Raw genomic sequence first — 288,358 nt, forward strand, 5'->3', positions numbered from 1 at the left:
AACTTTTGAAACACAAACTGATTTTATATTGGACATCATCTGTAACATTGATATTATATCATATTACCATCTGTGGTCTTCTCAAGAGATACATTTTGGACAATAAAATTAATCTTTCTCAAGCTCTTCCTTAGCCAAATGATAACTGAGTGCCCTCATTGCCTTATTTTATTTTATTTTTCTTGGTCGCGCCAGGTCTTAGTTGCAGCAAGCAGACTACTTAGTTGTGGCTTGCGGGCTCCTTAGTTGCCTTTTCAATATAACTTCTACTTCTTAAGCTTTAAAAATGAGGCCTCTATTCAGCTATTTCAGATTTTCAAATTCCAGAAATCACTCTAACTTATGGAATCCTAGTTAGATAAATGAGACAAAGTTGTGACTATGGTAGAAGAGGCCCAACGTGATGTAAAAGGAGATCAGCAAAGGGCCTTGTGAGACTGGCGACATCTTCTACTGCACTGAGGATCGTATGTCTGATGTTTAACAACTCACACTGTCTGGACCTGCACTATCCAACCTAGGAGCCACATGTGAGTATTTAAATTCAGATTTATATTAGGTAAAATTAAATAAACTTAAAAATTTAAGTTTAGTCACATTAGCCCCATTTCAAGTATTCATTAGCAACATATGGCTAGTGGCTAACATACTGGATGACACAGATACAGTTCTATTGCATTGCAGAAAGTTCTGTTCAGAAGTTGATTACATCTTACTTTAATTTCTCTCACTTAAAGTAAAAACACTGCATCTTTTTCTGTCTCCAGGGGAGAGAGAAACAGTTTAGCTCATCAGTCAGAATTTATTTTCAGGTTTCGAAAAATGATCATTGTCATGTTTTTCACTTGTGTGCTTTTAACCAAACAATTCTACAAAAGGACCACTATGGGTCCTTTTATTCCAACACATGGTGAGAGTCTCAAAATTCAAAGTTTCCTATGCTTTTTTTTTTTTTTTTACATTATAAGTTTGAGAACTGCATATAATTCTCTAATACAAATCTAATATTAAATGTCGTAACGTGGCTCTAGGAATTTCCCTTAGATAATTTTCTGTTAAAAATAATGACACTGGCTTTCTAACTACCCCTCCCACCACAAAAAAAAAGTTTTACTTCTTGTTAGCAGTATATAAGTGTAATTCTGAATCAGAAAGAATATTCATGTAATTTTCTTATGTTGTCCACATGCAGACTCACCGAGAACAAGGAAAAGGTTTTTGGATGAAGTTCAAGTTTTCCTCTGCTGTACTCATGGGTAGACACCTCCAACATTCTCAGCCTGACTGCTGAATATAATTTGTTCATGCTTCAGTGATGTTTTGACTAGACTATAGTACACTATACCAACCAGATAAAAAGTAGGGAGAAAATTCCATCCACTGTTTAATCTACATGATGCCAAGCTCGGGTAAGATCAATCATTTCATTGGGTTGACCGATTCTTTTGGCAGCATCTATCTATCTGTGAAGAGACGTAATTTGGAAACTAGCAGTATCTTAGTTTTCCCATTTGTATCACCAGACAACACAAGTGACAACAGATTTCTCCTTTGCAGAGATTTTATACGTGCCCTTTGGTTCTATCACCTGCAATAGAAGGAGCTACCCCTCAAGAAAAGTTTCCAGAACGTTAATTCAATCCTCGTGCCCTTCAACGCTGGCACACAGGATTGCAGATTAGCATGTGTTTTTATACTTTCGACCTTGGCTCTGATAAGGGTTGTGCTGGCACTGGGCTTGAGAACATTATTGAAAGGATGTTTTTGCCAAGCTGGCTGGCATTTGGTATCTTGTATGGTATTGATACAGTATTTGCATTGGCATCATGAATGCTATCCTTCTCATTTTTTAAATGTAGCTATTAAGAATGCAATATTTTGTTTATTTTTATACTGTTAGAAGAAAAAAATTAAAATGTCTTGATACTTACAATCAACGGATGTGATATGCCGGGGTAAATTCCTTAAGTTAATTTTCCCTTTAAAATATTTGACTTTTAGTTTTAAAAAAAGTTATGGCTCTTTATTGTTTGTATTAAGTTCTGTTTAAAATAAAGATAGGAACATAGAAGAAGAATTACATCAATTCTACCAACTCAATTTCTGGAATGTACCTAGTGTAGATAAACCAGGCTTTTCAATTTTCTTTTGTTTTGCTTAATTTTTGTTTCTGACTTAAAAAAAAACTATCTATCATCTCCAAAGCTTTTTTCTGAATTGACAGAAAGTTTTTATTTTAATTCTTCAGGTTTCTTCTCAAGCCAAAGATCAAACTACGTCATACCGCTCTTGAAATACATCCATTGAAGGTCTCATCAAGTCTTTTTGGTATAATTGTGTTTATAAACAGTGGTGAAAACTAATCAGATTTTCCTATGTTTTGAAAAGCAAAGAAATTTAGTTTGTGAGATGTCAAGGGATAAATCATTGCTAACACATGTATGTCAACAAATCAATTGCTAAATTTTGATCACCTCTCTTGCTGTAATTCTCATTTATAAGTCTGTTTCCATGCTTGCATTATCTTATTCCTGGACCATTATAATAACCTCCTAAAGATTCTCCCTGACTAGGTTCCTGTATTCATCTACCTATGAGATTCATCTGTGTAAACAGTATTTCTAGTCATATTGTAAATAGGCACCTATCTAAAATGTTAAAAAGTTATGTATTGTGTCAATCTCTCAGTCTCTATGTCAGATTAGAAGCTCCCCAAGGTATGGCCTCAATGGCTTCTTCCAGGTCTCGGGGGCAGGTCCGGGTTTTAATCAGCGTGCCTGGCACACAGGTAGTGCTCAGGAAAATTTGTTGAAATTTCCCACACTACCTATGGCTGTTGATGGAACAAGACCCCAGCAATTTCCCCATTCCCACTCTCATATCTTTATACAATACGATATCTTTATATGATACGATGTCTTTATATGATATGAGAGTATTATAGTGTTTCCCCTATCTGAGATCCCTTCTTTTCCTTCATCTCCTTTTTACATCTTCCAAACCATTCTTTTAAGAACTACATCAAATGTTTCTTTTTCCAGAAATCTTATCTGAAGTCCCTTTTAGAACATTTACAGCATATGTTAACATTCTGCATTGTGTTATACCTATTTGTAAGTTTGTCTTATTTACCCTGCTAGATTGTAAGCTCCTTTGGGACTGTAAATTGTATTACAATCATTTTTGTTTTACCCACGGTGCGTAATATAATATTATTAATCAGGCAATAAGCAAATTCTGTCTTATTTTGAGACTAATTGTGGAAGAGGCTCATTATTTAACAGATAACCTAGAAAAATCCAGCAAAAGGAATCCTATCTTGTACACTTAGTACCTTTCAAATGTTTACATTCTCTTACATTACAATTGTACAATACCTTAAATGAAACTCTTTATAAAGACATTAAATAGAAATAATTTAACTTACATGAACCAAAATAACAAATAATTTTCCATATAAAAATTTACTAAACTCAACTTAAGAAAATACATATACCCAATTAATTCTTTGTAATATAGGTAGAGCTCTCATTTTATCATTAATTTTTCCTTTCTAGAAAAAGATTTTCCTCTTCTAGTCACTCTTGGACTCTCAGTGTTAGGGTCTAATCCACTTCCTTGTCCTCCTTTTTTTTTTTTTGTCCTCTTCTTGAGTTACATTCTTGACCTCACTGACTAGTGGTGGGTCTCTCAGGCGCCCTCTGGGTGTACTTACCAGCCAACTGCTGTCGTGCTTTATATTCTTAGTTCTGTAGCATACAAATTTTCAGCTTCTCTGTCATCAAAGTTTCTGCTGTTTCTCTTTACAATTGAACAACTCGTGGATTGTCAAACTTATTCTGGAAAAGAGTTAATTTCCAGAGATCCTACTTGCAAGACAAGCCATTTCAGGAAAGGAACTCCCCTTCTTCTATGTTTACCCATCTTCCACTTAACACCAAATACATAAACCCATAAGTGATTGTGTAACACACTGCATTTATGGTTAAGAACTTGGGTGCTACAGCCAGTTGGAATGAGATTCAAATACTGATCCTGCCATATCCCGGCTGTGTGAACTTGGATACATTACTTAACTTCTCAGAGCTTTACAAGTAGGGCTAAGGGGGACTTCCCCAGTGGCTCAGTGGTTAAGAATCTGCCTGCCAGTGCAGAGGACATGGGTTTGATCCCTGATCTGGGAAGATCCCACATGCCGTGGATCAACTAAGCCTGCGAGCCACAACTACTGAGCCCGTGTGCCTAGAGCCCGTGCTCCACAACAAGAGAAGCCACCGCAGTGAGAAGCCTGCGCACTGCAACAAAGAGTAGCCCCCGCTCGCCACAACTAGAGAAAGCCCGTGCGCAGCAGCGAAGACCCAATGCAGCCAAAAATAAAATAAAATTTAAAAGAAAAAGAAAAAAAAAAAAAAGTAGGGCTAAGAGTACCTGACGTAACATATGTAAAACACTTAGCCCTGTACCTGACAGGAGTAGGTTTTCAACAAGTAGTAATTATCGTTATTACAAGTATAAAGTTGGGTTTGCAGCAAGGAGGAAAGAAAATAACAGATTAGGAACCATAAACGACAGAGATTGAGGTGATCAGGATGTGAATAAGGATTAGAGGGATTAGTCTGACCCGAAAACAAAATCAAAAACAAAACAAACAAAATGTTGAGGTGAAAAAATGAAGTAAACAGAGGAACAATCCAGAATATCATGCTAGAAAATGTGTGTTTGTTTCATTAAGTTAGAGTTACATGATACAGGTTCCTGAAGAGGGTGGCAGACAGTATTAAAAGTTTGAGAGCAGCATGCAGGAGAGTCTGAGGTAGGGACAGACTGATGCTGGGAGCCCTGGGAAGTGTGGCAATGATTCAGCCAGGTGACCCCGAGGATGCTGATCCTTGGCAACAGAGAGGTGGAGGGGTAGTGTTTAACTGAAGTGGCACTGACAAGGAAAGACCAGTAGGACTTGGAAACTTCTGGGATATGGAGAAGGATATGGACAGGTCAGATAAGACCTTTAGAGAATGGTGGCTCCGTAAGTAGAAACTGGCCAGTTGGGAAGCAGAATTATTTTTGCAGTGGGATACGTCTTAGTCCATTCAGGATGCTATAACAGAATATCATAGACAAGGTGGCTTATAAATGACAGAAATTTATTTCTCACAGTTTTGGAGGCCGGGAAGTCCAAGATCAAGGTGCCGGCAGATTTGGCGTCTGGTGAGAGGTCACTTCCTGGTTCATAGATGGCCATCTTCTTGCTGTGTCCTACACATACAGAGGGTGGGGAACCAACCTTGAGCATGTACCAGGATACTAAATTCAGTTTTAGACGATATCAGTTTGAGTTACAATAAGATGACGGATAATGAATGTTGCTTAGGTCTGAAACAGAGAAATCCCTAGTCAGAAGTAGGTTTTAGGTCTCTCCAAAGAAGAGTATTGTGGGATGAGTACCAGCAACCAGCTTCACTTACTCCATAATTCTGATTCAGATCTGCTTTAATGTTTGAGCCTTCCTTAAAACACAAGATAGGAAAGAGGTTTGCTAAAACCCCTCTTGAAAGTGCTTATCACCACAATTACTAATTCATTAACATTCACACACCAAGTAGCATAGTAATGGGGAACAAAAGCAACGTTTCCCATATTCCCAGAGTCATAGGATGGCTTTGCTGTAAGAGTAAGTTTCTACCCTTAGATACAAATAGCCTGGAATCTTGCAATACTCATACTCACATGGTAGGTCCGATTAGAGCAGTGGTTCTCAACTGAGGGTGATTTTGCCCCCCAGGAGACTATTGGCAACGTCTGGAGACATTTTTTAGTTGCCACAACTTGGGGAGGGGTGCCACTAGCCTCTAGCTGGTAGAGGCCAGGGATTCTGCTAAACTATGTACAATGTACAGAATGGCCACCCAGAATAAAGTGCCGTCTGACCCAAAATGTCAATAGTGCTGATGCTGAGAAAGCCTGAATTTACAGTGACTTTCAAGGAACTTACTCTACTGGAGAAGTAAATATTTGTTCATTGCTTACTGATGTGTTGATTGATACACCAAAATCCGATCCCATGTAGATGTATTCACCCTCAAGATTTTCCTATGGCGTAGATGCTAAGGCAGCATTTACTCTCTGCTTCTGGTTCTAGAAATTGGCAATGCTGTATAAAAGACCAAGGCAATATTCCTTTTCAGCCCTTAAGTGCAAAACCAGTATTCCTGCTCCTAGTTTCTTTATTCGACAGGTTTACATCGTTTAAAAAAGAAAATAAAAATCTTAATAATGTTAAGGATCTTACAAAGAATGTGGTATCCAGAATTCCACTGAGGAAAAGGAAAAAAAAAAAAAAAAGAAAGAAATAGATTCAGAATGTCAGTTTGCCCTTAAGTGATGTATTAGCTACAAGAAATCTCATTACAATTTGATGCCTGAATCCCTTGAAGGAAAGATCTTATATTGTGAAGGTAGCATATGTGTCATGTGATGTAAGTACTTACTTTTATTGAATAGGTAAGTATATAATAGCTAAAAGCCCCATAAATCAGCTAAATGTCCTCTCAATTTATAGAGGATATTTGATCTGAGAACATTACTATCTGGTGAACGATGGGGAGGAAAAGGAGACACGAAATGCAATAGAGATGGATATGGTGGGTAATTCCTTTCGATTCAGAGTATCAGATTTTAAGTTACAAATGGACGACCTGCACTGTTTCTCTACTGTCCATAGACCGCCAAGGCAATTTTAAAAATTTAAGACTTGCGTATTAGACTTGGTGAATGGGGAGTTCCATGCATATAACCAAGTCACTCCAGAGGGACATCCAAAAATAACGGGAGAGGATGGATGCAGTATAGATATATTCAAGGGAGTCATTTTTCATTGGACTTTTTATTTAAGCAAATTGAATGGTGATGAAAGAAAAAAGCAACTATATTTGGTCAATATCTGTAAGAGAACCTTTTAGGCAGGGAAAGGAACTGCTCTGTCTGGCAGCTAGGAATGAAGGACAGATTTCAATAGCCCAGAGGGTTAGCTGGCATTTGCCTAAGGGGTCAGAGGAATGAACTGGGTTATTTTCTCTTTTCCCATAGAAGGTGGGGGGAGGGATAATTTCTTGCCAATCATGGAAATTCTTCAACCCTTTCTCTGTAACTTTTTACTTTCTAACATGGATAGGTTCTCATATATTAAAAACCTCATTCTTTGTCATTTTATAATTAGCATCTTAGTTCCCTTCTCTTTTCTGTCAAATACTTGAATGAGAGATCTAAAGCTACTTCCTTCATTTCCTCATCAACCTCCTAAACCCTCTGCAATCTGGCTCTCAATTGCAGGACTAATACCACTTTCTAGTCACCAGTGGTCTCTTTTCAGACAGTTGAAGCACTGCATGCCATGAAGAGGAGCCTTGGTCTCCAACTAACTCTATCTAAATACAATCATTTTTTGGTTGTTTGTATGTCAACTTTATATACCACCCTGAAAAACTGAATAGTACTGAAAATTCTCCTGGTTCTCCAAATTCCCTGACCACTCCTTTCTCCTACTCTAGTTTCTTTTGGACTTCCTGGCCCAAAGTATTTTTTAGAGCTTAGTCCTTTGTTATCTGCTAACCCATACAGGTTCTGATTTCATTTACAAAGAAGCTTCAGAACCATGCTTGCCCTCAAGCAGTTTATGATCTCATTAGGGAGACAGGCCTACTCTGTGAAGCAAAAACACAAGTCAGCATATAAACCACCGTAAGGTCTCCAGGGAATTCCCACAGCCTTTCACACAATGATGTCTAATAAAGATGAATGGATAGGTGGATGCATGGATGGATGGATGAAGGAATTAGTGAATAACTGCATAGAAGGAGCCACATTAGTCCAGAAAACTTAGGGAAGATTGCAGGAAAGTACATGAAAGAGATTTTAAAATGGCCTTGAAGAGAGAACAGAATAAGTAGTGAATTGAGAGAGAGGAAACCTTCCAGATAAGGCAACAAAATAAACAAAGCTTTAGAGATAAAAATAAGATAGTTTTTGGTGCTCTCTCAGCTACAGTTTTTTCATCTGTACAATGGGGTTGATAACAGAAATCACTCTATAAGATTGTTAAATTAGTTAATGTTTATAAAATGTTTCTGTAGTGCCAGACATAGAGCAAGCATTCAATGCGTTCTATTATAATTATTACATTTGGAGAAAATGAGATTTAAAATACCTACTTACAATAAAATATACCAAGCAGCTGTCTGCTAATATTAAAGTGTACACAGTTTTATTATTTATTACTCTAAGGAATATTTGAAAAGCACTGAAGCATTTTAGGAAACAAGAGGATACTTAAAAATACCATGTTCTTACCTGTTGCTGCTTACTTTCAATAATTTAAAGTATATATTATTTAAAAATGCTGCTCATGTAGTAACCTTTACTATGATAAATTTGGGTATTAGCTGCTTCTGAACTTTTGAACCTGTTGTGGGATTGAATCCACAACCAATACAGAAATGTTTCTTGTCATTTTATAATTCATGAAGTTAAATACCTCTGCTTGCTATGGTTATTGAGGGAAAAGGTATTGAACTGGTAGGCCTGAACTCCAAATGGATCTTTCATATATCTAGGAAATGTTGATTTGTGAAAGCTTTGTTGTACATCTTCTTGGGTTTATCACCGAGTAAGATTTATATTGTGGCAAAAAGTGCAGTGTAGCCCAGGCCTGCCCTCTGATTCTGAGGCTTCAGCTGTTTGCTGGGCCTGTTTTAATCCTCTTACTTCTATTTTTTTCCAGATTCCTTCTCCCCACAATGAATGTCACACATTCATATCCAAATCTCAAAAAAAATAGATTTCTTCAATTAGATTTTTTTTTTGTTCCAAAAGTTCCTGAAATCTCACTTAGCATTAATTTATTCATCAGATATACACTCTATAACAGGCATGGGGCTAGGTGGTAAAAATATAAATACAAATATAACATGGCCCCAAATTTCCAGGACACACTCTCTTATGTGGCAGAGACAGAGGGGTAAATTAAATGACATAGTTAACTGCTAGAGCACAGACACTGGAATTACACACACTGGGGGAGTCAGGGAAGACTGCAAGAAAGGGCTGGAATTTGAGAAAATGCTGAAGGATGGCGGGTGTAGAAGGACATGTATGTAAAAGACTAGTATTGAATGGTGACACCTTCAGTGAGGTCTGGAAGAAAGCGGAAAGAAATGAGGTTGTAGAGATGGGTAGGGTTGGAGTTGGGATACGCACATTGAAAATGACCTTGTATGCCTAGCCAAGAAATGTGAAATTTTATCAAGAATTTTGTTTTCCAAACTGCTTCTTTCCATACCTGAAACTTTGATAATTCCATCACTATGTTCAACACACTCATTCTTCGGACACTATAAGTACTTTATAAGTTGCATATAATACAAATGTCTACTCTTCAGCCTCAACTCTCTCCTCTGCTTTGTGAGGCTGTGACTGGGACTCTACAAACTATATTTCTAATTTGTTAAGTTTTGTTAATAAGGGGTGCTAGAGAAGGGTGTGAAGACAGGAGGATGAGGGAAGGGACTCCAGTGTTTCTGATCTGCTTGTTATACCTGCCCACGCTGCATGAGCAATGAACCTTCATTGTGGCAACAGGCTACAGAACTAGCTGTGCAGGATCCCCCTGAGAGTTACCAGCCCCACTCAGGTAGTAACCCTTCCCCTGTGCCTGAGCCCCAGCTCTGCAGGCCCCTCCCACAAGCACCTAAGCTGGGCAGCACTTCCTCTTTAGAGCAGAAGCTCCTCAGCATAGGGCCCCTTTCTCCACACTGTCCCTCCTCGAGGTTCTGAAAACCCCATCTTTTCCCCGAGCCCTCCCCAGCTCTAGGGTCAGTAGCTGCTTCCTGCAATCACTATCTCTGAGCTATATCAATGGTCCCTCTTTCCTTTTGCTGCTTTCCAAAATCTGAATAATTGAGTCCCATATTAAATCTCTCTGATGAAATATTTAGTGTGCTTCCTAAGTTTCTGATTAGAAACTGACAGATATGCATCCCTAGTGAGTCTTGCCAAATTTTTTCCTCTATCCAAATGCAATGTATTAAAAAAAACTATTTAGAAATTTCATGTTAGATTTGGTCCATCTCAAAGATAAACGTAGCCTTTGGTTAATTGGTGTTTATATATGTATATACACATATATATATATTTATACGCAGAGAGAGAGAGAGTGAGCGCTCTAATGTACTTAAATTAACCAAGTCATCTTTGCCTAGTTCTTTACATCTGATCGACAATCTCTTTTTAATATTTGTTGTAGCTGAAATATTATAATCAAGCCCTTCCATATTTGTTATAATTATTATTTTATAATTTGGAATAAAAGTTAAACTTCCTAGGGACAAGTTAATTTATTCGTGACAAAGGGGGATTTCTTCTATATTTAGAAATGAAAAATACAACACGTTTCTGGATATTAACTTATGTTTACAAAATACTATATAGATGATTTAAGTGTAAAAAAAGACAAAAATGTATGGACTGTGTTTTCTTTAAATTTCAAATAGGTTGAGAAATAAAAGAAAAAAAGTGCCACTGTCAAATGTGTTTAGGTTTTGCCAAAATCAAAACATTTGGGGGAAGTAGGGGTGATGGGTTAGGTTCACCAAAGTTGTTATGTGAAAAATCGTAAATAAGCCTAAACTTCTCTAATGGCTACTTTAGACCTACTCTTCCTATCATCCTTGAAAAGAATAAACTAAATAATGAGCAATGTAGATCATCTATCAGATATGGTCTACTGGCAACGATTCCATAGCAGAAGTGGGGAACAGATGTTTATCTTTAATCTACCTCACTGGCAGGGCTAGTTTTCTATTGGCAGCATTTACCATTGGCTCTGTCCTTGGTGTGTCTATGTACTGTGATATGAATTAACATGTCCCAATAGTGTTTGGCAAGGTAGCTAAAGAAAAATATATATTGCCTCCTTGTCACTCAATGAAAAGGTATTTTATATTTTAATTTAATTTATTTTTTAATAAGTAAAGTTATTTTTTTAATATAGATAAATGTTTACCAAGTTCCTAAGAACAACAGAAAAGGTTTTTATTCCAGTACTACAATTTTTAGCAGGAAGTTTTATTAGTAAATCCATAGAGAATGATATAAGATTTACATTTTTCAAAATGAACAATGTATTTCTTTAACCTTTTTAAAAATCATTAATCATCTGATTTTTGGCACGTTGCTTTTTCAAATGAAATCATAAAGTATTTCCATTAAGATTTGATAGCAATAATATCAATAAATATTAGATTAATGAATACTGAAAAATTTTACTACGGTGCTGAGCTTGGTAATAATGTCAGAAAAATAAACAATAAAGAAATGGTTATACACCAAAATTAAATTGCAAATATGTTAAAGGAAAATGACCAACAAAAGGGAAAAATGATAAAACAGTTAATATTCCAAATTGACGTCAACTTTATGTGCCATATTGAATTTTTCTAGTGGAGTTTTTTAAAGCAAATTCTGACATTAAACGATCTAAGAGGAATTATTAGATATTAGATTGACAAGGGATTTCTTAGACTTTGATTTTGAGCTTATATCCCCAAATGGTCCTGGCTGCCCTATACCCAGCCCTATTAGAACTTTAGTCCTAATAGCAAATTTGTGATTTGTATGCTTCTGACAGGAGGTAATATGAGAACTGTAAAAAGAAATATTGTCCTAGAAAATATGTTTTTCTAGACAAGTCTATTTTTCTCATAGCCAAATATGGTCAAGAAGAGTGAAAAAGAGGATGATGGGATTTTCCAAGACTGTGGTAATAATTAAATTGTTAATACTCAAATATTATCCTTAGTCACTTCACTCCTCAAAGAAATGTGATAGATTGCTTCATATCCCCACCTGTAAAGGGCTAGTAATAAGAGAAGAATGCTTTGAAATAATTAGTACCAAATTTTCCTCAACTCTTCTCACATTTACCTAATGTAATGAAAAAGACGTCTAGGTTTAAAGAAGGGTAGGAAAATAAAAGTGAAGAAACTGCATTCATTTATTCATTTATTCATCTATTTAGTCTACAAAATGTTAGCAAACATCATCCATGAAGGTGAATGGCTCTCCTTCTGCAAGCATTATTTACTAAGCATCTTGCCTATAAAACAGTACAGGATGAAAAAGCTAATGTGCCCTGCATACAAGTTCACAGTCTGATGAACTTTTCCTTCTAATGGCTCCTTCATTTTTGGCCTTTGTCATCCCTCCTGCCAAGAAGTACCATTATATTAAGGCAAGCCATGCATCCCATGATTTCATAATGTGCAATGCTCTGAAAGGAAGGCAGTTAGACTCAACAACCATGAATAGAACCCCACTACTGCGGAGCACTGAGAGCCTAACAGATACTCAATGAATACTTGTAGGTTGTTTAAGAATAGGGAGAAATATAGCATTTACAGGGAAATACCCCTTGGCCCAATAGGAAGAGACTACAAAAGAAAAAGAAACAAGGAGGCAAAAAAAAAAAAAAAAAGGAAAAAGACTTTTAAAAGACGAGAAGATAAAGAAAAGAAAGAAAGCAAAAAGAAAAAGTGAAAAAGTGTAAGTGGAAGAGTAATGCAGATGAATGTTATATACTCAGACTGGGAATGATATTAAAGTCCCCATGAAAGAACTGGAAGACCATTCTACTTCTCTCCATCATATCTCAAGTTCAGCTTACACACAAGTCTTACTTCATTTCCATTATGAAAAAACCTAGGGTAGCTGCTGCATTATACTATCCTCATCAGTCACTGACATGGCCCTCAAGTAAATAATGATCTCTTGTTCAGTGTGATGCTGCCGCCAGTAATGAGCATATAATAGTGATATATTAGCATGTTAAATAATGACATGCAAAGTTACGGTATATGTGTTGATGTCATGTCACTGCTAACCTGCTACTCGCACCAAATTTGTCATTCTCAACCTAATGTGTTGTTCCAGATGGAGAATTTAATTTTGTCTTGCTTCTCCCATTTACTTCCAGCTCTGGATAATCACAAACCACTTTGGGATCTCTCCTGTCTCCCTACTTTTGCCACCTCCTTTAATCACTCTATTACTAAGAAAACCAGACACATAGCAGGCAATGGGCACACAGATGGACAAAGGAAAAGTCTTCTCCTGGAGACCTCACACTTACTTTGAAGTCTGCTCATCTGGGAGAAATCCAGGTCCAGACCCATATTTATATTTGTTATGCAGGCAAGGCAGCAAAAGAACTTAGAGTGCAGGGATGGAGAAACATATGGGAAGGCTGGCTATTCTGGGTCCCTGGTGGGGTGGTGAGGCATCTCTGATGGAGTGAGCTTTCAAAGTCATCAGGAACTACAACACAAACAGTGTGCCACATGACACCATCTGGAAAAGGGCCTCCAAAGTTCAAAAGAAAGGAAAACAACTTAGCATTCAATCCACAACTAAAGTTTAGATTATCATGAAAAGTTACATGCTTAAGATTAACTCTTATGTGATCAAAACGGCTATGTGGAGTCTTTCATTGAAAGAAAGAGTTATAGGGTACAACACAAGCTGAGTACAACACAAGCTGCCTGTAGTAGAAGACTTCTGATTCTTATTAGTAAATAATATTATTATTCAGCTTATCACTTTATTTCATCCTTACAACAATTCATGAGTTGGGTTGAGACTTTAGTGATGAGAAAAATGAAGGCAAGTGATGTGCCCAATGTCACAGCAGTAGTTACAAAGAAGGAGACCCAAGTGTCTTGTTTCTCGGCTTAGTTTTATTTTTGTGTGTGTATGCTATTTCATCTTGCTGCTTTAGAAATTAAAGGAAGCAGGGACAATTGTAAACAAAGAAAGAGCACTTGCAAGATGGTGTATATTGGAAACTAGGTTTTATGTAAATCCCAGTGCAGTATATAAGGTCCTTCCCTCTATGGGCAAAACAACATGTACTAAACTGTTACTAAGATGAATTAGAGCCACTCTCTTTCTAATGAAAACACCTTGTTTTCAGTAAGGCAGCTGTAATGGATCACCAAACGCAAAAATATTTTCTGGATGTTTTAGACTAAGAAAGCTAGTCATGTGTACAGAATGTACAGGTTAGTGTTTTTCAATATGTGAGAGGTGTACAATCATGGTAAAAGAGATAGCGGGTATGATTGTTTAAGATAGCATGCAGACTTTGTATTAAATAGTGGTGGTAATCATTGCAATAAGTTTAATTTTTGCTTATTTCTCAATCTTTCAATCATATCAAGTGAAAAAGCTGAGTTCGGTTATAATTTTAAATCTCTCTTCAAGTTCAAGACTCCCTTTAAAATGAAGAGAGATCAGGCTTTAGCCTCAGAACCTTTAGCAGGCAAAATCATCCAGCTAGAATTTATTATATTTTATATTATATTATACTATATTATATTACATTATATTTTATTTTATTTTATTTTATTTACCTCTTATTGTGAGTCAGTAATACTAATGTCTGTTTATAGAAATGATATAAAGTTTCTTTATAAAATATATTCATTTAATTTAAAATGGAACTGGTGAAAAATATTAAGTAATAATTATATTAACATAATATGGTACTGAATGAAGTTTGGGAAACCCTGGTGTTGGTCCATTCTTGTCAGGAGTTAAACTCAGAATAAATGGTTAGGGATGCCTCCTTGACCTGTAAGTGTTATCCTTTGAAAATGAGAAACTTAGAGAGGAAAGCAGCCTCTGATAGCTGGGAATTGGCCAGGCACTATCACAGGACCTGTCCTGGCACTCTCAGCCAGTCAGTGGTGTAAACTGAAATTGAACATAAACAATTTCACAGAATACCAGCATGGGAAAAGGCCACTCTGTGACTACAGTGGATCAAGACAAAAAGACTACTAACAAAAGACTAAACCACAAAAATGACCAAGAATATCCCCGTCTTGGCTGATATGAGTGACTGTTCCTTTAGTCTTACTTTATTCCTTCCATGTCTAGCTAAGATTTATTAAAATACTCAAGCATAAAATTACTCCTGCTTCCTGACAGCATCCAATCCAATGCAAATCTCCACTTCCTTGAACCTGCCCCCAAGTCATCTACCACATGCTCAAATCCCAGAAGTTCTTCCTATGGCCATCATTCTTAGAGGTCCATGGTGTGTTCTCCCTCTTTGCAATGAGCCAATAAACCGAGCTTTGTTCAATTAGAGGCGTGCTTCTAGTATCCCTTGGCTCGAGGGCATTACATATTGCAGTAATCGTGTTTAATGGTTCCTCTTAAAAATGAATCAAAACTTGAAATTCTCCCTAACCAGAAAAATAATATTTAAAACATTTGTAATTATTTACAACTGCAATCTCCTTTTAGTCCATCTGGTAAACCAATTACTACTTCAGACCACTACTTCAGAGTGGACCTCACACTCTGACGAACCCGTGTTGGTCCCTTCTCTCTCTCAAAGCATTTTGGTTGAGAATATGAATAATGTGACAGTAGCTAGCAACATAATAAAATAATTATAATGACAATTATAATAACTACCATTTTTGCTTGCCAACACATCAAATTCTGTGATAGACGCATTTTCCCATATCTTATCTCACCAAATCCTAATTACAATCCTCCAAAATAGATATTATTATCCTATTTAACAGACAGGGAAACAGACTGGGAAGATTAGGCGGTTTACCCCAAATTACTCACCTAATATAATGGCAGAGCAAGATTTGATCCAAGAGCTGCATGATCTCAAGGTTTATGCTAGTTCTATTCCTGTTTTCTGTCTCATAACTAGGAAACTCAAGCTCAAACTCAAAAACCGACTAAGAGTAGGAAAAACTATTACACTTTGACCTAAATTTTTAGTATTGTTTATATGGTATTCTTCTTTTGAATTGTTTAATAAAAAAAAGATGAAAAATGTTTAAGAGCCATAAGACTAGATCCCTGTAAACAGAACAGTATATGAACTGGTTTTTCAGAGAAAAATCATTACTTATATATAGTAGAAACATTAGTGGGGAAATTACACAAGCTAAAAGATAATAACTGATGCCAGAGCCTCAGATCCATTGACTAAAGACTTTGCTTCTTTGATCCCCTCATACACTTATTTTGTGATCCTTCCCCAATGGGTCTTATTAGTTTCAAGAAGCTATCAACCTGAATTGTCAACTATTTCCAGCATATAGTATAATACTACTCCTCCCAAAAAGAGTTTTATCTCAACAGAGAAACCATGAACAACAACAACATAATACTCTGTTATGACTCAAAATAATCAGTCATAAAACATAAAATGTTATTTTGTTTCCACAAACATATACAGTAATTTTTATGCTCCAGGTCTACACTGGTTCACTTACATGATTTATTTCATTTTCCCCCAATCCCTGTGATATACATAGTATTATATCCATCACAGAGCTTTGAAAGACTAAGTAATCTACTCAAGCTCACACAGATAGCAGATGGCAAAACCAGGATTTGAAACTGAAATTTCAGATCTCATGAGAGAAGCCAGAGGGTGGAAAAGCAGGGAAGGTCCTCAAAGGCAATCCTCTACTGGTCTATACTGTAGGATGGTCTTGATCAAATGATACACAGAAAACACACGAGAGGCGACCCAAACCCGGCCTTAATCCATCTTTTTTACCGTATGACCCCACTGTACTTTAGGTGGTACAGTTGATGTGTAGCAGAGTAAACCTTCAGGGAGCACGCCATGAAAGTACACAGTGCAAAGCTCAGTGAAAGGCTCAACAACTCCTAGTTCCCTTAACCCTGGCATATGGGAACTATATGTCTTAGTGCTGACTCGCCTGTCTGTCTCAATGCCAGGAAACCTGAATGTGCATTCCAGAATGTATTTGGATACACTGCAAACAAATGTCAGAGCAGGCATTATACCCCCCACTAATGTACATTTGCAGGTCAAGAGGGTGATGCTGGAAAAGATTAATCCCTTGCTGAGTATTATCCATCAGAATGCTTTTAAATGTTGGCATATAGGCAGCTAAAAGATTATATACCATAAACACAGCTGTTGGAAGAAAAACGGCATTTTACAAGTCATACAATTAAAATCTCTAATCTCCAAAAGTACCAGAATAAGAGCAGGAGGAGGGGCAAGGAAGGATGAAAATAGAGCTTTTCTCGGAAAGGGCTATCTGTCTCCTGGATGGTACACTTCTTTGATTCCTGTTGAGTACAGAGCACTCTTACTGAGCTCTGGGTAAAGGAGCACCAGAAAGGACTGCTTCAAGGTGAGCAACATGTGGCAAAAGGAAGATGGATTTGAGAAGAGAAGGAAAAAGAATATTTTATCTCACACTTGTGTTTTTCCACAATATATGTAGATTGTGTGTGTGAGTCTTTGTTTGTTTGAATATATACACATAGCACTGGGAACAACAGCAAGAGTCTGTCCATACTATATATTCTTAATTGTATTATGTAAAAATTATAAAGAATTAACAAAGAAATATCAGTAATGTAACTCTATCCTTCAGAAATAAAAACATAACATTTTGTTGTCTTTCAATTTTTCTAAGTATTTGTACATATATACATGTTTTCCCACAAACTAAAATCATACAGTATGTACTATTTTATACATTATATTTCATGGCTGCATAGTATTTTGCCACTTGGATACAGCATACATTATGTAACAAATGTTGTTACTTATTCTGGTGTTTCCCAGTTTTCAAAATTAGGAACAAACATCCTTATATGTAAACCCATGTGTGCATCTCTGATTATTTAAGATATATTTCTAAATTAAAAATGCTGGGAAAAATGTAACTATTTTAAACATATATTTATTCTTAATTAAATTCATAATAAAAAATCTTTAAATTATTAATGAACACTCATGTTGGAATTTCAAATAATATAGAAAAGTGTGAAAATTAAATTAAATGAAAAGTCACCCTAAATTCCATCACTATTATAACTGTGTTCAATATTTTTCTAGACTTCAGGTGATTAGACTTTTTTTTTTTTTTTTGGCTTAAAACAATAGAAATTTATTGTCTTACAGTTCTGGAGTTCAAAATGAAGGTGTCAGCAGGACTGTGTTCCCTCTGAAGGCAATCATATATGGCCTTTATTATGTTGAGGTAAGTTCCCTCTATGCCTACTTCCTGGAGGGTTTTTATCATAAATGGGTGTTGAATTTTGTTGAAAGCTTTTGCTGCATCTATTGGGATGATCAAATTTCTCCTTCAATTTGTTAATATGGTTTATCACATTGATTCATTTGCATATATTGAAGAATTCTTGCATTCCTGGGATAAACCCCACTTGATCATGGTGTATGATCCTTTTAATGTGCTGTTGGATTCTGTTGGCTAGTATTTTGTTGAGGATTTTTGCATCTATGTTCATCAGTGATATTGGCCTGTAGTTTTCTTTTTTTGTGACGTCTTTGTCTGGTTTTGGTATCAGGGTGATGGTGGCCTCGCAGAATGAGTTTGGGAGTGTTCCTCCCTCTGCTATATTTTGGAAGAGTTTGAGAAGGACAGGTGTTAGCTCTTCTCTAAATGTTTGATAGAATTCACCTGTGAAGCCATCTGGTCCTGGGCTTTTGTTTGTTGGAAGATTTTTTAATCACAGTCTCAATTTCGCTGCTTGTGATTGGTCTGTTTATATTTTCTATTTCTTCCTGGTTCAGTCTCGGAAGGTTGTGCATTTCTAAGAATTTGTGCATTTCTTCCAGGTTGTCCATTTTATTGGCATATAGCTGCTTGTAGTAATCTCTCATGATCCTTTGTATTTCTGCAGTGTCAGTTACTTCTTTTTCATTTCTAATTCTATTGATTTGAGTCTTCTCCCTTTTTTTCTTGATAAGTCTGGCTAATGGCTTATCAATTTTGTTTATCTTCTCAAAGAACCAACTTTTAGTTTTATTGATCTTTGCTATTGTTTCCTTCATTTCTTTTTCATTTATTTCTGATCTGATCTTTATGATTTCTTTCCTTCTGCTAACTTTGGGTTTTTTTGTTTTTCTTTCTCTAATTGCTTTAGGTGTAAGGCTAAGTTGTTTATTTGAGACGTTTCTTGAGGTAGGATTGTATTGCTATAAACTTCCCTCTTAGAACTGCTTTTGCTGCATCCCATAGGTTTTGGGTCATCGTGTTTTCATTGTCATTTGTTTCTAGGTCTTTTTTGATTTCCTCTTTGATTTCTTCAGTGATCTCTTGGTTATTTAGTAGCATATTATTTAGTGTTTGTATTTTTTACAGTTTTTTTCCTGTTATTGATATCTAGTCTCAGAGCGTTGTGGTTGGAAAAGATACTTGAAATGATTTCAATTTTCCTAAATTTACCAAAGCTTGATTTGTGACCCAAGATATGATCTATCCTGGAGAATGTTCCATGAGCACTTGAGAAGAAAGTGTATTCTGTTGTTTTTGGATGGAATGTCCTATAAATATCAATTAAGTCTATCTTGTCTAATGTGTCATTTAAAGCTTGTGTTCCCTTACTTATTTTCATTTTGGATGATCTGTCCATTGGTGAAAGAAGGGTGTTAAAGTCCCCTAATATGATTGTGTTACTGTTGATTTCCCCTTTTATGGCTGTTAGCATTTGCCTCATGTATTGAAGTGCTCCTATGTTGGGTGCATAAATATTTACAATTGTTATATCTTCTTCTTGGATTGATCCCTTCATCATTATGTAGTGTCCTTCTTTGTCTCTTGTAATAGTCTTTATTTTAAAGTCTACTTTGTCTGCTATGAGAATTGTTACTCCAGCTTTCTTTTGATTTCCATTTGCATGGAATATCTTTTTCCATCCCCTCACTTTCAGTCTGTATGTGTCCCTAGGTCTGAAGTGGGTCTCTTATAGACAGCATATATACAGGTCTTGTTTTTGTATCCATTCAGCCAGTCTATGTCTTTTGGTTGGAGCATTTAATCCATTTACATTTCAGGTGATTATCAATGTGCATGTTCCCATTACCATTTTCTTAATTGTTTTGCATTTGTTTTTGGTAAGTTTTTTTCTTCTCTCATGTTTCCTGCCTAGAGAAGTTACTTTAACATTTGTTGTAAAGCTGCTTTGGTGGTGTTGAATTCTCTTAACTTTTGCTTATCTGTAAAGGTTCTAATTTCTCCATCGAATCTGAATGAGATCCTGGCTGGGTACAGTAATCTTGGCTGTAGGTTTTTCCCTTTCATCACTCTGAATATGTCCTGCCACTCCCTTCTGGCTTGCAGAGGTTCCGCTGAAAGATCAGTTGTTAACCTTATGGGGATTCCCTTGTATGTTATTTGTTGCTTTTCCCTTGCTGCTTTTAATATTTTTTCTTTGTATTTAATTTTTGATAGTTTGATTAATATGTGTCTTGGCATGTTTCTCCTTGGATTTATCCTGTATGGGACTCTCTGCACTTCCTGAACTTCATTGACTATTTCCTTACCCATGTTAGGGAGGTTTTCAACTATAATCTCTTCAAATATTTTCTCAGACACTTTCTTTTTCTCTTCCTCTTCTGGGACCCCTATAATTTGAATGTTGGTGCATTTAATGTTATCCCAGAGGTCTCTGAGACTGTTCTCCATTCTTTTCATTCTTTTTTCTCTATTCTGCTGTGTGGTAGTTATTTCCACTATTTTATCTTCCAGGTCACTTTCCGTTCTTCTGCCTCAGTTATTCTGCTATTGATTCCTTCTAGAGAATTTTAAATTTCATTTATTGTGTTTTTCATCATTGTTTGCTTGCTCTTTAGTTTTCTAGGTCCTTGTTAAACGTTCCTTGTATTTTCTCCATTCCATTTCCAAGATTTTGGATCATCTTTACTATCATTTCTCTGAATTCTTTTTCAGGTAGACTGCCTATTTCCTCTTCATTTGTGTGGTCCCTGGGGTTTTTACCTTGCTCCTTCATCTGCTGCATATTTCTCTGTTTTCTCATTTTGTTTAACTTACTGTGTTTGGGGTCTCCATCTTGCAGGCTGCAGGTTCATAGTTCCCGTTGTTTTTGGTGTCTGCCCCCAGTGGGTGAAGTTAGTTCAGTGGCTTGTGTAGGCTTCCTGGTGGAGGGGACTGTTGCCTGGGTTCTGGTGGGTGGGGCTGGATCTTGTCTTTCTGGTGGTGAGGGCTGTGCCTGGTGGTGTGTTTTGGGGTGTCTGTGAACTTAGTATGATTTTAGGCAGCCTCTCTGCTAATGGGTGGGGTTGTGTTCCTGTCTTGCTAGTTGTTTGGCATGGGGCATCCAGCACTGGAGCTTGCTGGCCATTGTGTGGAGCTGGGTCTTAGTGTTGAGACAGAGATGTCTGGGAGAGCTCTCGCTGACTGATATTATGTGGGGCTGGGAGGTCTCTGGTGGTCCAATGTCCTGAACTTGGCTCTCCCACCTTGGAGGCTCAGGCCTAACACCAGGCCAGAGCACCAAGGCCCTGCCACCCACAAGGCTCAGAAGAAAAGGGAGAAAAAAAGAAAGAAAGAAATAATAATAAAAATAATTATTAAAATAAAAAAATAATAATAATAGGAAAAAGAAGAGAGCAACCAAACCAATAAACAAATCCACCAATGATGACAAGTACTAAAAACTATATTAAGATAAACATAAAAATCAGAAACAAATCAGTTGCAGACATCAAACCCCAAGTCTACAGTTGCTCCCAAAGTCCACTGCCTCAATTTTGGGAACACTTATTGTCCATTCAGGTATTCCACATGTGCCGGGTTTACCAAGCTGAATGCGGGGATTTAATCCATTGCTCCTGAGGCTGCACAGAGAAATTTCCCTTTGTCTTCTTTGTTCACACAGCTCCTGGTGTTCAGCTTTGGTTTTGGTCCCACCTCTGTGGGTATGTCACCCTCAGGTGTCTGTTCCCTGCCCAGACAGGAGGGGGTTAAAGCAGCAGCTGATTAGGGGTCTCTTGCTCACTCAGGCTTGGGGGAGGGATATGGTAGTCAATTGGAATGCAGGGTGAGCCTGTGGTGGCAGAGGCCGGCGTGATGTTGCAACAGCCTGAGACGCGCCATGTGTTCTCCTGGGGAACTTGTCCTGGATCACGGGACCCTGGCAGTGGTGGGCTGCACAGGCTCCCGGGGGTGGGGGTGTGGACAGTGACCTGCGCTTGCACACAGGATTCTTGGTGGCTGCAGCAGCAGCGTTAGCATTTCATGCCTGTCTCTGGGGCCTGAGCTGATAGCCATGGCTCACGCCTGTCTCTGGAGGTTGCTCAGGCAGTGCTCTGCCTTCTGTCGGTGCATGCAGCAGGAATCCCCTCTCCTCGCACACCTGGAAACAATGGTCTCTTGCCTCCTAGGCAGTTCTAGACTTTTACCCTGACTCCCTCCCAGCTACCTGTGGCGCACTAGCCCCCTTCAGGCTGTCTTCACACAGCCAACCCCAGTCCTCTCCCTGGGATCTGATCTCTGAAGCCCGAGCCTCAGCTCCCAGCCCCCACCCACCCCAGCGGGTGAGCAGACAAGCGACTCAGGCTGGTGAGTGCTGGCTGGCACTGATCCTCTGTGTGGGAATCTCTCCGCTTTGCCCTCTGCACCCATCTTGCTGTGCTTTTCTCTGTGGCTCCTAAGCTTCCCCCCCATCCATCCCCCTGTCTCGCCAGTGAAGGGGCTTCCTAGTGTGTGGAAACTTTTCCTCCTTCACAGCTCCCTCCCAGAGGTGCAGGTCCCGTCCCTATTTTTTTGTCTCTGTTTTTTCTTTTTTCTTTTGCCCTACCCAGGTATGTGGGGAGTTTCTTGCCTTTTGGGAAGTGTGAGGTCTTCTGCCAGCATTCAGTAGGTGTTTTGTAGGAGTTGTTCCATATGTAGATGTATTTTTGATGTACTTGTGGGGAGGAAGGTGAACTCCACGTCTTTCTCCTCTGCCATCTTGAGGGTTCTGCTAATTAGACTTCTTGATGTGCGTGTGTGTGTAGGGGGGCACACACATAAGATCATACTGCACATGCCCTTTTTAGCCTGCTTTTGTCAGTCCACAATTTGTCATGGAGATCTTCCCAAATTGTTAAATAGAGATGTATTACATGTTTAGTGAATGAAGATAATTCCATTTCACGAATGGAGAATAATTTATTTAACCAATCTCTTAGTTTATTTCTAGTTATCCTTTCTTATAAATAATGCTACATGAACAACTATATATATAACTGTGGATGTTTGACCAATTATGTCTTTGGAATAAATGTTTTATAGTTTTACTGAGCTACAGAATATATATAATTACATAATACATCATATTTATATTTATATTACTTATATATTATATATAGAATTTATATTCTGTCATATAGAAAATATCTCCATTGTATTAAAGTACCATTTTAGGGTAAGTCCTTTTTTTACTCATTCTTCTGGAGAATATTTCTACACAGTCTATATTTGTTTTACCATATGAACATCAGGATGATTTAGTCAAGTTTCTAAAACATTATGCCACTGAGATTTTTATTTTAATATTGTAGAATTTATTGGTTAATTTAGGGTGCAGTTGCATGCTGATAATGTTGATTCTTCTTAAACAAGGAAATGGTATTTCTGTCCATTAATTCAAGTTACTATTCGTATTCCTCAGTTGAGGAATATAAACTCTGTAATGTTTTAATTTTATTTCTATTCATTTGTTGTTATGATTGTGAAAAGGGTATTTCTTCATTTTGTTTTCTAGGTGGTTATTGCTGATATATAAGAAAAGCATTGGGTTTTTTGGATATTGACATTGCTATCAGTCTTACATTGAATGCTCTTATAGACTTTCTTTGATTTTCCAGATATACAACCATATCACCTGCATTAACAAGTATTTCTGGGTTTACTTTTCTCCTTATACTTTCTAGGAAGCCTGTCTATATCTTGGGGTTTTTTGTGCTTTTTTTTTTTTTTTTTGGTTAATGTGCTTACTTTTGTGTAGCAGACCATCCTGAGTAATCCTTTTAGAATTAGTTTGTAGATGGTAAAATTTCTAAGTCCTTGGACATCTAAAAGCATATTTATTCTTCATACACACTTGAATGTTAGTTTGTCTAGGTATAGAATTCTAGGTTTACCACTATCTAGCATTTCCAGTATGATTTCTGATGTCAATCTGATTTTCTTTGGGAACTTTTAGAATTTTCTCCTTCCCCTTAAAATTTTGAACTGTGGCCAAAATATGTGTGTATGTGTAGGGCAATTTAATCCATTCTGTTTTATATTTGGTGGGTTTTTTCAAGATAAAGATATGGGGTTTTTTTCAGCTCTACAATTTTATCCTGTTTATTCACTGACTATATCTTATATGCATGTTGAATATATATATTTTGCATAAATTTGAAGTTGAATATATACATAATTTTGAATGTATATATGTGTATATATATTTATGAATGTATATATATGAGTGTTGAATATATATAATTTTGTTATATTGAAGTTTTTATATGAGTAAATACATAAATATTAAGTGTATGCTTTGATGAGTTTTGAAATATACATGCTAGCAAGATATATAATATTTCTGTTATGCGCTAAATTGTGTCCCCTCAAAATTCATATATCGAAGCTCTAATCCCCAGTGTAATGGTATATGAAGACAGGTTCTTAAGTAGGTAATTAGGTTTAAATATGGCCATGAGGGTGGGGCCCTCATAATGCGATTAGTACTCTTTTAAGAAGAGATATCAGAGAGCTTGGGTCCTCTCTCTCTCCACCCAAACACATCAAGCAAATATCATGTGAGGACACAGTGAAAAGAAGACCATCTGCCCAGGAGTACAGTTACCTTAAAACTGTTCTGTATTATTCCCCTGTACACTACAGCTAGGTTATCCTCTCAGCCCTAATTCAAACTGTATGCTTTTCTCAACAATCTCATTCTTACTGTGTTCTCAAACATTCAACAACCAATGAGAACTTATTTTAGTAAGCATATAATGCACTGAATTAAATGCTAAAGAGACAAGGAAATAAAAACAGATGCTCTTAAGCAACCGATCATCTGATAGAGGAGATAAACACACACAGGGAAATGTTAGCCAGAATTATCTGATCATTAGAATCACCTGGGATGGTCGTTTATAATACAGTTTTCCAGGTTCTATTCCTAGATATTTTAATTCAGAACTTTGAGGCTGCAGGGTGGGAGGGAGGCAGGGGCTAAAAATCTCAGTGGTTCTCAATAACAGCTATATTTGCATAGACTCACCAGGAGAACTTTTTAACTATATCAGTGATTGGGCCCTACCCCAGACCAATAAAATCAGGATGTCAAATGTATGACTTAGGACATTGAAATCATACACATTTGGGCTTGACTCCTGGTTTTACCACTTACAATGGTGTCATTGAACAAGTTACTCAACTTCTGTAAATTACAGTTTTGCTTTGTTTTAATCTTCAAATGGCAATAGCAATGCCTACTTCATTGGGTTGTGAGGTTAAATGAGATAAGGTATGCAATGCCTGATGTATAGTAAATATCTGATAATAGTAACAACATTAATGAAACATTTACTATGTGCTTGACACTGTGCTAAGCACTTTACATGAACTGAAACAGCTGTTATATTTTTATCTTCATTTTGTCAATGAAGGAACCAATGCATGGAAGAGTAAAGATACAGTTATACAATTAGTTAACAGCAGAGGTAGGGTCCAGTACTTGTGACTATCACATCACATACCTCAGTAAATAGTAAATATTTTTATTTACTATTATTATAATGCCAAATGGACAGAGTTGATATCAATTGTGAATATGAATTTTGAGTTTTGTAAGTTGATTTGGGCCCTTTTCTTCCAGGCTTGTCATGTGAAATCTTTCAAAATTAAATCCCTGATAAAGAATGTCTATTTTCCCCCTCATACTTTTCTGACAAAGAAACTAAGGCTTAGCAAGATAAGGAAATTGCCCAGAGTTATGCAGCTAGGAAGGGAAAGAAGGTGGAATTTGAACCCAATTTTGTCTGATTGAACGTTTACCTTCAGAGGAAAAGCAGTTACCCCAGGATGGTGGTGCAAGTCCAGCCCACGTGTTTGTTGTTTTCCAGGAGATGGGGGGGGGGGAGCCACTGAAGCATTCTGAATAGGAAAAGTAGCACAAATGAAAGTCACAGGATCATTTCACCATATATACTCTATTTGTAATGGCAGGCACCTGACAATAATCATCAGGACGTAATAGTGTGGGTGGACTTCTTTTTCACTCACAAGCAAAACCCAGAATTAACATTCAGTTAGGAATTTCTTCTTCTCAAAGTTACATTTCCTTACCTCACAAACAATCTAGACTCCTGCATTTGCATCAACAGAGATAAGACCTTTCGAGGAAGAGCTCCTTGACAAGAGTCACTTCAATCAGGGATTGCATCTGATCATCCATCCATTCATTCCACAAACTTAAATAATGGTGCTATAGCACCTTTCAGGTTCAGTGATTGATGGAAAGATGTGGCTCCTGCCCTCAAAAGCTCGTATTCTACAGTAACTTAAGTATAATTATGCACATCATGATGGACCCTCTCTGATAATCTTAGTGACTCTATGAAGTCCAGTCCATTTCTCTTGTCTCAAAACAGATTGCACAACTCTGTGGAATGCTGGTTTACCCTCAGTTGATGGCAAAATCAAGGCTGAGCTGCCAGATGGAGCTTGGCACCATTTAAAGGTACCAAATAGGCCAAAGTTTCTCTCTGCCACAGAACCTGGTCTTTGCATTTCCTTTCACATTTTTTTCAACATCTATTGTATTCTTAAAAATAGAAACACATGCCTCTGCCAGTCTCTCCATGGGATCCCAGATGAGAAACCTCTCAAGGAGAAAAACAATATGCAATTTGAATCAGTGTGTGTGAAGCTTCCCAGACACACCCAGCCAGAGGCACTAGGAAGCAGCTGGGAAGATGCTGACAGCCCACCATGAAGAGACCGCAGGATCTGTTGCTGGGAGGGCTTCCACTGTCATCCTCCACTTACCAGCCCTCTCCCTCTTTGTTTTTCACGCAGTTTCCCCACACTAGGGTTTGCCCTAAATGAAAAGAGGCTTTGGAGATGGCTTCAATAGAACAGAGCAGCTGTTCCTTACTCAAAACAACCCCATTTGTCCCCATGGCTTTTGCTCTGGATTCTCTTTCTATTCAATACTTTGGGTAGAGCAAGAGTGCGACAAATCCACATGACTGGAAGTAAAGATACAACAAAAAAATTATGAAGCTTTCTCTCTTCTGCAATGTTAGGTTTCCCTCTCCCTGCACCTTTATGCTCCTTGCTTCTTTAAAGCTGCTCCCAGGGGAGAAACTAACAATCTCTATTACATTTATTGTTTGCCTCTTTCAGAGGTAAGAGTTTAACAGCCAGGCAAAGGGTAAAGCTTACATGGTGGTATTTCAAACATCAGTAAAATGGTGAAGGTTATTTTTCAGCACTCTTGATATCATACTATGTGAACAGCCCTGATGGAAGGTCAATGCACACTGTTTTCACGGCAATTTGCCTTGACTATATTCACACTTAGCAAGAGATTCTGTTGATGGAACTTGGTCATTAGTTGTGATATTATTTATTGTTGTGTATTAACATAAACTGAAATACTACTCACTTAATGACATTTAAACTCTCAATAACCTGATCCTGTGTTATTTTTCCAACTTTATTTACCACTACTCCCTGTGATTCAGCCAACCTCTCAATTGTTTATTTTCCATGCTTGTTCCAGGTTTGCAATCTTCATGCCCTTACTCAAAATCAGAGTCAGCCTGGCATAATGGAAAGAGCACTCAACTCAGATGGGGCTGAGTGGGAAACATGGCTTAAACAAATTAAGTGACTTATGCAATATGATAGTTATGTAATTTTGAGCCTTTAGCTTAATCATCTGTAAAATGACACTTCCCACTGTGCAATGTTCTTAAAAGGGTAATGTAGGATGTAGAGGGACTGTACACAGACAAGGCACTCAATAAAGTCATCTTTCCTGGGTATGCAAACCTTATTCATCCTTCAAGATGCAGCTCAGGTAACACCAAAATCGTTCACTGATTGCCTCCACGGGGATGCAATTCTTCCCTCTTCTAAACTCCCATCTCACTTTGCCCTTATCTATCTATCATATGGTGAAAACATCTATTTGTGTAGTATGGGGCCTCGAACTGACATTCATATTGTGGCATGTGTAAAAATACAGGGCAGAGAACTCCCCCGGGGATCTATGTGCTTTGTTGCTCTGCATGGGGGCTCCTCTTTTGGACAGAAAGAAGAGTAACCTCAGGCCCTTGCCAATTCCCTGGACCTAATTTTGTATTCTTGTGGTTTTATTTATTTATTTTCTTGAAGAGGGCCCCAGATTGTATAGGTGTCAATCCCCACAAATCCTGACCAGCACCTGGGGAGAAGGAAGGAGAGGAGCACAGTGGAGGGACCCAGAGCTGAAGGAGTTGTGTTGATGAGAGACATCATGAGACTGGAAGCAAGTGTGTTATTTGGGATCTGGATATAAAGTGTGGCCAAAGTTGAGAGTGTGTCCATAATCCATAACTGTCCTGACAATACGAGGATTAGCAGTGATGAAACCGGTACCCACAGAACCCTTGGCAGGGCGATCTGCATTCTCCTGGTGGACATTGACATCGGTAGTCACGTCTCATCAAGTCAAACACTCCTCTTCAGAGAGGCCTCCTCTGACCATCTTTCCCACCATTTTCAGTCTCATCTACCCTTATCTGAGGCACTTGTCACTATCTGAAATCGTATTTGCCTTTCCTTACCACCCTCCCGCACAACACACACGTCCTAAGAGTCAGGGATTTTACCTGTTGTGTTCATCACTTATTCCTAGAAGAAAGGGAGTGCTTGGTTTATAGGAAACACTCATTAAATATCTAAGGAATGAATGAATGTGATGATTTCTCAAGGAGCTTCATAAAAGGAAGACAATGATAAGGGGAAGCTCCCATGGAAGAGGAAAGGCAGGGTAGATGCCTCATAGTAACTGAAGCTGGCAACTCGGTTTGTGAACACATGGGAAGCACTCCTCCAGCTTTCCTAGAAATGCTGGAGGGGATGCTGTCTGGAGTTCCCATGGGAGCAGGTGGGAGATGGGAGATTTCAGTCCCCATTGGCTAGAGAGGACTAGGAGCAGTTAGGTTTCATGTATTCTTGAGTTGTTTTTATGGACCTTATCTTCCCTCTTAGGCTCTTTGGAGAAGTTGGGACACAGCCTCAAATTCTCCAAAGGACCTAATATAGGGTCTTGCAAAAATTAAAGTATTAAATTTAAATTAAAGAATGAATGAAAGAATAAAAGATTATCTGATCTTGTTCCATCTAAACAGTCTATGTGTTAGAAAAAAACAACATAATAAACGAGAGATAGTCATATGAGTGACATGGTATAAAAGATTTCTATTGGGAACTCCTAAGAAGGCATCCATTAGAAGGTAGGGGTCCCTTGCTTTGAAGCCTAAAACATCTCCTCTTGCCACAGAATGAAATGGTACACAAACTCAAATAAGTATAGCTGGTAACTTAGCAACAGCAAATATTTACACATATGCAAGTCAGGCCCCATCAAAATGTCAGGATAATTATTGGCAAATTGTACATCATGCAAATCATTTGTGTATTAACATAAACTAAAATACTACTCACTTAATGACATTTAAACTCTCAATAACCTGATCCTGTTATTTTTCCAACTCTATTTACCACTATTCCCTGTGATTCAGCCTACCTCTCAATTGTTTATTTTCCATGCTTGTTCCAGGTTTGCAATCTTCATGCCCTTACTCAAAATCAGAGTCATGATTTTGAGCAAAACGAGCCCTGTTGTGGGTGATTGCTACAACCGCTTTTATCTGCTCCTGGAAGTCTCTCTCAGTCTTTTGGGTTTTGTTGGGTTGAACTGATGTGACATAAAGTTACAATGCAGGCCAACGAGTGTGTAGTTTAACCTACCGTGCTCTACCACCAGGGTCTTCCATTTGGGTGTCATGTTGGATTAGCCTAATTAACAAGTTGCAGAAATCAGAATTATTTACTAGATGGTCACCCTCAAAAGGCAGTCAATAACTTTAAAAAAAGGTGGGGAATCTGGAAATTTGTGGTAGTCTAGAAATTTAAAACTTCACTCTTTCATGAACTGTTTGTGAAGTTTTATATTACACACCTTTAACATTTTTCAGTATTAGCTTCAAAGATTCTCCAATAATCTATTCGAAAGTGAATGTGTGTGCTTTTTTTAAATGAAAGAAAGGAGGGAGGGAGAGAAGGAAAAAAAGGGAGAGAACCAGAAGATAGATTGAACATATGTGCACAGTGAATAAGAGTTGGTGGAAGAATTAGTACTAAGTGACTTGTCCTTTATTTTGGGAATCTGAATGATGCCAAAATAGGCAGGCAAAATAACTGCATGATGTGCCAATTAATACTTAAACTAGAGACAAAGGGATCAACCGGGTTTCCTACTGACCTGATTGGGAGAAAAAAAAATCATCAAATTGCCTTACAATTAAATTTGAATACAATTTTATTCTCCCTATCCGTTACAAAAATTTTTAAAATTTAATTTCTAGAAGCTCTCAAAATCAAAACGTATTCTAATTCTCCTTCTGCTATCTTACATCTCCTGTACAATAGAGCAGACAGTTGGAGCCAATTTATTTTGCAGTTCACAGTATTTCAAATTCTTGGAGAGAAGAGGTTTTTTCTGCCAAGATTCACACCAAAGCAACTTGATAGTCTTGCCCAAGAAGGATCAAATGTGAAACTAGATGACAGTGAAAATTGTGCAATGTACCCTTCTCTGTAGCCAGTCAAGTGCAAAGAAATTTGCATTGTTGTACTTGTGAGGCTTTTCAAATGTGCAGAGAAAACAGTAGAGCGCAGGGCTTCTGGCCTGCAGCGTTGCCTCACTAACCATTTGTTTTCTCATCTAAAACTCTAGGGGAAAAAGAAAAGGCAAGCATAGCTATCCCACCTCTCCTTTTTAAACAGGGTGGCCATGCCAGATATTCTGAGTAAATTATTCAGCCCAAGGCTAATAAGCTGAACAACTTGTTTTGGCTAGACATTCCTCATCTCCATATGGAATTGCTTGTGTGAGTTTTTGGACTATTATGTGGTCAAAGGGAGGATGTTAGATGAAAAATATTCTCAGCACTTTCCTTTTTTCTCTCATATAAATCCACTTTCAAGGCTGAAGTAAACTGCATGAATTGTCCAAATCCTTAGGCAGAAGACATCACAGAATATCACATAAGCACCATCTTTAATAGGTTTGAAGTCATGCCTCTTCAATTGGGCTAAATTTGCTGATAAATCCACCATAGCTAACCTTGCCTATTCTGAACCTGGCCTGGGGCTTTCTTTATAAAGAAGGCATATTTTCACTCAACCAAAGTAAATCTTAATTACATATTGGCTTACCATAGAGAGCCACGTAGCTTCTGAATGGGATGTTGTAACTGACAGAAGGTGGAAAGTGGGTTGATGTGGTATAGTTTACAGAAATCTATCAGAAAACATATATAAAGAGGAAAAAAAAAAACACTTCCAAATTCTCAGATAGAGTTAGGTAGTTTTGAATTTAGCAGACTTGACTATTCAATGTTCTTTATGCCTCATATCTTACCAGGGTAATGTATCAAAATATTCTCTGATGCTTCTTTAAATACCAAATAGGATCCCTCCTTAACAGACTGATTCAGGAGTTCTTGTATGGGACTCAGTGTTCTCCTGTTTCTTAAAGGTCAATATGTAATTCTGAAAGTTACTTCAAAGTCCAAAGAATTGAAGATTATTATTCCTTAATACTTATTTATAGTTTTCTAAAAAGGGATTAATCTACAGTGAGGCTCTGCAATGAGTCAACAGGCTTCAGAAAGATGCACTGTTCATTCATTCACTCATTCATTTATTTAGTCATCCATTTGGAAAACATGCATTGAGCAGTTTTAAAAAGCCAATCACTGACGTAGGTGCTGGGGATATAAATATGCATAATTGCTACAGTCATGCTACCAGAAAGTCCATTCCCAGTGTGTGGCTGCTTTGAGAATTCAGGCTGAGTAACTGTCCATGATGGCAACTTCCTAGAGAGATTCCATAGTTAAAGGCCATTGCTATATATTTCATCTTCCAGCTCAAAGCTCAGAAAAAGTACAGTTAAACATGTAGGTCATGAGGGAAGTTCCCAAACATTTCTTTTTTTGTGTTTTGCTTTTCAAATTGTTTGTGTGAAATATAACTCGTACAGAGAAAAAGCGAAAAAAAATTGTACACGTTAAGAAATCATTTTAAAACAAACACCCATAAACTCCTCTAAGGTTGAGATACAAACTCCACAGTGTTCCTTCAGAATCAAAACCCCTTTCTTTCTCCAGAGGAGCCAAAACCCTGATTTTTGAACTTTATGTGAATGGAATCATACTGGGTTTTTTTGTTTGTTTTTGCATTTGCTACTTTTAATATTATTATTGTTTAATTAATCGAGGATGTTGCATGTAGTTCTAGTTTGTTTATTTTCATTGCTGTATAGTATTCCATTGTATGAATTTACCACAATTTATTTAGCTATTCTACTACTGATGGACATTTGGGGTGTTTCCGATTGGCTATTATTAAACAAATGTCACTACTAACACTGGAATTGTTGGGTTATAGGATATGTTTACAGTCAACTTTAATATATATTACCAAACTGAATTCCAACTGAATGAATCAAATTTACACTCTGACAAGCAGCTTGTGAGTTTCTGTTGCTTCATATGTTCACCAACATTGGTATTGTTGGACATTAAAATTTTTAATCAATCTGAAGCGTACAATTCATTCTCTTACATCACCTTTCAAAGGCTGTGTAGTGTTCTCATTCACATTTAACTCTCTGATCCATTGGTAATTTTTGTATATAAGATGAGAAAAGGTCCAATTTTATTTTTATATGAATGCTCAATTCCAAATGTTCCATTTATGGAAAGTCCTTTATTTTTTCACTGCTCTACTATGTCACATCTGTCATATATCAAATGTTCATATATACAAGAATCTCTTTATCTGGTCTCTCTTTTTCTACCTCTAGGCCAATTCACACTGTCTTGGTTAGCAGAGTTTCTTTTGAGTCTTCATATCTGGAGTACCAACTTCCCCTACTTGTTTTCTTTCTTCAACATCTTAACTATTCCTGGCCCTTTATATTCATATATATTTTAGAACCAGCTGTCAAGTACTAAAAAGATCCTCCTGGCATTTAATTGAGATTAATTTGATACGCTTGAGGTGCATTTGATGGGGCTATACAAAAGCCTCAGCCTCTAAGTTCCAGTTCGGGACAAACCTGGAGGCACATTCGAGCCCTGGACGTCCCTGTAGGGACTGGCCGAGGCCTTTGTTGTGGCTGCTTCCCAATTCAGTTCCTCCATTCCAATTCTCATTCCTTCACTCTCCCACACGGAATGACCCCAAGAGCACTCTTCCATAAACATCCTATCTACAAATCTGTCTCAGAACCTGCTTCCTGAAGAATCCAATCTGTGACACAGATTAGATATTTATCATGGATTTGAATTTTTTCCTCTGCCTGCTGTACCATCTCTAACTCTAAAACTTGCGGAGTTTCTGAGCACTTTATACTCCGTCAGGAAATTCTACCCAATATTGCTCCTGAACAAGGTAAAACAAGATGCACAATGGGCTACATTCCATGGCTTCACTAACTTTATCATCCATCTCATTGCACAGAAGCTGCTTACATAGAAGAGAAATGTGTGCTGCAAACCAGAAATAATATATGATGTTGTTTCTTTTATAGCCATATTGCAAGCAATTGGAAACCAAGCAATGGATGTAGAAGTAGTGGCTCCTATTTGTCCTAGTAATGACTCATTAATACTTTTAACCCTATCCTTCTTGGTTCTACTGATTTAGAGGTTTAGTACCTCTGAGATGTATGCTTCCACCATGGAGCACTAACAACTTAAGGATAAGCTGACACTGCAGTCTAACAATTTTGGAGTCTTTGTGCCAAAAGGCAAATGGCAAAAATAAAAGCTTACAATACTGCCTAGGGGGATAATCCTAACTGTCAAGGGAAACATTTTGTAACTGCCATACAATGGGAAGTGTTTACATAGAACCAGCAGACTTCTGAAATGCCTCTTTATATGAGGACATCTAGTGATAAAAAGTTAGTAAAAGTCACTACAACTCTAAACAAGCTGGATTATCATGCTGCGATATCCTTTAAATAAATACTTTTAATGCTCAAATATTCCAGGGTCACTTTTTGTTTCTTAGAACAAGAACCTTGACCAATTCAGAAATGTGTATACCAGCAGGATAACACAATGATTTACTGGGTTCAAAATATGAAAATAAGATAATTTTTTTTTCTACTTAATTCATAGAATAAAAATATTCAGGTTAAATATATTAGATGTGCCAGAAATGCTGAGGTTAAGACCACCATTCTGACCCTGTTTCACATAACTTTCTCACCAGGAAGTTACAGTCCCCAGAGCTTCACAAATCTGTCCAAATTCACTTCTATTCTCACACTGCCTAACACTTCTAAGTGAATTCCAAGACAATATCTTCGCCCTCTCTTTTTAAATTCTTTTATAAATTGACTATCACTTGAACTTTCTAACTTATTCTCATATACTTTTATTTGTTAAGTAGAGTGAACATTGGTACATTAGAGTGTATTTAAATGGAGAAGATGTTAGCAACCAAATGTAAGCAACCCAAATCTTTCTTTTTTTTCTTAGGGGTAAAGATTTGCTCATTCTTTACTAAAACATGTAGCTATCAGATAACTGTCTCATGCCCGATAACCATCAGCAACAGAGCAGATTATCCCTGTGCTAATCATTCTATTTCCAGCCAAATGGTTTGTTAATTTACCTGATGGCCAGCGTTCTGATTATGATCTCTTGACATATGCTTATATTCAATGAAATTCCAGTCACCGTTACACATTAGATAGTTAATTTATAAAGCATGCTGTTATAAAATTTCCTACTCGAAAACTCTATTTTCAGGTCATAGGTTTAAGGTCTGATATTGGTAGTAGATATTCTAAATTTAAACCAAATTGATAAACTAGATGTTGTCCAAATGACCTCCGTTAACAACTTTGGGGAAAAACTCACAGAGAAATTATTGAACTCGTGGCTAAATCTATAACCTGTCATTCTAAAGTCTCTGGGCCAGAGGTCAGTCAGATTGCTAATGTAACTCACACCTTTCAGTGCATTCAGGAACGTTAGAACTAATAAGTGATTTCATTAATAAGACTATAAAATAAATATATAAAAATCAAGCAGTCCCCTATTATATCATCAATAACCAATTACTCTATTTAATAGGGGGAAAATCATCAACACCAGCAACCACCTAAAAATAAAACAAACAAACAATAAACCTAATAGCCTAGGAATTAATAGGAAAACTGTGGATTTGTAAAAATAGTTATAAGTATCCTGGGAAATAAATATCATAGTTTAGGAAAGAAAACTTAATATTATCAGATGTCAATTCTGAAATTAATATGTAAATATCATACAGTTCCAAACAAAACACAGTGATAATTTTTGATTAACTTTCCAGAATAATTCTTTCCTAATAACAACTTTACTGAAGTATATTTCACATATCATAAAGTTCACTCATTTCAAGTGCACAATCTAATGATTTTTAGTAATCTTACTGCATGGTGAAGCCATCAACTTAAATAAATTTTAAAACATTTCCAGGACTTCCCCGGTAGTCCAGTGGTTAAGACTCTGCCCTTCCAATTCAGGGGGCAGGGGTTCTATCCCTGGTCGTGGAACTAAGATCCCACATGCTGCATGGCATGGCCAAAAAGAAAAAAAACAACAACTCAGTATTAAAAAAAAGAGAGAGAGAAATAAAAGGAGGATGTTTAACTAACATAAGAAAACAATCTTTAAAAAAAAAAAAAAATTCCATCACCCTGATAAGATCCCTCATGCCTACTTACAGTTCATTCCCACTCCCACTCTTAGCCCCCATGTAACCACTAATCTACTTTCTGTTTCTATAAATTTGCCTTATAGAGACATTTCATATAAATGGAATCATACATTATGAGATCTCTTGTGCCTAGCTCTTTCACTTAGCATAATGTTTTTGAGGTTCATCCTTGACGTAGCATGTGCCAGTAGTTTGTTCCTTTTTATTGCTGAATAGTATTCCACAGTATGAATATTGCTGCCAAAATAACTGTGAGATTACCAATAAAATAAATATGTTAAAAGAACTAAATCATTTTGAAGTTGCAAAAGATAGGGGGCTCTTATCCATATGACGTTATAAATCTACAATAATATAAACAATGTGATATTAATACAGGAAATGACAGACACTTCGATAGAGAAAATTATATTATTTAGACCTAAAATGCAGTATTTACAAGAACTTAATATATAGTAAGAATACGCCTCAAATCAGTGTGGAAGATAATTGATTATTCAATAAGTGGTGTTTAGACGGCTGGCAAACATAAGAATAATCTTAAATTCTAACTGCACATTGGACACCATAATGAAATTAATCTCAAACAGTTTAAAGACTCAAATGTAGAAAATGAAATTAGAAGCATACTAGGTGAATATTTATATGGTCTTTAGCCTCACAGGAAAAGTAGAAACTATAAAGAAAAAGGCTTACTACATCACATTTTTGAAACTTATTCATGACCTAAATCATAAAAAGTAAATTGCAAATGACAAAAAGGGGAAATATTTACAGAATATAAATGCCTAATAAGTGGTTCATATTTCAATATATAACATTTAAAAAGTACTTACAACCCACTTAGAAAGAAATTCAACCCCAATGTAAAATATATCAAATAACCATATTAATAAATGAGCAAGGAATAACAAAGAGCCAGTAGAAATACGTTCAACCTTATTATAGTAAAAGTGAAAAGGAGAACCATAATGAAATATATGTATCAAATAAAATTTGATGTTGGACAGGATTTTTTAATGCTAATCCCTAGAATTAGCTGGGGTATGGGCAACAGCTGCTCTTATATTCTCTAGGTGAGAGTTAAATTGGTGTAACTTCTATGGAGGACAATCAGGAAAAACTTCACAAAAGCCGTACAATGATGCATACTCTGACTCAGCAAGTCATTGCTAGTATTTTTTTAAAATAATCATAGCTAGTATTTTAAGGATAGTCATGAGTAGTTGTTTATAATATAAAAATCTAAAAGCACTAAAATATCTAACAATAAGGAATTACTTAATAAATTATAATAAATGCATACAATTTAATTTTCTTCAGTCAATAAAATGATGAGAAAGAATTAAGTGGAATGACATGGAGAGTTGCTAAAAAATATTGTTTAACAAAAGCAGATTTTAGAATAGTTTTTGCTATATGATCCATTTTTGTTTTAGAAAAAGGAATAAAACTTTTTAAAACATGGATAAGTGGTAGAGGGAGACATTTAGTAGTGATTATGATCATCACAATTCCTGCTGATGGAAGGATAATGAATATGTCTAAAATGAATTTAAAACATGTTATTTGGCTCATCTGTATTTTCCAAATTTTCTACAAGAAACATGCATTAAGTTTATCACCAGTGATTATTTTTAATAAAATATTATTTAAAAGTATGCTCACTTTCTTGGATAAGTGATTGGACTCATAATAAATGATAAGCTTAATGAGAATTAGATTCAAAATCCAAGCAAAGCCTACCATAGGATATCTCATAGGATGTAAATAGGCATATTTAAAAAGGAGATTAATTTAAATTTTCAAAAAAATTTAGATAGAATTGTATATCAGTGATCTTGTTCTAATCTTTTTTTGCTTCTCCCTGTTACTGGCTTTTACCCTCCTGGTATTACTATATTCCTTTCTGCCATTTCTTTGCCCTTGGTTTACCAATAATGGATTCAATTTCCTCACTGAGAAAAATGGTAAGAAGAAAATGGCCTTTTAAACCTGGCTCCCCCCAGATTTCTCCCCTCTCTCTTGTTCTTTTCATTAAACTTCTTGGAAGAATGTTCCATACATTCCACTGACTTCTACAGCTTGTATTCATTCTCAGCCCGTTGCAATCTGGCTTTAGTCCCAAATATTCTGATGCAACTTTTGACACCAAGTTTACAAATGCTCTTCTAAATGCCAAATATGTTCAAAAAACTCTTTCCAAGCCTCCAGGGTAGAGGACTTCTCTTAAACATTTTGATTCCCCTCAAGCCCCAGGCACAGTCTTTTCGTTCGTGGTAAATCCACCTTTGGCACCAGGCACCATTCTAGTTACCAGATACAAATCAGTAACAGAGTAAGAAACAGAATGCATTCTGACTCCCAAGAAGTTTGTGTTCAGCTATGATGACATCTCTTTTGTTGTACCGGTAACTGTCTTTACCTGTTTCTCCTGTAATTGAAAGGTTAAATGAGATAATGTATATAAAGCACTTGGCACACAGACTGTAATTCAAACTAAGAGCTCGATTAATGGTAGCAAATGTCCAAATTCTGTGTGTTCAGTAGATGCTATGACCCAGAGTAAATTTGCTTCTCAGAAACTAAAAGTGCATTTGCATTTCAAAATTATGTTTTACATTGGGAATCACACTTTGTTGCTACCTTCATGATTGAGCCTTCCATGTTTCAGTTTTAGATCTTACTGATTCAAGGCTTTCCTATGTCTTAGCACAGAATTAGGTACTGGAGCCGTAGAAATGAATAATAGACAACCCTTGTCCTCAATGGGCTCACTGTCATGTTGATGGTAAAAGTAGAGTTATAATGCAACATAAGAAGCATGATTACAAAGTTATTCATCATACAGATATGAGCTGATATTTAAGCTTTTAAAATCGAATGAAGCTCCAAACACAGAAAAGCCACTGTACCTCTGAATAGGCATAGACATAATATGAGCTAAAGACTGTACTTAGCCCAGCATCTTCAAATAATATTTGGAAGAATCCAAGGTGTAAACAAAAAATGCACTACTCAAACATTTCAGCATAAATGAATTTACCTCTCAAAAGAGCAAAAGAAATTGTTATCTAAGATATTGTGTCATCAGTACTGAGAACAGCTAGGCTCTTCATTCAAAATTGGAATTTAGAAGATATAAAGACTATGAAAAATCACAAATACCAATGTGCATATTTGTGGGACTTGAGACATGTAGTTGGTTCCTTTAGCTTTCTAAGGTTTTAGAGAAGCAGAATTGGGAGAGATTCCATCTGCCATGTCTGTATTCAGCGGGAAATATTACAACCTGTTTAACACCTACAGTAAAAGTGTATTTTGAGACCTGAATAGGTCTAAGAAACCTCAGTTTCTTTCCAACTCAACAGGTAAAATACTGTTTGTTCTAAAGGAAAAGGGAATTCTTTCTTGAACCCTCATGACTATTTTGTATCTGGTCAGAGAAATCTCAGTTACCTTCTGGGCCTCAGTTACCTTCTGGGCCTAAAATAAATTTTTCCTCACATTCTGACCACCAGATTACGAATGGACAAGCAAGGCCATCATTTGGCAGATAAAACACTTTGGCAATATCTCTGTGTGTGCAAGTGTGTGTGTGGGCACAGATGTGTGTGAGAACATGCCTGAAATGACAAGGTCCCTGAGAGTAGACGTTGGGTCTTATTTTTCTTTATACCCTCAGTGATTTTCTCAGAGTAGGCACTTACTAAAAGTGAATCAATGGATCAGAAAATGGATAGATGAAAGAAGAATGTACAAGTGGTGTGTATGGTAAGACATAGTGCTTCATCACTTTGTTATTGAAATAAACATGAAGTGATTAAACCACATGTGGGTTTCTTGGTAAAAGCCAGAGGCCAAAGAGAGAGAGAGACAGAAGTTTGAAATATTTGTGTTGCCTCCACAAGTTTCTTTAAATTTGCAACACTGATTAAACCAAGCCCTTGCCTTTCATACAGTCGGTTTAATTCTGGATGACTCCACTCTTAATCTAGTTTAAAAAGGGGTACTATCATTGGTTTCCACAAGTACATTTGAAAAACAAGCATTTTTGTTGAATAGATTTTAACTTTCACCATGGTCTCCCTTTTCCACAGTTTTGAAACTTTCTTTTCCATACTTTTAACCTTGCAGAGATGGGTAGAAAATTTTTAAATATATTTGTAAAAATAAATCAAAAACATTTTTTAATTTCATCTATATAAATCAAAAAAATTTTAAACACTAATTTATTGGCATTAACTTACCAATGTCTACTAAAGTTAGTTTCAACTTGATGGTCATCACTGACTTAGAAGAGAACTTTCCAGAAACACTGGCTAGGAGTGAGGCGGAGGGTGGACAAAAAGATATGAAGGACTGTGCACAAGAAAAAAGTGGAAAATGCTTTGAGCATTACTCATTGCCCATCTGTATAGCATGGCTCAATTTTATGCATGAAAACATGTGTGGCTCATAGGATCATCAAGGAGAAAACAGTGGCTCTTTAGATTCCAGCCGTAAACAGTACAGAAGAGCCTCTCTGATATCTTCCAGTGATCATTATCACAAAAAATGATGCTTTTTCAAAACTCAGGTATCACTGGGGATTTTTAAGATTTACTTGAAAAATATAAGCAGTGGGGTAGTCAGTTTGCAATTACTCCCAAATTCAGTGAATTTAAGTTTACTGAGTTCCATATACTGTATACTGTATCTATGAAGTTTGCTTGCGGCACTGTTTCTGTCCCTGTGAAGGCTACAGCTGTCACAAAGCTCCCGTGACATGTCATTGTCTTCTGTTATCATCCTTGCTCTGCAGCCCGTATCCCTGCATCACAAACCACCTCCTTGGCTTGCCAACATGGCCATCAGAAGAGGCGATGTTGCTTTAGTGTCGCTTTTGAACCAAAGGGAAAGAGCAAAACGAGCCCCTATGCATAGATGTTTTGGCTTGGATACAGGACACTAGCTCAAATAAAATGTCACTGCAAATAGCACAAATCACTGTAAACAAATACTGCCTCCACGCCTGGTGTAAAACATCCACAGATAAGGCTAAGACTATCAAATGCTGCTTTGGGACATGCTTTTGTCTCCTTCATCTTTAAGCTCAGAGCTCAATCCAATTATCCACAAATTTAGGTTCTGTTCCTGATTTATGTATACTAGGGTTGGAGAGTTGTTGTTTTAAAAATATTTTTGGTATGACAAGTTGAAAATTTTAGCTCATAAGCTAAGATTACCTCAAAATAAATATGTTAAGTAAATCCACAAGATATGAATGCAAGGACTCTTGGCATACAAGAAAGTTAAAATATAAATTTTTCACAAGGAATTGACATAATTCATAAGATTCTTTACATTCTCACCATTTATTTTGAGAATGTCCAATTTGTGCATTTTTCATCAACTTATACGGTTAAGCATAAAATGTTTTCCCCAAAAAAGGATTCCTGAAAGATTCTTGAAATTGCCTTCTGCAGTTTCCTTCCTCACTGTAGCTAACTATAAAATCCTTACACTGTGTTACTAAAATGCTAGATTCTTTCCATAATTCATATTGATTTTTGCATAAAACGCCTATTCTGAGCTCAGAACTACATAATCAAACACAACCATCAGTTTCTGATGCTAAACAAAATTATCCCTTTGGGGGGATTTAGTCACACCTTCTCTGGAGATAAAGGGGAAAATAATCATCTCACTTCCTGAAACATTATAGCTTACATTAGATAAAATAGACACCTCTATCTGGAGTCAATTTCCATGTCAGGTAAATCAAATAGTCATAGCTCCACAGTAAAGAACAAAATTTCATCTGTAAGTCAAATTTCTAGACAGTTCCTGAGGCTTTTAAACCTTCAAATACTCAGAGAAGGAGGTGGTCACGAAGGAGTTTATGAAAAGTGATCTTTTTCCCAGGGACTTTTTATCTACTATTAGCCAGATGATGTCTCCTTCATGTTAGTCCCTCCCCAAAACAAATTAAGACTGCCAAATCAATCTTCAGAAGAATTCCTCTTTGTAGAAGGTGTAATCCTAAAACCCTATCACATCCGTTCACATCCAGAGTTGCTTTGGGGAGCAATACACAAGCTCATCTCCTCCCACCACCCTCACTCTGCCCCCTCCTCACTGGGGACACCCACATTGCCTTTCCTCCCCATCTTGGTACAGAGCAAACAGCTTTGATACCTGCTGCTGTCCCCTCTTCCTGAAAGTGTTGTCCTCGTGCATTTGAACTGGGGCTTTGTCACACTGTCCAAGTCTCAGCTCAGATGTCCCTGTCCCAGAGACAACTTCTCTGACCACTCATCCAAAGTGGCTTCACCAGGAATGTCATATCTCATCCCTTTGGTTTCATTGACTTCAGAATAGTCATCTTGATCTGAAACTAACTTGCCTACTTGTTTTCTTGTTTATTATCTGGCCTCCCCATTCCCCACTGGAATATAAGCTCTATGAGAACAGGGCTTTTACCTGTTCTCTGTTGTCTTCTAGGTCACTAGAAGTGTAGTGTGTACTGTGTCAGTACACAGTATGTTTAATAGACCAGAGACAGAAGCAGATTCTGTTGTGTCCGGGAGAAAAATATTACATCCTTAGGCTCCTAAGTCTCCTTCTCCCCAACCTCTTAGCTTTCTCACCCAGATCAGGAATTTCTGTCTTTGAACTGCTCAAACATCCTCAAACCAACTGCCTTTCATTTAGTCACCACAAAATGAATTCTAGGTCCCAAGCATGCATTCTGCCACTTCTCTACCAAACTGATACTCCATGATTCTCTGAGGAACGTTTCTTCCTTCCAGGTAGCACACAGAGCCTGCAGTGCAGGTTACTAAATGTGAATGCAGGCACCATGGCTGACGACTTCCAAATATGGCATCAAAACAGCCACGGCAACTTGTCTAAATGATATCATATCTCCCAGCGGCTGGATTTCGGTTTGTTAATTTTAAAATGAGAGGCCGGTTTAAAGATTAACAATTTGCTTGGATAAAGGAAAAGGGAAAAATATAATTAATCATTTGCCTGTCCCCCAACACTAGTTTACAAAACCATGGTGCAACTTTATTGAGCTCAAAATTGAAGGGTGGCAAGGTTAATATGTAGCTTTAGACCTCACGGTTTCATTAACAAACACATTACAGGCTGTAAAGCTGAACTGACATTAATGCTAGGCCCAAACAAAGTAAATAATTACTGGCTTGGCAAATGAGGAAGTACTTGCAGAGTTTGTTTACATTGGGTTTTTGGAAAATTCATGTTGGCAACAAGTCAAATACAGTTTGACTAGTAATTGTGACAATTGCTCACAGATGCTGCTGGAAGAACAACAAAAGAATGGATTTATGGCTTTTCTTTCCCCCTACATTTTCCCCCTTTGTTGCCTTTTTTTTTTTTTTTTTTTTCTTTACCATTTTGGATCAATAAAGAACTTGCAGCCACAAAGATAAGTGGGTTACATGGCAGATGGGCCTTGGAATGTTTAAAAATCTCATGTTGCATTTTGTCTCTTGGCCCTAGATTGGAAAAGACACAGCTGCATTCAAGCTGCATTCATAAAATCCATGCTCCTTGAAAATGCCTATGAGTCCTCTCAGTAGAACAGAGTTGAGATGAAGCCCGTGTAGAAATTTTCCAATAGAAAGACTGGTTTGTTTTGTGCCGGTGCACTGTTAACAAGCCACTGAGTTCGTAAGACTTAAGGAGAGAATTCTAGCTGAATAGGATCCGTTTCATTTTCCCTAGCTAGACTGGAAAAGTATAAACAGGAATCAAGGAATAAAACAACTCACCAAACTGGAAAATAGTTCTGCAGAGCAATTGAGGTCTGTGACATATAATTTGAAACAATTTTGGTTTCCCTCATCAAAGATCAGTATTTTGCCAACTAAAAGCTAATACTTCACACACACACACATCCTAGTCCTTCCAAACACTTGAATCTAAATCTCTTTATTCTTGAAAGATAGAATTTCAATGATTTTAAGTGTAAATGCAAAGCCTGGATCTTTCTAATTCCATTTCTACTAACTTCAAGTAGTAAGAGCCAGAATATCCTGGGATTTTATAGTGCTTAACTGAATCGTTCAACATGAGAATCTAAAGCCTTCATTATTATTTAAGTGCCTTATCTAGATCCGTAATCTTTGTGATATCAAAGCCATATCCATTGTCTGTTCCAACACATTGTTCTATCATTCTCTAAATCAGGTTTCTCTTACTACTCCTTTGGGTGATCACGGCATAAAACTGAATAAAAGTAGATCATTATCTGCTAAATAACTAAAGTAGAAAGGAATATATACCCCAATAGGCCTTCTTTTAACCATTTAAATACTGTGCTCATCTGTCAATAACATGCTCAATTCACATCATCCAAGTTTTCAGATTTGTATTACCTCTAATCTTGAAACCCTAACTATTCCTTAGAAGGAAAAACTCTTACTGTGATACCAGCTTGTAGTTGAAACACAAATAGCTATAATATTTTAAACTCTAAAATTTCCTGTCTCCCAGCTTACCTATTGCCTGGACTTCTCTGACAGTGGAATTTGAATGTCACAGGCAGGACACAGGGAGAGGTTGGCTGGAAGCAAAATTCTTCAGATTTAGAGGCAGAATCTTTGACTCGTGTTTGGATCATCATTGGCCTTTAGCACAAGGCCAGTGATAAAACTTCTCTGATGCCCCTGAATAAACTCAACCTAAGAATTACCAGTGAAACTTTCTGATACACTTTTTAACTCTAGGCTAATTATCAACGGTAATAATATAGGGTAACATTCTACTAAATAATGTGTCATACATGACTGGGATCATTATAACAGCCTCTTAACTAGCTTGGTTGCCTCTAACTTTTCACTTTTCAAGTCTTTCTCCCACATTACAGTCAGCCCCAGATTTGATCATGCCATACCATTTCTCAGAATTTACTGAGGGAGTCTTACTGCCCACAGGATAACGTCCAAATGCCCACACATTTCTTTGAATGTTGACACCATCTAACCTTGACTTAGCTTTAGCTTATCTCCAACCCGATTCCATTGCCCTCCTGCTGTTGATGGTTCCTCAACCTCCTGATGGTTCCCTTCAGGTCTGCTTGGCATTTTCTCAAGAATCCTTGCACTTTGCCTAACTGAAGACTCAGGCAAGAGATAAATTGCTCTTGTAGGCTTATTTTTGACTTTCTTTTACCACTGACCTTCTTTTGCTACCACAAAAAATTATGTTCTTTTACTCAAGACCTGGTAGGCTACATTAAAGATTTTGAACATTTTTGCAGTAAAATTTCTGGAATTTTAAGTTTGTGCTTATATCACAAAGCCAGATCATAAATTTTTTAAAAAATAGCTGTCTATACAAATTTGGAGAATTCACTGATTCAGTCTTATCTGCTGTCTGATAAATACTTTAAGCAATAATGGCACTATAAAGTAGAACTCAATATATAATAGATATAGATATAAAAATATATAGATATATATTTCAACCATAAAGTCATAGAATGTTACCTGTCTCTCAGAGTAACATTTCTTGAGTTATAAAACTGACTCACTGACTGCTCTAAAGTTATACTGTTGAATAACATACATGGAAAAAAACCAGAATTATAACCCCAGGCAAAAATGAATATATTAGAGGTGAATTTTGGAAGAAGTAAAAAAGAAATAGAAAGCAGTTATAAGGGGAGCACTTAAAATTAGGTATGAATGGTTTGCACTATTGATGAAAGCATTTTAAAAATCAATAAAAGAACGCTTTGCACCAAGTAGCTTTCAGGAACCTTAGGAAAGACCATTTGATTCAGTTCAAAGATTAGAAGCCTTTGATCCAACAGGTGAAGAAGATGGTTCCATCTCCATTTCAAGAGAACCAAATAACTATAAGTTCAGAGTCTAAAATCAAGTGTTAATTGTTCACTCTAAGAAATTTTTTAAAGAAACAAGCTATGTTCAAAAAATGTAATATCTAATATAAAGATTGTATTCTTTCATTATATTATTTTATTACATATCTCATATCTTCTATCATATGATAAGCTCCTTAAGGTACCTCTGTATTACATAAATCCAAAATTTAATACCATATCCCTTATACAAAGTAGGCTAACAGTGTGTATTTTGAGTTGGACTATATTCACATATATTCATATATTCTTATATATTCATATATATTCATATATTCTTCATTCAAGAAGTCTTTTAGATCTTCTCAGACTTTCTGATTCTCTGTTATCCTACATTTTCCCCTTTTAACTAAAGAATATGTTTCAGAGATGAGCTACACTTGGTTGTATGTATGTTTCTCTCAATCATGTTACTGGGCCATATGCCTATCACTAATGCAATCATTAGGAAAAGGAGACTGGAGGTCTCTGACTAGCCACCTGGTCCTGTGCCCACCTCTAGGATAATGGTGGTGCTGGTGGCACCATGACCAGCATACCCACCAAGCCAACATGGGGTTGTAGGAACCCATTTGTGATAACTCTACCACATGTATTTAACAACAAACAAACCAAGGACAAGAACTTTGCTTTCTTTTCAAGTTCCCACAGAGCGTGTTTAAAATACACTCTCCTGATCATAGATTTAGCTTATATAGGCCACTACCAGCACTAGCCTTGAAATAAGCAGATGCTGCTGGGTTAATAAAAAGAAGGATCAGGGGAAAATAGTGGCAGAATCTCACTGCCCAAAATCTATTCTGAAAGCTGTTTACATTGTTGTGAAGACTATTAAAATGGGATCTTGCCTGTTATCTAATTTTAGCTGAAACCCCAGAGTCAAGAAATCTAAGTAGTTCCTTACCTAAAATAACATGCTGGGTCTTTGCAGGCATTCACAGAAGAAGAAAGCTGGTGACCCCTAAGCATCACCCACTCCAGGAAGAGCGTGTACCTCCAGAGTTTGATGAGGCAAGATGATGGTTGATTCCCTTGGTAAGATGTGACCTCAGAGAAGACTTGAGTGGTCCCGGACTCTGGTTGAGAGGAACATCTACAGGGAAAAGTGAACTCAGCAAATAAAATCTGTGGGAGTAGACTTCCAGAAGTGAGGTACGAAGTCATAAGCAGACAGCCAAAGGATGCAGCACATATGCTGGGGAGACCCAGTAAGAAGTCTCAGGAAATGTGTGAAAGTCTGTGCACATATATGCATGTATGCATGTGATCTCCAAAAAGATCCACAAAAGACTCATAAAAGAAGATAAGAATTTGACCATTCAGTGAAACCCAAAGGGCACCAATGCCAGTTGACCAATTATACCAGTCAAGCAAGACACTTTCTGTCTCTGACCTCTCTCTCTGTCCCCGTTCTCAAAACTTGGAGAAGCCAACGGAATCATAGGGTGTTGGGAACAAAGGGTGGAAAGGTGAGTGGGGCATAATTAAAACCTGATCTGTGTCTAGCCGGAACTGAGGAGGCAGGGAGACAAAAAAAATCCAATTTGCATGACATTTGGGCATTTAATACTAGAGTGGACTATACTTTCTATTAGTTTAATAAAGTGATTATTAATATCTGAGAGTGACCAGAAGAGCTAGACAACCTGTAAAAGATAATGCAGAGGTAGGGAAAAATATGAATAAACATAACCCTGAATGTTGTAGAGAAAAAAGCACATTTTTATAATTTCATCTCTAATAGACCAGTTTGTTCCATAAACTTGTTGTAATTTATTTCTTAGCTTTCCCTAATGCTTGAAAGGCACTCTTAAAAAATCATTTGTGTTATCTATGCTGGATCACTGTACCTGAATTGTTAGGACTCCTTCAGTTGTAAAAGAAATCCAATTCAAACTAGATTTTAAAATAAGAGAATGGTCCACATAACTGAAATGGTTTCATACAGAACCAGATCCAGGGGCTTAAGTGAATCATCAGGACTTTCTTGCTCTCTGTTTTTTATCACTGCTTTTTTTTTTCTCTTCTACTTCAGATAGTTTCCACCTTGCAACATTGCATTTGTTATTCTCCTAGCAATAAATATCAAATATTAGAGAATTCTCTTGGGCCATATGTCTATCACTAATGCAATCATTAGGAACAGGGGACTGGAGGTCTCTGATTGGTCACCTGGTCCTATGCCCACCTCTAGGATGATGGTGGTGTTGGTGGCACCATGACCAGCATACCCACCAAGCCAACATGGGGCTGTGGAGAAGTGGTTACCCACAAGAAAAGTGGACTGCTGCAACCAGAGAGGAAGGAGGGCAAAAGCAACAGAGGTCTCTTACAATCACCCAAGCTTATTAGTGTTTATTAGAGTGGATAGCTAGCCAGCTGTGGGTCTAGTTTTAAGCTTGGGTTTCTGCCCTCATTGAGTAGAAATAGCTGGGTAGAAAACAGAAGAAAAGATTGTAATAAAATTTCCCACATTATGTTCTGTAATGATTTTTAAAATAGGTTCACAATTTGCACACTTCCCTTCAAAAGGTGGAACCTAACTCCTTCCTCTTAAGTTTGGGCTGGACTTCATGACTTGCGTTTAATGAATAATGTTGTGAAATCATGAAAGTGATGTTATTTCACTTCTGAGGCCATGTCACAAAAAAGAATAGCTTCTGCATGCCCTCTCTCTTGGATCACTTGCTCTGGGGGAAGTCAGCTACCATGTCATGAGGACTCAGGCATCCTACAGAAAGATCCACGTGTGAACCTTTCTGAATTGAAGTCTCTGCCAGTAGCCAACACCATCTTGCCAACCACCTTGTAAGCCACATTGCAGAAGCTGATCCAGCAGCTCCAATCAAGCTTTCAGATGACTGCAACGTGACGACCTGGGGGACATCGTGATTAAACCTCCCAAGAGACCCAATGTTAGAATCACCCAGCTAAACTGCTCCCAACATCCTGACCCATAGAAACTGTGAGAATAATAAAGGTTTATTGTCATTCTAAACCACTAAGTTTGGGGGTCATTTGTTATGTAGAATAGTTAAATAACACATGTGTCTACTAAGATGATAATGGATGCTCTATGAAACAAAAGGTCAAATACATGTGGTTAAACACATATAACAGTTATCTTTGCTGTAGGACTTCTCAGAACCTTAATATGCTAATATAACTGTGTGTTTCCAGAGAGACAGAGACAGAAGCAGATATAGTATGCAGTTTCCCAAACTTCTTTATAAATGCCTTTCTTTTTGAAACACCTAATAATATCTCGGAAACTCTTAAGCTCCTAGGACATTTGGCTAGGAAGTATATATTAGAGAAGACAACCGAGAAATGTTTTGCTTCTTAAAGAGCAACTTAGCATCTTAGGCAAAATCTGAATAACAGATTAATAGGGCCAGGATTAAGGTGAGGCAAGTGAGGTACTCACCTCAGAGGCAAAATTTCAAGAAAACTCAGTAACCAAAATAAAGAATTTAAAATAATATTTTAAAGATAAAAATGAATGCACGAACACCCATGGTGAACAAAATATCAAAAGTTTAAATAAAGACAGGTGTTTGTTATTTTGTTTGTTTATTTTATGATCCTGCATTACAGTACAAAGAAAACAGTTATTTCCAATTAGTCTGGTTCCTGGCCCACATGGTGATCATGTTTCCCTCCAGGCAGGTTTATAAGGGTTAACAGTGTGCAAAGAGATTAGGCAACACATGTGGTCTTTTTTTAACTGTAGAGATTGTATTAAATTTTCTACTTGGCTGAAAATGTGGACAGATATTTTGATACATACGTATGGGAGCACATATTTTTTTCCACCTCTGGCTCCAATATGGCTGAGCAAGGCACTGCAGATCAGTAACCTCTCCAGTGAGGGGACATCGCATGATGTAGGTATCATGTATTCTGCAGGAACTAGAGTTTCCAATTTTCTCCTAAAGTTGGTGCCACAGATGGGCATTTACTTCTGGGGTCTTTTAGGCAGGATTCATGACATTATCCAGAGGCCCTGAGAAAATGGCATACAGGACAAGTTCTGATGCAAGGGAAATATCCAGGACCGCTAAGGAGATCAAGCCTGATCAGCAGAACTGAAGACACTCTGGACCATCCTGGGCAGCATAAATATATAAAATTCCTAGGACGGGGAAGGAGGGTAACACCAAAAATGGAGGGAGGAAGATGAGGGGAAAACAATTTTGCCCAGGCCATAGTTTTGCTTATGGTCTTCCATGTTAATTCCTTCAACTGCAAAGGTAGATTTTCATTTGTCTATTTGTTAATTCACAAATTGAAAATTTCTACACAGACATTTTAAACATCCTTTCAAATATTTGTCTTTTTCTCTCTTTCCTTTCTTTCTTACATTTCCTTTGTGGAGTCCGGGATGCATTTCACAGAAAGAAATTAAGAGTAAATTGGTTTCTCATTTGTTTTCCAGATTGGAAAAAAAAAAAATTTATAAGACAAGAGGATCTTTTTAAAACCACCTCCCAGATGTATAAATTACATCTGCTGGATCCTGTTGCTGTGTAGTTGATAGAACAGAAACTGATTTCGCTACAAATGGGGGTGTCTCTTCAGATGCTAGTTTTCTACCTCCAAAAGCAGTACAGTATGTCTGAATGTTAATTTGACTTATTTTAGATCTGTTTAGTCAGCTCCTAAAACTCTCCTCTTTGGTGAACACTACATAGTGAAGCATAGGATTTTTTTTTCTTTTTTAATAAATTTATTTATTTTATATTATTTATTTTATTTTTGGCTGTGTTGGGTCTTCGTTGCTGTGTACGGGCTTTTCTCTGGTTGCGGTGAGCGGGGGCTACTCTTCATTGCAGCGTGTGGGCTTCTCACTGCGGGGGCTTCTCTTGTTGAGGATCACGGGCTCTAGGTGCACAGGCTTCAGTAGTTGTGGCGCATGGGCTCAGTAGCTGTGGCTCACGGGCTCTAGAGCGCAGGCTCAGTAGCTGTGGTGCACCGGCTTAGTTGCTCCACGGCATGTGGGATCTTCCCGGACCAGGGCTCAAACCCATGTCCCCTGCATTGGCAGGCGGATTCTTAATCACTGGGCCACCAGGGAAGCCCCAAGCATAGGATTCTTTGGCTCACCTTTTCTGTTTTCAAATTGAAGGGAGCCTGAGCATTGTGACAGAAAGAATTTTAATGCAATTCATGTTGCAAATGACAGTACATGCACTATTCCAACACACTCTGGCCTCCTCTGCAGCCACTCAGCACTGTGGCATCTAATTTTTCAGCTTTACCATATGGAAATAATCTCTTCTCAAGCAAATGTCAAATCTGTAATAATTAGTCAGTGCTGTTCATTTCTCCTTCCAGCCCATACTGACCTCTTGCTGGGTAGATTGAGAACTAGCTCTAATGTCAGGTGTTTGTGAAAGCTTCTCTCAGCTTTTCTTATCCTTCTCTTTGACTTCTCTGACTTGTTTATTATTTATAAAATTCTATAGTAGGAATGCTCCTATAACTCAGGGATTGACAACATTTTTCTCAAAAGGGCCACATAATAAAAATTTAGGGTTTGTGGGTCATATGGCTTCTGCAGTAATACTAAACTCTGCCATTGTAGTGCAAAAGTAGTCATGGATAGTATAAAATGAATGGGTGTGGCTGTGTTCCAGTGAAACTTTATTTGCAAAAACAGGCAGACAAGGTGGATTTGGTCCCTGGGCTGTAGTGTGCTGACCCCTGCTATAGATTATGGCTCTGAACTTGGCTAAACTGAAGAGGCCCATGGAAGAATTCTCCTTATCCATTTTCTTTTCTTTACCAAGAACTGATTTCAACAAGGAGACGGACATCTAGGAGATACTAGACACTAGAAAAGAGTTTGTTTTTATCTTTTCTTTTAAGAAAATATCTATAATTTTCTTGATGTGAATTGCCCACAAGAGAATTTTTAGTTGCCATTTTTTAATGTGATACCTTCTAGTTTTCTGGGTAAGGAGACTAAGCCAGAAGTGGAAAAAATTTGTAAAGACTCATTCAATTGAAAACTTGAGAAGAGTACTAAAACATAGGATCTAGAGACTGTTATAGTCTCTCTTGACTAGGTACTTATATCTGTTTACTTTTTAATTCAGTCCTGGGTGTCAAGAGTTTGCATATCATTGACAAACTAAAACAGGTTTGGAAGAGAGTAAGAGAAGTTGGATGACTTGCAATCATGTTGTATGAGGAACAAAGAAAATGGGGTTGTTCAGTCAAGAGGAGAAGATTCATGGGGAAAACAATACTTTTCTTCATATATTTGAAGAGCTGAATTTAGAATAGGGAGTACATTTTCTTAGCATGATTTTGGAAGATTTAAAAACCAAAAAGGGAAAATTTCAAGAAAAATCTCAGCTAAATTTTTAAAGAGTTTTCTAAGAAAACTGAGGATGGAAATGACTATGTAGAAAGTGGTAGAATTTCTTCTTTTTAACCATAATATGGTAGGTATATTGTGCAGGAAGTTCAATAATCAGATGAGCCATTTGATTAGGTCAATTATTCCCAGTCATAAAGTTTATAGAGCAGGAATATATACACACAAATATACTTTTAAAAATAAGAAACTGAAAAAATGCTTACTAACTTTTTATAATGCCAAGTAAGGACCTTCAAACTGAAACTGATGATCAGTATCATTTCAGAAAATAAACTATATTTTAAATAAAAACATAAGACAAAATATTAAAATTAAAGGCAGTCTGCAAAAATAAACAAAAAAATTTTACAGTATAGTTTCTAATTTCATCAGATAAAAATGTAGCTAGTTAAATGAAGAGATGACATGGGTTTTGATTTTCTCACTTTGGTACAGAATGGCAAAACCTGTGTCATGAAGCATGACTCCCTTGATTATCATTTGGGAATCACTGAACATTTATAGTTCTCTCCAATTCTAAGATTCTGAACTTTTGAGTGAATATGACAATACCAAAGTATGAACTGGGTCCTTCTTCCAAGCACATAGTAGTGATTTAATAAAGGTAAAAGTTACTTTCAAAATGCTCTGCCATGTGAATTTATTATTCTAAATGATTTCATTTACACACAAGTGGCAACATGCTACACCATGGGCAAAGCATAGCTTCTAAGTGTTTTGCTATCCTTGTAACAGAGCTAAAATACAAAACACCACAACTTGATAAATAATAGTTACACAGCAACTAGTTATTATGGGTTAAATTATGCCCCTCCTCTGCAGGAAAAAAACAAACAAACAAAAAGCCTAGCAAACTAGTACACTAATCTTGATCATTTCAGAGGCAAAAAGAAAAATCCACTAGCAATATGAAATGAACAGTTAGGCTTATCCGGGAAATTTTCTAAAAACACTTAGCATTTCAAGATAACTTAACCAAATTATATTTTCAACTAAAATTCTAACTGAAGAGAAGTTAAAAATAACATTCAGAAGATCGGGCCCATTGTAAAAACTCTTTCTTAAGCGATTTTGCCCCTTTCCTCCAGTTTTCCTCAGGACATATATTGTAATGCTCTTTGTACAAATGCTTTTGTGAAAAATTTTTGTGAACTCAATGCATTCCTGGATTTTGTCTCCCTAACACACACACACACACACACACACACTAGCCCTGGCAAGAGTAAGGCATAGTGAATATTGAAGGGGGCAAACACTACACGAGCTTCTACTCACTGCTATGTCAATGCACATAAATTCTAATTTGTAACACCCCTGCAGTTCCATTGTATGGCTCCATTAGTCTATGCATGAATTATTCACACATGATACATCATAATGGCATCAGAACCATTTGTGATATCAATTCACACTATTATAAAACAGGTAATCTTCAACTGTCCAACACAACATGTGTTAATTAGCTCTCCAAGAAACTTTGCTAGTCAATCACCTTCTTAAAGCCCAGCTCTGGCCTCACCTTCTCCAATAAACCTTCCAATCACTCTATCCTACATCCATATCTTTCATTTTCAGACTACCCATGGAATACCTGACAAAATTTAGTAGTTTAAACTACATTTCTTTGCGTTGTTCTTTTTATTGTTTTGCAGATTTAACTCTTCTGTCTCTGAATATATTATTGATTCTTGAGGGATGGAACCACTATATATGGTTCTTTTGTAATTTCCACAGTACTTAGCAATGTTAGACACAAAGTAAGTTTTCAGTAAATACTAGTTGACTTGTTTAACTGCCATGCAAATAGATATAATTCACAAATTTTTAGATGCTGGGCTACTTGGCTTAGCAGATTTCAACTTTTTGAATAATCATGAGTTTTGATGGTATGGTTTATTATTTTGTTATAAAATGTTTATTTTGTCTTTTTATTTCCATTAATTCTCTGAAGAAACAAACTGCTTTTTGTGTAATATTATTAAAAGCATGATTGCTGTGAGGTTAGGAGAAATATATATAAATTTTCAAAGCATAGTAAGAGACACAAAATAAACAATGTATAATTATCATTACTATTTTGCCACTCTACAATTTTTCAGGGCATGTAACAATGGCAAATTACTAGCAGAGTACTTATTATAGCAGAAAAGCAGTTTATAAGGGAGATTCACACAGTTTAGTCCTATGCATTCAGTAGGTACTTAATAAGTTATAAGTAAACTTTCTATTGAAAGAACATACATACCAAAAAACACAAGTTCTCCCAATGCACAGCACAAACGAATGGTCACAAAGTGAACATATCTGTGCAACCAGCAACCAGGTCAGGCAACAGAAGATTATCAGTACCCCAAAAGCTCCTTTAATGCAAAATTCAAGTCTGTACCCATAACCGCTATCAAGTAAAACCATTATCCTGACTTCTTATAGCATTGATTAATTTTACCTGTTTTTGAACTTTACATAAATGGAGTCATATTGTATGCACTCTTTCTTGGCTGGCTTTTTCCACTCAGTTTAGTGAGATCAATGCATACCACTGCATGTAGCTGCTTGGTTTTTTGGCTGTTTTTGTCATTCTGTTTTTTATTTATAGTACTGTATATTATTCTACCCTATGAATATACCAAAATTTATTTATCCATTCCATAATATGTGAGTTTTTATGACTAGTACTATTTTGGATATTATTAAGCAAGTCTTTGGGTGAACTTATGTATACATTTCTATGGAGTATAAACATAAGAGGGGAACTGTTGAATTATTCTATTCATAGTCACCAGATAATATACTTTAGTAGGTTTAGTTTTTACAAACAGGCTTTCAAATTGCTTTTGTCAATTTACACTTTCACCAGCAGTGAATTGTAATTTCTCCACATTATCTCCAATCTTTAATGTTACCTGTCTTTTTAAAATTTTAGCTATTTTGGAGTATGTTTAATAATATCTCAAAATAATTTATATTTCTATGATGAAATTGAGAACTTCTCAGGTCTATTGGTCATTGGGTAATCCTCTTTTGTAACTGCTTAGTCAAATATTTTGCCCATTTTTCTACTGGGTTGTTTTTCCTTTCTTAGAGATTTATAAATATTCTTTGTGTGTAATGTAATCACTGATACATTTAAATTTATATCTACCATCCTGCTTCTATTTTCTATTTGACCTGGCTGATAAAGGTAAGAATTATTACTTTTATCCTTTCCCTAGTAATGCTACAACTTTAGAATACTTTATCTCCCTCTTGCCTTTTGCATTTTTACGTTTACTCCTGGGACATTTTCTCTCTGGTTGAAGAACTTCCTTTAGTATTTGTTTTAGTGAAGGTCTGTTGATGACAACATCTTTCAGCTTTTATTTTCCTGAGAAAAAAATTTCACTAATAATTAGAGGCCTTTTTAAACTTCATTTTTACTGTTTTATTTTCACTGTTGATGGATAGTATAGTCTATTTTATTTTATTAATTTTATTTTGCTACTGATGAATAATTTGACATCTTTTTCTTTCAGCACTTTCCATTCTCTATCAGTTCCATAGTTTGTGTTGAGAAGTCAACTGTAAGCTTATTATTTACATATAATGCCTTTTTTTCTCTGCATACTTTTAAGATTTTTCTCTGTGTTTTCTGGTCTTTAGCAGTCCAACTATAATATGCCTAACTCTTGTTTTCTTTATATTGTTTTGCTTGGAGTTCACTTAGCTTCTTGAATTTATGGGTCTTTACCTTTCATCAGTTTTGGAAAATTCTCTACCGTTAGCTCTTCATATACATGAGAATATATCATTCTCCTCTCCCTTTTTTAAGAGACAACTACATGCATGCTGGAGCTTTGGAAATTGTCCTACATGTCTCTTATGCTCTTTTCTGTATTTTCAATCATTTTTCTCTCCATACTTCAATTTGGATATTTTCTATTAAGCAGTCTTCCAGTTTACAAATTCTGTCTTCTGCTGTGTTGAATAATTGAATAATTGTAGGTATTGATTTAATTTCAGGTATTGTGATTGCATCAGATTTAGAATGTTCTCATTTATTTTATTTTATAGATTCTAATTATCTAGTAAAATTTTCCACCTTTTCATTTGTATGTCCTTATCTTTCATCTAGTCCTTAAAACTATTAATCTTTGATAACTTTAAGTTCATGTCTTCTAATTCCAATATATAGATTACCTTTAAGTCTGTTCCTTATTTTCTTATATTCTGATTATTATCTTGAGTTTTAGTTTCATGCTTCTGTCTTTTGGCAGGCCTAATAATTTTAGATTTAATGCCATAAATTTGCATATAGACATTGTAGAGGCTAAGGATGAGCTTGTCCTCCAGAGTTCCTTAACCCTTTGTTTAGCTGGGCTGTGTAGAAGCTTATCAACTTGATCCAATTAGGGAGTGAGCTGAGTTCAATCTAATTTTGGTTCGTTTCTTCTTTACATGGAATAGCTCACCAGGGCTCTCAATGAAAGCCTGGTATGTTACCAGAGCCTCTTTCTCTGGAAGCACATGAAATCTTTAACTCTTTACCATAATTTTAAAGAAAACTCTGCTCTGCTTTTCTATTTTTTGCTTAGCTGTTTATCTTCCCACACCCTAAACTTCAGAATTCAGCATATGTGTTAAGGGGAAAACTGACCATCAATTTGAGGTTTCATGAGTTTCCAATTTTGTTAATGCAGTCCTGCAAAACTGCCAAATGCTCTGTGGACTTCTCAGTCTGCCAGCAGCTACTCCCTTCCTGGGCAAAGACCAGGAACTCAGCTTCTTGTTTGTATCCAGACCTCAGAAATTCTATGGTTCTCCCCTCCCCATATTATTAGCCCCCTATTCCTCATTGCTTTAACAACTCTTTGATGCTCTTCAACATATCACCTTTTAATTAATCTATCCTTTCTAGTTGTTCTCAGTAGGAGATTTAGTATGGCAACAACTATTCCATCTTACCCTCATTGTTATAGTCCATATAGTAATGTTTTTGATTCAATCAAAAGATCTATTTACAATGGGACAGGATAGAAAGCCCAGAGTTAAACCCACGCACATATGGTCACCTTATCTTTGATAAAGGAGGAAAGAATATACGATGGAGAAAAGACAGCCTCTTCAATAAGTGGTGCTGGGAAAACTGGACAGCTACATGTAAAAGAATGAAATTAGAACACTCCCTAACACCATACACAAAAATAAACTCAAAATGGATTAAAGATCTAAATGTAAGACCAGACACTATAAAACTCTTAGAGGAAAACATAGGCAGAACACTCTATGACATAAACCACAGCAAGATCCTTTTTGACCCACCTCCTAGAGAAATGGAAATAAAAACAAAAATAAACAAATGGGACCTAATGAAACTTAAAAGCTTTCGCACAGCAAAGGAAACCATAAACAAGATGAAAAGACAACCCTTAGAATGGGAGAAAATATTTGCAAATGAAGCAACTGACAAAGGATTAATCTCCAAGATTTACAAGCAGCTCATGCAGCTCGATATCAAGAAAACAAACAACCCAATCCAAAAATGGGCAGAAGACCTAAATAGACATTTCTCCAAAGAAGATATACAGATGGCCAACAAACACATGAAAGGATGCTTAACATCACTAATCATTAGAGAAATGCAAATCAAAGCCACAATGATGTATCACCTCACACTGGTCAGAATGGCCATCATCAAAAAATCTACAAACAATAAATGCTGGAGAGGGTGTGGAGAAAAGGGAACATTCCTGCACTGTTGGTGGGAATGTAAATTGATACAGCCACTATGGAGAACAGTATGGAGGTTCCTTAAAAAACTAAAAATAGACCATATGTCCCAGCAATCCCACTACTGGGCATATACCCTGAGAAAACCATAATTCAAAAAGAGTCATATACCACAATGTTCATTGCAGCTCTATTTACAATAGCCAGGACATGGAAGCAACCTAAGTGTCCATCGACAGATGAATGGATAAAGAAGATGTAGCACATATATACAATGGAATATTACTCAGCCATAAAAAGAAACGAAATTGAGTGATTTGTAGTGAGGTGGATGGACCTAGAGTCTGTCATACAGCGTGAAGTAAGTCAGAAAGAGAAAAACAAATACCATATGCTAACACATGTATATGGAATCTAAAAAAAAAAAAAAAAAGTCATGAAGAACCTAGGGGCAGGATGGGATTAGAGATGCAGACCTACTGGAGAATGGACTTGAGGATATGGGGAGGGGTAAGGGTAAGCTGGGACAAAGTGAGAGAGTGGCATGGACATATATACACTACCAAATGTAAAATAGATAGCTAATGGGAAGCAGCCGCATAGCACAGGGAGATCAGCTTGGTGCTTTGTGACCACCTAGAGGGGTGGGATAGAGAGGATGAGAGGGAGGGAGATGCAAGAGGGAAGAGATATGCAGATATATGTATATGTATAGCTGATTCACTTTGTTATAAAGCAGAAACTAACACACCATTGTAAAGCAATTATACTCCAATAAAGATGTATAAAAAAATAAAAAATAAAAGATCTATTTATTAAAAAATGATTTAATTTGAAAATTTGACAGACAAAACCAGCCGATATGAAAACAAATTGTTGATGAGAAATGTACAGTGATAGCAAAAGTCTTTTTTAATTAAAAAATAATGCTTTAAAATTGAAGGAATTTTACATATAAATTTGATAGACCCAATATCTCAAAAATTTTAATCCTATTTTTATCACTCACTTATACAAAGCAGAAAAGGAATTTGTAAAAGTAAATAATTATTTTGTGGAAAGACAATCTTATATTCCAAATATGTTAGCAATTCGGCTTATTTCTAGGTGTTAACAAAACTGTAGGATCTGGTGGACTTAGCATCTTAAAGTAATAATTGAATGGGTTTACAGGTATTTTTCAGAATAAGATGTAATCAGAAGTCTAGATGTAAGACTAAATGAATTTACTATTATTTTAAAACACATTCCCATGTTTCAACATAATTGAAGTAGATGTTGAGTTTTGGTTCCTAATTTTTTCCAATATTTTTATAAGATCTTGCCTAAATTTAATGTTATGATTTTATTTGAATGGATTACATTCAACCTCAACAGCAAAAACTTTGAGATCCAAATCATGTCGCCGAAAACCTGGTCAATGACATGATAGTGGTATTTGGCCATTGATTACACTTTATTAGAATACCATGTCAGTCTTGGTAAATATAACAAGTAAATGTTATATGTTTATTTTTTTCTAAAAATCTCAGGCAGACTCTGAAGCCTTCAAGTTTGACATTCGAGATTTGGTAAATAATTCAAATATTACTGTTGAAGCCAGTGGATCCTCAAGTAGATCTAAAGTTTGTTGAGCAACTTTTTCTTGGATTCCGTGCTCCAATAAACTCTTCTTTTCACATAACTGAATTTGCTTTGACTTTCTCTCACTTATAAAACAAAAAATTTTAGACGTCACACAGGAAAAATGAAGATCAAATAATCAAGGGGGAAACAAACTGCATTTTAGAGCCTAAGGGCTAATCAACAATAATCAGAAAAAAGCTGCTGATAACTTCCAGAATTAGGAAGGATTTGAACAACAGGTAGATAAATGGTGTTTGTTTGTGACTGAAAGAGGGGGTAGATCCTTTGAGGTATGGATTCAAGGACTGCTGTTGACTCTATCTATCCTTCCTTCAAAGGACATTTCCCCTCCCAGAACTGAGAATCCCTCTGACCTCGACAAAAATTTATTCAGAGGGCATTTTGCCTAGTTATTAATTCACTTTGGCGTAGCAATTGCTGCATCTGGTAATCTTCCTAACCTTAGCCAGCTTGATTGCTAGCAGAGAATTCTAGCAGGGTGGAGGAAAGGAAAGGGGATAAACATGGTGAGAATCAACACTTTGCTGAAAATATTTTGGCACTCTTAAACACTGCCAAATTATTAGCTCTACTGTTTTCATTTTATCTCTCAAAATATTATTTTGTGACTGTTACGTAACTACAAGATGCAAAGCAAGAAACACGAAGATATCAAAGAACACTTTCACTGAGTTACTAAGATTATTTTAACTCAAACTTAAAAAAATAATACAGTAGGAGTTTTTTTTTAAGTTAATTTCATTTTAATGCCCTTTAACTGGGCTTTTTCTGGAATTGGCAGTGAAAATGTAGGCTTGGAAATCTCACTTCAAAGTGGGTCTGTATAAACTATTCTCAAAAAAAAATTGTCACCAAATTCTTAAATTTATTGCATTAAGATATTTATTAACCCATCATTTCTTTTTACTACAGCTTCTCCAAGAACACACAGAATAGTCAGAGGAGGAGATATATTATAGTGTAAAGAGCATTGTGTTCTACTTTTGACCTGTCAGGGATTAGACCTGTGACCTTGGACAAGTTATTTGATCTTTCTGAGTCTTAATATCCTCTTCTAAATATTGCAGAATTTGATACCTGCTCCAAAGGGTTATTTTAAAGATTATTTGAGTTAACAAGTCTAAAGTGTTAGTATAAGACTACACATAATACATGTTAAAAATGGAGGAAACTGGGTAAAGAATTCACAGGGTATCTCTGTACTACTTCTTATAATTGCAAATCAATCTATAATTATTTCCAAATAAAATATAGATTCCTGATTAATACATATTGAATACACTTGTCCCCTTCCTCTTTTCCAAAAACACACACAGATATCTCTGTAGCATGATATAGATATAAGAAAGCCCCCATAAACATGTGTTTTATTACTCTTTAGAAACAAAATTCAAACATTTAAAAAATTTTGCCATATTATCCAGCAATACAACAACTATGAGGGATAGAAGAATAAATTTGGGTAATAAGAAACGGCAGTTTTAAAAATAATCTAGCCATCAGGAGACCTATAGGTGCTGCATGAATGCCACACACCAGTTATGTCTATGCCTTTTTAAATTATAACACTGGGTTGAATGCTTACTGTGTGCCAAGCATGATGCTATGTGCTTAAGTTACACTAGCTCATCTAATACTTAAAGCAATGCTGTGAAGAACTGTTACTTTTTACATATTACAAATGCAGAAATTGAGGCTCAGAGATGGTAAGTAATTTCCCAAGGTCACATAGCCACTAAGTCGCAGAGCCGGGGTTCAAATCCAGGCAGTCTACTTTCAGGGTCTAGTGCTTTTCGTATTATACCACTTCCCCTAGATAGACAATCCTGGATTTCCCTAACCAAATGCCATCCCCAAAGCACTGCTGATGCCCATACATTTGCTCCCCCTTGTTAGCTGCATGGACCATGTACACGGTGTGCAATAAGCTCTCAGATTCCCTCCTGAGAAAAGGTTTTAGGGGATATTGAGCAGGCAAAGTGAGAGCCCAGGTAGTCTGAGAGGATAAAAAGCAGGTACAAAATAAGAATAAAAAGGACAGAAAATGCAGGGTAAGCTTCCCACAGCATCATGAGATTTTGGAGTAGAAAAACAAGAATATTGAGACTCAAAGTCACACTGCTCATGAGTCAGAAGTAACATCTGTGGGTCTTGTACGACCCACTTGGAGGTCTTCAAATAGACAGATCCAGGCAGGTTAGAGAAGAATATGAATCCTGAGAGGAGCAGAATATACAGCTCTCTAAGAGTGAGGGCCATTTCAGTATAGTAATGAACTGTGTTTACTGGAATGATAGAAAACTACATCACAAGTTGCCAAAACTTTCAGGAAAGATGAAAGTCAGTTGAAGGAAAAGATAAGCAGGTTTTAACGACAAGAAGTAAGACTTAAACACAGTTTCAGACCTGTTAGTTTGGGACCTGAGTGATGGGCAGGCTAGTCCATGGTGCATTTAACAAAGATCTTAGACTCTCCTTGCGGTGAGCTGGGGAACTGGTGAGGATTTATGATAGAAACTAGTTAAACGAGCATAGTAAGAATATATTGTACCTATAGAATAAATAATATTTTAAACACATGGAGTATAAGTAAACATAGGGAAATCTGAATAAGATCAGTGGACTATATCAATATCAATATCCTGGTGATGATATAAACTAGAATTTTTACAAATTGTTAAAAATGGGGGAAACTGAATAAAGGGTACACAAGATTATCTCTGCATTATTTCTTAAAATTGCATATGAATCTATAATTATTTCCAAATAAAATGTTCAATTAAAAAATATAGGTTTCCTGGGCATAGAGGGAACCTACCTCAACATAATAAAGGCCATATACAGCAAACCCACAGCAAACATCATTCTCAATGGTGAAATACTGAAAGCATTTCCTCTAAGATCAAGAACAAGACAAGAATGTCCATTCGCACCACTATTATTCAACATAGTTTTGGAAGTCCTAGCCACGGCAATCAGAGAAGAAAAAGAAACAAAAGGAATACAAATTGGAAAAGAAGTAAAACTGTCACTGTTTGCAGATGACATGATACGATACATAGAGAATCCTAAAGATGCCACCAAAAAACTACTAGAGCTAATCAATGAATTTGGTAAAGTTGCCAGATACAAAATTAATGCACAGAAATCTCTTGTATTCCTATACACTAATGATGAAAAATTTGAAAAAGAAATTAAGGAAACACTCCCATTTACCATTGCAACAAAAAGAATAAAATACCTAGGAATAAACCTACCTAGAGGGACAAAAGACCTGTATGCAGAAAACTATTAAGACACTGATGAAAGAAAACAAAGATGACATAAACAGATGGAGAAATATACCACGTTCTTGGGTTAGAAGAATCAATACTGTGAAAATGACTATACTACCCAAAGCAATCTACAGATTCAATGCTATCCCTATCAAATTACCAATGGCATTTTTTACAGAACTAGAACAAAAAATCTTAAAATTTGTATGGAGACACAAAAGACCCTGAATAGCCAAAGCAGTCTTGAGGGAAAAAAACGAAGCTGAAGGAATAAGACTCCCTGACTTGAGACTATACTATAAAACTACAGTAATCAAGACTATATGGTACTGGCACAAAAACAGAAATATAGATCAATGAAACAGGATAGAAAGCCCAGAGGTAAACCCATACACCTATGGTCAACTAATATATGACAAAGGAGGCAAGGATATACAGTGGAGAAAAGACAGTCTCTTCAATAAGTGGTGCTGGGAAAACTGGACAGCTACCTGTAAAAGAATGAAATTAGAACACTCCTTAACACCATACACAAAAATAAACTCAAAATGGATTAGAGACCTAAATGTAAGACCAGACACTATAAAACTCTTAAAGGAAAACATAGGAAGAACACTCTTTGACATAAATCACAGCAAGATCTTTTTTGATCCACCTATTAGAGTAATGGAAATAAAAACACAAATAAACAAATGGGACCTAATGAAACTTAAAAGCTTTTGCAAAGCAAAGGAAACTACAAACAAGATGAAAAGGCAAACCCTCAGAATGGGAGAAAATATTTGCAAACGAATCAACGGACAAAGGATTAATCTCCAAAATATATAAACAGCTCATGCAGCTCAATATTTAAAAAACAACCCGGGGCATCCCTGTTGGTGCAGTGGTTGAGAATCTGCCTGCCAATGCAGGGGACACAGGTTCGAGCCCTGGTCTGGGAAGATCCCACATGCCGCGGAGCAACTAAGCCCGTGAGCCACAACTACTGAGCCTGCATATCTGGAGCCTGTGCTCTGCAACAAGAGAGGCCACGACAGTGAGAGGCCTGCGCACCGTGATGAAGGGTGGCCCCCGCTTGCCGCAACTAGAGAAAGCCCTCGCACAGAAACGAAGACCCAACACAGCCAAAAATAAATAAATAAATAAATAAAACCAAAAACAAATAAACAAACAAAAAAAAACCCAATCCAAAAATGGGCAGAAGACCTAAATAGACATTTCTCCAAAAAAGACATACAGATGGCCAAGAAACACATGAAAAGCTGCTCAACATCACTAATTATTAGAGAAATGCAAATCAAAACTACAATGAGGTATCACCTCACACCAGTTAGAATGGGCATCATCAGAAAATCTACAAACAACAAATGCTGGAGAGAAAGGGAACCCTCTTGCACTGTTGGTGGGAATATAAATTGATACAGCCACTATGGAGAACAGTATGGAGGTTCCTTAAGAAACTAAAAATAGAATTACCATATGATCCAGCAATTCCACTACTGGGCATATACCCAGAGAAAATCATAATTCAAAAAGACACATGCACCCCAATGTTCATTGCAGCACTATTTACAATAGCCAGGTCATGGAAGCAACCTAAATGCCCATCGACAGACGAATGGATAAAGAAGATGTGGTACATATATACAATGGAATATTACTCAGCCATAGAAAGAATGAAATTGGGTCATTTGTATAGACGTGTATGGATCTAGAGACTGTCATACAGAGTGAAATAAGTCAGAAAGAGAAAAACAAATATCGTATATTAACGCATATATGTGGAACCTAGAAAAATGGTACAGATGAACCGGTTTGCAGGGCAGAAATAGAGACACAGATGTAGAGAACAAACGTATGGACACCAAGGGGGGAAAGCGGCATGGGGGTGGGGTGGTGGTGTGATGAACTGGGAGATTGGGATTGACATATATACACTAATATGTATAAAATGGATAACTAATAAGAACCTGCTGTATAAAAAAATAAAATAAAATTCAAAAATTCAAAAAGAAAGTCTTCAATGAGAGCATTCAAAAAAATATATATATATATAGGTTCCTGATTGAAGTATAAGATGCCAATCCTTAGCATAGTGATAAATATTAGTGGAATAAGTGAATGAATAAATTATTTACATCATCAGGTCATTTTGTGCTATGCTGTAAGGTCACCCTATAAAAATTGTTTATTTTCATCTTCCCATTACCATCATTCTTGGGCTATTGGAATAGTTCTCAGATTGGTCTTATTGTTTGCAATGTCCACTTTGCACATGACTACCAGATATTTTTTTTTTCTAAAACACAAGTTTGATGACTCCTCCGTATCACTTAAAAGCACCAATGATTCCTCATTGTCTATAGAATAAAATTAAATAAATTCAACCTAACATTCAGAATTCCTATCTTTCTGGGTTCCTGCCCCAATATTCCTTATGAATTTTTCACTCCAGACAAGTAAATCAACTTCTTATTGCCAGCAGATGCCTTAAGCTCATTTTCTTCTGTAAGCTTTCTATTCAGACACACCTGGACTCATTCCTCATGTTGGTGCTTATTTTCTAAGTGATCTCAGAGAAGTCCCTTGTTCTCCCAGTCTTAGTTTATTCACCTGAAAAGTGGGTATAATTATAATTGCTTCCAGAACTTTATGAGGAATGAGATAATATATTCCAAATTCTGAACATAATACTTATTACATACAATTTTGGTAAAGAGTCATTTTCTTACTACTTTTTATCTTACAATTAAACATATCAGTCCCTTTTCTGCCCACTATGGTCCTTCTCTCAGTGTACTTTTTACCTACCAGCCTCCACTAACTTCTCTAAATCACTTTTATCTTTGATAATCATTTATTTAGAAAAAAATCTGTTATTAGAGAAAGAAATGATTTTCCTTAAAGCATTCCAGCACCGTCTTCTTTTGCAGGAAAACTTTGTACAGCTCAACCTCACACCTACACAATGTCAATTCATAAAATAAAAAGCACCAGCACCCCATTGGGTTGGAATATGATGGGAACAGGAACCACATATTGGTGTGTTTTTTCAAGCAGATTGTGGTTGCTGAATGAATAGCATTAAACAAACATTGAGACAGCCACTCAGCTTTCCAGTATTACCATGTGGCCTGCCTGAGGGCTATTTCAAGGGATACTGAGCAGATACGGCCTGCATAAATCCAAAGAACAGTTCAAACATAAATGGTGTCTGTATGAATGAAGGAATTGAGATCTCCTGATGTAGGAGCTATAAATCTAGACAAGTAAAATAATATTTAATTGTCCTCTTACTAAAACAGGACTAAAAGACAGACAGTCCTCCTCTCTGTTCTTTCCAGGCTATCTTGCTCACATACCTTCTCCTCTCCTGAGTGAAAGGAAAGAAGGATGTCACTGTCGTGAACTCTTTCTCAACCTAGACATCCTGCTACTTTTCCGGGAGTTGGGAGTCAAGAGGAGTATGAGGTGCACAGAGGAACAAAGAAGTCTTCAGAGAGGTTTATGTTATTTTTTTTAAAAAGCCACTTAAGATGTCCTATAACCCAGGGACAAAGAGATGAACTGTGTATCTGGGAGGAGCATTTTGCAGGAAAAAGGCTTTGACCAGGGTGGAGAGACTTGGGTTCTGCCACTGGCTTTGCCATTACTGAGTGCCTGGGTCTCAGTTTCTTCACATGTAGAGTCAGGAATTGGACCAGGTCCCCTCAAGGCCTTTCAATAATGACATTATCAGCCTCACATTTTTGGCCCTTGATTATGCCTACATGTCCCAAAGGGTCAATTCTGTTTCATAAGAAAGAAAAATAAGGAATTCCTCATAATCTTAATTACAAATTTATTAGTCGAAAACTGAACTGAAGAGAGAAAGGGTAAGGCTCAAAAGAGATGCATAATACAGAAGGGATACCTGCAGAGCAGAACAAAAAGGAATCCAATCAGTTAGAAGTGTTAGACATTAGGAACACGGGCTCTGCTCTCAAAGAGCTGGAGGACTTTTCTGAAAGTGTAAGACAAACAGAGAACCCTGTGTGCTGCCTTGGAGGAAAAGACTGGCTTTCTTCCCAAAACATTAGAATATGACTGCGATGAGAAATAACCCTGAGCCTGGGGAGCCACATGAAGCAAAGTTAAGCAGTGATCAAAGAGGCACTAGGTGATTTTTTTTCCCTCCTGTGATGTCCAGGAAGAATTTTACTCTATAGATTGCTCATTTACTTGCTCACATTTTGAGAGTGTGTTTTCTCCATCATTTGGCATTTGGAAAAAGAAGATAAGTCATGATGTTTGATTCCTTTACGATCTCCAGTGCAGTACTTGCCTGAAAGTAACAAACTCCCCATCCTTTCAAAGAACTTAATTTTGTTGTCAGGTTTTCTTCGCAAAACATCTTGGCAAGAACTGTGGGAAAAAGATTATCCAAAGGAACAGTGGATGGCAGTATTGGTTTGCAACTCCAAAGCAGAAAGCAATGAAAACTACTATTTTTTAAAGAAGAAAAGTAGCATATTCTCAATCTTCTGAAACAGCTTCACATGGGCATGGGTCTAAAACCATGAAAAGTTCACATTTGCAGTTTCAAAACTTGTTAAAGCAACTACACCAGATGATTTGAGAATCTTGCGTTACAAAATATGGAGAAGGAAAATGATGACCCAGCAAAAATGATGGCCTCTTTTAATTCAAAGTTTTACATAATCATCTCACAGACTCTAAATAGTAGTTAACATACAGAACTAGCCAGTCAATAGACTATGACCAAAAAACACAAGCGGTATAATATTTAAAGTACAGTAGCAATCCTATGTCTTTTGTGGGAGTGGAAGAATTTAGATTAAAAGAAACAGAGGCTAGGATGGAAAGGGGAGTAGAATGGAGTACAAACAGGCAGCTTGTTATGAACTTTATTTTTAGCGATGAATATACATGTTTCAGTATTTAAATAGCACCTGTCCCTTAGGGATGCAGTTTATTATTTTTGCCTAATTATTCTCCTTTTGAGGATCTCATATCTGCTTTTGTACACTGTTTTGAACACTGATATTGTTCATGCATGTATTCCTTCATTCATTAACAAATACCTTTGAACATGCATGAAATGCGAGGAACTAGGGATATAGGTGCCCTAGGTGGGGAAATAGACATGTAAATAGAAATACCATGCAATATGGTATGTGATAGCTAAGTGGTTTATGGAATTATCACAGATTGGTGGAGTGAAGACATGATATAGCTTTTATTCGCAAACCATTGTCCTTTTCAGTATGTCAAATTGCCCTATCCTGTGGATATGTACTAAATCACATCTTGGGCAGATTTCAAACTCTCTTGAACACTTCCAGTTATTAAAGTTGTAACTTTTCATTTTCAGCTATTATCCTCTTTAAAACTTCTTTTTTTTTTTTTTTTTTTACCACATTTAAATACTCATTTACCTACTGCAGCTAAGGTTTATGGCTGCAGGGATCTGAAGAAGGAAAGGGTAGGCTTCCCTTTCTAATTCCTCTTTCTTCACCTTTACCTTGTTGCAGGGGCTGAAGGTTTTCATGATCTGCTCTGGGACACATGCTCCATCTGAGACATATCTCCTTCCACTTTCCATTTTCCAGGCCTAATTCTATGGGCATCTTTCCAGGCTGCCTATCTCTGTTTTTCTGGCTGCTGTGGACCTCTGTGTGCAGGCATTAAGCAGCTCCAGCTCAATTTCTTCCAAATCTTCCAGCCCCTGCCCCCAGCAAAAAACACACAGCTTCTTTCTGAGTCCTTTGACCCAACCTCTAGGGCTCTGTGATGCCCACTGACCTGTGGAGAACTCACACACCTTTGTGGATGACAGAGGATGCTCTGCCTCTGTTCCTCTGCTGTGTGCTGTCATCTCTTTCTGTCTAATGGCTTTTGTCCTGCCCACGTAGATGCTTGGCAGATGAACAAGTCAGCTGCCCAACCAAATGACCAACTGAGAAAAGAGATGCCAATCTCCATTCTTGCAGGCATCCTCAATCCTCTGGAACTCTCCTCACATAGCTCTACATTATAAAGACTGCATCTCCAGAAGTGATGGTACATGGCATAAGGAAGAATAAGGTGAGGCTGTGGCAATGAGGATGGTGAACTATTGGATGAGGAATAAGAAAAAATGATGCTGAGGATGATGCCAATGTTTCTAGCAGTGGAGACTTTGTGGATAATGACATCATCTTCTAAGAGAGGAAAGAGGGCACAGGAGCATTTTGGGATGGGAAGATAATACATTCAGTTTTGGACATAAGATGATTGCTATCCAGCCAGAAATGGACTCCATGGAATGTTAATTAGAACTAAAAAATAAATAAGATTTACAACATAAGTTGGAAGAGATTCTAAATCCAAAGGCAGAATCTAGGCTTTGATGAATACGCAATAAGAAAACACAAAAAGAACAGGGTGGGCAGAGTACTGAAATTTCTGATTTTTCAGATTTCTGAAAGATCTCAGAATGTCCATGGACTAAATGCAACCTTATGAGAACTGGCAAACAAGATCAAATTCAAAAGTAAATCATTCCGGGCTTCCTTGGTGGCGCAGTGGTTGAGAATCTGCCTGCTAATGCAGGGGACACGGGTTCGAGCCCTGGTCTGGGAAGATCCCACATGCCGCGGAGCAACTAGGCCCGTGAGCCACAACTACTGAGCCTGCGCGTCTGGAGCCTGTGCTCCACAACAAGAGAGGCCGCAACAGGGAGAGGCCCGTGCACCGCGATGAAGAGTGGCCCCTGCTTGCCACAACTAGAGAAAGCCCTCACACAGAAACGAAGACCCAACACAGCCAAAAATAAAAAATATAAAAATAAATAAATAAATAAAAGATTACTATTAAAAAAAAAAAAAAGTAAATCATTCCAAACAAAGAGATTAGGGAACAGGAGAATTAAAAAAAAAAGTATTTTCAATTTAGCAGTCCAAAAATAACAGGAGAAAAAGGTGGGTCAAATAATAAAAGACATGAGAAGAAACTATTCATTCTAAAATAGCTTATATTTAGACTTTTTTCAAAAGTCCATTAAAGAAGGCAACAAACACAAGAACAGGCAATCAAAAAAAAACAGTAAAGATATCACAAAAATAGCTTCAAATAACCATGAGCAAGGAAATGCTTGGGAAAATATACAAATGACAAATCACTGGCTGTTAAAAAAAAAACAAACTTGGGATTTGAAGGTAGTTTACAAATCTCATTCAATGTCCTCATTGGATAGATGAGGAAATCAAACCCCAGGCTGCGTACATGAATTGCATAACTAGTGAGGAAAAGAAGATCAGGAGAATTCAAATCTCTTGAGTCCAGGGCCAGCCAGCTCTTTTCCACTAGCCATCAGCATTACCCTTCACTAACCAATTTAAAGTGTCACTAAAGGCCACCCTCAGAAACCCATGAGGCATCTTTGAGATGAACCAGTGCAATGGCCCCCTTTTTAAAAAGACTTCATTTTTAAGAGTAGTTTAAGTCTACAACAAAACTGAGCAGAAAGTACAGAGATTTCCCATGTACCTACCTCTTGCTCACACACATACATAGTCTCCCCCATAATCAACATTCACTCATCAGAATGGTACATTTTTTTTTTTACCAAGAATGAGACTACATTGGCCCCATAATCATCACCTCAAATCCATAGTTCACCTTAGGGTTCACTCTTGGTGGTGTACATTCTACAGGTTTGGATGAATGTACAAGGACATATATCTATCATTACAATATCATGTATTTTCACTGCCCTAAAAATCCTCTGTGCTCTGCCTATTCATCACACCCTGCACCCCAACTCTGGCAACCACTCATCTTTTTGTTGTCTCCATAGCTTGCCTTTTCCAGAATGTCCTATTTTTGGAATCACACAGTATGTAGCCTTTTCAGATTGGCTTCTTTCACTTAGCAACATGCATTTAAGGTTCCCAATGGCTTCCTTTTTGAAGAAAGAGTAAAGAAATCTAGGGAGTCTTCCCAACCATACCCACCCTGGATTCCCCATGACATTAGGAATTCCTGAACAATGTCACCAACCTTCTGACTTGATTATATAGAAAATATCGTTCAAGTCTGCAGGAAGTACACACAGACATTTTTGAAAGATTGGTTGGTACATTATTATGACTAGTTTCTATTCCTACTGTTTATTAAAAATTATATTTCTGAGCAAAATGGAGGGTTTTAGTAAATCACCAGCAGAAGCGGTCATGATGGTCCTTGTTTATATTTGTATCATTTAATATAGGAAAGAGTTTCTATAATTCTTGATGAGATTGTGACATGGAAAGAAAAATAGTAGCCATGGCCCGGGATTCTTATGATTATCACTGATTCTGCCAATAATTTTCTGTATTTAAATATCAAGTAAAAGAGCAAAATACTTAAGAATGCCACAAGTGGCTGCCTCCCATGATTTTTGTGTGTCTGTTTGGTAATTCAGTTCTACAGTGTAAACAGCTGGCAGCAGCAGTGTTGTGTGCTAAATATCTCTTTACAAAATGCTAGAAAACTAGAGAATTACTAACAATTAAGGGTTGGTACACACAAGTGGCCAAAATTGCAGTTTACAAAAGAATGATAATTGCTCAAGAAGATAGGATTGATGCATATAATTGGATTTGGTCATTTAACTTTTTTCATGTGTTTGCATTACCTCAAATGGATGCACGCAGTTGCTATATGAATTAACAGGCATCATTTTGTATCCCAGCTTTCCTTCCCACACCTTTGCCCCTAACCTTCAGTGGCAACTACACTCAGAGTTTTTACTTTCTATCTGACTTCTTTATCAAAGCTTTCTTTTCCTTTTTGGACTCTGATAACATTGGTGATATAGTTAGACAGAAAATTTCCAAATGCAAGAGAGTTATAAATATTTACATTAATATACATATAATGGGACAATACTTGATTATATTCAATTACTGACCAGTGGCAAAACCAGATTTCAAAGTGTGGTGTGAGGACCGCAGGTTGTATTAATGTTTGTAGTATTGCAATGTTTATTCCTTTATGAGTATCATCAATTAACCATTGCTGCATTTGTTCCCATCAAGACTGTAACTGTTCTTAACATTCTTTCTGGTGAACAGACCCATGGTTTTCAAGAAAAAACATAAATGACTGCCCATATGGCAAATTTAACAGGTGTCATAGACAGCATACTGTGGAGGTGTAACAAAACAAAAATTGTTGGAGAAGGCACAGGTTATCGAGACAAGAAAATGATTGATCTTTTAAAAAAGTTGACCACCATAGATTGTTTCTTGCTATCTTTTTCTTCTAAGATGAATCAGTCTCAATGTTAGCACTGTAGGGGAACCAAAGAATATTTCCTCATACTTGCCGATTTGAATAACAGGTTTCATATACCTGATCAGTTCTATCACATTTCTGGCAAATTACAAAATATTTCTCTATTACATCTACATGATTTTGAACATTTGGAAAACAATTGAAATTTGGATGGATTAGGTGAATTGACTCCATCTCCAAGAACCATGGAATTATCTGTGCAAAGAGCATCTTGTTTAAAAGTGTCACCTGCACACCTGAAATCTTGAAGCCTTTTGTATGCAAAATCTTGTTAAAATCTGAACTTTCCTAGAATGAATAAAATCTTCATCCTTTAAAAGCCAACTCCAAATGGGTGGAAAAGGAGCTGCTGAGAAGGAGGAAAGAATGCTGAAAGATATAGAGAGGGTTGGGGATTATTGATTGGGGTTTAGGATACTGCAAGCGGACCACAGGGACTCTTGTCTTCTGCAAGCACTCATTTCAATGACCTAAGCCCTTGCACCTAAATGAAGCCCTTGCATATCCTCCTCCAAAGTGCTGTTTTAGACACCATCCTCATGGTTTCTCATCACAAAACTTGCCTGTTTCCAATCACTCCACTTACCCCAGCACCACCACCATTCTTCTCACCTAGAAAGGAAAGAAAATCAACTTGTATGTCAAATACGACTTTTGCCATTTCATCCCAAAGTTCTGTTAATACAAAATAATAACCTTTTAAGTCAGTTATTAATTTTACTTTAAGACTATGTACCCAAAGATGGTGTTAATGATTTCTCTATTATATTTTTGTTGTGCTCACTTTTGTGACTCAAATATAGTTGAAATAGTTATCAAGGTTGTGAAAGGTAGCTCAGAGGAGCAAAGATAAACAATAAAGATAAACAATAAATATTTCTCATCCTATTTGGCAAGCCTGGCATAACTGAGACAACTTACACAGGTAGAGGGAATAAAGATCACTTGAGATTCACCCTGAAAAAGTCAAAGTATACGGATATTCAAAAGAAAGAGACGCAACAAGTTAGTACTGAAAAGCTCTCAGTATATGATTTTCTTGAGCATCCTAAGTTGGGCTACATTATTAGAGATTGTGTTTACAAGCTAGAAAAGACTCTTTCTTCTTACAACTTATAAAAGCATAGTTAAAACACTATCTTGCCACAGATTCACCAAAAAAAAAAAAAAAAAACAGTTTAAAATGAGAAAAATAAATACCTTTGATTAGAGGAATTGAACCATAATGAAAACATACAGAACTAAATGTAGCTTGAATAGGTGGAAACTGAGGGAGGGTATGACTAGTCAACCAATTTTTGAAAGGATCACAGAAGAAATGGAGCAATTGAGTCAGGGAATACTCAGACTGTGTATTAAGAGGTATTTTCTAACACTGTTTCTAACACTGATGTTTGTTGGACTCTGGGAAAATTACCCTTTCAAAGGAAATGGTGGAAACCCTTTTTCTTACCTCATTTAAACTGGATTGGATCAAGCTTTCCCTCTGGGGATATACGTCTATTTGGACAGACTGTCCGGAGATGATTCTCATAAATTGTTTTTACTCCTGATTTATTTGAACCAAAAATTCTAGGGCGTCTGGTCATTGATTCTAAAAATAATTTCTCCTTCAATACGTTAACTCTTTTATCTCTTCTCCATCCCCATGATCTACTTTTGAAAGAAATATAAAGGAAATATAGTACTATTTCCTTATTTTCCAAGAGTAAAATGAACCAAATAAATAAAAGTATTTGAAAGTGGTGCATTTTTGCTTTGGAATACTCTTGGAATGAAAATTTACATCTATTAAATAAAAACTAGACATTTGACTATTATTACCATAAATATAATTCTGAAGTGATATAGAATTCAGCTCTAGTTACAAAATCATCTATTAAACTAATCACTCAGAAAGACCTCCATCCAAATGCTGTTATTATTACATAACATTTGTGGTGAAACCTAAAATTTTATTTCACATACTTAATAAAAGTATTTATTATTTATACAATTTTATTTATAGCTAATAGAAGTATAATATATAAAATACACTTATAGTATCTATGTCTTAAATATTATTTTTATAATAGTGATAATAATTTCGACATTTAATGAGCTAAGATGCTATCAATGTATTAGTTACAACAAACTGTGTTATTTCCTTGGGCTTTACATAGCTTTTCTACATAATAGGAAATTTTCAGAGACACAAAAAGGAAATTTTGTTTGTTTTGGAATGGATTACAAATTCTGTGTGTTGAAATAAAAATAGCAAGTAGTATTCCCACATTTGCCCTTCAACCTAAAGTCCAGTGGTATGGTGTGTGAGAAAAGGAGATTTCTCAAATATGAGAAATATGAAAAATTCCCAGGTAAGACGAGTGATTTTGATGGGGACAGCATTACCAAAACAACTTAGGACCCCAAATGAAGGATCATGTCTTATAACCAAACAATAATTGACTGAAGTTTAACATCTATATGTGTTGCTGGTAGAGAAGTTGCTGGGAAGCCACTGTCCGTGTCTTCTTGTTGACCAGCCTGAACCGAGAACATTTGATCATTCCAGGCAAAGAGCAGGCTTGCTGACATAAAACATTTTCAATAGACCTGAGCACAATGATGCTATTTGCCTCCTTTTTAAAATGAAATGCTCAGTAATCTAGGGGGCTTCTAATCTGTTTACCAGCTGTACTGATGAGCTGGATTTATTTAACTGTTATCACCAACCTGACCTATGTTACAATGACAGATAATGTTTTAATGAACAAAAGTATCATCTTTCTCAGGCTTTGCTTTTCTATGAAAAGAGAAATTTATGTTCAAAGATTCCACTTTTCCCTACTCTTTAAATGTAAATATGTCAGAGATATATTAAAATGGCATTCGATATAGACTACTATTTTTAAAACAAAGTTGTCATTTGACTCCTGGTGAATTCCTCGTAAATTCAGGACTGAATAAAGAGATCAGATTACATTAAATGCATTTTGGTATCTATAACTTTCTGCAATGAATTAAAACTGGCTGATCGTGTCTCCGGTGCATTTCATTTTACGTTGATTCATGTACTGTAATATAACCTTCAAAATTCCCTTATGCCAACAAACTCACTCAGATATGCTGAGTGCAAAAGGAGATTAAAGTGGCTATAAGATTGAAAACTGTATGAAGGCATCAGATAATGCAGTAGAGGTATAATGAAAGTGTAAACAAAGCGGGTAAATGTAAAAATCACTGTTCATATAATCCACTGCTGAATTCAATGGAGACTTTAGCTCCCTGCCAAATATATATTAATACCAAACAAATTGGCAAGATCAATACACCAAGCCTGTTTCATTCTTATTAAAGTATTTTTCTCTTTGAGACTAAGCATAAGTAAGGCATGTCATTCTCCTTTGGAAAATGTAATATTTCCCCCAGTAGGAATTAAACATTCAGGTATACTCAGACTCCCAGATCTGAGAAACTCACGTCGGATGATTTTCCTCCAATCTTTAAAATTGAAGTTACTTACAGAAATAACCGTTTATATTTTCCTGAGCAGAAGCTTTTTGTTTCTGCATTGTGAAAGCCAATCCATCCTTTAAAGGCTCTTTAAGCTGGCAAAAAAAAAAGAAAGTATTATTACTGAGCTAGGAGCCTCTATTGTTTCAGTAGTAGCTAGAGTTATGGATGAATGCTTTCAACAGAAGTTAAAAGAGATAATGAGTCTTTAATGATACAAAATCAGAGCCTTGTGTGCCTAGTGAAGCCTGACACAGGCTCCAGCTTGCAGCTAGCAAGGAAAGCTCATCCGCTATCTGTTTTACAGGCCAAAAATACCCACAAAGTTCCTCCGTGGAAAATTGTATATCCTTTAAGATAGGATCAGTGGTGTTTGTCTGTTAGATTAAACTGTTCTGAGATGCAAACCAAAATAGGACAATAAGGCTATATTCTATCCTTTTCCATACATCTCTTTAAAAGTTTAAGGTAAATACTCCACCTTAAAAGAAGCATCTTCTAATTTATTCCAGACTTTTTCAAGAGCAATTTCCTTTATTTTTCTTCCTCTCCACCAAAACTACAAACAAGAAACTCCAGAGTCACCCGCTTGGGTACACCCTCTGCTATGCTGACCAGATGGTAGATTACTTGGCTCAATTGAGAGAGATTTTTGTCCACCAAATATTAGGAAACTGGTTTGGATCTCAGCTGTGTAAATGTGTTAAGTCCCAGCTAGAAACTTCTGGGAAGCAGTGGGGAAAAACCTCCTCCTCCATGAACACAAGCCAGGCTCCTTGATGTTAAATCAGATTTGCTTCTGAAAGGATTGGCATGTCTGATATGATTAGGAAGCTTCAGTTGTGCTGATTATAAATTAAAATTAAGAAAAACAGATTGATCTGGAAAATAAGAAACATAAGAGCACATTGCTGCACTCTACTCTTTGCAGTGATGCTTTAAAAGTGATGGATATGGGAATTATTTATTGTAGGAATCCTAACTAGGTTACTGTATAAAGATTTGCATTCTATCATCATTGTATTAAGGTGCCAAAATCAGTTACAGAAATGAAGAAAGGAAAACATCAACATAAATTGACTTGGTATATATTTAGCATGCATTTTTCTTTCATTTTCAAAAAATGTTCATGGGTGTGAGTGAATCTGGGAGCTGTGGGAAGGTGGGATTAAGAAGGCAAATAGATCATCATTTAGTGAAAGGACGCAAATTATTCCGCTGTTTCCTTTTTTGGAAAGAAATTCATTTTAGTATTTGCTCCTTTCTCATTCGTTTCCCCCTCACCCCATTCCCATTTCTAGCCATTCACCTCCTCTGTTCTAGACACACTGGCGCAGGAGAGAAAAGATCATTAAAGTTAAAATAAAGAAAGGGGATGTGGTGCATATTTAAAAGAGTTAAAATGTATGAAGAGGGTGGGGGGGAAAGACAACTGTGTTTTTTTACTCCAAATTACTATTTCAAGCCATGTTATTATTACGACACAAAGAAGCAATAATTGTTGACAATGTGGGCATATATTTAACTGGTTAATTTTAACTTTACGATGGTGAGGTTTCTAATCTATTACCTGGCATTAATACCAAATAGGACTGTAAAGAGGTGAGTATATTCTTAGAAAATCTATCCTATCATCACCAAATAATTGGAGTTTCTTTCTCACAGAAAAATTAATTGTTAAATAGAAGAATTGTTATAATTATGCCCATCATGACAGCTTATAACTTTTCCATGAATACAGAAAATACCAGGTGACCACATAGAAACTCAATGTCTAGAAAGAGCCATCACTTATTTTTCCCCACCGCCTCCCTCAGATTCTCTCAGGGACATTAGACAATAGATAAGGTCATGTGAACTGTTTCCTTTTTATCAGTAAGCAGGGTATATTGGATGTGGTTGGTTTTCTTAACTTCGAGTTAATGAATCAAGGGCCACTGACAGCCTCCCCGCAAAAATGGGTAACACTGTTTTCTTCTGGAAAAATCTTCTGCCTCTATACAGCATAATTTAAAGTATCTAAAACAAATAGAGAATTTCTGAATTCTGAATGCAATACTTTGCAAAAGCACACAAGCCTAAAGATGGGCAAGACCGCAGCACTGCTTTGCAAAACTAGTATATTGCTATTATCTGAACAACCAAAATCTAGATGCAATCTGTAGCTATATTTTTTAATGTCATTTACTACTCTACATTCTGGGACTGCAGTCACGAGCAAAGCAGACAAAAATCCATGCCTTACACTCTAGTCTCTAGACGAGATGCTGAGAACACAGCAGTGAGTAAAATAAAAGAGATCCATGCCCTGTACCTGGAAAAGATGAAAACTCTAAGTCAAAAAGATACATGCACCCCAATGTTCATAGCAGCATTATTTACAATAGCCAAGACATGGAAGCAACCTAAATGTATCTCCACTGACAGATGAATGGATGAAGAAGATGCGGTATATTTATACAATGGAATATTACTCAGCCATAAAAAAAGAATGAAATAATGCCATTTGCAGCAACACGGATGGACCTAGAGATTATCATACTAAGTGGAGTAAGTCAGACAGAGAAAGACAAATATCATATGATATCTCTTATATGTGGAATCTTTAAAAAAGGATACAAATGAACTTATTTACAAAACACAAACTCACAGACATAGAAAACAAAATTATGCTTACCAAAGAGGAAAGGGGGGAGGATAAATTAGGAATTTGGGATTCACAGATACATACTGCTATATATAAAATAGATAAATAACAAGGACCTAATATATAGCACAGGGAACTATATTCAGTATCTTCTAATAACCTATAATGGAAAAGAATCTAATAAAATATACATCAGTGTGTGCATGTGTGTATAACTGAATCAATTTGCTGTACACCTGAAAACTTGTAAATCAACTGTACTTCTATTAAATAAATAAATGAGATCCATACCCTTATGGCACTTAAAGTCTAATGGAGATGATAGCCAATAAGCAAGTAAATACATACATACACATGTACATACATACATAACATAAAGCAGATAGAGAGTGTGAATGTGTAAAACAAGGGAGGTGTGACAGAAGCATAGAAGAAGCTGATGTGGAAAATCAAGATTAGAAAGGTAAGTCTTTCTGGAGATGGAAAGGTAAGACTTTTGGAATCTTTTTGAGACTCTTCTCTCATACCTCTGACAAACTTTTCAAAAGAAATACCAGTGAAATATAATTCTATCTCATTATTTTTCTAGAGTAAAATGAATCAAATAAGAACATGTGGGGCTTCCCTGGTGGCGCAGTGGTTGAGAATCTGCCTGCCAATGCAGGGGACACGGGTTCGAGCCCTGGTCTGGGAAGATCCCGCATGCCTGCCGCAGAGCAACTAGGCCCGTGAGCCGCAACTACTGAGCCTGCGCGTCTGGAGCCTGTGCTCCGCAACACGAGAGGCCGCGATAGTGAGAGGCCTGCGCACTGCGATGAAGAGTGGCCCCCACTTGCCGCAACTAGAGAAAGCCCTCACACAGAAACGAAGACCCAACACAGCCAAAAATAAATAAATAAATAAAGAATTATTTAAAAAAAAAAAAAGAACAAAAAAAAAAAAGAACAAAAAAAAAAAAGAATGTGAAAGGGATGGATATATCTTCTAAGAATATTTGTAAGGAGCTTTCTTTTTGATAAAACAAACCAAAACAACCACAGTTCAACATAGTAAGATAGTACTTATTCAAACAAAGTGTAGGGTTTAAAATTATTATCTAGATGATTCCAGAAATAAATACTGTTTGAAGGGAAAAATATGATTAAAATTTGGGGATTGAAAGATTCAGATTATTGGCCAATATTAATCACATACTTCAGACAGATTTTCAACTACTTATTTCATATTATTGATACAACATGCATCTTTATATAAAATATCCTTACAAAATTAGGAGCTTTGCCAAAGGTGTTGTTTCCAGTGCTCTGATTATGTTTTAAAATATAATATTAAACATTTAATAGTAGCTTAAATGAAAACAAACTAGTTTAAAAAGATATAGTAATCCATTTTTAAAATCCCATACAATTTAAAGATGGGAAGATAGTTGGGTTGGTCATTTTGTCATTCTATTCAGACACTTTAATTTTATATAACATCTATTCCTTAAAGGTTTTTTCTAATCTAATTTGCATGACCCAAACAGTTGGGTTTCCAACATATCTCTGGAAAAAAATGGCTGTGTTACCAAATATATTTCACTGCTATAATTTTCTCTTATTACAATTTAAATAATGTAAACATGCAAACGATAGAGGTTTTATTGATCCATATCATTTCCTACTATTAATAGCAAATAGAGTTACAAGAAATAGTACAAATAAATGTATATTACCCTTAATAATAGCAATAAAATTACAAAAGCTAATTAACAAAACTGTGAAATACATAATGGGACTTAATGCTCTTTGTTTAGAGTTAGACCATAACCTACAGCCTATATTCAAGAATTCCAAATTTGTTTCAAGACCTGAATGTCTGTGCTACACACAATAAAGAGAAGATAGGTTGGTTTTGTTGGATCAAATAGGTAAAGAAGCTGATGAAGAATAAAGAGAATAGTACCTTTTGTTGAAGCAAATGATTTCAAACTGATTATTTTTGCTTTACTTTCTGATCATTGAATTTGATAATATCCAATCATTTTACTATTTTTGAGCTGAATAGATCCTACAGTACCCCTGTTTTCCTTTCTATTTAAATGACATTTTTAAAAGCTTAAATGTGAACTTTTACTAAGAATCTGATTCTTTCCAGCTCTCAGAATCAACTGCCAAATAAATGAACAAAATTTTTTCCTATCATCCAATGCTTTCATTTAATAGTAATAATAAATTTGCAGGTAGATAAAATGAAAGTAAATGTGTGTGCTTAATCAGAAGTTTAATTATCAATCAATATCAAAAAATTTAATGAAATGTGAATATAAAACAGAACAAAAAATATCATTCTCTTGCACTAATATAAATACATATAGCTTCCTACTATATGTCCAATATCTTGTTCTGCTCTATAAAAAAGATAAAAATGAACATTCAGTTCTTATCTTTGAAGAGCCTAATACATTGTATCATTAAGGAAGGAAATGGCAGTAGTAGCAGCTGTTACAAAGGCCCTGGAAGCAAGGGCACTTGATTTTGAGTTCCCATTCTGACACCTATTATTTATGTGACTTTTCTTTTGCTGCTAGGTGTGTCAATTTTAGAAACTTTGACCTAGGGATTCAGGTTAGGTGGACTAGCAAATGAAGTCAGAAGAATCATCATGGTCAGGAGAACTGGGAAGAGCTATGAGATTGGTAGTCCTCATAACAATAAAGAGCAATTTTAACGAGGAACAGGGATAAACGGAAATCAGCCAAAAAGTAAATACATGATAGCCTTTATTTTTTACTTTGAAGTCTCCACAAATCAATATTTGCATGTGTCTGAATGGATATTTTTAAAAACAAACTAAAAATATGATATGAATTCATTAAAGTTTTCCTTAAATGATTCTCCTCTTAAATCTTAATATCCATGTCCTTCATCTCTAACTACAATTGATTATCAGCCAAAGAGTATGTGCTTCATACTCTACTGGAGAAACAACACAAGACATAGTAATATTTAGCATTCTTAACATTTTGTTGTTTTGAATTGTATTTCTTTAGACATCCTAGCACACATTTTATAGCTGATCTCTATGTAACTAAACATTCTATTATAATGAAAATCTCATGTGCAGACTTCCCAAAGAACATCTATACCAAAGTTGGACCAAAGACAAACTTTTGATAGATACTGGTATCCTGAAAACATCTACTATATTAATAAGATAGCCATTTCCAATGAAAACATTTGCCTTACCAGAGAGCTCTTAATAATACCTAGTAAAGATTATGTAAGGAGAAGTAAGTGCCCTACCTTTCCATTTCAAGAAAGGATTTTACATGGAACAGATATGTTTTAGCTATCCTTGGACACCTTTTCTTCCTTAATATTTAAAATTAGCACACAATCTCTGCACTCAATCTATTTTTATTTTCAAATATACATAAAAAGTTTCAATCTCACCAAGTGTTTTTGGGAATTTATTTTTGTGGTGTAATTCATCATAACCTTAAATAACTTTCTATTTGTTGTTATCCTCATTCTTTTGGCTTTATTGAACATCTTCCTTGTCCAGCTTCTTTCATATTATAATGATTACTGATTACACCTGACATAAAATAATAATGTGCAAATAAGTACTTATATTATTTTAGGACTCTTTTAGTAGCAAGCAACAGAAACCCAACCAAGGCTAGCTACAGGAGGAATGTCACTAACTCAAGGGGAGGACAGGGAAACAGCACTACAGTCTGGCTCCATTTGTTGTCTCTCCTTCCCTCTATGCATCAGTTTTAATCTCTCTTATTGCAGGCCAACTGCTTCCATGTAGCAAGCACATGCCCACTGACAGTTTCCATAGTCATTCTCACAGCTTGGACATTACCAGTTTGAAAATCCCTGGGGAAGGACTCCAATTGACCTAGTTTGAGTTCCTTGCCACCTCTCAAAGCAGCTGTTCTCAACAGGAGTCATGCATTTCCTAAGAGGCATTTTGGAAATTTGTGAGGGTACTTTTGTCTATCTCAATAATTGGGAGATGCTATTGGCATTTAGTAGGCAGAAGCCAGAGATACGGATGCTCCACAATACAAAGAACAATCCTACAACATGAAATGTTCCAGTAATGGTTTGCCCTGAGTCACCTCATTAACACTTGGTTTCTCCTGTAACAACAACAACAAAAACTGTGCATGAGTGGGGGTAGAGGTATGTGTGTATCTGTGTAACAAGTGTGTATAATACACATACACATCATATATATGAATATCAATATATAACACATTTATCAAGACTGTCTACTGTTCTAATTAAACAATATTGCTTTCTTATTCATACTATGCAGGTTGTAAAATTGGCTGGATGCCCTGAAATGCAATTTAAAGTGTCATATAAGTTATTATGCTCTGTTCTGTCCTTATTTACCAAGAAATCCCTCCAAACAAAATTAACAAAATGGGCTTTGTTATTTCTTTGGAAGCTGTCTTCTTGTCAGTAAAGTTTACACATTTAAATGAATACTACTCTGTATAATTTTCAGATTATATTACACATTTGCAGCTGGAACAGACACTAAAAACTGACATAAAGTATGCTCACTTTCTACGCATAACAGTTGCTTTAAGAACCTTGATATTCTACATATTTCCATATTTTTCTTGTTTAAATGCACATTTTTTGAGAATTTTGGTTTTGGGTGTAAGGGATTCTTTCTGTGGATTGAGGCTGGGACAATGATTCTCATAACCTTTGGCACAAAAAAGATAGTCTTAAGCTATTTTTGCTGCTCAGTGAGTGTACAGGTTTAATTTTATCAACGTTTTAAGTGATTAAGTGTGAAAGGCAGTACCAAAAATGAAAACAATTCTAAAAATGCCATAATACTTGATAATGACTATAAAGCTGTTCACAAAATGAGACTTACCACCCGAAGGGTGTTAGAAAACTAATGTTCATATCTTCTCTGTGGCACTAAATTAACTATATGATCACGGCTAAGTTACTCAATCATCCTAAACTTTATTTTGTGATTTGTAAAAAATGGAAATAATGAAGCCTACCCAACGGAGTTCTTTCAAAAATTAATTGTGATGATATATAAGAACAAACCCAGTGCACTATCATTACTTGGCTAGTTTGATGGGTTTAAATCTCTATCTAATAAAACCTTTATGTTATGTGTTGCTAAGAGCACAGTTATGAGCCCACAAGCTCACCCCACAAGTGAGTGAGTTGTGACATTCGTCAGAAGCAGTCATTGAAGGCCATTTTCAAACTTGAAGTCCTAAGATGACTTCAGGAGACTCAAGATCACCACAAAACTCACCCAGGGAATCATTCTATTGTCAGTGGTTTTGAGGCATTTTCTCATGTTTCATTCCAATCATTGAGAAACTCGAAGAGAAAAGATTAGTTAGTTGATAATAAAGATAATCATATTTTTACTGCTGCTGTAATCTGAGCACCCCTGAATTCTCCAGCATTCTGAGTTCATCCTTTTCTTTGGTATCCAGAGAAATTAAGTTACACCCACATCTGTATAACTGCAAGAAATCAAGTCTCCTTAAAAATACTTCTGCCTTTCCCTAGGGGAGAAATGTTATATCATTACTTGAACTAAATTTCTGCTCTTAGTTTTCTCCTTGAGAAACTCTAGTTGTGTCATTACTGCCTCTAGACGCTTCTGTGGTCCCTAACCCCAAATCAAGGATTTGGTTTGCCATACAATAAAAATGAAGGTTGACTTTTCATTCATTCATAACTCATGCATACAAAAAAATGTTTCCCAGGACTCACGCAAAGGATATGACTGTGAATAGGACAGTCAGTCCCTGTCCTCCTAGAGTTTATATTCAAATGGGAAAGACAGATATTAAGCAAAGAATTACATGATAAACTAATTTATTACAGTTGTGATACTTCCAAAAAATATACAAGTTTCTGTGAAAGTATGTATTAGGGAGACTTAATCTAATCTAGGGACTAGAGGAGAGTTCTCTGAAAAACTGGCAAAGTGAAAGTTTAAATATGAGCTGAAATTACCCAGGGAATGGAGGAGCATTATAGTCATAGATAACTGCACATGAACTTGGAAAGAATGTTTCATGAACTTAAGGAGGCCAGTGTGCATGTAGTTATTGAATGAGGGGAACAGTGGCATAAAATGAGGCAATAGCAGGAGGCAGGACCAAACCAGGGAATAACGTTCTGTTCTGTGTCCTAAAAAAATGACAAGCAATTTATAATTGTTTAGGTTGGAGTGTGACAATCTAAAACATTCTAAACAATCAGTATTTATAAGACACCCAGAACTCTAAGTACATAAATTTAATGGTACATACTCATTTGGGAAAAACACCCTTCAAATTTTGCCATCAAACATTTGATAGACAGTCTTCTGTTTGGTTGCACAGAATCAAAGCACTTTTGCTCTTTCAGAGAAATCTCATATATGAGAGGCACAGCTTAGTTTTCTGTTGCTAGAGAAGCCTCCTGAAATGGAGGACTATAAATACTGAGGAAGTGACACAATAGTTTAAGAACTGTTACAAATTATTTCAATGGATCCAAGAGTTCAGTGAGGAACTTGTGATTTCAGTTCTGACATGGGAAAAGCTTGGAAGTCTTCATTCTAGCTTTACAACCAGAAAAAACTAGACAAATGAAAATCAGTGATATTTCTCAGATCCATCAGACAACTGAGGTCTTGGGGCCAACAGCTACACCAAAATCAAACAATCATAGCTGAGATCTGCTTACCTAGAACTGAAGTTGCTGTGCCATAAACTGGTAGGAACATGTAAATAATCATTTTCACCAATGGCTGGAGGCTGAGTTTGATGCTGGTATGACAGTGCGAAACTTTTCAGGGGCCACAGTTTTAGAGAAGCTCCCACACTTTTGTTGACTTTACCTCCAGGAATGCTACTAGGATCTCATGGTAAAGATCTGAGAAAGATTCCCTCCTGGCTCTGGCAGGGAGAGAAGAGTAATCATTGCAGAATATATCCAGGGCCTTCTCTATAAGGCTTCTCCATAACAAAGACCTACTTTCCAGAAGAAAAGACTTTGCTGGAGACTTATTTCCTTCCTTGAGGATGAAAATTCCTCCTACTCCAGGCTTCTCTAGCCTTCCTGTTTCAACTAAGTGGGAGGGGGAAAGTACAGTCAACAGTCAGGTCTTTAGGAAAATAGATTGGGAATACTGCAGTCAGGGAAGAAAGTAGAGGGTAGGGGATAAAACTAAACCACTGGAGGGGGGCAGAGTCAAGATGGCGGACTAGGAGGATGGGGAATTCATGTCTTCGCACAACTAGGGCACTGACCGGGCACCAGTGGGGGACCATGGACACCTAAGGGGATGGGAGGAACCCCCAGTGACCGGGTAGGATGTGGGGCACGGAGGGGAGAGGAGAAGTGGAGGTGGGATGGAACTGGTGCCCCTGAGGGGTGGCTGGGGGAGGGGAAGGGATCCCACGCCTGAAGGGGGAAATTGGGGGACCATGGGAGGGCAGAGGATCAAAAGAGAGCGTGGCCAGGTTTCTCCTGCCCACTTCGATGCCCGGGAGCCTGCTGAGATCCTGGACCAGATCCTCCACCCCCAAAAGACCCTCCAGCCACGCGGGTCCTGAGGGAGTGGGAGTGAGGGAAAGGGGAGCAAAAGTGAAGTCCAGACCTACAGGACTGGCACCCCTGAGGGGTCGCTGGGGGAGGGGAGGAGTTCCTACACCCAGAAGGACCCACCCACGGTTAGGGGCCCAGCAGGGACAGGGGAGACCCTGGGGGAGATAGTGGGGGTAGGGGCGTGACAAAACAGAAGGGAATGCAGCCAGTGCGTTCCCTGTCCACTTAGGCACCTAATCTTCTGCCCTCGGAGCCTCCCTCCTGCTGCTCAGAGCCCAAGCCCCACCCCTACACCCCCACCCAGGGCCCTACCTCTATACTCGGAGACGCCCTCCAACGCTGGGCTTAAACCCCACCTACACACCCTCACTCAGGGCCCTACCTCCAAACTCCAGAACTCTACACTCCGGAGGCCCTCCTTTCCATGTGCTGCCTCTCCCCTTCTGCACAGGTCCTAAGCAGAGGCCCTGCTCCATGCTTCAACATCACCCTGCCTAGGCCTTGCCCCCAGGGCCTTTTCCAGCTGTATGGGTCCTGAGCCTAGGCCCCGCCCCATGCCCAAACGTCACCCCCCACTAGCCTAGGTCCCACCCCATCCTAAACCATGCCCCTGCCTAAGATCCACCTCTGCTTAAACTCCGCCCCCATAGCCAAGGCTTTTTTATTTTCTTTCTTTCTGTTGTGGTTTTATTTTACCTTCTTGCAGTTGTTTCAATTATATTTTTACTTTTCCTAATATATTTTTTATGTTTCTAATTTTATTTTGTTTTTTATTCTTTGTTATTGTATTGCTCTTTTTTTTTTTTTTTTTTGCCATGCCACATGGCTGGAAGGATCTTGGTTCCCAGGGTAGAGATCAGGCCCGAGCTGCTGTGGAGGGAGCTCGGAGTCCAAACGCTGGACTAATAGAGAACCTCAGACCCCACGGAATATTAATCAGAGTGAGGCCTCACAGAGGTCCACATCTCACCACCAAGACCTGGCTGTATCCAACTGCCTGCAAATTCCAGTGCTGGATGTCTCAGGCCAAACAACCAGTAAGACAGGAATACAGCCTCACTCATCAAAAAAAAAATGAAATGACAAAATAATATGTTACAGATGAAGGAGCAAGGTAAAAACCTAGAAGACCGAATAAATGAAGACAAAATAGACAACCTACCTGAAAAAGAATTCAGAGTACTGAAAGTAAAGATGATCCAGAATCTCAGAAACAGAATAGAGAAAATACAAGAAAGATTCAACAAGGATCTAGAAAAACTAAAGAGCAAACAAACAATGATGAACAACATAGTAACTGAAATTAAAAATACTCTAGAAGGAATCAATAGCAGAATAACGGAGGCAGAAGAACGGATAAGTGAGCTGGAAGATGAAATGGTGGAAATAACTGCAAGGGAGCAGAATAAAGAAAAAAGAATGAAAAGAATTGAGGACAGTCTCAGAGACCTCTGGGACATTAAAGGCACTAACATTCGAATTATAGGGATCCCAGAAGAAGAAGAGAAAAAGAAAGGGTCTGAGAAAATATTTGAAGAGATTATAGTTGAAAACTTCCCTAATATGGGAAAGGAAATAGTCAATCAAGTCCAGGAAGCTCAGAGAGTACCATACAGGATAAACCCAAAGAGAAACACACTGAGACACAAATTAACCAAACTATCAAAAATTAAACACAGAGAAAAAATATTAAAAGCAGCAAGGGAAAAGCAACAAATAACATACAAGAGAATCCCCATAAGGTTAAAAGCTGATCTTTCAGCAGAAACTCCGCAAGCCAGAAGGGAGTGGCAGGACATATTTAAAGTGATGAAAGGGAAAAAACTACAACCAAGATTACTCTACTCAGCAAGGATCTCATTTAGATTCGATGGAGAAATCAAAATCTTTACAGATAAGTAAAAGCTAACAGAATTCAGCACCACCAAACCAGCCCTACAACAAATGCTAAAGGAACTTCTCTAAGCAGGAAACACAGAGAAGAAAAAGACCCACAGAAACAAACCCAGATCAATTAAGAAAATGGTAATAGGAACAAACATATCAATAATCACCTTGAATGTAAATGGATTAAATGCCCCAACCAAAAGACACAGACTGGCTGAATGGATACAAAAACAAGACCCTTAAATATGCTGTCTACAAGAGACCCACTTCAGACCTAGGGACACATGCAGACTGAAAGTGCGGGGATGGAAAAAGATATTCCATGCAAATGGAAATCACAAGAAAGCTGGAGTAGCAATACTCATATCAGACAAAATAGATTTTAAAATAAAGACTGCTACAAGAGAAAAGGAAGGACACTACATAAGGATCAAGGGATCAATCCAAGAAGAAAACATAAAAATTATACATAATTATGCACCCAACATAGGAGCACCTCAATACATATGGCAATTGCTAACAGCCATAAAAGTAGAAATTGACAGTAACACAATAATAATGGGGGACTTTAACACCCCACTTACACCAATAGACAGATCATCCAGACAGAAAATTAGTAAAGAAACACAAGCTTCAAATGACACAATAGACCAGATGGACTTAATTGATATTTTTAAGACATTCCACCTGAAAACTGAAGAACACACTTTCTTCTCAAGTGTACATGGAACGTTCTCCAGAATAGATCATATTTTGGGTCACAAATCAAACCTTGAAAAATTTAAGAAAATTGAAATCTTATCAAGCACCTTTTCCAACCACAATGCTATCAGATTAGAAATCAATTACAGGAAAAAAACAGTAAAAAACACAAATACATGGAGGCTAAACAGTGCTCTGCTAAATAACCAAGAGATCACTGAAGAAATCAAAGAGGAAATAAAAAAATACCTAGAAACAAATGACAACGAAAACATGACGATCCAAAACCTATAGGATCCAGCAAAAGCAGTTCTAAGAGGGAAGTTCATAGCAATTCAAGCTCAACTCAAGAAACAAGAAAAATCTCAAATAAAAAATGTAACCTTACACCTAAAGCAACTAAAAAAAGAAGAAGAAAGAAAACCCAAAATAAGAAGGGGGAAAGAAATCATAAGAGCAGAAATAAATGAAACAGAAACAAAGAAAGCAACAGCAAAGATCAATAAAACTAAAAGCTGGTAGTTTGAGAAGATAAACAAAATTGATAAACCTTTAGCCAAACTCATCAAGAAAAAACGGGAGAAGATGCAAATCAATACAATTAGAAATGAAAAAGGAGAGATTACAACTGACACTGCAGAAATACAAAAGATCATAAGAGACTACTACAAGGAACTATATGCCAGAAAATGGACAACCTGAAAGAAATGGACAAATTCTTGGAAAATTACAACCTTCCAAGATTGAACCAGGAAGAATTAGAAAATATACACAGACAAATCATAGGTAATGAAATTGAAACTGTAATTAAAAATCTTACAACAAGAGGGTAGACAGCAGAAGCAAGAACTACAATCCTGCAGCCTGTAGAACAAAAACCACATTCATAGAAAGATAGACAAGATGAAAAAGCAGAGGGCTATGTACCAGATGAAGGAACAGGATAAAACCCCTGAAAAACAACTAAATGAAGTGGAGATAGGCAACCTTCCAGAAAAAGAATTCAGAATTATGATAGTGAAGATGATCCAGGACCTCGGAAACAGAATGGAGGCAAAGATTGAGAAGATGCAAGAAATGTTTAACAAAGACCTAGAAGAATTAAAGAGCAAACAAACAGAGATGAACAATACAATAATTGAAATGAAAAATACACTAGAAGGAATCAATAGCAGAATAATGGAGGCAGAAGAATCGATAAATGACCTAGAAGAGAGAATGGTGGAATTCACTGCTGCGGAACAGACTAAAGAAAAAAGAATGAAAAGAAATGAAGACAGCCTAAGAGACCTCTGGGACAACATTAAATGCAACAACATTCGCATTATAGGGTTCCCAAAGGTGAAGAGAGAGAGAAAGGACCAGAGAAAATATTTGCAGAGATTATAGTCGAAAAATTCTCTAACATGGGAAAGGAAATAGCCACCCAAGTTCAGGAAGCATAGAGAGTCCCATACAGGATAAAGCCAAGGAGAAACACACCGAGACACATAGTAATCAAATTGGCAAAATTAAAGACAAAGAAAAATTATTAAAAGCAGCAAAGGAAAAATGACAAATAATATACAAGGGAACTCCCATAAGGTTAACAGCTGATTTCTCAGCAGAAACTCTACAAGCCAGAAGGGAGTGGCATGATATACTTAAAGTGATGAAAGGGAAAAACCTACAACCAAGATTACTCTACCCAGCAAGGATCTCATTCAGATTCGATGGAGAAATCAAAAGCTTTACAGACAAGCAAAAGCTAAGAGAATTCATCACCACCAAAACAGCTGTACAACAAATGCTAAAGGAACTTCTCTAAGTGGGAAACACAAGAGAAGAAAAGGACCTACAAAAACAAACCCAAAACAATTAAGAAAATGGTCATAGGAACATACATATCGATAATTACCTTAAACATGAATGGATTAAATGCTCCAACCAAAAGACACAGGCTTGCTGAATGGATACAAAAACAAGACCCATATATATGCTGTCTACAAGAGACCCACTTCAGACCTAGGGACACATACAGACTGAAAGTGAGGGGATGGAAAAAGATATTCCATGCAAATGGAAATCACAAGAAAGCTGGAGTAGCAATACTCATATCAGATAAAATAGACTTTACAAGAGACAAGGAAGGACACTACATAATGATCAAGGGATCAATCCAAGAATATGTAACAATTATAAATATATATGCACCCAACATAGGAGCACCTCATTACATAAGGTAACTGCTAACAGCTATAAAAGAGGAAATCAACAGTGACACAATAATAGTGGGGGACTTTAACACCTCACTTACACCAATGGACATATCATCCAAACAGAAAATTAATAAGGAAACACAGCTTTAAATGAAACAATAGACCAGACAGATTTAATTGATATTTATATGACATTCCACCCAAAAACAGCAGATTACACTTCCTTCTCAAGTGCTCACGGAACATTCTCCAGGATAGATCACATCTTGGGTCACAAATCAAGCCTCAGTAAATTTAGTAAAATTGAAATCATATCAAGCATCTTTTCTTACCACAACGCTATGAGATTAGAAATCAATTACAGGGGAAAAAACCGTAAAAAACACAAACACATGGAGGCTACACAATACGTTACTAAATAAACAAGCGATCACTGAAGAAATCAAAGAGGAAATTTAAAAAAACCTAGAGACAAATGACAATGAAAACACGATGACCCAAAACCTATGGGATGCAGCAAAAGCAGTTCTAAGAGGGAAGTTTATAGCTATACAAGCCTCCCTCAAGAAATAAGAAAAATCTCAAATAAATAATCTAACCTTACACCTAAAGGAACTAGAGAAAGAAAAACAAACAAAACCCAAAGTTAGCAGATGGAAAGAAATCATAAAGATTAGAGCAAAAATAAATGAAATAGAAACAAAGAAAACAATAGCAAAGATCAAGAAAACTAAAAGCTCGTTCTTTGAGAAGACAAACAAAATTGATAAACCTTTAGCCAGACTCATCAAGAAAAAGAGGGAGAGGACCCAAATCAATAAAATTAGAAATGAAAAAGGAGAAGTTACAAGAGACACCGCAGAAATACAAAGCATCCTAAGAGACTACTACAAGCAACTCTATGCCCATAAAATGACAACCTGGAAGCATTGGACAAATTCTTAGAAAGGTATAACCTTCCAAGACTGAACCAGGAAGAAATAGAAAATATGAACAGACCAATCACAAGCACTGAAATTGACACTGTGATTCAAAATCTTCCAGCAAACAAAAGCCCAGGACCAGATGGCTTCACAGGTGAATTCCATCAAACATTTAGAGAAGAGCTAACACCCATCCTTCTCAAACTCTTCCAAAAAATTGCAGAGAAAGGAACACTCCAAAACTCATTCTATGAGGCCACCATCACCCTGATACCAAAACCAGACAAAGATACTACAAAAAAAGAAAATTACAGACCAATATCACTAATATCACTAATCAATATAGATGCAAAAATCCTCAATAAAATACTAGCAAACAAAATCCAACAACACATTGAAAGGATCATACACCATGATGAAGTGGGATTTATCCCAGGGATGCAAGGATTCTTCAATATATGCAAATCAATCAATGTGATTCACCATAATAAATTGAAGAATAAAAACCATATGATCATCTCAATAGATGCAGAAAAAGCTTTTGACAAAATTCAACAACGATTTATGATAAAAACGCTCCAGAAAGTGAGCATAGAGGGAACCTACCTCAACATAATAAAGGCCATATACAACAAACCCACAGCAAACATCATTCTCAATGGTGAAAAACTGAAACCATTTCCTCTAAGATCAGGAATGAGACAAGGATGTCCACTCTCACCACTATTGTTCAACATAATTTTGGAAGTCCTAGACACTGGAATCAGAGAAGAAAAAGAAGTAAAAGGAACACAAGTTGTAAAAGAAGAAGTAAAACTGTCTCTGTTTGCAGATGACATGATACTATACATAGACAATCCTAAAAATGCCACCAGAAAACTACTAGAGCTAATCAATGAACCTGGTAAAGTTGCCGGATACAAAATTAATGTACAGAAATCACTTGCATTCCTATGCACTAATGATGAAAAATCTGAAAGAGAAATTATGGAAACACTCCCATTTACCATTGCAACAAAAAGAATAAAATACCTAGGAATAAATCTACCTAGGGAGACAAAAGACCTGTATGCAGAAAACTGTAAGACACTGATGAAAGAAATTAAAGATGATACCAACAGATGGAGAGATATACCATGTTCTTGGATTGGAAGAATCAGTATTGTGAAAATGACTATACTACCCAAAGCAATCTACAGATTCAATGCAATCCTTATCAAATTACCAAGGGCATTTTTTACGGAACTAGAACAAATCATCTTAAAATTTGTATGGAGACACAAAAGACCCTGAATAGCCAAAGCAGTATTGAGGGAAAAAAACGGAGCTGGAGGAATCAGACTCCCTGACTTCAGACTATACTACAAAGCTACAGTAATCCAGACAATATGGTACTGGCACAAAAACGGAAACACAGATCAATGGAACAAGATAGAAAGCCCAGAGGTAAACCCACGCACCTATGGTCAACTAATCTGTGACAAAGGAGGCAAGGATATACAATGGAGAAAAGACAGTCTCTTCAATAAGTGGTGCTGGCAAAACTGGACAGCTACATGTAAAAGAATGAAATTAGAACACTCCCTAACACCATACACAAAAATAAACTCAAAATGGATTCAAGACCTGAATGTAAGACCGGACACTATAAAACTCTTAGAGGAAAACATAAGAAGAACACTCTCTGACATAAATCACAGCAAGATCTTTTTTGATCCACCTCCTAAAGTAATGGAAATAAAAACAAAAATAAACAAGTGGAACCTAATGAAACTCAAAAGCTTTTGCACAGCAAAGGAAACCATAAACAAGACGAAAAGACAACCCTCAGAATGGGAGAAAATATTTGCAAAGGAATCAACGGACAAAGGATTAATCTCCAAAATATATAAACAGCTCATGCAGCTCAATATTAAAGTAACAAACAACCCAATCCAAAAATGGGCAGAAGACCTAAATAGACATTTCTTCAAAGAAGATCTACAGATGGCCAAGAGGCACATGAAAAGGTGCTCAACGTCACAATTATTAGACAGATGCAAATCAAAACTACAATGAGGTATCAACTCACATCAGTTAGAATGGGCATCATCAGAAAATCTACAAACAACAAATGCAGGAGAGGGTGCGGAGAAAGGGGCACCCTTTTGCACTCTTGGTGGGAATGTACATTGATGCAGCCACTATGGAGAACAGTATGGCAGTTCCTTAAAAACTAAAAATAGAATTACCATATGACCCAGCAATCCCACTACTGGGCATATACCCAGAGAAAACCATAATTGAAAAAGACACATGCACCCCAATGTTCATTGCAGCACTATTTACAATAGTCATGTCCTGTAAACAACCTAAATGCCCATCAACAGACGAATGGATAAAGAAGTTGTGGTACATATATACAATGGAATATTACTCAGCCATAAAAAGGAACGAAATTGGGTCATTTGTAGAGACGTGGATGGATCTACAGACTGTCATACAGAGTGAAGTAAGTCAGAAAGAGAAAAACAAATATCGTATATTAACGCATATATGTGCAACCTAGAAAAATGGTACAGATGAACCGGTTTGCAGGACAGAAATTGAGACACAGATGTATAGAACAAACGTATGGACACTAAGGGTGGCAAGCGGCCAGTGGTGGGGGTGGTGTTGTGATGAATTGGGAGATTGGGATTGACATGTATACATTGATGTTTATAAAATGCATGACTAATAAGAACCTGCTTTATAAAAAAATAAATAAAATTATATTTAAAAAAAAAGGTACCTTCAAAAAAAAATGGAAAAGAAAAACAACAAAACATATGTCTACACTCATGGCCAAAGTTAATTTAAGTTTTTGTCCAGTCTCCATAAAAAAAAAAAAAAAAATCTTACAATAAAAGAAAGTCCAGGACCAGATGGCTTCACAGGTGAATTCTATTAAACATTTAGAGAAAAGTTAACACTTATCCTTCTCAAACACTTCCAAAAAATTGCACAGTGAGGAGCACTCCCAAACTTGTTCTACGAGACAACCATCACCCTGATACGAAAACCAGACTAAGTTATCACAAAAAACAAAATTATAGACCAATATCACTGATGAACATAGATGCAAAAATCTTCAACAAAATACTAGCAAAAAAAACCCATCAACAAATTAAAAGGATCATACATCATGATCAAGTGGAATTTATCCCAGATATGCAAGGATTCTTCAATATATGCAAAACAATCAATGTGATATACCATATTAACAAATTAAAGAATAAAAACCCTATGATCATCCCAACAGATGCAGAAAAAGCTTTTGACAAAATTCAACACCGATTTATAATAAAAACTCCCCAGAAAGTGGGCATAGACGGCACCTACCTCAACATAATAAGAACCGTATATGACAAACCCACAGCAAACATCATTCTCAATGATGAAAAACTGAAAGCATTTCCTCTAAGATCAGGAACAAGACAAGGATGTCCACTCTCACCACTATTATTCAATATATCATTGGAAGTCCTAGCTGCAGCAATCAGAGAAGAAAATGAAATAAAAGGAATACAAATTGGCAAAGAAGAAGTAAAACTGTCACTATTTGCCAATGACATGAAACTATACATAGAAAATCCTAAAGATGCCACCAGAAAACTACTAGAACTAATCAATGAACTTGGTAAGGTTGCAGGATACAAAGTTGATGCACAGAAATTTCTTGCATTCCTCTACACTAACAAGGAAAGATCAGAAAGAGAAATTAAGGAAACAATTCATTCACCATTACAACAAAAAGAATAAAATACCTGGAATAAATCTACCAAAGGAGGTAAAAGACCTGTACTCAGAAAATTATGACACTGATGAAAGAAATCAAAGATGACACAAACAGATGGAGAGCTATACCATGCTCCTCATTTGGAAGAATCAGTACTGTGAGAATGACTATACTACCCAAAGCAATCTAGAAATTCAATGCAATCCCTATCAAATTACCAATGGCATTTTCCACAAAACTAGAATGAGAAATTTTACAATTTGTATGGAAACACAAAAGACCCCGAATAGCCAAAGCAAACTTGAGAAAGAAAAACGGAGTTGGAGGAATCAGGCTTCCTGACTTCAGACTATACTACAAAGCTACAGTAATCAAGACAGTATGGTACTGGCACAAAAACAGAAATATAGATCAATGGAACAGGAAAGAAAGTCCAGAGATAAACCCATGCACATATGGTCACCTTATCTTTGATAAAAGAGGCAAGAATATCAATGGAGAAAAGATAGCCTCTTCAATAAGTTGTGCTGGGATAACTGGACAGCTACATGTAAAAGAATGAAATTAGAATACTTCCTAACACCATACACAAAAATGAACTCAAAATGGATTACATGTAAGACCAGACACTATAAAACTCTTAGAGGAAAACATAGGCAGAACACTCCATGACATATATCACAGCAAGATCCTTTTTGACCCACCTCCTAGAGAAATGGAAATAAAAACAAAAGAAACAAATGGGACCTAATGAAACTTAAAAAGCTTTTGCACAGCAAGGGAAACCATAAACAAGAGAAAAAGACAACCCTCAGAATGGGAGAAAATATTTGCAAATGAAGCAACTGACAAAGGATTAATCTCCAAAATATACAAGCAGCTCATGCAGCTCAATATCACAAAAACAAACAACCTAATCCAAAAATGGGCAGAAGAACTAAATAGACATTTCTCCAAAGAAGACATACAGATGGCCAACAAATGCATGAAAAGATGCTCAACATCACCCATCATTAGAGAAATGCAAATCAAAACTACAATGAGGTATCACCTCACAGTGGTCGAATGGCCATCATGAAAAAATCTACAAAACATAAATGCTGGAGAGGGTGTGGAGAAAAGGGAACATTCCTGCACTGCTGGTGGGAATGTAAATTGATTCAACCACTATGGAGAACAGTACGGAGGTTCCTTAAAAAACTAAAAATAGAACTACCATATGACCCAGCAATCTCACTACTGGGCATATACCCTGAGAAAACCATAATTCAAAATGAATCATGTACCACAATGTTCATTGCAGCACTATTTGCAATAGCTAGGACATGGAAGCAACCTAAATGTCCATCAACAGATGACTGAATAAAGAAGATGTGGCACATATATACAATGGAATATTACTCAGCCATAAAAAGGAACGAAACTGAGTTATTTGTAGTGAGGTGGATGGACCTAGAATCTGTCATACAGAGTGAAGTAAGTCAGACAGAGAAAAACAAATACCATGTGCTAACGCATATATATGCAATTTTAAAAAGCAGTACTGATTAACCTAGTGGCAGGGCAGGAATAAATGTGCAGATGTAGAGTACAGCCTTGAGGGCATGGCGGGGAAGGGGAAGCTGGTATGAAGTGAGAGAGTAGCATTGATGTATATACACTACCAAATGTAAAATGGATGGCTAGTGGGAAGCTGTTGCATAGCACAGGGAGATCAGCTTGGTGCTTTGTGATGACCTAGAGAGATGGGATAGGAACTGTGGGAGGGAGGCTTAAGAGGGAGGGGATATGGGGATATATGTATATATATAACTGACTCATTTTGTTGTCCAGCAGAAACTAACACAAGATTGTAAAGCATTTATACTCCAATAAAGATGTGGAAAAAATTAAAAAACAGACAAACAAAAAACTAAACCACTGGAGAAACACTTGTGAAGGTCACAGCCTTGGGGCACAGGTTCACTAAAAGATTAAGAGATAATTAGAGGAATATGGAATGCTCCCTTTTCCCAACAATTCCCAACCGCAGCAAAAAAACAGCATATAACAGCTAAAAAAGCTGCAAGACACATATTCTCTCTCTGAGGAGGAGCAATTAGGGAAGCCCTAAGTCAAAATGGAAAACACAAACAAGGACACAAAAGGAATCTGAAATCTTTGGCATCTACGGCAAATATTAACACAACACAAGTCACAGTCAGAAAACACGAATCCTACACTAAAGGCCTAATTACCTCCTACAAGTTCCTCTTACGTGATTCAACATGTCTGGCTTTGAACAAAAATTTAAAAGGTATATCAAGGGCTTCCCTGGTGGCACAGTGGTTGAGAATCTGCCTGCTAATGCAGGGGACGTGGGTTCGATCCCTGGTCTGGGAAGATCCCACATGCCGCGGAGCAACTAGACCCGTGAGCCACAACTACTGAGCCTGCGCATCTGGAGCCTGTGCTCCCCAACAAGAGAGGCCGCAATAGTGAAGAGGCCCGTGCACCGCAATGAAGAGTGGCCCCCGCTTGCCGCAACTAGAGGAAGCCCTCGCACAGAAACGAAGACCCAACACAGCCAAAAATAAATATAAAAATACATAACTAAATAAAAGAGCCTTCCCTAAATTAAAAAAAAAAAAAAAGGTATATCAAAAGACAAGAGAAGACAGTCTGAAGAGAAAAAGCAAGTATCAGAATCACACTCCGACATGACACTACTGTTGGAGTTATCAGACAGAGACTTTAAAATAACTATAATATGTTTAGGGCTCTAATGGAAAATGTAGAGAACAAGAAAAATTTAAAAAAATCAGGTGTGTAATGTAATCAGAGAGATTGAAACTCTAAGAAACAGTCAAAAGAAATTTTTAGAAATAAAACCACTGTAATAGAAATAAAGAAAGGCTTCAACAGGTTCTTCAGGAGACTTGACACAACTGAGGAAAGACTCAGACAACATGAATATAGATCAGCAGAAATTTCCCATACTAAAATGCAAAGAGAAAAAAAATGAAAAAAAAAAAGAACAGACAGCCAATAATTGTGGGACAACTTCAAAAGATGTAACATTCGCATAATTATAATATGAGATAGAAAAAAAATGGAGCAGAAGAAATATTTTAAGTAATAGTGACTGAGAACTTTCCAAAATTAATGACAGACACAAAACCACAGATCCAACTCAGAGAGCACGAAGCAGGGAATATGCCAAACACACACACACACACACACACACACACCCCTACTCATATAAAATTCTAATTGCCGAAAACCACAGACAAAAGGAAAATCTTGAAAGAAGTTCAGGGCCAGTGAGAAGAAACACCTAACCAATAGGAATAAGCATAACAATTATGTTGGACTTATACAATATGCAAAAGTTAATTACTTTCCTATATACCAACAATAAACAATTATATTTTAATTAAAATATATATAATTTCAATAGCACCAAAAATGTGACGTACTCAGGTATAAATCTAAAATATATATGTATATATAGATCTGCATACAGAATACTATAAAACACTGAAGAAATTAAAAATATCTAAATAAATGAAGAGATATTCCATGTTTACATTGGAAGATTCTAAATTGTTAAGATATCCATCTTCTCAACTTGGTTTATAGAGTTAATGCAATCCTACTCAATATTCCATAAAGCTATTTTGTGGATATCATCAAGCTGATTCTAAAGTTTATATAGAAAGGCAAAAGACCAAGGATGGACAACATAATACCGAAGAAGAAAAACAAAGTTGGAAGACTGACATTGCAGGACTTCAAGATTTACTACGAGCTATGGTAATCAAGAGAGTGTGGTATTGATTGAAAAATAGACACGTAGATAAATTGAACAGAATAGAGAGCCCAGGAATAGGCCCACACAAATATAGTCAACTGATCTTTGATAAAGGAGCAAAGACAGTTCAGTGCAGAACTACCTTACAAGAAATGGTGCTGGAACAATAGGACATCCATATTCAAAACACTAAATTTAGGCTCTGTTATGGACTAAATCTTTGTCCTACCAAAATAAAACCATTCTAAAATAAAATGTTTATCAAAAAAAAAAAAAAAATGAGTTCAGTACCATGGCCATGGGTGCCCAGTGGCTGCAGTAGCAGCAGTGATGACAGCAAATGTCCCATGACATTGGGACTAGCAGCTGGTCATGGCATCTTGGCTGTATCTTTTGTTTGTTTGTTTGTTCATTTGTTTTTGGCTGTATCTTTGCCTTGACTATTTCTCCAGCCATTCTGTTGATTCTGATATTTGTAGATTCTTTTCCTGCCTAAGTTAATCAGGGTCAGCTTTTTTTTTGTTTGAATATAAAAATCTTGACTTCTAATGAAATTGGTAACAGAGAATGGGATGCAGACAAGAGAATCTTGGGTTTGTTATTAGGCCCAGTTGAACTTAAACATATTTAATGAGAATATTCCTTAGAGACTCTATTGTTCCCTTCCAGAGGCAGTGATCTTTTAAGAGAAAATAAATTCTTCTCATGTCCCACTCCCCCATCCTCCACACAATACACTCCTCCTTTACCATCTCCCAAACTATAAGTTAATTCAGAATCCAGCAGTCATCATAGAGAAATTATGAAATCAAACCCAGAAAAAGAAGGCTTATACTCCAAATGAATTTTTGAGCTGTGCTACTTTATTTGGAGATATTTGGTATTTGAGAGTATGCATGGGAATAGATTCAGAGTGTGACAGAAGAAGAGGAACAGATTTTGAACTTATACTATTTTATGGAATAAATGTGCTTCTTTGAGTGACTGGAAATGGTGTTAACTAATTACTTGATAGTGCAGCTAAATTCTAAAACAAAAAAGATCTAAATTAAGACAAAACGCCATAAGTCTCTTGATTTAAAATAGAAGATCAAATCCAAAGAATTAGGAAGATGGAAATACTGGAGTAGATTTATCATGTGTCATGCACCTTCCAATAAGTTAATTATTTCCTCCAAGAGGATCTAGAAGACTCTCAAAGAAACCAACAAGGAATACAGATAGAATCCAGGTGATACCTTGAAGTACCTCCAGGTATTTCTATGTCTGGGGATAAAAGTAAATGAAAGGTACTGTAGCTATATAGCTACATTGTTTAATAAGTGCTTATTTAGCATTTAATTAACAATAAATATAATTAAAAACTCAGTTTCTCTGTCTCATTAGTCTTATTTCAATTGTTCAATAGTCACATGTAGCTAGTAGCTATGGTATTGAAAAGTGCAGATGTGGAACAGTTCCCTCAATGCAGAAAGTTCTACTGACAGTAGTGCCTCCATGCAATGCTGTTTAAGGGCTCTAGATCCTAAGAAAGAAAGACTTGGGACACCTCACTGGATAGGACTATCAATTAGATGAGGTATTGGATGACAGCAAAGAAAGCATGGAAAGTGAAAGTCATAGACTTTGTGTAAGGCCTCATTAACAACTCTAGAAACAAGATCTATAGCATCTACACAAATTTCTTTTCTTGCTTTTCATACATATAGTTATTTAAGCTAAATATTTCCTTTTTCCTTTCTCTTTTCCTTGATCATTGAAGATAAGGTATGTTGGTTGTTAAACATATTTTAGTCCATAAGGTACAAAATATTAAGATCAGATTGTGAAAAATTTCGAAGAGATATGACCAATACTCTTAAGACTTGAAGCTAGATATAGTCAATTATACGATTTTATTAACTATTCTATTCGGGAAAGAGTAAATACATTTTTTAATTGCACAGAAATGATGTCATTGTTACTGAAGATTTTATCTTTAAGGATATTTGGGGGGAAATGGTACATGGGAATGTTTGACAGCAAAAGAGATAGGAAAAGACATTTGTTTCTTGGCTGCTTATAATTTTAAAATCCCTCTTACTTGCAACACATTCCAAAATAGATGCGAGCAAAGGCCCATTACAGAAGTGCAAAGCAATTAGATATTCCTTCTTTCAGCCAATCAGAGGTGTCTTCACTTAGAAATTTGAAATCTTGTGGGGATAAATTAATGACATGAGGATTGTTGTAATTTATTTTGGTTAATTAATTGGGATTTTTTTTCTGTCATTTGCCCCAATAACACTGATTAGTTCAGCCTCCTAAATAGTAGTTCCCTAAAATAAGTTTGTGAAACTCAACAGTATTTTCCTCAATATAAAAAAAAGTCCCAGTGCTTTCAGTTTTTCCAGAAAATAAATTAATTTTAATTCATGTAATTTTATAGAAGAAGGATCTCATATAGCCATTATGGAGAAAATAAATAACACAGCAAAACCAAAAGCAAAAAATATATTTTAATTATAACACATTGGGAATTACTACTCAAACTGAAGCATAAGAACTTGGAAAGAAATCCTTCTTTCCTTACCCTTACCAATCCTGTCTGGACACTAACAGCTGTCTCTGGAGAAAAGAATATGATACACGGTCATTTAAAAGAGAGAATTTGGCAGATAAATTGTAAACCCAAAAAAGAGCACTATAGAGCAAAACCACGGACTCAGGTGGACCCAGAGCTTTACATACTACATAGATAGTTCAATGTTGACTAAAATAATATCCAGTCTTTTCCTTTGAATCTATTTGAATCTAAATCTATTTAAATCTAAACCTATTTGAGTCTAAAGCTATTGCTGTATAGGAAAATGTACCTTAAGTAAGCTTAAAAAATAATCATCTATGTGGGTCATGATATTATGGGTTAGAGAACAGGTTAGACTCAGCTAGATGGTTCTTCTGGTCTAGGTTAAGCTCACTAATATATTTGATGGGACAATGTCGGTGACTGGGCCATGTGTATTTCATCATCTAGAAGGTTAGTCTAGGTATATTCTTCTGGAAAAGGCAGAGGGGTAAGAGAAAGAAAAGATGTGTATATACAAGATCTCAAGAGGCTTAGACTCAGAGCTCATACACTATCAGTTCTATTGTATTCTTTTAATCAATAGAAGTCACAGCTTAACAAGGCCAGTCCAGATTCAAAGGATCCCTACCTCTTGATGAGTGAATCTATAGGGACAGGTGGACATTGGGGTCATAATCCTAATGTACTTAATCTTACACATACTTATAATTAGATCAAGAATTTACAACAAGAGAAGAGATGGAGGGAGGTGTAGGCCCATAAAACAAAATTTTGCAAAACCGTAGCTTGCATTATCACAGCATTGTTAAGGTCAGACACACAAATATATGAAGTCCAAAGATAGGAAAACTAGATTAAGGCCACTAAAGATAATTGCTGGCAAAGCTCACATCCTTTTCATCTGAGTGAAAACATGGAATTGGTGAAATGAGAAGTGTTAACACATACTGAGAGGGGTTTGTACCTAAACAGTGAAATAATATGGTGAGCAAGTGCAAAATATTTCAGTGTGCTTGACTAACTGGCTAACTTACATTGAAAGTAAATATCACATTAAGACTAGAAAGGTAAATCACACTTCTATTATCCCTCAAACAAAAACCTATGACCTATAATACCAGAGAAAGATGAGGGGAGGGCTATCTGCTTCTCTGTGGGGTATTTTTCTTTTTTTTTTCTTCTGTTTTATTTGTTTGCACAAGTAGTATTTTAAAGAAGACAATATAACTTACAAATTGTTATATATTTAAGAAAATATTTAGGCATCACAAAAGAATACATAGATATAAAAAAAATCCCAACATGCAGAAGTCAAATTTGTAACAAGAAAAATGTGGGGATTTATTTTTTGACTATGTGGTTATTACTATGCAACCTTTACAGCAAAATAAAATTCCTCATCTAGAGTTCAGACTGATAGTTAAACCCTAAAAACAAAGAAGAAACAAGAAAGAAGGGATGAATTATCATTTGGTCATGCCTTAGATCCTCTAAAGAATGTGCCTCCATTGTTGGTTGATGGTTCTAAGCCTTTAAGTTTCTGGATTTCATTTTCAAAGAAGTGTAATATCTGATTTTTAAAGGAAATATATAGCAAAAGATGAAGTTTCACTTGCTGCAAAGGTCATGATAACCACCAAATAAGTAAGTTTTTCATTTTTATAAGGAGTTTAAATAAGTGCATAAGAACTTCAGGTAGAATGTCTAATCCAGGTGTTGGGCCTAAACAGGAGGCAAAATATTAACCCTCTGGTCCTCTGTTATTAAACAGAAAATGTTCTGAATTAAGAGTCCTGATAAATGTCAGTCAAGTTTCCATCTTATAAATTCTATGGTGTCTTACAATTTGATAGTTTTTAATAAATGGTGCAGCATCTATCACCAAAATCTAGAAATTAAGGAATAATAATGCTACATAATGCCTGAAGGGTTATGTTTATGAAAAGATTTATGCTTCATTCTCCTATTTGTAATTTTATTTTCATACTCTAAGGGGCAAGAGTATTCTGAGCTGAAATAAACTTTTTTAGAAATGAGGCACATAACACTGACCAACAATCTTCAGAAAATAATACCTTTCATCCTGGAATGATTCAGCACTAGTGGTGTTGGTAATAAAAGCCTGGCTCACGCTCATGAGGGAAGCGTCCACCAGAGTCTATTCTCACTTTCAAAAATCACCCACTAGGGCTTATGGATGACGAAGACATAAATGAGGAACTTGTTCTCAGAGGCCTGGTGGGTTTGTCATGAAGCTTTTCTATATAAATAAAAGAGACACCGAGAATGGAAATTACATTATTTTTAGTGCTGTGTTAAAGGGAAAGGTCAAGTTAACCCCTTAAGAATTCAATGAGCAACATGATGTACTATGTGTCCAGCAAAGCAATCCCCGAATGGCCCTTATGGACATCTGGTGTAAATCATCCATCTTTTTGCCCCATTAAAATCAGTGGCACCTCATCAAAACAGTTCAGCAGCTGGGCGCACACATTATATGGTTTTCAAGGAGTTAACGGAAATAGCTGTAGGGATCAGGAAGGTTTTTGTCTTCAAGTGTTCACAGTCACCCAGACAAAGAAGCTGGTTGAAGCATTTCAAGAAGATCTACTTTCCCTGTCAAGGTGAGAAAGGTATAGCCATTTTTGAAATGGGATTTAAAAAAAAAAAATCATCTCTATTTCCTGCAGCCATTCATATTGCTAGCAATTACATCTTTTGGGGTCTGATAATTCTCTGGTCAGTAACAGCACTGTCATATGTACTTTAACCCTGACCTGAGAGAATCAGTGAGTTGCTAAGAGGATATTTCAAACAAAACAGATGAGTGTTTTGAAGTGTCACATTGTGGTGACCCCAGCCACTCAGCCTTTAAGATAGGGAAGTTTGGTGGCTTGAAAGCAAGGACCTGCACACTTTCTTTGACCAAACAAAGTGACTTAGGGGCACAATTGGGTTATACCATTTAATGCTACTCTGAAACTACCTTTCCTTACGTTCCCTGTCTTCCTCCACAATTCTTTGTGTTCTCTTGCTAAGAATCTTTAAAAGTGTGTCTACTGTGGCCTTGGAAAGTGAAACATTTCAGGCAACTAGATCAGCTTTTTGAAAATCACCTTTAAAAACACTTTTAGTTGAAGAGTAACAACAATAGTGGAAAAGAACCCCAGGTGACATACATTATGTTGCCTATGACACAGCACTGCATACAAGTTTCCACATACCTTATATTTTCACAAGGTAAACCATATGAAATTGTTATAAACAACCAACTGCTACTATATAGAGTAACTTAAATATTTTCTCATCTCTATTACACTTCTTCAATGAGTTTGAAATGTCCTACCTTTAAAAATAGTTAATATAGATAAGCAGTAAATCAGTAAAAATGCATAAAACCATTTGTTAAACTGAAATGCATCACCAATTTAGTTAATTCTGGAGCACCATTTAAACATGTCCATGGTTCAACATTCTTGCAGCTTTAAGAGAAAAAAAGTCCTTTATACACACCAGTATCTGCAAAAGCTCTACTTCATATCTATACATCTATACATGGGATACCTTACAGCTAGCAATTGGTATGTATCATATTGACAATGTTCTAGTAGTAACAGTGATGTTCTTGCCAGTGAAAGAACTTTCAGTCACTAGTAGCAGAAGTATAAATTGGTATATTATGTTCTGAAGGGCACATAAATATTATCAACATCTTAAAAACATGCAAACACATTGATCATCAAATCCACTTTTCAGGATTTTTACTATTGAAACTATTTGAGAATATGCATCAAGCCTTATTACCTACAAGTTTATTCATTACAACATTGCTTAAAATAGGGAAAATATAGTTATAATTTAATTGTCTATTGTAGGAATGGCTAAAATTATGGTATATCCATACAATAGATTACGAAACCATTAAAAATGGGATTGTTGCATACTAATTATATACAAAAAAATTATGCCTATAATTTTAGCAAAGAAGCAGATTATGAGAAATGTATTTCTAAATATTTCAATGTATACTTGTGTATATATACACAGAAAAATTAATGACTGGATGTATATATTCCATAAATATATGATGGTGTATAGGTGTTAGGATTATAAATAGAATGTATTTTCTTTGCTTATTTCTAAATTTTCTACTATTAACAGGTGTGCCATTAGTATCTTCAGAGTTTCAGAAGACCCAACCAAAACTAGTTTATACCAAAAAAAAAAAAAACCAAAACAAACATTCGAGGGCTCAGATACCTGAAGAGCCTGGTAAGGTTCTTTCCAGACAAATTTTCATGTTATTAATGGAGGGGTTTTGTACTTCAACAGTGAAATAATATGCTGAACAAGAGTGAAATTTTTCAGTGTGTTTGATTAACTGGCTAACTCAGAAAGTAATGTTAACTGTTTTACCTTCTCCTTTCTATGCTCTCTGTTTCTGTGTTGTCTATCCTTTTCTCAGGCATTTTCTACCCCGGCGATCCTAAGATGGCTCTGGCAATTCCCAAGACTCTATGCTTCTTTCTTTAAGTCCAGAGGGGAAAAGAGAATTCATGTCCCAACATTTCAACTTGTTGGAGTCTCCAGCAAGACTTACAGGTTTTAAAGTGCTCACTCCAAACCCACTCTCTGTTAAAAGATGTCAGCTAATGTGCTGATGGGATTAAAGCATTCCAGGTCATCTCTAGGAGCTGAGTGTGGCATCAATCTCATGCAAACCACTTAGCTGAGACTAGGAAAGAGGGTAATTTATTTTCTGAAAGATATTAAGGGACTGCTCCCAGAAGAGATGGAAAGGGTCCTGGCAGAAGAAACATAAACATCTACTGTAAACACATAGAATATCGGTAATATTAGAAAAATAAAAGTTACAATGTTAAAATGTATATTTTTGTCTCACAACACCTTCTGGATCTGAAGGACATAAAGCAATTTCCCACTCTCTCAAGGCAGGCAGCATTCTGGAGCCAGCCATTAATAAAAGAGTGGACTCATTACAATTAATCTGTTACTTGCGCTTTCTGTACCTCCCTACCTTTCAAGGTTTAAGCTTTCCCAAAGCTTCCGGCTGGAGTGTGCTCCTTGGCCATGTCCAACACAAATACTGCCTCCTGTTTTCAACCCCCATTTACGCTACTTGATCAACAATCTCCAGAGCTTTCCAATTATCCCTTAACGGACACACATGGTCAGCTACTCTAATAATATCACTAACATCTCTGGTTTATCCAGCACATAATTTCTGTCAGGTGAAGATTATCTCTAATTCTAACAATGACCCTACCAGGTAGGTGTTATTATCCCCATTTATAACTGAATTAGGAAAAAGAGGCTCAGAAAGTTTAAATTTTCCAAGGTTAAATTTTTAGCAAATGGCACAGCCAAGATCAATCCCAGTTCATTTGGAATCAGAGCTTTACCATAACCCCATGATGCGCTGTGTCCCAGGGCACAAAGTGAGCCTTGCATCCTGACCAAAGGATCCAGAAGCAGGACAGAAGTCCTTGATAAGGTAAAGGATTAGGGGAACACAAAGTAAGCCTTGCACCCTGACCAAAGGATCCAGAAGCAGGACAGAAGTCCTTGATAGGGTAAAGGATAAGGGGAGCTCTTCCTAATTTGTATCACCATGCCACCAAGCTGAAATAATTGACATTTAAATATTTCTTAAAAAGTCTTTTTGTTTCAGAACTACTTAAACCTCTGTCCCTAATACTATCTTCCAAAGTGTGCCTTTGGGTTTGGCTGTCTCAATAATTATAATTCGCAGCAAATTCATAATGAATACCTACACAAACCACATCTGGTTTCTGAGCATTTAGTGCTCCTGAAGAGAATTTCTTTCTTTCTTTTTTTTTTTTTGAGAGTGAGAGTAAAATTATTCTTCATGTTAGAATATGTAGTCCAGGCCCAGATTTAAGGGGGGAAAACTAGAATCAGGATTACACTCATAGGATAAGCCAAGTCAATGAGATTTTCAGTGAAAATATAGATTCAGAAAAAATATATATTTATAGAATTATAGAACATTAAAGCCTAAAGTGACATATTACAGATAAGAACATTGGGATTTATGGAGGTTCATTGTCTGATCCATGATCAAAATTTATAGAAATGCCACCACCACAATCCAAGTCTCCCAAAGAGTCAAATGTTTTTTTCTTTTTTTGTTAAATCACAAAGCTTGCTGTTAAGAAAACCTGTTTTCTTAAAATTCAATATTGTTTTAATTGTCCTTTTCAGAAGAAAAATGTATTAAAAATTAAAATGGTGCAAAAGGAATTTTCACTAAAACAATTAATAATATGAATTTTACTTCTCAGTCTTTCTATTACCTGTAAAATCATTAAACACTAATTAAAATCCCATAATATTGTGATATTGCCTCATTTCTTTTAGCCAAAATATTTGGCTTTGTGCAAGCCCAGCATATTTTTGAAAACTCAAGTAGTTTAATAGATTTTTTAAAAACTTACTTCAAGATTTAAAAATCTTCCTTCACTTGTTTATCCATCATTTCATTTAGTTGTTGAGGTCTTAGGGTATTATTTCCCTGATATTTCTTTGAACAAGCAAAAATAGTATTCAGTCTTTCAAATTGCATCTTCTATTTATGGGTACAAAGCTCTGTCTAAAACTGGGCAATTGTGAAATTGCCTAGTCTCCTACTTTTCCAAAAAGAGTAAATTCTTAGGCAGGTGAGAGATATAGTTGACTATTTAGGTGACTTTTCCAGAAAAAAATTTAGAACCACTTTATTTTGCTTATTTATGACCAAAAAAAAAAAAAAATTGAACAAAGATGCATGATCTAAGTATCCGAAAGAGAGAAAACATTCAAAACGGAAGTTTGTAGCTCCCTCTTCCCCAGATCAGAAAACAAGTAAATGTAAATTATGATCTTTGCTGTGCATTTCAGATTAAAGACACATGACACAAGAGTCGGCTTTAAATCCAAAGGGTCAGAATGGAAAGTGTAACTTTTAAGTAATTCATCTTCTAGGATTGGTATCAGACTACTGTTATACTAGAGGAGACACATGCAGAAAACCTGTGTTTCTCCCATCAGGGCTTTGATGTGGATTCTTCTTTTTTCCTTTTCATAAAAATGTAACTTGAAAGAAAAGAATAGCTCTACCTCTGAAAAATGATCCTGCTCTATTAAGAGGCAGACAAGGCAGTAAGTTTAAAACAAAATTTAGGTGGGAGGGAGAGAAACAGCTGTAGGAATTAACCTAAAAGTTCAGTAAACCTTGCCAAGACATGTGACAGTGCTTAACTTGCCCAGGGTAGGGACTCTCCTTGGAGACCTCTCCAAACATTATCAAAAGCATTCCCTTTGAAAGAGGCCAACTCCTGATAATAATACAAGGGAATCAAACTCAGGCATCTCCCCATAATGGGATTCAGATTCCTCACAAACTTGGGAGTGTTGAAGGTTTAATTACCCAGTAAAACAAGAAAAATGCATTATACAGTAGAGATAAATGAATGGGAACACCAGGGAAACATGTTCCTCCATAAGTCATTTGGTCACATGATTTCTTCCCCATTTCCTTTCCCTATTATTATAGCCATTTTATTACACTGCCCCTAAAGACAGAGGGCAAAAAAGCAAAATACTCATAGCTTCCTCAAAGTACCTCCTGGACTGAATGTAATAGGGCACAAGTTTCTGAAATGGCTTAAAGCTTTATAAAGTTTCCTTTTTATTGTTTCACAGATAGGAAAAAGCTGGCCACCATCAAGAACCATAAAACCAAGTAGGCAACAAAAATGGCAAGATAAAGAGAAACTGTGGATTGAACCCACCCCCCTCTCCTCTCTCCTCTCTCTCATCCTTTACAGGAGCATTTTTTCTGTGATTTAATTTTTACTCTTTCAAGGCTATATTAATCTTTGAAAAATATCTAAATTAGTTAAGACTCAGTAACAATGTCCAAGAACTAAACTACTCCTTTTCCACACCTCACCCAGGAGTTGATGGATTTTAAGTGAATACTCCCTCATCATTTTTCACCATGGACCCAATCCTAGCCTCTTCTCCACATCTTCTGATCCCTTAACACTCCACTTTCCTGTAAAACTTTAAGGTTTAATTTCATTTATGTATGTTAAACCAAGCTTTGAAATAAGGATTCAACATTATGTGATACAGATATAATAATAAGGGAGACTGCAAAATTTTCCTTTCAAGCTGTTGCAGAGCATTGGAATGTTACCAAGGAAAAGAATGGTTACACAGATTTCCAAAAGTTACACAATATGAGACTAATAGTAAGCTGTGGACACAAATGAATAAAAGAAAAGTCGGAAAGAAAAACCTGTTATATTGCTGTATTTATAATTCTCCCCCAAAATATGAAAGTATAAAATAAAATACCAACTAATACTAGGAATAAAATGGCTTTAAAACTGCATGCATACGGCTTCCCTGTTGGCGCGGTGGTTGGGAGTCTGCCTGCCAACGCAGGGGACGCGGGTTCGAGCCCTGGTCTGGGAAGATCCCTCATGCCGCGGAGCGACTGGGCCCGTTCATCACAACTACTGAGCCTGCGCGTCTGGAGCCTGTGCTCCGCAACGGGAGAGGCCGCGATAGTGAGAGGCTCGCGCACCGCGATGAAGAGTGGTCCCCGCTTGCCCCAACTAGGGAAAGCCGTCGCGCGTAGGCGAGAACCCAACACACCCCAAAATAAATAAACAAATAAATTATTTTTTTTAAAAAAAGAATGTAACACAATTCTAAAAAAAAAAAAAAACCACTTAATGAATGGATAACCATATAAAAACACACTCCCCCAAAAACCGTTTATGATTTCTTTAGAGAGGCAATATGAGCAATAAAAACTGAGGACCAAAATGTAAGAAAGGAAAAATGCTGGCTGTTTCTGTTACAAAGTAGAAAAAGATTTTTAAAACACCTAAAGCCTGATAAATGCATATAAAACTTTTATTTGAATACTATTTGTAATAGAAATAAAAGCAAAAGAAAACAAAACCTGTGAGCATATTTTAAACAGAGGAGATTATTATTCATTTGTCTAAAGTTACAGTCCTATCTAAAGAACAAAATTCTTACAGAACAACTTAGCATCTTTAGTTCTCCAGGACTATACAGTATTCTTATAAGAATTCTCAAGTTACAATCAAAGAAAAAGTCATCATACAAAGGTGAACCTAAGTTAAGGTATGTCCATAGTTATTCTCACATTGAAAGTCAATAACTGTTCATTGTTCAATAACTAAAACCTCTGAAAACATTTCCAATCAGATTTGTTTTCCCTTATCTGTCTTTCTAAGGTAGTCTTCCTCAACATCCCAACAGCACAGAATGATCTGGCCAAAATACCCCAACAAAAGAGTTTTTATTCTCTGGTAGCTGCCAAATCATAGCCATTTGACTGTAATTTCAGAAGTAATGACAGGCCTTAGGACTATCATTACAGTAGTTCAGGAAAGAAAGTCTAAACTGGGGTTTTTGCTGTGCACGTGTAGGATCAAGCTAATTTACAGTTAGTGCGGTCTGGAACCCTGACCAAGCTGTCTAACGTGCCCTCTCCATTTCTGGTTGACCATGAAGTGCAAAAATCAGGACTCGTGCCAGGTCAGCTAGAGTGACACGAGTCTGACCTTTCTCCATAACAGGAGGGAGGCAGTGCTTCCCCAGCCTCTTCCTATATGAGCTCTTTGCAGGGTGTGTAACATATCATTACCAAAACATCACTGCCAAGGGTTGCCATTTTAGAGAAAACATACAAATGGCCCAATAATGAGTTTCTTCATGCATCAATGAAAGCTGGTAAAAGGAACTTTGTTTGTGTCCTTGTTGTCTAATGTACTGGAAGTAGAGTGCCTTCTTGACCTTTGTAATGTCACTCTTACCTCTCAAACATGATACAGCCAGGCTAAGAATTCAAGAAAAAATTGTGTGTAGAAATCCATGGTAACCGTGCTGTCTCATCTGGCCAGTCTGGGACCAAATGTGTAGTCCACCACCCATTCACATTGATCTAAATGGGAATAAGGATTCAGGACTTACTCATTCCCTTGTGCATGTGGAGCTGGCCCAGCTGGCTGAGTCAGTGGCACTAGTCTCAGGGTAGCCACTGCTTTATCAAGCCCTCCTTTGTGAAAGCTCGGATTTCAGTACAAGTGGGGTTAATCATACCAACTCAGCCTCACGGCTGTTTACAGAACAAGGAGATGATGTTCATAAATATACTTATACATAAATAATTTGAAAGCAGAGTATTCCAACCTAGAGGAGACTGTGGCTTTTGTCATTCTAAAGTATGTATATCAAAGCAAAGGGAAGGCTGATTCCTAAAAATGTAGTGAGCATGTTTCTTTGACTCTCTGGTACCTACTTCCTCTTTTTGGCAACAGCCTGGATTTGGTTCGTCTCCTCCCGCCCTCCACTCAGGCCAAGTGTTGGGATGGGGCTCTACCACTATCTCTGCAATGGAGTTTGTGCTAAAGGCCTGAGCCAATCTGTGGGTGGTACTTCCCTGCAAAAGGACTGGAGGAAGGAAAAAAACTTAAATGTATACATGTTCATACAAGCTTTTACAAATGTAGGGTTTGAACCCAGTTCATTGATTTGGGTAGGCTTTTCATCTGTTATCCTTATCAGAGAGAACAGGATTTATGATTTCAAGGTTATAAGCACATCTGCTAAAATTAGTAGCTTACTGTTAGAAACCATGTAATACATTTTGTTTGACAGAATATAGGCATATATACTGTTAACAATATTAAATAACAATCTAGATTGGGGTGCCTTTATAAAACTCAATTGCTAAATAATAGCTCTGTGCAAGATATTCAGTTTTATTATCCTGGAATAACCCCAAGGAGAAAGAATCCTGAGGAGATGCTTTAAAATCAACTATGAATGTAATTAATAATATTTTTCAGTGATACTGCTATTTCCTTATTTTTATGTAAAAGCTAGTAGATATCCTGCTAAAAATTGTTATTTTTGTGACTGAATATATTATTTCTTTAATTCTAGAAAGCCAACCAAAGCAACGTTTATAGTCGTGAGCAGAATGTGAGACAATGCCATTAATTATGCTCCAAAAATTAAAAGAGCCTATCATTTTATTCACACCAGGCTGAAGTTTGGTTTTGTTCTAATTTTTTTAACCTTTTTGTTGTGAAATATAACATACATACAAAAAGTCCATGCAAAGTTCAATGATTTTTCATAAACCGAACACCTGTGTGCTACATCAAGAATTAGTATGTTGCCTGTGCCCCACACATGCCCCCTCATTTCCCTTCCCAATCACTACTCCTTCCTTTTCATAGCCGTTATGCTGATTTTTATGGTAAGGGGGGGTTTTTGGGTAAATTTATGCCTAAGTATGCATCCCTAAACCCTATAGTTTATTTTTCCCTGTTTTAAAAATTTTATTTAAATGGAATTATACAGTATATCTTCTTTTGTACCTAGATTTTCATTCAATATTGTCTTTGTGAGAGTCATCCATGTTGTTGTGTATAACTCTAGTTTGTTTATTTTTGTTGACATATTTTCAATATTCCTGAATGACATTTTAACAGTTTCTAGCTTTTGTCTACTACTAAAGTATACGGTATTGCAAAGAACATTCCTATAGTTGCTATAAATATTCTTATATATGTTTTTTGAAACACAGACATGCATTTTTCTTGGTTATATGTCTGGGGTGGAATTGTTGGGTTTTTAGTAAGTGAAAAGGCAAACTAGGATCTCAAGCCCATGTCTCTATAACTCCAAAACCAATACAAGGCACTCAGTTTCTAGTACATACCATATTAAAATAACAGAAATAGAGATTAATAGATTATATTTTGATAAAGTTGTGTTTTGCCCTTGGCATATCAAAACAACTCACTTTAAATAATAATGATAAATAATGTCTAATTTTCTTCAATATTAGAGAGGGCAAAAGACTTAAACACTGAGCAAAACCAGGGAGGTGATTTTCTTGGGTACTGATATCAATCATATCAGAGAAATTTCTGAGGTTTTCATCTCTCCTGTTCTTAAGACAGACAAATGCAGTGAGCCAACGTATGTTCAGCGTTTTATATTTTAAGAAATCAGTACAAGCAAAGTCTTGAAGGTTTACATTTTAAGTAGATATGTCCCTTGGTCTCAGGGTCTTGGACATCTGAACTGAACTAGCTACGAGCCAAATGAAGAGAGCTATGATCCCCCTTCAGGAATTACGTCAAGTTTGATTGGCTCATGAAATAACTAGTCAGTAAAGACAACTACTACCTGAGCCCTAATCTCACAGAACTGTCATCTGCAAGTCTTTAGATCCACTATTTTGATATGGGATGCTCTGTAATTTTTTAATGGAATTCAAACTGTTATCATTTCATGCATCTTTTGGAGGGTCACCTTATCCTTGCAAGAAACCCAAACTTAAAGTTGCCAGATAAAATACAGGACACCAGTTAAATTAGAATTTCAGAGAAACAATGAACAATTTTTTGGTATAAATATGCAATATTTTTATTTGCTCAATCTGGCAACCCTACCCCATAAGCTTTTTCATGCTAATCGGTCTCTACTGTCTCTGTATACTTTTAACTGTCTCATCATAAACAGTAGGAAATATGAATTAAAAGGTCATGTTCTCCTCACTGTTCTTGATCTAATGGCAAAACAACAGAGCTGACTTTGAATATTGTCTCCTTTGACAACTTCAACATTCATGTTAAAAGATCTTAAAAAATGATATCTAAAATTTACTAATATATAAGCCAGATGTCAGATGGAAGCCTCCATGCCTCTAGGAAATTAATGAACTTGACTTAATCACTGCTATCTCTCCACTCTCCCAGTGAAATGGAAAATATAAACTCCTTGCCAAGATTTCAGAACATTCCTGAGGACTTGATTTTCATGACGCCTTCTTCCCCGGGCTCCTGTCTCCTTGTTTATTAACTCAAATGCTCCCCCGTAGAGACCCCCAAATAATACTCAACCTCCCTTCAACTTCTACTAAAAATATCCATGAACGCAAATTTTTCACAAGGAGAGTAAAGTCAACTTTACATAAGATGGCTTTCTATAACAACAATGCAAACAACTTAAATAGTAATATTTTTGTTTGTTTTTTAAATAATAATAGTACTCATGTAATATTCCTGTACCATTGAAACTCCCGACTTCCATGGGGTTTTACTACATTCACCTAGTCCAGGACTCTCACCACCTTACACAACTCAGGACGAAATTTTTTTCTCCCCTTGCCTCATTGACTTCTAAGCCCTCAGAAAGCTTATCTTCTACCATGTGTATTTAAAAATATATATAAATATAAAAATAAAACATGTATTAATATATATACAAAAAGAAAGTATGTTAAAGTTGTTTGCAAACAAAAACAGTTTTATTTTAAAATAAACTTTGATATTAGCTGTCAAAATACCAACATTTCACCTTCTTATTTTATAAAATTAATATACTTACACTCTTGTATATGGATGTAGGAAGAATAATTTGCTATAACCTTTCTGGATAATAATTTGGAGATAAGCATAAAATGAGTAAAACTGTATACTTTCTGTGATCTAGAATTTCCACTTACAAAAATTCATCCCAAGAAGATAATTATGGGTAGGTATAAAAAATTCACTATATGGATATAAACTGCATTATTGTTTGTAATAGTAAAAAATCATAAACAATGTAAATATCCAATGATAGGGGATTAACTAAATTAATAATTTTCATTCACAAAGTGAAATACTATTAAGCTATTAAAATGTCAGGTAGAGTAACATTTAATTATAATATGAGAATATATTTTGATACATTATTAAGTGGAAAAAAGAAGTAGGTTTCAAAATACTCATAAAATATAATACCAATTCTTTTTAAATCTCACCCAAAACATACAAGTTATATATCAAATTAACATTAGTCACCTCTGATGATGAAATAAAATTCAATTTACATTTTCTTCTTAGTGTTTTCCAATATTTTCTAAATTTTTTATAATATATATAGGTCTCTTATAAAAATTAATTAATAATAATTACATTCTGATGAAGAGGCATATGACTTTTTAACATTATTCAATTTTCAAAGGTTTCCATTCCCTGTTTATCTTTAAATAATAATATTAATGTTGTGATCCCCTTTTTTTTCAGAAGAAAAATACCTATTTTTACTAATGCAAAAAAACTTCAAGTTATTATTAGCACATACACTTTATTTTACATGACATGAATTATTACTGTTGAAGGTTGCATGTTAAAGCATCAACAAAGCATATGAGTAGACAGGGACTTAGTTTATTGTGAATGAATTATAAAATGTACATTTATTTCCTAAACAAAAAGATGTTATTTAAGAACTCTTCATGGCCAGCTGTCCATAATTTCATTCATTCAACAAAATGTTTTGAGTACCTGCCATGTACCAAGCAAAATTTACACACCAAAAAGATAACAACAGCAAAAATTGAAGTTCTTTTTCTCACAAAACTTATAATAAGAGATGACAAGCACTACAAATATATATATATATATTATTTACAATATAAGTTCTATATATTTACACACATATATACCTATACTCACATATATATGTGTGTGTATACATATATACACATAGATATACATTTGACAGGTAAGTGCTATATGGAGAAGTAAAGCAGGAAGCAGGGTGTAGGCACAGAGTAGGAAGGATTCTTACTACTTCACATTAGGCCATCAGGAAAGGCCCCCTCATAAGGTGACACATGAGCTGAGAACAAAATGCAGATATCAGTGTAGAGAATTTGACAAATGCAAAGGCTCAAAGAAGAGCAAGGAGTCCCGCTGAAGTGGAATTAGAAAGGAGGAGACAACTGTATGCATTTTTACAATAAACTCACTGTTTATAGGCTCTGAGTAATTTAAAAGCTACTTTTATTTTCCTTTCAATACCTCTTGGTAAGCAGTGTCTATTTCCACTACTCTTCATGACTCCTCTCCTAAAAATAGATAATTGTTTTCTCTTTCTACCCCATTCGGCTATCATTTACCATACTCAACAGTGTCTTCTCTTAGTAGCAAAAAACATGCCCTCACAATCATATGATTTACTTTATATATTTGGTTTATATATTTGGCTTTGAACTGCTTCAGAGTGAATTACCAAAATAAAATTCATGGAGTTGAATAGGTTATAATACATAAAACAGGAACAGTCATTAGTAAGCATAATGATTTAAAAATACCAGTGTAAAATCACATAAACTCATTAAAAGAATATAACCACTGAAGATGGCAGTGTGGGAAGATGCGGAGTTAGCGTCTCCCCACAATTAGGGTGCCTGCCAGCTGCTGGTGGGGGACTCTTCCCCCAAGGAGATGGGAAGAACCCCAAAGTGAACCAGTAGGGCACAGGGGGACCAAGGGAGGAGGAGAAGTGCAGGCCAGACACAAACTGAAAGTGAAGGAATGGAAAAAGATATGCCATGCAAATGGAAATCAAAAGAAAGCTTGAGTAGCAATATTCATATCAGACAAAATAGACTTTGAAATAAAGACTGTTACAAGAGATAAGGAGGGACACTACATAATGATCAAAGGATCAATCCAAGAAGAAAATATAACAATTATAAATGTTTATGCACCCAACATAGGAGAACCCCAATACATAAGGCAAATGCTAACAAACCATGAAAGGAGAAATCAACAGTAACACAATAATAGTAGGGGACTTTAACACCCCATTTACACCAATGGACAGATCATCCAAATAGAAAATAAATAAGGAAACACAAGCTTTAAATGACACAATAGACCAGATAGATCTAATTGATATGTACAGAACATTCCACCCAAAAGTGGCAGAATACATTTTCTTCTCAAGTGCACATGGAACATTCTCCAGGATAGATCACATCTTGGGTCACAAATCAAGCCTCAGAAAATTTAAGAAAATTGAAATCATACCAAGCATCTTTTCTGACCATACCGCTATGAGATTGGAAATCAGTTACAGGAAAAAAACTGTAAAAAACACAAATACATGGAGGCTAAACAGTGCACTACTAAATAACCAAGAGACCGCTGAAGAAATCAAAGAAGAAATTAAAAAATACATAGAAACAAATGACAACGAAAACACGACCCAAAACCTACGGCATGCAGCAAAAGCAGTTCTAAGAGGGAAGTTTATAGCAATTCAATCTCACCTCAAGTAATAAGAAAAATCTCAAATAAACAATGTACCCTCACACCTAAAACAACTAGAGAAAGAAGAACAAAGAAAACCCAAAGTCAGTAGAAGGAAAGAAATCATAAAGATCAGAGCAGAAATAAATGAAATAGAAAAGAAGAAAACAATAGCAAAGATCAATAAAACTAAAAGCTGGTTCCTTGAGAAGATGAACAAAACTGATAAACCCTTAGCCAGACTCATCAAGAAAAAAAGGGAGAGGACGCAAATCAATAAAATTAGAAATGAAAAAGGAGAAATCACAACTGACACTGCAGAAACACAAAGGATTATAAGAGACTACTACAAACAACTATATGTCAATAAAATAGACAACCACAAAGAATGGACAAATTCTTGGAAAGGTTCAATTTTCCAAGACTGAACCAGGAAGAATTAGAAAATATAAACAGACCTATCACAAGTAATGAAATTGAAACCATAATTTAAAATCTTCCAACAAACAAAAGTCTGGGACCAGTTGGCTTCACAGGCGAATTCTATCAAACATTTAGAGAAGAGCTAACACCCATCCTTCTCAAACTCTTCCCAAAAATTGAAGAGGGAGAAACACTTCCAAATTCATTCTACGAAGCCACCATCACCCTGATACCAAAACCAGAAAAAGATATCACACAGACAAAAAAATTATAGACCAATATCACTGATGAACACAAATGCAAAAATCCTCAACAAAATATTAGCAAACAGAATCCAACAGCACATTAAAAGGATCATACACCATGATCAAGTGGGATTTATCCCAGGGATGCAAGGATTCTTCAGTATATGCAAATCAATCAATGTGATACATCACATTAGCAAATTAAGGAATAAAAACCATATGATCATCTCAGTAGATGCAGAAAAAGCTTTTGACAAAGTTCAACACCGATTTACGATAAAACCTCTCCAGAAAATGGGCATAGAGGGAACCTACCTTGACATAATAAAGGCCATATATGACAAACCCACAGCAAGCATCATACTCAATGGTGAAAAACTGAAATCATTTCCACTAGGATCAGGAACAAGACAAGGATGTCCACTCTCACCATTATTATTCAACATATCATTGGAAGTCCTAGCCACAGCAATCAGAGAAGAAAAAGAAATAAAAGGAATACAAATTGGAAAAGAAGGAGTAAAACTGTCACTATTTGCCAATGACATGATACTATACATAGAAAATCCTAAAGATGCCACCAGAAAACTACTAGAACTAATCAATGAATTTGGTAAGGTTGCAGAATACAAAATTGATGCACAGAAATCTCTTGCATTCTTATACACTAACAATGAAAAATCAGAAAGAGAAATTAAGGAAACATTGCCATTTACCACTGCAACAAAAAGAATAAAATACCTAGGAATAAACCTGCCTAAGGAGGCAAAAGACTTGTACTCAGAAAACTATAAAACACTGATGAAAGAAATCAAAGATGACATAAACAGATGGAGAAATATACCATGTTCTTCGATTGGAAGAATCAATATTGTGAAAATGACTATACTACCCTAAGAAATCTACAGATAAAATGCAATCCTTATCAAACTACCAATGGCATTCTTCACAGAATTAGAATAAAAAATCTTACAATTCGTATGGAAACACAAAAGACCCCGAACAGCCAAAGCAATCCAGAGAAAGAAAAACGGAATTGGAGGAATCAGGCTCCCCGACTTCAAACTATACCACAAAGCTACAGTAATCAAGACAGTATGGTACTGGCACAAAAACAGAAATATAGACCAATGGTACAGGATAGAATGCCCAGAGATAAACCCACACACATATGGCCACCTAATTTATGACAAAGGAGGCAAGAACATACAGTGGAGAAAAGACAGCCTCTTTAATAAGTGGTGCTGGGAAAACTGGACAGCTACATGTAAAAGAATGAAATTAGAACACTACCTAACACCATACACAAAAATAAACTCCAAGTGGATTAAAGACTTAAATGTAAGACCAGACGGTATAAAACTTTTAGAGGAAAACATAGGAAAAACACTCTTTGACATAAACCATAGCAAGATCTTTTTTGACCCACTGCCTAGAGTAACAGAAATAAAAACAAAACTAAACAAATGGGACTTAATTAAACTTAAAAGTTTTTGCACAGCAAAGGAAACCATAAACAACACAAAAAGACAACCCTCAGAATGGGAGGAAATATTTGCAAATGCAACAACAAACAAAGGATTAATCTCCAAAATATACAAACAGTTCATGGAGCTCAATATCAAAAAAACAAATAATCCAGTTAAAAAATGTGTGGAAGACCTAAATAGACATTTCACCAAGGAAGACATACAGATGGCCAAGAGGCACATGAAAATATATTCAACATCACTAATTATTAGAGGAATGCAAATCAAAACTACAATGAGGTATCACCTCACACTGGTCAGAATGGCAATTATCAAAAAAGCTAGAAACAAGAAATGTTGGAAAGGGTGTGCTGAAAAGGGAACCCTCCTACACTGTTGGTGGGAATGTAAATTGATACAACCACTATGGAAAACAGTATGGAGGCTCCTTAAAAAACTAAAAATAGAACTACCATATGACCCAGCAATTCCACTACTGGGCATATACCCTGAGAAAACCATAATTCAAAAAGAGACATGCACCGTTCATTGCAGCACTATTTACAATAGCCAGGACCTCGAAGCAACCTACGTGTTCATCAACAGATGAATGGATAAAGAAGATGTGGCACATATATACAATGGAATATTAGCCATAGAAAGAAGCGTAACTGAGTTATTTGTAGTGAGGGGCATGGACCTAGAGTCTGTCATACAGAGTGAAGAAAGTCAGAAAGAGAAAAACAAATACCGTATGCTAACACATATATATGGAATTAAAAAAAAATGGCAGTGATGAACCTGGTTGCAGGGCAGGAATAAAGAGGTAGACATAGAGAATGGACTTGATGACATGGGGTGGGAGGGCGAAGCTGGGGTGAAGTGAGAGTAGCATCGACATATATATATTACCGAATGTAAAATAGTTGGCTGGTGGGAAGCAGCAGCATAGCACAGGGAGATCAGCTCAATGCTTTGCGATGACCTAGAGGGGTGGGATAGGGAGGATGGGAGGGAGGCTCAAGAGGGAGGGGATATGGGGACATGTGCATGCATATGGCTGATTCGCTTTGTTGTACAACAGAAACTAACACGGTATTGTGAAGCAATTATACTCCAATAAAGATCTATTAAAAAAGAAAAAAAGAATACAACCACTAATCTGGAAGCCAAAAGCAGATTTCACTCTCTTTGTAAAGGTTATCTTGCAGAGAAAATTCATTAAGATTGGGAGAAGATAGGGTATTCTTCAGTAAGGGTGTCAAGTTCTTGACAAAAAGATTTTGCTTTCTGTTCTCCTGAGACTCCACAACATGAAAGCAATATACAAGGAACTTGGCTTCTTAGTTACAAATGTTTGGTCAATTGCTGTACATCACAAAGTAGAGCTCTTCTCAATTCCTAGAAATTTCTAGTGAGCCAGACCTCACCTGTTTCCTTGCCCCTTATTTTGAGCTACAAAACTCCTCTCAGGCTGAGTCAACATCCAATTATGACTCTTTGTGACTAAGTATAACTTTGCCCACTGAAATTGAAAAATGACCTGATGATCTATTAGCCATTTATGGTCACTCTTTGAAGTCTGGTATCTGTGCCCAAATAGTTGGTTATCCTCAGAACAGCTTTCCTATAATGAATTATTTTGAATGATATTTCACCATTACATGCAGTTTTATGTGCACTCATTATGAGTGGATTGTAAAGGTGTGCTCATCTGTATTTCCCCATCAGGAAAGCAAGAAAATGAAGCTATCATTTGGGTTCACCAGTTCAGTCCTCTTAGCCAAAGGGGTTCTTTAAAGTTTGGATTTTGTAAAAACAACAAAATGATTCATTTAAAAGGACTGAACCTACACTATGGAATCAACCATAGACAATTTATTAACTATTTATCTGAAGGAGAAAAAGCAAGACATGATTCTGGATATAAGTACAGATGGGGAACTTCGGTGGGTAACTGCTGAGTGAACTCTGCTCTAGGTTTTGGTATAAGCCTTCACAGGTGTGGCAGAGGGTCACATGTCTGTCCTGTGATTGTGTGGACTCTCTTCATTTTCCTAATTCTGTGTTATATCCTTTTACATCTTGTGCAGATTAGAACTGTGAAAACTTCAATTCTTTCTTTTGGACTTCTCAAAGATGCCCTCTGAAACGTCTGTTAACACTTTCTACACCTGTAGTTGTAGAAGTTTCCTTAGTGTTCAGAGAAAAGAGACATCTTCTGGACTAAACTGCAGTGTAGAATACTCTTCTCCATTTCCCAAGAGACATTTGTTTTATAATTCTTACTGGCCACCTGGCGGTATGCTTAGAATAAAAAGCAAATCCCTTTGGTCAGATTACAACTTTGGTAGAGTTTTGCATTCAGCTATGTCATTCCTTACTGAGAGCCACAAAAGCATGGCTGAACTGTCTAGAGATGGGTCTACACAAAGATTAATGAAACAAAGACTTGTCAATGATTCAAGTTTGGGACTCTGAGCAAGTATTCCTTGCTGACTCCTCATGACCCAAAGCATACTGCCACATTAATTCACAATCTAGCCAAGCTTCCTATGTTACCTTCATTGTGCTTTATTTATCGAGTTAACTAAAATGTGAGTGCTGACAGTTCAGTGAGCCCCCTATTTAGGTTTTGAAAAAGATGGACATGGGTTCTGGCCTCATAAAGCTTATGATCTATCTTATGTGTTCATGACATTTTCTTGTGTTATTTAGACATGCAGACAAAAACAGAATTTTGAAAGCTACAACAAAATGAGTAGGAAATGAATGCTCTAAGATTTTCTTAGAGATGTTATAGTTTTATTGATAAAACAGTTTATATGAGATTCTTTTCAGGTTCTAGGTATGTGTCCAAATGTCTAGGATATTATTTACTTGAAATATACCAGTATTTTACTTGTATCTGCCTGGTGAAATGAAGTCTGTTTTTTATATCTCCAAATAAGTCTTGCAGAATATTTTTCAGTTTAAATAGTTCATGATGTCAGCATGTCAGAAGTTTAAATTTACACAGCTAGGAGTCTTTCTAATGGGGCTCAATAGGACATGTATTCAGGCAGAATTTTGCCAACTTTAACCCTGAGCTTTATAGTAAAAGTTTACTATATTTATTTAATGCGAGAGAATGTGAATTGGCAATACATTATTCCATACGTTATATATTTATGAGGTCTGCTTATCCAGAGCTCACAGCCCAATTACGACTCTAGCCAGAGACCTTGTTTTTGGATTCATGTTTTCTCCTGGTGTACAGCTGTAAACCACAAATGAAGTTTTTAATGTTAGACAAGGTGTATCCATTAGTTCCGCTAAAAAGCCCTAACCGCCGGAGCTCATTGATTTTTAGTTTCATATATCTTTAATGAGGAGATTAAATACTTGTTTAGGAAGCAGAGCCTAGCTTAAGTGGTGTTTGTTCCTTCAGCATGTACAGTTGAAGACCTCCATAATCTCTCCCATAGGTCATGCCATGACAAGTCTTTTTACCCTAAAACATAAACTTAAAGTACTTCTGTAATTGTGTAAAATGAGCATATCATAATCATTTTAAAAGAATTCAAAATTAATAAACCACAGGAGAGGCAGCAAATATTTCTAAGTGCCTGATATCTGAGCATATCTTCTAGGCTATCTATTATTAATTCTCCATAAATGCCTAGCAAAACACCAAGTCCAGTTCTCAAGTGAGGATAAAATATCTTGGTCACGAATTGGTCAAGACTGATGTTGACTATGGGGTTGGCTGCTGTTGACTTGGGGTAAGAGAAATTCTTAACTCAAGGCCAAAAGTACGCTACCTACTTCTCCTGGGTCAAAAATAATTAAACACTGGTCAGTGCTTAGAATATTCCTTAAGTATATAATAACTATAAAGTAACTGCAGTGAGAGATTATAACAATTCACTACTGGTGAACTAAACAGACGTGTGAACAGAACAAGGAGTATCAAGCCACATTGCCTGGCTGATTATGCATTGTAACACTAAGTATAATATGCTGCAAGTCCTTTAAAATAGGATCAAGCAGAGTGATATTAGCATTTTCCGCATGCAGAGCCTTTTGTGTGTGGTAAGCAAACCATACTCTAAGAGATGTGCTGCAGGTCCCTAGGTAATCTAACCAGACAGTGGGAAGAGAAGATCAATTGATTGCTCACTCTACTTTAAAGGAAGCAAAGTTTTCTCCTTCAGGGAAGAACAGAGAGAAGGTGGTAATGGGGGAGTGAGAGGTGTATGGAGAAAATGGAAGAAGCATGATCATCCAGTGAAGACTAAATTAGTTGAAATGTATCTGGCTCCCTTAGAAAATGTTTTATCACACCTTTAACAATGTTGTGATTGGTTCTCCATAATACTGAAGCAATTACTCATGATTTCTGAGTACAAAATTGTTTTTATTTTAATAATCTATATAGTTCTAAAATGGGTCATTTAAAGAAGTTTATTTAGAGGCTATAGCACCAAGATAAGAATGTGATAGGAGGTGCAAAAAATAATAATGCTCAGTCTAGGAGGGGGGAAAATATTCGTAACAAATACAGAGTAAAAAGGTAATATCCCCAATATGAGGAACTTTTAAAAAATCACTAAGAATAACACAAACATCCTCCAAGAAAAATAGGCAAATGACAGGATTATGAGCAAAGAACATGAAAAGAGTCTAAAGCTAATAAGCATATTTTAAAACATTAAACCTCTCATACTTTTATAGAGCATTTCTAAAAAAACTACTTGACAATATATATCAGAATCCTTAAAATATTCAGAACTTTTGGCCGAATAATTCCAGCTGTAGCAATTCATCCAAATAAAATAATTAGAATTATTTCTACCTATAGAGAAACTATATACCAAGAGGTTGGGGAAATTCTAAATGTCTAACAGAAAAGGAATACTGAAATAAACTATGGTGTATTCATTTAATGAAATATTCTTCAGCCACTAAAATTACATTGAGTAACAATTTTAATGATATGAGAAAATACTCATGATATAACCTATGTGAAGAAAGCACTTATTTATAGAATGATTATAATTATGGAAAAATATACACAGAAAAAGAGAAGGAAATATCTCAATATTTTTTTTAAAGACAGTTTTTTGTTGTTGTTGTTTGTTTGTTTTAAATTAATGATAGATTTTTTTTTTAAATATTTATTTATTTATTTATTTATGGCTGTGTTGGGTCTTCGTTTCTGTGCGAGGGCTTTCTCTAGTTGTGGCAAGCGGGGGCCACTCTTCATCGCGGTGCACGGGCCTCTCACTGTCGTGGCCTCTCTTGTTGAGGAGCACAGGCTCCAGACGCGCAGGCTCAGTAATTGTGGCTCACGGGCCCAGCTGCTCCGCGGCATGTGGGATCTTCCCAGACCAGGGCTTGAACCCGTGTCCCCTGCATTGGCAGGCAGACTCTCAACCACTGCGCCACCAGGGAAGCCCTATCTCAATATTTTAACTAGTAATATCAACAGTGTGGAAATTTATCTGTAATTTTTTTTCTTTATAACTTCCTTTTTTTTTCTAAGTTTTCTAAAATAAGCATGTGCTGCTTCTAATTTGTTTTTAAGAAAAAAATAACAGCAACCAAAATGTCTAAGAAATACATTAATCCTCTAAGGAGAGCAGAAACACAGTTAAATCTGACAAGTGTCTGACAATATCCCAAGAATGTTTGTGAAATCAAAGTATTACTTTAGCTAAAATAAATCATTGAGCTACTAGGAGAGTCTGGATGTACAAAAATAAAATATTCCTACACCATGAAGATTTTGTTTATGTTCATAAAAATTTTCTACATGTAAAATATTAAATACCCTCCACATTAATTCCTGCTCATCCCAGAAATCATTTTCAGTGGACACAATAACTCAAGAGAACTTTTTTCCTTTCATACACATAGATAGGCTAAATCTGTTATCGTGTATAGTGAATCAATGTGCCACAGTTTGGCATAAAAGAACTACTAGGCATCGAGGGCCCATTACAAGTCATCTATTTATTTTCAAATACAATGTTTGGGTTATGTTTGAAGGAGATATATGTTCACCATGTTTCCTAAGGGGAAAGCCTCAAAAGGTGATCTGAAACGAACTGGCTGCATAGCTAGTGCCACAACCCAGGTTCCAAATTCTCCACTTCTAACAGGCGTGATTGATCCAGAGGTAGGGACTGTGCAGTGGTTCAACGTTCATGTTTAATCTTTGCACAGGTTTCAAGTAGCCTTAATTTTGTCCTCATTTTCGTCTGTCTCCTCATTGAGCTAATAACACTTTAGAAGATGACTCAGAAAATTATCTTTTGCATGCCCTACAGGCATAACAAAAATGCCCTTTTCTACTGAGACCTGACCCCTAATATTTTTTTAGGCAAGACCTTGAGAGAGGTAGAAAATTGAGAGGGTGAAGAGGAAAATCTTCAAAAGCAGCATGCCTCTAAATTGATACCATGTAAACCTCTCCTAGCATCAGGAAACCACTGCTGGGGGTAAATGAAATGAATTCACTGGGGCATCTAATCCTATTCCTGGAACATTTAAAGGAGTTAAATGCACTGGCGAGCAAACAAACTTCAAAGCAATCATTACACCCCAGACACTGTTGCTTGTGTGGCTGAAATCTTTATGAGATTAGCCCCCCATAGGGAGAGAAGTTAAACACAGCCAGAACCACTTTGAATCTGTCGGGAGGATACCCATTTACCGGCTGAGAATCAGGGCAAATGCACCTAATTCCCAGTGTAGCTCTGCCCCAGACCCAGACGTCACCCACTGAGCCTAATACTCAACTCCACTCTCTGCAGCCTTGGTTTCTCAGCTTGGAAACCATTTCAGCACTGACAACACTGGACCAGCATAAAAATGCAAAGTTCTTGTCTTCACTGGACAAGAATTAAATGCTGGATGGCATATATTGAACCAATATTATAAAAAAGCCTAAGAGATTGTAGTTGTTTTTTTGTTTTTTTCAAGTATATAAAAAATGATGAGCAAAGATAGAAAATGTGTTGTTAGGGTTTTTTTCTGTCAACTTTTACTCAAGTCAAATATTCCCCCAATTTATCTTCCTTCCTTATCCCAGATCTTAAATTTATAATGCAACTATATCTCATTTGTTAACCAATTTATGACTAAAACATTTGTTATTCTTAAACTAGAAAGGTGATTTTTATTTATGTGAGAAGGGCTTTAAAAACAGCAATATTAATTCATTCAACCAACGTTGACTTGCCTACTATAATACACAAGCAAAACTGATATTAATTGCTGTGAAGACATAAATGGAATGGAATCATTCCATCATGGGACTCCAGTTCCATGGTGGGTATGATAAGGTAGTCAAATCTGAGGATTCCAGGTGTGTGTTCTAGGTACACAAAGGAAGAACTAGTAGATGGTGATGGAAGCTTGACTACATTTTCTTACCCTGATCTTTTCATTCCCCTGGTTCTTAATTTCTGAAATTCCACATCTCCTGGATAGGTTTGTGTATCATTTTTCAGACTCAACTTTCTGAGATTAAAGTTATTTCTATTTGATTTGTCTTTGTCAACTCACACGGAAAAATTTATGAGAACATAAATCAGTTTTTATTTATTCCCTGACCTGATGCTGTCAAATTAATTTGGTTCCCTCTGAACATCATGGCCAAGATGTTTCTCCATATCCTTAAAGAGATTGTTCCTCTTGAGAACAATGCTGGCACATCCTGGGTGAAGCTCTGTGGGGAAGCAGAGTGGCCTATTCAGGTATATGTATTTGTTGCTCCTTAATTTCATGAGAGTATTTAATCCCGGTACCAGCGGCACCACAGTTGAAGCATATGGCTCAGCCAAGCTAACCAGTTACCTGGACCAGGTACTTAAAAATCTCAAGCGGGTCTTCCCTGGTGGTGCAGTGGTTGAGAATCTGCCTGCCAATGTGGGGGACACGGGTCGAGCCCTGGTCTAGGAAGATCCCACATGCCGCGGAGCAACTAGGCCCGTGAGCCACAACTGCTGAGCCTGCGCGTCTGGAGCCTGTGCTCCGCAACAGGAGAGGCCACGACGGGAGAGGCCCGCGCACCGTGATGAAGAGTGGCCCCCACTGGTCGCAACTAGAGAAAGCCCTCGCACAGAAACCCAACTCGCACAGAAGACCCAACACAGCCATAAATAAATAAATAAATAAATATTAAAAAAAAAAGAAAAAAATCTCAAGCTTAATGAAAAAGAAAAAAGAAAAACGAGAGAGAGAGAGAGAGAGAGCAGCAGAGAGAAAGAGAGAAAGAGAAAGAGAGGGAGAGACAGGTTGGAAATAACTTTAAGAGGATGCAGAGCCCATCCAGTCCTTAGTATATTTTAAAATCTATTTTTCATTATGCCATTCCAGCAGGAAGCATCACCCCTCAAGCACATTTTATTAGTTCCCCAAAGATTTATTAGTTTGTTGCTTTGGGGTATAATTCTATCAGGCTATGTAGCAGAAAATTATAAGTAAGCTCACTGTGAAAGTACTGTAGGGATATTGTCTCCCATGTTCCAGGTCTCTCTCTGGGAATCCACAAGACAAATTTATCCCTGGGCCTAGAATGGGAAAAAAAATTAGAATATTCATGAGCAATGACCTGGTTTGTTTTTTATCTCACTAAACACTGTGAATTATAAAGCTGATTGAGTCTCCTTTAAGTTGGCTGCTCAAAACGTCAGAGCCACATGCATGGCCCAATTCACTCAAGAATAAAAAACTCGCAACATTTGATGCATACACTACTCACAATTCCAATTTATTATCTAATATTCTTCTCCTTTACTCTATTCCTTCAACTATTTTAAATGTTGATTCTCTTTTGTTGGATCGGGTGTATCTTGTTAAATAATCTTAAATCTTGTGTTGAGTATAATATTTATACAAAATAAAACCAATAATTAAATATCACCATTCTCAGAGATGGCCCTTTCCCTCTCATCCTTGGAAGACTCCAGCTTTTGTTTCCTATCTGACAATGATACTAGTATTTGCCAATCCAGCAGAAAGTTTTATACAAATGAACTGGTGTAATACGATGTTAACCTATAATAAGAGTTTGTCACATCACAGTCACAGTATAGGAGATCTGCCATTGATTTTTCAGTAAACATGGCAAATAGTGTGTGTTCCTCAGCACTAAATTTTTCAGTGACCGTTTTTCTTTCCTGCTGTTTTCTATTCTGCTGTCTTCAGGTGATACTTAACAAAATGCTTTCATTTCTCAGTATATGAGTTTGTACTGACATGGCTAATAGGGCCCATACTGAAGTTGTCATCTGTTTCGTCATGAATGCATTTGTAAAGCTTGCCTTCATTTTTGAGTAGAGCATGAAAAGTAAATCAAATAGAAAAAAAAAAATACTGTGTCATGGAATTAAAGAGCAAGCAGGGACCAAGCCTCCCCCAGTTCATTTAGGTTATTCACATCATTATAAGCCAAAGGATAGTTTCTTGACATCTCAAAAAGGGAACCTCAGAATATGGTTAAAGTGCATGGCAATTATTGGAAAGTTCTTTCCGTTTAGCCTAAGTTGTCCCTTCTGGAACTCAGGTACCTTTGCTTATTATTCTGTTCTCCTTTAACACACACACACACACAAAAAATCATTATTTCTAATTTGAACCATTTGCAAGGTCAGGTGTGATGAGGTCAGGATGTAATTAGAGAAGGCCTACTCTCTCTCATAGAAGACGGCAATTGCTTCGAAAAATTATTATAATCCACTGGTTCTCTGACGTGTAAAAGCTCAGGAACCTGATTTTGTCAGCAAGGGGAGAATTACTGGTCATGGGAAGATGTAATCAACAAAGTTCCCTGAGATTAACACATAGAACTGACTTCTCAGTGGCATGACTAATTCTCTAACTAACATCATCTCTCTGTTCCTACGTACACAGGGCATCAGAAAATGGGAATACAGGGAATCTATTCTTCATTTAGTTGTTCCACAGATGTTGAACATCAAGGATGTAAAGAAACACAAGATACCAAGACAATAAGATGTATTCCCTGACCTTAAGAAATGTGTAGTCTACTAGGTAGACACAGGCATATAAACACAAATTTAATAATGATAGGGGCTATATTTGAAAGTCTATACTGTGAATGTTTAAAGACATTACATCAAGTCAGGCTCTGTTATAGGAAAATGTGAGCTCGTGGAAGAGGAATATTTAAAATCTGCTGCCCAAAACTCCCTCTTCTATAGAAAGTGATTGATTGGATCTGATCCTCTGTATGATTATTTTATAGTTTACCCATCAGAGAGGAATCTTCTTTCCCTGTCAATTTTTTCACCTTTATCTGCATACATACTCCCACCATGTAAAGCAGACAGTTTTAAAGCCACAGTTGTTCATCTCCTCTTGCTTGATATAATTAAAAAATAAAAATCTTTAATGACTCTCTATTGTCTAGAGAATAAAATTCAAATTATCAATGTTGGGATATCATGGGAGGCCTGTATTTCCCATCTTATGTTCTTTATCTCCTTTCTGCTTACTTTATACTTTTGCTAAGTAAACTGTATACTTTATTCAGTCGATCAGTCTGTAAATATGTATTAAACACCTACTGTGTGGCAAGTACTGTACTTATGATGGTAAACAGGAGAGAAGCCAAGAGACCATGCTTGTTTCCTCCGCCTGGAAGGTAATTCCTGTTCCATTTGATTGTTTAAAAGCTACTTAGTATTCAATGTGTAGCTCAAATTTCACTTCCTTCATTATATTGCCTGGAATCTACCCAGCTGAAAAAAATCATAGCCTGTTACATATTCCAATCCTCAATCCCACTTACTTTCTTGTAACACTTAATTACCTTCTAGTTATTTTTGCCTTCACTTTTCTACTACTATGTAAGTCTCCTGAGAGCAGGATTTGTGTAAGATTCATCTTGATTTCCTCCCAGCATTTTAAACATAGTTGTTGCACATAGCAGAAACGAATAGAACCAATTTCCTTCAGCATTTCTGGAGTTGCAAACCTAAAAATACAATGATTCAAAAAGACCTCATCACTAAGTTTTGGGCCATCTATGGCTAGAGCAGAATGTTTTTATTTTGTCAAAAAAAATTAACTTTGGTACTGTTCAAAGATGCCATGTCATTTTGGTTTGTATTTGTATATTAAAATAAATGAAAAGGTATTCTTGTTACTTGTTTTACAGCTTCTATTACAGAAAAGAAAATTTCTCTCTTGTTAATACCTGATATACAAATATGTTAGTAGATCATTTCCTCTCAAAAGCCACAGTGATTTTCATGGTCCTTTTCAGTAAATCATGCTAAGTATGCATCTCATAGGAAATGTATCTTTGAAAAGATTTGCTGCTCGGTTGGCTATTGGCTTTAAAAGGGTCCCAAGATATTCATTTCTGGATAGCTTTACACCTAAAGAAATTAAAATAGAGTGTCTTAGTTTCAAGTTGACCCAAGAGAAGAAGAAAACATGACCCCTAAGGAATTGTCATTTAGGCATTTATGACCAGATCAGTGTAAATTTTACTTTAGCACCTGCTGTTCTCTTTATGTCAGCATCTTGGAAATGACAAGGCCATGCGGCTCGGTGGCCACCGTGGAAATGTGTGCCTTCAATCCACCAGAAAACCCATATCAATGAAAGAGCCAGGACAGCATCTCCTCCTGAACACTTTTTCTAATTCCTTTATTTTCCTAGAGGTAAAACCTACTGCTTCAGACTAACTCTGTTTTTTGTGACTTCTTATAGCCTGGTTGTCCTCTTCCTTTCCTAAATTTTATATTTGATACCCTTGGTTACAAAGAATTACTTCTTTTCTTTTGTCAGATAAGCTACAAACTTGTCCTTTTAAATAACGATTTCCAAGTCTTTCTTGCTCTGGTCCACAGGATCTGATTAATTTCACCCATTTTCTAAGTGTTCTCCCTCAAATTAGTCTGGCAAATATGATATTCATGAGAACATTCTTGGGCTGTATGCCATTTGGGCTTGAACCCTAGTTAAATGGTAAATACTAGAAAATATGGGACATCTATATTTTATATTCTCATTGACTAACTGCAGGCATGTTTTAAAGTGTCCAAGTGATGATTTTAATCCCAAGAAGAATGTAACTTGTCTGGTTTACTTAGAAAAAAAATTGGTTATCTTCCAAAAACCTTAACCAATGATGAAGTTCATAGATGTTGGCATTACCCACCTAGAAAAGAGAAAGAGGTAGCCTTTAAAACGAAAAAGAACTTCTCTTTTTCTCTCTTTTTAAAAAAATTTTATTACGAGAGGCATTTCAGGAAGAGTGGCTTTAAATATCAACTTAGCCCTTCTTGCTGAATTAGGTAATACTGAAAGTAAAGAGAACTGACCTGTCGGGGGGGAAAAAGTTAAATTCAGTGAGAATAGAGTTTTTGGAAAGAGTAACTCTAGTTCTAACAGGATTTTATTCCAAGAATTTGAATACTTAAAAGACTAGACACCTACATCCACAAAGAGTAGTTGCCAATTATCTGGTGAGTTGAACAGTTAGTTATCTGCTGAATTTAGCCAATTGGGAAAAAAAAAAAAAAAATCTAGCCTCAAACTCCTACTTTCTCTTCAATAGTAGATTACTTTTACCTGAAATATCTGACTAATTAATTCAGTTTTGCACTTCATTTTGCCTGTGTGGACAGAGGGTGAATGTCGCATTCTGATCCAATTCTCAGAAGTAGGGAGGCATTGGGAGGGCATCGTTTACGTTAGAGTTTCTCAGAATGACATTATAGTTCAGTGAATGAATATAGAATTAGATGAACTTGCACATTCAAACAATTTTTGATTACTTAGGAAAACAGAGGTAAAACCCTGGCATGGATTACCCTAAACCACAGACATTTGACAGAGAATCAAATTAGGCACCAACTCAACTGTTAATGAAAATTTCCATTTAAAAGGAGAGTTGTGTTGAATATATTTGTGCGCCAGTTCTGACACTTCTGTAAATGATTTTAACATCTCAAAGCCAAGATGAAAGTAATATAATTGCTGAGAAATAGAAATATCACCAGCAAGCATAAGAGGATCCTTTTATTACTCTTAGTAGTAGAGAAATAGGTCCAAACATTTCAAAGTGTTGGTGAGACTGATGCAAGATCATAAATCAACATGTGAAAGCAACGACTACAAACTCCTCTCTTCTTGCTTCCTTTGCTCAACCCAGATGTAAATTCAAATTATAGAATGGTAAAATAGTTAAAGGAGTATTAACGAAGTCAAGCGGCAGAAAACTGAGCCAAGAAATAAACCAGATAATTCATTTCTGAATAAACAGAAATTTTTCAAGAAGTTTTTTAGGAAAAATCATGATATACAGGAAGAAAAAAAAACCCAAACCTTTAAATAGTCATTGTTTTTAACTCCAAGCTACTGTGTAATTTCCCCCATGAAATTCAATAAAGCACAGTAAGCCTTTCAAAACCTTTAATAATCCTATAAATACAGGGTTAAAATAATTTATAAAGCAGTGGGAATCCTTTTCAAGGATAGCCATTTATATCAACAACAACCACAAAAAGATACTGCTGTTGCTTTGCACTTCAGTGACCTTACTTTGGACTACAATGTACAGAGAACCAAAAAAATCTTTTATGATGTGGATGTTAAAATGGTGCGTTGACTCACCTGGGGCCAAACCGCTGTCTGAAACAACCCAACCAACAGTCAAATTTCTGCCTCAGAAAATTAAAAATTATATATTACTATAGACCTTTGGTATGTAAAGAGCTATAGCACCAGCTAGTAAAGAAAAAGGCAAATACCACTCAACAGCAAAGTTAATCTCACCTCAAACCAGCCAAGCTGCATTAGATAAATGCCTACATATTTAGCTGGGGGCTATGAACATCATGTTATTCTCCAGCAAAAACACCCGCAGTATATTCTAACATTCCACCCCATCCACACATCAACCATAAAAAATATCAAAGAGATTATATACAGTCTGTTGTTTGGCAGGACCTAGCAAATTCTCTCCACTTTTAAGTATAAGCAAATCAAACAACAAACTAGCTAAGGATTATATTTTTTAAAATCTATAACATAAAAGAAAGGAAAAACTGATCTAATGAGACGGAGGGAATGAAATCTACAAAAATTATTTTTAAAATAAAATAAATAAGAAAAATTAAGAGTATATTCATTTCAGAATGCATTACTTTGTGTTCTCAATAAAATATCAGAAAATATAAACTTTATCAAACCAGATAAGATGAAAGAGAGTGTTATTAAAAGATAAAGTACACAGTAAACCAGCTGCATTAGGAATGAAGATTGTGGCATCATTTCAGTTTTCCTTCACTTCTATCATTCACATTAAAAAAATAAATAAAAAGATGAAAACAACAATCTCTATCCTTATAAAACCAGGACAGAGTCACAATCCCAGGCCTCAGGTTATAAAAAATAGCTGCCAAATATATTGAATTTAGGATGAAATTCAAGAAGGTTCTTGGGAGCATGCACAAAATTCTACAGTTTTCTTAGGATACAGTGTTTCTTGAAGGTTCTAGATGCCAAATCAATGAAAGGTCCAAGGCCCAACCAGCTATCTTTTAATTAGAATAGATCTGATGGTGTGGGCAAAACAAGTTTGTCCAAACAATGCTTTTTCACACCATAAATTATGAAGTGAAAGCAAGGCGAAAGGGAAAGCCTTCAGATAAGCCATCTACATGCTTCCTCCAAAGATGGCTTATCTGAGCCTAATATTAGGCTCAGTTTTAAAAAATATTTTAAAAATATTTTTTATATATATAAAAATATTTTATTTATATATTTATATTTTTAAAATATATTTTTAAACATTTAAAAAAATATTTTACACATCACTCCTATCTCACAGGACAGATTTCTACTCCTCATCAGAGTAGAAGGTTCATGGTGAATTTTTACTTCATTTCATGATTTAGCCTATATTTCTCTCATTTTCATTAGCTGCCTCCAAGTTGATTGCTCCTTTTTTTACCATCAAGGTAAAAGTTGCAATCAACTTGGAGGTAGCTAATGAAAATGAGAGAAATATAGGCTAAATCATGAAACGAAGTGAATTAAAATTATAAAATTCACCAAAAATCAACATATAAACCAAAAGTAATTTTAATATAAATAACAACAGGATTACTGGATGGAAAAGGGGTACCTGGTAGCAGTCAAAAAACTTTGGTGGGGCTCAGGGAGAGCATCTAAGCAGAGTATGCAGACAAGATAAAGAACATATTTTAAAGCTACAGAAATTAAAACAGATACTTATCTAGCCTTACCCCAAGTTTTTTTTTATTTTGGTCACATTGCGTGGCTTGTGGGATCTTAGTTCCCCAGCTAGGGATCGAACCCGGGCCCTCGGCAGTGAGAGCTTGGAGCCCTAACCACTGGACTGCCAGCAAATGCCCCAAGATTATTTTTTTAAATAATATTCTAGTACTGTTACAGTTCCATGTTTTTACTTGTATAATTTGATTCCATCTGAACTATGTAGCAGATCTATTGAAATATATAGCAGATCTATTGAAGAGACTAGAGAGTTTAGAAATAGAAATACTTTATTCAATATTAGTTTATAATTAATATGACATTTTAAATCAGAGCAGTGGAGGAAGAGTAATTACATAATAAATGATGTTGAAAGGTCCAGTTTATCGTTACAAAAAACATACAATCTATATCTAACTCTTTATATTAATATAAATTTCAGATGGAATCAAGTAATACAAGTAAAAAATGAAGCTGTAACAGTACTAGAACATTATTTTTAGAAAATAGTCTTGGGATAAGACTGCTTTAAGCAAGTCACAAAGCTTAGGAAACATACAAAAAATTACTGCATTTTATTTGATGAAAAAATTAATATAATAAGCCTTACACATTAATAAGAAAAATGTGAACATAATGGACATGAACCAAAAAAAATGAATTAGAAATTTATGAAAATTGCTCAAACGCTCTTCCTTAAAATTAAGGAAATAAATAAAACTGGATAGTGTTTTCCAAATTCATTTTAGGAAAAGAAAGTATGTTTAATAATATACAATGCTGGCAAATAACAGGGATAAAAGGCTCATTCAAAGGCCATTGTCAGAAATGAAAATTGTCATAAATTCGTAGGAGGGCAACTGACACCATCTATATAAATTTAAACTACACATTAGCTTTTGACGCATCAATTCACTTCTAGAAATCATTTTATAGTTATCATCTGTGGAAAGTGAAAAACCCATGTACAAGGATGTTCATTGCAGCACTGTTTATAATAGCAAAAGACTAGACACAATCCAAATGTTCATTCTTAAGGAATGACTAAATAATTATAAATGACTAAAAATAGTAGTATACAGTAGTTAAAAAGAATGTGGCAGATTTATATATGTGAAGGTTATATTATGCTAATATACCATACCCTTAGTACTGTATGAAAGTTTTACCACATGCAAGTATTATTTTCAGTTTTTTTAAATATTAATTAAAATGTGCAAATGAAAATAGCTGGGTTACATATAAACATATCCAGGGGAAAAAAAAAGAATCCAATGGTAAGATTAGCATTCACATATAAGACAGGAAAGGGAGAGGAATAGGTCAAAGAGATGAATATGATAAAGGACAGTAGCAGAGATACACTCAATTACATGTTGTCCCTTAAGGCAGTGGCAGGGAGGCAACAGACACAAACATAATATAATGTTAGAAATTATAATTTATTATTTCATCAAATCTCAGATTCCATTTGAGTCTAAATCATACCGTTATTTTCAAGTGTACTACAAAAGAAAAAATGCTGCCAATTATACTATGATATAATCCTTTCTAATCATTGATTGTAATGGGTATGTCAATTTCTGAGACATTGAAACTATTTTAAAAAGTACATCTTAGGGCTTCCCTGGTGGCGCAGTGGTTGAGAGTCTGCCTGCCAATGCAGGGGACACGGGTTCGAGCCCTGGTCTGGGAAGATCCCACATGCCACGGAGCAACTGGGCCCGTGAGCCACAATTACTGAGCCTGCGCGTCTGGAGCCTGTGCTCCACAGCAGGAGGGGCCGCGACAGAGAGAGGCCCGCGCACCGCGATGAAGAGTGGTCCCCACTTGCTGCAACTGGAGAAGGCCCTCGCACAGAGGCGAAGACTCAACACAGTCATAAATAAATAAATAAATAAATAAATAAATAAAAGAACGTGAATTTCTTTGAAAAAAAAAAAAAGAAAGTACATCTTATAATTGATGAAATATTGTATATGAAAAAAATAGCCAGTACCTAGAAATATCTTGGCAGCACTTTTGAATTTCAAGGGTAAATACAAAATTCTCTCAGTGAACAGGAAAGAAAAAAATTATAAAGAAATAAAAATTAGACCAACCTTAGCTTTCCTCTTAATATTGTGTGCCAGAAGATACTGGATTAATCTTGAGAGTTCTGAGTAGGAAAGGATGAGATCCAAGAATTCCATGGTCTGCTAACATATTTCTTCTTGTACAAAGGCAACGAAAAAATATTCTCAAATATAAGGCTATTACTATGTTCCAGAAAAACTTACTCAAAAAACATGCTCCGGATGATCACACAGTGAATCGAAGATACACAAGTCAGAGTATAAAGGACTACAGTGATTATTAATTTCACTAAATCAGAACTAGATTTACAAATTCATTAAACAAAAATTAAATGTAAAATAAGTAATTTTGAAAGATTTCATATATAATGCCAGGAATAGTTATATAGTAATTAATAATTTCAAAATAATCTGAACCTCTTACATCAGATTATATCAGCAACATAGTATTGGGGAAGCAGGAAAAAACAAGCCACATTCACCATCTTAAGTAAGAAAAATTGTCCAATATCACTTGTTTCACAGTCTTAAAAATTAATTTTCATACTTAAAATTATAAAGTAGGAAACAAGTTGACCCACAATGTCACAAAATATATATGTTAACATTTTAAAATAAATAATTAAAATAATAAATGCATAAAGATTTATATTTTCAGACAATACAGACAAGTAGAAGATGGAAAGTAAACCTTATTACCTGCTCAAGACACACACACACACACACACACACACCCCTTAAAAAATGTTGGGTTTCCCTGGTGGCATAGTGGTTAAAAATCCACCTGCCAATGCAGGGGACACGGGTTCGAGCCCTGGTCTGGGAAGATCCCACATGCCACGGAGCAACTAAGCCCGTGCACCACAACTACTGAGCCTGTGCTCTAGAGCCTGTGAGCCACAACTACTGAGCCTGCGTGCTGCAACTAATGAAGCCCACGCATCTAGAGCCCAGGCTCCACAACAAGAGAAGCCACCACAATGAGAAGCCTGAGCACCGCGACAAAGAGTAGCCCCTGCTTGCTGCAACTAGAGAAAGCCCGCGCGCAGCAACGAAGACCCAACGGCAGCCAAAAAATAAAATAAAATTAAATTAAATTAAATTAAAAATGTTTATACTAAAGGGATATAGAAGGATAATATATAACATAATATATATTATCTATATGGATACATCAGATTTTACTGCTCAAAAGTTGTTTCTGCTTACTCAGCATCTTTTGTGCCCCCTTCTGGTAACACATTTGCTTTTCCCAGTGGACAACCAATTCCATGTGGTCTCAGGGGAATGGGAAAGCTAGCCTTGCCTCCTTCCATGTCACAGGAATGAACATAAAACATGCACAGAACTAACTTTCCTCCATGAAACTTAAGACTGCTGAAAGAGAAGACTCTCTCCTCACTTGAAATTGTGAGCAATTAAGACCTGAAGAAACCTGAAGATGTTGGTCATCTTTTCTGCCATTTGTCAAGACCTTTCCTCTATTATTCAGAGTTAGCTAACTGCTAACAAACAGGTCAAAAAAACAATAATAGCCCAAACACAATAGAAGTTTATTTGTTGCTCACATAAAAGTTGAAGATGGTTCTAGTGTGGAGAGGGATGGTGGGGAGAAGTCTGATCCAAATAGCAATTCAGGGACCCAGGTTGTCAAAGGTCGTGCTGCCTTCAGCAACAGGCTTTCAGGGATACCTGGGCATGGAGGATGGCGTGCACAAGGTTTGGGGGATGCAGGCCTAGAAGTGGCTTCCATCATTTCTGTTCACATTCTATTGACTGGAACTCAGTCATATAGCCACACCAAGCTGCAAGGAAGGCTGAGAAACACAGTCCAGCTATATGACCAGGTTTTGGTGAGCAACCAACAGCCTCTGCAATGGTCTTCCTTTAGGCAGATACTGCTTCCAGCTAAAGTCCAGGATTCCTCCATGTTGCACAGACCTTTCTTAAGGTCAGGTAACCCTTAACTCCAACCCAACATTTAAAGGTAAAGCAAGAATAAGATGACAGTAATGTAAGAATGTAGCTGGAATTGTCTGCATACTTGGTAGATGAACCTTGGCTTTGTTTTAAATTCTCCAAATTTGTTAAATGTCCTATGTCTCCTTAGTTAGGATGTATTCTCTCACACCACTCCTAAGAGGTTATCCTTGAGTTTTAAATCATCTCCCCAGTTCAGTTCAAAGTCCTGAAGCCAAGAACTCAGTATTTCAAGAATTTTTAAATGAGCAATATTAAATAGTTATATATTTTGGCCCATATACTAGGGACTTATGGTAGGAACTTCCTGGGGCTTCTTAATACTCTCTCCCTACATTTTCTCTTTTTTTCAGAGATCTTTGTATCATTGATTTTAACTCCTGACTACCAGTAATTCTGAGCCTCCTTTTGGAGGAGGAGAATGAACTCTGAGATTATGAATTTTTCACATCAGTGTTGCATTTTCTCCAGGTCAAAATAAATCAATATGGGGAAATCCTAAATTTTTCCTTCTTCTGCTATGATCTTTTGCTCGTAGGTAATAGTTTTGCAGGGGAGGAAAAATAATTTTCCCTCTACCCTTCTGAGTTATTGGCTGAGACCCCCTATAATAAAAGACAGATTAACAAGAGAACAAACAGAAGTTTATTAACATGTATACCTCATATTACATGGGAGATACCAGGAAAACTGAGTAAAACTCCCTGAAATAGCCTGAGCCACCATCTTAAATACTATCTTCAGCTAAAGACAAAAAAAGATGTTGGAGTGGGGGACAGGCAATTCACAAAAGGTGTGAAGAGGAAATGTTTGAGATGCAATGTCATGTAGCTAATTAAAACTATGCTTTCAAAGACTATTTAATAATGTGAAAAAAGACATAATGCTATTGTGACAGCATGATCCCAGTCATTAAGCCATATGAAAGCCTGGAAGAAAATAAAACTAATATTAAATATGGTTGCCTTTTAGTTTTAGAATTATTGATGGTTTTCATTTTTTCTTTTTTACTTTACTCTCATTTCTTAAATTTTCTATATGTTATAACATATCTTAAAAATAAAAATAAATGAATACCAGGCTTCCCTGGTGGTGCAGTGGTTAAGAATCCGCCTGCCAATGCAGGGGACACGGGTTCGAGCCCTGGTCCAGGAAGATCCCACATGCTGCGGAGCAACTAAGCCCATGTGCCACAACTACTGAGCCTACGTGCCACAGCTACGGAAGCCTGCACACCTAGAGCCTGTGCTTCACAATAAGAGAAGCCACCACAATGAGAAGCCTGCACACTGCAATGAAGAGTAGCCCCTGCTCGCTACAACTAGAGAAAGCCCACGCGCAGAAACGAAGACCCAACACAGACAAAAATAAATAAAATTTAAAAATAATAATAATAAAATTAATGAATACCAACCATTGCTCAGTTCCCTCAGGTCTAAAAAAGTTAACATTACTTAATTAATTCATTCTGCATAATTCTCAGAAAAGAAATGAAATAAAATTAATCAGTTCATCTGTGGATAGACTGTGTTATTTCTAGTGCCCAGAGGATTTTCCTGAGCTCTGTTTACACTTGTGTTATGGGGAAGGGAAGAGGGAAAGAAAACGCAGCATGAGAACAGTGTGAGGCATGTTCAAATCCATTGCTCACAGCAGGGAAAAACAATTGCTTCCTCTCCTGTTTCCAGTGACCTAGCGTGTGTGCAGATCACAGTGTCAGAAAAAGTATCCAAAATTGCCTTCAACATGGCTTCCCTGTTATTTTTATGTTAGTAAATGCCTAGTCCAAAGGACCTTCTGATAAAACTCAAGGCCTTGTACTGCCCTGGTTGTCTTGGGCTAAAAAGGCTTCAAATAGACATCTGCTTATTTTATGAGAAATGCAGGTTCATAATAAGTCTATGGGCACCTACAACTACCTTAAGCCCTCAGAATGATTGCGTTATTAATTTCTAAGTACATTACTAAACTCTTTAAAATAATTCTCTGATTTTCAAACCCTGTAGACTGGGAGAACTCTTTTGTAAATACCTATGGCTTCTTTGAAAGGAAAATAATTTGCATATTCTTCTTCCCAGATTGTTTACTGCTTCTATCAACTCCAATCATGAAAGCTTTCAGTGTAGGTGCTGAGAACAAAGATGGAAATAGGTGAATTTAAATGCTTGTTTATAAAGATGTTTGAAGGGCTTAATTTTTATCTGGCCATTCAAATAGGATTAAAGGGATTAACTTGAATAATAAAGGCACATTATAAATACGTATGTTGTCTCTAATTAATAGGTTCAGATATGAATATAAGGTATGTCAAATTATTACAGAGTAGCCTATGATTACATTATTTTTAAATAATGAAAAGAAAACCCATGAGTCATTAGTAAAAGAGATGACTTTGGAATAAGGAAAACTCATTCAGCAAATATAATGCATTGCAAGACACATTTCCTATTTATATGTACAGTTAATAACATCTATTATGCAGTCTTAGTCCTAGAAGCCTGTGTTTGTTGAGAGAAATACTTTAAAACAGAAGCTTAAGTACATAGTACTCAAGTTTCTCTGGCAACCTCAAAAGGGAGAAACTCATTTGTGCTTTAATGAACATTTTGAAAGGGAAAAGTAAGTTCTCAAGTTCAGAGCTCTACAAGTTAGATAAAGGAGAATACAGAAGGAAGAAAATGTTAGATCATATTTGTTTTTTCAGTATATGAAAAAACAAGCAGCTGTAAAGGGAGAAGACTGATGATAGGTAGATAGATAGATAGATAGATAGATAGATAGATAGATAGATAGATAGATAGATAAACATAGATATAGATAGATACAGAGATACATAGATATAGACTACAAAAGCCTTGGGTTTTTATTCCAGAGTTTTGCCTCTGAGAATTACTCAGGCACATTACAAATGGAAATATTTACTCTCAAGGGAAAGAATCCCCTTCACCTCTCTTTAGCCAGATTACTCCCTAAACACTATAACTATCACATTTTGAAGAAAATCACTGAAGAAACTTAGTGACCCATTCTAAGGAGCCAGTGGGTAATAACAGCTTTCGCAAAATGGTTTTGATCTGACTCATGATTCTAACCAAAAATTCCACAAATTAGTATTAAAACTGATTATCAATTTGTGCATGTGGGCTATAGGAGATATAAACCTGGTATTGTCCAGTTTAATTTGGAGTTCTTAGAAGTGAACAGATAGGCTTTATCCTCTGGGACAATGCATTTTATAAGGTAGAGAGATGTCAGACACCATTAAATACCCTCATTTAAGAAAATAAATGCAAAGATGCTGACAGCTCATAAATGGCAGCCAAGCTCTAACCTCCAGTCTCTGGATCCATCAGTGTTCCACTAACTAGTGTCTTTATCTAACAAAGAAATCAACAACGTTTTGAAGGAGGAGTATTTATCTTAAGGACAATTTGCTAGAACTTACTAGAACTGTGTTCAAGGCCAGCTTTAGGCAAATCTGAGAACAAAATCAAAATTGGTCTTTGGTTTTTCCCCCTGTGGGGACCCCTGCCTGTATGTATTATCCCTTGTCCCAATGAGAACCCCTTATGTCAACCCACAGCACTCTACCTACACCCACCAGCACCTCTTTTCTCCCTCCTCACCTCTTCCCTTTTAATAAATTAACTTGCACAATGCTGTTAGTAATCAATTACATTTTACCTTAGTGAAGAGTATTCTCTTTTTAAATTTGGACTCCTGAAAGCACAGTATCAAATGAATGACTCCTTCCTTTCATCTCCTTTTTTTTCATGCTTTCCTTTTTTTTTTCAACCAGGGATGAAACCAAAAGCGTCTACTCACTTCTGTCACATACCAAACATTTCTATTATAAGCTCATCTATATGCAAGAAAACTAGGTGACTATTGTTTGCTTCTTATGTTTCATGTAGAACAGTTTTCAGCTACTGACAGTGTCTTTGGTTACTTTGATGAAACTACATTTAGGAGAATGTTCTACAGACCAACTACCAATACCTGTCCCAAAATCTCCAGGATGCTAAAATCATCAGCAACTTTCTGACTATGCCTCAATATCACAATACCTAAAATAAAATGGGAACCATAGGTCCACTTTCTTCCTTTCCCAGCATTTTGCCTAATTCTTCTACCTCTTTAGCACATGCTGATTTATATATTTCTCTTAAAGTGATGACACCTCCTGCCCCTTTCTCCCAGGAAATGGCTCTTGAAGTCACTGATTAAAATGGAATACAAGGTAAGATGGAACATGACTGTTACAGTCATTGTGGTTCTGAATTCCTGGTATGGTTTTCATACATGATGCTACACTTGAAGACACCAGGTATACCTCCATTATTGCAGCAGAAATCAAAAGGAAAACCAGATCATCATTTAACACTATGGCACTCGACTTTCAATTTCACATCCTGGGCTCTCATGGTTGCCTTATTTAAAGCCCTTCTCTTTGCGAACACTTCTTTTGAACTCTGTGAGATACATCCATCACGATATGAGATTGGATCTGCAGCTTGAGGTACTGGAATAATAATCAGAGGTGTATGTATAAACTGAAAGCCTCTGCATTTCTCCAAAACATCCCCTGTTGTAAGAATGCTAAAATAATGCTAATGCAAGAAAAGATATTCCAGTGTCATTTTAGATTTCAGGCATTGCACATTTGTACCCATGATTATGTCAAAATATACACATAAGCATCATTTGAGAGAGAATTTATTATAAAAAAATATATAAAAAAACCAAAGTTAGCCTGACCTTGCTTTATTTATTTTTTTAAAATCAGTGCTTGAACTAGAGTTGAATAAATTTGTCCAGCTTAACATGAAATTGTGCTGGTCTGAGCATAAAAAATAAAACTGGTAAGCCTACTCATGTGGAGGCAAAAGAAGAGAACATAAAAGAAACATAAAACATCTCCCTTCTGGCATAAAAAAATGCATTGATTTTTTTTGTAAATCGAATCTACTTTTAAATAATATTATGTTTTATGTAAAAAATAAAAAATTGAAAGCTTCAGAAGCAAAGAGATTCACATTTAATGCTGGGGATACCTACCTAGGGGGAAAAAAAGGGAAAAGTATAAGAACTGATATTTGTAGAGGTCTTTTAGGTCTGGGGGTCAGATACATCCAGACATGAATGTAAGAGACAAGAATTGATGAATGTTTATCCTTTCAGGTTTTTTATAGCCTTGTGAATTTTACTCACTTCTCTTACGCCTAGACTTGTGTGCCGAGGAAAAAAAATCAACTTTTTTCAGTGATTCACCAAATCATTTATTTTAAACCAAGCAGAAGCAATTGATTTCAATTTTGCTTTGTGGACCCAAAGATCAATAGGACTAGGGTAGCATTTCTACTTAGCTTTTTCTCTGCTTTTGAAATGCAGTATTCAATGAATTCAGTATTCCCAGTCTCCTTCTACCAGAACTGAACAACATAGGCATAAATTGATTTTCCTTTGCTATTTTTTGTTTCTTTTTATGTCTGTTTGTCTACTATAGCTAGTAGATGCTCTTTGGCCCATACTTCTAGAGGTATGGCATAAAGCTATATGGGTATGACAGCTCAAAAATGGCTAAGAAATTAGTTACAAAAACTCGCTAATTTCAAGAAAGGACTTCTAGTTACTTAATTCATAGCCTTTCCTTAGAATGTACTTGGTGAAACATTATGGTAAAGATGAGATACTCATAACCTCCAAGACTTCATTTATTTCTAAACGGTCCTCTAAGGCATACATCTGAGATGTAAAGGCTCAAAATCTGTAAGTGGGAAGTTCATTAAGCAAAACTGAGTTGAAACTGGAGGGGAAATCCTCAGTCTGATTTTCTCCATCTCTGGCCCTCTTTAAGCTCAGCTGGACTTATTCTTCCTTTTCAGAAGAAAGAAAAAATAGCCAACAGGTAAAAAGATCAGATTGTAGTTTCCAATATTCAGCCTAGTGGGAATTTTTTGCTTTAAGTTATAAATTCCAGAAAATAGGAGTTTTTAAGGGAAACAGTGACAGAAACTTAATTATGGCATTGCAAAGGGCAATGCTGCAATAAAAAGGAACTGCTCCTAAGATGAAATGCTTAATCTCTGAGTGAAATCTGGCCTAATCACTCAAGAGGAAAGTGGTGCGATGACTCAGGTCCTCCCTGACAACAGAATGTTGTGTGTATTTTATGAAATTCACTGTCATCTTCCATTCCTTCCTTTCTGACGAAGCCTCACTTCACTCTGGACCAAAGTAGAAAAGAAAGGTCATAAAGAACCAAGCAATGTCAAATTACTTTCTGGCAAAATCTGTTTTCCAACATATGTATCAAAGAAACAGTGAAGCTGGAAAGGACCAAGGGGGGCTATCTGGTCCAGTCTTTCTGTCTCTGCAGATAAATCCTAAATCATCTAAGACAGAGTGGGAAGGTAACCCACTGCTCACTTCTTCAGCTGAAGGAGGGAGAATTCATATCCTTCCTTAAAAACTCTGTGCTAGCTTTAAAGTTAAGAAGTTTGTTATGTAAAACTCAATTCTTATTTGCAACAAATTTGACCTCCTTAGCCTCACACCATTGTCTGTAAACATGAAGTGTCCTCTATAAACATACTTTGAACACTTGGAGGAATTTATAAAGCCAATCCTTAGCTTTCTCTATCTGTCAAACAATTCAAAGTCTCCTAGTATTGTTTGGCACAGTGAAGGGTCAATTTCCCAATCTTTTTGTTTTAGTTTGTTTTTATTTTTCCCTGAAATCTTCTTGGTATTTCCACATTTCTCTTACTATGCATATTCATCATTATAACCCAAACAGCTTACACAGTGCCTAGTCCGTAGCAGGCATCTAGTAATAGTTTTTGAGTGAATAAATGTCAGGGGCTACGTGATAGATGCTCCAGTATGCATTAAACAGCAAACCAATTAAAGAACAACATGAAAAAGGATTTTGGGGGGTTTTTTTGTTTGTTTGTTTGTTTGTTTGCATTCCAAATAGCCATCTCTCCAGCTTCAGTTTCCTTAATTTAATCTGTCTAAAATACAATTAATTCACTGTCTTTCTTGGTTTAAATGTTACACTGATACATGCAAACTATGCATCTGTCTGGCAGCAGGGTTATGACACGAATAAGTCACATTTTATATCCAACAAAGCAATATTTTCAGAAAGCATATAAATTAGCAATGGTCATTGTTTTACTCATAGGAAAGCAAAGCTGAACAGATGTAAAGCAATGCATTCATAGATGGATATGGTATGCATCCCATTCTTACTTAAATCTAGGTCCTAGGCCTCTGAATATTTGCAGCAGTTTGCTAGGACTCCAAAGTCACGGCTGGGATAGTTCTGGCTATTCAGCTCCACACACCTATTGATACCAAAGAGTCACTTAAGAAACTCCTGCAAGACAAGATATAACCCACCATGTTTCAGATTCCTACTGGAAAAGAAATAGAGGAAACAGGAAAGAGAGAGGAAGTCAGGGACACCAGACTGACCTAGACTTGCTCCAGATGGTTGTTTTCCCATTTCCTTCCCACAGATAAAAAGAGTCTCCTGGATTTCCATTGTCTTATAAAGGAAAAGGACTTTCTGAGTCCACAGTGTGCTTTCTAACCAAGCACCAGAACTGATCAAGCTTCTCAGGATTTCTCCAGCAGAAAACCTGCCAGTGCTCTCAACAGAGGCAGTTATCCCTCTGGCTAGCGTCTGGGGAAACAAGAATATATTAGGATCATCTATGGGTGCAACTTACAAATGAAAGATACGAAATTCTTTTTCTGTCTGAATCTGAGACATTGAATAATTCAGGAAGGAAAAACACCAAGAAGGTAAACCTCAGTCAGTTGACTACATGATTACGCACATCAGCATGGCATTTTGCCTCATTTTACAGTTAGGAGCATTAGTTTTTATGCTCATGTGACTCGTATAGAATTTTACTTAGATATATTTTTATGTGTTATCTTTTGAATTTCCTTTGCATTCTTTTCTGGAAACAGTGAAAGGGTAGTTTATTTTCAAATCCTAGCCAAGCACTGGCACCAGGCAGGAAAGAAGAAAGGAAGGGAGGAAGGGAGGGAGGAAGAAAAGGAAGAAAAGAAAGAAGGAAAAGGAAGCAAAGGAAGGGAACGAAGGAGGGAGGGAGAGAAGGAGGGAGGGAGGAAGAAAAGACCTTTTTAAATGTTTAAATTTTTTAAACTTTTAGAGAAACTATAAGTAAGTAGTCTTCTGCTTGATTCTTTTATATAGTAAAATGTTTATGAATGGAACAAATTAAAGGATGTTCAAAATGTTCAAACGCAGATAGATTTCTGGAGGAAAAACTAGAGTGTCCATAATTATTATAAGCTAGATCCAGGATAAAATATGCCCAGCTACTACTAAGGTGATCAAATTTCCAAACTAGATACAGAGGTAGAGCTACAGAAACACATATACATACATACATATAAATCTGTGTTTATGTATGAAACATTTACAGCAGATGTATATTTTGATATACACCTTTGTTTGCAAAGCTTACACTCAAAATACTGGATTCATCTCTGGTCATGAAAATTCCAAAATTTGTGCACTTTTTATGTACTTTGTACATAAATTTAAAATTGCATGTGACAGACTTATAGTGATATAATACTGTATTCTGAGATAGAATCTTTCCATTTTGATCTAAAGTCTATCAGCATTATGGCCACAGATAAGAATAAAGGCTTTACAACAGAGAATCTCAGTGATTATTATATTTTACCTTTTTTGTCATGAAAGTTAATGATCATTTGGGGAAAATAGTTACATTTGCAAATAATACTATACTAAAGCAGTTATGTAGTTTAATAGAAAGCATACATACTACTAAAAAGGCTTACTTTAAATAAAAGTGAAGAGTTGACTGCACTACCAGACTTGATTATAGCAACACAAGAATCCTTAGGATCAAACATGAAATCTGAGTTGGCTGTTGATAAGATCATGTTCAGAAGCTTGACATTCTGTAGATCAGCCACCTGCCATTCATGCTTCCCCATACCCTGTTCAAACTTGCTCGAAAGAATCTCATATACTTTAATCCTCAAAACCTTGAAAAATGATCAGTGTGCCACAGGCATTAAACCTGTAAACTTTTTTTAACCTCTCCATTAAATACCAGGAATCTTAGTCTGGTTCTGGCAAGTGACCTGGGTAAAGACTTTGATGCCCATGTGAGGCACACACATTTTTGGGTTCCATTGCTAGTGCTTGCTGGCTGTTGATAAATGCCAAATGCATCTGGGGAAAGAGTTTTGAAAACAATTCGACAGCATGGAAAGTTCCAACAATAAAACAGAACTCTTTACATTGCAAAGCCAAACAAATAACTTGGGCAAGTGTAATTGAATAAATCCTGAGCTTCAGTGCAGATGGCTGTTTTTACTGTCTATGCCTGGATCTGCTGAAAGTTCTTTAGTTCCAGTGTGAGTGAGTGTGTGTGTGTGTGTGTGTGTGTGTGTGTGTGTGTGTGTGTGTGTGTGTACAGGGCATTTTTTTATATGAGATTTGGCGTATTGCATGTGGCAGGCTGTTGAAAAATGAATAAAGACAGGAGGAAAAAGGCAATGTACATCCCATTGGTAATGAAGGCAAGCCAGGTTGCTGACTGCCCACGTGCCAGTTCTCTAGGATTGCCCACGGGCTCCCAAGATCATTTCCTTGCCCCCAGATTTTCATGTTGAATTATCACTCACGATCTCTAAATGAACATGCCTCTTATTTTATTTAAGACACGTTGGGCACTTGTATTTGACTTCCTGCTAAGCAATACAGTATTTAGTGTATGCTCCATACACAAATGGGAAGAAATGAAAAATGGACATATAAGCATAATTTCAAAAATTTTTTTTTCTATTTTTGCAAAGAGATATCTTTGCCCTAAGCTTTCAAGAGGCAGACATCAAGTGTAAAGCATTTGTTCTGCACTGATTTTGCCTGAGAAACTCTGACCACAGAGGTCTACAAGGATTCATCAGGAGCTTTAGGCTATAGCCTCATGGCTTTGGCCTGAGGCAAGGCTGGGGGCGAAGAACTTTTCATGTGGGGGGTAAAGAATAAAGTAAGAACTCATCATGTCTGGATTCTTACAGTTGCTCTAACTGGTACCCAGAAGCCTCTCCCTCTAAGATATGGCTTGTCTGTGCCTGTGCTGCTGTTCAAATAGAAACAAGCAGCATCATAACTTATTTGTGACCTACTCAGGAGAAATTCGGATTTGTCTACAATGGCCAAAAGGAATACAGGTTGAGAAGAACGAAAACGCTTTCTCTTAATACAATAGCCAAAAGGAATATAGCTAGAGATGAACAAAAATACTTACTTTTTCCTTAATATGTGGATGACATTCTTAGTTCAAATGATCACCTCTATTTTTATGTGGTCACTAAATTTTTTATTTTAAATGTTTGGCCATGAGACAATGCTTTATATAATACAGTAATAATTTTTTAAAATAAAAGATCTGCACATTTAGATAATAAAGTCTTGTCTGCTTTTATATCTTTAGCTCCATCAGGAACTGTAAAAAGAATCTGCTAGGCTGCTTATTTGTTAAGTGCTTCTTAACTCATCTCTGACCCAGAGGATGCTCTTGCCAGAATTCAGGCCTATTAATAATTAATAGTGTTTTCAACTTTTGATCTCCAGCCACAACATTTTTTTAGGCTCCAATTATGACTCTAAACACCTGCAAAACAGAGGGATAGGGCATCTGACAAAGTTCCAGAAAATGCTGTGAGTTATAGAAGTGGTGATAGTAGTCTGTTTCCTGTGCTGTCTTCTAGGTTTCTGCCCCTCTGAGTTCCCTTGCCCCATTCCCCAAGAGAATAGTGGCTTTAATAAAAAATGGTGTGAGAGGATGAAAGCATTTAGTACAATAACCTCTCAAGTATGATCTTTTCAGTAAAATTATGTGCTCCATTTTAAAGCCCACTTCTTTGGAAGGAAAAACAAATTCCTAGAAAGCAATAGCTGAGAAATGTTCTATTATCCCTGCAAATAGCATCAAGGGTAGGCTAGGGAACCAGCTCTCAGCAAACCTGAATATGAATGTTAAAACACATGGGGTATCCCATAAAACTTTATTATTGAAAATATTTTTTTCTAGAAACTTCAGGTGTTCTATGCGATTATATCAAGTGCTACTAGATTCATTATAAATTAAATGTAGACTTTAAACAGTCCAGTCTTTGAAAGTATGTCTCCGACAGGCAGGGAGATATATACAGACTAAAAGAGTGACAGTACAGGCCCAATAATGGCCTATTAACTATACCTCTATACCTGAAGAGTTGCTCTGCCTCAATGCTGTTAATTTGGAGGAATTAGTGTGGTTAATCTTAGGAGTTTAAGTGCCTAGTTCCAGATCTAAATACAACAGACAGTTCTGACTCCCTTTCAGCCTGCCCACATATTCAGCTCAAATACAATTAGGCCACTTTGCCATTACCAATCCCATAGGTTAAAAATAGTACACTGGGCAGGTCAAGTGTGGAATGGCGGAGTCATTTACATATTTCACTAAAATGATTATTAAATATTCTCATGGGAGGTTGCTTTTATCGTAATTTCAACTTTGACATATTGTAAAGTGGGATAGGAAGTGGGGTTGGAACTGAAGGGAAGAATTCATTTAGGATCTTCCAATGATCCCCTGATATTTTTCCCAAAATTTAATTATAAAAATTTCCAAACATACAAGAAAGTTGAAAGAATTGTATAGTAATCACCCATATAGCCAACACTGATATTCTACAGTTAACATTTTGCTATTTTGACGTATTACATATCTATCCATCAATCTGTCCTTCTATTTATCTATCAATTCATGTTTTACTGTAATTCAAAGCTAGTTGCAGACATCAGTATATGTCACCTCTAAACATTTCAGCATGCATATCATTAATCAGAGTTTAATATATGATTAACATTTTTTATTTTAGGTAAAATTTACATACCATGAATTACATAAATCTTAAGTGGGCCTTTCTTTGAGTTTTGAAAAGTCATATACTTGGATAACTAAAATTCCTATCAAAATACACAAAATGTAACTTGAGAAAATTCCTTCATGTCCCTTCTAAGTCAATCTCCACTGCAAACAGCTCCAGAGGCAATTACTATAGTGATTATTTTCACAATATATTTGTTTTGCTTGTTCTTAAAATCATATAAACTAATTACATGATATGTACTCTTTGTATAAAGCTTCCTTTATACAGCATAATGTTTTTAAGAAGAATTTATCCATGTTGGTGCTTGAATCAGTTGTTTGTTCTTTTTATTGCTGAATATCTTCCCATTGCACAAATGTACCACAGTTCAGTTTTCTATCCTCTTGTCGATGTATACTGGACTGTTTCCAATTTTTTGCTACTATGAATAAAGCTATAGTAAGCATTTTTGTACAAGGATTTTGTTGATCTAGGCTTTCATTTATCTAGGGAGAATATCTAGGAATGGAATTTCTGGGTCAAAGAGTAGCCATATATTTCACTTTATATTAAGTTACTAGAGATTTTTCCAAAGTGGTTATACCATTTTTACTCCCACCAAATGTATGAGAGCGCTACTTTCTCCTCTTTATTTTCAAACAATCTGGTGGGGATATAATGGGATCTCATTTTGGTTTCATTTGCACTTTCCTGATGACTAATGATATTGAGCACTTTTTCATGTACTTATGGGTCTTTCATATACCTTCCTTTGGGGAGCATCTATTCAAGTCTTTTGCCTGTTTTTAACTGGGTTGGTTGCATTCTTATTCTTGAGTTTTAGGAGCTATTCTATATATATTCCAGATAGAAATTCTTCACCAGTCATATTTTTTTGCAAATACTTTCTCCCAGTCTTTGGCTTGCCTGTTTGTTTTCCTAATGATGACTTCTGATGAACAGAAGTTTTAATTTTGAAGAAGTCTAACATTTTTTAAACGATCGTTTTTTGTGCTTGCAGAGATTTACCTATCAGTAAGACAAAAATTTTCATTTAGTGTTTTATTATTTGAGTTTTTATGTTTAAGTCTATGATCCACCTCAAATAATTTACTGTTATGTGTGGTGAGAGATAAAGATAGAGAGTACTCTCTCACTGTGTCTCTGTCTCTCTGTCCCCTCTCGTTCGCTCGATAGAAAGATATGAAAGACAGAGAGATACATACATATATACACACACACATAGACAGATAATCCTGGAACACCTGTATATCATTGTTCAGGGTCATTTGTTGTAAAGGTTATCGTTTCCCCACATATAGTCTTACCCCTTTGTTAAAAATCAATTGACCAATTAACCATATATATGTGAGGTTTTTTTTCCTGGACTTTCTATTTTGTTCCATTGACCTATATGTGTACCCTTTCACCAACACCATACTGTCTTGATTAATAACACTTTATAGACAGTCTAGAAATAAAATAAATATTCCAACTTGTTTTTTTTTTAATTGTTTTTCTTATTATAAGTCCTTTAAGTTGAATTTCCATATATTTTAGAAGAGAGAAAGATTGCAGGGTTTAATTTCTTGGCTACTATATGCTGGGCTGCAGTTTGACAGTGATGCTTTCCTCTTCTCAAAGCCATAGTTCCTTTTTCTTCAGCTATTTCTTATAGCTACAGCTACATTCATTCTGGATTATGGGCAGTCCTCCAGCTCTTGCCCCTTCAGGCCAATGTGTGGTAATAGTTCGTCGCTGTTGTATTTCACCTTCTCTTGTTGATTATTCTTAATTCTGTCCATGCTTTTATAAATTGTCCTGTCATTAAATATTCAATACAGTTCTTTTTCAATCACTATATTTAGGTATGCCAACTCTTCTCAAAACTAACTCCTTTTATCTTTTTAGCCTCAACTTAAATATCACTTCCTTAGAGGTGACCAACCACTCCATTGAAGTAGGTCCAACTCCTCTCACACTTAACCACATTCCTACACTTCTGCATCACAGCAGTTTGTCCAATTTCTTCATAACTTATCAGAATTCCTTATTACTTATCTGCTTACTTTTTATTGTCAGTTTAATAATCAAGATAGTGAATTCTATGAGGGCATGGATTATATCTATTTCATTCATCACTATATAACCAGTGAATAGCAGAGTGCTTAGCAAATATAAGCCAATCAAATAAATGTTTACTGAATTGGCAGTACCTTAAAAAATATTTGGCAAGATTTTCTGCTGATAGGTTCCACTGAATTTCTATAATATTAATTAAAGCCATCACTATCAACAATGTAGAAGATGAAAAAGTACACAGCAGTTATCTTACTTCAAGGGACAACAGATTAGTAGGGAAGATGAAATGCATTACGAAGGATGCAAAATCCTTTAAGAATTTTCAGATAACAAAAACGCAGCTCTGTAAAATTCAAAAAGTATTGGTACCACTAAAAAAAAATCTGGCAAATAAATACCTTTAAAAATAAAATTAGGTTTTAAAAAATGTATAAACACTAGCAAATGATTTTTTCCTACTTTGAGGTTTATTTTTCTGTATTTAAGAAGAGTAATTCTTTCCTAAGTGATTTTAAGTGTTTAGAAAAATGCTTAGAATTCCTTAGGGAATTTAGGAGGAGACTAGGATGCCTTTTGAAGCTGCCATTATGCCCTCAAAAAGAAATTGAGACTGTACTTCTCATCTGAGGCCTTTGAAGAAAAGCTGCCCTCCCTAAGACCTCCCCTCTGGACTTTAATCATCTCCTAGTAGGTCTTTTTACCTCCAGTTCTTTTTCAAATTTTATTAATTATGCATTCCACTGCTTAATTAATCTTCTTAAAATACAATATTCTTCATGTTTTCCTATGAAAGAATCTGAAATTGTTTTTACTGCCTCTTGGATCAAATCTGATTCCAATTATTTAGCAGATAATTAAGGTCTTCAACCAAGTGGCAAAACCAGCTTCTTCACTTTCCCATCACGACCAAGGTCAAACAAAGCAGTATCATGCATTGTATACACTGTACACATTCTGTCATTGTCCTTTTCATACACCATTCCATCAAACCCTGCCCTACCCATCTCTGCCAAGTGACCTTTTCTTCTAAATGAATTCTTGGAATTTCTGCCAGGTCATAGCTCTCATAATTCAAGAAGAAATTATGATCTTTTAATTAGTTCGATTTCCTGTAATAATTATCAGTAAATATGTATTGAGTGTCTATCACATGAAGGACACCTACAGTAGACCCTGTATATACAAACAGGTAGAAGATCCAATGCTCAAACTCAGGGAGTTTTACGTTTATCTAGAAAGTTAAATAATAATGCAAAGAGACAAAAAGTGTCCTCAGAGGTAACAACCCAACCATGCAGTTACTTAAAATCTTAGAATTGTTTTCAAGAACTTTTATATTATCTTTCTTCCCAATAGATGAATTCTCAAATGTTAGAAATCACATCTTTTTTGTTTGAGGTTAAAAGAAAATGTATTGAATTAAATAATAGCTAATACTATATGTTTACTATGTGACAGATGCCATTCTAAATACTCTGCATGTATTAACTCATTTAAACTATCAGGAAGGATGCTACTACTATTTGACAGATAAGAAAATGGAAACCCAGTAAGATTAAACAACTTGCCCTGGATCAAACAGCTAATTAGTGGCAAAGTTGCAATTTAGACCTAGGTTTTCCACCTCCAGAGGCTATACTCTTTACATGGTGCTTTACTAGGTAGATTCCATGTCTATATCACATATGCCATGGAACCGTGCTGTTAAAATAAAGAAGGCTATACTCTGTAAGCAGGAAATCTGCCTGGGGACAATGGAGAGACTACTGACACCTAAGAGAGAAACAGAGCTGAACTTGAAGCTCAGAAGTTCTCCAACCCGAGTCAAGCATTCTATGCTTGGTAATCATGTAGTTTCCACCTTCCTTGCCAATTCTTTGCCTGTAACTCTGCATGGAGTCCTGATGTGTCATGCCCACTTTCATAGAACCTTCTGCTCAAGGAGACGCCTAGTAGGGAAACCCATCAGAGGAAACCAATTCTATCAACTATGCTCATCAACAAATAAACTCTGAGTTTGTTTGAAAAAGCAATGTGTCCAGATAAAAAATAATAATAAAGTTTCCCAGGTTTCCTGGAAACAATGAATGGCTACGAGGCATAGGTTCAACCAAAGAGATATAAGCAAAAGTATATTGGAGATATATGTACCTATGTGACTCCCAGAAAAAGCTACCGCCTTCCTTACAAAAATAAACTGATTCAGATAGCACAGGAATTTTTGCCCTTTGTCCTTCCCCTTCTTCTTGCCTGGAATGAAGGCATAATTCCCATTGGTACAGCAGCCATCCTGCAACCATGAAGCCAAATATCACACTCAGATTCACAAAATGAGAAAAAGAAAAAACTGCTTCCTGAGTTCCCTAGCATCTCTATTAGGTGAGAAAAATTAATCCCTTATTTGGTTAAGCCACTGTGTTCAGGTTTCTGTTTACCTGCAGCTTAATGCAATCCTAAATGATAATTTGATTCATAGGAACAAGTTCTCTCAGTTTCTGACAAAAAAAATAATTTTAAAGGTACTGATAAAACACCTCTATTATATTCATTCACTATGTGTAAACTTTTTTTCTAAAGAAAACTAATAAAACGTCTATTTGATATTTTTTTCCAAAAGGAACAAATGTTTTGTTACCATTACTATCAAAGTAAAATGGAAGACCATTAAATGGAGCTTCCCACCATACCTGAGCCAGTAATTTTGAAGTTCAATACACTTTTACGTTAGGCCAGAAAGTTCACATCAGTAATAGGGTGATTCATCTTTTCTTAATCAATGAACCATTAATCTTCATTAGTATACTCAGGTCAGTTTAAATGTGCAGTGAGATGCTGGATATTAGCAACGAAGCCTCAAACACAATGGAAGTCATTAAAACTACATTACATCTGGCATTCTTGATGAGGCAAAGCTGGCACCAATTCCACAGTAATCATAAGTACTGAGGCTCATGGCTGAGTCATCCGGAGAATGTGGACAAATGTGTTAAGTACCATCATTTGTCCCCAAGGCCAAAGTACAAACTGCCTGCAACTCTGAGGGTCTGAGGATTGTTCCCTTAGTGATCCTTAAATGTGTCACATTTTTGCCTCACTCACCTTTGCTCGTACTTCAAGGTCCACTTGGTTCTGATCTCTGAACTCTGAGGTACAGTCTTCGAATACTCCAGCCTGTACAGGTATTCCTATTAATCTAGTTATTTTCTGCCTCTCACTTGGGGACATTATTATATCATCATCAGCATTCTCATCAGAGCCCTCGTGTACTGAACGCTTAGTGTGTACGAGGCTCTCTCCTAGGAAATTGATGTCTATCATTGCAAACGTGAGGTTAATCATCCTCTTTCCACTTTACAGATATGAAAACTCAAGTTCTGATTCAATAACTAGCCCAAAGTCACACAGAGGCAAGCTAAGCTTGTCTGCCTCCAGAATGAGTCCACTGTACCACTGCCTTTCAATTAATTATATTCTGTCTTCTTTGTTGTATTTGCCTCTTGCCAGCACACCATTCTGCCAGTTCCCTGAGGAACTGATTTTGCCATATATTTCTAAGTGTCCCTTAAACCCCAACACATGCTGGACACAGTCTGGTAATGTTATAGTGAATGCAATGGATTTGACTCTAGTCCAATCCTACTAACTCTTGGTGTCTTGTATCAACTTATTTGACGCAAGAATTATCTGTAGACTCAGAAAATGATTTTTAAGACTGCATGGTTGGATTTGGTAGATAGCAACTCTCATGAGCTGTTTATCCCTCTAATCATAAGCATAAATAGAAGAGGGGCCTGGGTAAGGCCTTGAAAAGACCAAGTTGACTCATCAGATATATGTCTCTATCAGTCTTTTGAAACAGGCAGTCTTTTTTTTTTTAAGACTTCAATTTAATTAGAATTCCTTCTCCCATTGAGATAACATCTTCAATTGATTTAATCCCTTCTTGTACATTCCTTGCATCCTGAGAGGTAGTAATCGTTTTCATTTTACATTCTGGTCTTAAAGCATGATAAACAGCTAGTGTCAGTGTTACTTCCCCCGACCACTGGCTGCAGCAGTGGGGGTAGGAGAAGGTCAGGGAGCTGGCCTCCAGTCATCTGTAATTTTCCTCACCCTTACTCTCTACTGCTTCATCCCTTTTTTCCTTTGGTTTGATTCACCCTTTTGCTCTCAGAGATTGGATGACTACAGTTAAAATTTTTAAATCCTTTCATATTTTACAGATTGTATTTATTATAGGCATTTATGAAATAGCAAGCATCTTCTTAAAATGCAATTCAATAACGCTTTTTACATTATAGGTCTTTAAGTACACCTCTGTTTTGTTTATTATGAAAAATAGCTAGAAGAGAAAGTTGGTTCTATAATTTTCCCTCCTAATTAATTGTTATTGAAGACTACAAGTCTGAAAAAATAAATAACTACAATACAGCCAAGAAAAAAAATTACAGAATTTAAATAAAAATATATCCAACATGGTATTTCACAGAGTAATACAAGTCATATGCATAGATATCAATAAATGATCCATATAATAATTAGCATGTCATGAATGTCTTGGAGGACTAAATCTCCTGATAGGGGATACACTTGGCCACAAAGTGTTAATGCCTGTAAATGACCTTTCAAATTTGACTTTTATTATATCTGATATGGTTACACAACTCTGACTAGTTCTAAACCTTTCCCTTTTGAGTTTATTTCCAAGGGCAAATGTTTCCATTGGGGTAACTGCAGGATATTTTTCTCTAGGCAGTCATTATGCCAGGAGGAATTTTGTTTTCTCTTCATGTAAAACTAAACTATTTCACTGCTTCCATTTTTCTTATGTATCCAAATTTTAAACTAATTTGCCAGCAAAAAGCTAGATATGGCACAAAAAACTGCATCATTTTATTAATTTATTTACATCAGAAAAAAACAGGCAGGCACAGTGATAACATCTCATACTGGTTACATTGACCTGCAAGAAAACAAACCACTGAAATCCAAATTCTTGCCTATACTTATCTCTTTAATAAATCAAGTTACTAAATGCAATTTAATACACAACTATATGTTTTATAGTGCTCTCATTTATAACATTTTAATATTTTCTTATATATAAAATACAAACTAGGCAGACAAATAATATACTGTTGATAAGCTAGTTTATATAAATAATTATTCTGTTTACCTCTATCTAAAAGAGTAGCGGCTTTTGACTCAGGCACCCTTAGGTCCAATTTATAAGTTGTATGAACTTAACCCAGTCATTTAGTCTTTTGGGGCCTCAGTTTATCTGTAAAAAGGGAATAATAATATCCACATGAAAAAAAAATTATCTTCAGTAATAAGGCCAATAAGGTTAGAAAACATTCTGAGAGGCAGTCCAAGACAGTAGTTAAGAGTATAGAAACTGAGCCAGGCAACTTACTTCACGTCTTTGTTTCTCAGTTTCTTTATCTGTGCAATGGAGATAACAGTAGTTATGGGGTGAGGTGTTAATATATGGAAAGTACTTAAAATAATGCTGGATTCCAGTAAGTTGACACAAGAATCAGTATTACTGTTACTAATTCATGTGAAAATACTTAGCATAGACCATGGAACACAGAAGTTTTGCTTTCCTCTTATGCTGTCATTAACATCTTTTTTTTTCCATTTACTTATTATTGCCCAACAGTGGCAGCTACAGAATGTCTTTGTAGGAGTTTCTGTGGGTGGGGGAAATGCGGTAGGAAAAACAGCTGTGAGATTTGTCTTGAAGCAATGTTTGCACAGTGGTTTAAATAAGGTCAAGAAATATTTATTTTCCATAGAAAACTATTGGGAAAGGCTACAGACAGGACTAACACCCCTCAGCACTGTGGGTCACGCAGGTATTTCCAAGTAGCAGAAGGAACCATCGTTGTAATGAATTCTCAGTTAATCAACCCAGCATTTTCAGCATAACCAGATGAGAACATCTGTAGGGTAATGCAATCCACTACTCAGTACAAGACAATAATGGAAACCTAAAATGAATGAATTGATTGGGGTTTTGTCCATTAAGTGACCCAGATAAGTTCATTCTACCCAAGACATGCTACCTAAGAAGTATATAAAAATGGCAATGTCTTCATTTATTAATGTCAAGTTTCAAAGTATTTCAATCTATAGAGAAATTCTTATCCCAATCTGAAGCATCCTGATTTACCTTTATATGAGCCTACTTAACCCTTTGAACAGAGTGCATCACCCACCCAGTAATACTAATACATATACACATTCACACACACACACACACACACACACACACACACACACATGTGCATGCATACCACACTTCCACTGCCATTCTCCAGAAAGTGTAAACCTCTTTGGGAAACATGACTTTGTAATTATTTGCCTGTTCCCTCATTCAACAAAATTTTACAGCAAATCATAAAATCATACTAGGCACAAGGGAGGAAAAGCCATAAAGTCTGGACTTACACTCTAGTGGGGAGAGCGACAAGTAAACAAATGTTAAGAACAACACGCGATCAGTGAGGTTAGGTTAAAAAAATTTGATATCTTGAATTTAAATTGGTATAATGATGTACTTAAATTGGTATAAAGCAATGATGTTTTTATTTACACACACACACACATACACACACTTTCTCCACTACAAAAACTTACACCAACTCAGTAGTAATGAGCACACCTAGTACTCAGTATTGCTCTCCTAATACCATTTCCTACAAAACGGAAAAAGAAATCCTTTAAGAAATTGCCAATTCCAGATGTGGAAGAGGAAATATACAGGATTATCCTGGCACAAGCAAGAAAGCTATCAAAGATTCTCAGGAATGCACCTGAATAAGCTCTCTTTTGTCAAAGAGAGACCAACTGAGCATCAATAAATATTATATCTGCAATATATTGAAAGACATTAAATATGTTTAAAACCAGGCATTCTTGATAATACTTAAACAAAAATTGATCATTTCTGGAGCATGCTAGGGTACCAACTCATTATTTTAAAAACTGGTAAGTAAAGGGAAAAAAATAAATAATTGAATTTGTCTTTCCTACATGAGCTGTACTTTAGAGTAACTAAATCTGTGACCAGCAGAAATTTATTTTTTTAGATGTATTAAGATAATAAATTAAGAAGAAATAATCAATTAAGGTTAAGTAGAGAGTGTGTAGACAAAACCATAGTTGCCATAAATGGATAATTGTCAAAACTGGGAGGTAGCGCATAAGCATTACAGTATTATACTATTCAGTTCCTTTGTATGTGTTGAAACTTTTGTAATATGAAGTGAAGAGAAATATGTTCTGATTACTGTAACTTTAGAGTAAGTCATCAAGTAATGTAGTGTTAAGTCTTCCAAATGCATTTTTCTTTTTCAGGATTGTATTGGCTATTCTTGTTTGGTTCCATACATAGTTTAAAATCATCTAAGCTATTTCTACAAGACAGGGATTTTTTCATTGCATTGAATCTATAGATCAGTTTGGGGAGATCTGGCGTTTTGGCACTACTGAATCTTCCTATCCATGAGCATCTCTCCATTTATTTAGTCTTGTGAGTTCTTTCAACTATGTTTTATTCTTTGGGGTGCAGAGTCCTTGCACATTTTCTGTTATATTTATTCATAAATAGTTTGTCTTATTTTTGCTATTTTAAACTGTCGTTTTAAATTTTACTTTGAATTGTTTGCTACAAATATGTAAAACTACTATTGATATTTGTATATTGACCTTGTATCCTGAAACTTTGACTTACCAACTTTGCAGTTACTACTAGTAGTTGCTTTGTAAATTCCTTAGGATTTTATATGTGGATTCTCATATATGCACACTTTTACATAGTGTGCAAATACAGACTGTTTTGCTCTTTTTTAAAAAATTCATTTATTTTTGGCTGCGTTGGGTCTTTGCTGCTGCACGCAGGCTTTTCTCTAGTTGTGGCGAGCAGGGGCTACTTTTCGTTGCGGTGCGCGGGCTTCTCACTGTGGTGGCTTCTCTTGTTGCGGAGCACGGGCTCTAGGTGCACAGGCTTCTGTAGTTGCGGCATGCGGGCTCAGTGGTTGTGGTTCGCAGGTTCTAGAGCACAGGCTTAGTAGTTGTGGTACACAAGCTTAGTTGCTCCGCGGCATGTGGGATCTTCCCGGACTAGGGCTTGAACATGTGTCCCCTGAATTGGCAGGCGGATTCTCAACCACTATGCCACCAGGGGAGCCCTGTTTTGCTTTTTCTTTTCTAATTTTTATTTCTTTAATTGCTTTGGCTCAACTTATTGCAAGTAAAATATTAAATACAAGTGGTGGGAGCAGGTATCCTTGCCTTTCTCCAGTCTTAGGGGGAAAATGTTCAGTCATGCAGAATTAAGAATGGTGTTAGCTATAGGTTTTACATAAATGCTGTTAGAAAATTGAAGGGATTCCCTTCTATAACTATTTTCTTAGGTTTCTGTTTTGTTTTCAGGGAAAGAAAGGCAATGTCTTTCTCAGGTTTTGGTCTCAGGGTTATGCTAGCATCATAAAATGAATTGAAAAGTGTTCCCTCCTCTATTTCCTGAAAGTATTATACTTTTTCTTTAATAGTCGTTTTATGTCTTTTAAAAATATTTGATAAATTTCACCATGGAAGTCATCCAAGTCTGGAGTTTTCTTTGTGGAAAAGATTTTTCTTATGAACTTTACTTAATACATTTCTTTTGTGTTTATTTAATAAATTTAGTTCTATTCTGATTTTCTATTTCCTCTCATGCCAGTTTTGGTATATTTTTTAAGGAATTTGTCTATTTCATCTAAATTGTTGATTTTATTGAAATAATGTTATTCATAATATTCTCTTTCCTTTTAATATCTGGTGCATATATAGCGATATCCCTTCTTTCAAACATGATATATATTTATCTCTCTTTTTTTTCTTGAACAGTTTTGTTAGGAGTCTATTAATCTATTAATTTTATTACTATTTTCACAGAAGTCACATTGGGCTCTATTCATTTCTTTATTGTTCATCTGTTTTCTATTTCACTGATTTCTGCTTTTCTTTGTTAGTCCCTTCTTTCTACTTACTTTCTGTTTAATATTCTCTTCCTTATCTAGTTTCTTAAGGTGGAAGCTTAGATTATTTTAAGACTTTTTTATCTTTTCTGATATGAAACTATATATTCCACTCTGAGCATTGTATCACATAAGTTTTGAGACGTTGAATTACTGTCGAGTTCAAAATATTTTCTAATTTCCATTACAACTTCTTCTATAACCCATTGGTTGCCTAGAAAATTCTGTTTAATGTCCAAATACTTGGAGCATTTCTAAATATGTTATTACTGTTGATTTCTAATTTAATTCCAGAGGCCATCATCTATAAGAATTCAATCTTTTAAAATGAGTTGAAAATGATTTTTTTAGCCCATTATATGGTCTATCTCTGTGAACATTCATGTTTACTTGAAAAGAATGTGTAGTCTGTAGTTGTTAAATCTAGCATTCTATAAATGTCTGTTAGGTCAGATTGGTTGCTAGTGTTATTCAAATCTATATTCTCAATAACTTTTTTGTCTACTTTTTCTGTGTATTACTGAAAAAGGATTGTGAGTTTGTTTATTTCTCCTTTTGGTTCTGTCAATTTTTTCTTCATATATTTTGAGGATTTATTATTTGATACATACACATTTCTGATTGTTATGTCTTCCTGGTAAATTGCTTCCTTTCTCATTATGAAATGTCCCTCCTTATCTCTGGCAATCCTCATGCTTTAAATATCTACTTGACTCATACTGACATAGCCACACCACCTTCCTTGTACTTACTCTTCACATGATATATTTTCCATACATTTACTTTCAATTTCTAATGCCTCGTGTTAAGCTGTATCTCTTTATATACAGTTAAATCCTACTGTTTTTATCCAGTCAGAAAATCTCTCCATTTTCATAAGATTATTTAGTCCATTTCCACGGACATAGTTATGATACAGTTGAAGTTAAATGTACCATATTACTATGTCTTTCCTATTTGTCTCATCTGAATTTTGTTCCTCTCCTCTTCTTTCCTTCTTTGATTTCAAACTAATTTTTTCCATATCCCATTTCATCTCTTACTTAGACTTTTCTATAAACTTCTGTATATTACTTTCATTACTAATACTAGCCTATGGATCAAAATATACACCCTTAACTCATCACTATCGACTTAGAATTAGTAACGTATCTCTTCACATAAATAAAATATAGGAAACTAACTTTTAACATTATAATTAACTTAATACCCTTCTGTTCATCCTTTATCATTACTGTTTTTGTTGCCTTATTTTACTTCCAGATTGTGCTCTAACTTCACAATAAAGATTATTATTTTTGCATTAAATAGTCCATAGTCTTCTAAAAATTTAAGAGAAGAAAAAAATTTATCTTTCATATTTACCCATATATTGCCGTTTCTAGTTCTCTTCAGTCCTTCCTGTAGATCTGATTTTCCATTTAGTGTCACTTCTGAAGAATTTTCTTTAGCATATCTTATAGTGCCTATCTGCTGACAAAGAATTTCCTCACATTTTTTAATCTGAAATGCCTTTATTTTGCCTTTATTGTTGAAGAATGTTTTCTTGCATATAGAACTCTGGATTGAGTGGGGTTTTGGTGGGGGAGAGTGGGGAGAGGACCCGTCAAAGTCTTTTTCAACTGTCTTCTGACATCCATGGTTTCTGATCAGAGATCAGCCATGATTTGTGTAATTGCCCTGCATGTAATATCCCTTTTTTTTTTTTTACTGATTTTAAGATCACTTTTTATTTTTAATTTTTAGCATTTCAACTAAGATGTGCCTAGGTTTTCTTTGTATATATTTTGCTTGGGGTTCACTGAACTTCTTAAACCTGTAGTTTATTTTCACCAAATTGTGAAATACTCAGCCATTACATCTTTGAATATTTTTTGCCCTATTTTCTCTCTCATTCTCTTTTTGGACTCCAATCATAATCACTTAGACCACTTGGTATTGTCTCACAAGTCACTGAGTTTTTGTTCATTTCAATCTATTTTTGCTCTGTACTTCATTTTGATGATTGCAAATGGTTTCTCTTCAGTTTTGCTCATCACTTTTCCTTTAATGTCCAGTCTACTGCTAAGTTTATCCATATAGTGAATTTTTAATCTTAGATATTATCCTTTTGAGTTCTAGAATTTGTGCATGGTTATTTTTTACAGATTACCTTCTTCTGCTCAATAGTCCAGATGTCAAATGTTGAGGACTATGGTAGTAGGGATGAAGAAGAGACAGATTTAAGAAACAATTCAAATATAGAACCCAGTAAGAGATTAAGAAAACAGAAAGGATAGATATGTAAGGTGAAACATGGTAAGATCTTAAATTTTATGGGCATAGATCTTCAGTCAAAGTGCTTACCAAGGCATTCTATTTTAAGTAACACAAAATACTTTCTTTGGCTTAAATATAGCGTATCCAAACTTGCCAATAAGTGGTTTGCATAATTCAGTCTAGATCAGTTTGCATGTATTCACAGGCTGCTTGTTCTGAGCTGGCATCCTAGAATTCAGGATATCAGCATGACAATCTCAGGTCCTGGGGTTCTGTTTTTCTTTCAAAGAGTTGATTGATGTTTTTATGAGTATATAAAATAATCAGTTATTAGACTGGTATCCTCCTTCAGACTTATTTCAGGGAAATACTACAATGAACTGCCGGTGCAAAGATGGGAGTAGAGATAATAGTAACAGATAACATTCACTGAACCCTTCCATGTGCCTGCAACTGTACAAAAAGCTTTATTTAAATTATTTTATTTTACCTTAATAATAACATGTGAAATTAGTACTGTAATTATGTCCATTTTAAGGGGGGGGTGGGGAGAATGTGGCATAGTAAGTAATTGGTAGATCTGAAATTCAAGGTGTGGTCATTTGACTCCCAAAGTAACTCCACAGCTCCTTGTTTAATCACTGCGTTAGAAAGCAGAGGTTTAGTCCAGAGAGAGCATAGGCAGGAGTCCAAAATAAGTTGCTTGAATCAAAAGTCAGGTTAGTTTACTCATTAAAATGGCAAGCAGCAAACAATTTGAGCTGAGTAAATGCATTGGGCCTCCACGTGCAGGTCTGAGATTAAAGGCATTAGAATTGGCACATAATTACTAGGGCAAGTAGGGCAGACACTTTTGGTGACACAGCCATTTTCTACCTTTTTATCCCTGGCAGAGTCCCAGTTTGTATGTGTATTTTTCCCAGCAGTCATGTGCTTGGGGAATAGCCTAAGTCAATCATGGTGATTCCATGCTCCTTACCAGTGAATTAGCCATGATTATGTGAGCCAATTCTGTCCAGTGAGAAGTTCGTTCTGTCCAATGAAAGTCTGTTTTGGGGTGGGGATGGAGGGATACAAGGAAAATCTTCCTCTTTCATGAAAAGTGACATAGAAGGAAGTTATCACATGTATTCTACCTCTAATGAGGTTGCATGAGCATGCGACGCCTAGAAATGTAGCAGCCATCCTAGGAACATGAATAGCCTATACACCAAGCCAACATGCCGAGACTGGCAGAGCATAAAGGATGGAAGGAACCCAGCTCCTTGATGACTCCTCTGAGCCATGTAATTAATAAACATTGCACTATCTTTACATGCTATAATACATTTTCTTCATTATTTAAGCCACCAATAAACACTGTTACTTGATGCTGAAAACATCCTAACTGATATTGAGTCCCTTGTTGGCTTATATCAGGGGCTGACAAATTTTCTCTGTAAAATGGCCAGATAATACTTTCTCCTTTGCAGGCCATATGGTTTCTGTCACAAATACTCAACATTATTGTTATAGTATGAAAGCTGCTATAAACATAATGTAAACCAATGTGTGGCTGTATTCCAATTAAATGTTATTTATGAAAACAGGGGGCTAGTTCGGCCCATGGACCGTAGTTGGCCAACCTGACTTAGATGAATTCATGTGAACTTTGGTCTGTTGAGATACAATCTTTTTGGCCAGCCCTAGGTTGGATAGATTTGGGGGTACACTTAACAGTCTCTGTCACACGACTCTTATTCAGCCAACTGACCCATGAATGCTGCAGAGCACTCAGGACCAGCAGTATTCCATGTACTCAGTCTATAAGAATGTTCTGTCTTCTACCTAGTACTTCCCTTTTAACAAGGGTGAAGATGACTACATATTATTTGATATAGTAGTCATAAAACAATTGCCTTTCCTATATGTTTTCCAAGAGATTAGAGAATAATCTGACATAAATAAATACTTGTTCCTTATGTAAATAGATAAATAGATAAAAAGACATGGATGAATGAACAAACAAGTGAGCAGAGATTGAATTGATAAAAGTCTTAAGGTAAAGTTGTGTGATTAAGCAAAAGGAAGAAAATTTAAGGGGAAGGAAAAGCAGAACACATTAACGAATTTGGCAGAGTAAGAGTCTCCAAATATGTCTACGTCTTAATCCCCCAAACCTGTGAACTTGTCCCCTTATGTGGCAAAAGGGACTTTGCAGAAGGGACTAAGGTTATGGACTTTGAGCTGGGAAGAGTATCCTGCATTATCCAGGTGGGCCCAATCTAATTGCATGAGTCCGTAAGCAGAAAATCCCTCCCAGCTGCAGAAAGAGACATGATGATGGAAGAAGTGTCAAACAGGTGGGATGCTGCTGGCTTTGAAGGTGAAGGAAGGGGGCCATGAGTCAAGGAATGTGGGCAGCCTCTAGAATCTGGGAAAGGCAAGGAAAGGGACTCTCCCCAGAGCCTCCAGAAAAGAACACCACTCTGCCAACACCTCAGTTTTCACCCACTGAGACCTGTGTTGGACCTCTGACCCACAGAATTATAAGAGAAAAATTTATTTTGTTTTAAGCCGCCAAGCTTGTAGTAATTTGTTATAGCAACAGTAGACACTAATACAACTAATTAACTGCATAATATCTCTAATTTGAAGCAGTTTCTTGGAGATACGCTATTTCTATTTCCATTATTCCTTCTCTATTCTTCTACAACTCTATTCCCTACCCATTGGAGGAGGTCACAGAGAGAACGTGACTGCCAGTTGAGCCACGAACTGGACCCAGGCAGTCAGAGGCTCCTTACCCCTCCCCTGTCCTTGGAACGTGCGTTCTGCCCACCGTTCCCAAAGTGGCAGCTGTTTTCAAGGATGCACCCTTGAGAGAGCAATGAGTTATTGACACCACCTGGGTGGTATATGTGATTGAAGCTTGTTAAGGACGCCATATAAATTTTTACGGTTCTGGTAGGCAGGTGCAAAGATCTGCTTATCTTGTGGTCGCCCAAGACAAGCTTCTTATGTAAGTTCCCTTGCTGATTTATTCTGCTACCTACCAATCTGGAGTGACCTGCCTCTTTCTTTGCTCTCTCCTGGCCCTCTGTGTATAGGGGCCAGATTCAGATTTAACTCAGGGAACTCCCAGGTTTGTGAACCAACACTTCCCCCTCTCACATATATATATAATTTACTTCTACATTTAAACAATATTGTCCTCTATTTTAATAACATCAGGACTAAATTTTTTTTTAAAAAACAAACAACATGATGGTTTCATAGTGACAGACCTGACAAGCCAGGCATAAGGCCCAAATAGCCACTATAAAGCGACCAAGAGAGAAGGGCTCTCGTCCTGATCCAGTGTAATTGGCTAGCATGGATCCCCCTTGTGCTACTGGGGACAGAATATGTTTCAGTATCAGTGGATCTGATACTCATAGAGGCATTATGGTAGCCTTCATGTGTAGTTTCTTACCTGTGCTTTACTCGTCTGTGTAAAATTACAGGTGAAATATAATTTTCATTCACCTCTTGCCATTTCTCAAAGATATCGTATGTTTTAACTAACAAAAGTATTCCACAGGGCTTCCCTGGTGGCGCAGTGGTTGAGAATCTGCCTACTAATGCAGAGGACACGGGTTCGAGCCCTGGTCTGGGAGGATCCCACATGCCGCGGAGCGACTAGGCCCGTGAGCCACAACTACTGAGCCTGCGCGTCTGGAGCCTGTGCTCCGCAACAAGAGAGGCCGCGATAGTGAGAGGCCCGCACACCGCGATGAAGAGTGGCCCACGCTTGCCACAACTAGAGAAAGCCCTCGCACAGAAACGAAGACCCAACACAGCCAAAAATAAATTAAAAAAAAAAAAAAGTATTCCACAAAGAGAAATTGCCAGACCAATGTTAACTAGTAATAATAATAAACCTATAAAACCATGTAGGACTCATGTTGCTTCTTTCATGCTCTTGTTCTCTCTCTTCAGCTGCCGTAAGCAAAGAGACTGATAGATACATAGTGCCAGCTTAGTCACTCACACCAAGGGCTCACTCTCCACAAGGACTTAGGTCAGAGTGACTAACTCAAGAGCAGTGAGCTCCCCACCCTTCACGTTCATGTCTCTATACTCTGGGCAGTCAGGCTGGACCAGGATGGGCACTTCTGAAAATACGGAAGGCTTGGCCATGGTGGCATTCCTATTTCTGGCCATCTGGGCCATGTCACTGCTCCATGTATCTGTGTATCTTTTAAGCACTGTCCCAAGTCACTGTCCATTACTTGAAGTTGGTTTCAGGGAATAATGTGCACAAAAGACAGATCATTAGCCTCAGCAGAAGACAGTGCTTCTCCAAAGCAGTGGCCTTCCCAAATAACCTGACTTTGTATGTGGCTAGTTCAACTCTCCTATTCTTCCAGCAAGTTATTTTGCTATAAACTGCCTTGCAGTCTGAACAAAAGGCAAATCCTTTTTTGTTGTTTATGACACATATCAAGCCAATTTTTTTGATCTGTAAGATGCACTAGTGGCTAACTTTCACTGCTTACACTGAACACCCTCTAAGGTAACTTTTAAACTTCAGTCTCTTCCCAAGAGTTTGCCTAGTAATAGATAAAATGTAAATTCATAATGTTACCAAATATTAATCAATGATACTCCAGCTTCTAGGGCACCCTCAGGCTTCACTCACCTATTTCAGTGCCAGTTTTCAGACTGCTTCCCAAGATGCAAAAACAGCAATTTGACACTAGTCAAAGATTTCTTTAAAAGTCATATTAAGGAAGAGAACAGGTTCCTGGCTTTCCCAGGAAAGACAGTATGTGGCATTTACTAGTTTTCTAAGATAAGCTGTGGTTTCAGATTAGAGGTCTTAGGAGGCTTAGACAATAGATTCTAGAATCTGGTCTGGTATGATTTCTCCAGTTTGCAGGTTCTAATAAATTGGTCAGGGAAAGCCCCAGAAGCTCTTTTATTGTGGACTAACATCGGGGTCACCTAAATGAAAAAGGAGATTTTTTCTCACAGACTGCACAGCTCAATTCCAGAAAGAAGATGAAGGTTCAGACTCTATTGGTGTTTATATTGGATTAAAGAAAACAGGATAGTAATAACCTAGATGTTACTTATATACTGGACGTGATGAATTATTGTAAAATTCAACTTTTGTGGCGCCAATAGTTTTTTTGATGTACTAAGCAAAAATAAATTTTTCTCTAAATACCAGAAGATTATAGACAAATTGTCATTAAAAAAAGATGCAAGCTATTGTATTAATACAGAAAACTGTCGCTCTTACCCTTATATAATGCTTGGCTACCTAAGTCTTAATTTGAAAAAATAAATAAAAATAATGAGCAGTAACATCAGCTATTTGCTACAAAATACATTCCAGTCCCTTCACAATTGTTAACACATGCAAATAAATGGGCAGTGATTTGGATTCACCCACAGGGCAGCTGCAAAAGATCCCGTAGGTTTGTATCTCAAGGACTGGGTTTGACAGTTCAATGCGCTTTCCTACCTCAGGTCTCCTAGTAGTAAAAATTCAGACTTAAACTGTATAGAATTTCATAGAATGGCCCATACAACTTTGGAGGCATTTATGATTAAGATGTATTATATTTATGTTGAATTTATAAAACTCTCCATATGTTATTGTCCTTTTGCAACTGTTTAATCCTATATCGCCCTCTACAATAAAAGGTGGCTGATTGCAAGCACAATCAAATTTAACGATGTTTTGGAAAAAAACTACATACTCTTATATAAGACCAACCTTGAATATAAGATCAGCCTTTATACCTCTAATGAGAATGTACCAAAATCATTTATGACCAAGTTTTATATATATATATATAAAACTTTTAGGGATGTAGATGAAACTGTCAAATATTTACTTATTTCATTTATTAATTTAGTTATACTTTCATATTTAAATTGTCTATATTAAATATGTTACTTGGGACTGTTGCTTCATCTATTTATGCAAAATAGCACATATTTTACAAAATAATTTTATTTAAACTTTTCACATGCGTCTTTAATTAACATCAGTTTATTGGTCATCACCAGGGCCAGGGCCTGAGTCATCTGACCCAGCTCTCCAGTGTGCTCTCTCCATTTGCTTCTGCCTGGGTCTGTGAGATACAGGCCTATTTCAATCCACGTAAAATGCTGATACTCGCTGTTTTATCCAAAACACCTATTCACAACATTGAAACCGATTTTTTCCCCTGTGGGTGTATATTCTTGATTTCCATGCTAAATTGCTGTGATTTATGTAATAATATCCAACACTTGCACTTTTAATGTTTCATGAAATTATTACGAAATCTGTGTTAAATTTCTTTGTCCTCTTTTGGAACAATTGATTGAGGGAGTTTCAGGCTAACATGCGTCTTCCACAAATAATCACTTGTGTCCAAAGTAAAATTACTGAGAAAACACCACAAAAGATGAGGGACTTTGCAAGGACTTGATTATAAAGTCTCTTTCTCTCTCTCTCCCTCCCTCCCTCCCTCCCTCCTTTCATGTGTGTAAAACATCTTATCTTTTTCTATGTATAAGAGATAGTAACATCATCAGTTTTTCAAAACTAATTTACAGTTCTTTAGTATATTCAGTTTTTCTTATGTCCCACTTATTGGTAGGGCATAAATGGCAAGCCAGAATTTTTATCAGGGACTTAATACACTGCACATTCAGGTGAATAAAGAAAAAATACTGCATTCAGCTCCGGATTCAGCTTGTTAACAAGTGGAGAGGACTAATGAAAACCACAGATAATCCTCAAACCTCATTTCAGCCGTTAGTTTCAATCTTGTCCCCTGCTCCTTCTTTGACCAGAATTGCTGACAAGGAGTAAAGTGGGGCTGACTAGGACTTCTCGCCCTACACACTTCTGGTAGAGGTGCTAATGAACAGCAGAATGGCCACAAGGCAGCTCACCCAAAGGAGAGAAGAGGCAAGAGAGTCAGGTAGTCCTCCAGCTAAATGATAAACCACTGATAATGCCAGCTTAATCTCCACTTCTGTCACCTATCCAGAGGCAGCAATCCTATCATTCTACTCATAAATACTAAATTATTAGAAAGACTTGGCATAAATGATGGAGTTCAACTATTTTATATTCAATTATGATTGTTTGCATTAAAAGGTTTAGTTTGATATGAGTCTTCTAGCAGAACGTATAGCAAGGTGCGTATGAATTGTTCATTTACATTACCAATTAATAGCACAGCAGAATGATCTGCTAACCAAAGACATTTTGTTCCTGCTGAAACTGTCTGAGCTGGCATAGATTTAATATCCTATCAAGCTTGCCTTACAATTATTTGGAGGATATGCTGTATCCCATCTGTGTTTATTAAATATATACGGTGCCTACATTACCAGGATTTATAGCAGACATCAAGAGATAAAAATTAAAGACTGTAACATATCCATTCATATTATAGTGCTTCAACATATGTCAGCATAATTATGAAATTTATTAAGCAACTGAGAAAATATAGAGGTACAGATAAAGTTTGACTTTTCTTATTTCAAAATAAATCCAAGTTCCACACAATTCCATTCCTATCCCCGTTAAAGTATTCTTAACCCCAAATTTAAATTTCCTCTAACAGAGGATTCCAGGCTTCAAAAACCCTCAAATATACTGAAATGTTTTCTTTCAATGACCAAGAGCTTGTTGAGAATATGGATAATGCCAGGAGTATGTAAACCCCCAAAACAACATCACTCAGTGAGCTCATGGAAAATCAAAAGTGAAACTGATTAGAAACAGGCAAAGTATAAAAGAAACCAACCAATTTAGTTTCATTACTCAAGCTGAGTGAAATGCAAAACATAAACAATGTAAGGAGATGCATGTCCTTTGTATTTTAGCAATTCTTAAATTTTTAATGATTCTGGGTTTTGTGGTAGCTTGGGAGAAATGTTTTCATGTAAGATTCATCTTGACAAGAATGTCTACAGCAATGGTACTGCTTAGAATAGTCCAATTAAAATTTTCACATTTGGTAAGTTTGCATTATATAAAAAGTACACAATGGAATACGGATCATTATCACTTTTCTTTCTTGAAATCAAAGTACTGAATGTTGCTTGGCACCAAAATTGCCCCTCTGACCCCTGAAAAAGCCTAAAACTTCTGAATATCAACCAAGTTAATTAAGTCCACATGGGGAAACAGGAACCCTGGGTACTACTTACTTCTTAAAAGAAAATATATTGATTATAATCCACATATGTTAGCTTCTATTATTTTTATCTTTGTCCAACTATTTTTAACTATGTAAGTATTTGTTTTTATTGTCACCCCCTCCAGATTGTACATTGCATAAGTTGAAGGACTATGTCTGTTTTTAATTTTTTTCACTATTATAGACCCAAATGCCTAGATTTCATGGTTAAAATACGGCAGAAAACTGAACTAGTGCTAGCCTTGACTTACCTAAATAGTTGTATCCGTTCCTCACATCTCTTGGCCAAATCAGCCTAGCAGCTGATTCACTAATGATATACTTGATCTCCAACAATGCCATCATTTGCAAAATTCCCTTTAGAGTCTAATGCCTCCTTCTCTCTATCACGCAGCCCAGGATTCCTGGAAAGGGGGACCCATGTAGGATAGGCCATGTAAAAAAGTCAGTAATTTTGCATATAAGCCATGCACAAGAGTCAAAGGTGGAGGTGGCCTTTGAGGTAGCTGCCCTCCAAAGCAGTTCCTGGGTATCACTTTACCACTGCCACCAGTTTTCTACAAATAACCTCCCCATTACAAAATAAAACGATAATTGGGGGTAAATCAATTTCACCATCTCATTTCACACATGAGTAATTTAAGTCAGGAAGAAATCTGGAGGACTTTCTTCACAACACTAAAGACCACCCATGACACCCATGACCTGTGAGCCTCAGACCACTGTTCAACACACAGAGGACATTTCTGGAAAATCTTAACCATTTCTGTCCCTCCTGCCTACAGTTATCCTTCAGCTCAAGGAATTCACAGAACTTCATGGAACTGCTAAAGATACAGCAGTAATAAGTAACAAAAGTATTTTGATCAGTTAGTGAACAGAAAATTCCACTTAACAGGGGGTTTTAATGATAAATGCTGTGTTCCGACAGTGCTTTAGCACATTGTGGGCATGGAATAACTCTTCAACTGTGACTTCCATTCCTCTCTGTCCCCCAGAACCTACTGCCAGGCCAGACACAGCACTGACTGGTGATAAACAGGATTGTAAGAAAGAACAAAAGTTGAAATAGAATGTCTTTGGAGACTGCATCTAGATCTTTTCTCCACTTTATGACTAAATTAGCATACTTTTATCAGATAGCTATGAATAATACAACAAATACATAGTAATTATGGTTTCAAAAATATCTTGCATGTCATATTAAAACTCACAAAGTTCAAGGCTTACCAACATAAAGATGTTGTCTGAAAAAGAAAAATTAGATGACATAGATAAAAACCGTTTAAAACTTTATGTTGTTACCCTTTGAAACCCTCCTATCTCCTCTTAAAATAATATTTAATGATACTTAAAGCCAGAGATTTTTGCTTTAACTGCTACTTTATAGGCTGCCTTCGTGTTAAATAGCATACTTTAAGGATGATGTAACAATTGGATTTTGACTCCACTTATGGGGTCAGCCTCAGACTAGAAACTGGTTTTCCTCTGGGGAGGGAGGCTCCAACACGCCTCTTACTTTGTACAGACTTCATTGTAATCTACTTCAAGGAGCCACATTGTCTGGCAAAAGTTGAAGGAAATGTCTGTGTCTGGCTTCATTATCACCCTACCTCCGGTAGGGGTGTTTAAAAAGTGGACTCCCGAAATTGGGGTTGTGGTGATACTTGGGTCACAGCCCACTGATAAAATATCATCAGTTTGCTTCCTCCTTCTTTCTAACCTGGGAGGGTGTCATCTAAGAAGGTTCTGGGGGGAAAATAACACATATGGAGGGAAAGTTGTTGCATAAAGTAGGTCCCAGGCCCTGCAGGGAAATATTGAACTGAATATCAAATGACATGGTGTGGGACAGTGTGGATTAGCTCTCTTTGAGGTCCCCAGATTTCAGTCAGTTAGGATAAAGGGTGTCAAGTTAGCACCAGTCACACCAAAGCAGAGTATAAGATAGAGATGGTAGTTTCTTGGGGAAAAGAAACAGAATGTGTAAAAATTCTCAGGTATAATTTTAATGGTAAAAAAAAGAGAGAAGAAAAAAGAAACCTTAATATTGACCAGAAAAATGATTTAAAATTCAAGCAACACATATTTGCTAGTGTGCACATGTTTCTCACATGTGGCGAAACAGCAACATATCTGTTCAATAAAACATTCACAATATTAAATTGTGGGGTTTTCCTGTTTTTAATTCAAAGGAATTATGTTAAACTTCTAGGGTTACCAAAACAAAAGACCACAGAATGGGTGGCTTAAACAACAGAAATCTATTTCTCACAGTTCTGGAGGCTGGAAGTCCAAGATCAAGCCATTGGCAGATTTGGTTTCTCCTAAGCCCTCTCTCCTTGGTTAGTAGATGGCTGCCTTCCCACTATGGCCTTACATGGCCTTTTCTCTGTGCTCAAGGCCCCTGGTGTCTCTTCCTCTTCTTATAAGGACACCAGTTATATTGGATTAGGACACCACCCTAACTGCCTCCTTTTAACTTAATCACATCTTTAAAGACCTTATCTCCAAAAAGGGTTACATTCTGAGGTTCTGGAAGTTTCAACACACAAATTTTTTTGGGGGGGGGGGTGGGGGACACAGTTCAGTGCATAACAAAAACATTTAGGACAAAGTATAAATTCCAGCTTTAAACTAAGATCCTCTTTCATAGTTACCCAGGACACTAAATGCATTAGTTTTCAACATTCATTAGCAAATGTTTATTAAGCATCTACTATTCAAAAGGCATGCCAACCAGGTCCTATGCTGGATATAAAATGAGTAACAACAAACAGTCCCTTGTTATGTAAATGTTTATAACCTATTATAACTAGGGGACACCTATCCCAAACACATGAAGTTCTGTGATCAGTCTAATGAGCCTGTGTCATATTCATCAAAGGCTTTCTCCAGGTCATAAATGCTGCTCAAATATTAGGAAGAAAGAATAGTTTTCCAATTAAGTATTTTGTAGTTCATAAAAGAAACTCTTTATGAACTATAAAAGTAGCTCACTTTTTTAGGAAACTTTGCCCTATTTCACCATTTTGCCTAGAGTTGAATATTTATTCATTCATTTATGTATTCTTTTTGTCCAACATTTATTGCTTGACTACTGTGTTCCAGGCACTGGACTTTTTAATGATGCCAATGCCGTAAGTAACAATTAAATAAAATCCAAATACAGAGTAGTGTCACTGCCCTAAAAATCCTCTGTGCTCTGCCTATTCATCCCTCTCTCCCCGCAACCCCTGATCCTTTTACTATCTCCACAGTTTTGTCATTTTCCAGAATGTCACGTAATTGGAATCATACAGTATCTAGCTTTTATAGATTACCCTCTTTAACTTAGTAATATGCATTTAATTTTCCTCTGTTTTTTTTTTTCATTGCTTAAGAAATTACCAAATTATCTCCCAGAGTGGCTTACCATTTTGCATTCCCACCAGCAATATATGAGAGTCCCTGTGGTTCCACATCCTCACCAGCATCTGGTGTTATTAGTGTTTTGGATTTGGGCCATTCTAATAGGTGTGTAAAGGTATCTTATTGTTTTAATTTGCAATTCCCTAATGACATATGATGTTGAGCATCTTTTTATATGGTTTTTGTCTATGTGCATATCTTCTTTGGTGAAGTGTCTTTTCAGGTATTTTGCCCATTTTTAAATCAGGTTGTTCATTTTCTTATTGCTGAGATTTAGTGTTCTTTGTATATTTTTAGATAACAGTTCTTTAACAGCTATGTCTTTTGCAAATATTTTCTCCCAGTCTGTGGCTTGTCTTCTTATTCCCTTGACAGCATCTTTTGCAGGACAGAAGTTTTTAATTTTAATGAAGTCCAGCTTATCAATTATTTCTTTCATGAATTCTGTCTATATATATCTAAAAACTTGCACCATGCCCAGTGTCATCTACATTTTCCCCTGTTATCTTCTAGGAGTTTTATAGTTTTGCATTTTACTCTTAGATCTATAAACCATTTTGAGTTAATTTTCTGAAGGGTGTAAGATCTGTATTTAGATTCTTTTTTTGCATGTGGATGTCCAGTTGTTCCAGTACCATTTGTTGAAAAGACTATCTTTGCTCCATCGTATTGCCTTTACTCTTTCGTCAATGATCACTTTACTATATTTGTGTGAGTCTGTTTCTGGACTTTCTGTTCTGTTCCATTGATCTGTCTATTTTTTTCATCAGTACCATACTCTCTTGATTACTGTAGCTTTACAGCAAGTACTGGAGTTGAGTAGTGTCAGTTCTCTGACTTTGTTCATCTTCAATATTTTGTTGGCTATTCTGGGCCTTTTGACTCAGTATAAACTTTAGAATCAGTTTGTCGATATCCACAAAATAACTTGCTAGGATTTTTACTGGGATTGCATTGAATCTATACATCAAGTTTGGAAGACCTGATATTTTGACAATACTGAGTCTTCCTGTCCATGAACATGGAATATCTCTCTATTTACTTAGTTCTTTGGTTGCTTTCATCAGAGTTTTATAGTTTTTCTCATATAGATTTTACACATGTTTTGTTAAGTTTATGTTATTTTTTGGATTGACAATGTAAATGGTATTGGGTTTTTATCTTCCAATTCCACTTGTTTACCATTGGTATACAGAAACTCCAGAGATTTCCTGGAGTTTTCTCTCAGTCCCCTAGCCCTGTCCCCTGGCTTCATATGGGCTCACATTTCTGTGTTTTATGAAATGGAGGAGAATCTTATTCTGTTCTGACCCTTATCAACTACATGAAACTTTATACTACAAAAAAGACACAGTACAGGGAAAGTGTAAAAACCATTATAAACCTTTGTGAGTTTCTAATATATAAAACGTCCGTATTTTAGCAGAAGTTAGAAAGATAGATGCAAGTGTGTTGCTGTCACTTATTCATTTTCAAAATACTGTCTGCTCTCAAAAATAAATAAATCAATGTATATGAGTTTTCAACTCAATGTTTCATTGTGTGATTTGTTAAGTCTTGGGAAGGACTTGAACATGAAATGATGGCAAAAACAACTTATTTCTGTTGCTTATAATTTAAGCTCTCATTCACTATGAAAATATAAATATTTTCAGAAACAGGAGGACATCAAGGCAGGGACAAGCCAGCTACAAACTGGTCACGGCATTTTTTAAAGATACCTTTAAAAGCTATCAGAGAGACTTCTGCTTCCAAAAAGATGGAATGGAGATCATTTCCCCTATTTCTTCTGTTGCTTACAACTAAAACCCTTAGACAACATATTTTTAAAAGAAGAAGAAGAAGACAGACTTGTAAGGGATGTAAGACCCAAGAAACAACACATTAGTAAGTTACCTGAGTTTTTCTTTGGCCTCATATATCTGATTCTAGGAGCTAAAGAAGCTGGAAAGCTGCAAATGTCAACTGGCCCAAACAAACAAACAAAAAATCTCCAACAAAGCCTGCTCTCTCCAGAAAAAGGACCAGGAATGGGGAAGCCTAGCAAGATAGAAAATTTTGACAAATGTTTTACTCCAGCCCAACACCACGGGAAAAAACTGTGGCCTCACCCTAACCACACTGGCAAAGACTGAGTGGGCAGCCTAGACTTCTACCCTGCCAGGCTGCCACCACCTGCCAGGATGGTATCAGAGAAGATCATGTAAAGAGTCAGACTTTTATCACCACTGAACAGATATGAGGCCCTCCCAATGGATATCATGTGGGCACCCAGAACCTACACCCACCCCCATCCAGCGGTAAAGAACTGCATATCCCCCACCCTTCTGAAGTAGAGCCAGAGGAAGTTTAGTGAAGAATAAGGACTTTTACACCAAACAGCTGTAACAAGACCACTTCCCAGTGGTATCAGTGGAGGATTAACTAGTGAGGAACTGGAAATCTCACTCCTACCTAGCAATAATGAGGAGCCCCTCCCCAACTTGTGTGTCAACAGAGGCTGAGTGAGGAACATGGACTTTTGTTCCCATTTGCCAGTAGCAAGGCAAAACTTCCACTTCCTATGTCATAGTGGAAATTAAAGAAGCAAGCTAAACAGAAGGTGTAAATCAGATTCACAGTGTTATAATATCCAAAATATCCAGGTTTAATAATTTTTAAAAATCAGTTACTAAGCACCAGAAAAAATCAACTTCAGTAAAAAAAGACAATCAATAGTTGCAAACACAGAGATGACAGAAATATTAAAATTATCTGAAAAAATGTTTGTCAGCCATCATAAAAATGCTTCAATAAGAAATTACAAACACACTTGAAACAAATGAAAAAAAGAGAAAGCCTCAGCAAAGAAATAGAAACTCTCAGCAAAGGATATAAAATATAAACAAGAGCCAAATGAAAATGTTGAAACCAAAAAAAAAAAAAATTAAATTAAATTAAAATTAAAAACTCAGTGAATGGGCTTAACAGCAGAATAGAAGGGACAGAGGAAAGAATCAGTGAACTTGAAAGTAGAATGATAGCTATTACCCAATCTGAACAATAGAGAAAAAAATAGACTGAAGAAAATTAACTGAGCCTAAGCTACCTGTGGGACTATCACAAAAGATCTAACATTTTTGTCATTAGATCATAAAAAAGAGAGAATACGGAGGGCAGGCTGAAAAAGTATTTAAAGAAATAATGGCTGAAAGCTTCCCAAATTTTACAAAACACATGAACCTGGAGATTCACAAAGCTGAGCAAACCCCAAACAGGAGATAAGCAAAGCAATACATGCCAAAACATATTGTGGTGAAACTCTGAAAACTAAAAACAAAAAAAGTCTTGAGAGCAGCAAGAGAGAACCAACATTTTACCTATGGGACAAAACCATTTAAATGGGAACAGATTTCTCATCTGAAGCTATGGAAGCCATAAGGAACTGGCATGATGTTTATGAAAGAAAAAGAGTCTCAATCCATAATTCTATATCCAAAGAAATTATCTTTCAGGATTAAAGAGGAAAAAAGCCATTCTCAGACAAAAGAAAACTAAGAGAATTTGTCATCAGTACATTACCTTAAAAGATTGGCTAAAGAAAAGGAAATGATAAAAGAAGGAATCATGAAATATCAAAAAAAGAAGAAAGAACAATGAAAAGAGTAAATATATAGATAAATACATTTTCCTTCTCCTGAAGGAAATTCTAAATTATTCTTGATGGCTGAAGTAAAAAATTATAATCATATCTGATATGGTTCTAAATGTATGTAGAAAAATATATAAGGCAATTATATTATTAACAAAGAAGAGTAAAGAGACATAAAGGGAAGTAAGTTTCTACATGTTACTCAAACTGGTAAAATGTAGATACAAGCAGACTGTGATGAGTTATGTATATATAATATAATACCCAGAGCAACTGCTAAAAGAGCTATACCAAGAGATATTCTTAAAATACTATAGATAAATAAAAAAGAAATTCTAAAAAATGTTTATGTGACCCACAGAAAGGCAAGAAATAAAAAAGGGAAACAAAATACAGAAATAACAAACCAAAAACAAAAAATAAAATATTTGACTTAAGCTCTAACACATCAAAAATTAAATTAAATATATATGACCCAAGTATGGTGATTTAAAAACAGAGATTCTCATAATGTATTATTAAAATTACCCAACTATATACTGTGTACAAGAGATGCACTTCAACTACAATGTTATAGGCAGGTTGAAAGTTTAGGGATGGAAAAAAGATAGGTCATACAAATATTAATCAAAAGAAAGCAAGTGAGGCTATATTAATATCAGATAAAGTAGACTTCAGAGGAAAGAAAATTAGCACAGATATAGAAGGACATTACATAATAATAAGAGTTAATTCACCAAGAAGACATAACAATTCTAAAATACAAGCACCAAATAACAGCTACAAAATATGTGAAGCAAAACTTATAGAACTGTAAAGAAAAATAGACAAATCTATAGTTATAGTTAGAAACTTCCCCACTCTTCTCTCAACAATTGATAGAATAACCTTCTGACACACACACACAGACATACACACACAAATATATACACACTTACATACACACAAACAGATCCAGGCAGAGCCATGCAAAGCCTGGTAAAGTCTAAGGTCAGGATAGGAGAAATAAGAGAAACCCTTCTGGCACTTTGAATCTTACAATGAATGCAAGCAGTGGCCTCCTATGGCTGGAAGAGAGGTAAAAAAGCTCAAAAAGTTTCCCCATCTGATGTGTAGGTGTGTGAGACCTGCTAAAGAATAAAGGCAATGCAGGAGAACGAAGGAATATCCTTCAGGGACTCAAATCCAAAGCTGTGATAAAAGGAGTATATTGAACTTGCCCTCAAATCATTTGAAGACTGCTAAACTAAATCTAACTAAAAAACAATGTGGCCCAAACTCTATTCAAATAAAAATATACTGACAGTGCTTGCATGACAGAAGAGGCTAACCCTTCTCTTGGCACAAATATTTATTCAATGTCTACATCTATCTTACACAGATATACAGCATTCAGTCAAAAACTGAACGATGCAAAGAAACAAAAAAATGTGACCCATCATTAAGAAAAGAAACAGTCAAAAGAATCAGACTCAGATATGGCCCAGATGTTAGAAAAATCAGAGAGATTTTTAAATAAATACGATAAATATGTTAAAGGAATTATGAGTGAATGGCAAACAGAAAATTTCATCAGTGAGATGGAAACTATATAAAAGATCCAAGTGAAAATTCTAGAACTAAAAAAGATATTAACAGAGCCTATCAGAATTATTTTCATTCATTCTTATCAACAGACAAGACACAGAGGAGGAAAAAAATAAGTGAACCTAAAGTCATTCTCATAGAAATTATTCAAACTGCAAAGCAAAGAGAAAGAAAATGAAAAAGATACAGCATCTGAAATCTGTGGAACAATATCAAATGAGCTGATGTACGCATAATTGGAATTCCATATACAGGAGAGAAAATGAGGCAAAAAAATATGTGAAGAGATAATAATTGAGAATATTGCAAAATTGATAAAAACTATCACCCACAATTGCAAGAAGCACAGTTCCTGTATTTACCCAAAGCAGGATTAATACAAAGAAAACCGTACCTATACACATCATAGTCAAAGTGCTGAAAACCAAATATAATCTTGAAAGCAGCCTGAGGGGGAAGAAAAAAAAAATCACACTTTATGCACCAATGAACAACAGTAAGAATGAAGTATGACTATTCGTCAGAAACAATGGAGAACAGGAGAAATGGAATGACATTTTTAAGTTCAGAAAGAAAAAACTGTCAACCTAGAGTCTATATCCAGTGAAAATATCCTTTATGAAGGAAGAAAAAGAAATTTTCAGACAGGCAAAGGTTGAAAGAATTCATCCTTAGCTGACTTGCACTACAGGAAATGCTAAAGGAAATTCTTTAGTCTGAAGGGAAATACTAGAGAAAAACTCACTCTGCATGAAGAAACAAAGAACACTAGGAGAGACACATATATAGATAAATATAAAGGATTTTTCAACTTACTCTGATATATATATAAAATATAAAATATTTTACATATAAAAATGTAAAACTATTTTAAATCCTATAAATTATTCCTATTATGTATAAAATATAAAGTGTATTTTTAAATTCTAATATATCTATGCCTTTATCAGAAACAGAGAGAGAGAGAGATAAAACTTTTAAAAAGTCTATTAACTGTTAAAGCCAAAATTATATCAATGCATTATGGGGTTTATAGCCTATGTCAAAATAAAACATAATGATAACAGGAGCACAATGGGCAGATATGACCAGTAATTGGAAGTATATAAGTTTAAGGTTCTTGCACTGATTATACAGAAATAGAATATTTTTTGAATGTAGGCTATGAAAAGTTAAAGAAGAATATTTTAATCTCTACAGCAGTCACTAAAAAATAATACCAAGAGACATAACCTAAAAGTAGAGAACATCCAATGGAATATTAAATACACTCATTTCATTCAAAAGCAGGCAGGAAAGGAGAAATAGATTATCAAAAAGCAGATAGGACAGAGAGAAAACAAACATCAAGATAGTAAATCTAAATACAAACATCAATAATTACATTGAAAGTAAATGGGCTAATTACTGCAATTAAAAGGCAAAGACTGTCAGACTGGAAAAAAACAAAAACTAAGCTTAACTACATGCTGTTTACCAGAATATGGTTAAAAGATTAAGACACAGACAGATTGAAAGTGAAAGGGTGAAAAAAGTATATCATACAAACATTAAGCATAAGAAAGTTAACATGGTAGACTTGTGTCAGCCAAAGTAGACTTTGAGAAGAAAAGTACTATGAAATAAAGAAGAAAGTTTAATAATAAAAACACCAATTCAACAAGATGTCATAACAGTCTTAAATGTCTGTGAGCCTAATAACTAAGTTCCCAAATATATGAATCAAAAATGAAATAAATAAAGAAATAGACAGATGCACAGTTGGAGATATAATACCCCTCTCTTGACATTTGACAGAATAAATAGATAAATTAGAAAGGAGATAGAAGATTGGAACAACAATATCAACAACTTGGCCTGATATGCTTTTATAGAACACTATAACCCACAATAACGAGACACATTCTTCCCAAGTGCAATGGACCATTCACCAAGAGAGACCGTAGCTGAGCCATTAAGCAAGTGTTAGTGAACTGCAAAGGATCAAAATGATAGAGTATGTTCTATGATCAGAACAGTATTCAATTAGAATTCAGTAATAATAAGACATCTAAAAAAATCTCCAAATATTTCAAAATTCAACAACAGACTTCTCAATAACACAAAGATCAAAGAAGAAATCTCAAGGGAAATTAGAAGCCCACTAAGCCTCAGCCACCTTTCAATCTTCACGGGAATGAGATTATCAGATCATTTCAGAGAGAAAGTTTTAATTAGTGGAACAAAAAGGAAGACTTGGAGGAGATGCACCTAAGAAGAAAAAGATCACTGAACATAGAATTAGAGGACCTAATACTGCTACTTACTGGATGTGGAACTTTTTGAAACCTCTTAGAGAATGCATTTGTTCATCTGAAAATGGGAATAATAACACTGCATGTCACATCTTTGTGAAGTTTAAGTGTAATGCTTGCAAACGCATCTACCATGTCAAGTGCTTGGTCCATCCTTTGGATGCTCAACAAACACTGGTTGGATGAAAAAGTAGTTTGGAGCAATGAAACACAAACTCCATACATCTGTCTAGAACCCAAGCTAGCAAGAAAGAGAAAAAAATATATTAGTTACATATGTGGATTTCAAGTCATACCTAACTAGCCCATATGAGAATTCTTTAAAGATAATTGAAAGGACAAAAGTTTTTTAAAGATATCTCTTTGGAGGGAACTAGGAGTTGAGGAAAGAGTGCATGTGTTCATATTCTTCCACTCTCTCTCTTAACTGAACCAATGCATTCTAGCTCTTAAACAAACAGTATTTCCACTTCATTGCTATTTACAGCCATAGCCTAAAGCACAAAGATCAGACTTAGCGTCTGATTAAACTAAGTTTTATAAAGAATGACAAAATAATTGGTAAAAACATTTCAGCTTGGGTATGTAAAATAGAAAAAACAAAGTAGCAAACGTTCAAAGCACAATGGGTTTGGGGGAACAACACTGTCTTTTCTCTTTGGCATTTCTCTAGGATTCCTATCTTGGCTGGGTGACAAAAACCTGTCCATCAGCTACAAGTCTGAGCCTATCAGCCTTACAAATCAGAGTTAATAAAAGTCAATCAGCGATGGTTTAACTTGCTTGCTTCTGCCTGAAGCGGGATTGAGCCCCAGTGTGTGTCATCCACTTAGAAACACTTTCTAAGGCCGCCCATAAATTCTAAAAATTTACTTATCTATATTTCTATAGATAGGAAAAAGTGATTTCTATAAATATGTACCAGGCTAACACAGGTGCCTATGAACCCCCTAAAGGTAAATGCCCAGATATAAACTTAATCCTCCACAGATACAGATACATAGACGCAGTTTTCTTGAACCAAAACAAAGAACCCCACAGCCTCTTTACTTTAGCATTTTACCCTGTAATACATGTCTTTCAGTATGAAAGGCATATGTCATAATTGCCTTTACATGTATGTTGGCTTGTGACTTTTTCAATAAATCAAATATGTATTGACGTATTCATTGGCCAAATCCTTATGACAACCACCACCAAGATTATGATATTGGGTCTAAAATTCACAAACTAGTAGAGTTGACGTTTGCTCCTGTCAGATCCAAGTCTTTGTCTACACCACCAATAGCAGAATTTTCTGCCTCTACTAGGAGCTATCTGTTCTACAGCCAAAGATGTGCATACCCAGGTAACTCTCAGAGGGACCCAGTAAGAGAGAGCCGGGAGAATACAAGAATCTAAGAGAGGCTGTTAGGACAAATATTAATCAGAGACAAGTTCTCTTCTAACCATAAATCCCATAGTTTTTGAGTCAAATTTAAAATTCAGAGGTCATGTCAAACAGAATCAAGGTACAATACAACGTGCTCATTCATTCATTCAACAAATATTTGCTGAATGACTACTGTGTGCCCTTTATGTCTACGCTTTTAACAGAAGTATAATGTGAGCCACATATGTAATTTTAAATTTTCTAATAGTCACATTTTTAAAAGTAAAAAGAAATGAGTAAAATTAATTTTAATAATATATTTTATTTAGTCCAATATATCCATGTATTATCATGTCAACATGCAATCCATATAAATATTTATAAATATTAATTAAAGAGACAGTTTACATCACAGTTCACACTAGCCACATTTCAAGTGCTCATAGTCACACGTAGCTACTGGCTACCATATTGAACAGAGCAGTTCTACATGCTATGGGTATAGTGGTGAACAAAACAAAATACTTACCCTTGTAGAGATTAGTCCTTGTGGGGAAGACAGACAGTAAGCAAATAAATATAAAATGTCAGGTTGTTAACATGGCTTAAAAGGCCATATGTGATCTGGCCCCAGCCACCTCTCCAAATTCATCATCATCATCACCATCTCCCACTGCTCCCCTGCACTCACTGGGCTACAGCCTCAGTGCCCACCTGTCAGTCTGTGAATAAGCCTGCCAAGCACATACCACCTGAGGGTATTTCCATTCACCTGGAACATTCTTCCCCAAGACATTAAAGTACTTTGAAAACTTTAAAGAATAATGTACATAATAATAAACAGCTATAGAGTGCTTACTCTATACATTACATACATTTTTCTCAATTAATAAACTCCACAACAAAATAATGAGATAGAAACTGTTTTATGTACATTTTATAGATAAAGAAACTGTACTTTACACTTGTTACGCATATATAGTTTATTTAACCAATCTCTCTTTTGTTCAATTTTTTTTTCATTTTTAAACTTTCATGCTTAGTGAATATTGCCTTAGGATTCATTCTTAGAGGTAGAATTGCTGGGCCAAAAACTAGGGGCACTTTTAGGCTTTCAGGATAGATTGTTAAATTACTTTCCAAAAAAGTTATACCAATTAAAGTCCCACCAGCATGAGCAACAGCCTATCTCTCATCTCTCTCCTGGTCTTCAATTTAGTGTGCTTTTATTTTTTTCAATCTTTACTCGTTCAATATGAGAAAAATAGCTTCTCAATGATGTTTTAAACTTTTTCATTTATTTGATTCTTTGTGAGGATAAATATTTTTCATGTTTGTCGAAAAACTTTATTTCTCCTTATTTAATTCTCCTTGTGTCTACTGTTATTTTTCGTTCACATGTTTATCTTTTTTTCATTGCTAATAAGCACATGCTAAACAGGGATATTAACTCTTTGCTTATTTTTTTTATGATGCAAATGTCTTCTCCTGTTTTCCCCTTTGTCTTTTCATTCTGTTTTACTCCTGTTCATTTTTTTTTTCTTCATGATTGCAACTTTTGTTGGCATGCCTTAAAAATTCTTCCCCCCAAATTTTGGAAATGCTTCTCCATCCTCTTCTTTCTAGCTGCCCTAACTGAGCAGCCTATGGGGCCATCACGTGAGACACTCTCCACTCCAGTATATCACAGAAGAATGGTTTATCTGCCTGTGTTCCCATTCTCCCCTTTTTTCAATCCTCCCTTCTTAGCTGCCCAGAGAGTTCACGGAAACTTTGCGCTGGAGCAACCCCATGCCCCATATCCCTTTAGGATCTAGCTTCCACCGTCTTTCAGCAAAGCATTGATATTATGCACTCACCTTATATCACTGTATTTTTGACAAATATCTGACAGATTTTTAGGGAAGTAATAGAAATGGAGACAGACCTTAAGCGGAGGAGAGAGAGCACTAAATTAGAAGTCAGATCCCTGCATGCTAATTCTGGTTCTGCTATTAACTACATAGTTCTTACACTTAAGTTCTCTGGATCCACTATTTCTTATAAGATAAAAGGGTTGGCACAATGACTGTCAGCTGCACTGCATTCTAAGGCCAACATTTCTCATTGAACACTATGATATGAGTCTTCCTTTTCATCTGGCTTTGGAAGAAACATATTCCAAAGTACAGAAGAGATAATCTAATTAAATGACCTGCATAATGAGAGTTCCTGGCATAAATAATTCTGAATGAGGCTCAATGGTCTAACTTTCTGCTTCTTAAGGCCATTTACTGTATGATAATACAGGGAAAATCAACTTCTCAACAGGCTAAGAAATGTTATTTATCAGTGAAGAGAAATAATCAAGGCTTGAAGATTCTGTACATGGTCATCAATTCAAACAGGAAATTACTTCTAATTCAGAAATATCACAAGTAATACAGAGTTGACTTTTTACCTGAATTAGAAATAGCAAACTTTATTGGGCTTGGAATCATCAGTAAAATATTAAGCTTCTCTTTCATATCCTACCCAATGACTAATGAACTGCTTCACTGGACTTGAACTTGTTTAGGACATGAATTTATTGGACCATTTTCTGAGGGTAGAATTCCAGACCAGAATTATATGTTAGTAACTGAATACAAAAGTTGGCCTTCTTTGTCTAGTGTAGAAACTGCCACCTCTTCTAAAACACAGAACAGATTTTCCGGTTCGTTTTGCAGAAATGGCTTTCATGGGATTTGACAACACAAGAGTCATTCATTAATCTAATTGTCTTCTGCCATGAAATTATGCTTAATGTTAGTAATGTGGAGACAGTAATATTATAAAATATGAACTACTAAAGTAGCCTGGAATACGCTGGCGATTTCCAACCACTTGATGGATTAATGCCCAATTCTGGTAAATTTTAGATTCTGATTGATGAAGCCATTTAAAAGCAAATGTAATTAGGTTTAAACTTTATTTACCATTAAATTCCATATCTTTAAACCCTAAATATAATAACAAGTATGGATGAGAAATTCTTATCAGAAATGACCATCTTTAAAATAATCACTCACTGAAATTATTGCAGCATTGGATTGCAGAATCCAATCCTAGTTCATATTTTCTCCTGTACTGTTGTCTACCTAATATTATCTTGGTAGTATCAATTATAAGAGAATTCATCCACATACATCCACATGCATACATACATTTTCACTTACTCTTTTTTTACCTTTTTTAGAAACTGCTATCATCAGAGAGAATCTAAAGTCATATTTTGTCAACATACATTTCCCCTGTGGGGAAAATGTACATTTTCCTAATTTACTAAATAAGTTTGATAAAACCTAGGTGTTTTGGCCTTGAACACTTAAAAATTTTGAGCTGTTTAAACATCATTTATCTTAACCTATAAAATTTAAACTTCTGTGTGTTTGAGGTGTCAGACATTTCTGACAAAGGTCTCAGCCTAAAGAATTATACCTGTGGGTCTTTTCCCCTGATCTTTAGCTTTTTTAGAAGTGAGCCCACAGAGTATCTTGATGCCAGCTATATTAAGACTTAGTCTCAAATCAAATAAAGAGCAACATTTGTTTCTATGGTGAAAAAATGAGGAGAAAGTATTTGTGCAGTGTTCATTGCTCCTACAGATTCCCTCAGTGAACAAGTGCTCCCTGCGTTTCACAGGATGATTCCACCAATAGCACCATCTCTGGCCAGTCCAGCCCCTTAACATTCCCTCCAGTCATAAACGAACCACAAAGTCAGAAAGTATTAGCTGAAAAGCTTTCTAGGACAGGATTCTCATCGTGCTCTTCCCTCCTCTGAAAGTTATTCTACTTGCAAATTGATTTACTGGGAAAATGACACCTATTTGTTACATGTTGTACAATTCAGAGCATCTGAAATCACTGTGCCTTGGTTTATCTTTCAAATGCTGCCATTACCTCATCTTAAAGGATTACTGCAAAATAATATGTCTTGGAAAGGTCCTCAAAATCCAGCAAAGCCTAAACAGAATAAAACCCATCTGGTGGAGAGCTATTCCCCAGGGTGGACAAACACACAAGGGCAGTAATGAACACAGTTGCAGAGTTCCCTTTGGATGCATATTGCTCTCCAGGAAAAGGCAGGCTCACTCAGCAAAACCCTACCATTTGTTATTTTGTTGTCTTCACTCTCTCCTTGCCACCTAAAGAGCAGCTACACATGATAATAATGACCATAATATATTATTAGAGCTCACATCTATTTAGTGCTGAGTTAAGCAATTTACATCGGTTTCCTGATGATTCCTCACTACAACTCTATGAAGTTACAGATGAGAAAACTAGAGTTTAGTCTAAGGTCATGCTATTAGGAGGAGAAAGAACCAGAAGTCAAGCCAAGATTATTTGGCTCCAGAGGCTCAACTAGGAAATACAAGAGGAAAAAAAAAAAAAGCCTTTCAAAACTATTTTCCTGTCCACAGGTGTTTACAAAGAAATTGGCAAAGATAACCTCTCAACCTATCCTGAAAAAAAATTTCCCTATTACTTTTAAAACTGCAAATTATCATTTGATCTCTGAGAAAGTATGGTAAATGGAAGTAGACAGTCAAACATGAAAATGATGATAATAATGTCAACTTCATTGCACACCTATTATGTACCAGCTATTGTGCTAAATGCTTTCCATTCACTAGTTTAATAAATCTTCTCAGCAGTCCTTAAGCTAGGTACTGGTATTATCTCCATTTTACAGATGAAGAAACTGAGGCCTGGATACATTTCAGAGAAGCTCATACATGTTAAAAATATTAATAATTTAGTATCTAAAGACAGAACTTTGCCTTTGTCAAAAAAAATTAAAAGGCACAATTATTTAAGATCTAACTTCTTCTGGTTATGTTTTATTTTATCAATCTGATGTTCCAACTATGAAGTCTGAAAATATCTTAAACAACTTGTTCCCATTGTGAGTGATCTAAGGAAGGAAGGAGGGAAGGAATAAATATCCCTCCCTCTCTCCTACCCTCCAGTCTCCCAAAGCCAGGGGCCAGGGGAGTGTGGTTAATGCAGCCCCAGAGCAGCAAAGATAGGTGGAGGATGGATTAGACGGAGGAGGCTTGGGCAAACTGAGAATAACCAGCATAGCCACTCTGTCTCCTAACTGGAAATGGTATTCAATAAGATGCATGTGATTTGGTGCCTAATGTCCACCTAGAGATAGCAGAAGTGATATGGGAAAATTTCCATTGCCTGATCTGCAAAAAAGTAAAATAATAATAATGCCAATGTATAATTTTTAGAGTGCCCTATAAAGTATGTATACATACATAGAGCTAAATATTAAAAATGTAGAATGAATCCTGATGTTAGGTCCCATCCCCCTTGCCTAGAGAACAACCCTTAATCAGCATAGCTGAGGGAATAGTTCTGAACCCTTTTCTGTGTCTTCCACGTGGATTTGTGCTGCTGTGTTTGGGAAGACCGGCATTCTAAATTTGGGATTAACCAGAGTTGGTGGTATGATTCCTTAAGCACATTTAATTTCTTGTTACTTCTCTTTGTTAACGTTGACTTTATTTTTTCTATAATAAATTCTTAGATGCAGGCTCCGTGTCTACCTAAGTACACGAGAATAGCTGTCATCGTGCTCCACATTCTCTTCAGTGCCCAATAAATGGTATTTGATTTTAAATCATCAAGAAACATGAAAAAAGTTTTTTTTTGCAATGATTTGGTCATCTTTATGAAAACTTGAGATTGAAGGGATTGAGAATGCAGCTCTATGTTCGTTATAACCATTTGGTCAAAGTGTTGTTCTTGAGTCTCAAGTAGGTGAAAAATTGTCATATATCTCCATTCCGGCTGACTATAAAGAGCTAGCCTCATTTTTTTTTTTTTAAATATGGTTTGCCAGAGTCTAGCCCTCCATGTTATCTTGACTACACATATCTCTTGAGACAGATATCCAAAGTCAAGTTTGAAACAGAGGTAAGAGATAATATTGGGCGGTTCCTACCTTCATTGGGATTACGTTGGTTACACGTTTCTACTTTATTTTCAATGGGGAGACTGCATAGAAGCCAGAGAACAGTGGCCTCAGTCTGAGTTTTAGTAAGAAAATTATTCTTAATCATTCTGGAACAGAAAGTTTGGAGCAGTAGAGATTCTGATATACTAGTGGTAGAAATATAAACTGGTAATTTGGCAATAGCTAGTAAAGCTGAAGATGTGCATACTCTGTGACCCAGAAATCCTGTTTTTTTGGTATGGGTCCTAGAGAAGATCTCATACTTGTGAACAAAGACATGTGGCTGAGATTTAAATGTGTTCATACTATGAAATACTATGCCACAGTTAAAATGAATAACTTAAATCTACATGTATCAACACTGGTAAATGCAAAACAAATAATGTAGATGAAATAAGCAAGTTGCAAAAGGATGCATAAGATATAAAACCATCTTCAAAAGGTTTAAAAACCTGTAAGATAGCATATGTGTTGTTCGTAGTTGCAAAAATAGATAGCAAAAATAAAGTTCAAAAAATAAAGTATTTACATGCATAAGCTCATGACAGCCATTCCCTTTGAGGAAAGAGAATGGAAAGGGATACATAGGAGTCCTCATCTGTGTTTATAAGATTTACTTCTTTAAAACACACATACGCACACACACGTACATCTGAAGCACAAGGTTAAGATTTGATAAAGTTGTGTTGTGGGTCCATGGATTTTTATTATATTATTCTCTATACTTGCCTGCATGTTTGAAATATTTCATTATACAATATATATTTTTAAATCATCCAAGCACAAGAATATTTCTCAGAGGGATCACCAAAGCAAGGAAAAATAAAACATCCCACTCAACTTCTTTCCCCTATAAGAAGCCATGAATTTATGGAGCCAAGAATGCCTTGTATTTATGAGAGGGATCTTTCTAAAGGATGCCTCACATTTATAAGTGAGTATCCGTGTAAAGATCACTGCTTTTTCATTCTGAATTCCAGACAAGGATATCCCACATTGAATTTGGTATAAGCTCATGATCCCCAAAGTATTAAGGCTAGCTCTGCTTAACATTTTATTTCTTAGCAGAACACTTCAGGAATTCAGAGAGAGGATCACCCAGCTAGATCAGGGTGTTACCCTGCCCTTGGAGCATAGGGGAGATAAGATAACTGCAGAAATGAATGATGGAATGAACTGAGCCCTCAGTGTGCTATGTTGTTTATCAAACTCGTTAAGACCACAGCCATCAGAACATGTGTGTGCATTTTTCCCTTGAAACATCTTTTGAGTGGTAGTTGTGTGAAACAATGATCTGTTGAATTTAATTCACAGATCAAAGAGGGAGGAAATTAACCAACACAGTAAATTGATTATTTCATGGGTGACATAACCAAGGCAATGATTTATCTTAATAAAGAGCAACTTCCCTCTAGTCCTTAACTGAATTCCAGCCAATGCAATAATACTCGGCTGTTAATGACTTTGATGTTGATGTGGAAAAGTGAATGACTGCATAATCACTGAAATGGGACCTCATCACAGTTGGAAACGTTTAAGCCAAATCATTTTGGACTGTGAAAAGAGCCCTGAGTGGTGGAGATTGGCTGGGTCCCAGCTCTTCAGTCTTAACTAAACAGGGCCTGAAAACTTTATCATGTTGCACTGCTCTGGGCTGGACCATAACTCTGACAGCTCACAGGGACTGGAGTTTAATGTATATGTCTGTGGCCTCACAGAGGAAGAAAGAATTCCAGGGCTTATAGCACCGATAATAAATACATGTCTATCAGCATTCAGCTGAAAGTGTAATTAGTTAAATCCGTCTTTGGGAGAGGGAATAGAAGAAAGGAAACAGAAGTCTGCTTAAAAAAAATTGAACCAAAAGCTTATTTTTATACCCCATGTTACTAAATATGGCTTAAGAGCTTGCAAGACAGCATTAGTCATAGATGGCAGCCTCCACCCTCCTCCCCTCCTCCACTCCCCATCTCTAAATAATAAAATGAACTAAAATTAGAGCTGCTTTCACGTTTGTTCACTTGTTTATTGTTATTGAATTACAGCTGAGAAGTCTATAAGGAAAGGGAGCATCCTTGGGAACATAAGTGACTCCCCGATACCCACATTTTTGACTTCCAAATGGGGAAAAGGAAAACATCTTCCATCTCAGTGCAGTCACCATCAGCCAACCCAATAGATTTCCTCTTGTGCTAATCAGATCCTGGATAACATCAGCTTCCTAGAGTTAAATTATTACATCCATGTATTATAATGCCAGTCTTTAGCATGTCCCTCCAATACTCCCCCTTTTTCTCCCCATCCCCGTCTCCACCCATCCACCCTCCTCACCACCTCCCACTGTCCTCAGATGCTCCTAAGCAGAAGTTCCAGGGAATTGTTCAAGAGAGCCAAGACCAAGCTCTGCAGCCAAAGCTTGGTGACCCAGCTTTACAAGAAATACAGCCGCAGGTAGAGCTGGAGGAGTGCCAGGCACTTGGCCTGTTTAAACCCTGCAGAGCCTCCAGGCTCAAGAAACTCAAGATGCCACATTCTGATCATGTAAAAAAAAAAAAAAAAAAAAAATCTTTGTTTAGAGGCAAGAATTGTTAAACTGCTCATCCAGTCCTGCAACTGAGGTTGACTCAGAGTGCAGAGCTGGAAAATGCCCGGGTGGCAGGATTAGAAACTCATTTGTGCGGTTTGTGTGGCCTTGCCAGGAGCCTCCTCTTTTCCTCTCCTCTCTCTTTTAATCCAAGCCTTGATCAGTTTATTACTTTAAAGGCACCCTTTTCCTGCTGGGAACCTGGTCTGGCTGTGTCCCGGCAGATTTTCTCCAGGGCACTGATGACCCTCGAGGTTTCATTCCTGTTCAGCCATCTACTTATGTGAGATCATCTGGGAAACTTTCAAATAGTCTGTATCTTTTTCTTCCTCTCTCTCTTTTTTTAAAATTTTGCCCTCCCCAAGCTGTCCTACCTCATGCACACACAATTCTTTTGTTTTATCCCCTCTCTTCAAGTTCAATCTGAAGCCAAGTGCTTTTGATTTTTAGCTGCGTTTTGCAAGCCTGGACTTTCAGGAATATATGTTATGAAAGCAGGGAAAGAAAAGACTTTCTTGTCATCAAAACCATAATAATTATGTGTCAAAGATAATTACTGCTTGGTGTGTAATACATCTAATACCAAATGACAGAGAAAGTAGTCTACCGGCAGACGAGGGTAACTGCCGGCTGGCTGAAATCTGATATAAAATTAACCACCAGGCTCAAGCTCTCTGCCCACTGGAATTTTACCAGATAAAGGCCAACCCCACCCCCAAAAAGAAATTTGTAGCAATGGCTAGTTTATTTGTATTTGCTGCTGAGGTACTTTTTTTAAAGTGCATATATCTGCATACATATAAAATATTAGTTGGGTCTCTCATAAGGATACCAGACTACATTTCAAGTGCCTGCATCGCTGTTTGAGGAGTAAAATTATTAACAAAATAGCTAAGGAGCACAAGCAGACTCTGGGCAATAAGACTGAAAGCTTTCAGAGATATGCTAGTAGTTTTGCCCTATAACACCTAGATTTAGAATCTGAATTTTATCTGGAAAACCAAAAATTAAAAGCAAAGCACTAAAGGTGTTTAGAAGATGAACTACACCACCACTGGAACAAAGGGAGGTGAAGAGAAGTCTGGAGATACTCAAGTAAAATGTGATGTTGTTTGAGAAATTTCCCTACATTAGACTGGGAGTGATGTAGAGTAAGACTATCAAGATCAGCAAGCACGAGAATTCTGCTCAAAAGCTCCTTCTGCACAACTTTATAACTGAAGACGAAACCCGGCTTCTTGTGGCTCCATGATCCCTCTGCCCCATTTCACCGTGAACAAAATCAGCTGTGCCAGGGAAAAGCTGGCTTGAGCCCAGCAAAGGCAAATGCTGGTTGCCAGTAGGCAGGGCGGCATGGTTTATGCATCACTTGGTATACATCTGAATCTTACCCACTTCATCAGCAGCAAAAACTGTCTCCGTGACAGCAGGAGAGGCCAGAAAGTTAGATAAAGGACTGAGTGCTTGGAAACTCTTCCCTGATTAGGTAAAACCACTCATCAGCTTGCAGACCTCCACCAGTCTGCTCACTCTCATGCAATAGACAGGCTTGGGTCCAGTTTGTACACAGAGGCACAAGCATGGAAGTTTTTAGAGAACTTCAGTGACCCTCTGATGTTCCAAGGTGACTGGTGGCCACCTATCCTCTCTGTTAGAACTAAGCCTGAATCTAGCACCGCCTCATCTCTGCAGTCTTAAAAATGAGTCTTAAGGGGGCTTATTGAGTTCATACTCATCCCCATCAAAAACCCTGCAACTGCTTTATTGGAACATCATTTTGATCTATTGCTAAACTGCTCCTGTACCGTTTGGCTGTTCTGCATCAACTACACAGGAATCCCTCATTAACTTTGTGGGTTAACTTTGTGGGGTAATTTTTCAACATTCCTGAAAAGTACTGAGGTTGGCAAAACTAAATTTGGCAAGACCAAGAATCAGAAAATAATTAAAATAGTATTAAGGACATATACCTAATAATAATGTATAAAATTTCTAGAAGGCATCTGATTTCAGAAAACTAGAATAATTCACATTAGAAATCTTCTCTGGTTGGTAATCATTTATTTGTTTAGGAAACATTGTTTCATTATCATGACTGGCTGAGGCAGAACCTCTTGCAAATTTTTTGCAACTCAAACTGCACCAGCTCAAATAGAATTTTTTTAACTATTCCTCACTGGATTTAAATTCAATGTCCTTTGCACTTAGGTCCTTCCTTTTGATTTTGCTACCTCTGTGAAATTCTGAAATAACTGTCTATCCTTTTCCTAAGCATTAGCTTGCTTAAGTGTATATATTCCTCCTCAGTTTGAGGGGATAGAGCATAATGAATTTCCCTCTACACCATCCTATAGACCCTAACATATGGTCTGCTGCAGGGGTGATGGGACAGAGATGAACTGATTTGAACTGTGCATAAGGAAAGCGACCGATTTTTTAAAAAAATATTTACTATACAAGTACAAAACTGTGCTGATCTCAAATCAAGAGCTAGTGAAGCTCAAATTTACTTTCCCTTCTCATCTCTAAGATTTTGATATAGAAACCAAGTTGTCTTCCAACTTGGCTGTTCGCAAGAGAAATTGGTGATGATTAAAACTGAAGTGCTGAGACATGAAAAGAATGACACAAAGTGTTCTCAAGCAATAAGGAAAGTATTCATATTGTGGCTTCTATGTTAATGTTTCAGACTTTTTTTCACAAAATATTAAAAAGTGTATTTCCACTATGGTTTTCTCAATACAAACTACTGTCTTGAGTCCACATTGCTTTTCTGAAGACTATTGTTTGAAATGGTTTAGATTTTTTTAAACTCCTGACCTAACGATATTATTTCCAGCTAAAGAAAAGGTAAAATAGCCTTTTGAATATACATATGTATACATATAAACATATTCATATTACATGAATATTAAAAAATCAGTCCCAATAACATTCTTAGTAAGTCATAATGTAACAGAATTTGTGGTAAAGCTTAAGATGGAAAGTAAAGGCAAATATAGACTCTATAATCCCGAAACACATACAAATAAAGACAAATAGAAAAGAAGTGAAATGGCATTCACAGAATAAGTTCTTGACAGTTTTATCGTATGGATTATTTAAAATCTTAAATAAAAAGTAGCCATTAGGATACTGTATTGTGTTGTACCATATATATATATGTATATATACATATATATATACATATATATATATATATATGTATATCCGTATATAGTCAGCAAGATAAAGCTTCTCTAAGCTACATCTCTGTGAGCCACTAAGGGTAGATTTCTTTCTGGCACTCAAAATAATATTTAAAAACCTGTCTCAACCATACATTTATTTATAATCTGGTTTCCGATATATCAAGTTATTAGATGTCAGTTCTCAATTTGCCAAGCATAAGGTATTCTCTCTATTGAAAAGCCATGGCATACTTTAATGTTCCAGCACACTCCACCTACATTGAATTTTGATCCTGGACAGGCTTCAGTGATTCATCATTCCTGGCATCCACTTCCTTGAGACATCTGATTGGATTGAAATGATGTAAAGAGAAAGGCAACATATACAAACCAGGGAAATTCACCAAAAATTACAACTGGATTTCTCTTATTCTTGCTGTTACTGAAGAAAAGTTTTAAAATGAAACATATTTATCTTCAGCTACACACAAAAAATAAATAACCTTGGAAAATTGTAAAAGGAAAGCTAGCAAACAAGGTACAAATAACAAATGGTTAAGATGCTTGTTTTTACAGATCCAGTATCACAGCATACAACAGACAGGCATAGATTCTCAAAACATGCTAGCCATGATATTGCAAAAGCAATGACCCCTAGAAGAAAAGTGAGAAGATGACTAAGGCTGTTGTGAATTGCTTTGTCCAGTGCGATGAATGTGTGGGAAACATTTCTGGGTGGCCCTGAAAAGTGACCTGGGCCATTCATTACTCAAGTGTGCCTTATTAATTCCTCTTTGATATAAACGTTGTGTGTCTAGTTTACCTGCATTTAACTATCTCATGAGTCAAAGCTAACCCTAAAAGCTTTCTAGATTTCTTTAATTATTTTCTAGGAGTAAGGGCTGCAATGATTCCATCTAGTAGATACTGCTATTAGTTCTACTACCCAGCTGGTGGAATATAAAAATTACCTAAGGGTCAAAAGAAGCTTTAAATGTTAACAAAATCCTCTGGATTTTGTGTAAGGAAGCTAGCACAGAGTACCTACTCACATGCTATATCTTTACTACCACGCTTCCTCTTTGTTTGGAAATGCTTTTGTTTAGAGTGATGTTAAATATCATCTAACCAGACAGTGACAGGAGCATTGATCTGCTTAACCTTGCAATGAACTGAACATTGTTCATCCATTCCCACAGCCAAAACCTGGGCCAAATGGGCGAATGGCCCTGACAGGGAAAAGTGGGAGCTTCCCTGATTAATAGCTAAGATGCAGAGTATTTGCAAAAGAAATTAGAAGAATGCATTATCTGGAGACATTTCCTGCCACCAAATCACCCCCACTTAGGTCGATGACTGAGAAATCCCAGAAGGCGTTCTCCTCCGAATGTGGCCTACGTCAATGGCACATTTCTGAATTGTCAGGCTGAAAGCCCATCAATAGTCATAAAGAGAAGGATGTGTCTTCATTGGGGGTGTGTTGATGGATCTGATCCAGAACATGAGAGGTGATTCCCGGGTTAGTTGGATGTTGGACATATTTGGGTCTGGTGACGGTGCTTCTGATTTTAAATCAAAACCATTCTCCCCGCTTCATTCAGTACATTACATAATATGAGTAGGGCTGTCTATATGCATAATTATCACCGCTCATGAGAAACAGGCCCAAAAGAATTCTCTGACCTTGTGCTGATAAATTGTGCTGAAGGAACAAGGGGCTCAGAACTGCCAGTCTCAGTTACAGAGTCTGAAAAATTAAGTTGGACTGAAGGGAAATCAAGCTTCTGCATGGCACATTTCTCAGTAGACTGATACTCTAATCTATTGAAGTCTGTTCCTCAGGACCCCAGTTCAAGCCCTACCTCTGCTCGTCGGTCAGCACATCATTCCTGGCACTAAACAACATGCTTTGTAATTTCCAACCTGACTGGAATTAGCTCCTGAGAGGAGCGGGGCGGGGGGCGGGGGGCGTGAGGGGGAAGGAAGTTAGAAAGAAATGGTTCGAAAAGTACTCTTTCTAAATCAGAAACATCTGGTAGAGTTATAAATGGTTTTAAGTAGACACCAGCAACAAGGGGGTCCACGTAGCAGAAGTAGAAAGGAACGAAGCTGCCCCTCACTGAAAGTTCCCAGGTAACCGAAACAAAAAATATCACCATATATTAGAGCAAACTTTTGAACCTGCTTGGTGGCTGACACGCTAGCATTTTGAATTTGGTTCCTATTACAAAGACCCACATAATATGAAGGATCTCCATGTGCCGTTCTGAATGCCTGAAGGGCCAGGGCATGTCTTAGCCGCTTTATACTATTTGTCGTCCATTAATCTCATTGAACACCCTTCTTACTGTAATTCCTAAGGCGGCTTTTCTAGAAAAAGCAAGAGAAAAGAGGGGTGCTTCTCGCCCTCAGCTCTGATAAAATTCACACTCTGACTTACAGGATCTTTCTAAAGACACGAAAAATATGATGCAAAAAGGAGCTTCTACCTCTCTGGTGTCTGTGTGTGTGTCAATGTGTACTTTAGAAAGATCTTAACATTGGACATCCTAAAAGGAAATTATAAACTACTTGTCTTCTGTGTGAAGCCCTCCCAAACCTGCCTTGAGAAACCGAATTTAAAATTTTTAACTAAAAAGTGGCGGTGTGAGTTTTAAAGCAGTGTTGTCACAAGCACAGAAATTCTTTAGTCATACTTTAATAAAATCTGTCTCACCACACACAAAAAATACACCTCTCTTCCTAATTCATATTTTGACTAAAATTCAGAGATTGCCAGAGTTAAGCTAACACATAACCAACCGTGCTGTAGGTGTTTGCCTAAAAGAGGAGTAGTTCAAAGAAATAACCAGGTACCTCAAAAGCAATTGGAAGTTTAGGGGTAAAAATTAGCCAGGACTTCGTCACAATTTGCATTATTGTAACAAATGTGGAGTTACTAGGGAGGGGAGAATAGGAAGCACAGAAAACAGAAACCAACTTTCTTTTCATCCAACCCTGGAAGTCTGAATAAGGTGAGTATTGCTTCGTGATAAACTATCTGGAGGAAGGAGAGGGGGCAGGTGGTAGGGGAGTAACAGTGAAATAAAGAATTTCTTTAAAAGAAAACATCAGATTGCAACCACATCAATCATTCCCTGATTTTAAAAAAATAAATGAGTGCTTTTCTCCACAGTTGGAAATTTCATTACTTCTGTATGTTCTCCTCTTTGTTTATAAGCTGACTAAGAACTCCTGGAAGTTTTGCTTTCGTTTGGGAAGAGGGGTCAGATTTTTGATGGCCCCAAATGTACCCCAGGGATTCTGCCCCAAGACTAAAGTTTAACTTTATTTTTCCTTCTCTTCTTGGTTTTTTCTTGAGGGGGAACAATAAATATATCTTTCAAATATACCATCATAAAACAGGCTCCCCGCCATGCTACAGTATCCAAAGAGTCACTCACATTATGGGATCCTAATGAAACACAGATCTTTCCAACTCACATCTAAAATGTCATTTTTCATGACATGACTATTTTATTGCATAAAATGCAGTGGTCAAGCAGGCAAATGAGTCATTATTCTAAATTAAAAGACAGAAAAAATGAGAATGCTTTTTACTTTGCAAAATATTATAAATTAATAATTGGCTGTTCCCCTTGAAAATGCAGGGTTTCCGAAGCCATAAAGAAAGTCCAGAGATGAGCAAGAACAAAAATGATTAATGAAAATGGTATTAGTTTTTGTAAAAGAATAGATGAAAATTCTGGAATTAATTATCTCTGAAAAGAATACAGTAAGGAAAGTACAACTTGGAAATGACTTTATAGCAAATAAGTTCTTCCTACAGAGCCCAGAGTGGAGGCAGAGAAAGAAAAATAAATGGGATAATAAATGATGCAGACAAACACCGGCCAAGTATCTTTCCAGTGTTATCAAAACACATTTGGTAAAATTTGCAGGCTCTTAAAATCTTACTTTAAGATACAGGTGGGGGCTTCCCTGGTGGCGCAGTGGTTGAGAATCTGCCTGCCAATGCAGGGGACACGGATTTGAGCCCTGGTCTGGGAAGATCCCACATGCCGTGGAGCAACTAGGCCCGTGAGCCACAATCACTGAGCCTGCGCATCTGGAGCCTGTGCTTCCCAACAAGAGAGGCTGCGATAGTGAGAGGCCCGCGCACCGCGATGAAGAGTGGCCCCCGCTTGCCACAACTAGAGAAAGCCCTCGCACAGAAAGGAAGACCCAACATAGCCAAAAATAAATAAATTAAAAAATAAAAAGATACAGGTGGAATATCAAGAGATCTAAAAGTAATTTTCCTTTATATCAGATGACCTGCTGGTACTGTATTTTTCTAAGAATATTTAAGTTTCATGCTGACATTTAAAGTACTATTCTAGTACCCCATTATGACACTCAATTCAGAAATACATTCAGATAAAGCAAATAGACCCTTTTTAGCTAATGTAAAAGATGTACATGTCCTAAATCGAATTCTGCTCTCAAGGAAACTCTATGTAATTAAATGTGCTTTAATTGTGTCTCACCAGATTATGTGGTTTGATTGTAGAGGTAACTTGAGAATTAAAACAAAGCAAAACAAAACAGTAACTTCACCACTGAGGGATTTCTTGTTCACTTTTTCATTTCTGGAAATTTCATAAGAGATGCCAGTGTAGTGGAGGCAGAAAGGCAAATAGCTTTAATTCTCCTGGATGATATCACCCTTGAACTCGTGTCCTCAGTTTTATTCTCCAGGACTTTGCTCATCATTTGCTTCCTGGAGTTGTTCTCCTTCCTGCCCCAGTCTATGCAAAGCATGGAGCTCTGCTTCATCACATCTATTGCATGTGATAAAATGTTATTATAGGTTTGCACAGAATGGAGAAGTACAGCACAGATTAATAAGCAATTTAAATTTTTTCTGCCAATCCTCCCAGTGGAATTTCTTACCAGCCAACGTCCTCTTTAACCCCATTGCTGCCTTGTGTCACTAAAGCCCTTTCCTACATCACCCTTCCATGATCCACAAACTCCAGTTTCTTGGCAGCTTTGTTACTAGTGTAATGTAATGGGTCAGACATTTTGGAAAGACCTCGCAAACTAAGTTTCCCTGATATTTAGGCCATTCTTTTCCTCTTTTCCATTTCTATCCTTGAATAATACTTAGCAAAAAGGCTGAAGTTCAGAAAAAGGAGACTAGGATATAGAAGAAGTCTCAGTTACAAAGTAAGAGGGAATATCAATTTACATTCCCACGAACAATGTATGAGGGTTTCCTTTTCTTGATACAGCCACTATGGAGAACAGTATGGAGGTTCCTTAAAAAGCTAGAAATAGAGCTACCATATGACCCAGAAATCCCACTACTGGGCATATACCCAGAGAAAGCCATAATTCAAAAAGACGCATGCACCCCAATGTTCACTGCAGCACTATTTACAATAGCCGGGACATGGAAGCAACCTAAATGTCCATCAACAGAGGAATGGATAAGGAAGATGTGGTACATACATACAATAGAATATTACTCAGCCATAAAAAGGAACGAAATTGGGTCATTTGTAGAGACATGGATGGACCTAGAGACTGTCATACAGAGTGAAGTAAGTCAGAAACAGAAAAACAAATATCGTATATTAACACATACATGTGGAATCTAGAGAAAAATGGTATAGACGATCTTATTAACAAAGCAGAAATAGAGACACAGACATAGAGAACAAACGTATGGATACCAAGGGGGAAAGGGGGGTGGGATGAATTGGGAGACTGGGACTGACATATATACACTCTTGATACTATGTATAAAACAGATAACTATTGAGAACCTACTGTATAGCACAGGGAACTCTACTCAGTGCTCTGTGGTGACCTAAATGGGAAGGAAATCCAAAAAAGAGGGGATATATGTATACGTATAGCTGATTCACTTTGCTCTACAGTAGAGACTAACACAATATTGTAAAGCAACTATACTCCAATAAAATTTTTTTTAAAAGGCTGGAAACAAAAACAAACAAACAAAAAAAAACAAAGTAAGAGGAAGTATTTTCTTAAAAATCTTGCCTCATTCAGCCTTGGAGGGTTCTCAGAAGAAAAAGGAGGAGGGAGCATGAGAAGTTGGGGATGAGAAAAGTGAATTCCCTTCTCAGATAAATTGAGGTGAATAGCAGCCTGAAGGACTCTAGGAGGAAACTGGTTCACAGGTGCCCCCATCCCAGGCACACCAATGAGGTGGCCATAGAAAAGTTAATTTGACAGTGATAGCACAGAAATTTGGCAGAAGAGTTGCCTGAGTTTAGTTTTCCTGAACCATTTTTGTTAATATGCTATGTATGGATGGGACCTAGAAGTCTCTAGAAGAAGGAGCTCAGAGAACATCTGAGTTGAGAGCCAGCAGGATTCTCAGTGAGGCTCATCATGGGGGTTGGCTACTACAGAGTGAGTCCAGGCAGAGACTCAGAGGGCAACTGTGTGAGGCTGCAATAAGGGCCACAGCAGCCAGGATGCATCACTGGGCCTTTTTTTTTTTTTTTCAATATCTTTATTGGAGTATAATTGCTTTACAATGTTGTGTTAGTTTCTGCTGTACAACAAAGTGAATCAGCTATATGTATACATATATCCCCATATCCCCTCCCTCTTGAGCCTCCCTCCCACCCTCCCTATCCCACCCCTCTAGCCGACATTGACTTTTAATATTGTAATGTTGCAATGTCTTCTGTAGAAATCAGTGGCTTTAAGTTTTCATTTAATCTTTCACCTAGACAGAAGTTTGCAAAATAAAAGCTATGTATGAGACTTGAATTTTTTTTGAATTTCATTTTATTTTTTTATACAAGAGGTTCTTATTAGTCATCTATTTTAAACATATTAGTGTATATATGTCAATCCCAATCTCCCAACTCATCCCAACACCACCACCACCCCGCTTTCCCCCCCTTGGTGTCCATAGGTTTGTTCTCTGCATCTGTGTCTCTATTTCTGCCTTGCAAACCAGTTCATCTGTACCATTTTTCTAGATTCCACATATATGCGTTAATATACGATATTTGTTTTTCTCTTTCTGACTTACTTCACTCTGTATGACAGTCTCTAGGTCCATCCACGTCTCTACAAATGACCCAATTTCGTTCCTTTCTATGGCTGAGAAATATTCCATTGTATATATGTACCACATCTTCTTTATCCATTCGTCTGTCAATGGGCATTTAGGTTGACTCCATGACCTGGCTACTGTAAACAGTGCTTCAATGAACATTGTGGTACATGATTCTTTTTGAATTATGGTTTTCTCAGGGTATATGCCAGGTAGTGGGATTGCTGGGTCATATGGTAATTCTATTTTTATTTTTTTAAGGAACCTCCATACTGTTCTCCATACTGGCCGTACCAATTTACATTCCCACCAACAGTGCAAGAGGGTTCCCTTTTCTCCACACCCTCTCCAGCATTTATTGTTTGTAGATTTTTTGATGATGGCGATTCTGACTGTTGTGAGGCGATACCTCATTGTAGTTTTGATTTGCATTTCTCTAATGATTAGTGATGTTGAGCAGCTTTTCATGTGCCTCTTGGCCATCTGTATGTCTTCTTTGGAAAAATGTCTATTTAGGTCTTCTGCCCATTTTTTGACTGGGTTGTTTGTTTTTTTAATATTGAGCTGCATGAGCTGTTTATATATTTTGGAGATTAATCCTTTGTCTATTTATTGGTTTCCAAATATTTTCTCTCACTCTGAGTTTTTGTCTTTTCTTCTTGTTTATAGTTTCCTTTGCTGTGCAAAAGCTTTTAAGTTTCATTAGGTTCCATTTGTTTATTTTTGTTTTTATTTCCATTTCTCTAGGAGGTGGGTCAGAAAAGATCTTGCTGTGATTTATGTCAAAGAGGCATCACTGGGCCTTTAACAACAGAGACCCAGACCGGTAGACCTGTGGACCATCACTTTATCCAAGACAGCCAGTTGGGCAAGCACAAAGGAACATTTTCACGGAAACCAGAGGAACTGGCGGACTTCATGGGTCCAAGGACCCCTTTCCCTCAAGAATGTGTTAGGCCATCTCATACACCCAGATCCCATCTTGGGAAAGAGGAGGAAAGGGGAGTGAAAGATTGTGCACTTATCCAAATGAGATTGAAATTACCAGATTAGACTAAATTTACTCCCCGGCATCCATTCCCCTATTTACCTAGCCAAGAAGAGCATGGGACCTATATACCTCTCCATATATCCATCTAGTATAAATAAGTTTTTTCACATTTTTACCATTAATTATATGTAGAATTTTGGCCTCCTACTTCGTTGTATTAACAATTCCACCTTAAGAGCTTCTTAAAACTGTGAAAACCCTCTGAGGTAAATGCTGTCCCTCCCCCTCCCAATAATGCTGAAGCAGGGCAGATATTTGTTATTTGTCTTTCTCCTTCCTTCCTCTTTCTCTCCCTCTGTCCTTTCCTTCCTCCCTTCCTTTTTTTCTCTGTCCCTCTTTCTCTGCTTTTTTTTCTTAAGCTATTTCTTTTCTTTTTATACAAGATAGTTTTATCATTAAGGCAGCATTTTGGTATTTTCCAGTATGGATCAGCCTTACAAAGAGGATCTGGGGCAAAGCTAGCAAATATCTTGAATTCCTTGCTCACCGTGAAGCATACTTCCCTATTCATTATTTAGTAGGTAAAAAATATTTTCTATCTTTTTTCAAGGTATTTCATTAGTTATTTTTAATATACAATGGGAATTTCAAAGACAGAAAGCAAATGAGTAATTAAGGAGGCCCTTCTGTTTGTTTTATTAAAGCTAATATATAAGATTTCTCTATTCTATAACATTAATATGCAAACAACCTACTGAATTCTAAGGGGATAAAGGATACAATGACCCATTCCTACGAACACTGATGTCAGAGAACCAATGGGAAAGTCTAAAACCCACAAGTTGATGTTTTTATCTTTATAATTTTAAGATATCACAATAGGATAATCAAACTTAAATATCATCAGAGTAATCCTGGCTGTCTTTGCCTTCTCTTTCCACATTATTGCTACTGCACTTTTAGGACTGTAAAGGCCTCAATATTTCCTTTTCACTCTGTCTCATTAGGAAAAAGCTCACCTGTTCTTGCTGCCTCTGGCACAATAAAACTTCTGTTTGCAAAATATTGGCAACTCAGCTAGACAAAGCTAGCATTATGTTCCTTAAATATCAATGCTTTTTGAAGGAAATTAGCTTCTGGTTTTGTGGGGGTTTTTTTCACAACTAACCTTGTATTTACATCGCACATTTCCCTCAGTGACTTAAAGTGATTTACAGGTGTTAACTGAGTCATGCTAAGAAAGGAGTTGATGGACGATGCAATAGTTTAGTCCCAATGTTAGAAATAAAGGTACAGGGAGATCATCACTTGCATGAAGTCAGAAAAGTGGGAAAGTAAAAATCTGCCAATTGAAGCACACTTTGGCCTCATTCACTCACTCACCAAAGAGAGGCACAGTATGAAGAACATATCAGGATTCAAAGGTGTAAGATAAGCCAGCTTTACTGGATCTCAGTTTCCTATCTTTAAAAAATATAGTGCTTCATATATACAATGGAATATTACTCAGCCATAAAAAGAAACGAAATTGAGTTATTTGTAGTGAGGTGGATGGACCTTAGAGTCTGTCATACAGAGTGAAGTAAGTCAGAAAAAGAAAAACAAATACCGTATGCTAACACATATATATATGGAATCTAAAAAACAAACAAACAAAAAATGGTCATGAAGAACCTAGGGGCAAGACGGGAATAAAGACGCAGACGTACTGGAGAATGGACTTGAGGATACCGGGAGGGGGAAGGGTAAGCTGCGACAAAGTGAGAGAGTGGCATGGACATATATACACTACCAAATGTAAAATAGATAGCTAGTGGGAAGCAGCCGCATGGCACAGGGAGATCAGCTCGGTGCTTTGTGACCTCCTAGAGGGGTGGGGTAGGGAGGGTGGGAGGGAGGGAGGGAGACACAAGAGGGAAGAGATATGGGGATATATGTATAGCTGATTCACTTTGTTATAAAGCAGAAACTAACACACCATTGTAAAGCAATTATACTCCAATAAAGATGTTAAAATATATATGTATATATAGTGCTTGATTATTGAACTTGGAAGCCCATTAAACTCAAAACTGATCATTGTGTTTATTCAGCTACACACACGTGTGCCTGCACACACACATATATTTGCTTAATTCCATTAAGATGAAATTCTACCCTCAATTTTTGTTTTAAAGAAAAAGTCATTTGGTCACATTAAGAATAGGCAAAACCACATTATTTCATTGATTTCCAGAGAGAAATATACCAAGAAGGCAAATATCTATACTTTGTACAGGCGCAATTTCTTTCACATTTCTTTCTGTTCCACTCCTGCTTCCCCAACACACAAACATTGGCAATATTTATTTCCTGCTAAAGTACTAATGTAATAAGCCAAATATTTCACAATTTTGACAATTAGTTGTGTTTCCATAGTTGAAATTCTGAGCACTTATCATTTTTAAAATGCCTTCTCATATGCCCATTCTTTATCAAGAAAAAAATGTGAAATTTGAGAATTTCAATGGCAGAATTTGTTGTTTTTACTTTTTACTGCTTTTGGTCCTTTATTTGGTTCCTGAATGGATCTGTGAGTGTGTATGGTTACGCAACCTGCACTATTTCCTCATCCCTCCTAGTCTTTCTCACTTGGTTCTACACTGAGTGAACTTGTGCCTACCATTGACATCCAGATAACATGATACTCTGCTCTGCTATTCAGCTTTGACCACTTCCCTTTCCACCTTGCACCATAGCGCTACCATTGAGAGATGAAAGAAGCAATTAATGATAGAAAATAACAAAAGGTTTTTTTCCTTATCACAGGATTGAGAAATCTACTGGACTAATATCCTTCCTGGGGCCATATTAAAAATGATGAAAATGTGTTGCGTTTGGTACAGATGTCAAAATTTTCCAAGGGCACAGAATTAATGCAATTCTGTACTTCCCACACACTTCCACAAACTTTTTTTTATTAGAATGAACTGGTTTTTTTTTTTTTTTTGTATGCCCAAGAACGTTTGGGTTATCATTTACAATCAAGGTGAAAACGAATCAGAGTGATAGATCATATGGAGTTGCTTTTAACCACAATATGGTAACTGGGACCAGAAACAGTGGACAAGTTATTTTTTAATTGTTTTGTTTTGGTTTTGGTTCTTAATCTTTTCCATTTCAACAGCCTTACACTATACCAAAATGAGATCACAATCTTAATCAACTTGTGACTTAAGAAGAATACTGAGAGAATCTAAATATAGTGAAAAACAAATGACTGTCACTGATATCCAGGATAAAATATTTCAACCTTGTTTTTTAGAGGATGGGGTTATTTTACATATCCCAAATTAACCTCAACAGGAAAACTGCCTTATTTTGGGTAAATCAGGAAAACAGAATGAAATTTATGAATAGCAAGAATACGTAGTCATTCAAGACAATGCACTTTCTTTTTTGAGGAGTTTTTTTTTTTTTAACATCTATTTGAATCGATTAGTGGGAAACAGAGGTAGAACAAAGCCTAGATTTGGGGATTCCTCTTTCCCAAGCAGATATATTCTTCCTGTTAGCAGGGTCAATGTGGAGAGAATAAATAGCAGTGAGAAAATAATTCTTTTTTAAAGGATCATATGCATTATAAAAAGATGATCTGTCAAATAGAAATCCATTAGTAATTTTTCTTTACAGAATGATATAACTTTGAAAAATGAAGATTATTAAATACAGAAAGTAACCTAACTCACAATAAATTCATTCTCATCATTACTGATAATGATAATCACTCACAAAACATATCCTGAGGTCCTTTGCATATTCATTCATTAACCAAGCTGGCAAATCATCACTTTGACACATGGGTTATCCATGACTATCAGGCACATGGCTCTGTAAGTTTTCCAGCCAGGGACCCCTATTTTATCTAAAGAGTGAGACATTGGTCAAAATTTTTTTTTTCAAACTTTTATTGAAAAACCGAGGGTGTGCTGGATCCCTTTTCAGAAAAGACGCTTCTCATATGAGTGGAGGCTGTGGACAGCATCTTTCACCTGAGCTGAGGATGTTCCCTTCTCAAACTTGAGCTCTCCAGAATACATCATGGCTTGGGCTTGGGTCGAACTCTTGGCACCAGTGTACTGGCAGGAGTGCTAGATGCTGGCAATCAGGTAGGGAACAAATTTGTGGATGGATCCTTTATCCTGCACAGCCCCAGAGAGCCCCTGGGCCACCTTGATATTGTCAGCTTCACTGAAGTATCGGTTCTGGCTGCTGAGATGTTTGTCCATGGTATCGAGAGAACCCATACCATGATATTTCTTTAGCTGGATCCCATCAGAGAAGAAAACTCGCCAGGGGCTTCAGTGGTAACAGCCAGGAGGGAGCCCATCATGACTGTGGAGGCCCCAAGGGCCAAAGCTTTGGCAATATGGCCCACATTTTGGATTCCTCCATCAGCGATGACAGGGACACCAAAGCGCCATGCATATTCTGACACCTTGTACGCTGCTGTTGCTTGGGGCCGCCCACAGGCCAGCACTTCTTGAGTGATGCAGTTGGAGCCACTGCCCATTCCCACCCGCAGGGCATCTACACCAGCATCAGTGAGGTTCTTGGCCTGAGCAGCTGTGACCACATTGCCTCCAATGACTTGGAGACTGGGGTATTTCTCTTTGATGTATTTGATCATGTTGATCTGGAAGATGGAGTTTTCCCTGGGAGGAGTCCAAAACCATCACGTCCACATCAGCCTGGGCTAGCAAGTCCAGCCGATACTTGTCATCCTCATGAGTGCCGATGGCTGCTCCACACAGCAGCTGCTTCTTGGGATCTTTGGAGGCCAGTGGGTAATCTCAGTTTTTCTTCAGGTCTGTCTGGGCAATGATGGCAACCAGCTTATCATCTTCATTTACAATGGGTAACTTTCCCTTCTTGCTGCACTGCAGAATTTCATTTGCTTCCTTCAGTGTGATGCCTGCAGGGGCTACCACCAAGTCTTCCCTCTTTGTCATGATCGCTCCCCAAAACCGGTCATGCTCCTCCTCCTTGAGAAAATCAATGTCCCTTGAGGAGATGATGCCCACCAGGTGGCTCCCCATCCGGCCTGTGTCAGTGATGGGGATACCGCAGAAGCCATGCCGGGCCTTGGCTTCAAAGACATCCCACACTCGATTCTTGGGACTGAGGACCACAGGGTCCATGATGAATCCCTGCTCATATTTCTTCACTTCACGAACTTCATTGGCCTGGAATTCTGATGTACAGTTGTGGTGGGTGAAGCCAATACCACCTGTAAGCGCCATTGCTATGGCCATCCCAGCCTCTGTGACTGTGTCCATGGGTGAGGAAAACAGTGGGGTCTTCAGAATGATCTTTTTAGTCAGAGCAGAGGTCAGGTCCACTTGGTCTGCAGTGAAGTCGATGTACCCGGGGAGAATGAGAAAGTTGCTGTAGGTGAGACTGTCCTCGCGGTTGAACAGCTGCTGTGTAGTGAGTCCATCGTCTGGCACGTAGGACGTGCCGCCGCTCTCAGGTAGTCGGCCATGGCTAGCACAGGGCAAGGCCGAGCATCTCCAAGGACCACGCCGCAGAGCCAAAATTTTTATATACTGGTAATTTGGGGGGAAAGCTTAAATCATCACTATAACTTCTACTCACTTAATTCTAAATGACTCAGACTGATTTTCTTATAATGTGTGTTAAGCTAAAAAGAAAAAGTACTTTTGATTATTTAGAAATTTCAAAATTCTGAAATTTGTGAAACACAGTTCTTACAGCAATGATTCATCCTCTAAGAAATAATATAAATGGGGTTGTCTATTATTTTAAGAGTCAACACATTTTTACTGACATGCATGTCTTCTTAAATAGCCTAAAGTTCTTTTCTATTATGTTAAACAACCATTATCCTCCAGATCTGAACTAGACAAACCAAGGTACACATTATTGAAAGTCTTGCCATGAGTCATTTGGCAATTATCTGAGAATAATTACCCTTGGAATCCTGACTCACAAATAATTTAGCTATTCAGCCCACCTTCTTTGTACAAAAGCTTAGTGTGAAATGGGAACCAAGGAAATAAAATAAACGTCTGTTTCCAATATTAAGAACATCTGCATGAGTAAAAATTATTCAAAAAGATACCATGAATTTTTTAAAAGAAATGCAGCATGTAAAAATTAAGCACCTGGTCTTTTCCTTTATATTTCATTAAAAAATTCTAACTAGACTATCACCAGCTGTACATTTTACTACATTTTATATTATGGCAGGCAGTCAAAGCAATACTGCATTCTTTCTCATCTGAATTCCACATAAAAATTAATTTTAAAAAAAAGGAAAAAAGCAGAGCATGTCTTTTGTCAGATGCAACAAAGAGATAAGGATGTCACACAAACTGAGAAGAGACGATAAAAATGATCCAAAAACAAAATTGATTCCAAATAGAAAGTTTGAGATAAAAGAAAAGTGATATTGTTTGATTTCTTGTTAATTCAGACTTCCTAAAAGAAATGGGAATTTGGATAAGAAATTTTGTTTAGCTTTGGAGAAAGGATGTACATAATTTATAAGTAAAAACTGAGGAAATGGAGAAAGTCATCTTACTGGTTATTTTTTGTCCTGTAGCCTGATGATTCATAAACCAAGCAAGAAGAATATGCAAGTTATAAATCAGGAATCAACCAATACCAATCAAGTTTCCATATTTTTAAGAGAAACAAAGAATAATTAGGGAAAACATTCCTAAGACAAGCAAGAATTATTGTCTTAAAATGGGCAGATCAAACAATATCACTTAGGTTCCAGTTGGCATATCCAATTGCTTTATGTAAATTGATTAGTCCAAGGATTTGAAAAGTTTTCCTCTTTACTTTAAAAATATTCATTCTGTTAACAAGTAAGCAAAACAAACATGGCTCACACCCTTAGCTTCATCTGTAAAATGAAAAATAGCATTGAGATAGCATCTCAATAAGTGTTGTTCCCCTCCCCATTCCCTCTCTATCTCACATTAATGGAAAGTCACAGGCCATACAGAATGAATACCAGATAGATAAGATCCTTTAGGTTAAGTGACAACATGTGTCTGTTGCTTCGCTTTTGGAAAATGTTGATTGCCTCTAACAACAATATTGCCTGTAGTCCTCATCATATAATAAGAAATGAAAATAAGATATTATTATATTTTTCTCTTTTGAAAAAAATGTCTTTGAATTTTTAAGATAGATGTATCATATTCTTACATGATAAAGTTTTTTTTAGAAATGCTATACATTTCTGTTACATTCAAAACACTAAACATTACTAAGATGTACCATAAAATTCAACTATACTGTATATGTTCATTTTAAGACTTATATCCATGCTGTAGATAACGAAAATAAATTGAATGTTCTATAATATTTGTCTTTTAAACCAAAACCCAGGGTGGAGAGAGATGGGAAATAATAACACGGATTTACTTTTTTAATACTTAGCCATGGGTGATCTCATATTTGTAAAGAAAAGTAAAATTATGTTAATATTGTAGAACTGACAACACACTTAAAAGAATGTAACTCTACACTGTTTTCTATTGCCTATGAAATCCTAAGAAAACAGAATTTTATCAACAGAATTATTGCTAGGAAAATTATAATAATAACTGGCAGTATTTTCATGATTTTTTCTATTTACTAGGAAAAAAGTAGAAAAAGGATGAAGCATGTGATGCCTTTATTTAATATCGCACTACCTCACCTTAGCGTATGGCTACATAAGGATTGAAAAAATTGCATGGATTTTGTTTTGAATTTCATTTAAATTAAAATTTTCTCACATGTTCAATCTTGTGAAATTTGCTAACGTTTGATCTTCGCTTCAGTAATCAATTTTTTGTTTTCCTTTTTTGTTGTTCCTGTTATGACTTTTTTCCCACTTCTACTATAATCTTCCTGAAAAAAGTTATTAACATTTGGGCCTTTAAGAATAAACAGTGTCAATGAAAAAAAATCTAATATCCCTATATAATTTATACTATAACTTCTCATTACCCTCCAAAGAAGGGTAAAAACATTTTCATGAAAAAAAAAAGCTATTTTAGTGACCTTTTGTCCCTCCCTAAGAGGAAGAAGTCTGACAGGTAGATATATGGAGAGTTTGTTATTGTAAATTCCAGATCTTGTGATTATCTCTGACTCAACTTCTGGGGTTTTATCTGGAATTCCTGTGAAGGGTCAACAAGTGTATTACTGCCTGTCTTCACCTTCTTGTGACCTTAATTTTAAAACTACACCTTATAGGACTCAGAAAGCAGATTATAGTGCTGCATTTCAGCAGATAGACTTTGGAATGGGACGCATCAGAAAATATATAATTATCTCAAGCAACCAGAAATTTACAACTTTTTAATATATTTATGTATACCTACTTTTGTTTATCTTTAATTGTAGAGTTTAAGGAAAAAAATTTAGGAACTTTTTGACTCCAATACTTTTTCAGAGCCAAACATCCCACTGCATTATTTCTTCTGGGGGAAAATGTTTTTATAGTATTTCTATAATTAAATGATATCTAATATAGATAGATGTAGATGTATTTACATAAATACATCTTAATAGATAAACCATGGTGAATATTCACATTAAAATTTTGGAAAATAGACAAATGTAGATAAAGCAACACATTTTGATGATATAACTTGTCCACGTATACTAGAAAACTGAAATGAGCAATTTCTGAGTAAATTTTAAGTATAAACTTAAGTTCACTGGTTCCAAGCCTCCAATTATTGCTCCAGAGACCTTGAGAAGTGGTTAAGAATAACAGAACTGTTACTATTACGGGATGGTGATAATTGGTTTACTAAAAAGAACACATAACATAGATAACAAATGGTGGAAACAAATGTACAAGAGGAAAGGAAATTAAAGATGAATATATAGAAAATTTCCTGGAAAGGAGATATTGCAGTGTAATGCTTCAAGACTATGGTTTTGATGTTGTGTAATGGGTTTCAGACCACTTGCTAGATGTGAGATGTGTGATCTTAGGCAGGTCATTTAACCTCTCTAAACGCATTTTTCCATCAGTGAAAAGAATATAAAATTGTGCCTATCTTATAGGTCTGACATGAGGATAAAAAGTTACACATTTGGCACAATACCTGGCATATAAGCCTTTGTTGTTATGAAAATGTCCACTGTAAATTTAACAAAATAATTGGATGATAAACAAAACCATCCAAATATTATAGATGATCCAAAATGTTACTATAGTCTAAAATGTAAGGTCCCAATTAATCTCAAATGCAGTTATGGGATAAAATTAAATTCTTATTATTAGAAAAGGAAAAGAATTTCAATAAAGAACCAAGCTATGACTTTGGTTTATTGTCTGAAACAGAATAATACATGGAAATCATGAGCTATGGGTGCAACCGTCTTTTGTGTCATGCTTTATCCCTGTGATATTGTTAAAGACTTACAACAAATCAAAAGTTGAGAACATTTGAATACTAAAAGCACAAAAAATACCCCTAAGAATAATGATTATGTGAGATTAAGAAATTTAGCACATTCATATTTTCAACAGCAATTTTTCAGTTTCTTTTAATTTGAGAAAAATTTCTGCCATCTTAAACATTTTTCCCTGCAATCATTTAAAGACAAACAAGACTTAGAAGTAAAAATCTATGAGACCATTTCCACTTATTACCACACAAAATGTGAGCGGGAGCTTTTCCTTTTGATCAAGTTTGACTGGCAAATTTTGTCAAGCTACATTTAAATATCCCATCATGATTCCAATTCTTTCTGCACACATTTTGTTTCAAATGATTGTTAATACCCTGAAGTCCTAAAAAAGTTCAGTCAGTATAGTCAAACTGGATATGTACTTAGAAATAATCACAGAGAGCTCATGGCAATGTGTATTTTACACACTGAACTTGTCTCCTGGTCAGTTATGCCTGGTCTGAAATTAAATATTCTTGACCTATTTCTGTGATTTCTCTTACACTGTTGTCCTAAACTATTTATTATCTAAACATTATAATTTTATATGTTTATTCCATTTCTCAAATATTTATAGCCAAATCTTTTTTAGATATCTTGATGAAGTAACCTCACCATCTATCTATATATTTACTAGACAAAGTAACAGTAAAAATATTTTTTGAGATCTCTGATTCTCTTGGTACCACTGATAATTTAGCATATTGCCCTATCAACAGACAATAGAATCCTGATTATCTATTAATTAAGGCATATTTTCTATGACAGCTAGGGCCTAACTAAGCCCAATATCTTTGTTTTGCCTTTTCAGTTCCTGCTTGATTGATTAGTTCATTTATGTACCCCAGTGTTCCAATAAGACATTATATATAGGCTTCAAAATATCAAATAGATCATGATTTCTACATTTCTTTTATTTTAATTGAATTTTATTATTAAATATTCATAAAGAGGAGCATATTTAACATATATGGCTAGCTCAAAGAGTAGTAATAAAATGTATATCGGTTTTCCCATTAACCAATTTATGTAGTTGGGGCCTTGTATTTTCTAAAGCTTCATATTTTGTCATCTTTGCTTGCAATTCCCCCCATCAGAGATAACCAATAAATTTTGTATTATTCATTATCTCTTTTCTCTATGGATTTTGCCACATGTATCTATATACTTATACAACCTGTTCCTTTTGGCCCAAATTTGAACTTAACATGAAATCATACTGAAGAAACTCTTCTGTGACATGATTTGACACTCGACATTAAGTTTTGAGATATGCTCATGTCTATCATTGTGCATTATTCCATCTTAGTATGATGCCATTGTCGACATATATCAAATTTTATTTATGCACTGCTGACAAATGTGTTGAGGGCTATGTTTTAGTCTGAGCCTCCTATCACAGTACAAGAGAGACTTGAGGAGACCTATTGCTAGGTCATAGGGTACATTTTGAACTTTACTTGGAAAAGGCAAACTGTTTTCTAGAATACACCAATCTATAATTCCCACAGCAGTGTGTTAGAGTTCCTATTGTTCCTCATGTCTGAAAATATGTGATCTTATCGGCTTTTAAATTTATGTGTGGTAGGTATATCATTGGACCTTTAACTAATATTTTCCTCAGAACTAATAAACTTAAGCATCTTTTCATATATTTATTAAAATTTGTGTTTCCCTTCTAAGAAATAACTGTTCATAACTTTTTCACATCTTTTTCACTGGATTGTTGGTTTATGTATTTCCTTTGGATTCATGGGAATATACATGGCATATATATATATGCTAATCTGTTTTTTACTTTTCTTTTTACTTTTTTAATGAACATAAGTTCTTAATTTTAATGTAGATGAAACTATCAACTTCTTGACATCGTTTTGAGCTTTTTTAATATTAAGAAAGTATCCTCTACTTCAAGTGCATAAAGATATTCTCTATGATTGATGCTAAGGTTTGAAGAGCTGGTTTTCAGAGTTAAGTTTTTGTCCATCTAGAATTGACTTCTGTGGATGCTGTGAGCTATAGATCTAATGTTCCTGAATTTAATAAGCCATCCTTTCCCAATGCCAACTTTCACCTGTATCAAATGTTAATATAAACACCAGTTTATTTCTGGGTTCTCTGATTTATCAATATAGTTTTCCAACTCTGCACAAATACCAAACTGTCTTATTACAGGTTTATTTTGTCTTGATATGTCCTAGAGCTTAGGTTTAACAAGCCAGATACATTGCTCAGAGACAGGAGGCAAAATGTTGTTACTCTCTTTATTTCTAGAGATGTTTGTACCTTACAATTTATCTCATCCTCTTTCAATACAACTATACACACTTTGTTTTGTATAGAATGTGCTTGGTATATCTTTCTTTGTACCTTTTACTTTGAACCTTTCTTTGTTTTTATATTTTACTTGTGTCTCTTATTTAGAACATATAGCCAGATTTTCTTTGTATTTCTATTTTGATAATCTTTTATTTTATTGAAGAATTTAGTCTATTTACATTTGTTGTGTTGTTGACATAAAATATTTGGAATTATTTCTATCAACTTTTTTCTATGTTTCTTATTACATTTTCCTCTACTAGTTTCACAACTCAGTCTTTAATTCCTATTCATTTAGTGGTTACCCTAGATATTTAATTTATGTTACTTAAAACGTTCTAAAGTTAATAGTATCATTAATTTGAACAATAATAGCATATAAGTTGGAAGGGAGCTAATTAGAATAAAGCAAGCCTAGGTCCTTGTATTATTTGAAGAGAAAGTTACATCTGGAGAACTTTATACCAGAAACACTTTATACTTAATTTTTTGCTTTTTTGTGGGACCACATAGGTAATATGGCTTGGGGCCTCAAACCAACAATAGGAAAGAATTCTTAGGGATTCTCATGGGAGACTTTCTTCATTCACCCAGAGCCGAAGTATCCTCACAATGCCACTCTGCAGAACAGCTTTATATTGACATGGTTTATTTTTCATTATTTGCTTTTTGTTATTGTTACCATGGTTTATTCACTGAACAGATCACCTGTGCAAGAATATCAGATATGATCTCCCAATTTTTTGTAAACCCATCATTTTGTCTCCCACCTCTGAGTGGTGCATCAGCCTGTTAAACCTAAAGTTCTAGGCCAAAGCTTCTCAAGTAACCTGAGGTGAAGAAGCAGGTTTTTTTTGTTTTTGCTTTTTTATTTCCAATCCTTTGCAAGCAAGCCCTAGAATCACCCTCTTTTCAAAGGTTCCTTTTATTGAAGAATGGGTTCCAGTGGAACTTAGAAACCAAGATCTGGATACTGGATAGCTTGTTTCTACTGGGGTATCACTGCTTCTAGATCCTCCCAGCAAAGAGAGCTATGAAATATGTGTATATTAACCCATGTACATGAACATATCTGTAATTATCTATGTGCATATATTGATATATTAAGCTGACGATAAGTTTGTACTGCCTTTGCTTGAATTCTGTATGACAGGGCATATATTTAAGCTTTAAGAATGGTATTTTCCTTATCCACAAAATAAAATTAATTTTAAAAAAATCACCTGGAAACACTAGCTTTTAGAAGCTTTTTGCAAGACGTATATTGATATTTTAAAATAATAAAACTGAGGTCAAGGCTGGAGGTGCCTTCAAGATGGCAGAGGAGTAAGATGTGAGATCACCTTCCTCCCCACAAATACATCAAAACTACATATACATGTGGAACAGCTCCTACAGAACACCTACTGAATGCTGGCAGAAGACCTCAGACTTCCAAAAGGACAAGAAAATCCACACATACCTGGGTAGGGCAAAAGAAAAAAGGAAAAACAGAGACAAAAGAATAGGGATGGAACCTGCACCTCTGGGAGGGTGCTGTGAAGGAGGAAAAGTTTCCACACATTAGGAAGCCCCTTCACTGATGGAGAAGGGGGTGGGCAGGGGGGGAAGCTTCAGAGGCACAGAGGAGAGCACAGCAAGAGGGATGCAGAGGGCAAAGCGGAGAGATTCCTGCATAGAGGATCAGTGCCGACCAGCACTCCCCAGCCTAAGAGTGTTGTGTGCTCACCTGCTGGGGTGGGTGGGGGCTGGGAGCTGAGGCTCAGTCTTCAGAGGTCAGATCCCAGGGAGTGGACTGGGGTTGGCTGAGTGAACACAGCCTAAAGGGAGCTAGTGCATCACAACTAGCTGGGAGGGAGTCTGGGGAAAAGTCTGGAACTGCCTAAGAGGCAAGAGACCATTGTTTTGGGGTGCACAAGGAGAGGAGATTCAGAGCACCACCTAAATGAGCTCCAGAGACGGGCGTGAGCCGCAGCTATCAGCACAGACACCAGAGACAGGCATGAGACTCTAAGGCTGCTACTGCAGCCACAAAGAATCCTGTGGGCAAGCACAGGTCACTATCCACACCACCCCTCCCAGGAGCCTGTGCAGCCTGCCACTGCCAGGGTCCCGTGATCCAGGGACAATTTCCCCAGGAGATCACACGGCACACCTCAGGCTGTTGCAATGTCACACCGGCCTCTGCTGCCACAGGCTTGCCCTGCATTCTGTACCCCTCCCTCCCCCTGGCCTGACTGAGCCAGAGCCCCCTAATCAACTGCTACTTTAACCCCATCCAGTCTGGGCAGGGAACAGATGCCATCAGTCAACCTACACACAGAGGCAGGGCCAAATCCAAAGCTGAACCCCAGGAGCTGTGCCAACAAAGAAGAGAAAGGGAAATTTCTCACAGCATCCTCAGGAACAGCAGATTAAATCTTCACAGTCAACTTGATGTACCCTGCATCTCTGGAATAGACTTTGGGAGCAACTGTAGACTTGGGGTTTGCTTTCTGCATCTAATTTTTTCTGGTTTTATGTTTATGTTAGTTTAGTATTTAGAGTTTATTATCATTGGTGGATTTGTTTAATGATTTGGTTACTCTCTTCCTTTTATATATATATAAAGATATATATTTTTTTTCCTATTTCTCTTTTTGTGAGTGTGTATGTGGATTCTTCTTTGTGTGATTTTGTCTGTATAGCTTTGCTTTTGCCATTTGTCCTAGGGTTCTGTCTGTCCATTTTTTGTTTGTTTTTTTAGTATAGCTTCTAGTGCTTCTTATCATTGGTGGATTTGTTTTTTGGTTTAGTTGCTCTCTTTCTTTCTTTTTCTTTATTACTTTTTAATTTTTAATAATTTTTTTATTTTAATGACTTTCTTTTATTTTATTATTGTTTCTTTCTTTCTTTCATTTTTTTTCTCCCTTTTCTTCTGAGCCGTGTGGCTGACAGGGTCTTGGTGCTCTGGCCAGGTGTCAGGCCTGATCCTCTGAGGTGGGAGAGCTGAGATCAGCAGATTGGTCCACCAGAGACCTCCTGGCTCCACATAATATCAAACAGCAAAAGCTCTCACGGAGATCTCCATCTCAACACTAAGACCCAGCTCCACTCAACGACCAGCAGTCTACAGTGCTGGACACCCTCTGTCAAACAACTAGAAAGACAGGAACACAACCCCACCCATTAGCAGATAGGAGCACCTAAAATCATAATAAGGTCACAGACACCCCAAAACACACCACCGGACGTGGTCCTATCCACGAGAAAGACAAGATCCAGCCTCATCCACCAGAACACAGGTACCAGTCCCCTCCACCAGAAAGCCAACACAACCCACCGAACCAACCTTACCCACTGGAGGCAGACACCAAAAACAATGGGAACTACAAACCTGCAGCATGTAAAAGGGAGATACCAAACACAGAAAGGTAAGCAAAATGAGAAGACAGAGAAATACACAACAGATGAAGGAGCAAGGTAAAACCCCACCAGACCAAATAAATGAAGAGGAAATAGGCAGTTTACCTGAAAAAGAATTCAGAGCAATGATAGTAAAGATGATTCAACTTCTTGGAAATAGAATGGAGAAAATACAAGAAACGTTTAACAAAGACCTAGAAGAACTAAAGAGCAAACAAACAATGATGAACAACACAATAAATGAAATTAAAAATTCTCTAGAAGGAATCAATAGCAGAATAACTGAGGCAGAAGAATGGATAAGTGACCTGGAAGATAAAATAGTGGAAATAACTACCGCAGAGCAGAATAAAGAAACAAGAATGAAAAGAATTGAGGACAGTCTCAGAGACCTCTGGGACAACATTTAACACACCAATAATCGAATTATAGGGCTCCCAGAAGAAGAAGAGAAAAAGAAAGGGACAGAGAAAATATTTGAAGAGATTATACTTGAAAACTTCCCTAATATGGGAAAGGAAATATCAATCAAATCCAGGAAGCACAAAGAGTCCCATACAGGATAAATCCAAGGAGAAACATGCCAAGACACATATTAATCAAACTATCAAAAATTAAATACAAAGAAAAAATATTAAAAGCATGAAGGGAAAAGCAACAAATAACATACAAGGGAATCCCCATAAGGTTAACAGCTGATCTTTCAGCAGAAACTCTGCAACCCAGAGGGAGTGTCAGGACATATTTAAAGTGAGGAAAGGGAAAACCTACAACCAACATTACACTACCAGCAAGGATCTCATTCAGATTTCTCAGAGAAATTAAAATCTTTACAGACAAGCAAAAGCTAAGAGAATTCAGCACCACCAAACCAGCTTTACAACAAATGCTAAAGGAACTTGTCTAGGTAGGAAACACAAGAGAAGGAAAAGACCTTCAATAACAAAACAGAAACAATTAAGAAAATGGTAATAGGAACATAGATATTGATAACTACCTTAAATGTAAATGGCTTAAATGCTCGAACCAAAACATAGACTAGCTGAATGGATACAAAAACAAGACCGGTATATATGCTGTCTACAAGAGACCCACTTCAGACCTAAGGAAACATACAGACTGAAAGTGAGGGGATGGAAAAAATATTCCATGCAAATGGAAATCAAAAGAAAGCTGGAGTAGCAATTCTCATACCAGATAAAATAGACTTTAAAATAAAGGCTATTACAAGAGACAAAGAAAGACACAGCATAATGATCAAGGGATCAATCCAAGAAGAAGATATAACAATTGTAAATATTTATGCACCCAACATAGGAGTGTTGGGTGCATAAACATACATAAGGCAAATGTTAACAGGCATAAAAGGGGAAATTGACAGTAACAGAATCATAGTAGGGGACTTTAACACCCCACTTTCACCAAAGGACACATCATCCAAAATGAAAATAAATAAGGAAACACAAGCTTTAAATGACACATTAGACCAGATGGAATTAATTGATATTTATATGACATTCCATCGAAAAACAACTGAATACACTTTCTTCTCAAGTGCTCATGGAACATTCTCCAGGACAAATCATATCTTGGGTCACAAATCAAGCCTTGGTAAATTTAAGAAAATTGAAATCATATCAAGTATCTTTTCCAACCACAATGCTGTAAGACTAGATATCAATTACAGGAAAAAATCTGTAAAAAATACAAACACACGGAGGGTAAACAATACACTACTAAATAACCAAGAGATCACTGAAGAACTCAAAGAGGAAATCAAAAAATACCTAGAAACAAATGACAATGAAAATACGTCGACCCAAAACCTATGGGAGGCAGCAAAAGCAGTTCAAAGACGGAAGTTTACAGCAATGCAATCTTACCTCAAGAAACAAGAAACATCTCAAATAAACAACCTAGTCTTACAGCTAACGCAATTAGAGAAAGAAGCACACAAAAAACCCAAAGTTAGCAGAAGGAAAGAAATCATAAAGATCGGATCAGAAATAAATGAAAAAGAAATGAAGGAAACAATAGCAAAGATCAATAAAACTAAAAGCTGGTTCTTTAAGAAGATAAACAAAATTAATAAACCATTAGCCAGACTCATTAAGAAAAAAAGGGCAAAAACTCAAATCAATAGAATTAGAAATGAAAAGGAGAAGTAACAACTGACACAGCAGAAATACAAAGGATCATGAGAGATTACTACAAGCAACTACATGACAATAAAAAGGAAAACCTGGAAGAAATGGATAAATTCTTAGAAAAGCACAACCATCCAAGGCTGAACCAGGGAGAAATAGAAAATATATACAGACCAATCACAAGCACTGATATTGAGACTGTGATTAAAAATCTTCTAACAAACAAAAGCCCAGGCCCAGAAGGATTCACAGGCGAATTCTATCAAACATTTAGAGAAGAGCAAACACCTATCCTTCTCAAACTCTTCCAAAATATAGCAGAGGGAGGAACACTCCCAAACTCATTTTACGAGGCCACCATCACCCTGATACTAAAACCAGAAAAAGATGTCACAAAGAAAGAAAACTACAGGCCAATATCACTGATGAACATAGATGTAAAAATCCTCAACAAAATACTAGCAAACAGAATCCAACAGCACATTAAAAGGATTATACACCATGATCAAGTGGGGTTTATCCGAGGAATGCAAGGATTCTTCAATATACGCAAATCAATCAACGTGATAAACCATATTAAAAAATTGAAGGAGAAAAACCATATGATCATCTCAATAGATGCAGAAAAAGCTTTCAACAAAATTCAACACCCATTTATGATAAAAACCCTCCAGAAAGTAGGCATAGAGGGAACTTACCTCAACATAATAAAGGCCATATAGGACAAACCCACAGCCAGTATCGTTCTCAATGGTGAAAAACTGAAACCATTTCCTCTAAGATCAGGAACAAGACAAGGTTGTCCACTCTCACCACTATTATTCAACATAGTTTTGGAAGTTTTAGCCACAGCAAATAGAAAAGAAAAAGAAATAAAATGAATCCAAATTGGAAAAGAAGAAGTAAAGCTGTCACTGTTTGCAGATGACATGATACTATACATAGAGAATCGTAAAGATGTTACCAGAAAACTACTAGAGCTAATCAATGAATTTGGTAAAGTAGCAGGATACAAAATGAATGCACAGAAATCTCTTGCATTCCTATACACTAATGATGAAAAATTTGGAAGAGAAATTAAGGAAACACTCCCGTTTACCATGGCAACAAAAAGAATAAAATACCTACGAATAAACCTACCTAAGGAGACAAAAGTCCTGTATGCAGAAAACTATAAGACACTGATGAAAGAAGTTAAAGATGATACAAACAGATGGAGAGATATACCATGTTCTTGGATTGGAAGAATTAACATTGAAAAAATGACTATACTACCCAAAGCAATCTACACATTCAACGCAATCCCTATGAAACTACCAATGGCATTTTTCACAGAACTAGAACAAAAAATTTTACAATTTGTATGGAAACACAAAAGACCCTGAATAGCCAAAGGAATCTTGAGAAAGAAAAACAGAGATGGAGGTATAAGGCCTCTGGACTTCAGACTATACTACAAAGCTACAGTAATCAAGACAGTATGGTACTGGCACAAAAACAGAAATACATCAATGGAACAAGATAGAAAGCCCAGAGATAAACCCACACACATATGGTCTCCTTATCTTTGATAAAGGAGGCAAGAATATACAATGGAGAAAAGACAGCCTCTTCAATAAGTGGTGCTGGGGAAACTGGACAGCTACATGTAAAAGAATGAAATTAGAACACTCCCTAACACCATACACAAAAATAAACTCAAAATGGATTAAAGACCTAAATGTAAGGCCAGATACTATCAAACTCTTAGAGGAAAACACAGGCAGAACACCCTATGACATAAATCACAGCAATATCCTTTTTGACCCACCTCCTAGAGAAATGGAAATGAAAACAAAAATAAACAAATGGGACCTAATGAAAATTAAAAGCTTTTGCACAGCAAAGGAAACCATAAACAAGACAAAAAGACAACCTTCAGAATGGGAGAAAATATTTGCAAACGAATCAACTGACAAAGGATTAATCTCCAAAATATACAAGCAGCTCATGCAGCTCAATATCAAAAACACCAACAACCCAATCCAAAAATGGGCAGAAGACATAAATACACATTTCTCCAAAGAAGATATAAAGATTGCCAACAATCACATGAAAGGATGCTCAGCATTACTAATCATTAGAGAAATGCAAATAAAAACTACAATGAGGTATCACCTCACACCAGTCAGAATGGCCATCATCAAAAAATCTACAAACAATAAATGCTGGAGGGGGTGTGGAGAAAAGAGAACCCTCTTGCACTGTTGGTGGGAATGTAAATTGATACAGCCACTGTGGAGAACAATATGGAAGTTCCTTAAAAAACTAAAAATAGAACTACCATACGACCCAGCAATCCCACTACCTGGCATATACCCTGAGAAAACCATAATTCAAAAAGAATCATGTACCACAATGTTCATTGCAGCACTATTTACAATACCCAGGACATGGAAGCAACCTAAGTGTCCATCGACAGATGAATGGATAAAGAAGATGTGGCACATATATACGATGGAGTATTACTCAGCCATAAAAAGAAATGAAATTGAGTTATTTGTACTGAGGTGGATGGACCTAGAGCCTGTCATCCAGAATGAAGTAAGCCAGAAAGAGAAAAACAAATACCATATGCTAACACATACATATGGAATCTAAAAAAAAAAAAAAAATGGTTCTGAAGAACCTAGGGGCAGGACAGGAAAAAAGACTCAGATGTAGAGAATGGACTTGATGACACAGGGAGGGGGAAGGGTAAGCTGGGATGAAGTGAGAGAGTAACATTGACATATATACACTACCAAATGTAAAATAGATAGCTAGTGGGAAGCAGCCGCATAGCACAGGGAGATCAGCTCGGTGCTTTGTGTCCACCTAGAGGGGTGGGAGGGAGATGCAAAAGGGAGGAGATATGGGGATATACGTATGCATATAGCTGATTCACTTTGTCATACAGCAGAAACTAACACACCATTGTAAAGCAATTATACTCTAATAAAGATGTTTAAAAAATAAATAAATAAAATAATAAAACTATATTGCCTTCCAAAAAAATTATATAGGTTTCTACACATAATCTCTTTCAAAGACACCATTCCAAACCACAAGATATTCTATACAAATGAAATTTCTAAGCTTCCTGTGTTTCATAATGCCAAAAATGGGAGTCCCATATTTCTTTTCCTATTCTTGAAAAATTATTTTATATAACTATACTATATTCTTAAGTTAACCTTAGAAACTACTTCTTTTCTGAAAATACTGCGCTGCTGACATCCAAACTTAATTAAACTCATTTCTATATAACTTTCATAATAAAATAACTAGTAACTCTAAATTTCACTATTTATAAAGATTAATATTTTCTTCATCAATGCACATGATAGAGGTGAAGCTTCTATCTTCAAGACAATATTTTTCCATATGATAGCTTTATATTCACATATACACACAGAATCAGGTTTATAAATTTAATTGTGTTGAAAAAGTATATTAACTACTTAACTGTACCTAAACTGCCTTAAATTTAACTTATACTATTTTATGTACTGTTTGCTGTCAAGATTGTTTTCTACTTAATAATTAAACAGAAGGGGGCAAATATGACATAGACATACAAGATTTGTGATAAAAATAAAACCAGGCAGGATGAACCCTGCATTCTAACTTATATACACTCAATAACTGTTATATACCAAGTATGATTCCAGTATCATATATGAGAATTTACTACATTAGGCATGGTGCTACGAAACACAAATCCAAACAAGATTTTTTCTGACATTGCACTTCATTGAAGAAATTAAAGAGTTATTATGTCATGACTGCTGACAAAAGTGCAAAAATTAATAGAAAAATTAACCTGTGAAACATGGTATCTGACAGCTAATACTGAACCTGTACTATGAAAGGTTAAAGATATTTAAGGTTATTGCTGATAATGGAAGAAAGCAAAACAAGCAGAGACCCTGAGTTATAGCTTTAAATATATGATGTGAAAATAAATCTCTGATTTAAAAGAATGATTTGCTAACCCATTTCCATCCTGTGAAGAATATATAACCTTCTCAAAAAATTTTAAACATATTTGTGTTTGTTATGCATTAATATTCTGGATATTTTGAAAATTATGCAATCACTATCTAACACAGGAATGAAAACAAGAAATAATAAGACCTTAGCCAAAGGAACTCACTGTGGCTAATGCGGGTAGAGGTAGTGCACATTTTTCCTGCTAAATTTTATATTTAACCTAATGTTTTCAAAATCATTTGTAAGAATGATTGAAAAAAAATTACTTGCTAATGTTGTCCTTCCACTACCACCCCTTCATAAATGTCATAAATTACAATTTTTCATTAGACTAGAACAATAAATACATTTCTACCAAAACATGTTTATTTTCATTATATTCCCATAACCACTATAACAGAATTTTAATGTATTTTAATAAATAAATGGGAATGAAAATTTATCAGTGCCTGAAAACTCAGATTTTTTTAAACTACTAAATGATCATGATATTTTAAATATACAATTCTACATTGTTAATATGTATTGAAATAGAATTTATAGATGAATAATCATGCCATAAAGCACCTGTACTTTCATCCAACAGGACATGGAAAACAGCACTGTAACATTTCCAAGAAAATTGATACTCTGTAAAAATCTTGGAATAATTAGCAAAGATACCTCAGCTCCTTTTGCTTAAATATTTTGATAACTATAGATGTTCCATTGAAAAATCATTCACATAAACTTCTAACAGAATATATTCAGTAACAGGCTTAGTATAGATGCCAATATTTTCCCATAAAACTTCATTTAACAACTGAATGTACAACTGCCATGTTTTCGTTCTACATATACTTATGAAAGAAGCAGTCCTCAGTGATACATCATGCTACAAAATATGCAAGAAACAGCAAATCATTCTTTCAAATCAGAGTTTTATTTTCACATCATATATGGGTTAAATTTTTTTAAGATTTCAAAGACTATAAGTGAAGGTAATAACTGAACATATTATATTCAAGAATTATTAGGTACAATAGTTAAGAAGCCCCTACTCAGTTACTTTATACTAAAATTTTTGTGTGTGTATTAATCCAGAATAGAACCTGTAGAAAATATCTAATATTAGTCATTTGTATTCTTTACACACAAATGGATTAAAATTGTTCAGAATGTTGTCTCTGATTGAGCTGTACCTAAATTTTAAAAAAAGAAACTTTTAGAAAGTTGCTTTTAATAAAAATAGATAAATTATTAAACTTGACTTTATCACTTTCAAATAATCTTGGAGTATGTATTTAAATAAAGAAATTATTATTGGACACTTTCTATGGGTTCAACAATTAAATTCTATACTTGTTTTAGCAGATCTTATTTCACCTCTTCTACTTCTGCAACCAAAATTATGTCTTCTCACTGGAAAAATATCCTGAGTATCATTCCCCAAAAGAGAATTATAGAATATAGTGAAACAGTATCTTTACCAAATGTGAATTAAGTATTTTATATGGCTAACACTACGTGAATTTCTCTCTGTATAAAGCCTTTCATTTAGATCATTGTATTCATAATTGCAGTTCAATTTCAGAAAAAAGAAGTCCTCTGTTTAAAAAGAGAAATAATGACCAACACCTGTTGAAGAGAAAAAATTGTATAAAAATAATTAGGCATGTTTTCATAGCTATTTTGGCTTTGCAGAAGGTAGCAAAATCTTTTTCATGCTACTGAAATCTCTTATTTTCTTACTATCTTCCAGTGTCACTACATATTATAGGATCCAAATTGTGACATCAGAAAAATTAAACTCAGGACATTTGTGCATTCTGCATTCAAGCATACACTAGCAATGTAGCGATTTGACCTTTGAAAGAGGACAATTCATGTGCGCATATCTCATGCCTGTCTGCCTTCCATATACTTAGCAAGATGATGATTGCTCCCAGCTATGTTGATATACTTCTATCCACTTGACTGGCTGTGGATAGGAGGCAAATGATCTATCTGTTAAGAGGTGATCTTCTTTGTAGATGTCTCACCTAATCAGAGTAGAATATTTGTAAACATAAGCAGGTCTGCTACTTCATCTAGTCCCACTACAACCTGCATAGCTTTCACTTGCATTATATAAAAGGTCACTGCAAATACTGCTGTGAAATGGCCCAGGGAATGAGTTCCTTCAACAAGCTACCTGTGGCAATGCACAGTAGGAAACCCTTTCTGAGAAATATATTGCACCTCTTCAAAGATAATCCAACTATAATGTTGGTTTAATTTTCCTCAGGGAAAGGAATACTTTCCATTACATACTAGATTAAACTATATAAAATTGCCAACATGCAAACATTTTTGATCCATAAGAATGCTGATTTCTTATGGTTCAACCTAATATATCTTATAATGTAATATAAAATTTAGGGGAAATTTGTCATCTCTATTTTTCTTTCAGATTTATATATTATTAAAAACAGAAATTTCTCTTTGGTGGCCTATACCTCTGCCTGAATTTCCAGAAACGTGAAAGAGTGACCAATGTAGCAGAACTCCTATAGCATTTTCTGTCAATACTGGTGGTTTTTCAAGGTGTGATACATGACTCACTCAGGTAAGGAGAATTTTGTGGTACACTGATAAACATGAGAGCTACTAGAAAATTCATAGCTAGCATTTTAAACTAGCATGCTTTAATGAGTAATACTTCTTCAAATAATTTATTTAAGTCTTAAAAAGTGAGTAACTGAAAAAAATTAAGTAGACAAATGGTACTCATATGGATGACAAAAATGTGAAAACCACTGACCTACACGACTACAATTTTCCATATATTACCACATATTTTATTGCTGATATCCCGTTTCTCCAGAGAAGACAAAAGAACTTATATTTGAATGTACCATATGAATTATCATTTTTATTGATAAAAAACAGACTAATATTATCAATTTCATATGGTTTGACCTAGGTGTAGCTCTTCCACCACACAGCATTCAATGACTAAAAGGTATTAAGTAAAAATTAAATTTTGATTGAATGACTGAATTAACACAAAGACTTTGAGTTTTTCATGTCTCAATATGAATACAAAATATATCAACAAGTTTAAGAAAACCTGCCTGTAAACAAATGTCAACTGAAACATAAGGATAGAAGTCAACATGTTTAACTCATGTGTAAATATTAGAGATGCATGGATTCTTTTTACACAACACTCTTCCCTGATAGCAACACAAAAATAAATGATTATGCCTCCTAAGAACTCACACCTTTGTTGGTCTGCATCCAAATTGGATCAAGATCAAGGATAAATTCATTTCTCCATTTCCTCCAAAGATATGGAGTCTAACAAATTAAGAAAAAAAGACAAACTCAGACAGCCTATATGTCCATCCCCCTAGAATAACATATAATTAGAAGCAAACATTCAAAATCCAACAAACAACTTAAGAGGACTAAATCAAGCATATTTACCCCCCAAAATGTTCCTCTCTGGACACTGAACACATAATAATGCAATGATGTAAAATATTTACTTTGGCAAACTAACTTTAAAAATTAGCTTTGTAAACATCATCAGAACCCAAATATCCCAATCTGCCTTAGCAGATCTCTCATTAGTTCTTTGAGAAAAGAATAGAAAGACTATGTATTAGTAATCTCCCCAATAAGCAATTAGACATCTATAATTCTTTGAACACTACTTGTATTGTTACCAGGAATAGGGATGCAGGCCAGAGAGAATGTCGAAGGATGACCAGAGTCAGCAACAGGTAAATAACCTTTAACACACTTTTCACTATTGTATGGTTTCCACCCTTGTTTACTCCACTCAATCATACTCCTCTAGCATAGAATTTCTAGTTATGATAACAGTGACATAAAGAACTTAGGAAAAGGCACCCTTATTTAGAAATGTATGTAGGCCAACAATATAGAAACACACTCTATAAATAGATGTAAATGTTCTTGTGAATTCTGTATACAAAAAGGGTGGTTTAGTTTAGAAAAACATTACAAGTTTGAATTAAATTGCAAAGGAAGAATACTTGCATTTTTATGCCTTTGAGGATATTTCATTTCAAATCTAATGTCTGAATTTATTAACCAATGCTAGTGCAATAAAATCCAGGAAGCTTAAAATAATTAGGGTTATCAGGTAAAACACAGGATTCCCAGTTAAATTTGAATTTCAGGTAAATAATAAATAATTTTTTAGTATAAGTAGGTCTCAAATATTCCATGGAAGCACTTATACTAAAATATTATTCATAGTTTATCTAAAATTTAAATGTAGCTGGGCACCTGGTACTTTTATTTCCTAAATCTGGCAACCCTAAAAATAACGCATATGGAAAAGAAAAACAAAAGAAAACAAAAGTCTTTTTATTGAACAATCTAAAGAACAAAAGAGCATTCCTGGGTTGGTGAGGTGGTCAAAGGGTCAGAAGTTTTGATTGTTCCCAAAACTAATATCTCCAAAACTTCTTTCAGTAGGTCTCCCCCGACTTCACCATGTCTAGAAGTTGTTGGTTCTGTCATCTCTTCCCAGGTATTGTCTTTAGTACTGGCTATAGAGTGCATTGGTTCCTTCTCAGATGTAGAAAATCATCAAGAGTTTGCTTTCATCACTTAGATTTAAAATTATGTACAGATTTATATATTTACATGAAGCCAATGAAGACCATCATTAAAAAGTAATACAGCCAAACAAAGTAATTAATTATAAGGTTAGAAGATAATATACTTTTGCTAATTACTCACAGCTTGGTGCCTATTTTTTCACAGCAGCCAACAACTGCATGTTTTTAATCTCCATAATAACAATAATGGCATACATCATTAACCCTATTTTATTCTTTTTAAAAAATTTTTATAATACCAATAACAAAGATCATTAACCTCTATTCTGTTTAACATCTAATCAGCCATTTTAGTTAAATAAATATCATAGAAAACATTAAATATCACTTTGCTAAGCTACACTGGCTCTCAGGAGGGGAATTCTTCCTAATGCATTATATTAACATCAGTGTACTCCACAAGTGTCAAACCATGAATGGTAACAAGGAAATAGATAAACAATAATTTATGACTTTAATCAAATTAGTTCAGACCTGTCTTTTTCAAAGTAGTTTTAAATCTTATTTGTATAATTGCATTGTGTTTATGAAGTTATTTTCTGAAGCTATTTATAGAATAGAGCTGTCCCATTACTGAGATATTGTAAGACAATAGCTCATGAGCATGCCAAGATAGCGAGACCCAACGTGTTTTGGAAGGGAATTTCTGAGAACAACTGCTCTCTGAAGTGTGGAAACCTGTACAGTATTGCTGGCCTTGGTAACAGTTACTCTGAATCAAGACTCTTATTAAGGCCAATATACCTTCTTGCCATAACATTTCTATGAGTTTATGACCTAAGTAACAATTTCACACAATCAGTGACATCAAAAGAACCAAAATGGTAAACAAGACTCCTACATAAAATATTTAGCAAAGCCTTGTCCCAGATCCCAAATAAATGGTCATTTCTCTACACGAGTCCTTATTAGCTCCTTATGAGAATAAGTACTTAGGCAGTCCCGCACTACTCAGTCTGCCTGCCCTATCAGGCTTGGTTTAGGAGACAGGTGAAAGAAAGATGGGTCAGAACCACAGATAAGATATAATATATATAATTTTAAGTGTTACCCCAACCCTTTTCTCCTTTATAATATTTAGAGAGAGAGAGAGAATCTTAGCAAAGGCTTTTAGGGGAAACTAGTACTTACTTGATAAATGGCAGTACTTGTAAAATACCTCTGTGCCTCTCCCTAATTTCTGGGCCCAAGATTACAGATTTGCCTATCTTTTGAAAAGCAAAAAAATGATATTATGCCACACTGATTTAACAGCTAGAAATAAAAATGTGCTATTCTTTCCCAACATACATTTTAGCATCCGGTCTAATTTCCTATCATGCACATCCCAGAATACAATTTTGGTGGTTTTCTATCAAATACACTACATTATATATTTCTCAAAAAACATTCAGTTCCATCCATGATGCTTTTGTCTAATATATCTCTCAGTCAGACAGAGGACAGTAACTAAGAAAAGAAAGGAGCTTCTATTGGAGCAGGAAGAGAATGGCCTAAGTGGACTCTTTCTAGCTGGCTCCGATATCTCATATGCACCATGGGATGTACATATAAACCGTAATATGGCTTTATCCACCCTCCATTGTTTGACTCAGCATTAGTTAATCCTCTTTCAAATACTGTGTTTGGCTTCTGAATGCCATAGGCACAATATAGAAAACACAGGGGTCAGAAAACAGAAATTCAAAAATGGTTTGGACAAAAACACGGCTTAGGAGAAGAAGTTAGAAGAATTAGGGTTAGTTCTACCCCAAAATAATAAGCTAAAAGAAAACCTAGCAATTACTTGATTTGTGTTCTTTTCCCTGAGTACATTTAAACCTTTGCTTTATTTTCTGAAGGAAAAGGAACATGACTTAATAATCAGAGAAGAGGCTCACTTCTCTTTGATTGACTTATTCTTTGACAAATTCACAGAGCCCATTCCACAGCCAGCATCAATGTCTCTGTTCCCCTCTTCCCTAGATGTATCAGAGAGGTGGCCTGGTGAATAGGAAGCACACTGGATAGGACAGTAAGTGGGACACAGGATTCGGGAACACCAGGCTGTAGCAGACACTGCCACAGTTCTGCTCTCTCCTTTTTGGACTACATGTATTGCTTCCTTAATGCCAGTAACCAAATGGTGTTTATTTTTCCTGAACCTAACTTCTCCACTGAAAATTATAATCTGTATTATACTACTTCCATTCCTACTGTCCTATATTTATTTAGGAGTTCCTCTACTTTATGGACATTCTGGTAGAATACGGTAGGATGCTTTGAGCAATCTTTGATAAATGCAGGTATCTTATCTTAACTAGCCACAGACCTGGATATGTACAAAACTGAGTAGTGAGGGCAGAAACACTTTAAATTTTCTGTACAATGATGTCAGGAAAAAGAGAAAGCCTTTCTGCATTTTCCTATGCCTTATTTTGGCTAAAAATCCTGGTTGCCTAGCTCCCAGTGCAAAACACTTGATTTAAGACACTAAATGAGCTACACTGTCATGTAAGATTTGTTGACATTTCACACTGTCTTTCAAATAATTTATAACTAGTACACAGTTCAAGGAAACAAATAATGATTAAAATTTATATTCATCATAAATTAAAAAGTGATTCCTTTGGTTGTAGCACATTAGAATATCAGAACACAGTAAGTATTTGTATTTTAAAATATGAAGCAGCAATGCCAAGAAATATCTTTACATAACTCTTGAGTTTGATAGGATGGGCTTTGGTCTAAGAAGAAATACATTGTAAGTAAAAAATATCACTACATGGACATATATGATTAAATATTAGATACGTTTATCACAATAAGTGTTTTGAATGGACAAACTTATAAATATATTCTTGCTTCTTATTCAAAGAAAAGTATTATTACTATACTGTTATTATCATGGTGAGTTCTAATAGGACTGATCAGTAATAATAAAAATGAACAATTTTAAGATTTGTACTAGTCACCCTGCCCCTGACAGCTAGTATTTTGATTTCCAAAAAAAATTAAATCAGTTTTCATCTCAAACAAAATGTTATGTATTGGAGTCAAAAACAGAGGTGATAACTGATGAATTCATCATAAATTTCTAGACCGTCTTGAATCTTCCATCATTAGTCAAGACTCATCCCATAAACCATGCCTTCAAACTTTTTCAGAAACCTGCTCCAAGATGACTCTTCTTGTTAAAGTATGACCTAAATCCAGCCTTAGAGAAGGTAAATATTCTCCTTAATATTTTTTTAAAAGAACACAAATAGGCGCAGTGGTTAGGGATCCGCCTGCCAATGCAGGGGACATGGGTTCGAGCCCTGGTCCGGGAAGATCCCACATGCCACAGAGCAACTAAGCCCGTGCGCCACAACTACTGAGCCTGTGCTCTACAGCCCGCCAGCCACAACTACTGAAGCCCATGGTCCTAGAGCCCGTGCTCCACAACAAGAGAAGCCACCACAACGAGAAGCCCGCGCACCGCAACAAAGAGTAGCCCCCGCTCACCGCAACTAGAGAAAGCCTGCGCGCAGCAACGAAGACCCAATGCAGCCAAAAATAAATAAATAAACTTATTTTTAAAAAGAACACAAATAGACTTTACTCTCCTATCCATATTAGTAAAACCCATATGACATTTCTGCTTTTATAGGTTTAAAAAATGGTCAAATATTAACAATTTCATATAGTTCAGCATAATGTGTTCCGGACAGGTTCAATGTTCCTTATAAAAGTCATTTGTGAGACAAATATTTTGAAGTCAAATTTTCCTGGCCTTCATCAGGTTTAAAACAGAAAGTGCTACTGTTAGGCTATTTTCCAACTGTAGAAGTTGTATATTCCAGGCTATAAAATTTTCTGAGACATTATTTGATACCTAAACTCAACATTTCACTGAACATATTCTTCTGGTAGCAGTTATAAGAATCTAAGGAGATTTGTAAAACTATAAAAACAATACCACTATTCTAATTTCTTTTTTTGCTTTTGGAAAACATTATTTATTTTGGAATATACAGTTATTTGCTTTGGAAATGTTTTTATGTTAATTACCATGGTTTTTTTGTTATTTTTAAATGATTTAATGAATAAATATGTTTCAACTTCTCAGTTGTAATATCTAATGTAGTAAATATCAATAGATATAACCCACAAAAGTCAAAGCTCTGTGGAGTTTTCAATAATTTTTAAGAGTGTAAAATGTCACTGGGACAAAAAGTTTGAGAACCACTGGGTTAATTAAAGAGATAAATCAGAAAAAGAGAAGGGAAACAACAGACATAAGGCATTTTATAAATCAGACCATTCATTCAGTGCTAAGGGGACCTAGCCTAGACCTGCTTCCAATAAGGGAGTACCTGACTGACAGAATATCTGAGGACCTCATCTCATTTCTCATTTGGGGTGGGGTTAGGAGGGGATTCAGGGCTGAGCACAGAGATTTCCATGGGCATATTTCTAAGCCTAATCCCATGCAATTTTTTAGTGCTCACAGGTGCTATAGAGAAACCTCTGGGCAAGAACAATCCTATCCATTAATACAGCACAGCAACAGGTATTTTCTTGCATGACTCATTGATTTTAGATATAATTTCAAGGGTCATCGGATTCTTTTTCCTTATCATAACAATCTTGAGAGATTAAGAAAAACAGAGGTGTTTTACTCTCACTTTACAGGTGGGGAAACAAAGCCGGGTTTCAGCGTTTTACCCTAAGGCACACAGGCTGTGTTGGGGCATGTTGTGGAATTTAACGCACCTGCTTCTAAGCACAGAACTTTAACCACCTAGGTCCCTGTCTTTAAAACAGATTTTTAGCACCAGAAATTTTTTAAAGTGAAATCGTACTCAGGAGCCCCATAATAGAGCACAAGAAAAAGAACTGTCGCAGGTGCAGAAGGAGCTGGAGATCTAGATTCCCACCCATTTTGCTTCCCTTCAGCCAGTTTTCTTCCTTTGCTCTCTCCATCTCTTGCCCTCTCTCCTCTTGGGACACCAGTCTGTCCAAGACCTTCTCTTGGTTATTTTTCCCCTTTATACCAAGATCCTGCTTCCGTTACTCTGCCTTTCTAGGCTCCTATTAAATATGCTGTATTTCTTCAAATACACATATTCTTGTAAAATAGGTCCTGTTTTTTGTGCGTATGTGTTTAAACTACACAAATGGTTATTATGCTGTAAATCACATAAATCATGTTCTCCTTATTTTTGTCCTATTAACATTCTTCTACTCAGATTTTTAATCTCTACGTCTAGCTTATTTTTTATGCACATATGGTTCTATCATATGTATTAACATGCCATATTTTACTTATCCATTCTTCTATTGATGAATCCAACATTCCATCAAAGAAAACTGAAGATTTTTTTGACATATCACCTTGGGGTCAAGGGGAGAGAGTTTCTCTGGGATAGTCACTGGGCTGTTGGGTGTACCCAGACACAATCTTACCAAATGCTACAAAACTGCCCTGCAGAATGGCCCTCCCACCACAGATCACGAGAGTTGCTCTCTACACATTAAAACTTGCTGCTTTCATTTTCTAATATCCCATATGCTGTTGAGTATCAGGTGTCATCTCGGTTTTGTTCTAATTAACATTTCTCTGATAACAATTGATATTGAGCATTTCTTCAAACATCTGTTAAATTTCTGAGTTTTCTTGTCTGTGAAATTGTGTACACCTTCTGTGCATTTTCCTATGAATTTTATGTCTTTTTCTTGGGGATTTCCAGTTTTCTTTTCTATTGTAGGTATGAATTCCTTGCAGGTTTTAGATGTTTCAAACATCTTTGCCCAATATGTGAACTTTGTTCATTGTATCCTTCATTCAGCAGGAATCCTACATTTTGATATTGTCATATTTCTCTCCCTATTTTTTTTCTTTTTTAATTTTTGGCTTCCTATTTTTCAGTCTTATATGAAAAATTATTTTTGTTAATCCCTAAGTCACAAAGATATCCTCCAACATTTTATTCTTTGTTTTATGGCTTAACCTTCACGTTTAGATCTTCATTTGGTGTCCACCTATGTATATAGTATTATTAGGAATCCAGCTTTAGTTTTCTGCATTTAATGAACTAATTTCCTGAACACCTGCTGTCTATCCTTTCCTTCTGGTGCCTTATTTATCATATATCATATATTTTAATCCAATCACTGCTTCTATGTTTCATTAGTAAATTTTATCCATTTACTGTTATATTAGAATGTTTTTCTCCATTTCATATTTTTAGTCATTCTATATTTTTTTAATTTTTATTTTTCTTTCTTCTTTCTATTAGCAAGTATAAAATTTCTTCCAGCCTTAAAATCAGATATTCACTTTCTCTTCTTCTGTTTATTGCTCATTCACATTATGTTTATCTGTCTCTAATAATTTCTTAGACGCCTCTATACCTCATCTCTCTCCCTTAAAATAGACACATTCTTGGTCTCCTCCTTCATTTCCATTCCAAAATAGCATGTCTAGATTTTTAATTCTGTATTGTTCAGATATTATTTTGTCTGCTTCATTTGTCATGCTTTTTTTAAAAAAAAGATAAAACTAGCACTTAGTAAGATACTCACTCACCTACTTACTTTCCACTTATTGCTACCTCCTGTATTTATTTCTCATTTGTATTAGGAGTACAACCTCTCTACTACATTCACAAAGGATGTCTTTGTGTGATACATTTTTTGATTGCTTGTACACATGAGAATATATTTATTATACCTTTACATTTAAATGAGAGTTTAACTGGATATTTTTTAAAATCCAGTTTTCAGAAAATTTAACTTCAATATTTTAAAATAAGGGCTCCTTTGCCTTTGTGTCCCTTTATTTAGCTTCTTCTATTTGTTGCCACTGAAGGCCTAATGAACCCATAGAGACACAGGAGGAAATAAAAGATGGGGTAGGCTGGGGTGGAGGGGAGAACACACAGAGTGTAAGGAATACAGACTTCAGAGGTACGGGGACATGGATTTGGTTTCAACATAGAGCATTACCAGGAGAGAACAACAACAACAAAAAAATCCACAAACGGGCAGTGACCAGGGTTTGTTAACTCAGGAAAAATAAATCCCCCAGTTTTTGAATGTTATCATAATCCATGAACTTCCTCACTATATTTAAGAGTTGTATCCAAGAACCCACTTCAATTTCAGGAGCTGATGGCCAGATCCAGGTGTTTCACATGACTTATTATACCTAGGGATTTTGTGGCAAGAAGAAGCTGAAAAAATATACATACAAAAATTGAGGAAGGTTTCTCTGTAAGTTCATTACTTAGTAAATATAAATTTTGATGCTTTGCTGTACAGTACATAAATGTTGATACCACATTTTCACTGAAGACTATACCTTTATCATTATAAGATATTATGTGTTTGACTCGACGTGGTTTGATATTATTATACCACCTCCTGGTTTGTTTTTGCTTTGCATTCGCCTCTTACATCTTTGCTTGGCCTTTTCCTTTCAACCTGTCTCAGTCATTTTGATATAGGTGTGTCTTTCATACATCTAATATGTCAGAAAACAAGGAATCCTTGAATACAGTGATGAACACACTAAACACATGCCCACCCTCATTGAGCCTATGTTCTCCAGGGAGAGCAGACACGAAGGCAGACACCTCTCACCCAGAAACTAGCACAGTGCCTGGTACGTTAGAAGGTAGGAATAAATATATATTGATTGAACAAACTTAATTTTTTTAAAAATAATTACTAAGGAATTGAAATTTATGTCCACACAAAAACCTGCACATGGATATTTATGGCAACTTTATTCATAATTGCCAAAACTTGGAAGCAACCAAGATGTCCTTCAGGAGGTAAACAGAAAAATAAACTGTGGTACATTCAGACAATAGAATATTATTTAGCACTAAACAGAAATGAGCTATCAAGCCATGAAAAAACATGGAGCAAACTTAAATGCACATTGTTAAGTGAAAGAAGTCAATCTGAAAAATCTACACAGTGTATGATTCCAAATATATGACATCCTGGAAATGACAGAACTATGGAGACAGTAAAAAGATTCGTGACTGCAGGTGGGGAGGGATGAACAGGCAGAGCACAGAGGATTTTTAAAGCAGTGTGAATACTCTGTATGATACTATAATGGTGGATACATGCCATATACACTTTTCCATAGAATGTACGACATGCAGAGTGAACCATAATATAAAGTATGAACTTTGGGGAATAATGATGCGTCACTGTAGTTTCACTGATTGTAACAAATGTACCACCATGGTACTAGATATTGATAGTGGGGTAGGCTGTGAATGTGTGTGGGCAGGAGTATGTGAGAACTGTCGGCACCTCCTCCCCAGTTTTGCTTTGAACCTAAAACTGCTCTAAAAAAATAAAGTCTTAATTAAAAAAAGGAATTACTTAATCAAAACACTGCTAAATTCTTTGAGGGAGAATTATACAGAGCTAAAGGAACATTTAAAATAAAGACCTAATCTAGGGAACAGAAAGCTCCCCTGATAAGTGACTCTTTAGCTCAAGGATGCCGGACAATAAAGAAGGGGAAGAGTATGCTAGAAAGAGGGAGCAGAATTTTTTTTCTATTTTCATTCAGCCATATTTTCTAGTTTTGTATAGAGAGTAACATTTATAAAGCCAGTAAACATATAAAGTGGAACAAGTGTTATAAATAAAATTTTCTAGCTACTATAAGGGCCTATGATAAACAAAACAAGGCAAGGGTAGGCAATCACGAAAGGCTCCCCCAAAAGTGCCATTTAATGGATTGTTATGTAAATATAAAATGAATAAATAGAGCTTTATGAATAAATTAGAAGATCTTTTCATCTCTAAAATGAGATTTCCATTTTCAGAGTTGCTATGAAAATTAAAGAATAGTTAAATTAAGCTGCTTTAAATCTAGTTTCAAACAAGGCAATAAATAATCACATAAAAAAACAAGTAAGGCTCCTAGTACAATGCCTACTACACATTAGGAATTCAGTAGATCGTTGTTGTGGTTATTATTATTATTATAAGTAGATAAGTAAAAATATAGTTTTCTTTGGTAAAATGCCATAATACCTATCTTATGGGATTCTTTTGAGAATTAAATTAAATTAGAAAATGTGTATAAAGCATATATATTACTGTTTAGAATTTCATAGGTATCAAAATTATCATGTTTCACAGATAAACATATATAAATGGCTGTTAGGTAGGTATATAGATAGTCACAGATACTGTTAGCATAAAGAAATTAAATATGATGGAGAAATGAGTCGACATGTACTTGGGAAGGCAAGGTGTCTCTGGCAAAGTTTCCAGAAGAAACCAGGATCCATAGAAAGGAGAAGAAATAGAATGAATAAGGGAAGAGGACCTATAGTGCTCACAGCAAGGACTCCCCAGGGGACAGGGACGCTGCCACTCAAACAGAGCCTCAGAACTTCTTACCACTCAAAAACTGAAAATCAAGAGATTTCATAATTCTGTAATGAAGTCAGGGAAGTAACAGAAATAAAGTAAAATTCAGTTACCTATCATTTTACTCCTGGACTGAGAGAGATCTCAAATTCATGAAGAAGAGCAAAACTGCCCACTTTATACAGCAACTGCAAACTCTGATAGCGTCTCCCATCACGGTTCATGAAAGCAACTCCGGGTGTCTTGTATTAGACATTTTACACTGGAAAAATAAGGCAACATACCTATACCTTCTTAGGTTAGCCATTAATAGCAAAAGGAATAGAACTCAAAATACAGCTCAAAAATTATGACTTTGAAGGCTGACAGTTAAAGGTAAAGTATGAGACATCAAAGAGGAGAAAAATGAAAAAATAATTAAGCTGCTGGCCTGAAAGTCTTCTTAGTATTTCTTATGAAGATAAAGAGAATACAGAAAAAACATAAAAGATATTCTATAATGGAAGCCCCTTGATAGATTTACTGGTGGGTTGGGGAAAGGGTGAGCCTAGAAAAAGAAATAAATGGCATGTGTCAATAGAAGAGGTGGTGAGCATCTAAGCTAAATGTTCCTGTAATCGTTTCTTTTTGAAAAGGTAGATCAGATGGGTTTACAGAAGTTAGCAATTAATACCCTCAGATGCACAAACATCATGGAATTACGAATAAACATCTGAGTAGGAGTGTCTATTTTTATTGCAATGTCTCTATGGGAGAATGCCAGAGATAAAGTGAAACTGGTCAGACACCATAAGCCTCTTAAAATGATAGCTTAGGGTTTGCTGCACACATATACTGTGGAAATAAAATGCTTCTTGGATTTTATTGGTTCAATCTATCCAGGATCATAAGTATGTAATCAGGTATGTTTCAGGATATTACATTTTAAAATAGCATTCTTATTTTATTTGCCTAATCTCTTATTGCCCTTCAAATCAGTGATTTGTGCACTTGACCTGGGCAATACAAAACCTCATGTTTTCCTCTTGGATTCTGTAAACAATATAACAAAGGAAACAGTTTGGTACCATCAACTAAATGTTAACTGAACATTTCAAAAGTAAAGAGTTTTCTTCAATGCTATACTGATTACCTGACACAGTCCTTCCCTGGATGTAGCATATATTCTAAAAGCAAGAGCATATCCAAATTCAAAATAAGTTCTATTAGAATAGACTGCTAAGGCAATTATCAAGATGATTCAGGATAAATTCCACTTTCACCCAAGCCTAAACATTATGCTCAGATGTAAAGACATTCTTAACCTTAATCAGGTACAATATTGTCCCAGTTCTCCATTTTACCAAAGCACCAGAAACACGGTAAAAAATGAAACAGAAAAGTGAATAAAAGTATATGCATATATTTTATATGATGTAAAAAGGGTTGCTTGAATGTGATTACAGGATCTAGTTAAAGAGAAAAAATTGTCATAAATCCCCAGTGTTTGCTTATGTTGCATTTTATAATAATATTACTTACATTTTCATGGTACAAAAAATTTCACATATGGAACAAATATTTGGGAGGTGCCTACTTTATGCTAGGGCCTGAAATCGTAACATTATGTATACCAAAAAAAAAAGTAAAATTCAGTTTTTATCCTTGACAAATGTATCAGTGAGAAGTTGCATCCAGCTCCTAATAACAGAGGTGTACCTAAATTGGGTGAGTAGCCCAGGGATTGTATGGTGGCTTCTGAAGTCACCAGGTTCTTGGGCTTCTTGGATCTTTTCCCTTCACTATCTTTTTCCCTCAAAGTCACAATCTGGCTGCTAGAGCTCCAGCAATAAGACATTGGCAAAAAGACCACCCCCCTCCCCATTTAAGGAACTTTCCTCTCAGCCCCCTACAACAACTACAGCTTACATCTCATTGGAGAGAACTTAGAAACATGGCCACACGCAGCTGCAAGGAAACCTGAGAATCTTTTTATTAAAAAGAGGAGGATGGATATTGAGTAGAAAATGAAAAGTCTCTTTCATAACTAACAAAAACATAATTAACAATACAGCATGAGGAATATGTTAGTACTAGCTTTTTAGTAAAAGTTTTATGAGTGGCTGGCTGAGTGCAAAGACCCTAGGTAGAATAATTAACATATGTCTGAAGTAATCAAGGAGCCAGTTACATCTGGGGTATGGAAAGTAAATTAGTGTGGGTGAAGAGTAGAACGCTTTGGGAAAGTGATAGGTGAGGCTAAGGCTGGGCATCCTGTTACTGACAGTATAGCACAGAGGTTAAAGCTCAACTCTGGCGTCAAATTGCCTGGATGACCTTCAGAAAGTTAGTTAACCACTTTTTGTCTCATCTATGAAATGAGAATAATAACTGTATCTACCTTATATGAGTATTAAAAGAGATAAAAGTGGAGAAACCCTTAGAAAACATACTAAAATACAGTAATTGTTCAATAAATAGGATCTATTGCTAATAGACTGTGAATGGTCTTGCGTGTCTTTGCATAACGAATGACAATCCCACTAACTAGGGATTTTGACCTACCAAGAGACCTGGCATAATCAGATATGTTTCTTAGGAAGAAAATTTTGTCTGGTGTAGTAAGATTTAAACTGTTGTCAAGGAGGTTAAGAGGACATTTCAACTGAGATGATGAGATTCTGAAGTAAGTCAAGGAGATTGGCTATATTTTAGACTCTTGACAATATTGCCTAATTGCTTGTTAGAATACTAGCAATTTCGACTACCACCAAGATATGAGATATACCTCACAGAATCTTAACAAATGTGTTCATCTTTTCCTTTAAATTTTTACCAATCTATTAAGTGAAATGGCGTGTGTTATTATTTCTTTAACGTGAAATTCTTTTTTAAGGTTGAATATTTTTCATAAGAATATTAGCATTGTATTTCATCTATTTATATCCTTTTCCACCTATATATTAAAAGCAATGACCCTTCTACTGTTTCTATAACTTCTTTATATATAAATATTTTTAACCATTTACATACCCTATTAGTTTACAAGATTTTAAGGGGAAGGGTCAAAGGAGGACCTCTCCTGCTTTAATTGATATACCAAAAAAGAGACAGAAGAGTGGAGACATCCCAAGGGGGATGGTTTTGTGGAAAAAGTCATCTAAACCCTCCTCCCAAAAATCAATGATATTTTTAGTAAATTCTACCGAATTCAAAAATATTTTGAAGAGTATATTTCCTATGGAGAGAATATGAACAATCACTGAGTCCTGCTTTGAAGTCAGTGAGGAGTAAAATCAGAATTTTCTCAAGGGGAAAACCAACCATAGGTTACCCTTATTAAGGTTATACTCATGCATTTCATATAATTGATGTCATTATGAATTGAAATGTTTTTCCATTATGGTTTCTAAGTGGTTGTTTCTGGCATGTAGGAAGGCAGTTTTATATAATTTTAATGGATTCTTAGAAATCCTGAGTTTTTCAGTTGATTGTCTTGAGTGCTAATGATGATTTTAGTGATTATAATTTTTGATTATACTAAATCAATGAGGGGAATATTGTTTAGATATATAAAGATCAAGGAAAGAACAGTATTTTACCAAGATATTCATAAATTATTATACCAGACATTTAATCCTGTTATTCTCCTTGAAATATTAATGTCTTATGTCAACTTAGAGTTAAAACTAGGCTTTGGAGAGCTGTAGTTATTACTCTGGTCACATATCTTCATAACACTTACTCACAAATTTTATTAAATATGTTAACTATATAAAATATATGCAGATTATTGGGCTTGGGCTTTTAAATTTTAAATTTAAAAAAAAACCCTGCAAACATAAGTCCACGACCAGGTGGCTTCACTGAGGAATTCTACCAGTCATACAAAGAAGAACTTATACTGATCCTTCTCAAACTATTCCAAAACTCGAAGAGGAAGGAACACAACCAATGTCATTCTATGAAGCCACCATCACCCTGATACCAAAACCAGACAAAGACACTACCAAAAAATAAAATTACAGGCTAATATCTTTGATGAACATAGATGCAAAAATCCTCAACAAAATATTAGCAAACTGAATTCAACAACACAGAAAAAGAAACATACATCATGATCAAGTTGGATTCACCCCAGGATAACAAGGATGTTTCAACATACACAACCCAATCAATGTGATACACCACATCAACAAAAGAAAAGACAAAAACCTCATAATCATCTCAATAAATGCAGAAAAAGCATTTGATAAAATCCAACATTCATTCATGATTAAAATTCATACCAAAGTGGGTATAGAGGGAACATATCTCAGCATAATAAAAGCTATTTATGACAAACCCACAGCCAACATAATACTCAATGGTGAAAAGCTAAAAGCCTTCCCACTAAATTCTAGAACAAGACAAGGATGCCCACTTTCAACACTTCTATTCAACATGTATTGGAAGTCCTAGCCACAACAATCAGACAAGAAAAAGAAATAAAAGGTATCCAAATTGGGAGGGAAGTGGTAAAATTGTTATTATATGCAGATGGCACAATACTATATATAGAAAACCCTAAAGACTCCACACAATAACCACTAGAACTGATAAATGAATTCAGCAATTTAGCAGGATATGAGAAAACATACAGAAATACGTTGCATTTCTTTACACTAACAATGAACTATCAGAAAGGGAAAGTAAAAAAAATATATATATATATATCCCCTTCAAAATCACATCAAAAATAAAATAAAGTAAAATATTTAGGAATAAACTTGACCAAGGACGTGAAAGACTTATATGCTAAGAACTATAAAACATTGATAAAGGAAGTTAGAGATAATTCAAAGAAATGGAAAGATATCCCATGCCCTTGGATTTGAAGAATTAATACTGTTAAAATGGCCATACTATCCAAAGCAATTTACAGATTTAATGCAATCCCTATCAAATTACCCATGACATTTTTCACAGAACTAGAACAAATAATCCTAAAATTTATATGGAACCACAGAAGACCCAGAATTGCCAAAGCAATCCTGAGGAAAAAGAACAAAGCAGGGGAGGCATAACCCTTCCAGGCTTCAGAAAATACTACAAAGCTACAGTAATCAAAACAGTGTGGTATTGGCACAAAAACGGATATATGGATCAATGGAGCAGAATAGAGAGCCCAGAAATAAACCCACACACCTACGGTCAATTAATCTTCGATAAAAGAAGTCAGAATATACAATGCAGAAAAAGTCTCTTCAGCAAGTGGTGTTGGAAAAGCTGGACAGCTGCATGTAAATCAATGAAGTTAGAACACTCTCTCACACCATACACAAAAATAAACTCAAAATGACCTAAAGACTTAAAGGTAAGACATGACACCATAAAACTCCTAAAAGAGAACATAGTCAAAACATTCTCTGACATAAATCATAGCAATGTTTTCTTAGGTCACTCTCCCAAGGCAATAGAAATAAAGCAAAGATAAATAAATAGGACCTAATCAAACTTATATGTTTTTGCACAGCAAAGGAAACCATAAACAAAATGAAAAGACAACATATGGACTGGGAGAAAACGTTTGCAAATGATGAAACCAACAAGGGTTTAATTTCCAAAATATACAAACAGCTCATATAACTCAATAACAAAAAAACAAACAACCCAATCAAAAATGGACAGAAGACCTAAATAGACATTTCTCCAAATAAGACATACAGATGGCCAATAGGCACATGAAAAATGCTCAACATCATGAATTATTAGAGAAATGCAAGTCAAAAACTACAATGAAGTATCACCTCACACCAGTCAGAATGGCCATCACCAAAAAGTCTACACATAATAAATGCTGGAGAGGGTATAGAGAAAAGGGAAACCTCCTACACTGTTGGTGGGAATGTAAATTGGTGCAGCCACTATGGAAAACAGTATGGAGGTTCCTTAAAAAACTGAAAATAAAGTTACCATATGATTCAGCAATCCCACTCCTGGGCCTATAGCCAGTGAAAACTATAATTCAAAAAGATACATGCACCCTAATGTTCACAGCAGCCCTATTTACAATAGCCAAAACATGGAAGCAACCTAAATGTCCACTGACAGATGAATGGATAAAAAAGATGTGGTAGATATATACAACAGAATATTACTCAACCATAAAAAAGAATGAAATAATACCATTTGCAGCAACATAGATGGACCTAGAGATTATCATACTAAGTGAAGTAAGTTGGCCAAAGACAAATATCATATGATATCACTTATATGTGGAATCTAAAAAAATGGTACAAATGAACTTATTTACAAAACGGAGACAGACTCACAGACAAAGAAACTTATGGCTACCAAAGGGGAAACAGGGGAGGGATCAATTAGGAGTTTGGGATTAGCAGATACAAACTACTATATATAAAATAGATAAACAACAAGGACCTACTGTTATGCACAGGAAACTATATTCAATATCTTGAAGTAAACTATAATGGAAAAGAATATAAAAAAGAATATACATAGATATGTATATATAACTGAATCTCTTTGCCATACACTTGAAACTAACACAACATTGTAAATCAACTATAGTTTAATTTTTTAAAAAGAGTAAAATGTGTGCAGATTCAAAAAGTTGTTTGGTGAGGCTAAGACACCAAACGCAGGAATTAAAGGAAAAACAACTTTCCCTACTCACAACACTTCTGATGCCAAATGTATAAGGGTTTTTTTTTCCTTATATTAAACAATTCTGACACTAACTGCACAGAGTTAGCACAGACTCCAGAGGTTAAGGCTCAGTTTACAAGATTTTCCCCCACTTTAGATGATAAACATAATCCCAGGTTATCACATGTACTTCTGACTGACCAGCTCTAAACTTGGAGATCTCCTGAGCTCCTCCTTGGGTTTGATAATTTGATAGAATGGCTCAGAGAACTCAGGAAAGCACTTGACTTACTATTACTCACTTATTATAAAGAATATAACTCAGGGAGAGTCAAATGGAAGAGATGCATAGGGCAAGGTATGTGGTAAGGGAATGGAGTTTCCATGACTTCTCTGGGCACAGCACCTTCTGGCATCTCTATATGTTCACAAACTCAGAGCTCTCTGAACCTCTTCAGTTAGGGTTTTTATGGCATCATCATTACATAGGCATAATTAATTAAATCTCTGGATACTAGTAATTAACCCAACCTCCAGCCCCTCTCTCCTCTCCGGAGGTGGGGCTGGGGGGTTGAAAGTTTCAACCCTCTAATCACATGGTTGGTTCCCCCCTGGCAACCAGCATCATCCTTAGAGGTGTTCCAAAAGTCACTTCATTAACATACACACAGGTGCAGTTGAAAGGGGCTAGATATGAAAAACAGAAGTCGGCTCCTTTCAGTTTTAGGCTCCAAAGGCTGTTTCAGGAGCCAGGGACAAAAACTAAATATTATAAGGGAAGATGCTCCTATTGCTCTTATCACTTAGGAAATTACAAAGATTTTAAGAGCTCTGGCTGAGAGCCCAGGATGAAGATCAAAATATATATTTCTTACCATATCACAATATTACAGGAATGAAATGTAAAGATAAGTTGAGCCTTAAGCAATATGCATTGTTCTGACCCAACTGAATTCCCATCCCTAGAAACAGGGAAATAGAAACAGGAAAACAGCAAAATTTATCAGAAATATGATTTGGCCAAAAAGAATAAGAATATGTAGATATTGACACATTGTGATTAAAAATACTTAAATTATTTGAAAGAACTGTCTCTTCATTTTTTTGTTTGTTCTAAAGGACTTTTCTTAATAAGGAAAAAAGACAGAAAACTAAGCAATATGTGCAATTCTAAGCATGTGTTTATATGTTAACAGAGGTTATCTCTAGATTAGAGATTCACAGGTAATGGGCTTTCGTTTCTTTTTGTTCATTTAGATTTTTCAAACTTTTGACAATAAATATCTAAAGCTTTTGATATCAGAAAAATAAGTTGACAGTGTTAAAAAACAAAATTCAACTGAGTAAATTTGAAGACTGTATTGGTTTTATTGGGCAAGAGATTCATGAATTGGGCAGCATCCTATCCAGCAACTACAAGGGCGCTCTGAGGGGTTATACAAAATGGAAGGTTCTTAGAGGAAGAAAGGTAGGCCAAGGGAGCTCTTAGCAAAACAGGACATCCTTTAGGGGGGAAGGAAATGCAAGGGTTTTATTGCACAGATTGCTTCTTCTTCCTCTGGGGGATTGAGAGGACCCACATGACAGATTACTTTTCTGGTACTTGATCAGAATATTCCAGACTGTTCAACTGCGATTACATTTCTGGGAGAGGTTAAAACTGCAGTTAGGTCAGGTATTAAATCTAGGTTTGGTATCATGGGGTTTTAGCACAAGTGACACTATTTTCTTTTTAACAAAAGGAAACCAACCATAACGCCCCATTTCAGATTTAAGGTACGCTAGACCATCTAGGTGAGAATTTATCAGAGAAGCCCCACACATTTTGATAAAACATGAACATCATTATTACAATTGCATAAATATTTTAAAATGAGTCAAAAAACTTGAGAAAATGGGATTCCTCATGAGAGAATCTTCATGTTCTTTATTGCCCTGGCTCAGACAAAATGTTCACCAGAGTTGCTTTTCTTGCAGTTTTCTGGACAATTTATTGACAGTTCAAGATGGCACCAAGAAGAATGGAGTTAAATGAAGAGAATAACAGAAATTATGTGTGTGTGTGTCTGTGTGTCTGTGTGTTCAGGTGTGGGTCATCTTTTGCTTCATTTCAAATCTGTTTCTTATCTAAATCAAATTCCTTCTTGGGATTTTTTTTAAGTATATCTCCAATATTCTGGCTCTGTGCTTGAATTTTTGTATACAGCTTAAAGATTTGTTTGAGTGACTCCACTTTCCTAGCAGAACAGTGGTACATGACTTCAAAGTAAATATAAAACTTTACTTATTGATATTCAGTTATCCAAGTATTTTTTTAAAATAACTTTTCTCTCTTTATCCATCATTTCATGAACCTGAGATACAACTTCTGGAACATTCTCATTCTAGTCTCTTTGTTTTAAAATATAGAATTTCAAGTTATATGGGTTAATCAAACAAAAGAGGAAAAATCAAATAAAGGAGGAAACCTCATTAATTCCATTAAATATTTTGCTTCTCTGGCCCCTAACTTTGGTAACATCCTGGATTCAGACATAGAAAGGCAATGACTTCTGGCATCTATTTTAGAAGGCTGGTTTGCTTATGCAGGGGATATTTGTATGTGCAATTGTGGTGGTAAGTTATTTTCATATACAGTCACTGCACTGAAATGAAAGGGACTGAGCATCGAACTCAAACTTTGTGGAAAACAAGACCGTAGTGTAATTTGAAACTAAATATTAGGAGATTGGTTCAAGATGGCGGAGTAGAAGGAAGTGCACTCACTCTCTCTTGCAAGAGCACTGGAATCACAACTGCCGAACAGTCAATGGCAGGAAGACACTGGAACTCACCAAAAAAGATACCCCACATCCAAAGATAAAGGAGAAGCTGCAATGAGACAGTAGGAGGGGTGCAATCACAATAAAATCAAATCCCATAACCGCTGTGTGGGTGACTCACAAACTGAAGAACAATTATACCACAGAAGTCCACTCATTGAAGTGAAGGCTCTGAGCCCCATGTCAGGCTTCCCAACCTATCTATCAATCATTTAGAGAAGAGCTAACACCCATCCTTCTCAAACTCCTCCAAAAAATTGCAGAGGAAGGAACATTCCCAAACTCATTCTACGAGGCCAACATCACACTGATACTAAAACCAGACAAACATACTACAAAAAAAGAAAATTTTCTTCTGATGAATTTTTATGCTGATGAATATAGATGCAAAAATCCTCAACAAAATACTAGAAAACAGAATCTAACAACACATTAAAAGGGTCATACACCATGATCAAGTGAGATTTATCCCAGGGATGCAAGGATTCTTCAGTATACGCAAATCAATCAATGTGATACACCATATTAACAAATTGAAGAATAAAAACCATATAATCATCTCAATAGATGCAGAAAAAGCTTTTGAAAAAATTCAACACCCATTTATGATAAAAACTCTCCAGAAAGTGGGCATAGAGGGAACCTATCTCAACATAATAAAGGCCATATATGACAAACCCACAGCAAACATCATTCTCAATGGTGAAAAACTGCAGCATTTCCTCTAAGATCAGGAACAAGACAAGCATGTCCACTCTCGCCACTATTATTCAACATAGTTTTGGAATTCGTAGCTACAGCAATCAAAGAAGAAAAAGAAATAAAAGGAATACAAATTAGAAAAGAAGTAAAACTCTCACTGCTTGCAGATGACATGATACTATACATAGATAATCCTAAAGATGCCACCAGAAAACTATTAGAGCTAATCAATGAATTTGCTAAAGTTGCAGGATACAAAATTAATGCACAGAGATCTCTTGCATTCCTATACACTAACAACAAAAGATCAGAAAGAGAAATTAAGGAAACAATCCCATTCACCTTTGTAACGAAAAGAATAAAATACCTAGGAATAAATCTACATAAGGAGGTAAAAGACCTGTACTTGGAAAACTATAAGACACTGATGAAAGAAATCAAAGATGACACAAACAGATGTAGAGATATACAATGTTCTTGGATTGCAAGAATCAACACTGTGAAAACGACTATACTACCCAAAGCAATCTACAGATTCAATACAATCCCTATCAAATTACCAATGGCATTTTTTACAGAACTAGAACAAAAAAATCTTTAAATTTGTATGGTAACACAAAAGACCCTGAATAGCCAAAGCAATCTTGAGAAAGAAAAATGGAGCTGGAGGAATCAGGCTCCATGACTTCAGACTATACTACAAAGCTATAGTAATCAAGACTGTATGGTACTTGCACAAAAACAGAAATATAGATCAATGGAACAAGATAGAAACCCCAGAGATAAACCCCCTCACCTATGGTCAACTAATCTATGACAAAGGAGGCAAACACATACAATGGAGGAAAGACAGTCTCTTCAATAAGTGGTGCTGGGAAAACTGGACAGCTACATGTAAAAGAATGAAATTAGAACACTTCTTAACACCATACACAAACGTAAACTCAAAATGGATTAGAGACCTAAATGTAAGACTGGACACTATAAAACTCTTAGAGAAAAACATTGGAAGAACACTCTTTGATATAAATCACTGCATGATCTTTTTTAATCCACCTCCTTGAGTAATGGAAATAAAAACAAAAATAAACAAATGGGACCTAATGAAACTTAAAAGCTTTTGCACAGCAAAGGAAACCATAAACAAGAAGAAAAGACAACCCTCAGAATGGGAGAAAATATTTGCAAACGAATCAACGGACAAAGGATTAATTTCCAAAATATATAAACAGCTCATACAGCTCAATATTAAAAGAACAAACAACCCTATCAAAAAATGGGCAGAACACCTAAATAGACATTTCTCCAAAGAAGACATACAGATGGCCAAGAGGCACATGAAAAGCTGCTCAACATCTCTAATTATTAGAGAAGTGCAAATCAAAACTACAGTGAGGTACCAACTCACACTGGTTAGAATGGGCATCATCAGAAAATCTACAAACAACAAATGCTGGAGAGGGTATGGAGAAAAGGGAACCCTCTTGCACTGTTGGTGGTAATGTAAATTGATACAGCCACTATGGAGAACACTATGGCAGTTCCTTAAAAAACTAGAAATAGAATTACCATATGACCCAGCAATCCCACTGCTGGGCATATACCCAGAGAAAACCATAATTCAAATAGACACATGCACCCCATTGTTCATTGCAGCACTATTTACAATAGCCAGGTCATGGAAGCAACCTAAATTCCCATTGACAGATGAATGGATAAAGAAGATGTGGTACATATATACAGTGGAATATTACTCAGCGATAAAAAGGAACGAAATTGGGTCATTTGCAGAGACGTGGATGGACCTAGAGACTGTCATACAGAGTGAAGTAAGTCAGAAAGAGAAAAATAAATATCATATAGTAACACATATACGTGGAATCTAGAAAAATGGTACAGATGAACTGGTTTGCAAGGCAGAAATAGAGACACAGATGCCGAGAGCAAACATATGGACACCAAGCGGGGAAAGAAGGGGGGTGGGGAGTTGATGGTGGTGGTGGGATGAATTGGGAGATTGGGATTGACATATATACATTAATATGTATAAAATAGATAAATCATAAGAACATGCTGTATAAAAAAATTAAAATTAAGAAAAAGAAACATTAGCCTTACAGGTATTAAATTAATTAAACAAGGCAGTCATTAGACGGAGGTGGTTCTAATACCTTAGCAGTCTGCTTAAGCAAACCAAAACCTAAGCCTAAATTCCTCACGGTTAAGAAATCAAAACCTAAGGGCAACCAATCACAAAAGCCAACTCAGCTTTTTCATATAAGGCAAATGATTAAGTTACCGCCATCAAATAATTTCCATGCTTTGCTTCCACCTTTTCCACCAGTGGCACACTCCTAAACACTTCAGTTTGGTGCTGGCACTTGGAATCAATTTTTGCTTAAACTCTTAATTTTTTAAATATGCCTCAGTTTATCATTTAACACAGGTGAAAGTCAACTTCAAACATTCATATTGACTACAACATGAATTAATATGGAATTTTTTTGGAAGAATGAACACAATCAAATCTTTACTTTTATAACTGTATAAATGTGATTCAAATGTGTCCACCAATAGTTTTTCAAAAAAAAAACCACTACAAATAAGCAAACTGTATCTGCTCATTGATATGGAGATGGATACCCTAGGTGTCTCACTGGGCTTAATTAAGGGCCACTCACATTTTTAGTATAAAGTGTAGCATGATGTTAAGCCATTTTAGCTTTCGCACATACATGTTGTACTTCTGGCTGAAAATGCCAAAAAAAGTGAAATGCGTCACCAATTTGCATGTCATCAAATTAGGTCATACTAATTTGTGTATCAGTCCAAATTTAGTATATGTGTTGCCAGAGCAAGCTCAATATTGGCACTTCTACTAAAAGTGAACTTTGAAATACTTTAAAATAATGCTACTTTATTATTTTGAGTGACTCAGTGGTTAAAATTTCCTTTCTCCAGAGCACATTTTGCATATTTCCTCTCTTTTCTCCACATAAACACTCAATTATCTGGAAGACTTTGAGTAGTTAAATTGCTGGGGAGTCGGGTTTTGCCCCTCCACCCGATAATCACTGTATATCAAAGGTCTGGAGCTGAAATTTCTGAACCACAGATACGAAATGGCCATATTGACAATTATTCAATCCTTAGAGAGAGAAAGACCCAGTGTTCTATCCTTATTGGGCAAAATTACTGTCCATGTTTAGCTGATGGGAATTCATTTGTCCCAAATCCAAAAGGTCTCTGAACTCATTCAGGACATAAAAACAAATTATAATAGTTTTAAGGCAGTGGAATTCTGAGTTAGGATAAAGTAATATTTTGAGTTTTTTCTGCATCTTAGAATGCACACATCCTGGTTTAAGATTCAGACCAACAATTATGGTTGACCAGTAGGCTCTTTAGCTGACAAATGACTGGCTGACTTGGAAATCCGTTCTGAAAGCCTCCAGAGAGCAACATGCTCATATCCCTGAGCTTCCAGCTCCTGGATTTTTCACATAGTTTTTACAAAAGAAACACCTCAGGTGTATCAAAGCTTTGTGTAATGAAATCTTTCAGAGCAGCCCAAAAAATATAACTTCCCCACCTGGATTCAGTTGTGAGTTAGAGCACATTTAATTTCAAGTCAATAGATTCCCTGCACATCAGCCCTTAAGGGATTAAAGACAATTCTAGTTTTGTTGCCCTAAATGTACTGTTATTGTTATCAATTCATGCAGCCTTGAAATAAGTTTTCAATAAATCTAAGATTAACTATTATTTTCTCACCTATAAATAAAATATAATCATCTTAAAAATCAATGAAGGGAAAACCATCATATCCATTAACCTGGCTCAGAATCCCTCTAGGCCCTTGCTATGAAACACAGTGCTGTGGATCTTTCATTTTATTGAGCTATATCTCTTTATATGGCAACCAGCAGGCAAAAGAAAAAATATCATACCTAAACATCAAAGACTACAGTTTTTTGTTCTGGAAACCACTGAGGCAGGGGCTGAATATTCTTTTCTGCCTGTGGTTAATTTTTTTTCCACTTTAATTTGCAATCAGATGCAATAAAAGAAAAAAATAAAATAAAATAAGGACATTGCCTCAAGCAGCTAGTGGCTTTATTACCATCTCTACTGCCAGTCTCCACTTTTATCACTTCCAAATCCTTTGTTTTTAAAGTCACCTGCACAACTCTGCGATGTTATAAACACCTTTAGTTGTCTTCACCAACTGTCATTTCATACCATCTGCTGTTACAATCTCAAAAGCAGTAATGCATGGGGGTCAAGGCTACTTTCTCTCAGGAAACTAAAAAACAACAGAGCCAAGTCATTTAGTGTTTTTTTTTTCTTTCCCCTGTCAGCTTTACTACACCCTGGAGTGGACATTTTCCTTGCCTTTCAGTTGTGAATGTTCCTCAAAAGACGTGAACTTCACAATAAGGTAACCATACAAAAACAAGGTTTTATAGACAACCCATTATCAACTAGCAGAAGGGGGTGATTAGTCATCTGCTCTGCTTGAAATAGATCCAAAAACTTCAAGCCAGTACTGCAAAGAGAAATGCATTCATCTCAAGAATCTAGAACTAGAGCAATGTGAGGGTCATCTGCAGCAACCTTTTGAAAGGCTGTTAGTAATCTCAAAAGCTGAGCAATGAGGAGTTGACCAGCTCTCCCACTGCCCAAGATACAGTATTTTCCCCACCCCCACAGCGCCTCACCTTAGATGATCCACAGTTTTGACCTATCTTTGGACTAGAGTCATAAAGGACCACCTTTTGTTTCTGCTTTTGCTGGCTACTAAAAATGATCTATTCAATTAATCTAATGCAACCACTTTGTCCAGTTAGATTCTCTAAAGTCATAACCCTTTCTTAAAATGAAAGGAGTATTTATCAGCATGTTCCCCTCTCTTTATTGCAAGTCATTACAAATTCACGTTAAGATTTTTCAACGTGTGAGAGGCCTAGTTTGCCCTCAAGACAGTTCACATGCAATTCCAAGTTTTCCCCACATAAATAAAATATAATCGCCTTAAAAATCAATATGAGAAAACAATCAGAACCATTAACCTATCTCAAAATCCCTTCAGCCACTTGTATCAACCACACAGTGCTGAGTCTTTCATTTTATTGAGCTGTAGAATTCTTTGTATGGCAACCAGCAAGGGAAAAAAAATCAAAGACTCCGGTGTTGTGTTCTGGAAATCGAAGAGAAGTGAGAATGTGAAAATAGATTTTGACCTTTTTTGATTGTATGAAAAAATAGATTTTGGAGACCCAGTAAACAATGGTTTTGAGATACTGTAAAGACATTAGCTTGGTTTGGATTCTGACTTTGACAATGCTTCATCATGAGCAAGTTATAAACCTGGCCATCAGTTTTGAAAATTGTCAGAAACTTTTCTTTAAGATTTAAAAAAAAAAAAAGGAAGAGAAAGAAAAGACTGATTTTAAAAGTGGAAGTGTGTGTCAAATGCAATGAAAAGACAAGACTGATTCAGGCTCAGACCTGTAATAGATGAGCTGAAATGTAAATACTCATATGAACTTGGTCACTGTCACTGCTTATTGATTACCTATTCTCTCCTTTCCCACTGAAATTTCTTTGTAAGGTTCAATAATGAGGAAAAAACAGAAACTGTAACTGGACTTAAAACATTTAATTTTATCAATGTTTGTAGAATCTCATAATACATTATATCTCATTGAGACTCTTTAAGAAAATATCCTTCTTCCTTAACAATCCCCCATCCCTTTGAAAAACTGAAATTCCTCTACAATTAATGCAAGGATAAAGTAAATAATTTTCTAGTAGTGTATCTAACAAGCCATGAACATGTTAAAAATATAAATAAGGACATTATTATAAAAACCACATAATAACTCTGTATAGGATGGGAAAAGGTATAACTGGGTAGTCAGTCATTATGAAAATTGACTAAAAAGCCAGTTTTTGGTAGAACTTTGAGAAAACAATCTCGTATTTTTAATGTTTGAGCAAAACAGAATTTAAATTATCATTTTGCTCAATATCCCTAAACCCAACATAATAGCTAAACATTTATAGAAAGAAAACTATATCTGATTTCCTCAGAAAGAATGCAATAAGAAAATAATAGAATCTAAAATATAAATGCTATTTTCATAACTAAATGCATAAAAATCAAATTAATTTTAAAGTTTTAAATTGCATCTTATGCCAGAAAATTAAAAGTATTCCACAAAAGAGAGTAGAAGACATAGCATTCTTTACCAGCACCTAACATATGGCCAAGTACTCAGCCCATTTGATTTACTGAGATGGTTGGCTTTATTCCTTTAATCTTATTTTCTTTTTAGTGTTTATCTTAATTTAATATTGTTCCTTTGTTTCCCTTTCTTACATTTTACTGGCTTGTCTACGTTTCTCTTCATTCTCCCTCTCACCCTCCCTCCCAGGTATTTTGGAAATAAAGTTCTGTTCATTGACTTCTCTAGTGATTATAGTCCCATCCCAAATAAAGATAATTTATAATATATATGCTATTAATGTGTCATTAAATAATATTTGTGCTTCCCACCAATAGGCTTGCTTAATCACTGCTTCCTCTCCTCTTTCCCCTGCCATCGAAAGAGATTATCAGGATCTCTTATTCCCCAATTTTCCACCTTTCCCCCACTCTCAGGGACCATTAGAATGTTTCTCCCTGCCACAGAATTTCACTTAGTCTATAATTTTTAATTTCAAGCTATGATTATGTTATCCTTTTCAGTGTTTCTCTTTTGTTTAACTAATCCTCACTTTATATAATAAATTCTCACTTAATTTTTAAGCACCTACTGAGGCTTAATTATTGCAAGATTTCTTATCACTCTTTCCTCCCCTCATCTCCCATTGTCTTGAGACAGATGACCTGACCTTTGGCAAAAGATTGGAATCCTTCCTCAAGGATTTTCTTCAAATAGGTGCCTGAGTGGTATATTCTCAAATGCTTTAACTTTGTCTTGCCCTGCCAGATAAATGATCTTGGATAGGTAAAGAGTCTCTGGCTAGCAGTCCTTTTTTCTGTTTTCTTTAAAATAACAAAACCAAAAACAAAACAACAAACACAACAAAAACCTGTCTTTTCTTTATAAAGAATGGTAAGATGTTTATTCTAGACTGATTCTTTTTTTTTCCTTTATAATTTATTCTTAAAAATTCACCAGGATGAAAAAAAAAATTCACCAGGATATATTTAGTTGTAAATTTGTTTGTTTTCCTTAATTCTCTTTGGGACTGAATGAGCCCTTTCAATCTAAAGATTCAAGTCTTTTTTCAGCTCAAGGAAATTTTCTTCAATTATGTATTGAATTGTGTTGTATTTTTGTCATATTTTTACTGTGATTATGCTGCCTAACCTATAACCCCAAAATTGTACTGAGTTACAACAAGCCTGCTCCCAGGTCTGTAGTTTGGCTACAGGTCAGCTGGTCTTGACTGGGCTCAGCTGGGCTGGTTAGTCCAGACCCTCAACCTTGGGTAGGGTTCAGATTAATTCCACATGTCTTTGTCCAGGACAGTATCTTAAGGAACCAGAGCTCAAGGGCATGTACTTCTCATGGTAGAGGAAAGTAGACACTTCAGAGAGCTGGCAGAAATTTGGCTGACTTCTGTAGGTCTCAGCTCAGAAACTGGCATACTGTCCATGTGGCCAAGACCAGAGTCAGTGGGGCAGGAAATACATTCTGCCATGAAGGGGTGAAGTGAAGAGTCTTTTTGAACAATAATCTAATCTTCCACCTATTGCTTTTTTTTTTTTAAATTAATTAATTAATTTATTTATGGCTGTGCTGGGTCTTCGTTTCTGTGCGAGGGCTTTCTCCAGTTGTGGCGAGCGGGGGCCACTCTTCATCACAGTGCGCGGGCCTCTCACTGTTGCAGCCTCTCCCGTTGCAGAGCACAGGCTCCAGACGCGCAGGCTCAGTAGTTGTGGCTCATGGGCCTAGCCGCTCCGTGGCATGTGGTATCCTCCTGGACCGGGGCATGAACCCATGCCCCCTGCATTGGCAGGCGGACTCTCAACCACTGCGCCACCAGGGAAGCTCCCACCTATTGCTTTTTCATATATTCTATTTTCTCTTTCTAGAAGTCCTGTTATTCACGTTATATTTCCTGAATATTGCCTGATCCCTGCAGTCATGTTCCCCTGTGTTTTTGCTGTGTTGTGTAAGTTATTTCTTTCCCTTGATCTCCCCGAACACTAATTCTATTCTCAGCAAACATTATACTCTTTTTCAGTTCAACTATTAAATTTTTTTCATTTGGAAATCAGTTATGGATTGAATGTTTATGTTCCCCCAAAATTTACGTTGAAGCCATAACCCCAATGTGGTGTGTGGCCTTTGGGAGGTAATTAGGTTTAAATGAAGTCATAAGGGTGGACCCCCCAGGATGGGATTAGTACCCTTATAAGAAGAGACACCAGACCTTCTTCTCTCCACCATGTGAGAACACAAGAGAAGGCAGCTGTCTGCAAGACAGGAACAGGGCCCTGAACAAGAACTGAATCTGCTGACACCCTGATCTTAGATTTCCCAGACTCCAGAACTGTGAGAACTAAATGTCTGTTGTTTAAGTCACCCATACTCTGGTATTTTGTTATAGCAGCCCAAGCTGATTTAGCCAGTTCTCAAAAATCCTTTTTATACTCTAAATGTATCTCTTTGAGAGTCATTACTTTTTTGCTTAATTTCTCTTCCGTCTTTTCATTACTTCTAATTTGATAGAACCCTTTCTATCCTAGTTATTCAATTTGGTCTTCTTTCCTCAAGTGACTTAGTCTCCCCAAATTAGTTGTTCTCCTTCTTCGTTTCTACAGGATTGTGTTTTCTCTCAATGTTACTGCAGGTCAGCCTCTTTGTCTCTCTCAGGGAGTGGCAATCAGACTCATAGTAGAAGGCACAGAAGTTTCTGTTTTTATGAGCTAGCATCAGAGCAGCATAAACTGGCAAAATGACATCCTTCTGCTGATACTTGGCAGAAGGCATACTCCCCAACTCTCCCAAGTCCCTCTTGGAGTCATCATATAGCTGCAAGACCTAGAGATGCTTCAACACTCTGCTGTTTTCCTCTTTCAAGGGTCCCCAGTTAGCAGATCTAGCCACCCCTCCTGGCCAAACGCAGTGAGCCAATAGGTGTGCCCCTTTCTGAGGAACCTCGAAATGGAGGCTCTTACCCTAGATCCTGAACAAAGGCAAGCCTTCACTTCCTACACTGGTCCCAAGTGTTTTCTCAGTGATACCAGCAATTCTCACTAACCAATATGGTAGCCACTGACCACATGTGACTATCAAGCACTTGAAATATGGCTAGACTGAATTGAGATGCCCCATAAGTGTAAAACATGAGCAAGTTTTGAAAGATTAGTACCAAAAAAAATCTTATTAATATTTTTACATTGGTTACATGTTGAAATTATAACATTTTACAATGAGTTAAATGTGTTATTAAAATTAATTTCTCTTTTTCCTTTTTTTTTTAACGTGATTACTAGAAAGTTTTACATTATATATATGACTCGTAACATGGCTCACTTTATTTTTCAGTTGGACAGTGCTGCCATGGAGATGGAGGCTCTGTTCTGGTCACTCTCTTCTAGGAGGTTTAGGGATAGATATTTTAATTTTCACATTCAGTGACTCAGAGTCACATCTGAATTTTGACATTACCCAACCTATTAACTTAGGTACCACCAACATAAGGGAATAAAGAGGCAAGGGTTGTCAGAGCAGCTTCTTCTCAATGGCCTTGTCTTTTTTGTTTTTTTTTAACATCTTTATTGGAGTATAATTGCTTTACAATGGTGTGTTAGTTTCTGCTTTATAACAAAGTGAATCAGCTATACATATACATATATCCCCATATCTCCTCCCTCTTGCATCTCCCTCCCACCCTCCCTATCCCACCCCTCTAGGTGGTCACAAGGCACCGAGCTGATCTCCCTGTGCTATGCAGCTGCTTCTCACTAGCTATCTATTTTACTTTTGGTAGTGTATATATGTCCATGCCACTCTCTTTGTCACAGCTTACCCTTCCCACTCCCCGTGTCCTCAAGTCTATTCTCTACATCTGTGTCTTTATTCCTGTCCTGCCCCTAGGTTCTTCAGAACCATTTTTGTTTTTTTGTATTTTTTAGATTCCATATATATGTGTTAGCATACGATATTTGTTTTTCTCTTTCTGACTTCACTCTATGACAGACTCTAGGTCCATCCACCTCACTACAAATAACTCAATTTTGTTTCTTTCTATGGCTAAGTAATATTCCTCAATGGCCTTGTCTTAAAAGTAAGAATAAATCTCATTTTTGTCCATGAGCTTTATTCTTCAAATTATTTATGATTTTTATTTTCTCAAATGGACACTTCACCTTGAAAAACAAGAGTAATTCCTAGGAAAATGATGTAAATTGAGAAATTCAGCTTTCAAAATATTTCTAATTAAGAGATCTGAGTGAAAGATTTTCAACATTCAAACACATTTGAAGTGTTAATAACAAATTTCTTTAAACATTCAGAATATCCAGTCTTCATTTGCACAGACTTTTGAAGGCATTTAACATATCTGAGATTTATATTATGAAATCTATATCCAGTTGTGGTTACAAATGTACTCCTAATAACTGGAATGTTTGACTAGTTCATACCAGACCAGAGAATTCCTAAATTTTAGAAGATTGAACAATGGGCATCACATTGTTATGGCCTTAAATCATCAATAGAGAAAAATAAAATAATCAGAGCCAGTTGGTTTTAATTTTGTTTCTAATCACTTGAGTCTTCCAAATTTATTGAGCCATTAGTGTTTATATAGCTCAATCATCTGTAAACTTTTATTCATGGCATAGCATGCAAAATCCACAACCACACTAACAGGTTAAGCACACAGACTTAACAGAGGATGTTTAAGCAAAGGATGTTGGTCATCATATCTTCCTATCACAGCCTTCTTTTGCCAGCATTCAAGCACTTGGTGATGTTTTCAAGCTATGGGGGTCTCTTCCCCTCTCGTTCTGCAAGGTTCTTTCTCAGCCTTACCTCTCCTGAAAGTACATTGTCCCCTAAAACTTGATCCTTCTTACTATCCTTGAAAACGTTTGCTATCTCTTTGCCCCCAAAACCCACGTCTATTGTTTAGGTTAATATGTTGGGGTAATGTCAAAATATAAATGTGACTCTGAGTCACTGACTGTGAAAATTAAAATATCTATGACTTATATGACACATTCTATAGACAAGACCTGCAATTTGAGGCAACTTCATATATTATTTCATATCATTGTCAAGACTTAGCTTAGTCATCAACTAAAATTTTAAGGACTTCCTATTTAACAAAAATTTTTAATAAGAACTGTGAGAAAAATAAAAATTATAATTATAATCAACTCAAGAAAAATTTACTTGGGCAAATTTAAAATAATAAGAACTTTGAACTTCTAAGCACATTGTTAAACACACTCTCTTTTACTCAGATATTTAGCAGACTCTAAAATCCTAAACTACAGGTTTACCAGAGATTTCTTAATATTTCTTATCTATTTATTATTTATTTTAGAGATATATTAGAACTTACTTTAACTTACAACCCAGTAAAAGAGAGAAGGCTTAAGCTTTGTCTCATAAGCTAACAAGGTCATGACATCCAGCAACATCTACCATATTTCTCTTTGATCCCCAATTTCCATACTGACCTATTAACTAGCCCTACAGTACTAAAATCCAAGTTCTGGTATTGCTAAGGTATTATTTTTCTGTAGGGGGAAATGTGACGAAGCTTTCAGCATCCCTCTCCTACAGCTAGACATTCTATTTTACCGCATGCTCCAATTATGGGTTCAAATCCTAGCTCTGCAATTTGCCAGCTGTGTGGCATGGGCCAAGTTACTTAATAACTCTCTGAGCTTCAGTTTTCTCATCTTCATAGCAGAGATAATCCCTGTTTTAGATTGCTGTGAGAATTAAATGAGTGTGTGAATCATGTAGAACACTGCCTGTCAACAAAATATGTATGCAATTAAAGTCAGCTAATGCACTGGTTCTCAATGTTGGATGCACATTCAAAGTACCAAGGGAGCTATTTTAAAACACTGATGCCTGGACCCCTACCCAGACCAATGAAATTAGAATTTGGGGAGTAGGGCTCAAGGTTTTGTATTTGGTAGGACTCTAAAGCCAGAACATCCTTTAAAATAATAAGAATGAGAATAGTTATTCTTTGAGTGCTAATTATGTGTCAGGCTCTTCCTTAATCACTTTACTTACACACAGGAAATGGGGTGATGCATGTGATGTAGTTCTATAGGTAGTCATAAATGTGACCTTCTTCATGAATGAGCCCGATCAAGATTAAGCTGGTGAGGTGCACTATTTTACAAGGTGTTCTCAGGAATTTGGTCCATTAAAGCTTGGAGCCAGGAGTTCCAAGAGGAGAAAGTAAAACTCACAAGCCATATTTCATACGTGGGCCTGAAAGTCTAGTCTCCTTTGTGGAGCTTTCCTACCTATCACAGTTCGTAGCTGAAAAGTTTAAACTGGGGGCATGGGAGAAGAGAGGAAGAGACTGTTCACTGAATGAAGAACCAGCCTACTCCTTGACTTTCTTTCCCAAACTGCCCACAATTGCCCCTTTTCCATACTGGATGGATTTATAACATCAATTATATATATTATATATTAATGGTACTACAAAGTAGATATAAAAGCCCAACAGTTACCCCCTGCTATTGGTTCTTGCATAGATATTAGTGTGGATACTTTAAGAAGAAATATTAATTTAAAAATTAACTTACAAACACAACTAAAAAATTAATTTCTTGTAAAAAATTAATATATGCTATGATATAGTAGAAAATGTATTCTAATATTTATGATATATTGTAAGTGAAAAAATCAAGATATAAAATAATATGAACATTATGATCCTGTTTCTGCAAAAATGATTTTCAATTAATATTGTATACAGATATAGTCATGTATATTCATACCAAAATATTATCAGCCAGGCATACATATTATAACTATACCATTAACATCATTTTTAATAATAATTCAAGAATAATTTTAAGTTCTTTAAATAAAGTATGATACTGAAATGACCTTTCCATGACATAAAATGACCAAAAACAAGTCTAACATAATTTTTCCAAAAGACTTAAGGACAAAAATGTTCATGGTATTTTGAAAGCTTCTTTATCTGCATAAAAGCATGCTATGTCATATTTCTACATTCTATTGAACTTCTATTAAAAATATATATAATCCAGATGTTCCTTGATTTCAAAAAGCAATTTTTCTTAAATCTGAACTTATTTCCATTAGATTCTTCTTTTTAACAAAAAAAAAATCAGAGAAATGTTCGTTTAAAGCACAAATTCCTCTGTAAATTTATTTAATTAAAATTATATGTTTCAACTCATCAGATGTTCCGATAATATAAATTACATTAGGTGTCCATATTATTTGCTTGTAAAATATAATGACTAGATTTATGTACAATAATTTGGGAGGAGGTCACTTCCCCAATGCCCAAAGAGTGGCAGTCCACCTGTGCTTTTTCTACTGATGGAGGAAAAGGAATGTTATTCAAGGCAATGCCTCCTCCATCATCCCTCAGATCTCAAAAGTTGTAATATCTTATGCAGAATTTTTAGATGGCAACTTTAACTGTGGATCCAACTTCTAAATATCTCTTTCCTAATGAATTAATGTAGTTTTAATTCTTTCAAACTTTTTTTTACTAAATATGAAAAATGTTAAAATGGAAAATTAAAAGAAATAACATTTTTTCTTAATATTTGCAATGAATTTTAGAAAGCTCACTCCAGTAGACTTGATATTGGTGACAAAGGCAATAGGGAGATAATTCAGGAGTCTACTAAAATAGCTCATGCCAGACATGATAAAATCCTGAACTCCAGCAAGAGCTGAGAAACTGAGGGGAGGTAGGAGAAAATGGAGAATATGACAGACACCCAATAGCTACTTTCTTACTTTCCTTCCTTCCTGGCAGAGCCCACTTCTAACTGCAGAGGCCCAGAGGGCCAGATAGGCAAAGAGCCTAGGTGCTGTAACCCAATCCTGCCGAAGGGACCTGAGGGAGAGCTGATGGTGGATGTGTGTGTGTATGTATGTATGTATTGGGTGGCAGGTAGAAGGGAACTCCTAGGAAAGATTTTCCACCCTGATAAAGATATTGAGGATTTCAAGAAATAACTTTATCCTTTTGGCCTCTGGATAATATTATGTGGAAGAGTGATGCTTACTGCTGCCCTACTATATGCAGCCCAGAGAGGAAGGCCAAAGACATTGCAGAAAAGATATCCTAGAGCTCTGATAGCTCTAGACTATCTAGACTGCTGAACTAGAGCTGGAGATAGCTTAACTCTAGTATCTTTGTCATGTGAAATTCCAAAGTCCTTGATGTTTAAACAACTTTTAGTCAGGTTGCTGTTATTATAAACACAACAGAGTGTATGGATTAAACACAATATTCAGTAGGTGGGATCTACAGTACTTGATCAATGACAGATTATAGATGATGAGGAAAAGAAAGAAGTTATAGGATGACTCCCAGGAAATCTAGGTTGAAGGGCTTAGGGTAATATGATTTACAAAATAGAGGAATGGAAATATAGAAAAAGTAAAGATGGCAGGAGAGTGGGGAAGAATTAATAAAATGTGGGACATGTTGGGACATGTTAACATTTGTGTTTCTCTGGGACATTCAGATGACCGCATAGTATGTGGTGGGTTACAGTCCTAGAGCTCAAACATTAAACGAATGGAAGAAATAGAGTAGATAGTATTTGATATTTGTTGGGCTCTAGGCTATTTATCTAAATTTCTAGCATGGATTTCTTGCTTAATCCTGCCTCATATATCTAAATGTCTAAAGTAAGTCGCTTTAGAAATTTCACAGCTACCTTAAACTCAACATGACCCCACCTGAACATCTAATTTCCCCCTCTTCCCCTGCTCTCTTTCCATTCTTGTATGTAATATATAAGATTATGACAAGAATGAATATTCTCCAAAAAGGCCAATGGGTCAAGAAACACAGTGGTTTTAAAAGCAGTCAGAGGAAGAAGTTCTCATGAAGAAACCAAGCAAGAAGAGCAAGAAAGATTGGAATTGACTCAGAAAAGTTTAGTAGGAGCAAAAGAATACAGTTTTATAGAGGACATGGTCAATAGTGTAAAATGCCACCCACATAGGGGCACAATGAAATACGGGCTTATAAACCAATGTCCAAAAAGGGTCAGCCACTTGCCCATAATGGAGACATTCAGTCATCAAAAACCATTTAGATAAGGACATTATTCATAGAAAACTACTTTTTAATATTAACACTACAAATACACTGTATAATTGCACATTTAGTGTTTTAGATACTTTAACCGAAAAGGTTAGAGGTGATTTTTAAGTAAAAGTGTGAAATTAGAACTCAGAATCTCTTTTCTTAAATATCCAAAGAAGTTACAAATCGTAGTTTAAAGGCAGGTGGGGGCGTTGATCAGCAGCAACAACTAAACGTAAAAGGGGTATAAAATTACGAAAAGTAGACCTTCAAGATGGCGGAAGAGTAAAACATGGAGATCACCTTACTCCCCACAAACACATCAGAAATACATCTACACGTGGAACAACTCCTACAGAACACCTACTGAACACTGGCAGAAGACCTCAGACCTCCCAAAAAGCAAGAAACCCCCACGTATCTGGGTAGGGCAAAAGAAAAAAGAAAAAACAAAGAGACAAAAGAATAGGGACAGGACCTGCAACAGTGGGAGGGAGCTGTGAAGGAGGAAGTTTCCACACACTAGGAAGCCCCTTCACTGCGGAGACGGTGGGTGGCTGGGGGAAAGCTTCAGAGACACGGAGGAGAGCGCAGCAACAAGGGTGCAGAGGGCACAGCAGAGAGATTCCCGCACAGAGGATTGGTGCCAACCAGCACTCACCAGCCCAAGAGGCTTCTCTGCTCATCCACAGGGGCGGGTTGCGGATGGGAGCTGAGACTCCAGGCTTCAAAGGTCAGATCCCAGGGAAAGGACTGGTGTTGGCTGCGTGAACACAGCCTGAAGGGGGCTAGTGAGCCACAGCTAGTTGGGAGGGAGTCGGAGAAATAGTCTGGAACTGCCTGAGAGGCAAGAGACCATTGTTTCGGGGTGCGCGAGGAGAGGGAATTCAGAGCACCACCTAAACGAGCTCCAGAGACGGGCGCAAGCCATGGCTATCAGCGCAGACACCAGAGACAGGCATGAAACGCTAAGGCTGCTGCTGCAGCCACCAAGAAGCCTGTGTGCAAGCACAGGTCACTATCAACACCTCCCCTCCTGGGAGCCTATGAAGCCCACCACTGCCAGGGTCCCGTGATCCAGGGACAATTTCCCCGGGAGAACAAATGGCACGCCTGAGGCTCATGCAACGTCATGCCGGCCTCTGCCGCTGCAGTCTCACCCTGCATTCCGTACCCCTCCCTACCCCCCCCCGCCCCCCCCCCCCGGCCTGAGTGAGCCAGAGCCCGATAATCAGCTGCTCCTTTAACCCCGTCGTATCTGGGCAGGGAACAGATGCCCTCAGGCGACCTACATGCAGAGGCGGGGCCAAATCCACAGCTGAACCCCAGGAGCTGTGCGAACAAAGAAGAGAAAGGGAAATATGTCTCAGCAGCCTCAGGAGCAGAGGTTTAAATCTCCACAATCAACTTGATGTTCCCGGCATCTGTGGATTACCTGAATAGACAACGAATCATCCCAAATTAAGGCAGTGGACTTTGGGAGCAACGATATATACATGTTTTTCCTTTTTCTCTTTTTGTGAGTTTGTATGTGTATGCTTCTGTGTGTGATTTTGTCTGTATAGCTTTGCTTTTAACATTTGTCCTAGGGTTCTGTCTGTCCGTTTTTTTGTTTGTTTGTTTGTTTGTTTAGTATAGTTTTTAGCAATTGTTATCAGTGGTGGATGTGTTTCTTGGTTTGGTTGCTTTCTTCTTTCTTTCTTTCTTTCTTTTTTTTATTACTTTTTAATATTTTTATTCATAGTAATTATTTTTTATTTTATTATATTTATTTACTTTTTTCTTTCTTTTTTTCTCCCTTTTATTTGGAGCCGTGTGGATGACAGGGTCTTGGTGCTCCAGTCAGGTGTCAGGCCTCTGCCTCTGAGGTGGGAGAGCCGAGTTCAGGACATTGGTCCACCAGACACCTCCCAGCTCCACATAACATCAAACGGCGAAAATCTCCCAGAGATCTCCATCTCAATGCCAAGACCCAGCTCCACTCAACGACCAGCAAGCTACAGTGCTGGACAGCCTATGCCAAACAACTAGCAAGACAGGAACACAACCCCCTCCATTAGCAGACAGGCTGCCTAAAATCATAATAAGGTCACAGACACCCCAAAACACACCACAGGACGAGGACCTGCCCACCAGAAAGACAAGATCCAGCCACATCCACCAGGACACAGGCAATAGTCCCCTCCACCAGGAAGCCTACAAAACCCACTGAACCAACCTTACCAACTGAGGGCAGACACCAAAAACAACGAGACCTACAAACATGCAGCCTGCAAAAAGGAGACTCCAAACACAGTAAGGTAAGCAAAATGAGAAGACACAGAAACATACAGCAGATGAAGGAGCAAGGTAAAAACCCACAGGACCAAACAAATGAAGAGGAAATAGGCAGTCTACCTGAAAAGAATTCAGAGTAATGATAGTAAAGATGATCCAAAATCTTAGAAATAGAATGGAGAAAAGACAAGAAACATTTATCAAGGAACTAGAAGAACTAAAGAGCAAACAAATAATGATGAACACAATAAATGAAATTAAAAATTCTCTAGAAGGAATCAATAGCAGAATAACTGAAGCAGAAGAACGGATGAGTGACCTGGAAGATAAAATAATGGAAATAACTACTGCAGAGCAGAATAAAGAAAAAAGAATGAAAAGAATTGAGGACAGCCTCAGAGACCTCTGGGACAACATTAAACACACTAACATTTGAATTATAGGGGTCCCAGAAGAAGAAGAGAAAAAGAAAGGGACTGAGAAAATATTTGAAGAGATTATAGTTGAAAACTTCCCTAATATGGGAAAGGAAATAGTTAATCAAGTCCAGGAAGCACAGAGAGTCCCATACAGGATAAGACCAAGGAAAAACACGCCAAGACACATATTAATCAAACTATCAAAAATTAAATACAAAGAAAAAATATTAAAAGCAGCAAGGGAAAAGCAAAAACTAACATACAAGGGAATCCCCATAAGGATAAAAGCTGATCTTTCAGCAGAAACTCTGCAATCAAGAAGGACATGGCAGAACATATTTAAAGTGATGAAAGGGAAAAACCTACAACCAAGATTACTATACCCAGCACGGATCTCATTCAGATTCGACAGAAAAATTAAAACGTTTAGAGACAAGCAAAAGCTAAGAGAATTCAGCACCACCAAACCAGCTTTACAACAAATGCTAAAGGAACTTCTCTAGGCAGAAAACACAAGAGAAGGAAAAGATCTACAATAACAAACCCAAAAGAATTAAGAAAATGGTAATAGGAACATACATATCTATAACTACATTAAATGTAAATGGATTAAATGCTCCAACCCAAAGACGTAGACTGGCTGAATGGACACAAAAACAAGACCCGTATATATGTTGTCTACAAGAGACCCACTTCAGACCTAGGGACACATACAGACTGAAAGTGAGGGGATGGAAAAAGATATTCCAGGCAAATGGAAATCAAAAGAAAGCTGGAGTAGCAATTCTCATATCAGACAAAATAGACGTTAAAAAAAAGACTACTACAAGAAACAAAGAAGGACACTGCATAATGATCAAGGGATCAATCCAAGAAGACATAACAATTGTAAATATTTATGCACCCAACATGGGAGCACTTTAATACATAAGGCAAATGCTAACAGCCATAAAAGGGGGAAATCGACAGTAACACAATCATAGTAGGGGACTTTAACACCCCACTTTCACCAATGGACAGATCATCCAAAATAAAAATAAATAAGGAAACACAAGCTTTAAATGACACATTAGACAAGATGGACTTAACTGATATTTATAGGACATTCCATCCAAAAATAAATAGAATACACTTTCTTCTCAAGTGCTCATGCAACATTCTCCAGGATAGATCATATCTTGGGTCACAAATCAAGCCTTGAGAAATTTACGAAAATTGAAATCATACCAAGAATCTTTTCCAACCACAACGCTATGAAACTAGATTATCAATTACAGGGAAAAATCTGTAAAAAATACAAACACGTGGAGGCTAAACAATACACTACTTAATAACCAAGAGATCATTGAAGAAATCAAAGAGGAAATGAAAAAATACCTAGAAACAAATGACAATGAAAACACGATGACCCAAAACCTATGGGATGCAGCAAAAGCAGTTCTAAGAGGGAAGTTTATAGCAATAGAGTCCTAACTTAAGAAACAAGAAACATCTCAAATAAACAACCTAACCTTATACCTAGAGCAATCAGAGAAAGAAGAACAAAAAAACCACAAGGTTAGCAGAAGGAAAGAAATCATAAAGATCAGATCAGAAATAAATGTAAAAGAAATGAAGGAAACAATAGCAAAGATCAATAAAACCAAAAGCTGGTTCTTTGAGAAGATAAACAATATTGATAAACCATTAGCCAGACTCATCAAGAAAAAAAAGGGAGAGGACTCAAATCAATAGAATTAGAAATGAAAAAGGAGAAGTAACAACTGACACTGCAGACATACAAAGAATCATGAGAGATTACTACTACAAGCAACTATATGCCAATAAAATGGACAACCCGGAAGAAATGGACAAATTCTGAGAAAAGCACAGCCTTCTGAGACTGAACCAGGAAGAAATAGAAAATATAAACAGACCAATCACAAGCACTGAAATTGAAACTGATTAAAAATCTTCCAACAAACAAAAACCCAGGACCAGATGGCTTCACAGGCGAATCCCATCGAACATTTAGAGAAGAGTTAACACCTATCCTTCTCAAAGTCTTCCGAAATATAACAGAGGGAGGAACAATCCCAAACTCATTCTACGAGGCCACCATCACCCTGACACCAAAACCAGACAAAGACGTCACAAAGAAAGAAAACTACAGGCCAATATCACTGAGGGACATAGATGCCAAAATCCTGAACAAAATACTAGGAAACAGAATCCAACAGCACATTAAAAGGATCATACACCATGATCAAGTGGGGTTTATTCCAGGAATGCAAGGATTCTTCAATATACGCAAATCAATCAATGTGATACACCATATTAAAAAGTGAAGAATAAAAACCATATGATCATCTCAAGAAATGCAGAAAAAGCTTTCAACAAAATTTAACACCATTTATGATAAAAACCCTCCAGAAAGTAGGTATAGAGGGAACTTACCTAAACCTAATAAAGGCCATATATGACAAACCCACAGCCAACATCATCCTCAATGGCGAAAAACTGAAACCATTTCCACTAAGATCAGGAACAAGACAAGGTGGCCCACTCTCACCACTATTATTCAACATAGTTTTGGAAGTTTTAGCCACAGCAATGAGAGAAGAAAAAGAAATAAAAGGAATCCAAACCAGAAAAGAAGAAGTAAAGCTGTCACTGTTTGCAGATGACATGATACTATACATAGACAAGCCTAAAGATGCTACTAGAAAATTACTAGAGCTAATCAATGAATCTGGTAAAGTAGCAGGATACAAAATTAATGCACAGAAATCTCTTGCATTCCTATACACTAATGATGAAAAATCTGAAAGAGAAATTCAGGAACACTCCCATTTATCATTGCAACAAAAAGAATAAAATACCTAGGAATAAACCTACCTAAGGAGACAAAAGACCTCTATGCAGAAAACTATAAGACACTGATGAAAGAAATTAAAGATGATACAAACAGATGGAGAGATATACCGTGTTCTTGGACTGGAAGAATCAACATTGTGAAAACGACTATACTACCTAAAGCAATCTACAGATCAATGCAATCCCTATCAAACTACAACTGGCATTTTTCACAGAACTAGAACAAAAAACTGCACAATTTGTATGGAAACACAAAAGACCCAGAACAGCCAAAGCAACCTTGAGAAAGAAAAACGGAGTTGGAGGAATCAGGCTCCATGACTTCAGACTATACTACAAAGCTACAGTAATCAAGACAGTATGGTAATGGCACAAAAAAAGAAATATACATCAATGGAACAGGATAGAAAGCTCAGAAATAAACCCACTCACATATGGTTACCTTATTTTTGATAAAGGAAGCAAGAATATACAATGGAGAAAAGACAGCCTCTTCAATAAGTGGTGCTGGGAAAACTGGACAGCTATATGTAAAAGAATGAAATTAGAACACTCCCTAACACCATACACAAAAATAAACTCAAAATGGATTAAAGACCTAAATGTAAGGCCAGACACTATCAAACTCTTAGAGGAAAACACAGAACACTCTATGATGTAAATCACAGCAAGATCCTTTTTGACCCTCCTCGTAGAGAAATGTAAATAAAAACTAAACTAAACTAATGGGACCTAATGAAACTCAAAAGCTTTTGCATAGCAAAGGAAACCATAAACAAGACGAAAAGACAACCCTCAGAATGGGAGAAAATATTTGCAAATGAAGTAACTGACAAAGGATTAATCTCCAAAATATACATGCAGCTCAATATCAAAAAAACAAACAACCCAATTAAAAAATGGGCAGAAGACCTAAATAGACATTTCTCCAAAGAAGATACACAGATTGCCAACAAACACATGAAAGAATGTTCAACATCCTTAATCATTAGAGAAATGCAAATCAAAACTACAATGAGGTATCACCTCACACCAGTCAGAATGGCCATGATCAAAAAATCTACAAACAATAAGTGCTGGAGAGCATGTGGAGAAAAGGGAACCCTCCTGCACTGTTGGTGAGAATGCAAATTGATACAGCCACTATGGAGAACAGTATGGAGGTTCCTTATAAAACTAAAAATAGTACTACCATACAACCCAGCAGTCCCACTACTGGGCATATACCCTGAGAAAACGATAATTCAAAAGAGTCATGTACCACAATGTTCATTGCAGCTCTATTTACAATAACCAGGACGTGGAAGCAACCTAAGTGTCCATCAACAGATGAATGGATAAAGAAGATGTGGCACATATATACAATGGAATATTACTCAATCATAAAAAGAAACGAAATTGAGTTATTTGTAGTGAGGTGGATGGACCTAGAGTCTGTCATACAGAGTGAAGTCAGAAAGAGAAAAACAAATACCGTATGCTAGCACATATATATGGAATCTAAAAAAAAATAAAATGGTCATGAAACCTAGGGGCAGGACGGGAATAAAGACACAGACCTACTAAAGAATGGACTTGAGGACACGGGGAGGGGGAACAGTAAGCTGGGACAAAGTGAGAGAATGGCATGGACATATATACACTACCAAATGTAAAATTGATAGCTAGTGGGAAGTAGCCACATAGCACAGGGAGATCAGCTCGGTGCTTTGTGACCACCTAGATGGGTGGGATACAGAGGGTGGGAGGGAGAGAGATGCAAGAGGGAAGAGATATGGGGATATATGTATATGTATAGCTGATTCACTTTGTTATAAAGCAGAAACTAACACACCATTGTAAAGCAATTATACTCCAATAAAGATGTTTAAAAAAAAATCACTAAACATCTTTTCAGTGGGGTTGCTGCCATTCCCAACCCAAATGCACATCCTGGAGGTAATACCAGAAAAAGAAGGTGAGTCAACAAAACCTCACTAATAGCCCCGATTGGTTCAAGATGGTGGAGTAGAAGGACATGCACTCACCTCTTCTTGCAAGAGCACTGAAATCACAACTAACTGCTGAACAGCCGTCAACAGGAAGATGCTAATACCCACCAGAAAGCACACCCCACATCCAAAGACAAAGGAGAAGCCACAACGAGACATAGGAGGGGCACAATCACGATAAAATCACATCCCATAACTGCCAGGTGGGCAACTCACAAGCTAGAAAACAATTATACCACAGAAGTTCTCCCAATGGAGTGAAGGTTCTGAGCCCCACATCAGGCTTCCCAGTCTGGGGGTCCAGCAATGGGAGTAGGAATCCCCAGAGAATCAGACATTGAAGTCTAGTGGGATTTGATTGCAGGACTTTGACAGGACTGGGGGAAACAGAGACTCCACTCTTAGAGGGACACACAAAGTCTTGTGTGCATCAGGACCCAGAGGAAGGAGCAGTGACCCCATAGGGGACTGAACCAGACCTACCTGCTAGTGTTGGAGGGTTTCCTGCAGAGGTGGGGAGTGGCTGCGTCTCACCACAGGGACAAGGGCACTGGTTGCAGCAGTTCTGGGAAGTACTCATTGGCATGAACCCTCCCAGAGGCCACCATTAGCCCCACCAAACAAGCTGTAGGCTCCAGTGCTGGGTTGCCTCAGGCCAACAGGGAGGGAACACAGCCCCACCCATCAGCAGACAAGCAGATTAAAGTTTTACTGAACACAGTCCTGCCCACAAGAGCAAGACCCAGTTCTACCCATCACCAGTCCCTCCCATCAAGAAGCTTGCACAAGCCTCTTAGATAGCCTCATCCACCAGAGGGCAGGCAGCAGAAGCAAGAAGAACTACAATCCTGCAGCCTGCAGAATGAAAACCACATTCAAAGAAAGTCAGACAAAATGAAAAGGCAGAGGATTATGTTCCAGATGAAGGAACAGGATAAAACCCGAGATACAACTAAATGAAGAGGAGATAGGCAACCTTTCAGAAAAAGAACTCAGAATAATGATAGCGAAGATGATCCAGGATCTCGGAAAAAGAATGGAGGTAAAGATCAAGAAGGTGCAAGAAATGTTTAACAAAGACCTAGAAGAACTAAAGAACAAACAAACAGAGGTGAACAGTACAATAACCAAAATGAAAAATAGACTAGAAGGAATCAATAGCAGAATAACTGAGGCAGAAGAACGGATAAGTGATCTGGAAGACACAATTGTGGAAATCACTGCCATGGAACAGAATAAAGGATAAAGAACAAAGACTGAAAAGAAATGAAGACAGCCTAAGAGACTTCTGGGACAACATTAAATGCACCAACCTTTGCATTATATGGGTCCCAGAAGGAGAAGAGAGAGAGAAAGTACCTGAGAAAATATTTGAAGGGATAATAGCTGAAAACTTGGCTAACATGGGAAAGGTAACAGTCAACCAAGTCCAAGAAGCACAGAGAGTCCCAGGCAGGATAAACCCAAGGAGGAACACACCGAGACACATAGTAATCAAATTGACAAAAATTAAAGACAAAGAAAAAATATTAAAAGCAACAAGGGAAAAACGACAAATAACATAAAAGGGAACTCCCATAAGGTTACCAGCTGATTTCTCAGTAGAAACTTTGCAAGCCAGAATGGAGTGGCACGATATATTTAAAATTATGAAAGGAAAGAATCTACAACCAAGAATACTCTACCAGCAAGGCTCTCCTTCAAATTTGATGGAGAAATCAAAAGCTTTACACACAAGCAAAAGCTAAGAGAATTCAGCACCACCAGACCAGCTTTGCAACAAAAGCTAGAGGAAATCCTCTAGGCGGGAAGGAGACTAGCAACTTAAAAAAAAAACCTTGTACGTACATAGACTGCTATATCAAAACCTCATGGAAACAGCAAACCCAAAAACTACAATAGATAAACACACACAAAAGAAAAGGAAACCCAAACACAACATTAAAGATGGTCATCAAACCACAGGAGAAGAGAACAAAAGAGGAAGGGAAGAAAAAAGACCTACAAAAACAAACACAAAACAATTAAGAAAATGGCAATAGGAATACACATATTGATAATTACCTTCAAAATAAATGGATTAAATGTGCCAACCAAAGACATAGCATGGCTGAATGGATACAAAAACAAGACCCGTACATACGTTGTCTACAAGAGACCACCTCAGACCTAGGGACACATACAGACTGAGAGTGAGGGGATGGAAGAAGGTATTCCATGAAAATGGAACTCAGAAGAAAGCTGGAGTAGCAACACTCGTATCAGACAAAATAGACTTTAAAATAAAGACTGTTATAAGAGACAATGGCACTACATAATGATCAAGGGATCAATCCAAGAAGAAGATATAACAATTGTAAATATATATGCACCCAACATAGGAGCACCTCAATATATAAGGCAAATACTAACAGCCATAACGGGAGAAATCGACAGTAACACAATAATAGTGGGGGACTTTAACACCCCACTTTCATCAGTGGACATATCATCCAGACAGAAAATCAATAAGGAACCATAGGCCTTAAATGACACTTAAACTAGATGAACTTAATTGATATCTATAGAACATTCCATCCAAAAGCAGCAGAATATACATTCTTCTCAAGTGCACACAGAACATTCTCCACAATTGACCACATGCTGGTCCACAAGGAGAGCCTAGGTAAATTTAAGAAAATTGAAATCATATCAAGCATCTTTTCCAACCACAACACTAAGAGATTAGAAATCAACTACAAGAAAAATAACTATAAAAAACACAAACATGGGAGGCTAAACAATATGCTACTAAACAACCAATGGATCACTGAAGAAATCAAAGAGGAAATCAGAAAATACCTAGAGACAAATGATAATGAAAGCACAATGATCCAAAACCTATGGGATGCAGCAAAAGCAGTTCTAAGAGGGAAGTTTATAGCAATACAATCTTACCTCAGGAAACAGAAAAATCTCAAATAAACAACTTAACCTTACACCTAAAGCAACTAGAGAAAGAAGAACAAATAAAACCTAAAGTTAGTAGAAGGAAAGAAATCATAAGGATCAGAGCTGCTTCTTTGAAAAGATAAACAAAATTGATAAATCTTTAGCCAGACTCATCAAGAAAAAAAGGGAGAGGACTCAAATCAATAAAATTACAAATGAAAAGGGAGAAGTTACAACTAACACCACAGAAATACAAAGGATCATAAGAGACTACTACAAGCAACTGTATGCCAATAAAATGCACAACCTGGAAGAAATGGACAAATTCTTAGAAAGTCTCCCAAGACTGAACCAGGAAGAAATAGAAAATATGAACAGACCAATCACAAGCACTGAAATTGAAACTGTGATTTTAAAACTCCCAACAAACAAAAGTCCAGGACCAGATGGCTTCACAGTTGAATTCTAACAAACCTTTAGAGAAGAGCTAACACTTATCCTTCTGAAACTGTTCCAAGAAATTTCAGAGGAAGGAAAACTCCCTAACTCATTCTATGAGGCCATCATCACCCTGATACCAAAACCAGACAAAGGTACCACAAAAAAAGAGAAAATTACAGGCCAATATCACTGATGAACATAGACGCAAAAATCCTCAACAAAATACTAGCAATCCAAATCCAACAATACATTAAAAGGATCATACACCATGATCAAGTGGGCTTTATCCTAGGGATGTAAGGATTTTTCAATATCCACAGATCAATCAGTGTGATACATCACATCAACAAATTGAAGAATAAAAAATATATGATCATCTCAATAGATGCAGAAAAAGCTTTTGACAAAATTCAACACACATTTATGATAAAAACTCTCCAGAAAGTGGGCATAGAGGGAACATACCACAACATAATAAAGGCCATATACAGCAAAGCTACAGCTAACATCATACTCAATGGTGAAATGCTGAAAGCATTTCTTCTAAGATCAGGAACAAGACAAAGATGTCCACTCTCGCCAATTTTATTCAACATAGTTTTGGAAGTTTTAGCCACAGCAATCAGAGAAGAAAAAGATATAAAAGGAATCCAAACTGGAAAAGAAGAAGTTAAACTGTCACTGTTTGCAGATGACATGATACTATACATAGAAAATCCTAAAGACGCTACCAGAAAACTAGTAGAGCTCATCAATGAATTTGGTAAAGTTGCAGGATACAAAATTAATACACAGAAATCTGTTGCATTTCTATACACTAACAACAAAAGATCAGAAAGAGAAATTCAAGATACAATCTCATTTACCATTGCATCAGAAAGAATAAAATACCTACGAAGTAACGTACCTAAGGAGACAAAAGACCTCTACTCCAAAAACTATAAGATGCCAATGAAAGAAATCGAAAAAGATACAAACAGATGGAAAGATATACCAGGTTCATGGACTGGAACAATCAATATTGTCAAATGACTATACTACCCAAGGCAATCTACAGATTCAATGCAATCCCTATCAAATTACCAATGCCATTTTTCACAGAACTAGAACAAAAAGTCTTAAAATTTGTATGGAGACTCAAAAGACCCCAAATAGCCAAAGGAATCTTGAGAAAGAAAATTGGAGCTGAAGGAATCAGGCTTCCTGAATTCAGACTATACTACAAAGCTACAGTCATCAAAACAGTATGGTACTGGCATAAAAATAGAAATACAGATCAATGGAACAGGATAGAAAGCCCAGAAATAAAACCACGCACCTATGGTCAATTAATCTATGACAAAGAAGGCAAGACTACACAATGGTGGAAAGACAGTCTCTTCAACAAATAGTGCTGGTAAAACTGGACAGCTACATGTAAAAAAAATGAAATTAGATCATTCTTTAACACCATACACAAAAATAAGCTCAAAATGGATTAAAGACCTAAATGTGAGACCAGACACTATAAAACTCCCAGAGGAAAACATAGGCAGAACACTCTCTGACATAAATCGCAGCAATATCTTTTTCAATCTGTCTCCCAGAATAATGGAATGAAAACAAAAATAAACAAATGGGGTCTAGATAAACTCAAAAGCTTTTGCACAGCAAAGGAAACCATAAACAAAATGAAAAGGCAACCCACAGATTAGGAGAAAATATTTGCAAATGATGTGCCCAACAAGGGATTAGTCTCCAAAATTTACAAACAGCTCACGAGGTGTAATATTATCAAAATAAACAAACCAATCAAAAAATGGGCAGAAGACCTAAATAGACATTTCTCCAAAGAAGACACACAGATGGCCAAGAGACACATTAAAAGATGTTCAACACTGCTAATTATTAGAGAAATGCACATCAAAACGACAATCAGATATCATCTCACACCAGTCAGAATGCCATCATCAAAAACTCTACAAACAATAAATGCCGGAAAAGGTGTGGAGCAAAGGGAACCCTCCTACACTGTGGTGGGAAGGTAAACTGGTACAGCCACTATGGAGAACAGTATGGAGGTTCCTTAAAAAACTAAAAATATAGCTGCCATATGACCCTGCAATCCCACTCCTGGGCATATATCTGGACAAAAACATGGTCCGAAAGAATACTTGCACCCCAATGTTCATTGCAGCACTGTTTACAATAGCCAAGACATGGAAGCAACTTAAATGTCCATCAACAGAGGAAAGGATAAAGAATTGTACATATATACAATGGAATATTACTCAGCCATTAAGAAGAATGAAATAATGCCATTTGCAGCAACCTGGATGGACCTAGAGGTTGTCATACTGAGTGAAGTAAGTCAGACAGAGAAAGAGAAATAACTTATTATATCCTTTATATGTGGAATCTAAAAAGAAATGATACAAATGAACTTATTTACAAAACAACTCTGCTCAATGTTATGTGGCAGCCTGGATGGGAGGGGGGTCTGGGGGAGAATGGATACATGTATATGTATGGCTGAGTCGCTTTGCTATGCACCTGAAACTATCACAACATTGTTAATTGGCAATACTACAACATAAAATAAAAAGTTTTAAAAAAACCTTAATAATAGCCCCAAATTTTAGAAACATATATATAGCAAAAGAATAAGTAGGCAACTCAGAAAAGTTTCAAGAATAGGAGCCCCCTCCTAAGACTCCAGGATGACAGCAGAAATAGTTACCAGGGTCTTAGCATTTGTGGTCTCTATTTTGGTCTTTCTAGGAAGGAATCAGTAGAACAGGAAAGGAAAGTGACTGCAAACAGCCAAAGCTATTTACCCTTAGCAGTTAAACAAGGATTTAGAGAACTGAACCCAAAAGAGGAGATAAATAGACAAGATCCTGTGGGACATCATAAGATTTTACCAAAACTTCAGTGCTGACTTTGCAACTGTTTCATTTCCTATTAAATGTATGGAATTTATCATTTGTCCAGCTTACCTGGAAACAATATTGCCCTCAGTCATTTGGTAACTGGGTAGATATTTATTGTAACATCTCATACTCTCCATGTAAACAATTGATATTACTAGCTATTCATAACTGCAGCTTGGCGTGTTCATGAAATTAAACAAAGTAATTAATTTAGTTTCAGGCATAAAACAAGGAAATATGCAGGGCTACTGAAGCAGCACACACGTATGAAAACTCATAGAATTATTGCAATAACAAAAATGTGTAGCCTGCAGTAATAAAGTGATTTTTAAATTATTTTGTCAAAGGAATACATTTATCATTAGTAGCCTTAAAGATACAAATTTTAATATTTCTCCCTTACATTATCAGACTACTTTCCATATATATTGACTATAATTATTCTGTTAGTAAGATCCCAAATTAAACTACTACACGTGAGACATATCATTTCTTATGTCTGAAAATCTCCTTATTTCACTACGGCAAAACATCAACAGGATAATATCATTCAAAACCACCTGTTATCTAGCGTGAACATCATGGGAGGAAAACAATCATGAATATAATCAAAGTAAAGGAGATAGGAGAAAAGTAAAAAAAAAAATCTTCTCTGTTCTCAAAATGTCACCTAGTTTAGGCATCTGACTTGGTATCCTGGTTAACCCATCAGCAACAAGAGAATGCAAAGTGCTTCAAAATATCTATATAAAAATACTACCTGGCATGGATGGAGAATGAAGCATTCTAGTCAACTTTCACGTAGTCATTATATACGCCACACCTGGATTTCCACTTCTCAGATGATTACAATATAATAAAAAAACTATAACACTATAACCCACACTGGATAGAAGTTATTCTTTCACAATTCCAAACTTTATGCATAATCTTGCCATATCAGTATGATCATGAATTATACTGAAGCTACATAAGAATCCCAGCTAAAGTGTGCATATTGGTAAAAGGCTGGGTAGCAGAGCATTTAATATATTTCAAAACTAAAATGTGATTAAAATTATACATTAAGAAACAATTCTCCATTGAAAAGGTGAACAAATTAAAGGCAAATGACTAACTTAAGATTTACATATCAACTACTGAAATTTTATTAATAAAGCATTGATTTATGCCTTGCATGCTTTGTACATCTAATAAACATTTTGGGATAATAAGACAGAAAGAAGGAAGAGTGAAAAGAAAGAAGGAAGGAAAAAAGAGGGGGAGGGAGGAAAGGAAGGAGAAAAGCAGGCAAACCAGGGGTGAAGTGAATTACAGGGACCACCTTTTTGTAACATAATTTTTTTCTCATACCTTCAAAAAATCATTTTTCATCATATTAAATAAGACAGAAAAAAATATCCCTCCACAACCTACAAGTTGTAATTCAGGAACATCAAAAGGGCCAGTCATTTTAAACACCATATTTAGTAAAGGTGAGAAGAGAGCCTTGCTAAATACAGTAATTGAAAGGAAGAAAGAAAAAGCTATGTGAGAATTAACATGGCTTTGGCTGTAGAAATCTCCCACTGGTGGTTACCACTTTGTCTCTGTCTCTGTCTCTCTCTCCCCAACACCAAAGAAGGTTAATATTTTCCCCTTTATTTTGCCAAACCTGACCAATTGTTTTGTTTGTTCATTTAAAACTCAGAAATCCTTGAGGGTTGGTGATGCTCTATCCATGCTAAAGACTTTAAGAATTCTGTTGTCCCACTGTCATAGTGAACAGTGGCTAAGAGTTGTCCAAAGTTATTAACAGGATGCTCCTCCTCACTCAGCCTTCGGTCTTCCCAGCTGTGCTTAGCTTTCTTCTCTCATTTCTGCTGAACTGAAGCTGCCAGATGGGGCACAAAAATCCTTTTTATATTTTTCTTTGACCCTATCAACAATGAATGTGAGGTTCTGGAGGACGCCACAGCTCAAAAATTTTTTGTCACTACCATTTCTAAACATGCACACACACAACTAGCTTTTCAAATGAACAAATAGATGCCAGTGACAAACCACAGTAGTTTTTCTAGCTTTGTAAAATTATCCTAGAGTTTGAAAGTTTGAAATTTCAGTTTGTTTCCAATGACAGTCAAAAGCCTATCTCTTTTTTTTTTTTGGAGTATGTTGTTGTGGCTATTGTTATAATTTGCTTGGTTTAGTTTGATTTTTACTGTTAACTCTCCATTGAGAATTAAAAGCAAAATTCACCAACACCATTTCTCTTCTACTATTGTATTCTGCTTTATTAACCTGACTGGGTTATTTGGTTATGCCATAAGGATATTTTCTGTCTGTGTAAATCAAGTGTCAAAATACCTGTAAATGTGCTGAGGGACACGTTACCAAACCAAAGCAGGTTGGGATCTACCGGTAAGGTCCAAGCCTGCTCAACTTATGCTTCACTTGCAAAGCACTGCTAACAAATCTCATTCTCTGAAGTTTTCCAAGTTTCCAAAAGTAAGAGAATAAGCACTCCCACTATAACTGAGACTCATACAAATGTCTTCCTCACTTCACCTTTTATTAATATCACCTCCAGATTTGGGGACTTAACTGCCAACACTACACCCAACCACTTCAGTGATAATAGAAAGATGACCACTGAAAAATTAAAACTAGCTTCATCTTACAAAATTGTTGATAAATCATCACCAAGAAAATCATTCTTGCTCTGTATTTACCTTCAGATAATGGTTTTCAATTAACAGATTTATCAGAGAAAGGAGACTTGATTCTGATACGTAAGATACTGGCTTACGGGAACCACTAAAATACTGAATTAGCCAAAATAATTTATTTCTTTTGCCTCATAAATTAAGCATATCATTTAACTTATTTCTGCCTCCATTCCCCATATTATAAAGTGGTTAGAAAAACTAGTGTTCGTCACCATGCTACAGAAGACTAAAAAAATCATTAAATAACAAGCATGGTATCTTTATAAAATGTAACAGTAAATCAGTCAAGCTAATAACTTTCTATATGAATTAGTTTCTAAAGATAGGTTTTGAGGAATTTTAATTGAAGATATCTATTTCGCTAGTCTTTTCCTATACTTAATGTGCATTTTGTTATTATGATCTTGCTAAGAGTTCTGAGTACATTCATCTCTTTAGAATCTCAATTACAAACCAGATTTATTGCACATTTTTATTTTGTTATATTCTACATCTTGACCACAGTTGGGCACTGGGTTGGGAAAAAAAGGAAATTGAGAGAAGGAAAGGAATGGGGATGGGTTTTATAGGACATTAAAGGGATATCCAGGATGAATTGATTTCCTTACAGGGAATGTGTGTAAATAAACTGAAATGACACCATTTCACAGAATTAAAAGTAAAACTTGATTTATTGAAAAAGAATAAGAATATAAACAATATGGGGTATTATATAACATAAGCCTGCTACATGAGTATCTTATTACCCCATATAGTGTATTCATAAGATTGCACATTTCATAGGATAATCAGAAGCAGCTCTTGAATGAGGAAGTGTCCTCTTTCTCTCATTTAAAATGAGGGTATAATCTGCAGGCACCCTGCAACATTATCAGAATATTCTGTCTGACCATTTCTTAGGCTCTCCCTCTCTAACTGATTACAGCCCATGTCTTTAATGCAGCAGAGCTATCTACCAAGTTCTTAATTGGAAAAGACATAAAAACCCTTTCTGATGGGAAATGCTGATTCCAGTTTGTACATAGCCTGCCTTATGTAGCTTGTCTGTTTGAATGGTGGTGTCTTCCCTTAACTGCAAGGAAACAAAAAAGGTTCATGCACAGGTTTCCTTTGGCATCGAGCTCCCACTTAGTCCCTTGTGCTTGCTTATTGCACATCTGCAGCTGTTCCTCTTTTTCCTCCCCTGTCTGCTGCTTTCCTCCACAACCTGCGGGCTGTCACTCCTCTTGGTTTTCCCCTTCAGTGTGTGTGCCCCATTTTCACTGATGACCTTATCCTTGCCCTGCGGAGTAACTGAAAAACATTTTCTTCATAATATATTTGTGAATAACATGTTCGAAAAGAGTATCTGAGATTTCTTTTTAATCATTACTTTTTAATGAATAAAAGAAAAACCAAATCAAATGCCAGTATGTCTCGTGTTGCAAAGTTGATGAGATTTTACTTAACTTTTTCTCCTTTAGTTCTTTTTTTGCTATGGCCCAAGACTCACAACAAAATACTAAATGTTGACTAATTCTCATAATGGTCTCTCTGGAAAAACAGCAATGAGCTTCTAAATTCTGGGGTGTCAGATTGCTCAAATTGTGCAAACTAAGAAGATTAGGAACAAAATCTTTAAAACACTTCATCAGGTCTCAGCAGAGTCTCTTGGGATAGCAGGCAAAGTCAAGTGGTGCCATTCTTTCTTAATACTGGAATTCTCAAATGATCATCTGTGATTTTGCCACTCCAACAATGATTCTTCCCATCTTCCTTCAAACTCCAATTCGATTGTTCTTGATTTTATTCCTGAAATCTCACTCCCTTATGTATTCATCAATTCATTTATTCATTCCACAGTTATTTGATAGATATTAAGTGGGACCCTGGGGCCAGACGCAGAACTTCAAAGGAAAAAGAGTGGGGACTGGGGAGAAAAGAGCACTGGATCTAGACTTAGAAGACCAGAGTTCACTGAGAAGCAGGTACCAGGCTACCTGACCATCCTCACACCACTCTGTAGATCACCCTGGCATGCATAATAAGAACAAATATACGTTCATTACCTCGGGCTATCTGACCATGTAAAGAAACGGATTCCATAAATGGCACAACAGGTAAGCATGTGCCCAGAGTACCTGGGTTCAGATCTCAATTTTGCAGCTTTTAGCCATATGACCTCAAAAACACTCCATGAGGGGCTTCCCTGGTGGCGCAGTGGTTGAGAATCTGCCTGCCAATGCAGGGGCCACGGGTTCGAGCCCTGGTCTGGGAAGATCCCACATGCCGCGGAACAACTAGACCCGTGCACCACACCTACTGAGCCTGCGCATCTGGAGCCTGTGCTCCGCAACAAGAGAGGCCGCGACAGTGAGAGGCCTGCACACCGCGATGAAGAGTGGCTCCCACTTGCCGCAACTAGAGAAAGCCCTCGCACAGAAACGAAGACTCAACACAGCCAAAAGTAATAAATAAATAAATAAATATTTAAAAAAAAAAAAAAAAACACTCCATGACTCTTTGCCCATAAAATGAGATAATAATAGTAACTACCTCATAAGTTCTCATTAAATGAATCAATCGTTGTAAAGTACTTAGAACAGTGCCTGGTACAGAGTAACTGCTATATATATTTATAATACTTATAAATGTTTACATAAATTTATATTTATATAAAGTTTCTTATATTTGTTAAATAAATAAAAACAAATTATGTAAGTTATGAACATTAAACGAGTTAGTACATATGTAAAATGCTCAGACCTGTGCCGCATGTTCTAACTAAACGTTAGCTATAAATACAACAATCCCCTTCTGGGAAGCCCAGGCCCCTTCTGCGGGAATTCCTACACACATTTCACCATGATACCTGCCATCCAGTCATGACTGGCTCGACTACAGAGAAAGCACCTGGCCAAAGGCTGATGCTCCACTATGAGTCACTGGACCAATCTGATTGACCCTCTCTGGAATTTCTACTGAGGATATAGGAGAGAGTCAGTGAGTCGGTAGTAAGAGCTAGAGTGAAAATTCACACGGAGAAATAGCAGGGATTGGGAAGGTAGCTGAGGCGTATTCACAGCACAACATGAGAAGGGACCCCTGGACCCCTGCTGATCACTCGGCTACACAGCTTAACCCTGAATCACCTTCCTATCTCTGAACTTGAATCCAGTCACCCGGGCATCCAAGCATGCTCTCTGTCCCATACTGCCTACTGCCCAGCTGTTGTTGGCTTTCCTGAGCCACAACCAAGTGTCATGATTCCTCTCTTTCTTATTTCCACTTACATCTTAACACTAAACCACCAGAATGTATGGAAATTTCTTGCAACTTAAATAGCCTCCTCACTAAATCATAAGGAGCTATTGGGTAAAGAGCAAGTTCAACAGGAAGCTTTCAATCCTGTCTGGACATCAGAATCACCAGGAATGATTTTCTGAATGCATGGCCTGAGCCCTACCAACCAGATGCTAACTTTACAGTCTGGAGAAAAACTTAGACATTAATGTATTTCTGAAGTTTCATAGAAGATTATTAATGTACACCTCAGGCTGAGAAGTACATAAAGAATGACATAGGCCAGGACCAGGAAAAGGGAGAGAACAAAATTAAGATCGTGATCTCATCACTGATCCTGTACCAATGGACACTTTTCCAACCCATTGTAATAGGGTGTAGGATAATCTTTCCAGAATACGTAAAACTCTTTCAAAACCTTCACTGACTCCCTACTGGGTGTAAAATAAAGCCCAAATCTGTAGCCCAGCATTCAGGCCCTCCTTGAATGACTCCAAGTACTTCTTTCCACACCTTTCTATTCCAGTCACACCAGTGTTCTGGTCATTTCCCGAACACTCTTGTGTCATTATACTTCCATGCCTTTAATTCATGCTTGTCTCTCAGCCTAAATGGCCGTTCCATCCTTTCTGTCCACCTCAAAGTAGTAATTGTAAGAGAAATAACAATTTTCAGATCACATTATGCTTTCCTCAAACACTGTTACATTTCTTCCTCACAGCAGCAACCATGAAAAATAGGCTTTTTATCTCAACTTTCTGATCCAGAGACTGAGGCTTACACAGGGTAAATGACATACCCAGTGTTTCACATATAGGAGAAAGTCAATAAAAATTGACCAGAAATAGGAGACTGAACCAAGTATCTTAACATCAAAGTCCAATTTTTTTATATTCTTCACTTTGTTTTAATTAACTATACCACACTACTTCCCAAGGTTGAAATCTTAATTTTTCAAAAATCAGATCCAATGACATGCCATTAAATCTTCCATAATATCCCTAATCATAGTACTTATAATGATTAATAATGATAGCCACCATTTTGAATACTCCATATAGGCCCGGCATTATGATAAGGGCTGCAGATATATTACAGCATAGCGGCTTAGGGGCTGCTTTATCAAGGAGGAGATAGGTGTAGAGAGGTGAAAAAACTTGTCCAGCTAGTAAGTGGCAGAGCCAGGCCATTGATTACAGAGCTCATGTGCTCAACCCTTATGCAATCCTCCCTCTCTACCTGGCTATTACTTTGTTTTGCTTGCTTTCAGGTTAATTATTAACATACCTTTCTTCTCTCCACTCTCAAACTCTTTGGGTTTAGGAAACTTCCCTCATCACATCCCACCACCATGGTGCTTCAGACATTTAATAACTATCTAGAAAACTTGTTAATGTGAGTCTGCCAAAGATGAGACGAGAATTTTTGAGAATCAAATGCTCACAAGAGATTCAATTTAATTTCATTTGATCTCTAGTCACCTTTACTTTCATGGTGGCTCAACAATTCACCTTTGACAAAACACTTCATGAAAGCATTTTGCTGGTAAACCTTCTTTCACCCTGCCTGCCAAATGAGGTAAGGTTTGGGAATTCCTAGGCAAGTATGAAACAGCTGAAAAATCTGTGCACCCCGACCCCCTGCAACATGTCATGCTCCAACAAGAGTCAAGTATCTGTTCCAAGATGCTCTTCACCTCAAAAGTTGGGTACTCTTTCTCAATACTGTATACGTTTTCTGAAACTGTGGAGTCTCCTGACGACTCAATGCCTAGCTTAATGAGTGTAAGTAATATCAACGGTGAATGAATCCAGGAATCCCAATCTTCCAGACTGCCATGCAGTGAGTCATAATCTCATCCCTTGGAAACACACTCCCGCCATGCTTCTGACGAAGTCACACCTGTTTCTGCATTCTTTGTTCTTGATGTTTTCATCACCATGTGACTCATTGTTATTTTACCCATCTTATTTATGCTATTTTGACCTGGATCCCTGATGATTTTCACCACTCCCAAACCTGTCTGGCTTACAGGTGGTTCTCATTGCAACCCGTTTAAGTGCATCAACAGCAGTTTAGCAACAGGGACGCTGTTCTCCCAAACAGCTTGTGACAGTCCATGTGCAGATTTTTATCTCTTTACATAAAACTCCAGCAATGTTGCAGGCTCAGACACAGAACTTTAAAACCATATGTTTCTGATATTTGAGGTTTTTTCCCCCTTAGGCTTTGTGAGTGGAAGAGAGATATGACATCCTTCTTGTTCTTTCACTGACAAAGGGTTCATTCACACAACCTAAAGGCGTTTGAGAATGAGTCTTCATGACGCCTTATTTTCAAGTATTGTTATCAATTCTGTCAAATTTATAAAGATTGCAATCCATGCTCACATAAAAGGTATACTCAGTGAATCACTCTTGTCCCAGAATAGTCAGTATTTTATATTTGTCCACTTTTAATAATAACGTTTCAGCTTCCACTCTCAGAAAGCATTTAAAATGTCTCCCCGCTGCAATGTTTTCACAGGTGATGAAAATAAGAATGAATCCAAGTTATTTTTTTTAACCCAATGTGCTACCAATAGGGTGTTTCAGTTATATGAAGCCACCTCTGATTTTATGGACTGTATGTTTACCATGATCATATCAGCTTCCATGTATTAGCTTCTCTTGTGACTAATTATCTAAACTGTATTGTGCACATGCTAAGTGCCAGGACC

At 36.3% G+C, this 288,358-nt stretch overlaps 1 long non-coding RNA gene and 1 pseudogene across 2 annotated transcripts; both read right to left on the reverse strand.

Annotated features, from left to right (window-relative positions):
* Positions 1 to 2,902: 2,902 nt before the first annotated feature.
* On the reverse strand, positions 2,903 to 128,671 carry LOC309656308. The gene is made up of 3 exons (XR_014261285.1): positions 128,543 to 128,671; positions 72,770 to 72,795; positions 2,903 to 5,256 (listed from the first exon to the last, which is right to left on the reverse strand). It is a non-coding gene; the product is annotated as an uncharacterized lncRNA (long non-coding RNA).
* Positions 128,672 to 206,915: 78,244 nt separating this feature from the next.
* On the reverse strand, positions 206,916 to 218,375 carry LOC309654813 (inosine-5'-monophosphate dehydrogenase 2 pseudogene; annotated as a pseudogene). Its single transcript has one exon. The product of its transcript is annotated as an inosine-5'-monophosphate dehydrogenase 2 pseudogene (transcript).
* Positions 218,376 to 288,358: the final 69,983 nt, after the last annotated feature.

This window comes from Balaenoptera physalus, assembly GCF_965194825.1.
Source record: "Balaenoptera physalus genome assembly, chromosome: 2".
NCBI classification, from domain to species: Eukaryota; Metazoa; Chordata; class Mammalia; order Artiodactyla; family Balaenopteridae; genus Balaenoptera; species Balaenoptera physalus.